Source organism: Pelodiscus sinensis, unplaced genomic scaffold (genome assembly GCF_049634645.1).
Source record: "Pelodiscus sinensis isolate JC-2024 unplaced genomic scaffold, ASM4963464v1 ctg35, whole genome shotgun sequence".
Classification (NCBI taxonomy): Eukaryota; Metazoa; Chordata; order Testudines; family Trionychidae; genus Pelodiscus; species Pelodiscus sinensis.
This window is the reverse complement of record NW_027465908.1, coordinates 5,246,691-5,501,993: the sequence shown is the minus strand read 5'-3', so window position 1 is coordinate 5,501,993 and position 255,303 is coordinate 5,246,691. Positions and strand designations below refer to the sequence as shown.

The window sequence follows — 255,303 nt, the reverse complement described above, 5'->3', positions numbered from 1 at the left end:
AAATTAGTTTTGAACTTGGTTCTGCAGAAGAAGTTGATTAATATCATTCCCAGTGACACTAGCTGTTTAGAAATAATGAAGGAAACAAAAGAGCAATGTTATTTTCAGCTTCATTAGAAAGACAGGCTGAGTGAATCAAAACATCAGCAACGAAACCTTTTAAGGTTTCCGATTATGTTACAAATAAACAAGTTGAATTAACAAGGAAAACTTTAGTATTATACTACCTTAGGGTTTGTCTACACTTGCAGCCTAATTCGAACTAGGGCTGCAAATGTAGGCATTCGGAATTGCAAATCAAGCCCGGGATTTAAATATCCCGCGCTTGATTTGCATCTTCTCAGTTGGGTGCTGGGTTTTTTTTTTTTATATATTTACAAGCCCGAAGTAACTGCCCACATCTACATGCGGCAGTGAAACGGGCGTTCAAAATAAAGACCTAGTTCGAACAACCTGTTATTCCTCCTGCAATGATGTTTAACAGGTAGTTCAAATTAGGGCTTTATTTCGAATGCCTGTTTCACTGCCACGTGTAGACGCAGGCAGTTACTTCAGGCTTGTAAATTTCACAAATGGCGCCCAGCCGGGAAGATGCAAATCAAGCGTGGGATATTTAAATCCCAGGCTTGATTTGCAATTCTGAATGCCTACATTTACAGCCCTAGTTCGAATTAGGCTGCAAGTGTAGATATACCCTTAGTTACTAATATTTACTATTATTGTAGTACTTCTAGTGTACCCATCATTGTCAGATTATTATTCAAGAATATCTATTAAATGAAATTTCTTCTAAGTTTTTAGAAGTCCCTCTGACTATTTTAATATTTCCATAATTGTGATCTCCGTAATAGTGAGTATCTTGTCAATAACAGATGTCAATTTGTAAATTGTTCCCAGAACAGAATGGGAAAATTTCTGCGTGTTGACATTTTTCATCTTCAGTCGAACACGTAGAAATATTGAATTTTTTTCATAATTATAAGTTCTGAAAAATTCCAATTAAAAAATATTATCTTGGAAAATGACCTGATTCAAAAGGAAATGTTTTGTTTTGGAGTGGTGCTTCAGATTTATTTTTCTTTTCCACTTCTTTTCAAGGATTGAGAATTTCCCTTAGACATTTTTTGACCAGCTCTACTTTTCAGCTATGAAGAACCTGATCCTCTGAAAAGCAGTCCATCCTTACTTCCCATTAACTACAGTGGAAGCTGAAGGTGTTTGGCACCTTACCAGATCAGATCTTAATATAGTTAAGTGCAGCTGCACTGGTGCAACCCCCTAGCATAGATATGATTTGTATTGCAACAACATATTCCAGTCTCAGACTAGGGATGTAAGTGACTAGTCTACTATTCAGTGGGCAAATGCTCAACTAGTCGCGTCCCCCACCCCCTTGCTGCCTCTATCAGGGACTGTTTGAGTCCCCCGCTAGCCACGTGTTCCCAGCGGCGCTTTGCTTTTGAAATGTACAAGAATCCTCCCAGGGCTTTTGTACATTTCAAAGTCAGGGAGTACGGGGCCAGTGGGGGACTGTTTGAGTTCCCTGCTGGCCCTGCACTCCCAGTGGTGTTTCTGCCTTTGAACTGTAGCTGGCAGAACTCTTGCTACATTTCAAAGGTGGAGATGCCCTTACCAACTAATTGAATAGTCAATGTAAATTATATCAACTATTTGATTAGCTGATTAATCTAAATTTAACATCCTTATCTCAGACCAATGTAAACCATGCACCAGTGTAGCTACACTGAGGGCTAAAACCAACAACAACAACAAACAAAACAAGAAAATGCTTTATTCGCATAAAAATCCAGTTTTGTGGCAATGGTTTTTTGAATAAAAGATGTCAGAATTGGACCATATGTGATACTGCCATCACCAAGCATTCAAGCATCATGAGTCAGGCCCTAAAATTCATGAGGTTGTCTTAAAGATCATGAAACTGAAAACAAATGGGGTTCCCTTTATTTGCCTTTTGGTTTCTGAGCCTTTAGAAATCATGTTTTCATATTTTTCTCTACAATGAGGAGGGCTGGAAACTTAGGCTGTGTCTAGACTACATGCCTCTGTCGGCAGAGGCATGTAGATTAGGCACATAGGCAAAGGCAAATGAAGCCACGATTTAAATGATCGCGGCTTCATTTACATTTACATGGCTGCCGCGCTGAGCCGACAAACAGCTGATTAGCTGTTTGTCGGCTCGTGCGCTAGTCTGGACGCTCCCCTGCCGACATCAAAGCCCTTTGTCGGCAGCTCCGTTATTCCTCGTGGAATGAGGTTTACTGGGGCTGCCGACAAAGGGCTTTGATGTCGACAGGGGGAACGTCCAGACTAGCGTGCGAGCCGACAAACAGCTGATCAGCTGTTTGTCTGCTCAGCGTGGCAGCCATGTAAATGTAAATGAAGCCGCGATCATTTAAATCGCGGCTTCATTTGCCTTTGCCAAAAAACCAAATCTACATGGCTCCGTTGATGGAGCCATGTAGTTTAGACGTACCCTTACTGGCTACGTCTAGACTGGCATGATTTTCCGGAAATGCTTTTAACGGAAAAGTTTTCCGTTAAAAGCATTTTCGGAAAAGAGCATCTAGATTGGCACGGACGCTTTTCCGCAAAAGCACTTTTTGCGGAAAAGCGTCCGTGGCCAATCTAGATGCGCTTTTCCGCAAAAAAGCCCTGATCACCATTTTTGTGATCAGGGCTTTTTTGTGGAAAACAAAGTTTTGTGCAAAAGGACTTTTGCCCGAACGGGAGCAGCATAGTATTTCCACAAGAACACTGACAATCTTACATGAGATTGGCGGTGCTTTTGCGGAAATTCAAGTGGCCAGTGTAGACAGCTGGCAAGTTTTTCCGGAAAAGTGGCTGATTTTCCGGAAAAACTGGCCAGTCTAGACACAGCCACTATTCTTAAATGAAAGCTGAGATTCTCTCTTCAGGAACTGGGGTTTTAAGAAGCACAACAATTATTGCAAAAATTGGCAGCTCTGCATAGCTTATGGTATCCAGATTTCAGCTTCCTGTGTGAACTAACTGATCCTGCAATTAATTCCACAGAGACAAACACCTGCATCAGCAAAAAAAGACTTACTGATTTAGGTTACCTTCTGGATTATCATCAAAACACTTTTACTCTTTGCACTTTAGATGTATTTGATACTTGTCTTGATAAAAGAGAATCTAACCATGATGTGTAGTCTAAGGCAAAACGATATTTTATAACATCTGAGTTTGGGAATTCAGTGTATTCCACCCTACATGCTGACACCAAAATGTGTTTGAAATCAAGTGCCATAGAAATATACTAACTGGATTGAATTTATAACAAATAAATACATAAGACAGCGAATATCTTATTGCCCTTATATAAATCCATGGTACACCCACATCTTGAATACAGGCAGTCCCCGACTTACGTGGATCCGACTTACGTCGGATCCCTAGATACGAACGGGGTGAGGCAACTCCCGCACATGCGCAGCAGCATTCCCGGGGCTCGCTCACCTGGGTCCTAGGATCCTCCTCCTCCTCGGGCCGGCTCCAACTGGGATCCCGCAGAGCTGCCGGGCAGAGGAAAAGTGCCTCCCCACACCTGCTGCCCCCCCCACCCCCCTGCCGGCAACAGGCTGCCCCCTCCCCTGAGCAACAGGCTGCCGAACAGACAAAAGCAGCCTCTCTGCCCCTCCTCCCCTCTATACATGCCAGGCTCCCGGAGCGCAGCAGCGTCCCCGGGGCTCGCTCACCTGGGTCCTAGACTCCACCTTCTCCTCCTCTTCGGCCGGCTCCAACTGGCCTCTGCCTGCAGCAGCTGGCCACAGGGACAGGGATCCCGCAGAGCTGCGGGGAAGAGGAAAAGTGCCTCCCCACGCCCGCTGCCCCCCCCCCCGGCCTCGCATCCTGCACGCCTCCCCCCTCCCCCCCTGCCAGCAACAGGCTGCCCCCTCCCCTGAGCAACAGGCTGCCGAACAGCAGACAAAAGCAGCCTCTCCGCCCCTCCTCCCCCTATACATGCTGGGCTCCCTGGGCAAACAAAGACTCCACCAAAACAAACAAAGTGCTGGCCTCATTGTGTTAGCAAAAAAAGGACCCTCCTCCTAGAACCCTGGGTGGTGTGTGGAAATAAAGCTATTAGCTCAAAGCATGGTGCAGAGCTGTTTGGTATTTGATGAGTTACTCCTTTAGTCCTGAGTTTGTCACAGGGACAGAAATAGATGTGAAATCTTCTGAACAGGGGAACAGACAGCAAAACAAACATTAGAGGGGAGTTAACCTTTCCCTATGCTATCCAAAACTAAAAAAAATGTTTGGCTAGAGTTTCCCCTACAATATGTACCAGTTCCGACTTACATACAAATTCAACTTAAGAACAAACCTACAGTCCCTATCTTGTACGTAACCCGGGGACTGCCTGTACTGCATACCGATGTGGCCTCCTTATCTCAAAAAAATATACTGGCATTAGAAAAGGTTCAGAGAAGGGCAACTAAAATAATGAGGGGTTTGGAATGGGTCTCATATGAGGAGAGATTAAAGAGACTAAAACTTTTCATCTTGGAAAAGAGAAGACTAAGGTGGGATATGATAGAGGTCTATAAAAACATGAGTGGTGTGCAGAAAGTGAATAAGGAAAAGTTATTTACTTGTTCCATAATACAAGAACTAGGGGCCACCAAATGAAACTAATGGGCAGCAGGCTTAAAACAAATAAAAGGAAGTTCTTCTTCACACAGCGCATAGTCAATCTGTGGAACTCCTTGCCTGAGGAGGTTGTGAAGGCTAGGACTATAACAGGGCTTAAAAGAGAACTAGATAAATTCATGGAGGTTAAGTCCATTAATGGCTATTAGCCAGTATGGATAAGGAATGGTGTCCCTAGCTTCTGTTTGTCAGAAGGTGGAGATGGATGGCAGGAGAGAGATTGCTTGATCAGTACCTGTTAAGTTCACTTCCTCTGGGACACCTGGCATTGGCCACTGTCAGCAAACAGGGTATTGGCTGGATGGACCTTTGGTCTGACCCACTATGGCCATTCTTATGTTCAAATCCCAAGATCCATGTGAGATCAGCATCCCCTTATTTCTAAAGATGTCCAGAAAAGAAGATGGGAATATTTGGAACATGTGTAGAGAACAAAACTGAAGTGACTGCTGTGACAGGTGTGCCACTGGACAACAAAAGAAATGTAGAAGGGGCTGATAGAAAGACTCCCTTCTTTGAACACTACTCAGAGAGGGAAAATCTATAGGACTTGTCACTTAACACAAAGGAGATGCAAAGAGCAGCCCAGGAGAGACAGGGCTCCCAGAGCCTTGTTCTATCTAAGCAACGTCTGATGGCAAAGTGGAAGTGGCCTACAGCACAGATCATGGCATACAACATGGACTTTAGGAATATTTTTGACATCTCAGTGAAGCTGATTGCCTCCATCTCTATGACAAAAAGGCCCATTAGTGCCTGTAATGAATAGGAGGAGTGCTGACCAGCACCTGGTGACTGAGTTAAACTCAGATAGCTAGCAAGGGTGTTAGCCAAGGGGCCAGGAGAACCAACTGAGATGGAGGGTTGAAATCTGAATTGGATATAGATACCTTGCCTGCTTTCTTTGTGGGAGGGAGTTAAACCAGGAGTTGAGAAACACAGAATGATTTAAACTCAGGCAGGACTACCATGCCTCCAAGGAATTTGGGGCATGGAAGTGGACTGAACCAAGAAAAGATTGGAAATAAGTAAAGGGGAAAAGTGAATCTAGTTGTAATCAGGGTATTTTCTTTATTTTGTGGTTTGGTTTGAACTGCTCTGTGTGAATCTATGCCTCTCCTCCCCATTTGCCATCTAAGCATTATTCCCAGCGATTTTGTCTTTGTTTTAATATGTTTTCCTTAGTTGCTCTGTAACATCTAGCAACCAAGTATGCTTTATCAAGTATATCTTTTGTTTTGTAATAAAAATGACTTTTTTTAAGATGACGATTTGATTCTTGTGTCCTGGAAGGTACAGGAGGTTTGTTTGTCTATGTGTGTCTGCATGCCTCAGACTGAGAGGTCAGCCAGCAGAGACTGCAGCTTACATAAGAACATAAGAACGGCCGTACTGGGTCAGACCAAAGGTCCATCTAGCCCAGTATCCTGTCTACCGACAGTGGCCAGCACCAGGTGCCCCAGAGAGGGTGGACCGAAGACAATGATCAAGCGATTTGTCTCCTGCCATCCCTCTCCAGCCTCTGACAAACAGAGGCCAAGGACACCATTTTATCCCCTGGCTAATAGCCTTTTATGGACCTAACCTCCATGAATTTATTCAGCTTCTCTTTAAACTCTATTATAGTCCTAGCCTTCACAGCCTCCTCTGGCAAGGAGTTCCACAGGTTGACAACACGCTGTGTGAAGAAGAACTTTCTTTTATTAGTTTTAACCCTGCTACCCATTAATTTCATTTGGTGTCCTCTAGTTCTTCTATTATGGGAACTAAAAATTACCTTTTCTTTATCAGCCCTCTCCACACCACTCATGATTTTATAGACCTCTATCATATCCCCCCTCAGTCTCCTCTTTTCTAAACTGAAAAGTCCCAGTCTCTTTAGCCTCTCCTCATATGGGACCCGTTCCAAACCCCTAATCATTTTAGTTGCCCTTTTCTGAACCCTTTCCAAGGCCAAAATATCTTTTTTGAGGTGAGGAGACCACATCTGTACACAGTATTCAAGATGTGGGCGTACCATAGTTTTAAAGAGGGGCAGTAAGATATTCTGGGTCTTATTTTCTATCCCTTTCCTAATAATTCCTAGCATCCTATTTGCCTTTTTGACTGCCACTGCACTCTGTGTGGAAGTTTTCAGAGAACTGTCCACGATAACTCCAAGATCTCTTTCCTGATTTGTCGTAGCCAAATTAGCCCCCATCATACTATACGTATAGTTGGGGTTATTTTTCCCAATGTGCATTACTTTACACTTATCCACATTAAATTTCATTTGCCATTTTGTTGCCCAATCACTCAGTTTGGTGAGATCTTCTTGGAGTCCCTCACAGTCTGCTTCTGTCTTGACTATCCTAAACAGTTTGGTATCATCTGCAAACTTTACTACCTCACTGCTTACCCCTTTCTCCAGATCATTTATGAATAAGTTGAAAAGGATTGGTCCCAGGACTGACCCTTGGGGTACACCACTAGTTACCCCTCTCCATTCTGAAAATTTACCATTTATTCCTACTCTTTGTTTCCTGTCTTTTAACCAGTTCTCAATCCAAGAAAGGACCTTCCCTCTTATCCCATGGCCATGTAATTTACACATGTAATTTAGCTTGTTTTCTTTTTTCTTTTTTCTAGCTCTCTTGTGGCAGAAGAGCTTGGGTACCCCTGTGGAAGAATTCAAGTGTTCACCCCAGTTTTAGGATAAAAATCATTTGATGGTGGCAGCTACCCCCAAAAATCTGTGCATTTGTGATTCCGGAGGAAGTTTTTGTAACCAGTGCCTGAAGTGGCAAGGTATATTTAAAGTCTTACAGGCCCCCACTTTCTTCACTCTGAGTGCCAGAGTGGGGAACAGCCTTGACAGTGCCAATTGGTTAAGGGTTCACTACTTTGTTTCAGCAACTCATAGCAGCACTGGTGAAGTCACTACAGACACCCTCAGGACCTAAGTGGTCCTGAACAATAGAGTTTGCCAGACAAGGGGAGGTCAAGGCTCCCTACCTGGCTGTAGGCTCTGCTTCCAGGTGGGGCGGTGCTCTCTGCTGCTGCCTCCAGCCCTACCACGGCATCCCCCACTTCACCAGCCTCAGACAGGGGCTGGCCCCACTGCCTCCAGCCCCAGAAGTGGCTTCACCCTCTCTGCCCCCATCCACAGTGCCGATCCGGGCTGTGTGTCCAGCTGACTTCCCGCTGAGCTTCCCGCTGCTAACTCCAGCTGGGACTGCACTTCTGCACCACACCAGTCCCAACTGAGGCTGTGCTTCTCACAGCACCAGCCCCAACTGGTGCTACACTCCTGGCTGCCAGCCCTGCTACCTCCAGCCCTGGCTGGGGCTGCTCTCCTTGCTGCCAGACCAGGTCCGAGCTGTGCTCTCCCCTTCACTGGCTCTGCTAGGGCTGGGTACCCACCACCAGCACAACCCGTGGGCTGTGTCTACATTGGCATGATCTTGCGCAAAAGCAGGCGCTTTTGCGCCAAAACTTGCTGCCTGTCTACACTGGCCATGAGTTCTTGCTCTTGTTCATACATACGTTCTAATGTATGAAATCAGTGCTTCTTGCACAAGAACTATGATGCTCCCACTCAGGAAGAAGCCCTCTTGCGCAACTGTTCTTGCGCAAGAGGCCAGTGTAGACAGGCAACATGAATTTCTTGCACAAGAAAGCCCTATGGTTAAAATGGCCATCGGCGCTTTCTTGCGGAAAGGAGCGTCTACACTGGCACGGATGCTCTTGTGCAAAAGCACATGCCAGTGTAGACGCTCTCTTCTGGAAGAGTTTTTGCTTCAACTACCCCAGACTAACACGGCTACATTTCTATCACTATTCCACAGATGGAGATTCCATAACCTCCCTAGGTAACTTATTCCAGTGTTTAACCATCCTGACAGTTAGGAAGTTTTTCCTAATGTCCAACCTAAACCTCCCTTGCTGCAGTTTTAGCTTCTTGACCTATCCTCAGAGGCCAAACAGAACAATTTTTCTCCCTCCTCCCTTGTGATACCTGAAAACTGCTCTCATGTCCTGAAGTAGAGAATATTTTGGTAACTCTTATTCTTTGCTTAATGTATACAGTTGTTCCAGAGATGGGAACTTGGCAAACTGACTGGCTACGTCTAGACTGGCATGATTTTCCAGAAATGCTTTTAACGGAAAAGTTTTCCGTTAAAAGCATTTTCGGAAAAGAGCGTCTAGATTGGCACTTTTTGCGGAAAAGCGTCCGTGTCAATCTAGACACGCTTTTGCGCAAAAAAGCCCCACTCGCCATTTTCGCGGGTACGTGCAGACCAGCGAGGGCAGGGGGGCAGAACCAGACACCTGCCCCCACTATGACCAGCTGCATGCCATCCTCGGCCAGCCAGCCCCGCAAGGCCCAGACGTGCTGGTGGACACCTGCCAGCGCCCCCCCATCATCCGAACCACCGAGGAGGGGGAAGAAGAAAGCAGCGCTTCGGGGAAGGAGGCTAGCGTTGCCACCCAGCAGGCCCCCTCCAGCAGCTCCTCCGAGGCGGGGGAAGGATCCACTGGTGAGTCTTTGCACTCACAAGGGCGGAGGGCGGGGGGGAGAGCCAGGCAACCGGAGGGAGGAGAGAGGAGGGGGAGAGCATGTCACTCAGGCCACGTGAGCTCCATGCTGTGTAGCATTAGGCAGCAAGCAGCACATGCAATCACGTGCAGCCTGGTGACCGAGAGGTACGTGGCCGCAGCAGGCAGCTGCATGGCATGCCTGGGACCGTGCTGCTCACACACATGTCAGCGGGACCAGGGGGAAGGGTGGATGCCGGCTGGAACCCGCCAGGGCCCCAGGGACTCAGCCCAGAGCCCGCACCTCCACCAAGGGTGCATGGAGAACGGCACATTGTCCCATGCCTGGCTGTGAGGCACAGCCAGCTGCTCTTGGGTAAACCGCAGCGTCACAGCCCTGTGACCGTGGCCCCCACCGAGCCCCTCGCCTGCTCCCGGTGCCTTGGCTGGCTCCTCAAGGGAAGTCCCCACCGTGGCCACACCTGTCCCTGGGCTACTGGGGTTGTGTGAGGGATAGTGAGAGGGAGAAGGGGGAGAAGTGCTTGGGTCGCCCTGAGTTTTGCTGCAAGGATGGGACAACCTCACGCACGCACACACACACACACCAGGGCCCCCGTTGCCCCCCCCCCCCACCAGCAGGCCTGTGCAAGGGAGGATGGTCCAAACCCCTAGGCAACCCAGCCTGGAGTCTTGGCTGCCCCTGGGCATGGAGTGCAGCACCCTCCCCCCACCCCACTCCCCCTGGGACTTACCTCCATGGCGATCACACTGACGGTGGATCTTCCCACCCCGAATTGCTGTGCCACCAAGCGGTAGCTCTCCGGGGTGGCCAGCTTCCACAGCGCGATGGCGACCCTCTTGTTAACGGGGATGGGTGCCCACAGCCGGGTGGCGGCTCTCTGCAGCGCGGGGGTGAGCCAGGTGCACAGCTCCAGGAACATCCGCTTTCGCATGCGGAAATTCCAGAGCCATTGCTGGTCCCCATTGTCCGGGGACCAGCCGGTCCCACCAGTCGGTGCTGGTGTCTAATCTCCAGACTGGCCTCTCCACCCTGGGGTGCTGATGCCACAGGGTCACCATGGCCTCTCTGGTGAGGGAGTCGAAGGCGATCTCTGCCTCCTGGTCCTGGAACACCAGGGCACCAGCCTGCAGCATGAGCTGCAGGCACTCGGACATGGCCGACAGGGGCCAGAGCAGGCACATGGCCACCCATGGGTCCATGGCAGACAGAGCAGGACACAAGAAAGAAAAATCAGGGAAAGCAGTAGGGGGCAAAATGGTGGTGTCCCCAGAAGTCAGAGGGCAACCACCAAACATGCTATGGCTGTCAGTCCCTGCCAGAGGTCCCAACGCACGGAGCAGGAGACAAACAGCTGTCCGGCGAGACCCCTTTAAGCACGTGTCTGAACGGAGCTCCAGCCCCACCCCCAGAAAGGTCTGGTGGCCTTTTGCCCTCTTCAAAATGGTTCCGGGCTTCTGCTTTTGCAGAATCTAGACGCACTTTTCCGCAAAAGCGCAGATAACTCTGGGACCAATGTAGACGCGCTTTTCCGGAAATACTTTTAACGGAAAACCTTTTCCATTAAAAGTATTTCTGGAAAAACATGCCAGTGTAGATGTAGCTAAGAGGTTTTTGTGCAAAAAAAGGCAGTGTGGACGCGTCCGTTTTGCGCAAAAACCCCTTTCCAGGAGAGGGATAAGGATCGTGCACAAAAAGGGTTTTTTGCACAAAACAGTCACGTCCACACTGCGGCTGCAGCTAGACTGGCAAGTTTGTCCACAAAAGCACCTGCTTTTGCGGAAAAACTTGCCAGCTGTCTACACTGGCCGCTTGAATTTCCACAAGAACACTGACTTCCTACAGTCTGAAATCAGTGCTTCTTGCGGAAATGCTACGCTCCTCCAGTTCGGGCAAAAGTCCTTTTGCGCAAAAGGGCCAGTGTAGACAGCTCAGATTTGTTTTGTGCAAAAAAGCCCCAATCGGGAAAATGGTGCTTTTGCAGAAAAGCATCTGTGTCAATCTAGACGCTCTTTTCCGCAAATGCTTTTAACGGAAATCTTTTAACGGAAACTGAGGCACACGCACACAGAGGGTATGTCTACACTACAAAGTTAGTTCGAATTAACGTCCGTTAGTTCGAACTAACTTTCATAGGCGCTACACTAGCGCTCCATTAGTTCGAATTTAATTCGAACTAACGGAGCGCTTAGTTCGAACTAGGTAATCCTCATTCCACGAGGATTAAGCCTAGTTTGAACTTACTAGTTCAAATTAAGGGGTGTGTAGCCCCTTAATTCGAACTAGTGGGAGGCTAGCCCTTCCCAGCTTGCCCTGGTGGCCACTCTGGCCAACACCAGGGAAACTCGTCTGCCCCCGTCCCGGCCCCGGACCTCTTAAAGGGGCACGGTCTGGCTACGGTGCCCGTGCCAGGTGCAAGCCTGCCAGCACCCAGCTAGCAGACCCTGCACCTGGCACGGATCGAGCCACCCACCCGATGACCCCCAGCCCTCCCCCTCTTCCCGGGACCAGGATGGCGGCTCCCGGTAGCTTGCCCATGACCGCAAGAGGCGGGCACCCGCCTGGGCTAGTGCGGACATCGTGGACCTCGTCCACGACCTCCGCACTAGGCACAGGAAAGTGGCCGTCTAGGGCAGGAGAGCTGCCAACCTGGCCACCCAGGAGCAGGTGTGCATGAAAATCAAGGTGGTCCACTGAGACCCCCAACCCTGAGCCCTGAGCTTACAATGGCCGTACTGGGTCAGACCAAAGGTCCATCTAGCCCAGTAGCCTGTCTGCTGACAGTGGCCAACCCTAGGGACCCTGGAGGGGATGGACTGAAGACAGTGACCAAGCCATTTGTCTCGTGTCATCCCTTTCCAGCCTTCCACAAACCTTGGGCAGGGACACCACTCCTACCCCCTGGCTAATACCACTCCATGGACCCAACCTCCATGACTTGATCTCACTTCCCTTTAAACTCTGTTCTAGTTGTAGCCTTCACAGCCTCCTGCAGCAAGGAGTTCCACAGGTTGACTCTTTGCTTTGTGAAGAACAACTTTCTGTTACTAGTTTGAAGCCTGCTACCCATTCCTTTCCTTTGGTGTCCTCTAGTCCTTCTATTATGGGAACTAATGAACAACTTTTCTGTATGCACCCTCTCCACCCAACTCCTGCTTTTAGAGACCTCTATCCTGTCCCCCCTCCGTCTCCTCTTTTCTAAGCTGAAAAGTCCCAGTCTCTTTAGCCTCTCTTCATATGGGACCTGTTCCCAACCCCTGATCATTTTAGTTGCCCTCCTCTCTCCCACCCTCTCTCTTCCCCTCTCCCACCTCCTTTTCCCAGTCTCCCCCAGTTTTGTTCAATAAAGACAGATTCCATTTTGGAAGACACGTTATCTTTATTTTGTACATCAAGAAGAGGGGTTAGGGAAGGGTAAGTGGAAGGAGGTGAGAGAGGAATGGGGTACGCACCCCCGATGGGGAGGACTGGGCTGGCTCTGCGGGCTTCTGGGGGTGGAAGCTCTCCTGCAGCCCCCCAATTGCCTCCTCTTCCCAGATGGCAGCCTGCGGCAAGTGCAGCCGGTATGATGGCCGAGTGGTGTGATGTACCCAGTGTGGGTACTCCGGGCAATCCAAGCCAGGACTGCTTTGCAAGCGGGGAACCCCTGAGAACTGTCTGTCCGGGGTGGGGAGTTGGGTCCCTTTAAGCGCAGCCCTCGGCTTGCCTGAGACAGCATCTCCATGCTCTAAGTCCTCCTCTGATGCCCTGCCGGCACTGCTTCCGGCCATCCTTAACCTCGGTTCAGGGTCCACTCAATGTGGACGCGCTAGTTCGAATTAGGAAAACGCTAATTCGAACTAGTTTTTAGTTCTAGATGCGTTAGTTCGAATTAGCTTAGTTCGAATTAACTAATTCGAACTAAGTTAGTTCTAATTAACGTTGTAGTGTAGACGTGCCCAGAGTTACTATAAGACAGAAGAACTCACATATAACATAACAAGGTGAAAAAAATCCCCAGTATGTCACACCACAACAAAATGCTGTTTTCACTGAAATAAAAAATCTCCAACATGTTAAAAGCATATCAACTGCATAATTTAGACCTAAACAACTTTACAGCAGTCCTTTAACATATGCTAAATGGCTTTATTCACCTTGAAATTATTATAGCTTTATGCTCTTTTTTTTCAGGCTTTTCAGCATCTGGCTGCTTGATTGATCTCAATAAAATAACCAGTGAATCATATCATTATTGAAAACCCATGGGCAAATATTGAGATGCAGTAAATAGGACAATTAGTGTGCCAGTCTGCTTTCTTCATCTGTGTTTAAAGAAGAAATTTCAGCCTGGAACAAACTTGAATGAAGAGAAACCATTTATAGAAAAAATAAACTAACTTGGTCTTTCTGCTATGTCTACACTAGAGATCTTATAGCAGCTGTGCTGCTGTAAGATCTCCCATGTAGCCAACATTGATATAATTAAACCACCCTGAACAAGTGGGGGTAGCTATATTGTTGGAAGTGTGTCCTGCTGACATAGTGATGTCCATACCAGCACTTCTGTTAGTGTAACTGATTGGCTCAGAAGGGTGTTTTTTATACTTCTCTGAACAATATAAGCCAGGGGTCTCCAAACTTTTTAACCACAAGATCACTTTTTCAATTTATGTGCGATGTAAGATCTACCTCAAACCCAAATACCCTTGCCTGGCTTCCTTCCCCCCTTCTCTGAGGCCCTGCCCTTGCTCCACCCCTTCACCGAGGCCTCACCCTGCTTACTCTGTTGTCCTTCCTCCCCGAATTTCATTCTCTTTCCTCAGGCTGGAGTAGGAGTGCAGGCTCTAGTCTTGGGCATATGGCAAATGCCCTATCCCCTAGGCCAGTGTTTCTCAACCTTTTTTTTTTATAAAATACCCCTTTTTCAAAAAAATTGTATAAGAACCCCCAGTACCTACAGTTTTCACACACACATTTTTTTTTACTGTTGCAGTACAACAGTAGGCCTGGCAGTAACCAGGGCTGGGTTCAATATCTTGGGGTCCATCTCACACAGAACCGGCTCAAGCCTCCACACAGTAATCTGGGAAATTCACACACCTCTGGGTGCCTCTGAGAGGCAATGCTTCCCCACTTGCAAGCACTGAGTGGCTGCATCTAGACTGGAAAGTTTTTCCGCAAAAGCAGCTGCTTTTGTGGAAAAACTTGCCAGCTGTCTACACTGGCCGCTTGAATTTCCGCAAGAACACTGACTTCCTACTGTCTGAAATCAGTGCTTCTTGCGGAAATGCTGTGCTGCTCCCGTTCGGGCAAAAGTCCCTTTTGCGCAAAGCTTTTGCATAAAAGGGCCAGTGTAGACAGCTCAGATTTGTTTTGCACAAAAAAGCCCCGATTGCGAAAATGGTGCTTTTGCAGAAAAGAGTCTGTGCCAATCTAGATGCTCTTTTCTGCAAATGCTTTTAACGGAAAACACATATTCCTGCGCATCCAGAAATATAATCTATGCTATCATGTGCCAAAAGTATCCATCTGCTATGTACATTGGACAAATGTCTCAGACACTCCGCCAAAGGATCAATACCCACAAAACAGATATCAGACAGGATCACAAAGAAAAAACAGTTTCTTGCCATTTCAACCAGAAAGGACACTGTCTCAATGACTTGATTACCTGCATCCTGCTTCAAAGGCCTTTTAAGAATACACTTGAAAGAGAATCCTCTGAACTGTCATTCATGCTTAAATTCGACACTTTACACCTGAGTTTGAATAACGACTCTAATTATCTTACCCATTACAAAGATAGCTTCCCCAATTATCACCTCTAATATCATTAGCTCACAGACATTTACCCCCCCCTCCCCGCATCCCTCTTCTGTTCTGAAATTTGATTTGTTCTTTTCATATGTGTTCATTTTTTTAATTGTATCCTTTGGTATATATGGTTGTGACAATTTTCTTCCACTATTTGATCTGAGGAAGTGGGTCTGGCCCACAAAAGCTCATCACCTAATAAACCATCTTGTTAGTCTTTAAAGTGCTACATAGTCCTGTTTTTTGTTTCAGCTACACCAGACTATCACGGCTACATTTCTATCACTATTTAATGAGGCAGAGAGAGAAGTCATACGGCATTAACTTGGGGAAAACACCACAAACAGAGTTCATAACCCAAACATGAGCTAAGCCCCCCACCCCAGCCAAGAATTACCTGAAGACCAAAGAATCCAACACCCCAAAAGTCTCTGTCCCTGGTCCGTGCCACCCAGAGTCCCAAAGTTCACCCACAGGGTTTCACCTCCCAACCTGGGTAGAAATGGGGTGGAAGGATAGATAGGGGGCACCTTACGACACTCCGCCACACTCCACCAACTGTCTCGTCCCATGCCACCTTACACTCCACTGGTCGCCTGCCTCCACTCCGTGCCACGCTGCTGATCGCCGCTCCTCGCTTGCCACTGCTCCATGCCATGCCGCTGGTCACCGTGGCACACCACTGGTCACCGCTCTTCGCCTGCCGCCGCTCCACGCCACACCGCTGGTCGCCGCTCCTCGCCTGCCGCCGCTCCACGCCATGCCGCTGGTCGCCGCGCCTCACCTGCCGCCACTCCTACCGGCCACGTTATACCACCAGCCAGTGATTCCCACCAGCCACTCTGCTGGCTGCCGCTGCTTCACTGGCTGCACTGGGTCTGGCTCTCAGCCAAACCAGTGATTTCAGCTCTCAGGCTACGTCTAGACTGGCATGATTTTCCGCAAATGCTTTTAACGGAAAAGTTTTCCGTTAAAAGCATTTGCGGAAAAGAGCGTCTAGATTGGCACGGACTCTTTTCCGCAAAAGCACTTTTTGTGGAAAAGCGTCCGTGCCAATCTAGATTCGCTTTTGCACAAAAAAGCCCCGATCGCTAAAACAAATTTGAGCTGTCTACACTGGCCCTTTTGTGCAAAAGCTCTTGTGCAAAAGGACTTTTGCCCGAACCGGAGGGCTGTGTCTAGACTGGCCAGTTTTTCCAGAAAATCACCCGCTTTTCCGGAAAAACTTGCCAGTTGTCTACACTGGCCGCTTGAATTTCCGCAAAACCACTGACTTCCTACTGTAAGAAATCAGTGCTTCTTGTGGAAATACTATGCTGCTCCCGTTCAGGCCAGTGTAGACAGCTCAGATTTGTTTTCCACAATAAAGCCCTGATCGCGAAAATGGCGATCAGGGCTTTTTTGCGGAAAAGCGCGTCTAGATTGGCACAGACGCTTTTCTGCAAAAGCACTCCAATCCAATCTTTTCTGTGCCAATCTAGACGCTCTTTTCCAAAAATGCTTTTAATGGAAAACTTTTCAGTTAAAAGCATTTACGGAAAATCATGCCAGTCTAGACACAGCTGAGCAGTATAGCATTTCTGCAAGAAGCACTGATTTCTTACAGAAGATCGTCAGTGTTCTTGCGGAAATTCAAGTAGACAGACCTCAGGGCTACGTCTAGACTGTCATGTTTTTCCAGAAATGCTTTTAACGGAAAAGTTTTCCGTTAAAAGCATTTTCGGAAAAGAGCGTCTAGATTGGCACGGAGGCTTTTCCGCAAATCTAGATGCGCTTTTCTGCAAAAAAGCCCCGATCGCCATTTTCATGATCGGGGCTTTTTTGCAGAAAACAAATCTCAGCTGTCTACACTGGCCCTTTTGCGCAAAAGTTTTCCCCTAACGGGAGCAGCATAGTGTTTCCGCAAAAAGCACTGATTTCTTACAGTAGGAAGTCAGTGCTTTTGCAGAAGTTCAAGCAGCCAGTGTAGACAGCTGGCAAGTTTTTCCGGAAAAGCGTTTGATTTTCTGGAAAAACTGGCCAGTCTAGACACAGCCCTCCTGTTCATGCAAAAGTCCTTTTGCGCAAAAGGGCCAGTGTAGACAGCTCAGATTTGTTTTCGCGATCGGAGCTTTTTTGCAGCTGAGTTTCCGGAAAAACTGGCCAGTCTACACACAGCCAGGGAATCTGCTTTAGGTCTGTTCTTAAAACAAAGGGGCGGGGAAGAGAGAAGAGAAGAGAAGAGAAGAGAAGAGAAGAGAAGAGAAGAGAAGAGAAGAGAAGAGAAGAGAAGAGAAGAGAAGAGAAGAGAAGAGAAGAGAAGAGAAGAGAAGAGAAGAGAGAGAGGTTGGGCCAGTCTTACAGCTCATACCTGGTAGGTGTGAAGCAGAGTGGCTCAAGCCCTTTAACAATTCCCCCTGAAGGGCATGCATGTGTTCATGTTAAACAAAATGTGGCTTGGAAAGTAGCTATGCATAAAGAAGCATGCTGTGGCTCACCACCCTAGCAACAGCCTAGAAAAGGCCAAGGGGAGGAGGGTGAACTCAACATGTGGAGAGGAGAAGTACAAGCATGTGACAAACAAAGCCATATATGGAAAGGTTGAATCTGATTGGTTTAGAAGTTTGTGTTATGTAACCTGTAACTGCCATGTGCTATAAAACAGCAAAGGAAGGGGCTCCTTGCTCGAGGGGTCTGGCTGATTTTAGTAGCAGGGGCTCTCCCTTTGTGCACATTGAATAAAGTCTTATTGAATTGAATTGAATTGAATTGAATTGAAGACCCTTGATTCTGCCCAGCACCTGACTCTCTGGGAACCACAAAATCCCAACAGTTTCTTGGCGCAGTGAGCAGGGTGAGAAATATCCTTCAGGATCAAGACCTACAATCAAGTTAGAGGGTGATTTTGTTCATTTTTCATTTGGTTGTTTGTCCCTGACCTGACGGGTGACTCTCACACCTTTTGTAGTAAGTGAAACTGGGTGTTGGAGAATTTAAGGGGTTTGTTGCAGTTTTGTAACATCTTGGTTGCAGTCTTAATACACTGTACTTAGTGTGGGGGCGGGTTAAGCTGTAAGTTCCTCTGACTAAATGTTGAAGTGGGAAATCAAAGAGGCCATAAGGACCAACAGTTAGTGTAGGGGCAGGTATAGCCATAAGTACCTCTAGTTAATGTGTTGGCTGGCCCAGATCTCCTCATTGCAAATTGTTATTAGTTTGTAAACAGAATTGTATTTAAAGATTTTGAGATTGGAGGATATTTAGGTTTTTTAAAAAAGGGAAAGATGAAGGGATTTAGTGATCCTCAATATGAGTGTTTAATTAGTGCTTTTATAACTATTGTAGCTGTAAGTTTATTAGTTTTCTTGTTGAGATATCTTGGCTGTATGACTGAAAGAAAGAAGGATGACCAACCCCCATTACAAGTGGGCAACACTGATTTTGTGCATAAACCACAATATTTATCAAAGGACACATTGGCTGGTATGTGTTTAATTGTTGATTATGAACAGCTGGTTAGAAAGTGTGAGATGCTAAAAGGAAGGGTAGGAGAGTTAGAAGCAGAGGTAGAAAAACTGCAAACAGAAGCAAAAAACTATAAAGAAACAGCCTTGCAGGAAGAGAGATCTTGTCCCTCAGCACCTTTGGACCCTACATGTGGAATGTGGGGATATCAGTCTGGTTTTATGGCTCCAGTGAGAGTGCACACTGTCCCTAATCCTAATCAAGGGGAAGGGGACCCTGCTACTGTTAGTCACCTAGAGCACACTCCTATGAGTCCATCTGACTTGTGGAGCATGTTAAAAGAATTGCCATCTTTGCAGCTTAATAACCCAAACCTACTCTTCTGGGAAAAGGTGCAGGACTGGATGGTCGTGGGAGGCCTGCATGCTTTTGATGTTTTCACCATGGTAAAAGCAAAATGTCCTGTGCAGTCTGACCATCAATTTTGGTTTGCATTTACTGTTAAAGGGAAGCAATATACTTTTACTCGCCTAAGCCAGGGTTTTCATAACTCACCTACTTTGTTTCATAGAGCATTAGCTGATGTGCTGGCAAAGCTGCCAGACATGGCTTCTTGTGTTGTACAGTATGTTGACGATCTTCTTATCTCCTCACCAGATCGCCAAACGCACATGAAAGACTTAGAAGTGATGCTGCAGCACTTGGCAGACAGTGGGGAAAAATGTAATGCTAGAAAGGCTCAGATTGCAAAGGAGGAAGTATCATATCTGGGGTACCTAATATCCAAAGGGTACAGGCGTTTAACTGTTGACCGCACTGAGGCTATTAATGCATGCCCACGACCAACTACGGTCAGGGGAGTTAGGAAAGTGTTGGGGCTATTCAATTTCTGCCGAACTCAAATCCCCAATTATTCAAAGATTGTCCAGCCTCTCAATAATCTCCTGAAGGGTGCTGGTGGACCACATGAGGCAATTGAATGGACACTTGACTGTGAACAGGCATTTACCACATTGAAACAAAGGCTAAGTACTGCCCCAGGGTTGGGACTTCCTCATCCATTAATACCTTTTACATTGTACACGCATGTCAGTGAGGGACATATGGCAGCAGTGTTAACACAAAAACATGGGGACAGACAGCGCCCAGTAGCATACTACTCTTCTAAACTAGATGCTGTCGCTCAAGCAATGCCACCATGCCTTCAGGCAGTAGAAGGAGCTTCTATGGCCCTAAATCGGGCCACACCACTTATTGGTTCACAGGATGTAAATATTGTTGTACCTCACGCTGTCCTTGCTATTTTATCAGGGAAGAAATCTTCAGCACTCCATAAGGCAAGATGGACTCGATGGGAAACGAGCTTGCTAATGCCTTTGGTACATCTGCAAAGAGCGTCATTGTTAAACCCTGCCACCCTCATGCCTACCCCAGATGAGGGACACCCACATCATTGTTGCCTTGAGGAAGAGCACATGGACCTTCCATTTGTAAAAGAAACTGAAATACCTGGTGCCTCTTGCCTATATGTGAATGGTTCTTCCTTCTGTGTGGATGGCAAGCGACACACAAGATGGGCCGTTTGTACTCAAGATGGACAGCTGGTGGCACACGGCAGCTTGCCTGTGGCATCTGCACAAGTAGCAGAACTGCAGGCATTAGTTGCAGCATGTGACGCTGTGAAAGGTCATGCTATAAACATATATACTGATTCTAGATATGCGTTTGGGGTTGTACATGATTATATTAACTTGTGGGTAAATCGGGGATTCCTGACGAGTACAGGATCCCCAATACAAAATGGGGGAATAGTGGAGAAACTTCATGAAGCCATGCAGAAACCTACTGAATTAGCAGTGATAAAAATGAGGGCCCACACAAAAGGGACAGACCCTCATAGTAAGGGCAACTGAAGGGCAGACGAACTAGCTAAACGAGCAGCAGTGGAAGGTAAAGAGATGCAATTGATTGCTGCAACACAGCCTCTCATAAAAACCCCAAACTTTTTTGAATTACAGGACATCCAACATGCTGCACCGAGGGCAGAGAAGTGGTTATGGATGGATAATGGGGGGAAACTGTGTGATGAGAACAATTGGAGAGGCCCAGGAAACACATTAGTGTCACCAAATGTACTGATGGGAACTATGATACAAATATATCACATGTTGGGACATGATGGAGCACGGAGGGTGATCCACCGGATGTCGGACACCTGGTGGCATCCTCAGCTTAATGCAAATGTGCGTGATTATGTGAGGAGGTGTGTAACATGTGCTCAATGTAATTCTGCTCCCACAGTGAAAATGAAAATGCAACATCAGCCCTTCACACAGTTACAAATAGATTTCATTGGACCTCTGCCAAGGTGCAGAGGGAAAGAATATGTTCTGGTGATTGTGGATCACTTTACTAAGTGGGTAGAAGCTTTCCCAGTGGCCAAGGCCACTGCGTCTGATGTAGCTAAAATATTGATGACCGAAATAATTCCCTGATGGGGATTTCCATGCTTCATTGATAGTGACCAAGGTACCCACTTTACAGGAAAGGTGATGAAAACAGTATGCATGGCACTGGGGATCAAACAGAAATTCCACTGTCCCTACCATCCCCAGAGTTTGGGATTAGTAGAAAGAGCTAACCGAACCATTAAAAACAAACTAACCAAACAGATGTTTTCTGCTACAGGGAAAGCCTGGGTCACCAATTTACCAGTGGCTCTCATGTCTATGAGATCCAATCCTACTAATCCACATTCCTTATCTCCTTTTGAAATGCTGACAGGGTGGGCGATGAGGACGCCAGGAAATCTGTGCATTGGAGCAGGGGAGTTGTATGTCATGGGTGACCAGCTTGCTGAATATTGCAAATTGTTATCTCAGTGTATCTCACAGGACCCCCGAACTGAACCAGACCCAAAGGCTAGTGAAGAGGACACATGTGAGGTGCAGCCCGGTGATCAGGTACTGGTGAAAGCCTATAGAAAATGAACCTTTGAACCAGCCTGGACTGTACCTCACATGGTTCTCCTGGTAACTCCTTCAGCGGCCTGGGTCACTGGAATTCCAGTTTGGGTGCACCTGTCATGAGTAAAAGTATACAAGGGTGACACTCAACATAGGGCACAATAATCTCTGTTTACCCTATGGACTCCTTGAGGGCCATTTTCAGTATTGTTAAGTGTTTTAATTTGATATTCCCAGTGTTTTATTGATGTAGTCACCAGGGGAGGAGCCACTGAATCAGATATAAATGCCATTACTCAAGCTATCAAATCTCATAATAGGGACTGGGTTGAAAATTTGTTAGTAACAGGGATGACAGTTTATTGTGGTGAGAATAGGGCTCATGTCTAATTAATTAGATATCACCTTAACTCAGCAACATAGTTGGTTAGGTCCTCACTGTTGTACTCAGCCATCTATTAAAAACTACTAAAATGTCTGAGCAAGCATTGGTCTGGAATGGTGTTATCATACTGGCATGGTGTTAACATGAAAGTTGCAGCCCTGGTAGGAGACTTGCTCGTGTCACAGGTGCCCTGTTGGGTGAGAGCCGCAGTTCTCAAAGACTGAATGTCTTCACCTTGGATGATGGCAGGGGAGTGGTCTCTATTGATAACGGGCATTTTGGAATGATCATTCCATCTTTGGAGAGGTGTAAATTCCTGTGGGTTGGTCTGGATTGGAGGTTCAGCCCTTCCATCCACTCCCATTCTCATGTCATAGACACCTGTGTAGCTGAGTATGTAATAATGGCTGGAGATAACTATATAGCTTTCCCATGGGACCAATGTTCCATCCTGTGAGGATGGGTTTTGCATATAAGAAACATGGAGTCAGGACGAGCCCTAACTCAAATGTTAGGACCTGACTTAATGGTGCATGTAATGTTTAATTTAATGGATGCTATAACAGTGAAGAAAGACTCCACTATCTGGTGTGGATTTGGGTATTTAGCATTGGAAGGTAAGCCTGGCTTGAACATCTCATTCTTCCTATTGTGGAAGATATTATGAAAGAAGTGGTAAGGCAATTGCAGTGATTCAGTGGATAGAAGAGTTTGCTATTGTGGGAACAGAGATACCCTGGGGATGGATTTCAGTTGTGTTTTCGCAATGGATATGGGGACTTACTTTTAGTGTAGATACCATTATGTATTAAAGGTTTAATGTATTGTTTAATTCTGTTACCAAAACTGCACTTAAGTGTTGATAAGGTCAATTATAGCTCCTAATAAATACAAGGAAGTGGTGTTAGTGGGGTCTAAGAATTGTTCTTAGCCCCAAAACCAAATCGGGGAGCTGAAGGGCATGCATGTGTTCATTTTAAACAAAATGTGGTTTGGAAAGTAGCTATGCATAAAGAAGCATGCTGTGGCTCACCACCCTAGCAACAGCCTAGAAAAGGCCAAGGGGAGGGGGGGTGAACTCAACATGTGGAGTGGAGAAGTACAAGCATGTGACAAACAAAGCCATATATGGAAAGGTTGAATCTGATTGGTTTAGAAGTTTGTGTTATGTAACCTGTAACTGCCATGTGCTATAAAACAGCAAGGGGAGGGGCTCCTTGCTCGAGGGATCTGGCTGATTTTAGTACCAGGGGCTCTCCCTTTGTGCACATTGAATAAAGTCTTGTTGAATTGAATTGAATTGAATTGAATTGAAGACCCTTGATTCTGCCCAGCACCTGACTCTCTGGGAACCACAAAATCCCAACACCCCCAACTCTGTTCACTCAACTCTGGAAGGGGGGAGGCTTGTTCCTCCGAGATCTCTTACCATGATGGTGGTGTCTCTCCTGCAAGCACTGGTGGCATGTTTTGCAGTTCCCACATTTAGGAGTAGCATGATTTGTGACCCCCACAATAGTCCCAAATTATATACAATACACCATATTCCATTCCAACACTGACCTTCCATCAGCCCTGGCTGACTGGGATTTACATAGCCATACCTTGTATTCTCTCCTGAGCTGTATTTACATATCAACAGTTAACAGTTAATTTCCTTGCAAAGCTAAACAATTATAGCGGGCACACCCACCCCTCCTTTTAGCTGGCTGATAGCAAGCAGCAGTTCAGCCCCTGCTTACATGTTTAAACAACTTAATTGTAGCTGGGTGGGTGGTGATGAAATATTTGGGGTGTAAAAAGTACAAAAATAATACAAATGCTGTAAAACTTAAAACAAAAATTCACCAGCTTTTAGTTGTGATGATGTACCCTGAGACTTCTCTTGGGTGCCTGGGGAGGTTGGGGGGCACTGCCTGGCTACGTCTACACTGGCATGATTTTCCGGAAATGCTTTTAACGGAAAACTTTTCCGTTAAAAGCATTTTCGGAAAAGCGTGTCTAGATTGGCAGGACGCTTTTCCAGAAAAGCACTTTTTCCGGAAAAGCGTCCATGGCCAATCTAGACGTGCTTTTCCGCAAAAAAGCCCCGATCGTCATTTTCGTGATCGGGGCTTTTTTGCGGAAAACATTACTGTGCTGTCTACACTGGCCCTTTTGCACAAAAGTCTTTCGGAAAAAGACTTTTGCCTGAATGGGAGCAGCATAATATTTCCAGAAAGTCACTGATGATCTTACATGAGATCATCAGTGCTTTTCCGGAAATTCAAGTGGCCAGTCTAGACACAGCCCTTAGGCCACTCCAGGGTCCACCCCCAACCTTCCTAATGCAGGAATCTGGTCTATTCCTGGGGAGCTTGTGTGGGCTGTCCAGCTGCTCTGAGAACTTGAACTCCCCCCACTGTATTTTCCAGGTGACTGTGCTATCCCCTAGGGCACTCCAGAACTAAGCCTACCTGCCTCTGATGGATTCTGTATCCTGTGCTGGTTGTCCAGTTGCTCCCAGGATGGGCAGAGCTTGGGCTGTAACTCCAACCCACACCCCTGTCCCCTTTGGGTAAGTTCTGTATCTCCCGGTCCACTAAAGAACCCACCCCACCTTCCTGCCTTTGCAGGGAGCCTTGTCCTGCGTCTGGGTGCCAATCCCAGGATTGGCAGGGGAGCTTGGGCTGCTTAGGGGGACAGGGCTTAAGCCTGCCACCATGTGTTCCCAGACAAACGCCCTGGCTCCTGAGCCACTCTAGAACTCCCTTACCTTCAACAGGCCCCTTATCCTGCCTTCCTAATACGGGCGCCAGGTCCATCCCTAGGGCAGCTGGTGTTGGCGGCCCCGCCATTCTCTGAGTGGTTGGAGGGGGCGGGAGTGAGCCCACCATCCTGTACTCCTGAGGCTGATGCCCATCCCCAAGTTCACTGGAGATCCCACTCCACCTCCCTACCTTCAAGCCCACCCCCTCCACCCACCCTGGGAGTGACCAGACAGAGGATAAGGGAGCCTCTGAAAGGAGAGCGCTGCGGTGGACTAGGGGACAGGGCAATTGCCTGAAAAGCAGAGCATGGTGGGTTCAAGTCCTTGCTTCCCCCCCCCCGCCCCCCCCCCCCCCCGTTGCCTGTGGGACTGACTGGACAGCTATCACAGGGTAGAGCAACAGAGCCAAAGCACCCCTGGCCCTACCCCACCCCCAAAAGCAGCCGGCCTGTACAGCAATGTGCTGCCCTACCACCACTGGCCACAGTTCTCCATTATTGATCAAGGGGAGGTGCAGAAGAGTTGTCTACTGGCAAGGACAGCATGTGGAGAACCCCTACTTCAAAGTAGGAATAAGAGCCTCCGGAAAAGGGTGCTTTTTCCGGAGGATCGGGGCCAGTGTAGACGCTCTTTTCCGGCTTTTTTAAAAGCCGGAAAAAAGCGGCGGACATTTTTATTTAAATGCCGCGGGGGATATTTAAATCCCCCGTGCATTTCCCTACTACGACAGGTGAAATTAACATGCCCCTTCCGGAAAAGGGGCCAGTGTAGACGAGCCCACAGTGTGTGGGCATGACAGAGATTTGCCTTGCCAAGTTCCCTCCATCCCCTTCTCTCTGTGTGGAGATGGGGTACAGGAGTGGGGGGAGGAGGGACACCCTCCCCCCGTTCTCCCTCCCACACCCTGAACAGCAAGCAGGAGGCCTTGAAGGGGCAGCTCCAAGGCAAGAGGACAGGAACAGCATGGAGGGGCAACTGAAGTGCCAGCACTTGAGAGATTCCTGGCCAAACCAGTCAGGATCCCCTGTCAGAGGCTCCAAGATCCACCGGTAGATCCTGATCTACTGGTTGGTGACCATAGAATCATAGAATAATAGGACTGGAAGGAACCTCGAGAGGTCATCGAGTCCAGCCCCCTGCCCTCAAGGCAGGATCAAGCTCCGTCTACACCATCCCTGACAGATGTCTATCTAACCTGTTCTTAAATATCTCCAGAGAGGGAGATTCCACCACCTCCCTTGGCAATTTATTCCAATATTTGACCACCCTGACAGTTAGGAATTTTTTCCTAATGTCCAATCTAAACTTCCCCTGCTGCACTTTAAGCCCATTACTCCTTGTCCTGTCCTCAGAAACCAAGAGGAACAAATTTTCTCCTTCCTCCTTGTGACACCCTTTTAGATATTTGAAAACCGCTATCATGTCCCCCCTTAATCTTCTTTTTTCCAAACTAAACAAGCCCAGTTCATGAAGCCTGGCTTCATAGGTCATGTTCTCGAAACCTTTAATCATTCTTGTCGCTCTTCTCTGTACCCTTTCCAATTTCTCCACATCTTTCTTGAAATGTGGCGCCCAGAACTGGTCACAGTACTCCAGCTGAGGCCTAACTAGTGCAGAGTAGAGCGGCAGAATGACTTCACGAGTTTTGCTTACAACACACCTGTTGATACAACCTAGAATCATATTTGCTTTTTTTGCAACAGCATCACACTGTTGACTCATATTCAACTTGTGGTCCACTATGACCCCTAGATCCCTTTCCGCCATGCTCCTTCCTAGACAGTCCCTTCCCATCTTGTATGTATGTATGGAACTGATTGTTCCTTCCTAAGTGGAGCACTTTGCATTTCTCTTTATTAAACCTCATCCTGTTTACCTCTGACCATTTCTCTAACTTGCTAAGGTCATTTTGAATTATGTCCCTATCCTCCAAAGAAGTTGCAACCCCACCCAGTTTGGTATCATCTGCAAACTTAATAAGCGTACTCTCTATCCCAATATCTACATCATTGATGAAGATATTGAACAGTACAGGTCCCAAAACAGACCCTTGAGGAACTCCACTTGTTATTCCTTTCCAGCAGGATTTAGAACCGTTAACAACAACTCTCTGACTATGGTTATCCAGCCAATTATGCACCCACCTTATCGTGGCCCTATCTAAGTTATATTTGCCTAGTTTATCAATAAGAATATCATGCGAGACCGTATCAAATGCCTTACTAAAGTCTAGGTATATGACATCCACCGCTTCTCCCTTATCCACAAGGCTCGTTATCCTATCAAAGAAAGCTATCAGATTAGTTTGGCATGACTTGTTCTTCACAAACCCATGCTGGCTATTCCCTATCACTTTATTACATTCCAAGTGTTTGCATACGATTTCCTTAATTACCTGCTCCGTTATCTTCCCTGGGCCAGACGTTAAACTGACCGGTCTGTAGTTTCCTGGGTTGTTCTTATTCCCCTTTTTATAGATGGGCACAATATTTGCCTTTTTCCAGTCTTCTGGAATCTCCCCTGTCTGCCATGATGTTTCAAAAATCATAGCTAAAGGCTCAGATACCTCCTCTATCAGCTCCTTGAGTATCCTGGGATGCATTTCATCAGGACCTGGTGACTTGCTGACATCTAACTTTCCTAAGTGATTTTTAACTTGTTCTTTGTGTATCTTATCTTCTAAACTTACCCTCTCTCTGCTTGTATTCACTACGTTAGGCACACCTCCAGACTTCTCGGTGAACACCAAAACAAAGAAGTCATTGAGCATCTCTGCCATTTCCAAGTTTCCTGTTACTGCTTCTCCCTCCTCACTAAGCAGTGGGCCTACCCTGTCCTTGGTCTTCCTCTTGCTTTTAATGTATTTATAAAAGGTCTTCTTTATGCCCTTTATGCCTGTAGCTAGTTTGATCTCATTTTGTGCCTTTGCCTTTCTAATCTTGCCCCTGCATTCCCGTGTTGCTTGCCTATATTCATCCTTTGTTATTTGTCCTAGTTTCCATTTTTTATACGACTCCTTTTTTATTTTGAGATCATGCAAGATCTCCTTGTTAAGCCAAGCTGGTCTTTTGCCATATTTTCTATCTTTCCTACACAGCGGAATTGTTTGCTTTTGGGCCCTTAACAACGTCCCTTTGAAATACTTCCAACTCTCCTCAGTTGTTTTTCCCTTCAGTCTTGCTTCCCATGGGACCTTACCTACAAGTTCTCTGAGCTTATCAAAATCTGCCTTCCTGAAATCCATTACCTCAATTGTGCTGGTCTCCCTTCTACCTTTCCTTAAGAGCATGAACTCTATTATTTCATGATCACTGTCCCCTATACTGTCTTCCACTTTCAAGTTCTCAACTAGTTCCTCCCTATTTGTTAAAACCAAATCCAGAACAGCTTCTCCTCTGGTAGCTTTTTCAACCTTCTGAAACAGAAAGTTGTCTCCAATGCAGTCCAGAAACTTATTGGATAGCCTGTGCCTCGCTGTGTTAGTTTCCCAACATATGTCTGGATAGTTGAAGTCCCCCATCACCACCAAATCTTGGGCTTTGGATAGTTTTGTTAATTGTTTAAAAAAGGCCTCATCCACCTCTTCCACCTGGCTAGGTGGCCTGTAGTAGACTCCTAGCATGACATCACCCTCGTTTTTTACCCCTTTTAGCTTAACCCAGAGACTCTCTACACAGCTATCTCCTACGTTCATCTCCACTTCAGTCCAAGTGTGTACATTTTTAATATACAAGGCAACCCCTCCTCCCTTTTTTCCCTGTCTGTCCTTCCTGAGCAAGCCATACCCTTCCATACCAATATTCCAATCATGCGTCCCATCCCACCAGGTTTCTGTAATACCAATGATATCATAGTTGTATTTATTGGTTAGCAATTCCAGTTCTTCCTGCTTATTACCCATACTTCTTGCATTTGTATATAGGCATCTAAGATACTGATTTGATCTTGCCTCCCTGTTGTGCCCTGACCCTCCTTTCTCCTTGCCATTATAGGCCGTAGTCCATTATAGGCCATTTCCAACCCATCTCCCAGTCCCGCACATTCAGCACTTACCTGTGGGATTTGCTCACCTGTCCCCGTCGAACCTAGTTTAAAGCCCTCCTCACAAGGTTAGCCAGTCTGTGTCCAAACAAGGCCTTCCCGCTCCTGGAAAGGTGAACTCCATCTCCGCCAAGCAGTCCTTCCTGGAAGAGCACCCCGTGATCAAGGAAGCCGAATCCCTCCTGGCGACACCATCTTCGCAGTCAGGCATTCACCTCCAGGATGCACCTCTCTCTGCCCGGGCCCCTACCTTTAACAGGAAGGATCGAAGAGAATACCACCTGCGCTCCAAACTCCTTCACCCGTACTCCCAAAGCCCTGTAGTCACGCTTGATCCGCTCAGTGTCACACCTGGCAGTATTATTTGTGCCCACGTGGATGAGTAGCATGGGGTAGTAGACCACTGCTATAAGCTATGCTGAAAAAAGTGTTAGTGCAGCTGTAAACAAGGAATGACCGGTGTGGAAATGGACGTATGGTTTGCAGTAGGGATGTGAATGGTTAACTGGTGAGCAGCACCCTTACCCTACCTGGTTACAGTTCACCGGAAACCTGACCAGGCTGGAGCAGTCCCTTACGCAGTGGAGGTAAGGGTCTGCTCCGGCATGGGGGACCATGCAGCAGCAGTAGGAGGGAGCGGGAAGGCCCAGCACACCACACTGTCTGTGGGGGGGCCTCTCTAGCCCAGCTGTTCTGAAGTGGCTTCCCCTCCCATTAAAGCAGTTAACAGGTCAAACTTGGTTTAACCAGTTAAATAATTAAATGGGATTTTATATCCCTAGCTTGCAACACACTCAAAGGTCAGCTGCTGGATGCTCCAACTTAACAATGGATCATGAAGGTTTCAAAAAAATCTGCTTTGATGGCACTCATGTTCAGTTAATCAATACATGGATTTGCTTGCTTGCTTATTATGACTTCCCAATTTCTCATTACAGACTAAATCCTTGCTATGAGTGCACTGTATGCATATGCCTGAAAAGCCTCAGCCAGAAGCAGAATACAGAGTGCAAGTGTCAACTCCCTGTTCTGGAAGTTGGAACCCTGGAAACCTGCAGTGAGGGTGCTCTGGGGGACCCTCAGCAAGAGTCAGGAGGGTGGTATCCACAGATTCATCTTGCAATCTATGTCAATTATTCCCACTCCTGGCAGGAATATCTGACTGGGAATTGGGGATGCATAACACATTACACCAACCCAGTTGAGGCTTCACTGCTGAATCAGACACAAGTGGACGGGCAGAGCGTGTAAGATATTGCAGCCCATAGTCAGTGGGAGTAAACACGTAGCAACTAGAGATGGATTTAGGATGTGACCAAGAGTCTTCAGAGACTGATCAAACCGTCAGATCACTACCCCTTCCCTGTAGGCTGGAGCCCATGACCTACGAGGAGAGGTAGTTGGGTCTGTTTAGTCTGCAGAAGTGAAGAGTGAGGGGGGATTTGATAGCAGCCTTCAACTTCCTGAAGGGAGGTTCCAAAGAGGATGGAGAGAGGCTGTTCTCAATAGTGATGGATGACAGAACAAGGAGCAATGGTCTCAAGTTACAGTGGGGGAGGTCTAGATTGGATATTAGGAAAAACGCTTTCACCAGGAGGATGGTGAAGCACTGGAATGGGTTACCTAGGGAGGTGGTGGCATCTCCATCCCTAGAGGTTTTTAAGTCCTGGCTTGACAAAGCCCTGGCTGGGATGATTTAGTTGGCGTTAATCCAGCTTTGGGCAGGGGGCTGGACTCGATGACCTCCATCTTCCTGCCTTAGGAATCTATGATTCTATGGACTCAAACTATACATTTAAATGCAGATATGGATTTCAAATACACCAAAGCTGTGGCTTTTTAAAATGTTTTATTCAAGCCAGTCTCTAAGGGTATGTCTACACTACAAAGTTAGTTCGAACTAACTTTGATAGGCGCTACACTAGCGCTCCATTAGTTCGAATTTAATTCGAATTAACGGAGTGCTTAGTTCGAACTAGGTAATCCTCATTCCACGATGATTAAGCCTAGTTCGAACTAGCTAGTTCGAATTAAGGGGTGTGTAGCCCCTTAATTCGAACTAGTGGGAGGCTAGCCCTCCCTAAGTTTCCCTGGTGGCCAATCTGGCCAACACCAGGGAAACTCGTCTGCTCCCCTCCCGTCCCCGGACCCCTTAAAGGGGCACGGGCTGGCTACGATGCCCGTGCCAGGTGCAAGCCTGCCAGCACCCAGCCAGCAGACCCTTCACCTGGCACGGATTGAGCCACCCACCCGATGCCCCCCAGCCCTCCCCCTCTTCCCGGGACCAGGCTGGTGGCTCCCGCGAGCTTGCCCGGGACCGCAAGAGGCGGGCACCTGCCTGGGCTAGTGCGGACATCATGGACCTCATCCATGACCTCCTCACTAGGCACAGGAAAGTGGCCGGCTAGGGCAGGAGAGCTGCCAGCCTGGCCACCCAGGAGCAGGTGTGCATGAAAATCAAGGTGGTCCACTGAGACCCCCGACCCTGAGCCCTGAGCTTACAATGGCCGTCCTGGGTCAGACCAAAGGTCCATCTAGCCCAGTAGCCTGTCTGCCGACCGTGGCCAACCCTAGGGAGCCTGGAGGGGATGGACCGAAGACAGTGACCAAGCCATTTGTCTCGTGCCATCCCTCTCCAGCCTTCCACAAACCTTGGGCAGGGACACCACTCCTACCCCCGGCTAATACCACTCCATGGACCCAACCTCCATGACTTGATCTCACTTCCCTTTAAACTCTGTTCTAGTTGTAGCCTTCACAACCTCCTGCAGCAAGGAGTTCCACAGGTTGACTCTTTGCTTTGTGAAGAACAACTTTCTGTTACTAGTTTGAAGCCTGCTACCCATTCCTTTCCTTTGGTGTCCTCTAGTCCTTCTTTATGGGAAGTAATGAACAACTTTTCTGTATGCACCCTCTCCACCCCACTCATGCTTTTAGAGACCTCTATCCTGTCCCCCCTCCGTCTCCTCTTGTCTAAGCTGAAAAGTCCCAGTCTCTTTAGCCTCTCTTCATATGGGACCTGTTCCTGTGGGAGAAAAATCAAATAACTCCAATTGTGTCTAAAGGGGGGACTGTGCAGAAATCAAAACTCTCTGAAAGAAAACTGCTGTAAGGGTTAAAAAGTTTTCCAGGCCTCTCTCCCTGTAACAGAGAGAAATCAAATTAACTCTAATCAAAGACCCTTACAAATGACTATCTCAAATTCATGGATACTCCTAGTCTGTCACAATTTGCCATGTAAACCCTTATCTTTGTCACAGTTTGCCTTGTAGACTCCTCCACTCAACTTCTCATGTGGCTTTGTGTACTGTAAAAACTTACTTCTAGCACTCCTGGGGTGAACAGAAGTCTCAGAGTGCTTCTGCTGAGACTTTGATATGTTAAAGAAGAACAATCCACAACTGAACTGTCTAAGCATTCTGTATATAGGATACCTGAATCTGTCTGTCAGGGCTGCTTCACTCTTGGAAGTGACAGCCTGCATGCACGCATCATAAAGTTTTCTCTTCTAGGTTTCTCTCCTGCCTCACTGATTTGACCTCCGGCCTCGGACCCTTCTGGGGGCTCTGTACCCCAGGGGAGCGAGATTTCCCCCTCAATTTGGTGTCAGAAGTGGGATGGCTTGGAACTCCAGTTGGAAAGGCTGATGACGGGGAATGGGAACGGACTACAGCGTGCATCTGGAGGGTAAGGGATCCATTTAAAATCCCCCAGTCCGCCTCCCTGTTCTCGTCACCAGCTGGACCGGCTGGCGGTAAGAGTCATCTTTTACTTAAAATTTTTTTGTTAAGAGGCTTGAGGGAAATTTAAACGAAAACACTGGGTATAGCCAAATAGGGGTTGGATTTTGTTGTTGTTGTTGTTGTTGCTGACTGATTGGTGGCGAGTCCAAGCGCATGGTTTTGAGTGAGTGAAGTCCGGAGGGGGACCGCAGCCGCACCAGTGCTGTCAGTGTCACTGCACAGCTGCTGAAAGCAAGGGCGGTTTCCCCCGGCACATAAGGAGTATGAGTGAAGCTGACAGTTTGTGTGGACTCCCACACTATCCTTGGAGAGTGATAGAAATGTAGCCGTGTTAGTCTGGGGTAGTTGAAGCAAAATGCAGGACAAACACTATCCTTGGAGAGGGTAGTGCTGCTGGACGCCTGTACTATCCTTGGGGAGGGTAGTACTGTTGGGCTCCTGCGCTGTCCTTGGACAAGACAGTGCTAACATGGATAAGATTGCTCCCTCAAGTCTGTCTCCTACTGAGGGGAAAGGTTTCTCACAGCCTGGGACTCCCTTGTCTCAGATGATCAGTCAGCTAGGTATTGCCTGCAGGTTTGAAACTAAGGAGACTTAAGGAATTATTGAGCATTTGGAATGGCTATACTCAGGGGAATTCCCAGAATAAATGGCAATTAGAACTTTGACTTACAAAAGCTTGCTTATCTTAGAGTTTTCCTCGAGGAAAAACATCCTAACCAGATGGTGCCTCTGGGAGGATGTGGCAGTAAAAAAAAATAATCAGAGCATTATGGCTAGCAAAAAAAGATTCTATTGAAAAGCTGCAGCAAGAAATGGCTACTCTAAAGAAACAGCTTGATTCCCCAGATGTGCCATCTGCACCCCCAACCCCTTTGGACCCTTGTCAGCTGAACATTCTTTCCTGTTATCTCCCTTTTCTCTTGTAAACCTTATGGAACCTGACTTGTTGTGTAAATTGGGTGCAAACCTTCTCTGTAGAGAGGAAGGGATATTTGTTGACCTTCCCCCCCCATCAGACCCCAAAATTGATGGCATTACTACTCTCAGAGGAATCTGATGAGACCTCAGGACATACACCCCTCCTGGACCTCTCAGATGTCCCAGAGACATTGTGGGCAGCCCATGTGAATGAAGTGGGGTTGCTAGCCTCTGCAACACCAGTGCAAATAACATACAGACACAACAAGCCTTTTCCAAAGGTACCCATGAATCTATTGTCTAGGGAGGCACAAGAGGGCATTAAGCCTGTAATCTCTTCCCTCCTTGAACAAAGGATACTTGTTTATACAACTTCACCATGTAATACACCTATAGTACCTGTGAAAAAGCAAATCTATTGATTTGTAGAAGACTTAAGAGCCATTAATAAGTTTGTAATCCCTAGATTTCCAGTAGTACCTAACCTGGTTTTCTGTAATAGATTTATGTTCTGCCTTCTTTTCTATTCCAGTGCATAAGAATTCCCAATTTCTCTTTGCCTTTTCCTTTCAGGGTCATCAATTAACCTGGACATGTTTTTGTAAAGTTATTGTAAAAGCCCTACTCTGTTTTCTCAGTTTTTAAAAAGCTGACCTTAATTCTCTCTCTCTTCCCTGCAGTTCTGTGTTAGTTCAGTATGTTGATGATGTGCTAATTGCTAGTAAAACTAAGAAAAGATGTAAAACTGATACCTCATATGTGTTAAAGTGTCTTGCTAATAAGGGTCACAAGGCTTCCAAAGCCAAATTGTAGTTTGTAAAACAAAGAGTTCAGTACTTAAGGACATTTACTTTCAGGAGATGGCCGCCAGTTAACACCTGAGCGAATCTCACATGTTTTTTTCCATTCCTCACCCTTTCACCAAAGTCAGGTATACAAATTTCTGGGTACTGCAGGATATTGCAGACAATGGATTCCTAACTTTTCTGGACTCACCAGGCCCCTTACTATTCTACTCTTAATCTTAGCTCCTGACCCAGTGACCTGGTCCCCAGAATGTGAATCTGCTTTCCTTTCCCTTAAAACTCTTCTGCACAGTGGGCTTACCTAAATATAGCAAGCCTTTTACTCTGTTTTATCATGAACAGGATGGAATTGCAGCTGGAGCTCTCTGTCAACCGCTTGGACACACACCTTGTCCAGTAGCTTATTTTTCTGCAACACTGGACTCAGTAGCCCATGGGTTCCCACTTTGTCTGAAGGCAGTTGCAGCTGCTGCTGAATTACTTTAAAAAGGCCCAACCTGTCACATTAGGCCACAGCATTATCTTACAGGTCCCTCATGCTGTCTCTGCTCTCTTACAGTGATACCGCATATCTGTTCAGAGACAAACCCTGTATAAGAATGTTATCCTCTCTTCCCCAAATGTGGTAATTCAAAGATGTAATGTACTTAACCCAGCTACTTTTTCTCCTTTACCCTCTAATGGTAAAGCACATACCCATAACTGTGAAGAATTGCTTGAGCACTGTGTAAAGCCCCCAAGATTTGTCTGATCAACAGCTGGAAAATGCAAATCTTGTATTGTATACTAATGGCTCATATAAAAGAAATTCAGTTGGTAAACTAAAGGCTGGATATGCAGTGGTCTCAGATAATAATGTTTTAAAGGTTCTTTTCTCTTCCAGGAATCAAAATCAGCTCAGGCTGCTGAGCTCATCGCTTTAATTCGTGCTTGCCTTTTAGCGTCCGGACAGTCTGCTGCCATTTATACTGACTCAAAGTATGCTTTCTCTGTCTGTCATGCCACAGGAAAAATTTGGAAACAACGAGGTTTCCTTACCTCTTCTGGCTCTGCTCTCTCTCATGGTCCCCTTATCTCCCAACTCCTTGATGCTATTCAGCTACCCACATCCCTCTCTATTACCCATTGCCCGGCCCACACAGGTGCCACTGATCCTGTTTCTCTGGGTAATGGGAGTGCTGATGCAGCGGCCAGACGTGCAGCAGCACATGGACCTCTGACTCCCTTTCAGATTCTGGTCTCTCTTTCTCTCCCTGTTTCTTTGCAGGACCTGATAGAACTACAGCAAGCTGCTCAACCTGCAGAGAAAAACCTTTGGGAGAAAGCAGGCTGCTCCTTATCCCCAGCTGGCTGTCCAGTCGCCCCAAAAATCTCTCACACGGCAGCGTGCTCAGGTGTCTCATCAAATGACACACATGAGCAAAAGGGGGGTGACCTCACAAATCCCAAAACAATGGTACGCCCCAGGCGTACACCTAGAAGCTGTCTCAAGAATATCTAATTCATGTGTGATTTGTAAGCAGTTTAATGTTGCAGGAGGCCCACAGGCTAGCAGCCACACAGAAAGAAGAAACCTAGACATAAAATGACGGTTAGGAGAGCTTGCACCTGCCGGTAAAGGAAGCCCTCCCAGTACCTACTGATGTACCGTGCCACAACATCCAACCAGGCGACTACGTGTTCGTGAAGGAACGTCGCAGAAAGAATTCCCTGACAGCCCGGTGGAAAGGACCGTTCCAATTGCTGTTCATCACCCACACAGCAGTAAAGGTGAAGGAGCGCCCCTCGTAGATCCACGCAAGTCATGTACACCGAACTGCAGATCCAACAGAGCTGATTGACCCGTCCCTGGAGGAATCACCTGAGGACGAGGTTCAGCGGACCGAGGCGGCAAACTCTCAAACCAGACTGTTACCAAACCGGCCTCCACCAGGAGCTTCGAGGTACAACCTGAGAGGTAGGACTGTACCAGCAAAGACCTACAGGTGAGCCTGGCGCCCCGTAGCTCTCACAAAGGGGAATCCATTCCAGTATTGAGTGAACTAAGAGACTACGAAATCTCGAAGAGTGCCTGCAGAGGCAAGCCAAACAATACTAGCTGATTAAGCTTAGTTAAAGAGACTGCTTTGCTAGTTGCTAGCTAATTACTATATTATTATTATCCTTTCTACTTTAGAAATTTAAGATACTATAATAGGATGAGGATTGTTTTCCTTCTTTTAGTAGTCAGAATAGCCTTAGTATATAACTTTCCCCACCCTTATCGGGAAGCCCTGCAGAAGATTGTGTCCCTCACCAATACAAGTGACTGTTGGATATGTGAACAGCTTATAATAGGCTCTGAAGGCCTTTTACCATTACAGTTTATCCCAACTCCTGCCTCCCTGTGGACCAGACCCCTAAAATTCAGATTTACTGGTAGTCAGTACTCTACAGGAGAGCGGGAGTGGGTAGATGCCCAGAATGATAACACTGTGCCAGAAGTACATAGTCATGGGGGAAAACAGGCAGATTTGGCATAAAAATCTAATTGCCTCAGGAATTCCCCTTACTCAAGCATTACATCCATCAGGGAATGCTTCCTTTATGTTTCCCTTATGTTTTGAAAGCAATATTGGCACTGGTAAAGATCTGGGGGTGAATGGGCAGTGGATCATTTACCCAACTGATAAAGAAAACCTCCCTCTAAGATAAGAATTCATCCCAGCAAAAGAAGAATACCTAAGAATGTCTAGAATAACTATGATAGAAATGTAGCCGTGTTAGTCTGGGGTAGTTGAAGCAAAATGCAGGACAATGTAGCACTTTAAAGACTAACAAGATGGTTTATTAGATGATGAGCTTTCGTGGGCCAGACCCATTTCCTCAGATCAAATAGTGGAAGAAAGTAGTCACAACCATAGTCATAGAATAACTATGAGTAATACTCCAATAGGAGTATTAAAGGGGGGAATTGTGGGAGAAAAATCAAATAACTCCAATTGTGTCTAAAGGGGGGACTGTGCAGAAATCAAAACTCTCTGAAAGAAAACTGCTGTAAGGGTTAAAAAGTTTTCCAGGCCTCTCTCCCTGTAACAGAGAGAAATCAAATTAACTCTAATCAAAGACCCTTACAAATGACTATCTCAAATTCATGGATACTCCTAGTCTGTCACAATTTGCCATGTAAACCCTTATCTTTGTCACAGTTTGCCTTGTAGACTCCTCCACTCAACTTCTCATGTGGCTTTGTGTACTGTAAAAACTTACTTCTAGCACTCCTGGGGTGAACAGAAGTCTCAGAGTACTTCTGCTGAGACTTTGATATGTTAAAGAAGAACAATCCACAACTGAACTGTCTAAGCATTCTGTATATAGGATCCCTGAATCTGTCTGTCAGGGCTGCTGCTTCACTCTTGGAAGTGACAGCCTGCATGCATGCATCATAAAGTTTTCTCTTCTAGGTTTCTCTCCTGCCTCACTGATTTGACCTCCGGCCTCGGACCCTTCTGGGGGCTCTGTACCCCAGGGGAACGAGATTTCCCCCTCATTCCCAACCCCTGATCATTGTAGTTGCCTTCCCCTCTCCCAGCCTCTCTCTTCCCCTCTCTCCCCTCCTTTTCCCAGTCTCCCCCAGTTTTGTTCAATAAAGACAGATTCCATTTTTGAACACAATTGTCCTTTATTTTGTACATCAAGAAGAGGGTGTGACGTAGTGGGGGTACTTGCTGGGCTGTGATGACCCCTGCTGTCTGGAGCAAGACCCAGCAGGGAAAACCTCACTATGCAAAGGTAATGCCAAACTTGTTGAACCAGACACCCCCCATGGAGAGGAACAAAGGAAGGTGGATGCTGCCCTGGCTGGGGGGCAGGGCTGGAGGAGAGTTAGTTAGTTCCTGGCTGGAAGGCAGGGAAGAAGGAGCTGGGGAGGGGGGCTGGGACTCCCCTATCTCAAGGGGGGCACTGAGGCCTCTTAGCCCCAGTTCCTGTAACCAGATTACATCTGTGCTGCACTGTGCTGGAGGAACAATAAACAACCTCCATTCTACTGGCTGGTGAAGTCTGTTCATGCCATTTCGGGGTGCAGGAGACGGGGCACCCCCAACGCGCCATCACAGAGGGGCTAGGGAAGGGTAAGTGGAAGGAGGTGAGGGAGGAATGGGGTACGCGCCCCCAATGGGGAGGACTGGGCTGGCTCTGCAGGCTTCTGGGGGTGGAAGCTCTCCTGCAGCCCCCCAATTGCCCCCTCTCCCCAGATGGCAGCCTGTGGCAAGTGCAGCCGGGCTGATGGCTGAGTGCTGTGATGTGCCCAGTGTGGGCAATCCAAGCCAGGACTGCTTTGCAAGCGGGGCACCCCTGAGAACTGTCTGTCCGGGGTGGGGGTCGGGACCCTTTAAGCACAGCCCTCGGCTAGCCTGAGACAGCAGCTCCACGCTCTAAGTCCTCCTCTGATGCCCTGCCGGCACTGCTTCCAGCCATACTTAACCCCGGTTCAGGGTCCACTTAATGTGGACGCGTTAGTTCAAATTAACAAAACGCTAATTCGAACTAGTTTTTTAGTCTAGATGCACTAGTTCAAATTAGCTTAGTTCAAATTAACTAATTCGAACTAAGTTAGTTCGAATTAGCGCTGTAGTGTAGACGTACCCTAGCACTTCAATAGCTGTAGCAGTAAGCAAATAGATTCAGAACCCCCCCCCCCGAGAAAATAGATGAAAGGCACAAAGTTCTGTTTTGTTTCTTATATTCAATTCCCTTCCCCTTCACCTGCCCCCCCCCCCCCCCCACGTGTAAGTACCTCTTTGAGAAATATGTTCCCTTGTTCATGTTTTGGGATCTGCATACAAATTGGTCTTAAAACTGCCTTCCCTTGCCCCCTCCAATATATTGGAATCTTCAGGTGGGTGGAGTGTCACTGCAGTAGCTCTTAGGCCACCACCATTCAGTGTTGTTAGTGTGGGGAGCAGGGGTATAGCTGGGAAAGGAGACATGGCAAGAGCATCCTGGTAAATCCTCCACTACCAAAATGACGCATTGGCAGCAGCCATCATGATTTAAGTAGCCTATACGCTCCTGTAGTTTATTCTCTGAAACAGCCGGATGTCCTCTGATCTGTGCAAATGTTCTCTAACCACTGCTCAGGATCTGTGCTCTGCCTATAAAGTGCCATCTTAAGCTATCCAAATAATGTATATTTTTGTAACTAGATATTATTTGTTAACATTAAATTGCAATGATCTAGCTTTATAATTAGTTTTTAGACAAAATTTCATTGATGCCAGGCTATTCTATTTTACATGAAAGAGATTAAAAATGAGTTTTAAAGTGAATGAAATTTCACTTTCTGTTCATCGTTGGACAGCCTTTTTCTAATTTTTGAAGCTGAAAATAAGTGACTATATAATAATTTGAAGGAGGCGAACAACTCTTCTGTTAGCTGGGTCTATTTTCAGGAAATACATGATGATTTTTTAAGTTCTCAGAAAAATGGTGGTTAAGTGTGACTTTTTTAATAAGGAAAAATTATTGTACTAATATATTTAGATGTGCTGATGTATAATTTGTTTACAGTATTTTACAGAGGAGACAACATGGTCAAATTTCACCATCATATACACTTCAGAGAGGTTGCAACAAAGCCTACGTAGGAGCAGAATTTGGCCAAAAACAATGATTAGGAGGTGTTTCAACATATGACCACCTGTTGGTGAAGGTGTTTAAAATGCAGAGCTATGTCTACACTGCCCCCGTTTTGCGCAAAAAATATGCAAATGAGGCAAGAGGCTTTGTGCAAGAACTGGTCTTCTGCATTTTTTACAGGAAGAATGGCTCTTGCATAAGAGGGGGTTTTGCGCAAAAAGGAGCTGTGTACACAGCTCTTTTTTGCGCAAAAGCCTTTTGTGAAAAAATAGAGCCTCATTAATTATGCAAATGAGGCACGGCGATATTCCACACTTCGCCTCATTTGCAAATTCTTTGCAAAAATGGGGGCAATGTAGACATAGCCTAGATGAATAAAGATCTGACTAACCAGAAGAAAATCTACTCATGTAACAATGTTTCTTTTCATACACTACAGGGCTTTCTGAAATATGTTTTTCTATCACAGCTGTATTTTAAATTCAGTTGTTAGATCCCAAATAGGGAATTAATTACCAGCTATTTGCATTTTAAAGGGAAAAAACCAAACCCCAATAAGGCTGTACTTAAGATGTCCTTTTAAATAACTTACTAGATAGCTACAGCTCAGTGTGACTTTTGGGATTCAGACAGATGAGTGAGACAAGTCAGGAAAATTTAGAATCAGAATAATCCTTGTAAGTCTGTTTTAAAATTGTAGGTCTTATTGTTATCAGTGTTAAAAATGCCAGCTCTCTCTACACCATTGCATAAAGAGGCTATTCCTCTAGTGCAGGGAAACAAGGTCCCCGATCGCAAGTGAATTGATGTTATTGGAGGCATGGGTCTGCTGTATCTCTTCTTATACACTGAGGAACAATATTATAAGTTGCAAAATAGCATCAGCAAAGAACTCAGCCACCAAAACCAGAAAAATTTTAAATTCAGTTCTCTTCAAGGGAAGTGAAATAATAAGCAAAAGCAAATATAGCAGAAAGTGCTTGGGCTTGGAGAAGCAGAGATCACCATGGGAGTGACCCTTTTTCTGAGACACCAGAAGACTTCAGGAAAGAAACTAAGTTGTCTGATCTCCCTTTAAGGCCCTAAGTTTGTGGATGTAAGCTGCTGCAGGTAAATCACTTTTTCCCCTGGAGACACCAGAATTCATAACTTGGGCTATGTCTAGACTACACCCCTCTTTCGAAAGAGGGATGTAAATTAGACAGATCGAAATTGCAAATGAAGCCAGGATTTGAATTTCCTGTGCTTCATTTGCATAATGGCTGCCGCACGTTCTTTTGAAAACGGGTATTTCGAATGTGAAACCGCTGTTTAGACATTTTTTGAGGAGTTCAGAATCTTTTGAAAAAGTATTTTTTTCCCAAATGAACCATGTCTGGACAACGGTTTCACTTTCAAAAAGCCCTTTTTCAAAAGAATGTGTGGCTGCCATAATGCAAATGAAGTGCAGGAAATTCAAATCCTGGCTTCATTTGCAATTTTGATCTGTCTAATTTACATCCCTCTTTCGAAAGAGGGGTGTAGGTTAGACATGCCGTTGGTCAGATTTCCCTTACTTCCTTCAACATGAAACACTTCTCATCATGTGTCATTCAACTGACAAACTCAAAACAATTGGGCTACGTCTACACTGGCCCCTTTTCCGGAAGGGGCATGCTAATTTCACAGGTCTTAATAGGGAAATCCGCGGGGGATTTAAATATCCCCCGCGGCATTTAAATAAAAATGTCCTCCGCTTTTTTCCGGCTTTTAGAAAAGCCGGAAAAGAACGTCTACACTGGCCCCGATCCTCCGGAAAAAAGCCCTTTTCCGGAGGATCTCTTATTCCTACTTTGAAGAGATCCTCCGGAAAAGGGCTTTTTTCCGGAGGATCGGGGCCAGTGTAGACGTTCTTTTCCGGCTTTTCTAAAAGCCGGAAAAAAGCGGCGGACATTTTTATTTAAATGCTGCGGGGGATATTTAAATCCCCCGTGGATTTCCCTATTAAGACCTGTGAAATTAGCATGCCCCTTTCGGAAAAGGGGCCAGTGTAGACATAGCCTTAATGTTGTAGATTCCTCATGAGAGAAATATTAATATGGCTGCAGTATGAATGAATTTCAATTGGGAAGCACCAGAATCCCATCAAGGCTGCCAGTTTAATGATTATTTTAACAGAAAAAACAGTTTGTTGATTACTCAAAACAGGGCATACAGAGATGCAGGCACTGACTCAGATCTCAAACCAGTGTAAATTGGGAGTAACTCCACTGATGGAACAAAAGACAGGACTATGCAGCACTTTAACGACTAACAAGAGAGTTTATTAGGTGATGAGCTTTCATGGGCCAGACCCACTTTCTCAGATCAAATTGTGGAAGAAAATTGTCACAACCATATATACCAAAGGGTTACACTTTTGTAACCCTTTGGTATATATGGTGTCATGATTATGAGGGTTAGCCAGCAGCCTGGGGATTAAGGGGTTAACTACACCTAGCCAGGGGGAGTGACCAGTAGGAATGTAGGTGGGACTTTCAAACTGGGACAAAGGAATTTGGGTTTTTTCCTTTCTCCTTTTGTCTCTGTGTGTGCTCTCTGCAGCTCCAGAGAGGGACAAGCATGTCTCTCTCTCTTGTTAGTCTTTAAAGTGCTACATAGTCCTGTATTTTGCTTCAGCTACACCAGACTAACACGGCTACATTTCTATTACTATCTCTCTCTCCAAGACACCATTCTTCATTTTCTGTAAGTAGGGTAAAGTTTAGGTAGTTTCGTTATGCTTTATTGTTTTAAGGGTTGGGTATGGGATCTGAGATCTGGCACTGTTTAAAAGATGTTTTGGCTTTTCTTTGTAACTAAGTTCTAGGACCATGGAGTTTCTCCATGAGTATATTTTGTTACCTTTCCATCGAGTCATTATGCTTGCAACAGGAATATTGTTGTAATAATAAAAGTTCTTTCTTTTCTTTTTATTAACCTGGCATTGGTTAATAGTGTGCCCTGATTTTTATTTTAGGGGTGAGATTTCCCAAATGATCTTTCCCCTGATTTCTTTATCAACATTTGGGTGGTGGCAGCGGAAGTTTTATTCCCAAGATCTAGGTTTTTAAGATTTTGGGGGAAGTTTTATACCAAAGCCTGGTAGATAAGGCTTTGGGGTACACTTGCTGGCCCCCACTTCTGCATTTATCATGCCAGAGTGGGGAAGGAGCCATGACATATGGTTGTGCCAATTTTCTTCCACAATTTGATCTGAGGAAGTGGGTCTGGCCCACGAAAGCTCATCATCTAATAAACCATCTTGTTAGTCTTTAAAGGGCTGCATAGTCCTGTCTTTTGTTTCAGCTACACCAGACTAACACGGCTACATTTCTATTACTATTCCACTGATGTAAAACCAGAATGAGAGAAAAATTAGCCCTAAGTAATTAGGTGTTTGTGCAACTGATTCAGAGAACAGGACCTGTTAACAAAGGCTTTGCAGTGCCATGATATAATTTCTGCTGCACTTTTAAAAATGACTCCTCCAGTCATCTGAACAAGTGGGTTGTGCCCAGGAAAGCTCACGATACCACCTACACATCTTGTTAGTCTTTAAGGTGCTACTAGACTATTCGTTGTTTTTAAGTTTTTCTAGTTACAGACTAAGTCAGCTACCCCCTGAAACTCTTAAGTTCCTGTATTATGTCATTGATACTTAACACACTCTGCTGCTTATGAACCGAGAAACTACACAAACAAATGATGAGAAAGAATAAAAGGGCAACCTCAGTGAGCTTGTTAGCACAAGTTAGTTCCATGATGTCTGAAAATGCACTGACTCAGACCTTTTGTTTTTATTGCGCTGACCTGTAGAGCTATTGCAGACAATCTGGCATCTTTAGCAAGAGGACAACATCTGAGGTTTTTTGTATTTAATGTTGCTCATTTGCCAGGTCATTTGTTAAAATGATTTCACTTTTAATCCATCAGTGAATACCAAATGAAGAACTCGGTTATGATTCAGATCACTGTCTTTGCTTCTAAGTACTACAAACCATTTTTTATTTCCATTTTCTGGTTGTTTGTTGAAGAGGGCAACTAAATGTAGATTAATAAAGTTCAGATCTCTCCCATGAAATAATTATTCCACGAGGAGTAACAGTAGTTGGAATTAGAGAGCCTAATTCGAACTACCTACTCCGTGCCGCGTGTAGCTGTGGGCACGGAGTCGGCACTAAGGGGGATTTAAAAATGGCGGCGCCTGGCAAGATGCAAATGAAGCCCAGGATATTTAAATCCCGGGCTTCATTTGCAACTTCGAATGCCTACATTAGCCACCCTACTTCGAACTAGGGTGGCAGTGTAGACATACCCTTAATTTCCCTGGGCACTGCACTGTTGCCTAGCTGGAGATGGGAGTTTTGGGTGTGACTCTCACTGACGGAAGGCTGTCCAGCCTAGCACTACACAGAGGCTCAGACTCTCTTGTAACCGGAGCCTACATGGGAAATGCAATCAGGTTAACACCTCCTGCCCTGCCCCCGTCTCCCCCAAAGCTGGACAAAGGCGGAGGCGGGCTTGCCTGCAGGGCTGGTACCGGTTGCTGAGTCTGGGTATGTCTACACTACCCCGCTAGTTCGAACTAGCGGGGTAATGTAGGCATACCGCACTTGCAAATGAAGCTCGGGATTTGAATTTCCCGGGCTTCATTTGCATAAGCGGGGAGCCGCCATTTTTAAAACCCCGCTGGTTCGAACCCCGTGCAGCGCGGCTACACAGGGCTCGAACTAGGTAGTTCAAACTAGGATTCCTATTCCGAACTACCGGTACACCTCGTTCCATGAGTTAGTTTCAGGTGGCTTAGAGTTCAATGAGTCTAGCTGGCTTGGGGAGCAGGGAGGGAGCCTAGAGCTCTTGTTCTGGGCCCCTCTATCTCCAAGATGGATTGCACTGACCGTTCCTGGTTTCTGTGTTAACAGTAGGACTATGCTAAGCTGTCTCCCTGTGAACCAATAAGCTTTCTGTTGTACCTGTGGGCTGAGAGTCAAGTCTGGCTGCAGATGGGGGTGCAGGGCCTTGTGGTTCCCCACACTTCATGACACCTCCACACATGGAATTGTCTTTACTCCAGTGATGTGACTTTTTCAATGTATTCTTTATTAATGTATTTCATTAATGTGTGAAGGCTAGACTAAAAATACTTGTTTAGGTGCAGAATACAGAGCAGTAGAAACTAACAGACACTAACTGCAGAGTCGTGGGACGGCTGTCACAGATCTTGCACATGCATAAGATGATAGAGCTGCAGGGGGGCAGTGGCATAGTGAGGGGGCCGGAGGGGTCAGTGTCCCCTGGGAGAAAAATAATATAAAATGTAGTAAAAAATAGATGTCACACGTTTTTAAAAGGAATCCCAGATCTCCTGCCTTTTGTCTATTTTTGTCTCTTTGGGCCACCAGTTAAAATTTTCAAAAGCACTTAAGTGACTAAAGTCATTTTTGAAAATTGGACTTGGAAATCTAAGCTCAGATTTTCAAAGGTAATTAAGCTCCTAAAGAGAAAGTTGCCAACTCGGATCTTGAAAGATATTTATCTGATCTTTACACACCTTTGAAAATCTGGTCGTAAATGTCCTAGTCAGTTCTGAATGTGAGATGTAGGAGCCCAGTCCTAATTCCTTCAGGCTTTTTTTTTTCTTTTTTTTTTTAAATTTGAACATTTATCTACACTAATTCCCCTCCTTTCTCTTTCACTAGCCAATAAATGCATGGATCAAAATTATGGGTGCTTTGTGAATATGCTGACTTGAGAGTGGAAAGATTTCATATTGTCACGTATGATTCCTGGTAACCCATCTCAAATATGAAAAACTAGGTTGATACCTGACTAAAATCACTTGAGAGTCCTTGTCTTGTCTCAGTGATTGCTTGAGCAAAAATCATTGATAAAATCTTGTGTAAACTAACCTTGGACTCAACATGCAGGCAATATGAATGCGCCGAAGGGCAGTGCAAAGGAGGCAATGGTGGTGAGGTACCATATTACTAGTGAAATCATTGGTGCTGAAATCACTAAGGACTGGAATTTGACCACAGAACTGACACTTTCTTAACAAAGACTCTATTTTTGCTATTTAAAAAGTAAATCAATGTAACAGAAAACTGCAACGCTCTCTAGTAACTTTTTAAAAATTAAATTTATTGAAAAAATTGGATAGTTTGCAATTGAAAATATTTGACCTGCACTTAAGGCAACTGATTTAATTTTGTGTAAAATTTTGCATAATAAAGGATGGCATTTTTTTGAAAATGTTCAACTATATTGATATACATTTTGATCAGATCCACTTCTGGTGTGATATTTGTGTGTGGCTGTGGTTTGTTGTGTGGGTAGTTTGGTTGGGTTTTTTGTGCAACAAAAAATCCTGGGGGGAGGCCCATCAAAACTTCCTATAGCTGGCCCTGGTGAGGCTGACTGGTCTGTAGTTCCCTGGATTGTCCTTCTTTCCTTTTTTAAAGATGGGCACTACGTTTGCCTTTTTCCAAGCATCCGGTACCTCTCCCGATCTCTGAGTTTACAAAGATAATGGCTAAAGGCTCTGCAATGACATTTGCCAACTCCCTCAGTACCCTCAGATGCATTCAATCCGGACCCATAGATTTGTGCATGTCTAGCTTTTCTAAATATTTCTTAATCTGTTCTTTCTTCACCGAAGGCTGCCCATCTCTTTGCCATACTGTGTTGCCTAGTGCAGTAGTCTGGGAACTGACCTTATCTGTGAAGGAAAAAAAGTATCGGAGTACTTCAGCTTTTCCCACATCATCTGTCACTAGGTTACCTCCCTCATCCAATAAGGGTCCCACACCCTCCCTGACCACCCTCTTATTGCTAAGATGCCTGTAGAAACCTTTCTTGTTACCCTTCACATCACTTGCCAGCTGCAATTCCAGTTGTGCTTTTCCCTTTGGGTACGTCTACACTAGCCCCCTAGATCGATCTAGGTAGGCTAATGAGGGCGACCGGAATTGCAAATCAAGCCCGGGATTTAAATATCCCGTGCTTGATTTCATGTTCCCGACCGGTCGCCATTTTAGAAATTGACTAGCCCGAAGTAACTGCCCGCGTCTACACGTGGCAGTGAAATGGGATTCTGATTTAAAGCCCCTAATTCGAATTAACTGGTAAACCTCATTGCAGGAGGAATACCAGCTAATTAAATTAGGGCTTTAAATCGATTGTCTGTGTACTGCTGTGTCCCAACAGATGTCAGGGTGATTAAAGTCCCCCGTGAGAACCAGGGCCTGTGATCTGGAAGCTTCTCTTAGTTGTCTAAAGAAAGCCTTGCCTACCTCATCTGATCTGGTCATATATATAACATCACCTCTGTTGCTTCTGCCTCTAAACTTAACCCAAAGACTCTCAAAGGCTTTTCTCCATATACTGGAGCTCTGAGGAATCATAGGCTATGTCTACACCGGCCGGTTATTGTGCAAGTACCGCTGTTCTTGCGCAAGAATCCGCAGAGCGTCTACACTGCCCACCCGCTCTTGCGCAAGGAAATTTACAGTACCAAGTGGTAAGAGAGGGCTCCTTGCGTAAGAGCTACACTCTTTTTTAACAGGTGTAAGCCTTCTTGCACAGGAGCTCTTGCGCAAGAGGGCAGTGTGGACGCTCAGAAGGGATTTCTTGCCCAAGAAAGCCCTATGGCTAAAATGGCCATCAGAGCTTTCTTGCACAAGAGAGCGTCCACACTGCCATGGGCGCTCTTGTGCAAAAGCACAGCTCACACGTGGCAGTGCAGACGTTTTCTTGTGCAAGACGTCTTGCACAAGAACCCTTGCTCAAGATGTTCTTGCACGAGAAGCCGCCAGTGTAGACATAGCCATACTGCTCTCTTAGATACAGTGCAACTCCTCCTCCTTTTCTCCCCTGCCTGTTCTTCCTGAACAGTTTATACCCTTCCATGACAGCGCTCCAGTCATGCGAGTCATCCCACCATGTCTCTGTTATTCCAATGAAATCATAGTTCTTTTACTGTGCCAGGGCTTCTAATCCTTCGTATTTGTGTCCCGGACTTCTTGCATTCATGCACAAACACCTTAGATAACTAGTTGATTGCCCTGCCTTCTCCTTTCGAATCAGGAGTCCTCCTTTGTTGTTCCTTCCTCCTTGTGTTTCTCCCACACAAGAGACGGATCCCACTTCCCCACTTATCGCAGGGCTTAGATCACTGTTCCCCAACAACCCTAGTTTAAAGCCCTCCTCACTAGGTTTGCAAGCCTGTCTGTGAAGATGCTTTTCTCTCACTTGGTTAGGTGGATCCCATCTCTTCCTAGCAATCCTTGTGCCTGAAACAGCACCCCATGGTCGAAGAAACCAAAGCCCTCTCTGCGACACCATTTACGCAACCACGCATTTACTTCCACGATTCCTTGATCCTTCTTCCAAGTGCTACATAATCTGCAGTGACCTGCTCAAGGTCATTCTTGGCCGCATAGGCGTACGCACAGGGTGTGCTGGGTGTGCTTAGGCACACCCTACTGTCTCGGGCCAGCTAGCGGCTGCTGGAGGAGGAGAGGAATTTGTGATGGGGTGCCACAAACCCTTACTTTAAATTCCCCATGGCCATCTATGGGGCACTGTGGGGCAGAGAGAGCGCATACGCGGTGTGCTCAAATGCCGCACAACAGGTGAGAGGGGAGACACCCGGCCGTTGCGCATTGTCACGGCCCAGGAATTTCAAACTGTGCATCCCAGCTCCACAAGCAGCTGAGGCCCCACTACAAATGCCAGCCGGCCTGAGCCATTTTTGCGCTCCGGGCCCTGCAGCACCACCCCTTATGCACCCGGGGGTGCCCCTGCCCGGCCCGGAAGCACCATCTGGCCCCCCTGAGGCACCTTCCCCTGGCCCGGCAGCACTGCGTGGCACTCCCTGAGGCACCCCAGGGATGCCCCTGTCCAGCCCGGCAGCACCGCACGGCGCCCCAATGGTGCCCCAGCTAGGGCCTGGCCGGCCTGTAGCTTGGGCCAGCTCTGACTCCAGCCCCATGAATTGGAAGGCAGAAGCCAAAGGGGAGGGGGGAAAATAAGAGGAAGGGGTGGGAGAGGAAGGGGATTGTGCTGAAGGGAGGGGGCAGGTCAGGAGAAGAAAGGGGAAAGCGCTAAGGGACAGGGTAGAGGAGAGGCAAATGCCAGGGGGCCAAGTGGAGACAATGAGGAAAAGGGCAGGAGGGGAGGTGTCAATGGGAGTGGGGACAGGGTGATGCTGGGAGAGGAGAGGGTAAGGGCATTGGGGGCTAGAGGGGAGAAGGGGAGATGCTGGGAGAAGGCTTGAAAGAAGGGGTGGGCATGAGGAAGGCAGGGATGGAGCAAGGCATGTGTGAGGGCACAGGGGCATGAGGGGAATGGAGGCAGAGGGTGGTGAGGGGGTGGGCATCAGGAAAAAAGGGGGCAGGGGCAGTAAGGGAAGGGGGAGGCACCAGGAGGGTGCAGGGCTAAGGGAAGATGCAGGTGCCAGCGGATTCTGGGGGTGAAGCAGAAGGGCAGACACCTGCAGGGGAGGGACCAGCACCAGAGGAGAGAGGCAGGGCAGGTGTGTAGAGGGAGGTGTTAGGAGAGGGGATGAGGAGGGGTAGCTCACATGATCAGAGTGGGGCTACTGGAGGAGTGGGCACGGGGGGGCAGAGAAGGGCTGGTGGAGGGGGGCAGGTCTCAGGAAGGCTGAGGGCAGTGAGAAGGGCAGGAGTCAGGACAGCAGAGGAGGATGAGGAGTTGGGGGGCAGCAGGCACCAGGGGAGATGATGGAGCAAGGGGAGGAGACTTGGCAGCAGAGGGAAAAGATAGAGGTTTATGAGATATTTATTAATAACGTGGGTGCCACAGTGACACATCCAAACAAGCCACATGAACTCAGCACTGGTGCACAACACAAAATTCATTCTGCTCATCGGAGGAAACTTTTAGAGGGAACACTTCCCCCAGCCTCTCCACCCCGAGTTAATGTCACACACATTGGGGTAATGCAACTGCAGGATAGTTGCATGAGGGGAGTTTGGGGAGGGGGGGAAAACTAATCCCTATTGGCAGGAGCATAGTGGGAAAAGTCCTTGGGGGGGATGTCACATGACACCTTTTGGTCAGGTGTCCATCTTGCCCAGAGAATGTTACCTCCAGAGGTGTGGCTAATGGGGGGTCAGGGGTGTGGCTAACAGGGTCAGGGGTGTGGCTACTGGGGATCAAAGCACATTTAAAAAAAATTCTTTGGGTGCACACCCTAATGAAATGTGCTGCGCATGCCTATGCTTTGGCTGTATCATTAGCTCCTACATGGAGAAGCAGTAAGGGGTAGTGATCTGAAGGTTTGACCAGTTTTAGACGACTGTTGGTCTCATCCTGAATTCTAGCTCCTAGTAAGCAGCACGCTTGTCGAGATTCCAGGTCTGGACGGCAGATGGATGACTCAGTCCCTCTTAGGAGGGAGTCCTCGACCACCACCACCTGTCGTCCTCTCTTAGGTGCGGTGGCTGTGGAACCCCCATCTTTAGTGCTATGTATTCCATGCCTTCTGGTTGATGGGATTTCCTTCTGATTCCTTTCCTGAGGCATCTTTGACAAAGCATTCTCCATCATAGTGCCTGTGCAGAGAACCTGAAAGCGGTTACCTATCTCTACTGGAATTGGGGATACCTGCGTTGGCTTTCTTCTCCTGGAGGTTACATGCTGCCAGTTTTCTTCCTTGTTCTGTACTGCCCTCCCCGGTTCTTCAGCCTACTGTGCCTGCAGTATTAAATGCTGCCTTCATTCTCTCTGATGGACCATCAACAAGACTCTTCTTGTTGTTCGCAGAGCGCTCCAAAGGTCATGCGGTCTCCTCTCAGAAAATATCCAAATGGATCTCATCTTGCATTCACTCATGCTATACATTAATTACAAGCAGCAGCCAAGCATCGTAACTGCTCGGTCTACAAGAATTGTGGCATCCCCAACAAGCTTTCTTAACAATGTACCTTTAGAGGACACTTATAAAGCAGCAGCTTAGTCATCCGACCACACCTTTGCCAAACACTATACTGTCACCTCCATTGTCACTCCAGCGATGTCAGCTCCAAATCCACCTCCACAATACAAACACTTCTCTGTAGTCACCCAGGGTAGAGCACCCACGGGGAAATCACTCCAAGAAGAAAAGAGAGTTACTCACCCTTTGCAGTGAAGGAGGTTCTTCAAGATGTGTGTCCCCAAAAGTGCTCCACTGCCCTCCCTCCATCCCCTATTTTGGAGTCTCTTTAGAGGGCTAGAACCAGGGTAGGGAAGGACTGGAGGAGCAGACAGTAACAGCATGAGGAGATGCTGCTCGTCCAAGCACGGCAGGGCGCTGCTAGAAAAATCACCAGTTATCAGAGAAGAGCACCCATAGGGACACACATCTCGAAGAACCCATGTTACTGCACAGGGTGAGTAATGCTCTTTTCCTCAGCAAAGCTGTGCTTGCACCTCTTGTCCTGGGTATTGTCTTTGCGACTTACAATGCAAACTCCTTGGCTGTGTCTAGACTGGCCAGTTTTTCTGGAAAATCATCTGCTTTTCTGGAAAAACTTGCCAGCTGTCTATACTGGCCGCTTGAATTTCCGCAAAAGCACTGACTTCCTACTGTCTGAAATCAGTGCTTCTTGTGGAAATACTATGCTGCTCCCGTTCGGGCAAAAGTCCCTTTTGCGCAAAACTTTTGCACAAAAGGGCCAGTATAGACAGCTGAGATTTGTTTTCCGCAAAAAAAGCCCCAATCGCAAAAATGACATTCAACATTCCTGTGGTGGGAAGAACACCTCAGCAGTCCAGTACCCTGGCATTTAATTTCAAAAAGGGGAATTACGCAAAAATGAGGAGGTTAGTTAAACAGAAATTAAAAGGCACAGTGACTAGAGCCAAATCCCTGAAAGCTGCATGGAAACTTTTTAAAGACACCATAATAGAGGCCCAACTTAAATGTATACCCCAAATTAAAAAACATAGCAAGAGACCTAAAAAAGAGTCACCGTGGCTTAACCACCATGTAAAAGAAGCAGTGAGGGACAAAAAGGTATCTTTTAAGAAGTGGAAGTCCAATCCTAGTGAGATAAATAGAAAGGAACATAAACACTGTCAAATCAAGTGTAAACATGTAATAAGAAAAGCAAAAAAAGATTTTGAGGAACAGCTAGCCAAAAACTCAAAAAGAAATGACAAAATGTTTTTAAGTACATTAGAAGCAGGAAGCCTGCTAAAAAGCCTGTGGGTCCCCTAGATGATCGAGCTATAAAAGGAGCAATCAAGGACGATAAAGCCATTGCGGAGAAACTAAATGATTTCTTTGCTTCAGTCTTCACAGCTGAGGACATTGGGGAGATTCCTGAATCTGCACCGTCCTTTGTGGGTGATCAATCTGAGGAACTGTCCCGGATTGAAGTGTCATTAGAGGAGGTTTTGGATCAAATAGAAAAACTTAATGTTAACAAATCTCTGGGACCGGATGGCATTCATCCAAGGGTTCTAAAAGAACTTAAATGGGAAATTGCGGAGCTATTATCTGTGGTTTGTAACCTATCCTTTAAATCAGCTTCCGTACCTAATGACCGGAAGGTAGCCAACGTGACACCAATATTTAAAAAGGGCTCTAGAGGCGATCCTGGCAATTACAGACCGGTAAGTCTAACTTCAGTACCGGGCAAATTAGTCGAAACAATAGTAAAGAATAAAATTGTGAAGCATGTAGAAGAACATAATTTGTTGGACAAAAGTCAACATGGCTTCTGTAAAGGGAAATCCTGTCTTACTAATCTATTAGAGTTCTTTGAAGGGGTTAACAAACATGCGGACAAGGGGGATCCAGTAGATATAGTATACTTGGATTTTCAGAAAGCCTTTGACAAGGTCCCTCACCAAAGGCTCTTGTGTAAATTACATGGCCATGGGATAAGAGGGGAGGTCCTTTCTTGGCTTGAGAACTGGTTAAAAGACAGGAAACAAAGGGTAGGAATAAATGGTAAATTTTCAGATTGGAGAGGGGTAACTAGTGGTGTACTCCAAGGGTCAGTCCTGGGACCAATCCTTTTCAACTTATTCATAAATGATCTGGAGAAAGGGGTAGGATAGTCAAGACAGAAGCAGACTGTGAGGGACTCCAAGAAGATCTCACCAAACTGAGTGATTGGGCAACAAAATGGCAAATGAAATTTAATGTGGATAAATGTAAAGTAATGCACTTTGGGAAAAATAACCCCAACTATACGTACAGTATGATGGGGGCTAATTTGGCTACGACAAATCAGGAAAGAGATCTTGGAGTTATCGTGGACAGTTCTCTGAAAACTTCCACACAGAGTGCAGCGGCAGTCAAAAAGGCAAATAGGATGCTAGGAATTATTAGGAAAGGGATAGAAAATGATTAGGGGTTTGGAACGGGTCCCATATGAGGAGAGGCTAAAGAGACTGGGACTTTTCAGTTTAGAAAAGAGGAAACTGAGGGGGGATATGATATAGGTCTATAAAATCATGAGTGGTGTGGAGAGGGCTGATAAAGAAAAGTTATTTATTAGTTCCCATAGTAGAAGAACCAGAGGACACCAAATGAAATTAATGGGTAGCAGGTTTAAAACTAATAAAAGAAAGTTCTTCTTCACACAGCGTGTTGTCAACCTGTGGAACTCCTTGCCAGAGGAGGCTATGAAGGCTAGGACTATAATAGAGTTTAAAGAGAAGCTGGATAAATTCATGGAGGTTAGGTCCATAAAAGGCTATTAGCCAGGGGATAAAATGGCGTCCTTGGCCTCTGTTTGTCAGAGGCTGGAGAGGGATGGCAGGAGACAAATGGCTTGATCATTGTCTTCGGTCCACCCTCTCTGGGACACCTGGTGCTGGCCACTGTCGGGAGACAGGATACTGGGCTAGATGGACCTTTGGTCTGACCCAGTACGGCCGTTCTTATGTTCTTATGGGGCTTTTTTGTGAAAAAGTGCGTCTAAATTGGCACAGACGCTTTTCCGCAAAAAGTGCTTTTGCGGAAAAGCGTCCATGCCAATCTAGATGCTCTTTTCCGAAAATGCTTTTAACGGAAAACTTTTCCGGTAAAAGCATTTCCGGAAAATCATGCCAGTCTAGACGTAACCCTTGAGGGCAAGTTTGAGTTCAGACACTATATGAACTTTGGACCTTTTCTGAGCAAGTTCCATTGCCAAAATCAAGTGACCAGTGTCAAGTATAGGTCGTGACTTTCCATGGAATCTACTATTTTTCAGGTATGTACTCATATCCAAAGGCTGTTGGACCAAGCTGTAGAGTTCAGATTCTCAAAGGCATTTAGGTACCTAGCTCCTGTTGATTTAAAATGAAAGATAGGCCCACATGCTCAAAGTTATTTAGGTACCTATCTGACTTGTAAAAGCTGTGTCTGCACCACATCTCTCCACCAGTATAGTGACCAGTTAGTTGCAAGGTTGACCCTAGATGTGATGCCACCCATGTACAACATAGTTAATATTAAACTGTGGTAGCTGAGGCCCAGAGTTTATCTAAATCCCATCTACTGTCAATGGGAGTTGACTCCTAAGTGCCTAAATCCCTTATGAAAATGAGATTTAGGGTTCTAAATCAGATACTTTTGCACTGCAATGCTAAGCACGGCAACAATAGCATAGCTTAAAAAATCTGGACTTAAGTGTATTTCATCTTGTCAGGCGATTAGGAAGGCACATGGTTTCACTGTGTTGTATTGCCACACTGTAGTGTAGCCATTTTGGCCAGTCTTTTCTCCTCCCAGAGTGCATTGCCCCACATCCTTTTGGTGTTGCACTGCTTTCATGTCTTCCAAATATTCTATACCCTGTTGAGACATTGTGGGACAGCTGTCTAGATTTTCCAGAAACACACTGACACAAACACAGGCAGCTTAATAGGTGTGCATGGACACATCCAGTTGACTGATTGTGGTGGGGACACTAGCCCTGCACCCTTCAACCCTGAGGCCGGGTCCTTTAAATGAAGGCCCCACGGCCTAGTCCATCAAACGCTGGCCCCGCAGCCTAGTCCTTTATGAGATCCCCTCTTCGTCTGGGATCTGGGAGGAAGGGGTAGGGGGGCCCGGGCCCTCCCTCTCCACCAGGCCCCAACCCAGGGCCCTGTCAGTGGTGGGTGGTTCCCACCACTGGCTCAGTGGGGACTTCTCCCCGAAATGTGCCAAGCCCACCGCAGGTTTTCCTGCTCCCTGCCCTGGGTTGCTGCTTACCCCATCCTCCTGGCCGGCAGCGGTCCCACCTGTAGATGTTGGTCTGGCGGCAGCCGCGGCATTAGTAGGTGTGGCATCGGGGTCAGCAGTGACTGGTGCAGTGACGGCGTCTGGGGGGCTGTATGGCATAGCCGCCGTTGTGGCCGGGTTCGGCCCGGGGCTAGTAGCGACACGGGCAGCTGGTCTAGCATCTCTTGCTCTGGCTGCCGCAGCTGTGGCTCCGGTGCTCGGGCAGTAGCTCCTTCCCCTCCAGAGGCCAGCCCCAACTGAGCAGCTTTGCAGCCTTTTATACCTGGGCTGCACTGAGCATGCCCAGGAGGACTGCAGGAGAGGGGTGTATTCTATCCAATAGGCATGCTCCCCTTCCCCTTGTCTAGTGCGGGGTTGGCAAGCCCCATCACATTGATACTTATAGGTTTTTTGTTTTGTTTTCTGTTTTGTGTTGTTTTTGCATTGCTGGGATATTGCAGCTTTATTTCAGCAGATAAAGTAGTGCAATTTTAGAGAGAGGGCAGGTGCAGAAATAGATTGGCAGCCAGCATGTGTAGGTCTCGTGGCATCCATGGCTCCGGGTCCTTTTCCCCCTCTGTGGTGTGAGCTGCAGAAAAGCCAGTGACCGGGGGCTGATTCCAGTGCTCTTTCCCTGACTCTGAGGTAGACAGCGGCTTGCTTTGTGCAGTGGTGGTGGGACAGAGTAGGTGGCGATGGGAAGCAAAGCCAAGCCCTCGGTTGGACCCCCTCAGTTTTTGATCTGCTGAACGATGCTGAAGAAGGAGGCAACCTTGTCCCACACACCCTTCTCAGTTTCCCGGAGATGATCCTCCACTCCCTCAGCATAGGAACCCAGTGTCTGCCTTATCTCCTCCACCTTCTGCACAGGCCTCCCTGTAGGGAGCTATGGTCTGGCAGAACTCCTCAATCTTCTGGTCCATCCGCTCACTCAGGCCTTCCACGTCAGGCCCAGGGACTGACACAGGCCTTCCGTGTCAGTGTGCAGCTTCTCCTTCTGTTTCTTGGCATAAGGGCTCAGCTTCTGGCACAGCTCCTCCGTGCTGTCCGAGAGCTTGGCCCGCAGCTCCTCCGCACCCGTCTTCATCTGGAAGGACAGGCCCTCCAGCTAGTGATTGAGCTTGTCCTGCATGTTCTGGGTATACAGGAGAAGCTGCTTGCTCAGCTCCTCCACATTCTGGTAAGTCTTGACCTTGAGCTAGAGAAGTGATTATACCCCTTTATTCGGCGCTGGTGAGGCCACATCAGGAGTACTGTGTCCAATTCTGGGCCTCCCAGTTCAAAAAGAATGTGGATGCATTGGAGACGGTCCAGTGGAGAGTGACCAAAATGATGAGGGGGCTACAACGCATGACCTATGAGGAGAGGCTGAGGGATTTGGGTTTATTAGTCTGCAGAAGAGAAGAGTGAGGGGGGATTTGATAGCAGCCTTCAACTTCCTGAAGGGGGGGGGGGTCCAAAGAGGATGTAGAGAGGCTGTTCTTAGTGGTGACAGAAGGAGCAATAGTCTCAAGTTACAGTGGGGGAAGTCTAGGTTGTATATTAGGAAAAACTGAGGGCGGTGAAGCACTGGAATGGGTTGCTTAGGGAGGTGGTAGAATCTCCATACCTAGAGGTTTTTAAGTCCCATCTTGACAAACCTCTAGCTGGGTTGATTTAGTTGCAGTTGGTCCTGCTTTGGGCAGGGGGTCTCGACTTGATGACCTCATGAGCTCTCCTCCAGTCCTATTATTCTACAAACATATGAGTCTATGAGCTCGTCAGCCCAGGGCGCCAGCTTGTCTTTCATGCCTGCCACTTTCTTGTCGATCTGCTGCTGGAGATGCTTAGTAATAATAATAAATAATTCTATAAATCAATAATAAATCAAAACCCCTCCTCTCTACACCCTCGTCTCATCCACGCATTAAGACTCTGAAGCTCTGCCTGCCTACCTGGCCCTGTGCGTGGAACTGGAAGCATTTCAGAGAACACTACCATAGAGGTCCTGGATTTCATTCTCTTTCCTAGCAGTCTAAGTGTGGCCTCCAGAACCTCTCTCCTACCCTTCCGTATGTCACTGGTACCTACATGTACCACGACCACCAGCTCCTCCCCAGCACTACACATAAGTCTATCTAGATGTTTCGAGAGATCTGCAACCTTAACACCAGGCAGGCAAGTCACCATACGGTTCTCCCAGTCATCACAAACCCAACTATCTGTTTCTAATGATTGAATCCCCATTACTAACACCTGCCTTTAGTCCTAATGACTGGAGTTCCGCCCCTGGAGATGTATCCTCTTTGTGAGATGATACCATAACATCCTCCGGTAGGAGGGTTCCTACTATAGGATCATTTCCCTCTGCTTCAGTTGATACTGTTCTCTTTCCCTGAGTCTTTCATCATCCTTAACAGCACAGGGGCTGTCTGACCAAAGGTGGGACAGTTCTACAGTGTCCCGTAAAGCCTCATCTACATAAAGCCTCTCAGCCTCCCTTAGCGCCTCCAGTTCAACCACCCTGGCCTCCAAAGTCCGTACATGGTGTGACAGACCGGGCGGTGTCTGGGCACAGCTGAGGGCGTCCGCTCAGGGCGAATTGCTCAAATCCGGGGCTCCTTACAGCCTCCAGACTGGTGACCTCTCCAAACAGGCCACAAACCAGTCTCAGAGCACTTCAGCTGCCTGCCTGAAGCCTCACGAGCAAAACCCCTCCGACACCCCAGCAATATCCGTGCCCCAGATGGCCCCGGACCTCATACACAGGTGGGGGGTCCTAGCACCCAATCCCACCTACCCCGAACAAGTTCTGTCCGGTTCCAAGAAACCAGCCACAGATCCCTGGTCAATTTACCCTCTGAATCTTACCCACAAATCACGCTGGGCCAATCCTTTAGAATATATATCTAAAGGTTTATTATTACAAGAAAGAAAAGCATGAGAGTAAGGTTATTAAAGTACAGTACATTACATGCATCGAATCTCCCAGTTCTCGATGCAGGCTCTAGCAGATATGTTGCAGCTGCTGGTTTAAAAGTTCTTGTTGAACATCCTAAGATCAGGATGGGTTCACAGGTCTTCCGGGCTCTTCGATCCCTGCAATGCTGCCTCTGGGATGAAGTGCTGAGCTGAGAACAAAATGGCATCGACCACATGGCCTCTTTATACCTCCTTCCTAGCCTCTTCTTGTATGCAGCAAGTCCCCTGGTCAGAGGCCAATCTCTATGTTCCCTGCTGGCTGCCCTCAGGTGACAAACCCCATTCTTTGGGTGTGTCCATAGCCCATTGAGAGCCATTGTTCCACAGGGCTTCGCTACTCAGCCTGTCCATAGCGATGCTTAACCACATTCAGAGAAAAATTCAGCTTCCACACAGATTACAGATTCCTACCTACACACATAGACATTATATATGCACACATATATGCCACCCTTCATACATGCTGGATCGGGTGCAATAAACAGGATAGCCCCCACTCTGCTGCTGAACTTCTGTCTGCATTCTCTCCTACAATTAATTAGGTTCTTGATAGTGTTTTATTTAAATCAGGAAGTTTTGGTTTTAATTTAAAAGTTTTAAAGAATGGCAAGTGTACCTCACCCCCTTCCAACTCCTCTTCTACATTGCCTCACGAAACTCCCTGCAGGGCCAGCTTTAGGAAGAGCGGGGCCCAATTCGAACCGTTTTGGCAGCCCCCCACCCAGGATTTTTTGTTAAGCAAAAAAAAAAAAAAACCAAGCCCCACCCACACAACAAACCACAAATAATATCACATCAAAATCACATGCAATACTGAAGATCAGAATACTTTTAACTCAAACATTAGATCAACTAGCTAAGCTGCCATTTTATATCTATTATAGAAAGCCAGCCAGCCAGCCAGCCACTATGAAGGGGGCCAGATAGCTCAGTGGTTTGAGCATTGGCCTGCTAAACCCAGGGTTGTGAGTTCAATCCTTGCAGAGACCCTTTAGGGATTTGGGGCAAAAATTCATCAGGGATGGTACTTGGTCCTGCTGTGAAGGCAGGGGACTGGACTCAATGATCTTTCAAGGTCCCTTCCAGTTCTATGAGATAGGCAAAAAAAAAGTAGTTTTGATAAAAATGTATATCAATACAGGTGAACATTTTCAAAAAAAATGCCATCCTTTATTATGCAAAATATTACACAAAATTAAATCAGTTGCCTTAAGTGTAGGTCAAATATTTTCAATTGCAAACTATCCAATTTTTTCAATAAATTTAGTTTTTAAAATGTTACTAGAGAGCGTTGCAGTTTTCTGTTACATTGATTTACTTTTTAAATAGCAAAAATAGAGTCTTTGTTAAGAAAGTGTCAGTTCTGTGGTCAAATTCCAGTCCTTAGTGATTTCAGCACCAATGATTTCACTAGGTAATATGGTACCTCACCACCATTGCCTCCTTTGCACTGCCCTTAAGCACATTGCCTGAATGTTGAGTCCAAGGTTAGTTTACACAAGATTTTATCAATGATTTTTGCTCAAGTGATCACTGAGACAAGACAAGGACTCTCAATTGATTCTAGTCAGCTCTGCCTTTAAACACTGGGGCTGTGTCTACACTGGCCACTTATTCCGGAAAATCAGCTGCTTTTCTGGAATAACTTGCCAGCTGTTTACACTGGCCCCTTGAATTTCTGGAAAAGCACTGACGATCTACTGTAAAATCATCAGTGCTTTTCTGGAAAAACTATGCTGCTCCCGTTCGGGCAAAAGTCCTTTTCCGGAAAACTGTTCTGGAAAAGGGCCAGTGTAGACAGCACAGATTTCTTTTCCGCAAAAAAGCCCCGATTGCGAAAATGACGATCGTGGCTTTTTTGCGGAAAAGCGCGTCTACATTGGCACGGACGCTTTTCTGGAAAAAGTGCTTTTCCGGAAAAGCATCCTGCCAATGTAGACGTGCTTTTTCCGGAAATACTAATAACGGAAAACTGTTCCGTTTTAAGCATTTCCGGAAAAGGGTGCCAGTGTAGATGTAGCCTGGATGTAAAGTGTCAGATATAATTGAGGACTCCCAAACAGACTGTACACCACCAGAAATAAAACCTGTTTCCATCTTCTGGGACTTTCAGTTAGATGTGACTTACTATCCTCTGCTTAGTGTTCAAGTTATGGTTAGACCCTAAGCCAGGACATACAATATGGATAACAACATTTCATTCTCCCAGCTCCAAGTCTTAAGTGAATTTCAACCCAAAAGAGCCAAAATTGATCAGCTTGATACAGCAAGTGTGTCAACTGATCTCTATGGCAAAGTAGGTTGTCTATATAAATAAGGTCTGCTCCTGAAGCCTTTTCCTACAATTGATTAACAGATGGCAGTAGATAGCTCATTCAGACCACTGGCTGATAATAGTTAGTCACCCTAGCCAATCATTAATCAGAGTCATGGACTCACCCTACTCTCCATTGTCTCTATGATTCTCTGATGACCTGTGACAAAAAAGGAGAGTGGAAAGGGAAACTGAAGGGAGAGACCTCTCTAAATACACCAATCAAAGAGCAGTATTGCCAACCCAAAAATCACAAGGACCGCCTACACAAAGTTATGAGAATGGCCTACAAATCATAAGATCTTTTTAAAAATAAAACATGTTGGATTTTTATTGGCCTTTTGTTTCTTGAGTATTTAGGGTTCATGTTTTAAAGCTTTCCTACTTAACTGTAAGGCCCAGAAGTATAGAGAACTTTTTTTAAATGAAAGATGAGATTCTTACATAATCAATTGACTCCAGGTCTTTAGAAAAAAACACCAAGGCTGTGTCTACACTGCACCCCTTTTCCGGAAAAGGGATGCAGATGAGACAAGTCGGAATTTAAATCCCCGCTGCATTTGCATGAACATGGCTGCCTCTTTTTTCCGGCTCGGGGCTTTGCCGGAAAAAAGCGCCAGTCTAGACGGGATCTTTCGGAAAATAAAGTCTTTTCTGAAAGGTCCCTTATTCCTGATTTTAAGAGGAATAAGGGACCTTCTGGAAAAGGCTTTATTTTCCAAAAGATCTCTGTCTAGACTGGCGCTTTTTTCCAGCAAAGCCCCGAGCCGGAAAAAAGCAGCAGCCATGTTCATGCAAATGCAGCGGGGAAAATGTAAATACCTGCTGCATTTGCAATTCCGACTTGTCTCATCTGTATCCCTTTTCCGGAAAAGGGGTGCAGTGTAGGCACAGCCCAAATGTTTTCAGACTCGGTAAAACAATGGAGGAATTCTTGTGAGCCCATGCTTTGTCCACAGTATAAATAAAAAAAAACACAACAAAACAAAACAAAAAAACAAAATATCTTCTCCATTAAACATCCTAATGAGATACTGCAAATGGTGAACTGAATTCAACAGCTCCTGATATGAACAGGTATCAACCTAGTTTTTCATATTTGAGATGGGTTACCAGGAATCATACGTGACAATATGAAATCTTTCCACTCTCAAGTCAGCATATTCACAAAGCACCCATAATTTTGATCCATGCATTTATTGGCTAGTGAAAGAGAAAGGAGGGGAATTAGTGTAGATAAATGTTCAAATTTAAAAAAAAAAAAAAAAGCCTGAAGGAATTAGGACTGGGCTCCTACATCTCATGTTCAGAACTGACTAGGACACTTACGACCAGATTTTCAAAGGTGTGTAAAGATCAGATAGATATCTTTGAAGATCTGAGTTGGCAACTTTCTCTTTAGGAGCTTAATTACCTTTGAAAATCTGAGCTTAGATTTCCAAGTCCAATTTTCAAAAATGACTTTAGTCACTTAAGTGCTTTTGAAAATTTTAACTGGGGGCCCAAAGAGACAAAAATAGACAAAAGGCAGGAGATCTGGGATTCCTTTTAAAAACGTGGGACATCTATTTTTAACTACATTTTATATTATTTTTCTCCCAGGGCAACTGACCCCTCCGGCCCCCTCACTACACCACTGCCCCCCCCTCCTGCAGATCTATCATCTTATGCATGTGCAAGATCTGTGACAGCCGTCCCACGACTCTGCAGTTAGTGTCTGTGGCGCCTGCTTCTGGGTGGTGTCTCAATGCTGCCACATTCACCTCCAAAGAGGGGGCTTCCCAAAGCAGGCCTTTGCTGCTGACCCCCAAGGCATCCACAGGTCCAGTCTCCTTTCAATGGGCCCACTTCCCAGGGCTCATTGATCTTGGATCTGGCTTCCATCCCCTCTCCAACCTTTGCAACTACCCAGAGATGTCACCTTCCACATTATCCATTCCCACCTCATTCACCCCAGAGGGTTAGTCTCTGCCTCACTTGTCCTAGGGACTATTCTACCAAGACGTAATACAAAGTTTCCATGTAAAAGGACTCAATACAAAGCTAAAAACTTCAATGAGAGAATGATTAATACAGAGACGTGTATATCTGCTGCAGGGAGACACCTTTGCCTGCCTCCACCCCTCTCCCCCAGAGTCTACAGCCCCATTGCAAAGCGGGGGAGTGGAAGGAAAGAGGCTGAGGCCCATCAACGGGACTGAAGCAGTCATGAGCAAGCCATGCCCGGGAGCCATTCTCCTGTCCATTGCTGGTGCTGTGTTGCTTCAGGCACGCTGAAATGCAGTCACCTATAGGGTGGGCTGGACAGCTGTTTAACACCTGCACAAGGTTTCAGGCATGGGGCAGTGCGGGCTGCCTTCCTGTAGAGCCCCCATCAGAACTACTGTGCCCTCCTGGCTTAGAAAAAGAATAAACAGGAGGACTGGAAATTAACCCGCCCAGTCTCACGTCCCCTAAGACAGGGACTGAGCCATCTACATTAGGCCCCAGCTGGAGTATCATGTCCAGTTCTGGGTGCCACATTTCAGGAAATGTGGAGAAATTGGAGAAAGTCCAGAGAAGATCAACACAAATGATGAAAGGTATAGAGAACATGAGATATGAGGCAAGGCGGAAGAAATTAGCCTTGTTTACCTTGGAAAAGAGAAGACCGAAAAGGGACACAAGAGCAGCTTTCAAGTATCTAAGGGTATGTCTACACTACACGGGGCTCGAACTAGGGTCCTATTCCGAACTACCGTTACTCCTCGTCGAAGCAGCGGGGATTTAAAAATGGCGGCTCCCCGCTTATGCTAATGAAGCCCGGGAAATTCAAATCCCGGGCTTCATTAGCAAGTGCGGTATGCATACATTTCCCCGCTAGTTCGAACTAGCGGGGTAGTGTAGACATACTCTAAAAGAGTATCGTAAGGAGGAGGAAGAAAAATTGTTCTGCTTGACCTCTGAGGTTAGGATGAGAAGCAATGGGCTTAAATTGCAGCAAGGGAGGTTTAGGTTGGACATTAGGAAAAAATTCCTTCCTGTCAAGGTGGTTAAACACTGGAATAAATTGCCTAGTGAGATTGCGGAATCTCCATCACTGGCGATACAGGCAGTCCCCGGGTTACGTACAAGATAGGGACTGTAGGTTTGTTCTTAAGTTGAATTTGTATGTAAGTCGGAACTGGTACATATTGTAGGGGAAACTCTAGCCAAACATTTTGTTTAGTTTTGGATAGCATAGGGAAAGGTTAACTCCCCTCTAATGTTTGTTTTGCTGTCTGTTCCCCTGTTCAGAAGATTTCACATCTATTTCTGTCCCTGTGACAAACTCAGGACTAAAGGAGTAACTCATCAAATACCAAACAGCTCTGCACCATGCTTTGAGCTAATAGCTTTATTTCCACACACCACCCAGGGTTCTAGGAGGAGGGTCCTTTTTTTGCTAACACAATGAGGCCAGCACTTTGTTTGTTTTGGTGGAGTCTTTGTTTGCCCAGGGAGCCCAGCATGTATAGGGGGAGGAGGGGCGGAGAGGCTGCTTTTGTCTGCTGTTCAGCAGCCTGTTGCTCAGGGGAGGGGGCAGCCTGTTGCTGGCAGGGGGGAGGGGGGAGGCGTGCAGGATGCGAGGCCGCTGGGGCGGGGGCAGCGGGCGTGGGGAGGCACTTTTCCTCTGCCCGGCAGCTCTGCGGGATCCCTGTCCCTGTGGCCAGCTGCTGCAGGCAGAGGCCAGTTGGAGCCGGCCGAAGAGGAGGAGGAGGTGGATTCTAGGACCCAGGTGAGCGAGCCCCGGGGACGCTGCTGCGCTCCGGGAGCCTGGCATGTATAGAGGGGAGGAGGGGCAGAGAGGCTGCTTTTGTCTGTTCGGCAGCCTGTTGCTCAGGGGAGGGGGCAGCCTGTTGCCGGCAGGGGGGTGGGGGGGGGGGGGGCAGCGGGCGTGGGGAGGCACTTTTCCTCTGCCCGGCAGCTCTGCGGGACCCCAGTCGGAGCCGGCCCGAGGAGGAGGAGGATCCTAGGACCCAGGTGAGCGAGCCCCGGGAATGCTGCTGCACATGTGCGGGAGTTGCCTCACCCCGTTCGTATCTAGGGATCCGACGTAAGTCGGATCCACGTAAGTCGGGGACTGCCTGTATTTAAGACCAGGTTAGATAGACACATGTCAGGGATGAGGTAGGGCAATTCAACTTTGGAAGCCCCAGGGGCCACACTGATACTTACAGAACATGCTGAGGGCCTCAAGTGTGGTTGCATATGCAAGCAAATAGATACAAATAGCTTCTCTCACACTGGCAGGCACGAACACAAAGATTAAGGCAAGACTACACAACACACAGGCCCCATTTAAGTCAGTTCTGCTGATATTAATAAAATGCAATATTTACCTGATTTCTACCCACGTGACAGCACTTTTCATGAGCAATTACAGTCCAAGAATTTAACTACTAAAACACATATCAACAGAAGATCATTACACTGACTAATTTCTTGTTTCGGCTCCCACTCGCTGGCCCTGTGTTGATCCCCACATAAACCAAACTGCACTGCAGGGCACAAACAAACTGGATGTGGGCAGCATACCAAGTTATTAATAAATATTTTAAAAACCTTTACCTTTTCTCTCCCTGCCATGTCTCCTCTCCTTGCTCCATCATCTCCTCTGGAGCCTGCTGCCCCCGGACTCCTCACCCTCCTCCGCTGTCCTGACTCCTGCCCTTCTCACTGCCCTCAGCCCTCCTGCGACCTGCCCCCCTCCACCAGCCCTTCTCCCCCCCTCCCCCGTGCCCACTCCTCCAGTAGCCCCACTTTGATCATGTGAGCTCCCCCTCTTCTAACACCTCTCTCTACTACACACCTGCCCTGCCTCTCTCCTCTGGTGCTGGTCCCTCCCCTGCAGGTGTCTGCCCTTCTGCTTCACCCCAGAATCCTCTGGCACCTGCACCTTCCCTTAGCCCTGCACCCTCCTGGTGCCTCTCCCTTCCCTTACTGCCTCTGCCTCCTTTGCCCTCTTTTTCCCCTAATACCCACCCCCTCACCACTGTTTGCCCCATTCCCCTCTGTGCCCTCGCACATGCCTTGCTCCATCCCTACCTTTCTCATGCCCACCCCTTCTTTCAAGCCTTCTCCCAGCACCTCCCCTCTAGCCTCCAATGCTCTTCCCCTCCCCTCTCCTCTCCCAGCATCACCCTGTCCTCCCATCCCACTGACACCTCCCCTCCTGCCCTTTCCCTCATTTTCTGCACTTGGCCCCCTGGCATTTGTCTCTCCTGCACCCCTGTCTCTTGGTGCCTTCCTCTCCCCCCGCCCAAGCCCCTTCCCCTCCTTCCCCTCCGCCTCTGTCTCTGCCCAAGCCCCTTCCCCTCTGGCCAGCTCTCGCCGCCCAAGCCCCCCCCCTCCGTCCCCATCTAAGCCCCCCGCCGCCACCTCCGCCTCCACTCCTCCCCCTGCCTCTGCCAAAGCCCAAGCCTCTTTCTTTTTCCCTCCCCCCTCTGCTGCTGCCGCCGCCACCGCCTCCGCACAAGCGCATTCCCTACCTTCTGCCTTCCACGTTGCGGGGCTGGAGTCTGCGCTCAGACCCTGGAGGCTGAACCCAGAGCCAGCGTGGCCCCTCAACGTGCCTCCCAGGAGTTTTAAAATCCCGGGACATGATGTCACGTCACGCCCGGGCATCCTCCCTGCCCACATGCAACGCCGCACATGGGCAGCAGCAGGCGGCGAAGAGGAGCCGCTCACGGCAGAGACGGTCCGGGGCTGTGGGGGATGCTCTGGGAGTGGGGTGGGAGGACACGCGGGGGGGGGGCCAGAAGGGAGGGGCCAGGGCCCGCTCCAGGCAGAGCCAGGGGAGAGACCCACCTCCACATATTGGTGGAGCAGGACCCCGGCTCTGTAACTCGCCAGCACTTCCGGGTTCAGGCAGGGCCGTATTATGACTTTCGTGGGCCCCTCCTACCATAATAATATCAATATTAAAAATTATTTTTGATATAACTTTAAATACTTCAACATTTTATTTTTTTCTGTTTTAGGGAAAATTTAATAGATTTTCATGGGCCCTAAAAGTTTCATTTTTTTCTGATGTGAGAAAAAAATTAAAACATTTTCTTCAACCCTAAAAGTTCATTTTTTTCTTCTGATTTTAAAAGAAATTAAAACATTTTTGTGGGCCCCTGAAAGTATCGTGGGCCCTAGACACTGGGCCTACTGTGCCTAATGGATAAGTTGGCCCTGGGTTCAGGGGCACGGGGCCCGATTCGACCGAATCGATCGAATCAGCCTAAGGCCGGCCCTGTTCCCTTAGCTGCTCCTGGATGCAAACCACCTGGAAGTTCTTGCTGCATCTTGTCAGCACAAGGGGACAGCTAGCGGCACAGCTCCACAAGCTCCTACCAGATCTGCTCTTTCAGCCTTTCTGAGTCCTGACACAGCCTGACGTGCAGCTCGGTGGCAAAGGGGACCAGCTTCTTCTGCAGGTCCTCTTCATATGCATTGATATTCTGGAGGCTTTCCTGGAAGAGGGTGTTGAGTTGCTTGCTGATTTCAGATTGCTGGATCTGCTCCACTGTCTTCTTGGCATTGTCACTCAGCTCTGTGATGTAATTCCAGACCACATGGCCACCTGCTCAGCACTTGGGCCCCTGTGAAGGTGAGCAATGCCAGGGCAAGGGTGACAGCCTTCAGAGACAACCTATGCTCTTTGATCTCAAAGGCCAGCCAGGCAAATTGAGCAACTCTGTGATGCTGCTGCTTCTCAGCTGCTGGCTGTGCCCTGCTGGCCTGTACTTACACTGCAGCCAGCAGCCCCTGCCAGCTTCCATGCAGGCTGGTGACACAGTTTCCAGGGCTTGAACCTTAGTAAGGACCCAATGTGGAAGCTCCTGATGCGTGCATGGGTGGGGCGTTATCTGCTGCGACATGATGCTGGCGTCCTGGCTCTCCATGGACGAAGCTGATGCAGGGACAGAACATGAACGAGGCTCCTTATAGCCTGCTGGGTTTGCAGGCCCTGGCTCCTGGGGCAGGCTGTGCTTTCTGAAAATAACTGCTCAGTTTAGACACAACTGGGCAATGCTTCTTGTAATTGGATCAGCTTAAGTGTCACGAACTCTGGTTTTTCTGAAGGTTGGTTGGGACCAAAGTAAGGCAAAAGGTTTTTCACTCATCTTAACTTCTGTTGTAATTTTTTTGGAAGAATGTTATGTACAATATTGGAGTAAATTTCAATACAATTATTTTTACATGGTGTCTTTACAGAGCTGCTTAGAGAAGTGAAAACTGCAAGCATTTTTACACCTGCCATTTTTCCTTGTTCAGGGGGGATGTTGGCTCCTAAAAACAAATTTGGCTCAATTCTATTTCTGCAATTTCTAGTTTGCATGAAACTATCATTCACCACTATTACAAATGATATAATCCCCCATTTAAATCTTTCATCGAGATTTTAATTAAAATCCCCATATAATATTACTATTTGAAGGCTCAATTACAGCCTTTCAATTGCAGAGTTGAAGGGAGCAGAGGGAATATTCAAGGCCTTTCTGATTCTCATAGACTCAATCCGCAACGATGAATTTGATTCTGACAATTCTCCTGGCACAGCTTGCTGCTGCCAGTGCCTCTTTTGGAACAATCCTCACCCTCTTCTGTTCTCCTTCCTTACCAATTGACTTAACATGGCTCGGGGACAGATCTTTTCAGCTAGGAGTAGCCTCTTTTCTTTTAAACAGTTGTGCAGCCTCACAAGTAGTAGATAACAAAAGGTTCCAAAAGAACATTATTTACAGGAGAAACACAAACATACAAGGAATTTTTCATGTTAAAAAGGAAGCTAAACAGATACAGGGTGAGAGCTACTGCCGTGGTCACCAACCAGTAGATCGCGATCTACCGGTAGATCTCAGGGGCTCCAAGAGTAGCTCTTGAGCCCTCTCTGAACTGCGCACCTGCACAGTACATTTACATTAGATTTCCTCATGTAATGTAGGCGGGGCTTCAAGGAAGGGGCGGGGCAGTAGATCTTCGCCTGTTCTGAGACTTAAAAAGTGATCTTGGGTGTAAAAAGGTTGGAGACCATTGGTGTACAGGGTAAAACAGCCAGTTAAGCAAAAAGGGACTCTAAAAGCCCTGGATCCAGTCAGAGAAAATTCTACAGGCAGAGAAGTTAAGCAAGACAGTTGCCAGCTATGTTTCATCTCTGCCTCTCTTTTCCCCCACCCCAAGACCTGGGGATAGAAGGGATGTGGGGCTGCAGCGAATAGTAGTGCATTGATTCGGGGTGGTTTCAAGGCTGTAGGTACCACAGGCAGCTTCCAAGGCTGTCTGCATTTACAGTTTACAATGGAGGTCATTCTGATCTCTGATTGCTGGAGTAACCCCAAATATTAGGTCACAAAGGTGGTTTTCCTCCACCGATCAGTGGGATGTGAGTTCTGTGGTGTACCCATACCTATAGTACAAAATCTCACCTCTGAGCAACAGAAAGTTTCTGCTACTATCACTACTAGTCTCAAACAAAATAAAGAGTTAAGAACTCTTTAGGAACTGTAAACAATAACATAGATAATAACTAATATTTCCACTGAGAGAACCTTTCATCAGAAGGTTGGAATTAATTAAAACTTCACTCACCCCTTTGAGGTAGACAGACATTACTAACAAGCAGGCGAGGCCTGCCACTGACAAGGCAAAGTCATTTTGCATAGATTACAATTTTAGGAAAGTTCAAGAAATTAAATATATGTAATAGAATATTTTATAAATGTGCTTGCAAAGGGAAATAAAAGAACAGTTTTAAATTTGTAGGCTTTCAACTTCAAACATCCATTTAATTGAATAATTACCATACATAGTAAATTTGAAACATAGTAAATTTGAATCAGAAACTCATAACGCTTCTATTACTCTTTCCTTAACTAATTTGAATTATTTTGTATTTGTAACAGTAAACATTTTCTTTGCACTAAAATGACAAAAGAAGAGGCAACTTGATTTTAATTTTGTTAGCAAATATTTTTTATGAACTCTAATCATAATAGTCATGACTTTTCCAATGAAAAACAAAAATAATTATTAAACCTTTCACTCTACATATTCCAGTGTAAAAAGTAGTACATTCAGCTAATTTAAGTGGCAGGATTGTTTATGTAAAAATTAGTATCTCTGGGTAATCACAAAGTATGACTTCATTTTGCACAAACAAATCCACAAACAAATAAACTCTTCAAAATATATAATAGATATTTTATATTACTAATGGGCAAAATGAAACAGAGTGATTACCTGAAGGCCACACAGTGACAGGGCTATGAATTAGAACATGGGGTGTCTAGACTGGCCAGTTTTTCCAGAAAATCAGCCGATTTTCCGGAAAAACTTGCCAGCTGTCTACACTGGCTGCTTGAATTTCTGCAAAAGTACTGACTTCCTACTGTAAGAAATCAGTGCTTTTTGCAGAAATACTATGCTGCTCCCGTTTGGGCAAAAGTCCTTTTGCGCAAAACTTCTGCGCAAAAGGGCCAGTGTAGACAGCTCAGATTTGTTTTCCGCAAAAAAGCCACGATCGTGAAAATGGCGATTGGGGCTTTTTTGCGGAAAAGCACATCTAGATTGGCACAGACGCTTTTCCGCAAAAAGTGCTTTTGCGGAAAAGCGTCCGTGCCAATCTAGACGCTCTTTTCCGAAAATGCTTTTAACGGAAAACTTTTCCGTTAAAAGCATTTCTGGAAAATCATGCCAGTGTAGATGTAGCATGGTGTATTGCCCCCCGTCCCTTGTTCTTACCATATTATAGTGCAGCAAATAACAGGGATTTCCAAGCACCTCACTCCAGTACCATCTCACTCATCTATTTTCCACCAGAACTCTCTTTCATTTCCTGTTTTTACGCATTTCCCCTTCCATTTCACAACCTGAACTTTATAAAGTAAATATCCTTCCCCATGGGGCATTTCCATGGGTGTGTCGTGGTGACAGCAACTACCCCTCTTTGAATTCTGGGAGTGCTGAGAGTACTTGTAATACTGAGCTTTAAATAATCATCTTGTGCACACTTACATTTCTTGATACACTGAGCAAAGACACTCAGAAATCTTCACCTGAGCTTTAGCAAAGTAACCCAGAAGATTATAATGCTATCAGACTACTTTTATAGATATCACCTATTAATTTTGTCACAAGTGATTTGGAAACTCCATCCCCAGACTACTCCAGGTTAGTGGAGTTTTTAAAGCAAAAGCTTTATTTAAAAAATTCCTTCTCTCCTAGGAGTTCCAAACACAGGTTTTTGCACTGCATGCCATTTGCAAAATGTTACACTTCATTCCTTTTTAATTAGGCTGCCAGATGGATACCTGATCTTGTGACACTGAAATTTCAATTTATCATACCTACTGTCAATCTGCCATCTTATACTTTTTAATGCATTTTGGGCTAGGCTTGGAGCAAAGAGATTTTGCAGCTGCTGAAGGGAAATTAATCCTCTGTTAGATAAGTATTCAAATAGCAAACATTATCACAGCCTTTACTAGACCACACCATTTATATACTCCTGTTCTGAAGGAGGCAGTGACTGATGGATCATTGTAGTAGCAAATATGTTGGTCCAGCTGCCCTGTCTTCCTCAGAACTAATTATGCTCAGGACATGTGAAAAAGCCCTGTACATCTTGGCTTTTCAATACTAGAGACCACATATCCCTTAAATCTTGTTCCTGTGCAGCAGAATTCCACTAGTTCTGATGCTTCTAAAACCTTCTATTCCTACCCAGGCAAGAACAGGATTTGCCTGTTACAGTGTGTTTTGTTTTTGTTGTACATCTGTTCTAATGGGAAATCTGTGAGAAGCCCAAAATTTGGAAATCAAGCCCTAACAGATCCCAAGCTGGAGACTCCAAAGTTGTGGATATTTGAAAACTGACACCTGACCTTCTCCTTACCTTCTTTTCACCATTTGCAAAATTACTTACCTGAAAGGGGGTTTGTAAGGATTAATTACTCCTAATAAAATGCAACATAAATATACAAGCTAAGTATTACTAGCACGTTAATGTATATAGTAGTTCATGATACCTTTGGTCTGAAAAGCAGTACCAAAATGCTTATTATAAACAATGTGTTCTTGTGGAGCTGGGGAGAATGAAAAATATCTTAGTGGTAACTTTGTAAAAGGGAAAAATGTAACTCAGAATGTATTCAAATGAATCAAATTCACCCATATTCTACATTTTAAAAGTATATAAACTAAAATGTATTATTTTAAGGAGTTAATTAATATTCTATCTGGGTTTGGGTGCATTTAAAAGAAGATTACAGATGCCAGAAGACTGCACTTAAAGAGATTTAAAGGTTTTCATGCATGGTTAAAAAAAAAGAGGAGACTGTAGGAAGTGGCTAGTGGACCAGCTGGTCATTTTAATTAAAACTGGGCTGTTTATTGATCTATATTACAGATTGTCTCCATTCACAACACTTCAGCAATCAATCACTTGTGAGTGTATGTGAAGAATGTAAAAACGAAAGAAAATAAATTGCTTGTAATAGTATCTAATTTTTGGAAAATCTTGGGATTTTTCTGTTTGCTTTGGGTTTTGGCATAAGCACTCTTGCACATCTGGCTATGAAAATTATGGAAATAAAATGTGTAAATTACACCAGATGCTTCCATAAAATATTCTGAGAAATAATTCTGATGGGTTTTTATATATGTTTTAAATAATGTTTCTTTTTTCAAATGTAAAAATTGCTTCAAAAGTTACTCAGCTGTATATTAAATTATTTTTTAATTATATTACAGAAATATTTCTGAGTTAAGCAGTGGCATCTTTTACATTTTTGGGGTGAAATCCTAGTCCCTTTGAAATGAATGGCTATCCAGCGATTTCAGTGAGAAATGTGATTTTACCCATCACATATTGTGTGACTATCTTCTCTATTTTTGTAAAAGCCAAACAACAAATAATAATTAATAAATGCCTTCCATCTATACAGGCTACATCTACCCTACAAGGTTTTTTGGGCAAAAATGGCTCTTTTTGCACAAAAACCGGTGGCACATGCACACCGTAAGTGCTTTTTTGCACAAATAAATTGGCAGAACAGAGAGCTTTTGCTGGTAGAGTTATTCCTCTCCCAAAGAGAAATAACTCCTTTTTGCGCTGCATCTCTTGCGCAAAAACACAGGTGTGGATGCTCCAGAGGGATTTTTGCGCAAGAAACCCCTATCGGCAAAAGCACAGTTGCTCTGAGCTTTCTTGCGCAAGTGTCCATGCAGTGTGGACACTCTCTTGCGCAAAAGCACATCACTTTTGCGATGTACTTTGAGGTCTTGACGCGCTTTTGCTCAAAAACTTTTTGCACAAGAACTCATCCGCAAAAGGCTTCTTGCGCAAAAATCCAGCAGTGTAGACAAAGCCACAGTGTTTTTCTTTCTGAAGGACTCAAGTGTTTTATACATTAAATACATCATGCAATCACTTAAAAGGACATGTAATTTCAATGTACTACAATTGTTTTTAAACATTTTCTGAACTGCTGCAACTCAAACAACAGTACAGAAATTCTAAATTCACTGACTTTTTCTAAACTGCGAAAAGCAAGCACAAATCTGACAAGCAAAATAGGATTTTTAAAATTTCTTAAGTGTTCATAATCTAAGGTTTCAGGTGGCATAGGAAGAGAAATATATGTTTAGGAAAGGATTTTTTTTAGTTGATAGTGTCTTCTTCTATCATTTGCAATCAAACCATTTCCTGGGGAAAGGACTGAAGAAATACTAGTCTGCAGCACACTACGCAAAAGTGGAGGTAGGTTACAGGAACGAGCAAACATTATTTTACAAAAATTGCTCTGAGACCAGTAGATATAATTCACTCTAAAATAAAGCAGTTTGCTATATTCTTATATCACAAACCCAGATCCTCAATGGTATTTAGGCACCTAATTCTCATTGATTTCAATGGGTATTAGTTGCCTAAATACTTTGGAGAATTTGGAGCTTAGTGCTTTCATTTCGTTTATACAGCACCTAACATGATGGAGCTCAGATTTTCCATAGGGCTTTACTGCAATCCTATTACTATTCAATTTTTTTTCTCTCTCTCAAAAACATGAAAAGCTGAATTCTCCATCCTGAAATCTGAATCTGTAGAGCATAGCACCATAAACCTGCTGTTAATGTAAAACTGTACTGAGCAGGGATGGGCAATGGCTGCCTGGGGACCACAGCCAGATGATTTGGACCATCAAAGTTAAGAAGCTTTTATCTTTGATATTTTTATGTATTAATACCATGTGAAAAAATTAGTGAACGGTTTTTAAAATTTATTTTAAGGTTACACTATCAGGGGATTTTACATTTAAGAACACCAGTTTTCATTGTTAATTGTAGGTTAACCTGCCTTGTTAGAGCAAACATTTCAGAGTTATGCAGCATGTAGTCTCTAAAAATAGAAGAGTCCACCAAAGGGTTTGAGTAGATTTTGTGGCCTCTCCTTCCTTAAGGGGACATTGCAATAACGCAGACTCAATTGTTCCATGTTTTGAAATGACCAAGTGACCGACCGTGGGATTGCTGTGGGGCTGCTTCATATGCGCTTGAGCAGTCTCACTCCTAGACAGCAGCTCCTCGCTACGCTTCTCTCTCTCTCGTTTTGTTCTTTATGCCGCTGAGAAATCCCGTTCACAAGCCGAGCAGGGAAAGGTCCCGCCGCATCCCCAGGCGAGCAGGGCGCACGCGCTCAGCGCAGGGCGGGAGAAAGCGGCGGCTCGCGCACCGCTGCGCTGGGGCCTGGGGCTGCGCTTAGTGGAGCCTTCTCCGCGCGCAGAGCGCCGGCCCCGCCCACGCGGGGCAGGGCAGGGCATGGGCGCTGCGGGCAGCCTGCGGCCGGGGCGTCGAAGCGCGCGTGCTGCACGGATGGGCGCGGCTCTCCCCGTTACACGTGCTCTGATTGGCGGATACTCGGGTACGGTCCCCGCCCTCCGCAGGGTCGTTCTTGGGGAGGGGGGGAGTCGAAGCGCGGTTGTGTAAGTCTCTCCTTCGCTGTGATTGGCAGTCGCCTGGAGAGGGGCGTGGTTTCCTGGCCCTGCCCCCGTGATTGGCGTGGCCGGGGGCGGGGCTTTGTGAGGCGGCTCCCCACTGCGAGCGGGCTGGGCGCTGAGGCCGCAGAAGCTGCTGGGCGGCGGCGCGCGCGGTCGGGATGGCGGCGGGCGCGGGGCCGGGGCTGCTGCTGCTGCTGCTGCTGTGCGGGCTGGCGGGGCCCGCGGCCACGCTGGCCGGATACATCGAGGTAAGGCGGGGGCGCTCCCGCCGCAGAGCCCCCCCCGCCCAGGGGCGGCGCCCGCCCTCCGCGAGCCGCCGCAGAGGCCGCGGGAGTCTCCAAGGGCGAGGGGGGAAGGGCCAGCGACTGCCCCCCCTTCTGATCGGCCCCCCCGTGCGCGGGCCCCCCCTTCTGATGGCCCCCCCCGTGCGCGGGCCCCCCCTTCTGATAGCCCCCCCCGTGCGCGGGCCCCCCCTTCGGATCGGCCCCCCCGTGCGCGGGCCCCCCCCTTCGGATCGGCCCCCCCGTGCGCGGGCCCCCCCTTCTGATCGGCCCCCCCGTGCGCGGGCCCCCCCTTCTGATGGCCCCCCCCGTGCGCGGGCCCCCCCTTCTGATAGCCCCCCCGTGCGCGGGCCCCCCCCTTCGGATCGCTCCCCCCCGTGCGCGGGCCCCCCCCTTCGGATCGCTCCCCCCCGTGCGCGGGCCCCCCCCTTCGGATCGCTCCCCCCCGTGCGCGGGCCCCCCCTTCGGATCGCTCCCCCCCCCGTGCGCGGGCCCCCCCTTCTGATCGCCCCCCCCCCGTGCGCGGGCCCCCCCCTCTGATCGCCCCCCCCCCCGTGCGCGGGCCCCCCCCTCTGATCGCCCCCCCCCCCCGTGCGCGGGCCCCCCCCTCTGATCGCCCCCCCCCGTGCGCGGGCCCCCCCCTCTGATCGCCCCCCCCCCGTGCGCGGGCCCCCCCTTCTGATCGCCCCCCCCCGTGCGCGGGCCCCCCCTTCTGATCGCCCCCCCTTTGCGCGGGCTTGGGGGGGAGGGGCCCCCTTCTGATCGCCCCCCCTTTGCGCGGGCCCCCCCTTCTGATCGCCCCCCCTTTGCGCGGGCTTGGGGGGAGGGGCCCCCTTCTGATCGCCGCCCCTTTGCGCTGGCCCCCCCTCCAATCGCCCCCCCTTTGCACGGGTTTGGGGTAAAGGGACCTCCTCTTTACACCGGGGTCCCCTTTTGTGCGGGCTGGGGGAGAGAGGGACCCCCCTCTTTCCAACCACCTCTCCTTTGCGTAGGGGGTCGATCTCTAAAGCTGGCGTTGTGGGGTTAAACACTGATGCTTATTCCACAGACTATTTTCTCTGTTGCTCCAGTGTAGAGTTCTGGGTGCCTTTGCCCCCACCCAACCCATCAGCGCCCACTCTAGTGACAACAAAACAGGGTAAAACAGAGTCTGGAAAAGGAAGTTACCCTGTCACCACTTTGGTGATAAAAGTCCCCTGGGAGATGGGGATTGGGAGGTGGGGGCATCGCTGGTGTTAACGTTCTTAGCACATAGCAACTGAACTTGCCATTTCCGGTCTTGCAACCAGATTTGTTTCTGACAATTTTGTTCCCTGGATGTATTTTTAATCCCTTAATGTCTCTGGCCATAGCTGAGAAATGCTAGTGTACCAGAAGGTATGCTCCATGTATGTTCACCTATTTGCTATAGCTCTCTAATATCAACTGAGTAATTGCCTTCCTGATTCAGTGGTTTGCAAATTGAGTTTAAGGAAAAGGTGTCTTTGTTCCTTATATGCATGGAAAAGGATCTAATGGGTTGCAAGAGCAACACTTCTCTCTCTCTCTCTCTCTCTCTCTCTCTTTTTTTTTTTTAATTAAAGAAAGCAATAAAATATTTATTGGATGGCAGATCTAGGTAGGAGATGGTTCAGGAAAGGCACTATCAGCTCTGTAAAAAAGAACATTTCGCCATCTTACCATGTTGTTTCCAAAGCAGCAGCAATTTCTGATCAGAAAAGATAAGAGTAGCCAGTGGTTCTGTGTCAGTGTTGATGGGTAGCTAGAATTTCTTTTTCTTTGAAGACAATTTAGGATTCTTGGCTGTATAAAGCTTTTTGTTGCTGTGCTGAAAACTGACATTTTGGTCTTGAGTTGGGGTAGGAGATTCTTTTCGTTTTGTTTCTACAATAATACTGCAGCATTAGGCTGGCTATGTCTTTCCCCATCTAGTTGCTGATTTCAGGGTTAACTAACTGAATCCTTCTGTGGTACTGTTTTCCACGAGAACTGACCTCTGTTTATAGTAACAAGAAATGTGAGTTTCTCAGGTCTAGAAGCTTAGACTGTTAGAGGGCAACTTCATAGGGAAAAGCCTCCATTAAATGCGTTCATTTGGTCAAGGTTTCATTATCCTCTTAATAGACTCTGAACAAATCTTCAATTTTAAACTATCCATGGCATTCTTTTCAGATTAAAGCTTTATCCAAGGGCAATGGATTTGCATTTGATGGGGAAATATGTAAATGCTTCCCTCCACCCCCCTGCACGTGCAAGATTTCCTTCCTTTTTCCTTAAATACAAAACTTCTCTATCTAGTTATGTGACAAAGGCTGATAGGAAGATATGGTAGTTTAAGGACTGTTTTCAACATAAATCTATCTACCAGGGTGAACTCTCAGAATAGGCTGTTAGGCACATGCTGATCACCAAATACAAAGGTTTGAATCTAAAACACAGCAATTTAATTTATTTATTACATCTTGCATTGATAGTGTTTTAGAGTGAGTAAATAGGAAGGATGGGCATGTTGAGGATATTTATGAATGGCCTGATTTGATGTACTTTCAGTTCACTTACTGGAACTTCAGGAGGTAGTCCAGTTAGTCTGTACCAAAAAAAACCCCAACAAATGGTCTGGTAGCACTTTATCTACAAAACATGTAGATGGTGGTATGAGCTTTTGTGGGCACAGCCCACTTCCTTGTCAGTTTATTTTACTGTGAGACTGTACAAACCTTGATTAAGCAAAACAGATACAACAGCACTACAAAAATCTGGAACTCTTGAGTTTTCTGTAATTGCCAACACAATGTGTTCTTCATAGATGTTATATAGAACCAGTATATTCAGTGACTTTCCCTTCCCTGTGTAGATGAAATGCCATTCTATTTTATTTTGCATTAATTATGGTTATCTGTTAAAATTACTAGAGGTGTGATCTAACATAGTGGTAATCTGATGACATTACATGAACCTGAAAAATCTGTCTTGAGGTAGTTCAGTCAGGGAGATAAGCAAGGCTGGCCTAAGGAATTACAGCTACAACCTGGATCAGATTACTTGGCATTGACTTGCCAGTGAAGAACCTTTAGTATTTTTAAAATGGCTGGTTTAATCTCATGCACCTGTTAAAAACCTCTGCCAACTCTAGGCCACTTCCTGTGTCATATCCTAGATGAGTTCAGCTGCTTATACGCATCCTTCTGAAAGATGGAATTGCTTCTGAACTTGCAATACATGTGGAAAGTACCACCTGTTTTATTTGAAAGCAAAAATAGCTTTAATTTTATTTGAAGGCCTTGTTTACACTAGGAAAATTAGGACATGAAATTAATGGTATGAATAGTGAAGGCTGTAGTTTGTCACTATCATTTAAACCTCTTCTGAGTAAGATTAAACATCTTAGTTTGAATACATTTGACATTCCAACCTCTACTGTTGTCATTGACCTGTGGAGAATTGCAGCTGTGAAACGTTAGTATGAACAAAAATGAAAATGGTTCTTCTTGAGATCCTGGTGAAGAATTCTCCACCAAATCCCATTTTTATATTGTGCTCAGTGCTGTAATATGGGTGCCAGGTCATTTTCTGGAATTTGCAAAACATCATGATTTTGATATGTGAATTTAAAATGTGGTTTTTGAAGTGGGAAAATGTGTGCGCTTATTAGTCTAGGTGCTTCAGCATCTTCCCATTAGGTGGATTTTCTACCACTTTAATATTTCGACAGCCATTCAATTTCTTTAGTGCATCCAGTTATCTGCGAAAAACTTGTTTTCCTTTTTTCAGTGTGTACATTTTGTTGGAAAGTGTCTGTATATGAAACATCATGTTGTACAGTGCAGTCATTAATAACAGTCAAGCTTTCTCCTCTGATCTCTGTCACGTGTTGATGAACGATACTGCTTGGACAAGGTCCCTTGCAAATAGATTGGAATATGAACATGTGGCAGAAGAACTATTGGTTGTGGCAACAAACTCATGGTGATTTCTCTTGCATATTGATGTGTTCCCAGATTATTTAAGTTACTTGAACTCATGCTTCATGCCTCTTGTTTGGGAAGTTTGTCATTGTAATTTGATCTTTATTCCAGCTACCAACTCCTTCATATTCTCAAATCCTTGAAAGACATGAAGCTTCTATTTTATTGACTTGACCTTTTATGTAATTGAGTCTGAAGTAATACAAATGTAATGAGACTTTTTTTAAAAAAAACAAGATTTATTTTAATGACCTTTTCATATAGCTATGGCAAATGATTGTCTGTGGGCCATATCCATCTGAAACAACTAAGGATTTGGGGTGAGGTATAAACCAGGTCACCTTGAGGCGTAATTGATTAGTCAGTGTCATTCTTTTTTTGTACGCTTACATTGGCATTTTAAAATACTAATATCTTGCACCATTGCTGCTAGCCTCAGTGACTTGTTCTTTTGACTCAGTAGATGACCACTTGGGGAAAATTCCACTCCCACGTTAAAGTTCTGAGCAATAACAATTCTGTGAAATTCCAGTTCTGACAACGTGGTTGTTAAATTTTCAAAACTGAGAGCAAACTATAGTTTCCTCATTTTATCACAGTTTCCATATGTAAACAATATGAGCATATATAAAGACTTTCCTAAATCTTGAAGGAAAGGTCTCTCAATATGTATTGACATACAGTAGAAAACCTGCATGAGGTCCTACAGTGAAGTGCTTTTCTAGCCATTTAAAATGCTGGAGAGAGAGAAACCCCCACTCATTGGAGAATATATTAAGGAGAGGTTGCTTACCTGCAGTTGTTTTGAAATGTATCCTTTTCTGTGCATGGTATAAAAGAAAATAAATTCTGTATCCGTATCGTCACACATTTGGTCATTGTTCTGTAATCTCTTACAACATGGATTATTCACTTTTAAAAAAACACAGATTGTAATGGTGCTAGAGCTGTATATGGCCCCCTTGTTCCCTTCAAAACCTAGTAGTCCAAGGGAAGTTTAATGTCTTTACTTTTGTAAACCTGTCTAATGTAATCTTGCTATGCAGAGTTCTGTTAAGAGATGTATGGGCTAATATCTCTTTCTGGCAGAATTTAGTTTGCCTGCAGCATCTTCAACAAATGTTTTATTAAAGGTTTAGACTTTGATCCTAGTTTTATGTAAATTGAAAATGTAAGAGGAGTTTCTTATTAAAACTTTCCAGTTTCATATTAATTATATAAATACTGAGTCATTAACTCTAATTCTTGACACTAGTATTTTAAACTAACTACTAAATACTTTGAACATAAAGTATTTATGCTCATTCTTTATTTGTGAGGGAAAACTTGCTTTACTGAAGATTTTAACTACCTTATTGTTTAATGCTTTCTTGAAAGAATATATAGCTCACAGAGCCCTACCAAATTCATAGTCCACTTGGATCAATTTCATGGAAGTAGAATTTTAAAAATTGTAAATTAACTGAAATGATGAAAATCAGAAACTTTATGACATTGTAACTGTAGGAGTTCTAACCAAAAAGGAGTTGTGGAGTGGTGATCCTCATTTTTGTGCTGCTTCTGGTGGTGACTGTCTTCAGAGCTGGGCAGCTGGCTCGGAGCCCAGCTCTAAAGGCAGAGCTGCCACCAGCAGCGCAGAAGAGAGGATGGCATGGTATAATATTGCTGCCCTCATTTATGTTCTGCTGTCTGCACAACTGGGCTTTCAATCAGTAACCACCACTCTACAGCCACTCAGCTCTGAAGTCAGCAGTACAGAAGTAAACTTAATCTGGTACACTTACTGCTGTTTTTACTTCTGCTGCTGGTTGGGTGCTGCCTTCAAAGCTAGGCACTTGGCCAACAGCTGCCGTTCTCTGGCTGCTCCGCTCTGAAAGAAGTGCAGAAGTAAGCGTAGCAATACCTTAACACTCCTCCCGCCCACCATAACAGGGCATTGCAGGGACTTGCAATGTTGGGTCAGAACCCCTCCCAATTTGAGGAATATTGATGTTCTCCCCACACCCCACCCCAAATCTGTGTATTATAGGGCAAAAGCACATGAGATCAGATTTCATAGTCCATGATGTGTGTTTTATGGCTGTGAATTGGGTAGGGCCCTACTCAGTCGAGATGCTTCAGGAACCTGCAGCATTCGATACATTTTGATAAAGTTTTATATACTATTCTGTAGCACAAGGATCCTGAGGTGTTTCTTCCTGAAATACATACGTTCTGTAGAATTTCTATTAGGAATGTTTGCAAATTTAATTTTTGTAAATGGTGTAACTGCTGAAAAATTCAGCGTTACACATTTACACGCAAAGGGGCAGGGAGAAGCTGGTGTTTAATAGCCGCTTCCCAGAGAGCACCGGTTCCTGCCTACACGCTCCCTCCCCCCCCATTGTCTGTGGCAGCCAGCTCCTGGAAGCAGGGGGGAGGGAGGGAGCTAGTGTGTGCTGGAAACGGGCTTGTATTCCGCTGCGAGTGGGGATAACAGTGTAACTACTATGATTTTCAGTAGTTACACATTTCCCCAGTTGCCCACTTCTTAACATCCCTAATTTTAACTGATAGTGGTAATCAAAGAGTAGAGGGGGAAGAAGTAAGATGTTTTCAGTGTCCCTTTAATAATGGACTAACAGGGGCTTGTGGTGGGAGTGGGAGCAAAATATTCCTCATTGTATTGGGGCTTGCCTATACAGGCAGTCCCCGACTTACGCGGATCCGACTTACGTCAGATCCGCACTTACGAACGGAGCTTTCTCGCCCCGGAAGTCGGGGCGAGAAAGCCCCGTTCGTAAGCTGCTCCGGTGCCCCTGGTCTGCTGGAGACCGTCTCCAGCAGACCAGGGGCACTGGGCGGGTTCCCGCGCTTCTGAGGCTTTGCCAGAGCAAAGCCTCGGAAGCGCGGGAACCGCTGCTGCTGCCCCTTGAGACCCGGTGCCTGTGGTCTGCTGGGGACGGTCCCCAGCAGACCACAGGCACCCGGACTGAAGCCGCAGCCGCGGGGGGGGTCCCGCGCCTCTGAGGCTTTGCCAGAGCAAAGCCTCAAAGGCGCGGGGAACCGCCGCTGCTGCCGCTTTGACTGAAGCGGCAGCAGCGGCGGTTCCCCGCGCCTCTGAGGCTTTGCTCTGGCAAAGCCTCAGAGGCGCGGGACCCCCCCGCGGCTGCGGCTTCAGTCAGGGTGCCTGTGGTCTGCTGGGGACCGTCCCCAGCAGACCACAGGCACCCAGACTGGAGCGGCAGCAGCGGCGGTTCCCCACGCCTCTGAGGCTTTGCTCTGGCAAAGCCTCAGAGGCGCAGGACCCCCCCCCCCCGGGGCTGCGGCTTCAGTCAGGGTGCCTGTGGTCTGCTGGGGACCGTCCCCAGCAGACCACAGGCACCCAGACTGAAGCCGCAGCCGTGGCGGGGTCCCTCGCCTCTGAGGCTTTGCCAGAGCAAAGCCTCAGAGGCGCGGCACCCCGCTGCCGCTGCGGCTCTGCTCCCCGTGTCCCTGGTCTGTTGGGGGGAGGGGGGGGCGCAGCTAGTGTGCTCCCCCCCCCAGCAGACCAGGCTTTTGTTTTGGACACTGGGGCAGAGCAGCTGGGGCGCTGCCGATTGGTCCTGCAGCGCCCGTGGGCACTACTGGACCAATCCGGCAGCACCCCAGCTGCTCTGCCCCAGGTCCTGATTCAGCCGCTGCTGGTCAGTTTCAGCAGCGGCTGAATCAGGACGTCTGGGGCAGAGCAGATGGGGTGCTGCTGGGTTGGTCCAGTAGCACCCCAGCTGCTCTGCCCCAGGCGTCCCCAAGTCAGCTTCTGCTGAAACTGACCAGCGCTGACTACAGGAAGCCCCAGGCAGAGTTGCTCTGCCCCGGGCTTCCTGGAATCAGCTGCTGATCAGTTTCAGCAGCAGCTGACTTGGGGACGCCTGGGGTTCTTAAGTTGATTCTGTATGTAAGTCAGAACTGGCGGTCAGTTTCAGCAGTGTCTGAATCTGGACACCAGTTCCGACTTACATACAGATTCAACTTAAGAACAAACCTACAGTCCCTATCTTGTACGTAACCCGGGGACTGCCTGTAGTAGGATACAAGGTGTATTGTAACAGGAGAATTGTTTTCAAACTCTGGTATAGATGGAGCAAGTTGTACTTGCACCCAAGCCTAGAGGTGAGCTCAAATAAAATGTGTTAACGGATCTAACAAATTTTTAAAATAGTCTGATTAGACTCAAAAGGCTATTAGAGAAGGAAAACACTTTAAGCCTGGTCAATCTCTCCTTGGTGTATGTTGGGAATATCTACTTTGCCTCTGTTAGTGAACGAGATGAATTTTAAAGTAATGAAAACCATCTCAGATTTTAAGTAACATGTTTTACTTGCATGGAGCAGTAAATCAGTTCCATTTTTAAAGCTTGTAAGAGTGGCAATGTGAGATCAGCTGCAATTATGAAAGAACAAACAAACCAGAAAACTTAGTGCCTGATATCCCCAAACGTTTAAGTTTGTAAGTACAGTAGATTGCTGCTGATCCAGCACCTTTGGGAGCTAGGTGGTGCTGGATTATCAGATATGTTGGAGTATCAGGAGGTACTGCATACTCCCAACCTAATCTGTCCCCTCCCTCCCTCTCCCCCACTTCTACTCGGGTCTCCGGAGCTGCTGGTACAGCCGCACGTCTCCCTCCAGGCACTGGGACACGTGTGCTGAGTGGCCGGTTTTTCAATCCGCTGTCTGGGACACTGTGCATAACCCAATCCCTCTCCCTTCCCTCCCCTCCCTGCTGTAACCCATGTGAGAGCGGCAGACCTGAACGGTTCTGCGTTATGTCCCGGTTCTGTCAGGAGCGCTTGCCATTTTGATGCTGGACTATTGGAGTTTTACTGTATTATTACTTAGCCTTACTGTATATGTCTACACTGTGCCCGTTTGGTGCAAGAAATATGCAAATGAGGCAAAGTGTAGGATATTGCTGCGCCTCTTGCTTGATTGATGAGGCTCTGTTTTTGCGCAAGAGGCTTTTGCATGAAAAGGAGCCATCTGTACTGCTCCTTTTTGAGCAAAAATCCCCTCTAGCGCAAGAGCCATTCTTCCTGAAAAAATGCAGAACAGTTCTTGTGCAAGTGGGGGCTATTGTGCAAAAAGGAGCAGTGTAGAGGCAAAAGCCTCTTGTGCAAAAATGGAGCCTCATTAATTATGCAAATGAGGCGCAGCAATATTCCACACTTTGCCTCATTTGCATATTTCTTGTGCCAAATGGGCACAGTGTAGACATAGCCTAAGTGTAGGATTTGTCCCTAATTGACTAATTCCTATTGTGAGATTTAAATAGTGTCTGCAATGGGACAGCATAACATTGCTGAATATAGTTTATATTACTAAATATTCAAGTGCTTGTGCTATAGTCCAACTTCACATAGCTGTACTAGGAAAACCAATCTCTCCCTCTCCTTCCCCCCTCCCCCAAACAAAAAGAAACTAGATGTAAGTTTTTTAAATAAATGGAGATTGCCTATCTCATAGAACTGGAAGGGACCTTGAAAGATCATTGAGTCCAGTCCCCTGCCTTCACTGCAGGACCAAGTACCATCCCTGATGAATTTTTGCCCCAAATCCCTAAAGGGTCTCTGCAAGGATTGAACTCACAACCCTGGGTTTAGCAGGCCAATGCTCAAACCACTGAGCTATCTGGTCCCCTTCATAGTGGCTGGCTGGCTGGCTGGCTGGCTGGCTTTCTATAATAGATATAAAATGGCAGCTTAGCTAGTTGATCTAATGTTTGAGTTAAAAGTATTCTGATCTTCAGTATTGCATTACAAAATAAAGTGTTAGTATTTTGGTTACTCACCTGAAGTCAAATATAATGTTCTGCAAATGAAGCTAAACTAATTTTGGGAGCAACGAAAAGGAGCCTAGAGTAGAGGATTTTATGTAATCAGGAGTCTGCCTGATCAGAAACTCAAGCAACTAAGCTGCTTACCAGCATTTCATTTTCAGTCGTCATAGAGGACCTTTGAGATCTGTTTAGGAGGAGGAAAAATAAACACCCATTTGGAAAAGTGGTTATATGCTGTCTGTGTAAAAAGTCAAAGTAGCACTATTTGCCTGCCAACATTCATTTACTTGAAATCTATTTTCATGCTGTTGGTGGTGGTGGTGAAATATTTTTTTCTCCTTTTTGTTTACTATTCTGCCTGTTTTTACTTGGGTGCAAAAGTTAAAAGTCCCTAGTTAAATATAGCACCTGGACACTGCAGCATCCTATTTCCCTTTTCATCTCTGCTGATTTAAAATTGGAAATCTAATAGAATTGCGTGATTCTAACTTATGTGCTTTGAGGAAGGCAAATGACCTTGAAACTTCCCTTGTAGTTGGGCCTACTCCCAGGTGTGATTCCAATAAGATAAAACAGAGAAGCCAAGCATAGTATCTGAAGATGAATTTCTTTTGCTTCTCCTGGGAGTAAGATGAAATACTGAATTCGGCTAGCAAAGTGGCAAAAATAGACCACTTAAACTTTTTTAGTTCAGCTACTATGTACTGGATGTATTGATTGTAAATCAAACTGCTTTACTGTTTGAATCAGTGTTTTCCTTATAAAATCCTCTTCTGTTAGAAGCCAGAAGGTTTTGTAGTAACTTATTTTTGGGTGGGGGCAGGAACAAAGAAATAGTTATTTTAGTAGTCTTACCTTTTGCAGCAGTATGCAAAGTTAATATTGAGATTAAAAAATGAAAATGAACTCAATCTGTTTGAACTAGTAAAGCCTGCCAAGGTTCAAAGATTAAATAGAAAATTATCTACAGACTGCTAGCGCAGCATGTTTGTGATTCATTGTTAAACAAACAGATGATAAAATACTGTTGGGTAAAATGCTTTAGCTCATGGAGGACATGTCCGGAGTAGATAACTACGAACTGAGCATAACAGAAGTGTACAAAATATCTGATGACTGCATTTCATGGCTTGTGATCAGATGGTCTCTTTCTTGTTTGATTTTAGTTTGAAAAGAGAACATAGGCAGTTACGTTGAACTCCCTGCCCTGTGCTGTAACGACAGGAATTAAGGGACTAAAAAATCTTGTTTAAAATGTAATGACATAATAAAATAAGAGGGGGAGAGAGTGTTTTTAAAAACACCATCAGATGTCTGGAAAGCACTTGCTACTTACAAATAAGTGGACACTTAGGAGACACTTCACTTGTAGTTTTCATTTTAAAGTTGGATACAAACGTACTTATCCTACTGACCTGTGGAGTAAAGAACTTGGGTTGTGGTAGATCCTTGCTAACAGGAGCTTTAGGATTCACCTGTGCCTGGTCACAGTGCTGATAGTTACAGTACAGTTTAAATGTATAGGGATGTGAAAGTGTAACTGTAAATAGTTAACCAATGGGTTAAGTCATGATTTCAGACTACAGATGGGAGGGAGTCGGCTTAAAAGCCGGATTCCCGTATGCACAGGCTCCCAAGGAGCTGACTGCTGCTTTGTGCTGCTGCCTTTGATAGAGAGGCGGGAGCTGGTATGTGTGGGAAGCCAACTTAAAAACTCATGGGGCAGCAAGTGGGAGCAGATCGTTGTCCCACGTTACCCATGTAACTACTAAAATTTTCAGCAATTACACTGTTACTTAATTATGTGCATTTTAACATCCCTAGTGTGGATGATACCCCACCAGTCTTCAGTGTCCTAGGCGTTGGCTCAGTTAGTGACGCATGTCATTTTAAGTCCCTCCCATGCTATGAACTTGTTAAAGGGCAGCATTTTTTGACATGCTACCTTGGTTACACTCCTTGACAGGAAGGACCTAAAGTAGTTGTTACTTATGTAGCAGTTGATTTCACCATAATGGGCAATGATAGGAGTTATTTGCAAGAAACTGGCCATCTTCTTGTCCAGTACAGTAACCTCATCTGCCAGTATCTTGGGTAGGATGGAGGGAGGAGGACAGTATACAACAGGGGTGGCCAGCCGGTTAGATATGAAGAGCCAAAATAGCGGTAGATAGAGTGTGAAGAGCCAAGTACCGGGAGGGGGGGGGGGCGGGGAGAAGGGAGGAGTTGTTGCGTGCAAAAAAACCCACTCCCAAACCCCCCAAGCCTCACTAATGTGTCCCCAATTGTTCTGGTGGGGGCAGGGGACAGGGTGCTAGGGCAGGGTACTCGGGGAGGGGGGGGGGTCTTGCCAGGGGGAGCAGACAGAGCTGGGTCTAGTACCTGGGGATCCCAGGTCTCAGGAAGTACACTGGCTGCTCTTCCCCTCTTCTCTCCTCCCCCTCCAGCTCCCCCTCCCCCAGGTACCTGCCTGCTTTAACTGAATTCCCCAGAGCCAGCTTCCTCCCCTGCTCTAACCTAATCCCCTTCTCTTCCCTTTCCCCAGAGCCAGGCACGGCCCCTGCTCTAACCCAGTCCCCCTCCCCTTCCCAAGAGCCAGGCACTGCCCTCCCTCCCTCTCCCGGGCTCTAGCCTAATTCTCGGGTCCTGGAGCCGCTGCTACAGCCACGCATTTCCTTCCAGGTGCTGGGGTGCATGCTCTGAGCGGCCGGCACGCCATGCGCATCCCTTCCCAACCCAATCCCCTCCCCTTCCCCAGACACCTCCCCCCGCTCTAACCCAATCCCCCTCCAACCTTATGCTCCGGTCCCAGAGCTGCTGCTACCGCCACACGCATCCGGGGCACCATGCACCCCTCCCCTCCACCCGATCCTCCTTCTCTGCCCTCCCCTCCCCTTCTCCAGAGCCAGGCACCTTCCCCTCCAACCCAATTCCCCTCCTCCACTAACCTTATGCCCAGGTCCCGGAGCCAGAACCACCGCTGCCGCCGCACCCAGAACCCTTGCTGCTGCCTGCACTCAGCGGCCAGTTGCTAACGTGCATGCTGAGAAGCTGTGTGCAACCCGGCCTACATGTGCAGGATATGACGCAGTGCACTGGGGATTGTGAGTAGAATGGTGCAGGCCATGAGCACGCATGCGGCTCACAGTGGCCCAGCCGTGAGCAGCTGACCTGAGTGGTTCCGGGTTCCATCCCGGTTCTGTCAGGAGCTGCAGTTTTTTTTCGGGAGCTGTGGGTTGGCCACCACTGGTATACAAGGTTAAATCAGAGTCTCTTTCCTCTTGTTCTCCCTCCCACTAAAATAGTGATTACTACTTCTGCTTCTGTATTTCTGTTTCTCACTGAGAGCTTATTGGGCCTACTTTTTCCTTCAGTTTCCATATTGCACAATAGAGCAAGGTCTAGCAATCAAAAGTAACTTATTGAGCACATTAATATCTATGTGGCTACTGTACTCCATTGCTGGTATGTAAATTGCTCTATCAGGAACATAGCTAGGGCATAAGACCTAAAAATCTGTAACAGTTTTCACGACATTATTCAGAAAATATCTGTTTCATTGAGGTGAGTTAAGACACACATTTTTTAAGGATCTCCCCAGCATTAAATTCAGAGCATTAATGCTTAAATCAAAACAAAATTTATGTATTTTGAGATTAGTCTTAAGGCATTTCCTTATATTCTCCTTTTTTTCAGATCCAGCTCCCTACCAAAAGCTTTGTCCCATTTGTTTCAGCTCTCTAATGGATGAATCACAGTAATTATGTCACTGCCTACTGTGAAGTGACAGAAGCAAACAGAGAAATCTTGATAATACCATCTGTTAAAATAGGTGGTATGCATTCATCTGAGAATTGAAATGGATTTGATTTGCATGTTTCACAACTGAAGCTAGTCTCTATATGGCAGTATCTAGCCCTTAATAACCAAATTCTCTGTCTATTTTGGTTTTGGATTCTTCATTGCCAGAACTGAATTGAATAGTAAGCTTTTATCTGCATTTATTAGAACCAATGTGAATAAAAAAATAGCTTTAGAACTACTTTTTGGGCTAACCTCAAATTAACCTCAGATTAATACAACTAACTATAACTAGCTGTTGATTGCAAACTGGTTACTAGTGTAAGTAGTCAGTCTTCCAGTAATTGTGGTTGGAAATAGAAGGGTAGATTAAAGTATTCCATTCAAAAGATTAAATACGATATGTTGTTACGAATGGGCTGTTTGAGCTCCCAGTGACTATATTAGCATTTGAACATGAGGTTTTTTTGCATAACTTATCAATTCCTGCTAAAGAAATTGAATTTGATGTCTGATTATTGGTAGCAAGATCTTTCACATTTGGAAACTGGAGAGAATGAAACAATGTCAGGATCTAAAATTAAGGACATCAGCTTGTGTAATAAACTCAGCCAAAAATAGATTTGTGTGTGGAGCCTGGCAAGTCCTTTAAGACACATGCTTACCTGAATGTTGCTTCCTTCCAGTAAAAGGGAAATGGGAAGGTGCTGCATTGCTGCTGTGATTGATAGAATTGTAAGTATGGAATGGAGCAGGCTGCTGTTGATCCTCTCTCCCCACCCCCCTAAACTAGAATAATTAAAGGTCAGCTCATCCTACACCGGCTACCAAGGATGTACTCATGAAAGCTCATGATACCATCTGCATGTTTTGTTAGCCTTTAAAGTGCTGCTAGACTATTCATTGTTTTGTAAGCTGCAGTTTGTCAGAGTTGGAAATAACCACTCAGTAGTAGGGAGTAGAAAAAAAATCCCTTGAGATTAGAGTGGGGTGGGCAAAAGCCTCTCAGTGGGCCAGATCCAGCCTGCCTAGGGCTTTGATTGGGCCTGCGAGGCAGTTCCAGGCCCCGCCCCCTAGCATGTTGCCTCAGAGCAGGAGAAGGATGTGAACCTTCCTAACTGCGTCTATTTAAAGGGCTTGCTTCTCTGGCTGCCTAGCAATGCACTTAGAGGAGCAGGGAGCCCTTTTAAGACCTTCTATTTAAAGGGCTGGCGCCTTCCCAGTGCCTGTCAGGCAGCGTTGCCTAGCAGCGGCAGGGAACACGAGAGCCCTTTAAATAGAAACAGCTGTAAGGTCTTGCAGCTCCCCGTGCCTCTAGCGTATTGCTGGAGACACGCAATCCCTTCCAGCTATTCCTATTTAAAGGGCTCTTGTGTTCCCTGCGGCTGCTAGGCAACGCTGCCTGACAGGCACTGGGAAGGCACCAGCCCTTTAAATAGAAGCTCTGAAAAGGGCTCCCTGCTCCCTGAGCCCCTAGTGTGTTGCTGTTTAAAGAGTTCGCCTGTTGGGTGGCTATGTTGTTTGGCAGGTACCTGGCAGGTGCAAGCCCTTTAAACAGAAGCAATTGAAAAGAGCTCATAGCTCTGCCCCCACTGGCCCATTGCCTGGGAGCTGCCTGGGAGGCACAAGCCCTTTCAGCTGCCCCCTCCCCCCCCCCCCCCAAAGGGCAGGGCCAGGAGCTGAGAGCCCTGTTATCTGAAATCTAAGCCTCCACCCCCAGACTACTCAGGAAGGAGGCTAGTCCCTGGCACCCTCCCCTCTGCCTCAGGTCACTTCTATTGGCTGGACATCAGGGGGCAGGGACCCTAAGCCCAAGCAAAGCTCCTGGTAGTGTAGCTCTCATCCCCATCCCTTCCAGGTCGGCCTGTGGCCACTTCTGAAACTTGTGACGTGGCTCCTCTTAAATTATTGCCCACACCTGTGTTAGAGGTGGTTTTAGCTTTTATTTAAAAGGAATGAGTTTGAGGCCTTGTTTTGAAAATGACCTTACCATATGCTGTCTTCCTGAGTCTGCAAATGGAGTTCTAGCCTCCTGCAATGGCCCTGTCAACCACTAGCAGGTGGCAGAGGCATTTTTCTCAGTGGACGACCCACCACAGTGGAACCTGCTCCTGGAAGGCATCAATGTGACCAAGATCCTTAGTCTTTAGAAGAAAATATACAGCCCCACTAAGTAGGGTAGCAACAACGCCTAAAGCTTTTGGTCAGTTTAATTATTTTGAATCCCACCCACACAGGCATCAGCAAAGCTGACCAAAATCCCGTTTATTTCACTTTGCTGTTGTTTTCTGAAGGCATATGCTGTTAAAGAAGACTCAGAATGGATTTGAGGGGAGGACATAGAGTAGCAAAGTCAGCTTTTGGAAGTATGAGGCAAGTGGTAGAAACAACGTATGGGACATGTTCATTACCGTGTCTCCTTTCAGCAGTGAGAGGGTTTTGGAAAAGGCTCTGTGTGTCTCCTCTCCTTGCCATAGCATATAACAGCTGGGAATCCTGAATGTAATCTAGCAACAGGACACTGCTTTCAACCTTAGCAGCTGGACTTCTCACCAGAGCACTACCTTGGACAATAAGGGCCCCCATCTGTTGTCAACCTCTGTCTTAGTAGGTGTTGAGCTTTTCAAGCACTGATGTTAATGAGGTTGGTACTTGTAACTTAGTGGCTGTGTGAATAAATTACCCTCTCTTGCTTCCAGTCTGTACCTAGAGGTAAATTATTCTAACCTTTCTAGCTAGGAATATGATAGTGTATATGTTTAAACTGTTACATGCAAGCCTCTCCCCTTTTCTGCTGCTGCCTCTGTATCACTGATCCCTGTTGCTTGTTCAGATTTCATCAATCTTTGCTCAGCATGGAAGCTAGTTAATAGGCAACTCTATGGGTGGTGAGGTGGGGAAGGCAAAGTCTTCCCAAACAGCCCAACTGACTTTGTCCACCTCCATTCACCCAGCTGTGGCTGGGGACATGTGGCCAGCCCTCCCAGGGCCAGGGAGGCTTAGGATGAGTGCCTTTTTGTTCTTTGAGGCTGGGGGGCTGCCCACCACATGTTGCCTGCCCTCTAGGTCTGGGGATTCTCCCCTCCCTGTGCACCATGAAAGGCTGGGGCTGCATGCTGCTTGCCCTTCCCCCTATGGTCTTGGGACCAGGGAAGGCTGGGGCCACACACTTCCCCTGTGGGAGGATAGCCTGCTCCTACTGTGTGGGGGCTTGGCTCCCACTGGGACCTTGGGGGCAGGGGCAGGGCTAGAAGCTTGCCTCACCCAGCCCTAGGTTCACTCTGCTCATGAGTGACTCTTCTGTTTTGGAAAAACTTAAGTCTTACAGCACCTTAGAGACCTTCTACATTTTTGTTTGTATCACAAACTTGCTTGGGCACATACCACTTCTTTAGATGAATGGAGTTTGTTTTCAAATAAATAGCATAGTGAGGGGAAGGAGGAAGAAAAAAGAAAGAAGGGGAAAAATTGCCAATTAGGCAATGACTAGACTACTGGGAGGATTTGAAAGAGAATATGCAAATTCCACAGAATTTGCATATCTTCTTCTGATATCACTTTCAAAAGCAGAGCTTTTGAAAGTGAAAGTAGCTTAGACGCGGCTTTTTTGGTGAACCCCCTCTTTTGTCAAAAAGCCGCGTAAACCTCATTTTTTGAGGAAAAGCGGCTGTTTGACAAGGGGGGTATCACCAAAAAAATCTGCGTCTAAGCTACTTTCACTTTCAAAAGCTCTGCTTTTGAAAGTGAGATCAGAAGAAGATATGCAAATTCCTCTTGCCAAGCCTCCCAGTAGTCTAGTCATCGCCTAATTGACAGTTTCTGTCCCCTTTTTTCCTGTGGAATTTGCATATCCTGTTTCGAATCTTCCTCCTAGTCTAGATGAGCCCTTTGTGTCCATGCTAAATGAAGCTGATAAGAATACTTAGTACCCACTTTAAGTACCCTTTGGCTGTCTAGACTGGCAAGTTTTTCCGCAAAATCATCTGCTTTTGCGGAAAAACTTGCCAGCTGTCTACACTGGCCGCTTGAATTTCCGCAAAAGCACTGACGATCTCATGTAAGATTGTCAGTGCTTTTGTGGAAATACTATGCTCCTCCCGTTCGGGCAAAAGTCTTTTTCCGAAAGACTTTTGCGCAAAAGGGCCAGTGTAGACAGCACAGTACTGTTTTCTGCAAAAAAGCCCCAATCGCGAAAATGGCTTTTTTGCAGAAAACCGCGTCTAGATTGGCCACGGACACTTTTCCGCAAAAAGTGCTTTTGCGGAAAAGCATCCTGCCAATCTAGACGTGCTTTTCCGAAAATGGCTTTAACGGAAACGTTTTCTGTTAAAAGAATTTTCAGAAAATCATGCCAGTGTAGACGTAGCCTTTGGGTTTTTTATGTCATTAGGATGTGGAATGCCATCCAGCCAATATCTCTGTTTATATTTCTGTTGTAGGAATCAAACTTGTAAATTAAGTTCTGTAGTTTCCCTGTTGAGCTGGCTCTTAAAATTGGTTTGAAATAATACGGTGACTTAGAGATCCATTAATGAATGACCAGGCAAGTTGAAAGGTTCCCCAACAGTTTCTGTGTTGTCTTTTTGGATATCTGATTTGTCTGTTAATTCTTTGACAGACTGTCCAGTTTGGGCAATATACATGGCAGAGGGGCATTGCTGGCACTTGATGGCATAGATCACATTATTGGATGTGCAGTTGTATGAGCCTCTGATGTGGTTGTTTACGTGGTTAGGTTCTGTGATGATACCGCCTGTATAGATGTGTGGACTAAGTTGGCATCGGGGTTGATTACAGGGGTAGGTTACTGGATGATTGATTGGAGGTGTGCTGCATGGTTATTGGAAAGAATTTGTGAGAGGTTAGGGGGTTGTCTGTAGGAGAGGATTGGTCTGTTCCCCAAGGGTTGTGAAAGTGAAGGGACATTTTTGAGGATAGGCGGTAGATGGTTGATAATGTGTTGCTGGGTTTAAGTTGGGGGCTGTAGGTGACAGTAGTGTCCTGTTTTCTTTGTAGGGCCTATCTTGAAGTAGCTAATGTAGGGGTTGGCAAAAGGGTCTCGGGGCTGGATTTGGCACACCAAGCAAGTGGATCCAGGCCAATTAGGGGAGTGTGTGAAGCCTCCTCCCACCTTGCCAGGAGCTTTGAAGTGCCGCATGCTGCTTGCAGGGTCTGGGGAGAGCGGAGGAGGCTTTGCATGCTCCTCCTCCCTCAGGCCAATCAGGGCCTGGGTGTAGGGGAACTGTGTGAAGCTTCCTTTGTCCTGCCCCGGCCCTGTGAGGAGCCTGCAGCACTTCAAAGTGCCATGCGCTCCTTGCAGGGCAGGAGGAGGCTTCCTGCACTCCTCCACCCCCACGCCCTGATTGACCTGGGATGGGGGAGCGTGCCATGCATCTTCCAGGGCATGAGTGCCTAGTGGGTAGAGGGGGCAAAGGGGCTCCACCACCCCCAGACTAGTCACGGTCTGGGTTAGGCCCCACCCCTTCCAGGGTGGCCTGGAGCTACTTCAGAAACTTTTGAAGTGGCACCCAGGCAAAAATTATTGCCTGAGCGAATATCTGGGTACTTGTTTGAAAAAAACAAACAGATTGGCATAGCCACTTCTTTGAGTAAGTTTTTCAGTTTTAAGAATGCTTTTTATAATCCTGTAGGAATTTGTCTTTGTGTGATTGGAGCAAATCTGGTTGTATCTTAGGGCCTGGCTGTAAACAATTGATTGGAAAAATGTCTTGGAAGCTGGAGGCATGTAGGAAAGTATAATGATTGGTAGGTTTCTGGTATAAGGTGGTGGAAATATGTCCGTGCAAGTGTACTGTAGTGTCAAGGAAGTGGATCTCTTGTGTGGACTGATCCAGGCTAAGGTTGATGGTGGAGTGGAAGTTGTCAAAATTCCTATGAAATTCTTGAAGGGTCTCCTTTCTGTGGGTTCCATATAATGAAGGCTGGGCCCTGCCACAACCCATTCCTGCCCCCTCCCCCCAGCCAGACACCCTGTCAATGGTGTCCTGTCCCTAATCTAGCCCCCATCTGGCTGCAGGAAGGCTGGTGGCAGCCCCCCTCCTGCTGTGGCATGGGTAAGAGGGGAGCCATGATCCAGCTGCAGTGGATCTGGGGGAGGGGGGTTGATGAGTAGGCTGCACAACCTAGTAGTTCTAGAAAAATAAGTGCATGTACACAGCCTGTTTCATTCTAAATGACTTTGTAAATATGTACATCACTGAAATATGATCAAGTGATTACAGAATACACTGCGTTTTTCACACCAGCAATTGTGGGAGGAAAAGCTCTTGTTCAGGGTTTATTGGGAACCAGATAGTTTCAAGTGAAGAGGGGTTTGCTATATGGGGATACTAAAGTCACATGCAAAATAGCTACACAAAGTAGAAGATTGCGGGCTGAACTGACCTTGCCATAATATGGACAAGTGATTCCTGACCATAGGTATAGATCTTCAGGTTAAGTGACTGTTCCCTTTGATGGAAACTCAGAATCTTTGCCTAGCGATCTTACTCTGACTATTTGTGCTGAGACTGAAAGCTCCTTTAAGTTTTGTGGATGGGTGTGTGTAGAGGGGACTGCATCCTCAAAACTTGCAGCAATTGGGCTTGGGGGAGATCTGGACTAGAAGTTTCTACATTAAAAGGAACAAGTGCCATATAGTTATGTTCAATCAAATGTAAATCTGTGTATCTATTGAGCATATCCACTTTGGGTAAAAAATGGAGACGCATTTCTAAGGAAGCTCAGCCATAATCTGTAAATGGCCTTAAATGTTGGCCATAGGACTTTGCTTTTGACCTGTTAAACAGAAGGTTGTTGAAGCAAGCAGGGCACCAGTGTGATATGCTCCCTTGTCTTGTGGACTGCTTGTAAAACTTCAGCATGGAAATGCCTCCACTGGCAGATCCACTACCATGAAGCATAATATTTAGATACATTTGAGTGGACTAATCCACTGCAGTTTCACTTGATTTCAGTGAGATTAATACCTACGGTTGAGACACACAGACATTTATGAATGAGTCTGAAACACAAAGGGCCTCAGTGGACCATGTCTAGAGTCAGTTAATCAAAAAAGTCTCCCTGAGGGCCATAACAGGAAATAAAATTGACGTACGCAATGTTTCCATACTTGGACTTTGGAAAAAAAAATTCTGAAATTGCTCCCCAATTTCCTACCCACAAGCCGAAATGCCCTTTTGAATCAATTCTAGAATCAATCAACCTTCAAATCAGCACGGTATTGATGGGATTTGTGTTAAGTCAGCATTTTTGGCGAGTTAAAGGAAGTTGGAGCTTGTTTAGTTGTTGCATACTCAGGGTTTGCCACTTCTTGACGGGGAAAACTCATTCAATTGCATACTTTTTACACAAAGCACTTCAATTGTTTTCCCAGCAATCTCATACCCATGTTATCTCTGGTAAGAAACATCTGAGCATTCTGAATAATCTCAACAGGAAAAAAGTATGCCTGTTTTGGGAAAAGGTCACTTACCAAAACAGTTTGAAAGGGTTAATACATACAATCTTTGCATTCAAAACAGTGAATAAACTTCAGTAAGTTTTTTTGATCTTGAGATTTATGTTCCTGTGGTTTGCAAGTACCTGAGCTTTCTGTGCTCCCATAAGACTGACCACTTTTAAAAGCAGGTAAGCAACTTCAAATGGAAGTTCTGTCTAGGCTTTGATCAGTGTTCCCTCTAAACTGGGGGAGAAGGGAGGAGACAGCTGCAGACAAGTGATTAATCTGCCCCACCCAGTCACAGGCTCAGGGCTCTGTGCATGGAGCTGACTGGGTGAGGCTGATTAATCATTTCTGAAGCTGTTCTGCCTGCAGTTTAGAAGGAACACTGGCTTAGATGTTTTGAAGGTCACTCTGGATTAGATCCAAACAAGTTAGCTTCATATACTGTTGGGAATTGCTTGTTTTGCATTACTTCAGCCACTTTTTAGAAACTAGCTAACTTTTCACTTTATACCAAAAACTTCAAACCAACAACAATCCCATTCTAAAATTTAAGGGCTTTACAAAGCCTCATGTTTCTTAGTCCAAGTCTTTGGTAAGGGTTTCTATCAGCAATAAGCGGATGAAGTAACTACTGATGTTAAACTACTATAAAACTTTGGCAGTTGAAGACTGAGTTAGAATCTGGAGGACATCCTTCCAAAAAAACCTAAAGATGATTGCGTTCCTTTACATATTGCACTTGACTTCTTGTTTCAAGGAAAAGGAAAGGATAAGAGTTTGAAAACTGCTAGAAAGCTCTTCAACAAAGATTAAAGGCAGTTCTCCCATTTTGTTTTGATTTCATTTGGCAATACCACAATCTAATCTAGTTGAATAAACTAAAGAGCTATATAACCCTGGTGCATTTGAAAAGCAGGTGTGTCTATACAAAGTACAAAAACTAAATAATTTGCTTAGATCAGATGGACATTTCAGTAGTGCTGCAGTAATTACAAGAGCACTTGCTAAAGTCAGTTGAGCTAATTTTTTTCCATTTTGGACTTGGTAAAACCAGTTAAGATGGCTAGGATCCAATTCCCTTTACTATATGTTGTAAATTACTTAATTTTCTAATAGCATTAAGGTGTTGCTCTAAATCTAAGTAGAGATCTTCAGCTCCTTTTTTAGCGAAACTTTGCAAGTCACCACAATTTTAGTATGCTGGTGTAACCACAACGTGGCACTTTTAATAATTGCTTCTGAAACGCTTGTTTGTGTGTTCTGTCCAAGTTGTTGCTAAATTTAGTCATGAAAGTGAAAGTTTGAACTATCTGAAGTTTTCTTTTTCCCAAGAGGTAGGGTTCTGGGAGAGAGGCTTGAGTTACTGTGATGTGTTACTATAATCTTATCTGTTTACCACTTTGGGTACCTCTTTCTAGACTGAAAGCTTCTTTCGAAAGAGCATTTACGCCTCAAAACTGGATCGAAAAAGCGATGTACTTTTTCAAAAGAGCATCGAGACTGCATGGACGCTCTCTCGAAAGAAAGCCCTGATTGCTATTCACAGAATGGCCACCAGGGAACCTTGTGTTTTTTCGGTTGCCGCCTCTTTAAAAAAAGTCCCTGTTCTGCATCCACACATGCCTTTTTTCGAAAGAGCTTGATTGCCGTGTGCAGGTGAAGTTTTTTGAAAAAAGGGCAGTTTTTTCGAGAAAACAATGTAGTCTAGTAGAGAATTCTGGTTGTTAGTACCCTTTGACTTAGATCATTTGTTTATATTTTTGCAAGGCCAGAGGCTCCAAACTAGACACAAGGGAGGTAAATATTAATTAAAGTAGTTAATGGGTTAAATGATTGAGATGACGTCATTTAATCTGTTTGCCCTGCGCCCACCAATGGTTTTCAGGGCTGGTGGGTTTTACCCAGCGGGTAGGCAGGCATTGCAGTGAGGATGAGCTCCAGAGCCACTATGGTGTGACCAGGACTAGGGTCCCCTGCTGGTGCTGAGTTTTGTCTGCCCCTGCAGGCTGCTGTGGCCAGGGTTCTGCCTGCCCCCACCTGGAGCTGTGATCCCACCTGTGGCCAAGATCGTTATGGTGCAGCCATGGTCCTCTCTGGGGCCATTTTGGCTGGCAGTCTGGTTAACTGGTTACCAAGTATGCATTCTGGTAAGCATAATGCTTAGTGCAGCGGTCCCCAACGTTTTGGGGCTGCCGGGCGCCTAGGGGCGGGGCCGCTCACAGGCCACGTGACTGGGGGCGGGGCCAAGCATGTGCCGCACACTCAAGGTCAGCACCGACATGTGCTGCGATCCCGGGCAGGGGCTGCCCAGGTTCCGCGCGGTGCCCCCGGGGCCAGGGCTGGTGCGGCACCCCCGGGGGCGGGGCCAAGGCCAGTGCCAGGGCCGGCAAGGGCATGTGCGGGGGCTGGGGCCAGGGCCAGGGCACGTGCGGCGCACCCGGGGGCGGGGGTCAGGGTTGGCACCGGCATGCGCGGCGCACCCGGGAGCGGGGCCGGCCATGTGCCCGGGGCTGGCACCTGCCGCACTCCCGGGGGCGGGGCCAGCCCAGATTGCTCTGCAGGCGCATGTAAAGGGCCCGGCGGGCGCCATGGTGCCCGTGGGCACCGGGTTGGGGACCACGGGCTTACTGGGTAACTGGTTAACCTTGTACATCCCTACTACATGCTGTATGTACATACATGCAAAGATGAAATCCTTGCCTCAGAGCTTACAGCATGCAAATGTAGTGATTTTAAGACTATACGACAGTGGTCTCCAACCTTTTAAAGCACAAGATCACTTTTTGAATTTAAGTGCAATCCAGGATCTACCTCAGACCCAAATATCTTTGCCCCACCCCCTTCTCTGAGGCCCTACCCCTGATCACTCCATTTTCCCTCCCTTTCACCAGGCAGGGGCAGAGGTTTGGGATACAGGCTCTAGTCTTGGGCTAAGGGATTTGGCGTGTTAGAGAGGCTCTGAGCTGGGCCTGGGGCAGGGAGTTGGGGTGCAGAAGCGAGTTCAGGGGACAGGCTCTGTAGTGGAGTTTGGGTCATGGGGCTCTGGGCTAGGGCAGGGGCTTGATGTGCAGGAGGGTTTCATGACTGGGGTGGGGGTTCGGAGCTGGCTCCAGCTGGACACTGCTTACTTCAGATGGCTCCTGGGTGGTGGTGCAGTCCACCATCCTAAGCCCTGATGTGCCCCCCTTCCACCCTTTCTGTGGAGATGGAATACAGTGTGGGAGGGGGCACCCTGACATCAGTGCCACCTCTTCTCCCTTCCCTGCTCTGAATAGCTTCCGAGGAGGGGCCGCTCCAAGGCAAAGGGCAGGACATGTGCAGCAGTGCGGGGGAAGGGCAGATGAAGTGCTGGGATTTGATAGCCTCTTGGCAGAACCAGTCAGGATCACCTGTCAGAGGCTCCAAGATCTACCAGTAGATCCCGATCTGCTGGTTGGTGACCACTGCTATAAGAATTTAACCATTTTTCACAAGCAAGTTCCAGTCAAGATACTAGTCTGGCTAGTTAAATACTAGAATGAATTACCAAGGGAGGTTGTGGATTCTCCCCATCATGGGAGACTCTGGAGAAAAAGTTAGACAGCTGTTAGCAATGGTGTAGGTCACGGTGGGAATTATTTTTTGATGCAGGGGCCACTCTAACATTTGTAAGTGATCAAGGGCCCCATTTTTCTATGGAGAAGTTGTGGGATCTGATATGGAGGTTGAGTGCAGAAGGGATCTTGGCAAAGAGAATTGGGGTGCAGCAGAGGATATGGGCTCTGAGGGGAAGTTTGAGTGGAGGAGGGGGTTGTGTGGAGAGAGTATGGATTCAGGAGAGGATTCTGGCCTGGGGGAGGGGGTTCTGGATCTGGGGGATAGTCAGATTTTTTTATTTGCTCACATCAAAACAAATGAATGGATCATCTCCTGCTGGTCTTAGTTAATAACTGGCATAATAACTGGTATACAGCTAAATAATGTTGCTATACTAAATAGCTTTTAAAGCACAAGGCAATTACAGTTGTTTAGGAATTCAGCCCTCCAGTGATGGAAAGGCAATGATCGCTACAAACACTGGACTATCTCTCAGGTGGATCAATGGATTTTTGAGTCTTGAACATTTGCACAAAATATATGTGTGTTTTGCTTATTGACATACTTGGCTGTTCCTATAAGATGTTGTTCTGAATATTTAAAACATGCTCACAGCACCATTCAGTGTTGGATTAGAAAAGCAAGCTTTTGTTGAGCATTCATCTGCTGTCTTTCTTGAACGTGGGCAGAAGATTGCATCAAATCTTGGAACTCAAACTGAAGGAGTGAATTTTTGCACCAGATGAGATTTAGTAGATGTATCCCGATTCAGAGAGGAGGGAAAAGTAAAGAGTCTTGTGAGGTATACATTTCTAAGCATGCATGAAACAGCTCTAGTGGTAGTGCTTCACATTTGTGTGAACCTCTTGGTTTCACACCTCTTGCCATCAGGTTATATATGGTGGAAACAGCCTGTTTGTGTGTCTAGTATGAGATATCGGTGTGCCTCCTAATGCAATAGCAGTAATGCTTATCTGGTTAAGAGGAGCATATCCAGTTTCTGTGTGGATTGCAGGAATTGTATTCCTTGAGGGGTCTCAGAGGTGCAGAAGCATTTCAGAAACTGCTTTGAATGTGGGCTTGAAAATCCTACCGGGCACCTACTGGCTAATGCAAAAGAAGAAAGGGTAAAGGCCACAGTATCCATGGGTAAGAGCTAGGGATGTTAACTGTCAGTTAATGGACTAATCAATGGAATTACTGTTGACTACTCAGTCAATAGGTGGGGGGCACTGCCCCCTCTGCCCCCCCGCATGGTGATGGCAGGGCTGGTGGGGCCCTGGTGGTGGGGCTGCCACAGCAGGGCAGGCAGGAGCTGGGACTAGGAGGGGCAGAAATGACCTCCCCTGTTCTGGAAAAGTCCCTCCTACGGGACAACTTAGATCTCCCTGGTCTGGCACCCTTGGAACCTAACTTGTGGTACCATGAACTTTTGTGGGCACAACCCAGAAAGCTCATGATGCTATCTGTTTTTTTAGTCTCCAAGGGTGCTGCAAGACCATTAGTTATTTGAGTTTTCAGTTACAGGCTAACTGTTACCCCTCTGAGATGAATAAGGAATGTTAATCTTTCTGCTTTCCCAGCCCCATAAAACCATCTTCACCTCAGTGTCATTGTCCTTTTTGCTCATAACTTTTCTGAATAACAGTAGAGGAAAATTTACATGCTTGTTTCACCACTTCTCAGTATGCTCAGAATAGCAGTTTTCACTCAGTTGCAGATGGCTAAATTTTCATAGAATCATAGAGCTGGAAGAGACCTCAGGAGGTCATCAAGTCCAGCCCCCTGCCCAAGGCAGGACCAATCCCAACTAAATCAACCCACCCAGGGCTTTGTCAAGCTGAGACTTAAAAACCTCTCGGGATGGAGATTCCACCACCTCCCTAGGTAACCCATTCCAGTGCTTCACTACCCTCCTAGTGAAATATTTTTTCCTAATATCCAACCTTCAGGAATTTGAAGGCAGTAACAGAAGAGCTGAATTTGAGAGGATTTCGGAAGGAGGCAGGCAGTGGATTCACATTTGTAATGTTACTGTAGCAATCTGAGTACTAGGGAACCTTCCTTTATTAAAAGGTTAATTTTAAATGTAGCCGTTGGTTTCCCCCTCCGCCAAATTTACAGGGGAAAGTCTTCTCCATTTGTCACTGAAATAGGTAAAATTTCTGTCCCCCCCCACCCCAAAGCCCTGTGTTGCTCAATGAGAAATAAACACTGTTACTTTCTGTGGCTTCATAAATTCCGGTATGAATCATATTGAACCGTCATTATGGCGACCTAGAAATAGTGGATGCATGTATTTCTAAAGCACTTATTGCTATAGCATCTAGTGAATGTGCCTGAAGTCAAAGGGTTTTCTGTGTAAACAGCAACATGCGGTGCTATCTAAAATGACAGTTTACATCAAGATTAGATGCTGGCTGGAATAAATAGCAGGAGTGGAATTCTGTATTTAGATTTAGTTCTAATTAACACCATCTCTGAACTCTAGAGAGAATAAATACTAAAAGATTATCACTCTGTGACATCTACCAGCTGCTGGCTATTTTCATAGGCCTGTAATTTATGCAATTAACCTATGCTTTTATAGCATTTTAAAGATTGCAGTACAAATACTGCAGCAGTTTAGAGAGTTAAACAAGGCTGTCTCCTGTTTTCGTTTTTTGTTTTGTTTGAGGGTGTGATGGCGCGTTGGGGGTCCCCCGTCTCCTGCACCCTGAAATGGCACAAACAGACTGCACCAGCCGGTGGAATAGAGGAAGTTTATTGCCTCTCCAGGATACAGCACAGCACAGATGTAATCTGGTCACAGAGCTGGGCTAGGATGCCTCAGGCCCCCTTGAGATGGGGGAGACTGGGCCCCTAAACTCCAGCCCCTCTCCCTAGGCTGTCTCCTCCATGCTCACAGACAGCAACTAACTCACCCTCTTCCAGCCCTGCCCCCCAGCCAGGGCAGCATTCCACCTTCCTTTGTTCCTCTCCATGGGGGGTGTCTGGCCACTGGTTTGCATAGTGACTCATCCTGTTTTGCTGGGTCGTGGTACCCACAGCAGCCAGTGGGGGTTACCCCAGAGCCAGCAGCATAGAAACCAGCCAGGTACCCCCACTACGTTACAGAGGGGGAGATGGCAGGGGGGAGTAACATGTTTTAGTCTGGATGAAGAACATACTTGGGAGAGCCTAAGGGCTGAAAGCAAAGAATAAAGTATCCTTATTCTTAAGGGATGGGCCTTTCTGAGTTTGAGAGGGTCATTAATACAGTATGAAAAGCTGATGCTTTAAACTTATTGCTGCCCCTTCAATATCTACACTAGGGATGAAAGTGACCAGTAGACTATCCGATAAGCATTTGCTTATTGGATAGTTGAGTAGTGACTCAACTATTTGCTTCCTCCCCTCCCCCCTTTGCTGCCTCTATAGGAGAGAAGCAGCAAGGGGAGTAGCAGGAATTTAAAAGCTGGTTCTCCTGCACTGTCTCTTGTAAGGAGGTAGGGGAGGCAGAGGCACAGCGGGGAAATCCTTGCTCACACTGGTTCCTCACTGCTGCACCTCTACCTTTGAAATGTAGCAACAGGCCCCTGGGGAATTTGCACGGTAGGGAATATGGGGCGAGCAGATACTCAAGCAGTCCCCACTCACTCTGTTCTCTGCTGCTCTTTTTGTCTCAAATATAGTAAGGCAGAGGTGCAGCCGAGTACCCTGCCTCCCCCTTATCATCTAATTGAAATTTAACAGTTTTAATATACACATGCTGATTTAGTTTAGGTGTTTTTCACCTCCAAAGTACTTGAGTGTTTATTACAAGGATTAACTAGTTTAAAAACCTCTAAGAATCTTGACAATTTTGGGAGAGGGTTTGGAGGAAAGGAAGGGAGTCCTAAAAGACAGAAACTTTAATGGCTTAAATTACCACATATGGTAGCATCTCTGCATTCTAGAGGAAAACCGATACTTCAGCTGGCCTTCCATCTTAAACTACGTGCAGAACTTCTAAACTTGCAATTTGTTAAAATGTGTTTGAAACCCCATGAATTTCAGGAGTTACATGTTTACATGGGGGGAAATGATTCCCTGGGAGCCACTTGCCTTCCCCCCCCCACCCCTGTGCTGCTGCCTCTGTATCAGAGGGTGTGCTTTTAAGTCAGCACCCCACATGCTCTGGCTCTAGCCTGCTTGATACAGAGGCAGCAGCATGGGATGTGTGTGGTGTGTGTAACTGTGAAGATAAATTGATGAGCCCAGGCTCATCGGTTAACTGTTTACATGTGTACATTTTTACATCCCTAATTGACAGTCCTGAAATAAAGATGATATTTAACTGTTAACCAGTTAATTTTTCACATCCCTAACAGGTGATATTTACTGGCTCCAGTTAACCAATGGGGGCTGCAGCAACTCCCTGCCAGCTGTGGCAGGGGGCTGCTCCCATGGCCCACTGTGGATGGGCATTGCTCTGCGTTCTGACCCCCTTAACCAGTTAACCCCGTGGTCCCCAACACGGTGCCCGCGGGCGCCATGGCGCCCGCGGGGGGCATTTCAATGCGCCCGCCAGGTGCTTGGGGCTGGCCTGGCCCCGGGCACATGGTGCACGGGCGCTTGCGGGGGGAGCGCACTTGGCGGGGAGAGCGCCGGGCACTCGGCGGGAGGGGGGGGGGGGAGCGCCGGCTCCGGGCGCGCGGCTAGGTGGGGCCCCGCCCCCGGGCGCGTGGATGGGGGGGCCGTCCCCGCCCCCTGGCGCCCGGCGGGCAAACGGCCACGCCCCCTGGCGCCCGACAACCTAAAAAGGTTGGGGACCACTGAGTTAACCAATTAAATGGATTTTGCATCCATATCCTGAAACAGTTGCAGTATGCACACAAAGCCATCCATATAGGTTAGTTTGAGCTTCCAAATGATTGTGCTGACTTAGACCCTGCCTTCTCCTGTAAACCTTTTCACCTTCTAAATATCAAAGGCAGCAAGAGAGAACATACTCTAAAAAGCTCTTGAATTTCATGCTTGCCTTCAACTTTTTTTAAGAGAAAAAACTTGTCTGCGGCACCACTCAACCCACAATATTTGTCTTATCAGTTCATGTGGCTAAAGTGAGTAACCACAAGTTCATATATTGTATACCCTGTTCTTTCAGTCACTGTTCTTTCTGCCATATTATCCTCACTTGTCTGCAAAGACTGTCATTTTGACTTAACAGGCCCGTGCTTCAAAATGCTTTCTTACTTTCTGTAAAGCAACTACCATGTTCATTAGCTCTCTAAAATATATAATATTTTGGTCTGACTGTTGGTGGTGGGGGGGGAGCTAATTATGGTAGAATTGGTAAAACATCCCCCCCCCCCAAGTAACACTGTGGCTCTGCATTTAAAGTGTGCTAGGTGCCAGGTTGACAGGCAGTCCGGCTCAGTTCTGCCTCTGTATCAGAGGTAGCAGCATGGGGCAACAGGCAACTAGTCTGTGATGGGAGCTGGTTTTTAAACTAGCTCCCCTCGCAGACTAGTTCCCGCCTGGCACCCCATTCTGCTGCTTCTGATACAGAGGTAGCAGCATAGGGTGGCAGGGAGCTCCTCAAGAGTGGGGCTGGAGCGTATTAGCTGCCAGCCCTACCCCCAGGGACTATATAGACTAGTTGAGTAACTGATAAGAATTCCTGAGGTCAATCAACTATTCAATTAACCAAAAGTTAACATCCCTAATCTGTTCTGCTCTCATTTTAAAACATGGAGAGTAAGTATGCACCAGTAAACACATTCACATCAAGCAGGGTGGATTTGATTGAAATCACTAGGCAGGAAGACTCTAATCATGAGTTTCTATATGAGTGCATTCTTGTTGGTGGTTATAACCTTAATGCATGTTCTTAAATTTAACATTTTCTTGTCATGCTGTATTAGAAGAACATCACCAGACTGACACAAATTGTTTTATTTAACTAAAACATTATGTATTGTGTTTTTCTTCAACAGCAAACATAATAATTTAACACAACAAGCATATGAATTTTTGAATTTAGTTAAACATTCAAGTTGTTAATCCTTTTTAAACTGTTAAATTAAAAAACAAATGAAATCAGCTGTCAGACAGGTCAACAAACTTAAAATATTGGCTTCTGCAGCTAACTCAGTCGTCTTCACTTTCATTTTTCCATTTGTTGGTAAACTGGAAAAGAAAAATAAGCTTTCCTGATTTTTCAGGTTCCCAAATGATTTCTCAATTTGGAATGAATTAGTCAAAAGGAAGAAAATACTCTTTCTACACAAACAGAAGAAGGTACTGCTGTTAAAAGTGCGATGATCACTTCAGCAGTTTCTGAATAAGTGCTTCCACGAGTTCACGGGTGTGACTTTCTTTTAAAATATCAGCAAACTTATTTTTGAATGGTTCACCCTTGGCACTGAAGTTTATTATAGTTGGCATTATGGAGGGATGATTGCTGGATGCCTAAGTCATAGCCATCTCCTCCTCTTCAGCAGTTAAGGTTTGATTCTGGTACCAAGTATTGAGAATACTTGCTAGAAAACGAGCCGGAGATCATGCTTGTCCCATTTGTTTTTTTTAATGCATGTAATTTGATTTCATCATTACATTTCTCTTTTTAAAGATCTCAATCAGTTCCTTCCAAATTTCAGCAGCAGCAATAAAACAGCTATTTCTCTGAATTTTGTTTAAGGCTACTGAAACAGGCTTCAGGGTACTCGACATCATATACTGTTGGAAATCAGTAGTGGACTGTTTTGATCACACATCTTATGGGAGAGTTAGCTTGGTTCCTCTTTTTTTCAGAGCAGCTGCTACAAAGAGGTTCTTACAGAAGTATTTTGCAATTTCAGCATTGGCCTTTACTTCTGGAACACTGAAGTCTTTAGCTATAAGGTGTGCATGAAACCAGTGCCACTACAGCATATTAGCTTGGGACTCTTCACTCTCCAAGATGAGAAGAAATTTAGGAGATACATTTGCAGCATTGTCTGTGACCAAGTTGTGTACTAGACATTTGATTTTTGTCACAATCTGTTCTTCTTCGAGTGGAGTCCCCATGGGTACTCCACCGTAGGTGCTGGGCTTGCCCTGGCGCCGCAGAACGGAGATTTTTGTGTAGCAGTACTCGGCCAGACCGCGCATGCGCGGTGGTGTGCTGCGGCGTTCGTGCTCTTCTCTGTGCTCGCATGGTCTGGCCCCTGCCAGTTTCTCTTGACTGCCTCAGACTGCAGACGGAGTGAACTGCTCTCCTGTGATCTTCTCTCCTGTTTGCGTGAGCCTGTTCCATTCCTAGTTCATTCTCCTCACTTTTCTCCTAAATAACTTCTTGTTAATCTCTTACAAAAAAAAGTTTTTTCCCTCCCTTGTTCATAACCTAGTTATAGTCCCGCTATACTTTCCCTCCAGTTACCCCATAGTAGAGCTTAACATAGTTTGTTTTAACTAGTTCAAAAAAAAAAAAAAAAAAAAAAGAAAAGACAAAATATATGTATTATGCCGTCCCCCTCAGGGTTTAAGAAATGCGACACGCATGCCTGCCTCAGATGGCCGCTCCTGTTGCATTCGCTGCCTGGGAGAAGCCCATGTCCCGCAGTAATGCTCGCATTGTTTAAAACTGACTGCAAGGGCCAGGCGCGACAGAGAGATGAGGCTCCGCATGACTTTGACAAGGCACTTCAACCAGCCTCTTCTGATAGTGCTGCCTCCTCCACTCAGCCTCCAAAATGTAGGGCTTCTTCCCCTACCACAGCGGCCCATAAGAAGCATAGGATTAAGGGTTAGGGTTAGGCCTACAAGATCTCTGCCGGTTCCAACACACAGCAGAGTTAGCTCAGGAGATAAGCTGGGGAAGTCCGGTACCTCAAAACCATGCCCCAAAGCTCCGGCGATGCCAGAGACCAAGAAATCATTTAAACTGACACTGGCACTGAGATCCACGTCGGCAACGGCCGTGTCCTCGGCACCGAGGGAATTTGCCTTGAGAGTGTCATTGGTGCTGGCAGCACCCAATTCACTGACGGCACCTGCGACGCAGGATATGGCACCGACTGTGCCTGCCGCAATTTCCCCAGCACCGATGCACCCAGCACTAAGACACTTGGCACTGTTCCAAGTCCATATTGAAACAGAAGCCACACATGTTCCCGATCATTGATTTCCCCCCCCGCCCCCCCTCCCGGTGCCATCACCATCACCACTGGCACTGAGGTCCCCCATGCTACGTGATTTGCATCAGCACCGATCACCAAGATCTCCAAGGCAGAAGTTACCATCACCATTTCTGGCTGCCACCATTCACCATTATCATCACCATTTTCTTTCTCCAACATCATCTAGAGCCTTGTATACTCGTGTTCTCTCACCCTGCTCAATTTGCTCATCCCACTGGGAACAATCTTGATACACCTACTTTGATTGACGTTCACCCCTTAAGACTTTATCGTGATGACTACTACCTTCGATACTCGCCAAGCCGACACTCGTATTACTACTGTCCTAGGTCTCAAGGAAGGTTGTGCTGTGACTGCACATCGACCAGGCAATCCCCAACTCCGGCTCCTCAACTCCAACAGGCCAACCCGAGTCTCCTTTACGCCAGTTGGTGGAACCAGGTGATACATAGTTCTCCACAACAGAGGACCGACCACGAGAGACTTCCTCCATGCACCGTTCTTCCTTATCATCGGACATCTTCCCACCTGACGAACTTCGTCAGTTCCAGGAGCTCTTTAAGAGAGTAGCCATAAGCCAAGAAATACAGGAGAAGCAACATCGCCTCATAAAAAACCTTCAGCCTCAACATAGAGCAAAGATAGCCATACCACTCGAAGCTGTCCTTGAAGTTGCTGAAGAGAAATGACAAACCTCGGCTTCTGCTCCACCAACTAGTAAAAGAGCAGACAGAAAATATGTTGTGCCACCTAAGGGGATGAATTTCCTTTTTACCCATCCCCAACCGAATTTTCTGGCAGTGGACGCAGCACGTCAGAGATCAAAAACCCCTCAATACAGAAACACAAGGACATAAAATGATTGGACTTATTAGGTAGAAAGGTCTATACGTCCGTGACACTCATGCTCTGCATAGTGAACTACAGAGCACACCTTTCCAACCATATTTTTTACAACTTTACAAAACTTACACCTTTACTGGATCATCTGCTGGAAGCAAAGTGGTCCATTCTTAAATCTGTGGTCGAAGAAGGCTACATATCAGCCAGAACCACCCTACAAATAGCCATGGATGTAGCGGACACAGCAGCGAGATCCACCGTCACAGCGGTAGTGATGCAACGAGCATCTCTACCTCCAATTGGCTGCAGTCCCCAAGGAACTCCTGACTAAAATTGAGGATTTGCCCTTCGACAGAAGTAGTTTTCTGAAAAAACTGACAGTATACTATACTCCGCCAAAGACTCACTGACAACATTACACACGCTGAGAAGGTATACCCCTCCCTATAGGTGCAAACGTTATGTGGCCCTTGATCTCCAGGATGTGAATTTTCATGTCACAATCCACCCTGCACACAGGCGATTCTTACAATTCATAGTCTGAGCAAGCCATTTTCAATACAGAGTCCTTCCCTTCGGCCTTTCCACTGCTCCCAGGGTATTCTCAAAAACGCTGGCAGTTCTAGCAACACACCTTTGTCGGCAAAGGGTTATCATATTCCCCTATTTAGATGAGTGCCTCCTGAAAGGTCATTCCCATTCTGATGTTCTTGACATGCTCAAAATCACTATACGAACCTTTCGCACCTTCGGGCTGCTCAAACATCCAAAAGTCTGTTTTTCAACCCACTCAGCAGTTAGAATTCATTGGTGCACACCTAGATGACGCAACCACAGCAAGAGCATACTTACCTGTTCAGAGATTCTAAGCCATCCAGGACCTCATAGTAGCTGTCCAAGGCAGTCCATCCATCCAGATAATTATCGCCTTAAGTATTGGTTAGCAACTGTATACAATCACACCAAACACGACCTTCATAGGTCAGTAATCGTTCCACCTTCTGTTATCCAATCTTTAAAGTGGTGGATGAACCGTGCGAACCTTCTTACTGGCGTGCCCTTTCACACACAACAGCCATCTCGTCAAATATCTATGGACGCCTCCTTTCTAGGCTGGGGAGCACAAATGGGCGACATTTCAATCCAAGGCCGTTGGTCACGTTCCGAGACAAGGCTCCTTATAAATCTCTTGGAGCTCCATGCAATCTTCAATGCATGCAAATCTTTCCTGAATCACACCTGCAACTCCACCATGAGGATGCTCATGGAAAATGTCGCCTCAATGTATTACATGAACCACCAGGGTGGAGCTCGCTCCCGCTCCCTCTGTACAGAAGTGATTCACTTTTGGAACTGGTGCGTTAACCATGGCATAACACTGGTAGCCTCTTACCTACCTGGGGTCACCAACATCCAAGCAGATTTCCTCAAAAATATTCTCACTGGAGACCATTCAGGGTTACAGTATGGGTTTATTTCCATTAGATAAAACTGAAGAGTAAGCAGCCACCAAAGGTTTAAACTAAAGAAGATAGCGCATGCGCACACCCCTCCATTCATTCTCTCATTCATTCCTGCCCTCAGGCTCTCACACACTTACAGACATATGGGTTGCAGAAGGAGCCAAGGCATGTGGATCCTGAAGAGTCTGTCTGCTCATCATGGCTGGGGAAGCTGGTCAGGAGGAGAGAGACTGGAGAGGAGCTTCTCAACAGCAGGGGAAGGAAAAAGAGAGACTCACATGTGCTCACTTTCTTTATATAGTGTCTGAATGGCTCCTGTGACTCATTCACCTCGTCATCAGGGAGTGTGCCTAGACTTCCTTTTGTCCAGCAAGGCGCATGCCCAGACTGTGATGATTCATTCAAATGTGCTACATTGTTCCCAGTCTTTAAACACACTCATGCTCTCTCTCCATTCACCTAGGGGAGAATGCAGCTTAGGGAAAGTTACAAGCAAGGTGGCTGAGAGCTACTCCGGTTCCCTGATTTGCCTACCCAGCTTGAATTAATGAGCTAGTGTAGACATACTCTTAAGCATTAAGTTAACATTTAATCAGTTAACCAACTAAGCAGGATTCACATGGGGGATGGGTCTAGCCCAGCTAGAGTAGCCCCAAGCCCGTGGGGCTCTGACACCCAGTCCCTGTTTGTTGTGGGCTTCGGCAGGGAGGAAGCTTCTTCAGCCCCCATCAGTTAACTGGAACTGATAAGCTTCAGCGTTTAATGGTGAGGCTAACCAGTTAACCTTTCACGTCCCTAGTAGCAGATAGTGAATCATCACTTAATCTGTAAGTGATCTTCACCAGATGGTTTAGCTGCCATTAATGCTATTCCGAGAGTGGTGCTGACCTCAGTGAAGCCTATATGCAAAGAAATTCATAAGCCATGTTGACTTCCAGCTTGGTTAGTAATGGAAAAGGAAAAGTCTTTACCTTTCAAAACCTTTACAGTAGAACAAACTTGCTAAATATAATAAGATGGCATTAGCCAGTTGTGCAGGATTTTGTGGTATATCTGTAGTCACTGAGTGAGATTGGGAGTCCAAAGATCTAATAATACTGTAGATGCTATAGATCACATTCCTTTTCAAGATAATGTGTACATAAAGCGACGGTTAAGGTACAGCCAGTCTCCTCCTACAGCATTGGGGAAGAAAAGGGATATCGCTTAAAGGTTTGAGCGAAAATTCCACCCTCACCCCTCATCCTGTGGTGTAGACTCTGATTTTAGGTTTAGTAGGCTTTGGTTTATTTAAAAAGGGAGATTATTCAGTACTTACTTTGTGGCAGTACGATATGAAGAAAATACGAGCAGTTGTGAGTGTGAGAAAGTTGGTGGTTTTATCAATATGTTACACAGGCAGGGTTGGAATAGTGTTTGCTATCTGTCCATACAGTGTTGTTCTCACATTGTGTCCTTTAGGGTAGATCTGATGTGATGTTTGCTATCCTCTTGGTTATTCTCCAATTAAACTTCACTTCTGAAAACCTGCAATATTTGCTACTGAATCTAGCTGAAGACCACACTTTTGAGAGTGGAAACATTTGCTTCAGGCATCATGTTCTTGAGTTGATGTGGACTTGGACTCTTGATGGGAAATGTAGAGAATGTTGAAGGAACTCTGTTATGTAACCTTAAGCATGAAGCCAAGGCTGTGCTAAGCCACGGGTGTGTAAAGCTCAGACCCCATTGGCCAAGATGAACCTAACTGTTGCTTACAGTACCAATTTGCCTATCTGCACTTCGCAGTTTCAGAGTGCAAATGTCTGATGGGGCAGATAATTTGTCCAGTGATTCATGAATGCGTGGTTTACTGCGCACAATAAACTAAAGTAGGTGGGGAACTAAAGTTTTCCACTGCCTGCAATTTACACACATTCCAAAGAGCAGGTCACAGGCTGTTAATCTCTGTATCTAGAAAGGCAGATCAGGATTAGACGCAGCAAAGAATATTCCAAGTCAGCAGCTTCAAACACAGTATATCAAGGCTGTATATTGATAACAAATGCTGAGGAGCAATTTTAGTTTAAACTGCACCCAATCAAACACCGCAGCTCCTGCATTCAGTTCCAGGTAGATGTTGGTGCTGTATCCCTGTCACAAAGTCAATAAGGGACGACCAGATGAAAATCTCCACTTCTTCCAGAAAGTTAAAATAGGCCAACGAATACTTTACTACCATCTAAATTCACAGGCAAGTACTGGTCGGTATTATCAGCTCATACCAGACCTGCCTGCAGACGACAATTCTTCCTGACTTGGACCCCTGCCCATGTGCATTATTGTAATTATCAGCAATTTAAAAAAATAAAACAATGAAGCTAAGATGAGCTGCTAGTCTGTAGATTTACTGCCTGCTGTGTCAGGCATTCATCATTCTTGGTTCAAACCATAAAGCCTGCTAAATTAAAGGCAGGAAGAACAGTTAGGAAAAACAAAGCACAAAACCACAATTTGAAGCACAAATTAAGTTTTGATTACAAGAAGCTATACATCCAAAAATCCTGCTACAATGGGTGAACTTCGAGCATTGTGTTCTCAATATATTAAAGTATAAAATTCCTCTGCTTTCTCCAACTTTCCCATTAAAATATTGGCTTTCTGTATACTAGCCTGCCCTAAACCATCATTTCACAGGTACTGTGAAATGCTTGAAGGCTGCAATTAAATGCAGTTGCATTTTGCAGCCATGTGAATGCTTGAAGGCTCTTCTGAAATAGGGATATGAATGGTTAACTGGTTCCCTGGAGCGGCCCTTGTCTGTGGCCTCCTGTGGATGGAGGGCTGGTCCAGCCCCCCTGGAGCTGCACACAGGACCTCTATGCAGTAGCTAGCCACATGCGGCTAGGGCTGGGAGCCGACGGGCAGCAGGCTCACTCTGCCAGGGATCCTACTTGGTTAAGTGAGTGGGATTTTACATCCCTGTTCTGATCCTTACTGTACATATACATTGTGCTCTGGCAGTATTAAATCCTACATCATCAATCCAGGAGTTCTGCTTTTTTCAAAAAGCTTCAGATTTAAATCTCAAATAGGACTGCATCAATTGAAGCTCTACCCAGCAGAGGCATCTGTTCAGTTTTGATTTTAATGTTATCAGAGATCAGCATCCTGTGGAGAGCAGGCTCCAGCCATAGGGATGTCAGAAACATGCCACTTGCAACTGTATGCTGAAAACCAGATGAATCCATGTACAAACAGCTGATGTGTTTGCTACTACCAAGGAAAGGGATAACATATTTGATATAAAAAGACTGCTTTCTTTAAAAAAAACAAACCTTCAGTTCTGCCAAGTGCATTTAATCTTGGCTTCAAAGGAGCTGCTGGAATTCCTTAATGCATTGAATGTGTTTGTTTTGTCCTCCCAATACATGGATATTGCATCACTATAGGTAGGGCTGCAGTTGTGACAACTCTCTTGTTAGGCTCTAGACGAGAATAGGAAATGCAATTCAAAAAAACTGTAAAGGGAGAATTTGTGGCGTACTTATTTTAGGGTGTGCTGTATTTTGATGAAATATATAGGCCCCAACAGTCAAAGATGTTAACTTAATGCAGTTACTGTCCAACGTGACTTTTAAACAAGCAAAGGGGGCGGGTTTCTCATGCTTCTTGGAGTGGCTCACACCTGCATGCCTTTCTAAGGATGAAAAGTCAGAAAACAAGACATCCGAAAATGGTGGTATATTGTATTAGATTTTTACCAAGCCATGTGAACTCCTGAATCACTACCATTCTTACTCTGAAGTTAGACAGTCCTTTATACTCTCCAGCCTAGATCAACTGAACTAGGTGATGAAAGGACAGATATAAAAATGTTTTAAAGCAAATACTAAAGATTAAATAATACACAAGTTAAGAAAAGTACATCTAGGCATTGTGCATAGATTATCCACCACTACAGAGTTTATTCTAAAAACCCTTAACGTCAAGTTTAACTACACCGTTAGTAGATATTAGCATCCAATTATCTGGGTACATTACTTATGAAAAGTTGTACAGAATTGGTTGTGGAAAGCAAATAGATTTGAGTGAAGACTTGTAATGGAACATCTAGAATAAGTGGTCAGAAATTACAGTCCAGCTGGAAAGCATTTAAGTTACTTTCCAGAGTGTGTATTAAAATGAAAAACACACCATATCAGGTTACTCCCATCCTAAAGGCTCAATCACTTATCCAGATCAATTGGTAGTTTGGATTTCACATTAAGACAATGCTGACAGCTAATAAATCTTTAGTTTACTCAAACTAAGACAAATATTAGGGTGTTGAGAGGTTAAATCAGGTAAAATATATTAACAGGAGCATCATAGTTTTTAAGTCCAGAATGATAGCAGACATGTTTCACAAGAGTCTTTTCAGGCCACCCAGATGTTCCTGGGGATCCCCTTTGTGTTTGGTTCCTTCCCTGTAAGACTCCAAACAAAGGATTTTCCTTTAGTATCAATGATTACAGATCGTTCAGACTATCTGAAGAAGAGACTTCACTCACTTGGCCCAGTGGATTTCCATCATTGAACACAGGTGGTCCTTGATTTGAAGTTAACATCTTCTACGTTTTCAAGCCACCCGTTGCGTTTGGGCAATTTTAATGAAAACCAATGAAGGGTTGTTGTAATGAAGCTTGCATATCAAGTATGTTTTCATCTTAATAGTACGACAAACTTTTGATCTATGGCTGACTGATTACCGGGAAATACATAATGTAATGGACTAGCAATCAACAGTTTATAGATATGTGCAGGGCTCGACAAATACACTCGCCTGTGGCAAGTAGATTTTACCAGCTGGTGAGTGCAGGGGCGGACTGGCCCGGTGGGCCGTTGTGACGGGCTGGCCGAAGCCTGTACTACAGGTGGCATGGCCCCATCTGATCTGCCGGCAGACGGAGGAGTAGAGTGCTGCCAGGGAGGGGGAAGTGCGGCGATTCTTGCCACTGAGGTGCCTGCGTTAGCTCTGGCGCGAGGAGGTGGGGCGCGAGCCAGAGGGAGGGATGCTGGCAGGATGTGGTGGCCCTGCCCATTTTAAAGTGCCACGTCAGCTTGGCTCTGTCTGCGTGTCCCTGGGAGCTGGCTGCGGCCCCCCGCCAGCTCCAACCCCCTCGCTGGCGAGAGACCGCTCGCTGTTGACTGCCCAGCTTGCTGCACCCGCCCCGCGCCCCTTTGTCTCCGTGCCGCCCGTTTCCCATGCCGCCCCTGCTCCCCGCGCCACCCCTGTATACTCCCACTGTTCTCTGCACCCCTCTGGCTCTGTGCTGTCCCTGCTCCTTCTGTGGGTTGGGAGTGAGGGGTGCTTGTCCACAGGGAGGGGCTGGACAGGGCAGGGAAAAGGCTGCTGTGACCCAGCAGCAGTGAAAGGGGGAGTTCACTTGAAGTGTCTTCGCCTTTATGGAAAAAATGAATGAATATGCTATTTGCTATTTATAGGGCTAAAATGCCGGCACAAAAATGAAAACAAAAAAAAAAAACCCCATGGCAAAATGCAAATGTGTAAAAGACAACAAAAAAGGGGGGGGGACGACGACAGCCAAAAAATGTTTTGCTTGGGGGCAGCAAAAAACCTAGAGCTGGCCCTGGGGGAGGGGAAGGGGCTGGGCTGGGGGGAGTGGAGGGAAGAGGGCCGAAGAAGAAGATGACGAAATGGGAAGGCACCAAGGGACAGGGTGCAGGAAAGACAAATCCCAGGGGGCCAAGTGCAGACAATGAGGAAGAGGGCAGGAGGGGAGGTGTCAGTGGGAGGGGGGGAACAGGGTGATGCTGGGAGAGGAGAGGAGAGGGGAAGGGCACTGAGGGCTGAGGGAGAGGTGCTGGGAGAAGGCTTGAAAGAAGGGGTGGGCATGAGGAAGGCAGGGATTGAGCAAGGCATGTGGAAGGGCACAGGGGCATGAGGAGAATGGGGGCAGAGGGTGGTGAGGGGGTGGGTATTGGGGAAAAAGAGGCCAAAGTGGGCAGGGGCAGTGAGGGAAGGGGGAAGCACCAGGAGGGTGCAAATGCCAGGGGATTCTGGGGGTGAAGCAGAAGGGCAGACACCTGCAGGGGAGGGACCAGCACCAGAGGAGAGAGGCAGGGCAGGTGTGTAGAGCGAGGTGTTAGGAGCGGGGATGAGGAGGGGTAGCTCACATGATCAGAGTGGGGCTACTGGAGGAGTGGGCACGGGGGAGAGAAGGGCTGGTGGAGGGGGCAAGTCTTAGGAAGGCTGAGGGCAGTGAGAAGAGGAGGGTGAGGGGTTGGGGGGAAGCTGGCACCAGGGGAGCTGATGGAGCAAGGGGAGGAGACATGGCAGCAGAGGGAAAAGGTAGAGGTTTATAAGATATTTATTAATAACTTATTAGTAATTACTGTTTTTATTCTTATTAGGAATTTATGCCATTAAAAAACTCTTTTTGGGGGGGAGGGTTGAGAATCCCTTTTTTGTCTGGCGAGTAGGGTTTTCCAAAATTTGTCGAGCCCTGGATATGTGAATACATTGCTACTAACATTTCCTTTGAACTAAACTGAGACACAAATTAATTGGTCTGATTATTCTACCTGTTGACAATCCTTTTGATTTCTATTAGTGTATGAGCAAATAAACCTGAAGCCCTGTCCCAAGCTGCCACCAGGGTACAGTATCACTGGTAAACAGACCTCAGTCTGCTGAGTGTCATGGCAAACATACCATTACAAATTCTAGGACAAAGTGCTTTAACAGCCCTTGTTCCCTTTCCTTTTGGCTAGAGAGAGTTTTTATGAGGAAAAATTGCCTTGTTTGACATTGTTTTAGATGAGAGAAAAAGTGGAGATAACTGACCTTTCTGGGGGAAGAGAGAGGCGCTAGAAATTTTCGGATTGTTTCATTTCTTAGAAAATAAGACCAGCCACCACTAGGACAAGCTAGAAGCTACAAGGAAGAGGAAAAATAGCGAAGATAGAAAATGCAGCTTCTCTCTGATGCTGACTTTAACTTGCAACCTCATTGCTTGGAAAACACAGGCCTGAGACACTCTAGTCACTCTGAGGTCATGCGAAACTTTTATCAATCCCCTGCTGTCTTAAGGCAGTGCTTCTTGACCTTTTTTAATAAAGTATCCCCCCTTTTTTTAAAAAAAGTACCCCCAATACATAGTTTTCAGACACAATTTTTTCTACCATTGCAATACATTTGTTTAAACAACTTAATTATAGCCAGGTGGGCAATGAAGTTTTCAGACATAAAAATTTCAAAAATAATAATGCGCTGTAAAATTTGTAAAACACAAATTCAGTTTTCTCCAAATGTCACTACTTGTTGTACCCCTCCAGACTTCTCAAGTACCCGTAAGAGTACTTGTGCCACTAGTTGAGAAACTGAAAGAGTAAATAAGCTGCACAAGTTAAAGAATGCATAGTGACCAAGAAGTCTTGTGGTCCAGTTGGTGGCTTGGATTTAGCTGGAGCTGGCAGAGGTGGGTAATGTCCTTTGGCTCCCTCTTTCTTGCCTGGTCTGGTCAGGATAGTTTACAGGCTTAGGATGTAGACTGTTCCAGAGGGATGGTGGAGATGGCAGTCGTGAGACTGAAGCTTGCTTCCATTGTTATCCCAGCCTTTCTATTCAGGAGTGATGAGTGGACTACCCCTCGCTCATTATTTTATCTGTCTAGTTCCTGATGGCTTTTCATCTGCATTCTGATTTACCAGGCAAGAAATTGCTTCTTAACCCAGTCCTTGTATTTTATCAGTAGTCTTTTTTTCATTTGTACTAATTTTCTGTCTTCCTCTTGCAGTGTTTTCCCAATGACTTCCTGGTTATTGTGACACTTAAACTTTTATCTTGTGGGTTCACCTCTCTCATTTGTAGGTCCAATTATTACATCAGGTCTATGCAGCACCTTGGTGGAGAAATCACCGCATTGTGCTGCATATTCTGAGCTATGAGTCAAGCTGTGTTGAGTGTGCAGTCTGATTTTTATCAGCAATATTACTGCCTGAGAGTTATGTTCTAGCTTAATAATGAGAGAAACAGCAATGATGATTCCAATACCCTGGAGCTAAATGATGATGTGTATCAAGCTGAAATTTCAAAACTTAATACCTGATGCTGTGATGTATTGCTATAAGCAATAATTGGTTTTAGTGCCTTAATGCTGCCATTCCTGCAGGAAACCCAGTGTGCCATATAAGCCGATCCAGCTATAACAAGATAGGCAGTAAGTTTTTATGGGGGGCAGCTGCTCCAAGTTTTTGGAAAGTGGTCGAGAACCACATTCTTCCATGATATTAATGGAGGTGGTGCAGGGTCTGGGATGGAGGTTGAGTGCAGAAGTGAGCTTGAAGTAAGGGATTGGGGGTGCAGGAGGGAGACTGGAGTTTGACAGGGAGTTTGGATGAAGGAGGCAGTTGAGACCTAGGGCAGGGAACTGGTGTACAGGGTTTTAGAATGTTACCTAGGGCAGCAGGGGATTGTGACCTAGGGCAGGAGCCTGGGGTGCAGATGTTTGCGTTGTGGCCTGGGGTAGGAGGGGATTGTGATCTGGGGCAGTGGATTGGGGTACCAGATCTGGGCGTGGTTATGGGTGCGGGGGAGGAGGGGTCAGAGGGTTGGGAAAGTGAGAGGTTGGGGTGCCAGAGGCAGGCTGTGGCCAGGAGACTTCCTAGTCAGCAGACCAACCAGCTTTCCTGCCTGCAGAGCTAAATGCTTGCAGATCTTAAAATGTTTCTCAATCAGCCTGCCTGCTCCGCACCTGCACGGCCATGTGTTTGTGTGAATAGCTGGGCTGGGGGAGGGTTGAGGGTGCTTCATGTGTTGTTCAAACAGGCAGTTACCATTGGCCAGCTCCTGGCCAGAAAGCAGCCAATGGGATTGTGTTGGGGCGGGAGCAGTGCCTGAAGCCTTCACCCACTCCCCTCCAGGATCTACTTTTCTGAGCAGTGTGCGGGGCTGCGGGGCAAGCAGGGGAGCCTGCATGGGGCTTCCCATGGTATCCGTAGGCCATAGCTGGTGGTTTGGTGAGCCAGATTCGGCCTGTGGGCTGTATTTTGCACAGGCCTAAGCTGTACACTTCGTTCTGAGGTGCTGAGTACTTTAAATACCCACTAGTCTGTATATCAGGAGTGGGCAAAAGAGCCTCTGTGGGCCAAATCCGTCCCACCAAGTGGGTTGATCTGGCCTGCGGACACCCTGCCTGGGTGCAGAAGTGTGTAAACTCTGCTCCCCCACCCTGCAAGGGGCACATGGTGCTTAAAGTGAACAGCCAGCTGAACAGCTCGTGGCTCTAAGTGCCATGGAAGTGTCCTGGCCCCGCTTCTTCCAGGGCAGCCTAGGGCCACTTGAAGTATCTCTCCTTCTAAAATTATTGCACACCTCTGCTGTGTATGATTTGTGGCCACTCGATCCCTCATAATTTATGTCCAAGGCTTTCCTTAGTAGCATACAAATTTTAGAAGCCAGAGTTTTTGAGTAACTTCCATTTACAGGCAGTCCCCGACTTACATGGATCCGACTTATGTCGGATCCCTAGATACGAACGGGGTGAGGCAACTCCCGCACATGCGCAGCAGCATTCCCGGGGCTCGCTCACCTGGGTCCTAGGATCCTCCTCCTCCTCGGGCCGGCTCCAACTGGGGTCCCGCAGAGCTGCCGGGCAGAGGAAAAGTGCCTCCCCACGCCCGCTGCCCCCTCCCCTGAGCAACAGGCTGCCGAACAGACAAAAGCAGCCTCTCTGCCCCTCCTCCCCTCTATACATGCCGGGCTCCCAGAGCGCAGCAGCGTCCCCGGGGCTCGCTCACCTGGGTCCTAGAATCCACCTTCTCCTCCTCTTCGGCCGGCTCCAACTGGCCTCTGCCTGCAGCAGCTGGCCACAGGGACAGGGATCCCGCAGAGCTGCCGGGCAGAGGAAAAGTGCCTCCCCACGCCCGCTGCCCCCGCCCCAGCGGCCTCGCATCCTGCACGCCTCCCCCCCTGCCAGCAACAGGCTGCCCCCTCCCCTGAGCAACAGGCTGCCGAACAGCAGACAAAAGCAGCCTCTCCGCCCCTCCTCCCCCTATACATGTTGGGCTCCCTGGGCAAACAAAGACTCCACCAAAACAAACAAAGTGCTGGCCTCATTGTGTTAGCAAAAAAAGGACCCTCCTCCTAGAACCCTGGGTGGTGTGTGGAAATAAAGCTATTAGCTCAAAGCATGGTGCAGAGCTGTTTGGTATTTGATGAGTTACTCCTTTAGTCCTGAGTTTGTCACAGGGGCAGAAATAGATGTGAAATCTTCTGAACAGGGGAACAGACAGCAAAACAAACATTAGAGGGGAGTTAACCTTTCCCTATGCTATCCAAAACTAAAAAAAATGTTTGGCTAGAGTTTCCCCTACAATATGTACCAGTTCCGACTTACATACAAATTCAACTTAAGAACAAACCTACAGTCCCTATCTTGTACGTAACCCGGGGACTGCCTGTACTAGAAAAATCTTCAGTGGTCTGATCCAATATGGCAGAATCTGTATTCTTAGAATAAGAGAGAAAAGAGGGTATTCAGATAAGTTTAACTTGAAACAAATGACTTGTACTTCATTTTTCCTACTCCTGTACTTAAAAGGGATGGAATAGTGTAGTTCAACTGTAAGATACAAAGTAAGTTCATCTCTTCCACTGGGGTGTCGGCCAATCCTCTATACTAGTTTCTCAACCAGTGGTACAAGTACCCTTAGGGGTACTTGAGAGAACTTTGGGGAATATATCAACATCATAACTGAAATTTGGAGAGAACTGAATTTTAGCTTTAAGTTTTATGGCGTTTTATTTTTTTGTACTTTTTTTACACCCAAACATTTCATCGCCCGCCCAGCTATGATTAAGTTGCTTAAACAAATGTTGCAATGGTAGAAATATTGTCTGAAAACTGTACGTACGTAGGGTACTTAATTTTTTTTAAAGGGGTACGTTATAAAAAAAGTCGAAACTCTGCGCAAGGAGTCTTACCTTCATATGTGGAAGTACCAGATCAGTAGTGTGCAGGTGATCCTCCCTGTTGAAATATTCGTTATTGTCCACCTAAAGGATTGGATGGATTAGAGGACAACTCTGGTATACCACATTGTAAGTTTCTGTTGTGATTAGTTTTCCCTATCATAATACAATTTTTTATAAAAACATGTCCACTTATTCATTTAAATGCTGAATAGTCTCAAAGTATGTTAGCTTCCTGTCACATTATTAAATTTAATTGGCAATTTAAACCATTTTCAGCTTATCAGTTCAAGTAATAATTGTAAAATAAACATTGCTGTTTATCCATGAGCTTATCCATGCAGAGCTTGTTCACTGTATAATAGACCTGATAGTGTAATTGTGCCACACTGCAAATACAGAATGTAACACTTGATGTTACTTTGATAAACCTACTAGAATAGCTGGACCCTGAATTTGAATCCAAGCACTAGTTGAACAGAGTAGTCAAGGGCCATTGATTTTTCTTTGACTAATGTTCTGGATTACCTCTTTGAAAGTAGTTTGATGCATCAACATATCTTAGAATCCTAGGGCTGGAAGAGACCTCAGAAGGTCATCAAGTCCAGCCCCCTGCCCAAAGCAGGATCAATCCCAACTAAATCAGCCCAGCCAGGGTTTTGTCTAGCTGGGACTTAAAAAGCTCTAGGGATGGAGATTCTACCACTTAGCTAGGTAACACATTCCAGTGCTTCACCACTCTCAAATAGTTTTTCCTAATATCCAACCGAGACCTCCCCCACTGTAACTTGAGACCATTGCTCCTTCTGCCATCTGTCACTACTGAACAGCCCCTCTCCATCCTCTTTGGGACCTCCCTTTAGAAAGTTGGGGCTCATTTAGACTACACTGAAGTGCCGAAAGAGAATATGCAAATTCCGTGGGACTTTGCATATCTTCTGATCTCGCTTTCGAAAGTGAAAGTAGTTTGGACATGGCTTTTTTTGGCAAGCCCCCACCCCTTTTTCGAAAAGCCGCTTTCCCTCAAAAAATGAGGTTTACGTGGCTTTTTGAAAAAGAGGGGGGTTGCCGAAAAAGCCATGTTCAAACTACTTTCACTTTCGAAAACTCCGCTTTCAAAAGTGAGATCGGAAGAAGATATGCCAATTCCCGCAGAATTTGTGTATCCTATTTTGGCACTTCAGTGTAGTCTAGAAGAGCCCTTGAAGGCTATCAGATCCCTCCCCTCCTCCGCCCTTCTCTTCTGTAGACTAAATAAACCCAAATCCCTCAGCCTCTCCTACTAGGACATGTGCTCCAGTCTCCAAATCATTTGGTTGCCCTGCACTGGACCCTCTCCAATGCGTCTACATCCTCTTTATAGTGGAAGCCCCAGAACTGGACACAGTACTCCAGATGTGGCCTCACCAGTGCCGAATAAAGGGGAAATAATCACTTCTCTAGATTCTCATAGACTCCAAGGTCAGAAGGGACCATTATGATCATCTAGTCTGACCCCCTGCACAGTGCAGGCCACAAAATCTCACCCACCCCTCCCAGAATAATCCTCTCACCTATATCTCAGATATTGAAGCCTTCAAATACTTTGAAGACCCCAAGATGCAGAGAATCCTCTAGCTGTGATCTGTACCCTATGTTACAGAGGAAGGCGAAAAACCTCCAGGGCCTCTGCCAATCTACCCTGGAGGAAAATTCCTTCCCGACTCCAAATATGGCGATCAGCTAAACCCTGAGCATGTGGGCAATGCTCCTCATAATGCACCCTTCTTGGCTACAAGGGCACACTAGATATGAGTCAACAGCTTCTCATCCACTGTTACCCCATGTCCTTTTCTGCTGAACTGCTACCTAGCCACTCTCTCCCCAGCCTATAACAGTGCTTGGGATTCTTCTGTCCTAAGTTCAGGACTCTGCACTTATCTGATGAGGTTCAACAAGGACTTCTTTTGGCCCACTCCTCCAATTTGTCTAGGTCACTCTGGACCCTGTCCCTACCCTCCAGCACAGTGGTCCCCAACCTTTACGGGCGCCCGGGGGCGGGGCCACACACGCGCCGGGCGCCCGGGGGCGGGGCCGCGCGTCCTGGGGCACGCCAGGGCTGGGGCCGCCCGAGCCCCTTGTGCCGTGGGCCCAGGGCTGGTGCCGCCGCCCGAGCTGTGTGCCTGGGGCCGGCACCGGCCACGCGCCCGCTTGTGCCCCGGGGCTGGGGCCGCCCGAGCGCCGCGCACCAGGCGCCAGTGAGTGTCACACGCCTGGGGCCGGCGCCTCCAGTGCGCCGCGCGCCGGGGACGGGGCCAGCCCGGGTTGTCGGCGGGCGCCTACAAATGCCCCGGCGGGCGCCATAGCACCCGCGGGCACCGCGTTGGGGACCACTGCTCCAGCGTATTTTCCTCTCCCTCAACTTAGTGTCATCCGCAAACTTGCTGAAGGGTGCAATCCACCCCCTCATCCAGGTCATTAATAAAGATGTTGAACAACATCTTAGAACCGATCCATGGGGCATTCTGCTTGAAATCAACCTTGATCTACCCACAGTTTTACATTCAAGAAGTAAATGTAATTTTTATATTGCTCTGCATTCTTGCTTTCTCAGAAAATCCTGAGTGTGTCAGTTCTTCTGTAGGCTTCAACAAACTAGTTTGTAGTTGCCACTGGTGAAATAATATGAAGTGAGGCTATATATCAGCATAGAAGTGTCACTGTGTTTTGCAGGTTTCTGTGGTTTAGTGGCCGCCTACACTGATAAAAGGGGGTTTCCCATCTTTGAACGTCATCTGCCGTTACACTGGAGGCTAGGTTGGCATAGCTGTGTCCATTCCAATGTGTTGAATTTTTTTTATACCAAGAAAAGGGAAAACATTTATAGACAGGTGTGCTAGACCAAGCTGGATGAGCAAGCATCTCAGAGAGGTGATTAAGAAAAAGCAGAAAGCATACAAGGAGTGGAAAATGGGAGGGATCAGTAAAGAAAGCTACCTTATTGAGGTTAGAGCATGTAGGGACAAAGTGAGAGGCTAAAAGTTAGAGTTGGACCTTGCAAAGGGAATTAAAACGAATAGTAAAAGGTTTTATAGCCATATAAATAGGAAAAAAAAACAAAAAAAGAAGTAGGACCGCTAATTACTAAGGATGGAGTGGAGGTTAAGGATAATCTAGGAATGGCCCAATATCTAAACAAATACTTTGCTTCAGTCTTTAATGAGACTAATGAAGAGCTTAGGGATAATGGTAACATAACAAATGGGACTAAGGATATGGAGGTAGATATTACCGTATCCGAGGTAAAAGCTAAACTTCAACAGCTTAATGGGGGTAAATCGGGGGGCCCAGATAATCTTCATCCAAGAATATTAAAGGAACTGGCACATGCACTTGCAAATCCATTAGCAAATTTTTTTAATAAATCTCTCAACTCAGGGGTTGTACCATTTGACTAGAGAATTGCTAATATAGTTCCAATTTTTAAGAAAGGGGGAAAAAGTGACTCGGGTATCTATAGACCTGTTAGTTTGACATCTGTGGTATGTAAGATCTTGGGAAAATTTTTGAAGGAGAAAGTAGTTAGAGACATTGAGGCTAACGGCAATTGGGACAAATTACAACATGGTTTTACAAAAGGTAGATCGTGCCAAACCAACCTGATCTCCTTTTTTGAGAAAGTAACAGATTTTTTTAGATGAAATGCAGTGGATCTGATCTACCTCGACTTCAGTAAGGCATTTGATACAGTACCACATGGGGAATTATTGGTTAAATTGGAAAAGATAGGGATTAATATAAAAGTTGAGCGGTGGATAAGCAACTGGTTAAAGGGGAGACTACAGTGGGTCATATTGAAAGGTGAACTGTCAGGTTGGAGGAAGGTTACTAGCGGAGTTCCTCAGGGATTAGTTTTGGGGCCAATTTTATTGAATCTTTTTATTGCTGACCTTGGCACCAAAAGTGGAAGTGTTCTGATAAAATTTGCGGATGACACAAAGTTGGGAGCTATTGCCAATTCAGAAAAGGATCGGGATATCATACAGGAAGATCTGGATGATCTTGTAAATTGGAGTGATAGCAATAGAATGAAATTTAATAGTGAGAAGTGTAAGGTTATGCATTTAGGGATTAATAACAAGAATTTTAGTTGTAAACTGGGGACACATCAGTTGGAAGTAACGGAGGAGGAGAAGGACCTCGGAGTCCTGGTTGATTATAGAATGACTATGAGCCGCCATTGTGACATGGCCATGAAAAAGGCTAATACGGTCTTGGGATGTATTAGGCGAGGTATTTCCAGTAGGGATAAGGAGGTGTTAGTGCCATTATACAAGGCATTGGTGAGACCCCATTTGGAACAGTGTGTGCAGTTCTGGTCTCCCATGTTTAAGAAGGATGAATTCAAACTGGAACAGGTACAAAGAAGGGCCACTAGGATGATCCGAGGAATGGAAAACCTGTCTTGTGAAAGTAGACTCAGGGTATGTCTACACTACAAAGTTAGTTCGAACTAACGTCCGTTAAACTTTCATAGGCGCTACAGTAGCGCTCCGTTAGTTCAAATTAAATTCGAACTAACGGAGCGCTTAGTTCGAACTAGGTAATCCTCATTCCACGAGGATTAACCATAGTTCGAATTTACTAGTTCGAATTAAGGGCTGTGTAGCCCCTTAATTCGAACTAGTGGGAGGCTAGCCCTCCCCAGGTTTCCCTGGTGGCCACTCGGGCCAACACCAGGGAAACTCGTCTGCCCCCCTCCCGGCCCCAGACCCCTTAGGGGCACGGGCTGGCTACGGTGCCCGTGCCAGGTGCAAGCCTGCCAGCACCCAGCCAGCAGACCCTGCACCTGGCACGGCACAGAGCCACCCACCCGATGCCCCCCAGCCCTCCCCCTCTTCCCGGGACCAGGCTGGCGGCTCCCGGGAGCTTGCCCGGGACCGCAAGAGGCGGGCACCCGCCTGGGTTATTGCGGACATCGTGCACCTCGTTCACGATCTCCGCACTAGGCACAGGAACGTGGCCGGCTAGGGCAGGAGAGCTGTCAGCCTGGCCACCCAGGAGCAGGAGTGCATGAAAATCAAGGTGGTCCACTGAGACCCCCGACCCTGAGCCCTGAGCTTACAATGGCCGTCCTGGGTCAGACCAAAGGTCCATTTAGCCCAGTAGCCTGTCTGCCGACAGCGGCCAACACTAGGGACCCTGGAGGGGATGGACCGAAGACAGTGACCAAGCCATTTGTCTCGTGCCATCCCTCTCCAGCCTTCCACAAACCTTGGGCAGGGACACCACTCCTACCCCCTGGCTAATAGCACTCCATGGACCCAACCTCCATGACTTGATCTCACTTCCCTTTCAACTCTGTTCTAGTTGTAGCCTTCACAGCCTCCTGCAGCAAGGAGTTCCACAGGTTGACTCTGTGCTTTGTGAAGAACAACTTTCTGTTACTAGTTTGAAGCCTGTTACCCATTCCTTTCCTTTGGTGTCCTCTAGTCCTTCTTTATGGGTACTAATGAAGAACTTTTCTGTATGCACCCTCTCCACCCCACTCATGCTTTTAGAGACCTCTGTCCTGTCCCCCCTCTGTCTCCTCTTTTCTAAGCTGAGAAGTCCCAGTCTCTTTAGCCTCTCTTCATATGGGACCTGTTCCCAACCCCTGATCATTTTAGTTGCCCTCCCCTCTCCCACCCTCTCTCTTCCCCTCTCTCCCCTCCTTTTCCCAGTCTCCCCCAGTTTTGTTCAATAAAGACAGATTCCATTTTTGAACACAATTGTCCTTTATTTTGTACATCAAGAAAAGGGGCTAGGGAAGGGTAAGTGGAAGGAGGTGAGGGAGGAATGGGGTACACGCCCTGGATGGGGAGGACTGGGCTGGCTCTGCGGGCTTTTGGGGTGGAAGCTCTCCTGCAGCCCCCCGATTGCCCCCTTTCCCAGATGGCAGCCTGCGGCAAGTGCAGCCGGTCTGATGGCCGAGTGCTGTGATGTGCCCAGTGTGGGTACTCCGGGCACTCCAAGCCCGGACTGCTTTGCAAGTGGGGCACCCCTGAGAACTGTCTGTCCGGGGTGGGGGTCGGGACCCTTTAAGCACAGCCCTCGGCTAACCTGAGACAGCATCTCCACGCTCTAAGTCCTCTTCTGATGCCCTACCGGCACTGCTTCCGGCCATCCTTAAGCCCGGTTCAGGGTCCACTTAATGTAGACATGCTAGTTCAAATTAGCAAAACGCTAATTCGAACTAGTTTTTTAGTCTAGATCCATTAGTTCAAATTAGCTTAGTTCGAACTAAGTTAGTTCGAATTAACTAATTCGAACTAAGTTAGTTCGAATTAACGTTGTAGTGTAGACGTACCCTCAGGGAGCTTGGCTTGTTTACCTTAACCAAAAGAAGGCTGAGGGGAGACATGATTGCTCTCTTTAAATATATTAAAGGGATAAATAACAGGGAGGGAGAGGAATTATTTAAGCTTAATACCAAGGTGGACACAAGAACAAATGGATATAAGCTGGCTAGTAGGAAGTTTAGACTTGAGATTAGACGAAGGTTTCTAACCATTAGAGGAGTGAGGTTCTGGAACGGCCTTCCAAGGGAAGTAGTGGGGGCAAAAGATCTATCTGGTTTCAAGATTAAACTAGATGGGTTTATGAAGGGGATGGTTTGATGAGATAACATGATCTTGGTTAACTACTTGACCATTCATTATCAGTGGGAAATAGGTCAATGGAGGGATGATAGGAGTTACTATAGAGAACTTTCTGGGTGTCTGGCTGGTGAGTCTTGCCCACATGCTCAGGGTTTAGCTGATCACCATATTTGGGGTCGGGAAGGAATTTTCCTCCAGGGTAGATTGGCAGAGGCCCTGGAGGTTTTTCACCTTCCTCTGTAGCATGGGGTACAGATCACAGCTGGAGGATTCTCTGCATCTTGGGGTCTTCAAAGTATTTGAAGGCTTCAATATCTGAGATATAGGTGAGAGGATTATTCTGGGAGGGGTGGGTGAGATTCTGTGGCCTGCACTGTGCAGGGGGTCAGACTAGATGATCATAATGGTCCCTTCTGACCTTAAAGTCTATGAGTCTATGAGACTGATAGTGGTATCAATCTAATGTAAGTGTTGTCTAGAGATGTTAAATTTCAACTAATTGAGTAGTCGATAAGGGGCGGAGCAGGGTAGGGCTTACTATCCCCACTGTGCCTCTGCCTTTTAAATGTAGTAAAAGCCACCCACAGCTCTTCTTACATTTAAAAGGCAGAAGAGCAGCCAGGACTCAAGCAGTCCCCACTCGCCTGGGGTTCTGCCTCTCCCTTTGAAATGTAGCAAGAGCCCCACAGGCAGTCAGACCAGCGCAAGCGGGGACCGCTTCAGACCATGCTCGCGCTGTTTCCCCACTGTGCCTCTACTTCACCTGCCCCCCATGGAGATGGTTCTAGGGGGAACAGGCTTTTAAGCTGAGTAGTGACTTGACTAGTAACGTGCTCCATTCCCCCCCACCCCCAGCTGCTTCTATCAGAGAAGGGCAGTAAGGGTAAGGTAGCAGGAGCTGGTGATTGGGAGAGCCGGCTTAAAAGCCGGTTCCTCTCCGTACGGGCTCTTGTTCCCCCTTCTTTGCCGCCTCTTTCTGATAGAGGCAGCGGAGGGGCAGGTGGCGGCGACTAGTCAAGTCAATGGTATACTTACATCCCTTGTGTAGACCAGATCTTAGTTTCTGAAATGGCTAAGAGCTCCTTCAGAATTAGCAAGAACAGAGAGTTGCATTCTTCCTGATGAGTCACTGTTTAGAATTCAAATTATGATTTTGTATGTGTGGGATTTTATCAGTGTCTTTTAGCAAAATCTATGTATTTTAATGACACTTGGACTCTGTCTACTGATTCTCAGAAAGCAGGTGCTGTTTGGAGAATGAAAGATTTTATTGATGTGTGCCTTCAGTTGTGGCCTAGGTCAGGGTATTGGGGTGTAGGGTCTAGGGGCAGGGGGAGAAGGGAGACAGGCATCAAGCACCATGGGAGAGTAGAAGACATGGCAGCAGAGGGAAAAGGGAGAGGTTTATAAGATATTTATTAATAACTGCAGCACCTATCTGAACAAGCGCACATGAACTCAATACTGGTGCTCAAGACACAACTCACTCTGCTCATAGGAGGAAAATCTTAGAGGGAACACTTCCCCCTGCCTCTTCCCCTGAGTTAATGCAATACAAGTTCGGTTGATGCAATTGCAGCCAAGTTGCATGGGGGAGGGTTCTGTGGGGGCCAAACCCATCCCTACTGGTAGAGGATGGTGGGAGGAGTTCTTGGAGGAGTCACATGACACCCTTTACTTCTGGTCATGTGTCCATCTTGACCCCTAGAGTACTACCTCCTGGGGTGGGATTTCTTGTGGCAGGGGGCATGGCTAACATGTCCCTAATTTTTGGTTCAGAAAATATGGCCACCATAACTAGAAACCTTCCTGAAACTGGGTTATAAAATTTTACACAAGGGGGGGATGGAGGGCAGTCAATCAAAAGGGGGGGGAAGTTTTAGGAGCTGTCCTGCCCCTAGCACATTCCCATTGGCCGATTTCTGGCAGAAACCAGTCAATGGGAGCTGCTTGTTAGACTAACAGGCAGCTAAGAAGAGTTATGCCCTCTCTCTTGGGTTCAGTTATTCATTAAGCACATGGCTAGGCAAGCAGGCAGGCTGGATGGGAAACATTCTAAGCTCTCTAGGTAGGCAGGCTAGTTTGTCAGCTGACAGGTGTCTTGGCCACAGCCTGCTTCTGGCACCCCAGCCCTTTCCTGCCCCCAACTCGCTGTCCCCCCCCCACTTAACATACCCAGACTCTCTGTTGCCCTCTTACACCCATACCCCCTCCCAGATCTGGCACCCCAATCTTCTGCTCCAGATCAGTTTCCTCCTACCCTAGGTCACACCCCAAACCCTGAACTCCAGTCCCCTGCCCTAGGTCACAACCGCCTGCTTCATCCCAACTCCCTCCCAGCCTCCAGTTTCCCTGCACACCTGTTAGTTACCCCCAACCTCCATTCCAGACTCCGAATCTCCATTAATATCATGGAAGAGTCCTCAACCTCTTTTCAAAATCTTGGAGTGGCCCCCTCATAAAAAATTATTGCCCATCCTGAGCTAACCCCATACCTTGGCTGCCGCCTGAGGGGCTCAGCACCAATTCAGGCAGCCCCATGCCAATTGTCATCTCCCCCCCCCCCCCCCCCCGGGCAATGCTTCCACACAGGCTCTGCACCGTCTCAGGCAGCCTGCACCCAACTCCTGTTCATGAGAAGGCAATGGGAGCGTGAGGTAGAGGATTCTGGGGGAGCCAGCAGCAGCAAGCAGCTGGAGAGAAGTGACAGTTGAAGGTCCCTTGCCTAAACCCACAGACCCCCTTCTGCACTCTGAATCCCTCAATTTTAATCACACCCTGGAGCCTAGGAAACTCAAAAAATAGTCTTGGGCATCCAGACGAGTTAATCTGGCCCTGGGGCTAGGGCGTGCCTTGAGGTCCCTTTCACAATCTCCACCAAGCTCCTCCTCCTTCCTCTAAGATGGCCTTTCCTCAAGCACTAACATTCAAGATTAAATAGTTTATTTCATAGTCAACTTTATTATTTTTTGTTTTGCTTAATTACTAGTGTTACAACAGTATTTTCTACTACTGTATTTTTGATTGCAAATATGTAGTACTTCAGTTTCATTGGGGGTTCAATAGGCTTTTGTGGGCTATAACCTAACCATCATTTATAATGTTATTTCCATAGGAAAATGTGTTCAGAGTTCCAAATAATCAACTCCAAAATGAACTTTTGGAACACAAGCTGTTCATAAGTTGTTAAGACTTCCTGTATACATAGTTCACAAATGAAATATTATACTCTTGTGCTTAGTTAACACCGGAGGTAACATTCCAGATACACACGATCTCAAATTTCTGTTGGCAGTACATCCTGTTAATCTATTTGGCTTGTTTAATCTTATGTTGGCTCCATTGGCTAATATGGTCATGAAATAAGTTTTAAGTAGGCACCTATGGAAAGCCAAAATAATTCAATTCCTGCAACACAGTAAGTCTTATGCACAAAGGAAAGCATTCCTGCCAGGAGGGAAGCAGGTGGGGTCATGTAATGAGCTTATAAACCAGAAGACAGTGCATATTGTTGTATATTATGGTGTCTCAGACATAATCTGTGAGTCTTAATTGTAAGCAGCATCCTATACTTCATTGGTTGCTTGTGGTAAACACAGTATGACAGACAGGAAGTAGGTTTGCTTGTTTTATTTTAGGTCTTTGTACTTTGTCAGAACTGTATGCAGGAGGAGCCAATCATGTCTCAAATTCACTAAATAGTATTTTCTCCTAATTGGTTTATCCCACAGTACACCACTGTGGAACTTATGGGATCTGACAGGCTAGCCCTGTGAGCAGATTGATGTTTGCCCAGGCAGGTAGGAGATTCATATCTATGGGATTTTGTAGCTAAGCCTGTCCGTACAAATTGATAGTAATAATAGTGCCAAGGAGTGGGAGAGGAGAGATCTGTAGGTACAGTCATACTTGTACTTCTGCCACAACTTTGGGGGGCTGATAAGCAAAACATAGAGCCTGTATCAAACTCTTATTTTTTAATTAATCAGGAACTCTTCATGTTATAGTGTTTGTCTTGGTAGCTGGGAACCTAATTGGTGTATTATAGGATGAAAAAGCTTTTGCAGTCATTGATTCATCTTGGTGGTTTGCCTGAGGGATTTCCTGGGCATTTAAGAAGTCATAACAGCTATGTTTTTCAGTTTAAATGGTATTTGGGTACCTAACTCCATTTATGCTTGCCTGGAAAATCCCAGTCTTCACCTCTAAAACAGATCATCTACCTAATAAGTATGACGGCCAGGAGGATTAGTTCATGGCTCTCATAGTTTTTTGTTTGACCATGTACACTGTACAAGTAAAGGAGCCCAGAGGAGAGGGTTAATCTAAGTATGAATATGGCCTGATTTAGATGGTAAGATGATGGTTCTGTAGTGAGGAAGTTCCTAGAGTTTGTATAGTGGTAGCAGAAAATCCCATGGTGTTCTGTCTGCCCCTCTTCCGCTCATTGTCCTGCTCTGTTCTACCCCTACCCATTGCAGCCTCCATTTACTTCTTTCTGTCTCCCTACTATAGCCTCAAGACCAGAGAAGCTCTGCTCTGCAGGGCCACTATGTGGAGACTGGCTCCATGTCACAGCCTCAGAGCTGAGACCGCTCCAGTCCTGGGCTACAGCCAAGACCCAGGTGATGGTGATTGCTGCACCCTGTCCAGTGCTTCTGCTGTGGGGCGGAGTGCCCAATTTCTGGGGCCCTCCAGGCCCACTGGCTAATCAGCCGCTACTACTGCCCCTGTTAGCACATGTGACTGTCCCTGTAGAGTGCTTTGTAGGTATTGCCAGGCTCCTGTCCTTTTGGAGGAGGTTGCATCATCTTGGGTGGATGCTTAGTACTCTGGAACATGACACTGGAGTAGAAAAATAGCCATTGAAGCTTCTCTCATCTATTGCTGCTTCCCCTTCCCTCTCTAAGGCTGCGTCTATACTGCAGGCTTCTTGCTCAAGAACTGTTTTGTGCAAGAGTTCTTGTGCAAATGTTCTTCCGCAAGAGCGTGTCCACACTTCCATGTGCTTTTGTGCAAGAGCATCCATGGCAGTGTGGACACACTGTTACGCAAGAAAGCTCTGATGGCCATTTTAGCCATAGGGGTTTCTTGCGCAAGAAAATGATGTTGCCTGTGTACACTGCCGTCTTGTGGAAGAGCTCTTGTGCAAGAGGGCTTATTCCTCGTGGGGAGAGGAATAACTCTTCCGGAAGAAGCTCTGTTTTTTCTGACACTCTACTGTAAATTTATTTGTGCAAGAACGCACATGCAATGTAGACACCCAGCAAGTTTTTGTGCAAGAACAGCTGTTCTTGTGCACACAGCCTGCAGTGTAGACAGCCTAAAGGTATAGCTACACTGCACTAAAGCATTGCAGCTGACCCACATTAGGTAACTCAAGCTTTCGGGCTTGGGCTTTGGGGCTATGCAATTGTAGTGTAGACATCTGGTCTCAGGGAACTAACATCTGTTCTCTCTACAAAAGAAGCAGAAACAAACCAATGAATTATATAGAACAGATCTTATTTGCCAACTGCCATGGCACAGATGTCTACCGTGCAATTTTATAGTCCTACAGCAGTGCTCTCCAACCTTTTTACACCCAAGATCACTTTTTAAATGACAGAACAGGCCAAGATCTACAGCCCCACCCCTTCCTTGAAGCCCTGCCCTCTCTAGTTTCCTCCTCCTCCTCCTCCTCCATCACTTACTATCCCTAACCCTGATACTGCTGCTTCCCCCCCCCCCCCAATTCTTCTGTATGAAGAGGTTTTTCCAACATTTGGCCTGTCTAGACTGGACCATATGTCAGAAAAGCCCTTTCTTTTGGAAGCCTCCTTATTCCTCATGGAAGGAGGAATATAGGGGGTGACTGAAAGATCATGTTTGCTCTTCCACTATAAAAGAAGTGGAAGAACAAATGCATCCCTGGATGCAGAAGTTTTTCTGGGATCTCTCCAGAATTCTGGAAAAACTCCTTCAGTCTAGCCGTACCCCCGCTGGATACCCTCGCCCCGGAACCTGCCCCCTCACCTGCACGTGTCTGTGCCGGGGCCGGAACCCCCCCACCCCAATGTGTGCGCGTCTGCCCCCCAGGGCCAATCTCCCCATCAGTGGCACGGGGAAACCCCTTCATGCGCCTGCCTCAGGGCCGACCCTTACCCACTCCCTCCTCCCCCGCCTACCCCGGGGCCCGCCCGCCTGCCCTCCCTCCCCTGCCTGCCTGCCCTGGGACTGACACCCCCCCTCCCATGGCACAGGGAAGCCACTGCACTCCTCCTCTGGGGCCAGTTCCCCCTCCCACAGTGCGCCCAGCACACCACAGACCTGTGGGAGTGGAGCAGCCAGAGCACTTCCAGAACCCCTGGAAGTGGCATGAAGCTGCAGGACTTCCGTCCACCCCATGGGAAGCCGGCACTACCTCCGTTGTCGCTGGAGGTAGGTAGTGGGCCTTCTTGGGAGTGGGAGAAAAATGGAGGGGGCTGAATGCCTCGCGATCGACTGGTTGAGGCCTCGCGATTGACCAGTTGATCGTGATCGACTGGTTGGTGACCACGGTCCTACAGCATGATTGTGGAGAGCCTGTGTCAATTGATACAGGCCAGCTATGAGTGTTTTTATTGCAGGGTATGCATACACTAAGTGAACAAGATGGTTGAGGGAGGGGTAGTTCTTGGGACCTGGCTCTATCTCTGCCATCCATGAGACACACAACCAAGTAACTTAAACCTCCTTTCTTTTGAAAGAGTGTCTGAGAGGTAATTTTGAGCTGTCTCTTCTCTCCCCTCCCTCCCCATATTAGCTTTTGGATGTGTGGTCTCTTGTGTAAGTGAGCAGATCTTATTTGCTAAATAGCATTTCACAGGTTTGTGCCAGCTTGCTTTGTGGACAGACTGGATGCTTATTAGTAGCCAGCATGTAAATTATGGACTAAAATAGTTCTAAAAGATTGCTAGGCACAGTTCATGTTGAGCTATAGCAAGATCAGAAATGTTTTTTGTATTAGCAGTGTTCTGTTCCTAAAATACAGATATTAATACAAATCCTGTTAAGTGGAACCTGGTGCTGTCTTCCCTCCATCTCCAACCTGGTGTTCTGAAGCAATCTGAGAGAAACTTGGCTTCCATGTTAACTTCTAATGTAGATAGTAAAGCAGACCCTTGGAAACGGAGTCCAGAGATGGTGAGTCCCCCATGCCTGTGCCTGTGTATGCTGTGAAATTGATCTGGGTGATTGGCACACAGCTTAGCCTAGATCAAGGATGACTGGCACCCTTGGAAAGGCCTACCTCTAATTCTGTTTTTTTTAGTGATTTTTGCCTTTGTCGTGTTTGGGATCTATTCCTTGAGTTATTGTGCGAAGGTGTGGGCTATACTACAAAGTTACAACTGCCTTAGGTTGACCTAGTTGTGTAGGTGTGCACTAGGGAAGTTAGCAAGTAGTTGAGTGGAGTACTTGACTACTCACTCTTCCCCCTCCCCTCCTTGCTGCTTCTGTATGAAAGGCAGCAAGGGAGGGGGGAAATGGGAGCTGGCTTAACAGCCGGTTCTCTTCTCTCCTCCCTCCCCCCAAGCACTGTCTCCGTGGTGCTACCTCCTACTCTTTGCCTGTTGCCTCTACCAGAGGCAATAGGGGAGGCTGCTGTGAAGCACCCTCTGCCCGTGGCAGGCAGAGGCTGCTCTGGCAACAGCCCCTGTTCCTGGGGTTCCCAAGGTGTCCCTCCACGGGATGGCCCGGTCTGTCCGCAGTGGCTGGGGCTGCTGGACTTGGAGCAAGCTGGAACCAAACAGTCCCTGCTTGCACTGGTCTGAGATGTTGAGGCTCTGCATTTTAAATGTAATAAGAGCCTGGCAACTCCTACTACACTTAAAATGCAGATCCGCAGTGTGGGTGGCTCCCAGGTGCTTAGTCCCGGCTCCGGGAGCTATCCCCACTGGAGCTCAGCAGAGCAACCCCTTATCAATGAATTGTGTTGTCAATACAAATTGTATCGACTACGTAATTAGCCAGAACTGCGATTTAACGTCCTTAGTGTGCACACTTAAACTTGTCTCCCATGATGTAAGCTCTCCATTATGCCGACATAATACCACCTTCCCCAGAGGTGTTGACCTATGTTTTGTGTATTGTGGCTGATGAAGCACAAATGTAAATACTGTTAAATGTGTCAACCCTAATAATTCTCCAGGACCTTTCTCATCATGCCTGATACTGGCTTATGTGGTGGCAAGTTTGAACTCTGCTGTCTGTGGATAATAGACTAGAAGGCTCCCTCCTTTTAAAATGCAGTGAAGTTTTGAAATGCCTTTTTCCTTGATTGTCCAGCTTGGTGTGCATTCCTAGTAGCTCTCCATTTATGTACCCAGCTTCCCAGCCAACCATCCCTAGTTACACAATCCAGACACATTCTGTCTCGGAGTAGATAGTGTATCACTTGGGCCTGTGGGGAGAGAAGACTGTGCACGCACAGCTATGGACTGGCTGTAGAAACATGGAAACTATGAGCAGCTAGCATAGAATGGATGCAGGATATGGAATATGACGGGTATCAGCTGCAGTGCCGTGTGAAAGCAAAGGAACCGTGGCAGGAATACCAGAAGTCCGGGGAGGACAATAGTTGATTTAGTGCAGGGATCAGCAACTTATAGCTCACAAGCCAAATATGGTTCACTAAGGAGCCAGATATGGCTCTTCTGGAACCCCAACTTGGCTTCCCACTTGCTCCCCCCCACAGCAGGAAGCTAGTGCTGGTGCTACAGCCTTACCAGCCCCCTGTCAGCTTCGTGGGGTATGGGAAGGAAGAGAGCCCTGAGGCTCCCCGCTGGATCCAGCGTACAGGAAACAAGTGGAGCAAAAAATGTCTTGGTGCGCTGTTCTTTTCCTTCCCTCTGCGTGTGGGAACAAGCGGCCACAATGGCTTCACCATGCACACTACTCTTTTTCATCAGCTGGGAAACATTTCCCTGGCGACTTCCCCTGTGAATCCTTCCTTGTCTGGGGAATGGGAGTAGCGGGAGGCGTGTTACACGGTGCCTGCTACACAGCACTAAAACAAGTGCCCCCACTCCCTCCTGCCCAGACACTTCCTGCCGAAGCCCCTGACCAAAATCCCCCTGGCCAGAATCACCCCCCCCAGCCTCCCTCCAGGCCCCCTGGCCAGAACACCCCCTGCCTTCTGTCCTGTGGCCAGGCTGTCCCCTGGTCAGACCCACACCCTCACCACCTCCTGCCCAGATCCTGCACTCCCATCCCTATTCCTTTCACTGGCAGTCCTTTCCCACATAATTAATCCCTCATTTTTGGCCCTATTCCAGCGCCTAGAGGGGCCCCACAAAATCCATTAACCCTGCAACTGCAGAAGAGTAAACCTGGCCTAAGGCCTTGACCCTCAGTTCTTCCTGCCTCTACCCCCAGGTGTTAGTGGTTGGTGGTTTTTGGAGGGTTTTCTCTTGTTTTGCTTCTCATTTGTGTGGTCCCCAACTAATCTTTGTGGGTCAGTGGCCCTTGATCCGAAAAAGGTTCCCATCCCTGCCATAAATCAAGACAATGTTGAAACCTTTTGTGTTGGACATAATATTTTATTTTACTTTAAAAATTAAGCCTGGCCAACAAGCCCCAAATTGAGGCCCAACCCCCATCTGGCTTCAGTGTCATAACACTCTTGCACCCTCCCCACACCAATCCTGAGCCCATCATACCCCCACATCCCCAGACTCCTGCACCCCCACACTTTCTGTCCCCTACCATAATACTCCTAGACCTTCATAAACCCCAACCTTGTGCCATGAGTCCATCATACACCCAATCTCCTGCCATGAGCCCCTTGTACTCCTTCACTCCCACATCACCAGCCCTGTGCCATAAGATTGACAGAAGATTGCCTGTGGGTAGTATTCTGGGGTCAAGATGGACACATGACAGGAAGTAAAGGGTGTCATGTGACCCCTCTAAGAACTCCTCCTGCCATCCTCTGCCAATAGGGATGGCTTTGGGCTCAAAAGGAGGATCCCCCCCCATGCAACTATATTGCAATTGCATTAACCTAGACACCAGAGCTAGGGTCTGAGGACACTGGAGCGCTTGGGGTTCAACCTCAATTCAAGATGAGATCCAGGATCCAAGACTGATTACTTTGCAGTGTAGATGTAGCCCCATTTTGACTCAGGGCCTGGGAATCATCCAAAACAACTTCCTTAGTCCTCTTATAGATGATGCTTACTGGTTCCAATTAACTGGTAATCAGAGGGGTCTGGGGCCCTGAATCTTAGTCCTCCCTCTCCCTTCCCCTTCTCCTGTAGAGCACCAGAGGACTGAGGTGTCTGAGTTGGGGGCCAGCTCAGTGAGGGTTGGCAGTTTTTGTTTCTCACTTGTGTGGTCCCCAACAGATTTTTCTGTCAGTGGCCCCCAACCCAAAAAAGGTTTTCTACCCCTGCCGTAAATAAAGAAAATATTGAAAGCTTTTGTGTTGGACATAAATAAATATTTTATTTTATTATTTAAAATGAAGTTTGATAAACTGACATGAGAGAGTTCAAATGGTTTAATTTAAATTAAATAGATTAGGCATTCTCCCTAGCTGCAGCATTGGCAAAATGGCATGGGCGTAATTAACACATTGAGCCAGGTGCTCCATGGGCCAAAAAGTTTAAGAACCAATGAAATAGAGGGATGCCAGCCTCTCTTGCTGCAGGATCCCTGCTGCTCCACAAGAGCCCACAGAGAGATTGGGTCTGTTACCATGGCAGTGAAATCAGTGTCGCTCCGGTGTGGATGATGGACGGATTCTTGTGAGTCTTCCTTATCCGAGCAGTTGATGATTTAAACAGCATATTAAGATGCCAAGTGTGTTCACATGGCACATCCACAGAGAGGCAGGATGTATCGTCTCTATAGAGAGAGGTTTGTCATGACTTGTCTCTGGATGAACAAGCCCATTGCGAGCTCTGAAGAGGGGAGATGTTTTGACTTCCAGCTTCAAGGGATTTAGTCTTCTGTCTTTGGGCTGCACGTTGCCTAGACTTGAATGGAGTTAGCTGTGACAGTGCATTTCTGAGTTATTCTGACTCATGAAGTGAAACCTGTACTCAAGATCCTCCATCCAGTGATAGAAAGCGCTGCTGTCAGAAGTAGTAAATTCAAAGTCTCTCCAATTTTCTTCAGAGATGACCTCTACCAGGCAGTGGGGCTATGACTGATTGGTCCCTTAACATTTAGTCACCCTTGAAAAATATAACTGGATCTTCTTGGGTAATATCAACAGATTGCTTTGGGCCCAATCCCACCTTAAAGCTTAAATTGGATCAGGCCCTTTTTAAGCAGGTTAGGAAGTGGTCTCATTTGGCAATTATTAGATGGTATTTATATAATATAGGAACATGGTATTGGCATACATTTCTCAGTAGCTTTACATATAAAATAGCCCAGGCCCATTGATCTCCATGGGAAATATACCTTGCACACAATGATGGGGAGGGTACTGTTAGTGACATGATCTTCTCCACCCTGTAATTGTCATGGTTAGTTCTGTGTTGTCATTCTGGCTTGTGGAAATGGAGGACACTTGATAGTTGTGCAGTAACTTCAAAACGTGCAGTTGCAGTCCATCTCATTAGGGATGTAAATTCCCATTCATCAGTTAACCAATTAATGTTGGGTCACACCGGGGCTACCACCGGCTCCCAGACCCCTGTTCACAGCAAGCTAGATTCCCCACGGAGCAAGGCTGCTCTGGACACGGGCGCATTCCCTTCTTGTGGGGCCCCCAGATTCTCCATAGACAGGGGCAAGAGCAACCCCTGTCTACAATGGACCAAATTTGTTTTTCTGGTGAATTTTATGGACCCCCTTAGGTTCTAAGGTGGGAACAAAAATGAGGCGTTCAGTGTGGGTCAGGGCTGCCAGTGAGTGGAATAGGGATGGGGATCAGGATCTGGGAGGGAGGTGGACTGTAGAAGGGGGAGAGGGTGTGAAGTTTGGGTGGAGATAGGGGGTAGGGTGCAGAAGCAGGCTGTGGGAGTAGGGTATCTGGCCAGGGGGAGAGAGCAGGAGCAAGGGAGGATGCAGTGTGTGGGGCCAGGAAGGAGGGTGAAGGAGCATGCTGAAAGTAGGGTGTCTGGCCAGGAGGGAGGATGCAGGAGGGGACTTTGGGGGCACCCTCGGGACCTGACTGGTCCCAGATGAGGTATTTTTCCTGACCGGGGGAGGTCATTTTTGACCCCCTGCTGCCACTTTCCCCATAGGGCTTCCTGGCACCCCTCTGAGCCCCACACTGATTCCCTGTACTGACACCCCCTGCAGCCTAGCTGAGCCCTGCACTGTTTTCCTGTGCCTTCCCCCTGCAAACCAGCAGAGGCCTGTTCCTGACACACTTTCCGCACCCTCCCACCCCCTGCACCACTTCTCTGTGCCCCCCCCCACCCCCCCCCCGCCGCCGCCAGCAAATCACTTGCTTTTCCACTGATACCACCTCCTGCTGTTCCTGTTGAGCAGGTAGTGTCCTTGACAGAGGCGTAGCGAGGGGGGAGCAGAGGGAGCAATTGCCCCCGGGCGCCATGCTGTGGGGGGAGGTGCAGGGCGCGGGGCTCACCTGGGCTGCAGGAGGTGGGAGGTGCCGGGAGCTGGACTCAAGGGGAGACAGGGAGGGGCAGGGAATCGATGCTGGGCTCAGCATGTCTGCGTGGTTTGAGGGGAGGGGCAGGGAAACGGCGCTCAGCTGGGTTGCAGAGTGAAGAGGTGCGGGGTGCTGGGCTGAGCTGAGCTGCAGGAGTGGGGAGGTGCGGGGTGCTGGGCTGAGCTGCAGGAATGGGGAGGTGCGGGGTGCTGGGCTGAGCTGCAGGAATGGGGAGGTGCGGGGTGCTGGGCTGAGCTGAGCTGCAGGAGTGGGGAGGTGCGGGGTGCTGGGCTGGGCTGAGCTGCAGGAGTGGGGAGGTGCGGGGTGCTGGGCTGAGCTGCAGGAATGGGGAGGTGCGGGGTGCTGAGCTGAGCTGCAGGAGTGGGGAGGTGCGGGGTGCTGAGCTGAGCTGCAGGAGTGGGGAGGTGCGGGGTGCTGGGCTGAGCTGAGCTGCAGGAGTGGGGAGGTGTGGGGTGCTGGGCTGAGCTGCAGGAGTGGGGAGGTGCGGGGTGCTGGGCTGAGCTGCAGGAGTGGGGAGGTGTGGGGTGCTGGGCTGAGCTGAGCTGCAGGAGTGGGGAGGTGCGGGATGCTGGGCTGAGCTGCAGGAGTGGGGAGGTGCGGGGTGCTGGGCTGAGCTGAGCTGCAGGAGTGGGGAGGTGCGGGATGCTGGGCTGAGCTGCAGGAGTGGGGAGGTGCGGGGTGCTGGGCTGAGCTGAGCTGCAGGAGTGGGGAGGTGCGGGGTGCTGGGTTGGGCTGAGCTGCAGGAGTGGGGAGGTGCGGGATGCTGGGCTGAGCTGAGCTGCAGGAATGGGGAGGTGCGGGGTGCTGGGTTGGGCTGAGCTGCAGGAGTGGGGAGGTGCGGGGTGCTGGGCTGAGCTGAGCTGCAGGAGTGGGGAGGTGCGGGGTGCTGGGTTGGGCTGAGCTGCAGGAGTGGGGAGGTGCGGGATGCTGGGCTGAGCTGAGCTGCAGGAGTGGGGAGGTGCGGGGTGCTGGGCTGAGCTGAGCTGCAGGAGTGGGGAGGTGCGGGGTGCTGGGCTGAGCTGAGCTGCAGGAATGGGGAGGTGCGGGGTGCTGGGTTGGGCTGAGCTGTAGGAGTGGGGAGGTGCGGGATGCTGGGCTGAGCTGAGCTGCAGGAGTGGGGAGGTGCGGGGTGCTGGGTTGGGCTGAGCTGCAGGAGTGGGGAGGTGTGGGGTGCTGGGCTGGGCTGGGCTGAGCTGCAGGAGTGGGGAGGTGCGGGGTGCTGGGTTGGGCTGAGCTGTAGGAGTGGGGAGGTGCGGGATGCTGGGCTGAGCTGAGCTGCAGGAGTGGGGAGGTGCGGGGTGCTGGGTTGGGCTGAGCTGCAGGAGTGGGGAGGTGTGGGGTGCTGGGCTGGGCTGCAGGGGGGAGGAAGGTGCGGGGCTGAGAGCTCAGTTTGGCTGCAGGAGAAGGGAGGTGCTGGGAACTGGGGCTAGACTCAAGGGGAGGGAGGGGCAGGAAATCAGAGCTGGGCTCAGCAGTTTTGCAGGACTTGAGGGGAGGTGCAGGGAAACAGGGCTCAGCAGTGCTGTGGGGGAGGCATGCAGGGAACCAGTGCAGGGCTCAACTGGGCTGAGGTGGATGGGGGAAAGCATAGGGAACAGAAGGGCAGCTCAGCTGGGCTGTGAGGGGCTGCAGGGAGTTGGTGCTGCACTCCCTTGGTTTGTGGGGGATGGTTTTGGGGGAGGCGTAGGGAATCAGCGGGGGTGGGCAGCTCAGTTGGGTTGCAGGGGAGGGAGGTGCAAAGAAGCCTAGTGGGGGGGGGGGGGTAAGACAAGACCAGGAGCCCTGACATGACCTCCCCTAAGCCAAATAATCCCTCATCTGGGACCAGTCAGGTCCAGAGGGTGCCAGACCAGAGAGGTCCAAGTCCGCTCCTTGCACCCTCCCTCCTAGCCAGATACCCTACTCCCAATCTGCTCCTGCTCCCTTCCCCTGGCCAGACACTCTACATCCAGCCTGCTTCTGCACCCTACCTACCACCCAGACCTTGCCCCCTTCCGCCCACCCCCATCTCCCTCCCAGATCCTGCACCCCATCCGTATCCTGCTCATTGGCAGCCTTCTCTCACACACTGAACCCCTTATTTTTGTCCCCACTTTAGAACCTAAGGGGTCCATAAAATTCAACAGAAAAGCACATCTAGCCTATGGAAAGCCCTGAACCTCAGTCCTCCCTGTCCCTTCGCCCCTTGGGGCTGGAATGCCAGAGTGAAGTGTCTCAGTGGGGACCAACTAAGTGAGGGCTGGGGGTTTGGGAGGAGTGTTTTTTTTCTCACTGGTTTGGTCCCCATCTGCTTTTTCTATGGATCAGTGGCCCCTGATCACCAGAGCCAAATAAAGGGGAATAATGACAACTCTGGATCTGCTGGCAATGCTCCTCTTAATGCAACCTAATATGCCATTCGCCATCAAGCGCACACTGTTGACTCATATCCAGCTTCTCATCCACTGTAACCCCCAGGTCCTTTTCTGCAGAACTGCTACTTAGCTGGTTGGTCCCCAGCCTGTAACAATACTTGGGATTCTTCCATCCCAAGTGCAGGACTCTGCACTTGTCCTTGTTGAACCTCATCAGATTTCTTGTGGCCCAATCCTCCAATTTGTCTAAGTCACTCTGGACCCTATCTCTGCCCTCAAGAATATCTACCTCTCTCCCTAGCTTAGTGTCATCTGCAAACTTGCTGAGGGTGTAATCCATCCCCTCATCCAGGTCATTAATAAAGATATTGAACAAAACCGGTCCTAGAACCACACTCCGCTAGAAACCGACCGCTATCCTGACATCAAGCTGTTGATCACTACCTGCCGGGCCCGGCCTTTTAGCCATCTTTCTTTCCATCTTACCATCCATTTATCCAATCCACATTCCCTTAACTTGCTGGCAAGAATATTGTGGGAGACCGTATCAAAAGCCTTGCTAAGGTCAAAGTATATCACATCCACTGACTTTCTCATGTCTACAGAGCCAGTTACCTCATTATAGAAGCTAATCAGATTGGTCAGGCATGACTTGCCCTTTGTGAATCTGGACTATTCCTGATCACTTTCCTCTCTTCCAAGTGCCTCAAAATGGATTCCTTAAGGATCCCTTCCTTGATTTTTTCCAGGAACCGAGGTAAGACTGACCGGCCTATAGTTCCCTGAATCGTCCTTCTTCCCTTTTTTGAAGATGGGCACTACATTTGCCTTTTTCCAGTCATCCAGGATCTCTTCTGATCTCCGTGACTCATCCGTCCCCTTTGTTGAAGGGAAAGGACTGGGGAGGGATCGTTGAATTGAGGAAGTAAATGTGTGGTTGCGCAGGTGGTCGCAGAGAGGGCTTTGGTTTCTTCGACTGTGGGACTCTGTTCTGGGCACAAGGATTGTTAGGAAGAGATGGGATCCACCCAACAAAGAGAGGAAGGAGCATCTTTGTGGGCAGGCTTGCAAACCTAGTGAGGAGGGCTTTAAACTAGGTTCATTGGGGGATGGTGACCAAAATCCTGAGGGGAGTGGGGAAGTCGGATGAAATGCAAACAGGAATGAGCAACAAAGGTGGACCCCTGATTTGAATGCAAAGGGTAGGGTGATCAGCTGGTTATCTGAGGTGTTTGTATACCAATGCAAGAAGCCTGGATAACAAACCGAAAGAATTGGAGGCCCTGGTCCAGTCCAAGAACTACGATTTGATTGGGATAACAGAGACTTGGTGGGATGACTCTCATTACTGGAGCGCTGTCATGAAAGGGTATAAACTGTTCAGGAAGAACAGGCAGGGGAGAAAAGGAGAAGGAGTTGCATTGTATGTAAAAGAGCACTATGATTGCTCAGAACTCCAGTATAGTGGGAGAAAAGCCTGTTGAGAGTCTATGGGTCAAGTTTAGAGGTGTAAGTAACAGCAGTGATGTTGTGGTTGGTGTCTGCTACAGGCCGCCGAATCAGATGGATGAGGTAGACGAGGCTTTCTTCGGACAACTGAGACACATTTCCAGGTCATAGGCTTGGGTTCTCGTGTGGGACTTTAATCACCCTGACATCTGTTGGGAGACCAATACGGCAGTACACAGGCAATCCAGGAAGTTTTTGGAGAATGGTGGGGATAACTTCTTGGTACAAGTGCTGAAGGATCCGACCAGGGGCCGTGTGCAGCTTGACCTTCTGCTTACAAACAGGGAGGAATATAGTAAAGTAAAATACACACCTTGGACTTCAGAAAATCAGATTTTGACTCCCTCGGAGACCTGATGGAGAGAATCCCCTGGGATGCTAACATGAAGGGGAAAGGAATCCAGGACAGCTGGCACTATTGGCTTACAGGGGAAATCCTTCGTGAACTTAAGCACAAAAAGGAAGCTTACAAAAAGTGGACGCTTGAACAAATTACTAGGGAGGGTATAAGAGCTCGAGAATGCCGGGGAGTTATCAGGAAGGCAAAAGTGCAATTGGAATTGTGACTGGCAAAGGATGTGAAGGCTAACAAAAACGGTTTCTATAGGCATGTTAACAAGAAGAAGGTGATCAGAGAGGGTGTGCGGCCACTACTGGATGAAAGAGGTAACCTAATGACAGATGATGTGGGCAAACCTGAAGCACTCAATGCTTTCTTTGCCTCTGTATTCACCGATGAGGTCGGCTCCCGGACTAATCCACTAAGTGACGCAATATGGGATGAAGATGGACAGCCGTTGGTGGGTAAAGAACAGGTTAGGAACTATTTAGAAAAGCTAAACGTACATAAAGCCATGGGTCCAGACTTAATGCATCCGAGGGTACTGAGGGAGTTGGCAAATATCATTGAGGAGCCTTTGGCCATTATCTTTGAAAAGATGAGGGGATGGATTACACCCTCAGCAAGTTTGCAGATGACACGAAGCTAGGGGGAGAGGTAGATATGCTGGAGGGCAGAGATAGGGTCCAGAGTGATTTAGACAGGTTGGAGGATTGGGACACAAGAAATCTGATGAGGTTCAACAAGGACAAGCGTAGAGTCCTGCACTTGGGACGGAGGAATCCCAAGCATTGTTACAGGCTGGGGACCAACCAGCTAAGTGGTAGTTCTACAGAAAAGGACCTGGGGGTTACAGTGGATGAGAAACTGGATATGTGTCAACAGTGTGCCCTTGTAGCCAAGAAGGCGAATGGCATATTAGGTTGCATTAAGAGGAGCATTGCCAGCAGATCCAGAGATGTCATTATTCCCCTTTATTCCTCTCTGTTGAGGCCACATCTGGAGTATTGTGTCCAGTTCTGGGCCCCCCACTACAAAAAGGATGTGCACACATCGGAGAGGGTCCAGCGGAGGGCAACCAAAATGATTAGGGGGCTGGAGCATATGTCCTATGAGGAGAGGCTGAGGGAGTTGGGTCTTTTTAGTCTGCAGATGCGAAGAGTGAGGGGGGATTTGATAGCAGCCCTCAACTTCCTGAAGGGAGGTTCCAAAGAGGATGAAGAGAGGCTGTTCTCAGTAGTTACAGATGGCAGAACAAGGAGCAATGGTCTCAAGTTGTGGTGGGAGAGGTCCAGGTTGGATATTAGGAAAAACTATTTCACTAGGAGAGTAGTGAAGCACTGGAATGGGTTACCTAGGGAAGTAGTGGAGTCTCCATCCTTAGAGGTGTTTAAGTCTTAGCTTGACAAAGCCCTGGCTGGGTTGATTTAGTTGGGATTGGTCCTGCCTAGAGCAGGGGGCTGGACTTGATGACCATCTGAGGTCTCTTCAGGTCTATGGTTTTATGATTCTATGAACATTGAAACCTTTTGTATTGGACATAAATTAATATTTTACATTATTTAAAATGAAGTTTGATAAACTAAATATTAACTTTCTCATGTTAATCTGTTTAAGAATTGAATTTAAACCATTTTCCCCAGCTGCAGCATTAGCAAAATGGCTTGGGCATAATTGTGTAATTAAAGGTGGGTTTCCATTAGCAACTGGCCTTCTGCCAAAACATTTACATTGGCCCGTGGACCACTTGACTCAAAAAGCTTGAGAACCACTGGAATAGAGGTACCCCTGGCTTCTCTCCCTGCTGCAGGCTCCCTGCTGCTCCACAAGAGAGATCAGGTCTGTTACCACGGTGGTAAATCACCATGTTGCTCCAGTGTGGATGATGGACAGACTTTGTGAGTCTTCCTCATCGAAGCAGTCGATTTAAGCAGCACGGTAAGATGCCACATGAAAACATTTGTTACGTCCACCGACAAAAGGCAGGATGTTTTGTGTGTCTCCAGAGAGAGTTGTCGTGACTTTTGTCTCTGGGGCTGTGTCCAGACTCAGGGTTTTTTTCGAAAAAAGTAGCCCTTTTTCGAAAAAACTTCCCCTGCGTCCAGACTCAAGCCGCGTTCTTTCAAAATTAATTCGAAAGAAAGCGGCTTTTCTTTCGATGGCGGTAAACCTCATTTCACGAGGAAGAACGCCTTCTTTCGAAAGTTCCTCTTTCGAAAGAAGGCGTTCTTCAATGTAAATAGGGCTTCTTCAAAAGAGAGCATCCAGACTCACTGGATGCTTTCTTTCGAAAAAGCAAGCTGCTTTTTCGAAATTTCTCCGTGCAGTCTAGACGCTCTCTTTCGAAAGAGGCTCTTTCGAAAGATGCTTTCGAAAGAGCCTCTTTCGAAAGAAGCCTGCAGTCTAGACATAGCCTGGGTGAACAAGACCCTTTGTGAGCTCTGTGAAGAGGTAAGATGTTTTGACTTCCAGCTTCAAGGGATTTGTTCTTCTGTCTTTGGGGTGCACGTTGCTTTGACCTGAATGGAGTTAGCTGTTTTATTCTGACACACAAAGTGGGACCTGTGCTGAAGATCCCACATTCAGGGAAAGAAAGCGCTGCTGTCAGAAAAAGTAAATTCAAAGTCTCTCCAATTTTCTTCAAAGATCACCTCTAACAGGCTTTTACTGATTCGCCCCTTATATATTTGAAGGGTGACTAAATGTTATCTGGATCTTTTTGGGTCATATCAACAGATTGTTTTGGGCTCAATCCTAGATTAAAATTAAAATTTTAATTAGGCCCCTTGTAAGCAGGTAGGGAAGTGGTCTCATTTGGCAATTATTATTCAGTATTATTTACGTAACATACACATTGCCCTCTTGGTATTGACATACATTTCTCAGTACCTTTACATATAAAATAGCCCAGCCCCATTGACCTCCATGGGCAATGTACCTTGTAAGGAGTGATGGGGATACAATGAAGTTGTTTAAACAAATATGTTGCAATTGTTGAAAAAAATTTGTGTCTGAAAACTGTAGGTACTTATAAATTTTTTAAAAGGGATACTTTATTTAAAAAAAAGTTGAGAAACACTGCTCTAACCTGTTCCTTTTCGCCTCCCTGTTTCCTTTCTCCTTTGATAATTTGGGCAGGTAGCAGTTTTGGTAAAAATATATCAGATGTGAATGCAGTGCGTGCTCTACCTCAGCTGATACTGGATAATCAGAGCCTCAATTCTAAAGGAATTGGCATTACCAAGGTGATCAATTCTCCCACGTTTTGTGGATTTTCCAAATAAAATTCTGTTTTCTATAGGTCACCCACATCTCCCAGTCATAGCAGAGACTTGAGATTAAACATGGCTTTCTCAACTAAAAGTCTTGTACATGTTTGGATGTTGTGATTGTGAACACCTGGTGAGGCAGTCTGCCAAAGGCAAGACTGGCCTTGAATCTTGATATCTATGACTTCAGTTGAATGGCTTGTGTGAAATTTGGAAGAGCAGCTCAATGAGACTTCTCGCCTTTACTTAAGGATAGAATCTCACAGCAGCCAGAAGGTAAAAGTCCTTGTGGCAGACTGAAAGCCTGGCTTGCAGTATATCCTCAGCCTTAGGCTACTTATTGCTTCAAGAAAGTGAGGGCGATTCTCATGTTTTAGTTTTATGTAAAAGTTTTTCTGTTGTTATTTTAATAGGTAAGTTACTCTCTTATGTTCGCTGATGTAGCAAAGGAGGTGTGTGTGTGTGGGGGGGAGGGGGGTAATTGCCCTTCTGCTCCCCCTATTATAACTCTGCTCGCCTGCTCCTCCTCCATTCACCACCACCTGCTGAAGCCTCCTCCCTGCCTCTGCACCCCCAGCCCGACCTTCCTCCCTCTTCAACAGTGGGATAGTGCCCGCCTCTAACTGGAGGGGGTGGGGGAAGATGCAATACAAGCTCACCTGCCCCCGTTGGGCTCAGCTGTGCACCAGGTTGGGGGCCCTGTCATGTGATGGGGGGCACAAATTTTGCTTTTGCCCCCGGGCGCATAACACCCTCTCTACGCCTCTGGTCCTTGACTCCTCCCAGCTGAGGGAGGGGAAACAGCAATGCACAGCTGCATTTGGAGTCTCTGGGCTTTTCGGGACATTTCAGTGCTTCATGGGCACGCGAGTACAGGAGATTAAAAATTGGGACTGTCCCGGATTTTCCAGGACAGATGGCCAGCATAGATAAGTATCATCCGTAACAGTCTATCACTGCTGCATGATTTATATCTCTCTTACCCCAATGTGTGCATTACTAGAACTTCCCAAAAGATTGTGTGCTTCTGTGGTGCACTGCACTGTGCATCAAAAGAAGCACTCCTGAAACATGCCTGCAATGCTGATGCAAGGGGCTAAGTATATATGTGCACAAGCAGTATACTGACTGACAGTTCTATGGTAATATTACTTGGCAATGGTTTATAGTGAGAGATGCCTAGAGATGCTCCAGAGTTCTTTCCCTATGAGTTATGGGGTAATTTATGGGGTCTTTTGGGGTAGGAGAGGATTATAAGAACATCTGGGCGGGGGACTGTTGGCACACGTGCCTTCTTTTTCTGGTTTGCATCCTTGCTGGTAGTGGTCAGGCTCCAGATAGTTAAATCAGAGCCCCAGTTTTAACATATATCGCAGCTGTGTAAGCTAGTGTAGGCCTCGAACCTCTCCAAACCAAGTCAGGTTTATTTGTGTGGATGTAGGAGAATAGGTTGTTGGGCTAAAACTCAGATAAAAGCCTGGGTTAACTGTGCACTTAACCCCACTGGGTTAAGTGGTTTGAGTAGATATCTTCCAGTCCCTTCTAGGGATGTGAAGGACTAGTTGACTAGTTGCTCCCCCCTTTGCTGCATCTACCAGACAGAACCAACGAGGGGAAGAAAATGAAGGAGTGCTTCAGAGCAGCAATGCTGCTGGAAGCCTGGTACCAGATCCTGGGTTCCACGTGGCGCTGCTGCTTTGAAATGCTGAGTACAACTTGGGTCAGCTAGGGTGTCCCCAAGCTGCACATGGCATTTCAAAGCGGAAGTGCCATGTGGAGCCCAGGATCAGCGAGGAATCCCCAACTGACCTCGGGCTCCATGTGGTGCTTTCGCCTTTGAAGTGTAGCAAAAGGTGGAGGTCTCCATCGACTAATCAAATAGTCGATGCAAAATGCATGAACTATTTGATTAGTCGATACTTAACATCCTTAGTCCCTTCATCGATCTACTTGAGGGCAGTTAACTCGAGGCAATTTTAGATACTTGTGGGTACCAGGAAAAATGTAAATATTGAGCTGACTTTATCTCCTAAATGCTAGTCATGTGCATGGTGCTATTCAATTCCTCTCTCAAGGTGAATTGCGATATCTTATCAGTGATTGAGAAAGGAATGTGTGTATGACTAGCTATTACCCAGGCTACTTTCTCTAACTTAATATGTAGCAAGGGTTGCTGCCTGCAGCTTGGTCCAGTTGAATTCTACACATTATTGTTCAGTTGCCTGCTTCAAATTTACTCTTGTTGACATAGGTTAATAGAGGCCTGTAGGCAGTGGAGCCTGAACAGTACACTGTGTGAGAGTGCTCAGAAGGTTAAACACAGGAAAGGTTAGTGGCCCAAGTTTGTTAAAGAAAGAGGAGCCCTGAGGCAATAATATTCCATCTCAGATTGCTGCTAGTCACCCTTGTCTGAAACACATCTGTGTTCAGTGCTTGAATTGGTTTAGAATTGGGAGTGGATTTTGTGGTTCCCATCTGCTTTAGCTTTAGCCTCCGCCTCATTGCTTTAACAAGGACCATTAAAAATAAGCAGAATGTTGAATTTTCAAGTATAACTTCAGCCTGATCAGTTTATAAACTTCAGTGCATGATGAGTCTATCTCATCCCTGCCTCTTGGGCTGTGAGCAAGATTTCTGAAAACTTTCTGCTGTGTGCCCAGGAGATGGGTCTGTTCTAATATGCTATAAATTATGTATCCTATGACTTCATTTTTAATAGGTGGTGGATGGAGTGGACAATAAACTTTGCATCAAGGTTGTACTAATACAAATATCCATAGGCATGCATTAAAGGAGGGATGGGGTGGCAGATTTTGCAGAGTTGAGACTTGTAGCTACTTGGCTCTTTTTCCATGTATTCATGGACGCTGACTTTTGTAGTTGAAAACACGGAGTATAAGTCTCGGTGTTCTGTACCTTGGTACCTTCAGTGGTCTGAACTGTCAGTGTCAGCATCATCTGGTCAGGATCGTCCTGGCATGCTCCTGACAGGACCTCCACTCCATCGGTGATGATAAACTTTCGGCTGCGTGCGTAACAAGCGATACTCCCTTTATCTAGACTGTTAGTCCCCATGCACTTGGGTCAACACAGGAGATCTCTGAGAGGCCCCGGAAACGACAGATGCAGGCAATGTTTGAAATCAGTCGAGCAGGTTTATTGTCAAATGCGAAGCTCTACCAGTTGGTAACAGAGATCAGTACAATGTTACACCACTGGGCACTATGGCCCGCGTTGACAAGGTACCAACACCGGGCAGGCCTATTGCCATATAACAGATATTAACAGCAGTTAGTCAGAGTTAAGCTACTGTGCATTCTGTAAGTTTAGGCAGTGACACCTGCTGTTCAGGTGCCTAGTGCCCCCCTCCCACCCCCCCCGAGGTCGGCCGGAGAACATCCTTTGTAGTGTCCTTTTATAGACAGGTGCAAACAACTTACATCATTTCTTTACGTACCAGGTTACCACCCTCTGTTGCCTAGATACCACCCCTCACCTTATGGAAGGGGGGCTTACTTACTATTCTTCATGCTGTCAATTCCGACCTGGTCTTGAATCTAGGTCGGTATGTGCATTAGTTTTTGGGGAGTCTTTGTACCAAGACATTTCTTATTAAGATGTTCCGCTACTCCCCTTTGGCTCACAGTCTGTACCCAGTGCCTCCCTGTGTCCTTCCATGCTCGACCTAACTTACACAGTTATCAATAGGGCTTCTTTCGTGGCTCCTGTGTTACTGAACCAAAGTCTTGCTCACTAGATTGCAAGGTCTGTTGCTGTTTCCATGTTACAGGCCTCTATTTAGGCCTGCTGACTCCGTGTTATTGACGCTCAACTTACTACAGAAGGGCTTCAAGGGCCCTTGTAGTTGACATCACTTTTCCTGTGTTTTGAAATCTAAGCTCCAAAGTTTGTTCTGGAGTCTGCAAATAACATGCATTTGTCTATAGTAAATTATCTAATGCTGCAGACTTATAATGGAAGGGTGGCAAGGCTTTAGAGAAGACAAGTATTTCTGCCCCCTTTTAAAGGTAATTAAAACAATTCTAGTTCTCTAAAGCATATGAAACTGACAGCTTCATATGAATTAACATGTTTTCATCTTTATCTTCACAGGCACTTGCAGCCAATGCTGGAACAGGATTTGCTGTGGCAGAGCCTCAGATTGCCATGTTCTGTGGGAAGCTAAATATGCATGTGAATATTCAGACTGGGAAATGGGAGCCTGATACTTCTGGGACCAAGAGCTGCTTTGGAAGAAAGGAAGAAATCCTACAATACTGTGAGGAGGTAAAGAGATTCCACTCTGTAACAGAGTTTTAACTGCTTTCCACATGATTATGAAAAAAACCCACTAAACTATCACTTGAGTTGTCCACCTAGCATGTTTGGGTAAAGCTTAGATGGAAGACTTATTTTACCACTGTATGTTCCCATAATTTGAATTTCAGTGTATAGTTGAAGACCAACTATACACTGTTGCTATCCTTTGCTCAGATTTGCTGGAATAGACTTGTGCTGGGATTTCCAAAGAAGCTGAAGTGAATTAGGTAGCTAAGTCTCAGTAAAATTCACTGGGCTCCTTTGACTATCCTTGCCTTAAGTAGTTATAATGTACATTTAAATCAGAATAATATGTGCAAAGTAGTATAACCACGACAGTGTTTCATATCTATTCTAGATATTTTAAGTTGTCTTGTTTTATTGGCATTACAGGCAGTCCCCGGGTTACGTACAAGATAGGGACTGTAGGTTTGTTCTTAAGTTGAATCTGTATGTAAGACGGAACTGGCGTCCAGATTCAGCCGCTGCTGAAACTGACCGCCAGTTCTGACTTACATACAGAATCAACTTAAGAACCCCAAGCGTCCCCAAGTCAGCTGCTGCTGAAACTGATCAGCAGCTGATTCCAGGAAGCCCGGGGCAGAGCAACTCTGCCTCGGGCTTCCTGTAGTCAGCGCTGGTCAGTTTCAGCAGCAGCTAAATCAGGACGCCTGGGGGAGCAACCCAGCAGCACCCCATCTGCTCTGCCCCAGGCGTCCTGATTCAGCTGCTGCTGAAACTGACCAGCAGCGGCTGAATCAGGACCAGAGCAGCTGGGGTGCTGCTGGGTTGGACCAGTAGCGCCCAGAGCGGCGCTGCAGGACCAACCGGCAGCACCCCAGCTTCTCTGCCACAGGTGTCCGGAGAAAAGCCTAGTCTTCTGGGGGGGGGGGGGGGGGGGGGGAAACGTACTAGCTGCGCCCCCCCCCCCCCCCCCCCCCCCACCCCAGCAGACCAGGAAGACACGGGCGGCGGACTGAGACGCACCGCGGTCCCGCCGCTTGGGTCCTCCGCGGCTTTGCTCCCAGTCTCCCTGGTCTGCTCTCCCTGGTCTGCTGGAGACCAGCAGACCAAGGAGACAGGGAACAAAGCCTCTGAGGACGCCGGCAGCGGGACAGCCGCGGGGCGTCTGGGCTGTCCCGCTGCCGGCTTCCCCCGCGGCTTTGCAGACCAGGGAGACGCAGAGAAAGCCCCAGAGTACACGGGCGGCAGGACCGCGAGGTCCCGCAGTCAGTGTACTCTGGGGCAGCCCCGTTCGTAACTGCGGATCCGCATAAGTCGGGGACTGCCTGTATATGCAGGCTGACACACAGCTCCTAAATGTTAGGAAAATGTTTATGAAAATGTTCTTGACAGTGTCTGAAAGCATCTTATTTCTTGTTACAAACTGCTGTTCTCTCTCCAACATGTGGTAGAACAGCGATAGGAGCTAGTGAGTAGCCCTCCATCTCAGTGGGCTGCAAGACTGTTGTAACCAAGATGATCTTCCAAGATAGGGTAGTTTTGCTGACTGCACTTGCATACTTAGTGTGACGGCTCATCGGAGAGCCCCCCAACCCTGCACCCCTGTCCACAGCCAGATGTGACTCTCCACCAGCCAGTAGAGTAAAAATGGGTTTATTGCTTCTCTAAGATGCAGCACAGCATGGGTTTGATGTAGGCATAGGATAGGCCAACAGCCCTAGTTCCCTTGGGGGGGTGGGGAAAGGGATTCACAGACCCCTGAATCCCCTATACTGGTTTTTCGTCTCCTTCCTCCATGCTTCCCTGTACTCCGACTGCCCAGGCCCTGCCCCCCAGCCAGGTGGCAGTCTCCGCCTCCCTTCCTTTGTCTCTCCCTCTGGGAAGAGCCTTGTTTAATGGCTCAGGCTAGGACTAGGTGTCTAAGCCAATACACATGTGGATGAGTCAGTGGGAATCACACATCACAGTACAGCCAAGTAGGGACACCGGGTTACAGAGCAGACAGCACCCCCACTACGTCACACCTAGAATTCGCAGGTGCGCCAACTGAACTGTAGCAGCATTGGAAGCAAAGGGAGCACACAGCTGTCAACATGCACCTCACATCACGTACCCTTGTTTTATGTGTATTAGTTTAGTAATACCACTAGGAAAATGGCATGGACAAAATATGGGCAGCAAAGTGGTGGAATCTGGTAACCCTGAGTGTAGGTGACAGTAAACACAATGTCATGCAGGCCACACAGTACCCCAATGGGCCATAGGTTGTCTACCACTGTTCTAGGTACTCAAACCTTGCAAAATCTATTTATCCACTCATCTGAGATGAGGAACTCTTTGACAGGCAAATACTGTCATTTGATCTTTTTTTTGGAAGCATGACGCAGGCGGTAGAACAGACTGTGGCTGTGCTAGCAATCTTTCATGACTATATTATAAGGTTGATATAACTAGTGCTGCATCTTGTTTACATTGCACTCACTACATATAAGATAGCATCTAGACTTGTAGAACTGTTCAGCAAGACTTAACTGTTGTATTAATACATTGCACCTTAATTGAGTTAAGGAAACGTAAGGTTAACATAAACTTGTTTTCATTTAGAGAAACAACTTTTTTCATCTGTCCTTCCTTTTCTCCTTTCCAGATTCCATAAGAGCCCCTTAATTACACCCCTCTGTATTTTTGCCAATGTTCTAGTGGGAATTTATCTTGTTCTGTGTTTTTAGCATGTGGGTTTTTTAACAGATCTATCCAGAGCTTCAGATTACAAATGTGGTAGAAGCCAACCAACCAGTCAGCATTGACAACTGGTGTAAGAAAGGCAAGAAGCAGTGCAAGGGCCACACCCACATTGTTGTGCCCTATAAGTGTCTGGGTAAGTACTTAATGTGCAGCAGGTCTTTAATGAAGGAAAGATCACTTACTAAAACATATTCTCCCTTAGGGATCTGAGGATGTACTCTGAGAGGAAACCTACCTTCTAAAGATTTTTTCACTTTTGTGTCTCGGTTACTCTCTAAATATTTTTAGAAAATGAAATTCTATACTCCTATCAAGTTGTTGATTGGGTGACAACTTGTATGCTGTAATAGTGAAAAAGAAATGATAGAGAACTTCCCCCTTCTTTCTGCCATGGGCGTAAAACCCAAAGAATATTGCCAAGAAATGCTCAGCTTCAGTACTCTGCTCCTATTTCTGAGGAGCTTTAATGTTTTGTTTCCTTGGAGACTCAAATGCTCAGGTGTGTTCTTATTCCCTGCTTTGGTCTTGGCAAGATTTGTTGCCATTTTTTACTATTTATATGTAGCTTTTTCAAATGGTTCCTCTTTCTTCAGAATGTCTTCTGTTTTAATTTCAATGGAGTAGCGGACGTGATTACACTATACTTATCAAATTTATACCAAATCTATCAGGTATCACATCTAGCTTGTTTGTAGTACAGGCTTTTGATCTGTGACTCTTCACTACTACCATAAGCACGTTCTGCCCACCCCAATAGCTACCAGGAGACTGAGCTTGTCAGTTCTTTACAGGAGCAGATTTGCTCAGGATAGAATTTGTTACAAGTAACTATCTCATAACAGATAGTAGCTTTTGTGGGCTCAGCCCACTTTAGATGACAAATGTGGAACAAGAGGCACAGAGGTTGAATTATAAAGCAGAAAGGGGGGGGGAGAAGAAAAGATGACCTGTCAATTAAAGTGTCTGTGCTAAATGAGGCTAATAGAGTAGGCTGCAACCCGATACTTAGCTTTTGATGCCATGTAGGTGTTGAATATAACGGAACGCTGATACATTTGCAGGAGGCTTCAAAGGAAGTCCTCTGAGAACCATTTTCTCCTCCTAAAGTGCTTCAAGGGATTTTTGGATTCATTTGAGGATTGAATGCAGCTAATTTAAATGGGCATGGTAGAGCCACAGAATTACAGGGTTACGTTTCCTTTTTGTGTAACATTTTTCATAAAAATGTCAAAGTACTTCACAAACACTAATGCCATCCAGTGTTTTGATACTAAATGTATTATCCTTACTTGACACATGGGGAAACAAACAACCAGTGACTTGTCCACACACATTTTGGGTTCTTCTAGCACAGTGGTAGGGAACCTATGGCCTAAGGCCTCCATGTGGCTTGCTGGGGCACCACCTGCGGCATGTAGACCCCCGATTACTTCCCCATGCGTCTTGTTCACTGGGGCACTGGAGCCCTGCACTTTTCACCTCCCTGCTAGCGCATTCAGAGGAGGCACAAATCACCTAATGCAGGCATGTCCAAAGTCCGGCCCGCGGGCCAATTGTGGCCCCTGTTCCGGTTTAATAAGGCCCCACAGGTAATTTGGCAATATCTATCTTTTAAGGCCCCCAACGAATCCATATGTATTGAGATGAACACATTGTAAAATCTCAGTTAATGTCAGTTGGTCTAAATCAGTTATAAATATATTTGGACACAACATGTATACTTGGTGTTATGTTCCTGTTCATATTTTTTGAACTTAAAAGTTGACAGACAACCTTTATTACCAATAATATGTAATGTACTTTACAATGTTCCTGACATATATTTCAGCTTCCTGGATTTTTTTTTCATCTGGCCTTCAGATATGAAAGGCAGAGTGATTTAACACCTGTTTAGATTTGTCATCCATGTGACGAAATGAAAAGTATGCCGTTTGCAATAAACTTTGCATAAAATAGTTAATTTGCATTTAATTTTAATGGTTCAAAGAATGTCAGGCAAAATGGTCGGCCCTCACGCATGTTCACTTCATCAAATCTGGCCCTCTTTGAAAAAAGTTTGGACTCCCCTGACCTAATGCATGTGTTGCATTCCTGTTCCTCCCCCTTCTTCCTCCCCATTCCTTGTGGAATGCCACAAATCAGCTGTTAGCAGAGTTCCGTCTCTGTGAGGGAGGGGGAGGAGCAGGTAAGTGCAGGGCTCCAGTGCCTTAGTGCATGAAAGGCGCATGGAAGAGGGTGGCCACACAGGGGGCTCCACAGGTGGAACCCCCCCAGTGTTATGCTCCTGCAGCCCACTGAGGTGGAGGGGAAAGGATGTAAAGCAAAAGCTTTATCAGATAGTCATTTGACTAGTCAACCCCCCCGCCTCCCTGACTAGTCAACCCCCCCGCCTCCCTTGCTGCCTCTATCACTGTGGTCACCAACCAGTCGATCGCTAGGTGTTCGCTGCCCCCCACTCCCAAGAAGAAGCCCCTGCTGATGTTACCTCCAGTGACAATGGAGGTTGTGCTGGCTTCCTCGGTGGTAGAGAGTGGGAAGTCCTGCAGCTGCGTGCCACATCCGGGGTTTCAGGAAGTTGTGCAGGCTGTTCCTCCCTCCCACAAACAGCTGGCGCATTTCCTGAAACATCAGGTCTGTCGCACACCAGCAACTTCCTTCCCCCTGCTGCCTTCGTACATGGAAGGAGGGGGAGTAGGAATCCCGGAACCTGCCAGCTCCAAATGCTCAGGAAGCGTGTGGCTGCTGTGGGGAGCAGAGAAGCAGAGTGCACACGCTTCCTGAGCATTTGGAGCTGGTGCAGTCTCAGGACTCCTACCACCCTGCCCCTGTGCAGGAAGGCAGCAGGGGGAAGGAAGTCGGTGGTGCACAACAGACCTGGTTGTTCAGGAAACGCGTTGGCTGTTTGGGGAGGGGGAAGTAGCGCACGTGCTTCCTGAGACCCGGGCCTGGCACGCAGCTGCATGATTTCCCCCCGTCCCCCGTCCCTCGGTACTGGCCCCAGCTCTGTCTGTCCCCTCCCCCTAGCCAGGACACACACCCCTCCCCCAACAAATACCCTGCCCCAGCCCCTATCAGCACGTTGACCCCTGTTCCAGCCCCCACAAGCACCCTGCCCCCACAGCACAGTTGAGGCCACACACATCCAGTCCAAACTCCTGCACCCTCACATCCACAAGCCTGTGGCTTGTTCAACACCCCGACCCTCCACCTGACCCCAACACTCCCCAGCCTGGAGCCCCCTCCCTGAGCCTGCATCCAAATTCCCTCTCAAAGCTTGTACATCTTACCCCTTTCCACACCCAGATCCCTCATTCCCACCCAAAAGCCCGCACCGCCTGTCTCCTCAACCCAGTAAGAGTGTATAAGGGCTGGGGATAGCAAGTACTGGGAAACAGACGGCAGGTCCTGAAGGAAGAGGTGGGGTCTTGGGGAAGAGATAGGGTGGGTCTTGACTTGTCCTGACATTTTAAAAAGTGATCTTGGGTGTAAAAAGGTTGGAGACCACTGCTCTGTCAGAGGCATCAAAGCGGGAGGGCACAGGGATACTTCAAAGGGGCAGGCCTTGGCTCAGCTGTGTGGCGCTGCCCCTTTGAAATGTGGAGGCGACTGAGAAGGCCTTAGGCCAGATTTACTCTTCTGCAGCTGCAGGGTTAGTGGATTTTGTGTGTCGTTCCCCCTCTCCCACCCCCAAGGCTCTAGGGTAGGGCCAAAAATGAGGGGTTAAGTATGTGGGACATGGCTGCCGGGGAACGGGATAGGGATGGGTGTGGGATCCGGGTGAGAGGAGGTGGGGTGTAGGACTGTGAGGTCTGCCCGGGGGCAGGCTGCCTAGCAAGGGGGCAGGAAGCTCACAGCTGAGGGAGGGAAGAATTCTGGCTGGCGGTGGGAGGGATTCTGGCCAGGCAGGCAGGGGGAGATTCTGGGAAGGGCACGGGGGTGTTTGGGCTGGGGGTAGAGAGGATTTTGGCTAGGGGGCTTGGGGCAAGAGGGATTCTGGCCAGGGAGCTGGGGGTAGCAAGGATTTTGGGCAGGGTCTGTCTGGCAGAATGAGTGAGGAGGTAGAGGGCACTTGTTTTCATACCGTGAGTGTCAGGGCTTTCATACTCTAGAAGTTTCCGGGCAGGATGTGCAGGGGAAGCCTCCAGGGAAGTGCTTCCCAGAGGGACGAAAAAGGGCAGTGCATATGGAGCCTTTTTAGCTGCTTGTTTCCACATGTGGAGGGAAGGAAAAGAGCAGTGCAGAGGGGCACTTTTTGCTCTGCTGGTTCCTTGCACACTGAGTCCGGCAGGGAGCCTGGGGGTTTTCTTCTCCCCTCCCCCCGCCCAAGGAAGCCGGCGCTGATGCTCCAGCCTTGCAGGGGGCCGTAAGGATGTAGTACCAGCATAGGCTCCCCATGCGGGAGGACAGACAAGAGGGGGCTCTGATTCCTTAGAGAGCCATGTTGTCACCCCTGAACTAAGGGCTGAGGTTTTTAAGATGCCTGTGCTATTGGAAAGTGCCCCATATCCGATCTCTTAAATCCGTATAATAGTCTCCCCCCTCCTCCTCAAATACTCCAGCTAGCATCTTGCACACTCTGGATTCTGCAGATATTTAGGACCATTTCGGAACAGTACTGACACACAAGTAAATATCTTACTTTAAAATAGAGCATATAAATACCGCCATGCTTTGGAGGACAGGTATTTAACCAAGACAGTCATGCTCTGGGTGTCCTCAAATCTCCCAAGTGCCAGAAGCTGGGATTGGATGACAAATCACTCAAAATTGCCCTGGTTTAGTTCATTCCCACTGAAGAGTCCGACGTAGCTCCAGTCAAAAGATAAGATACTGTGCTAGAAGGACCATTGGTCTCCTCTGGTGTGGGTCCAACATGTAGAGCAGTGGTCCCCAACCTTTTGGGGCTGCCGGACACCCAGGGGCAGGGCGGCTCACGCGCCGGGCGTCCAGGGACGTGCATGTGCTGCATGCCCAGGGCAGAGGCCAGCCCCATATGAGCCGTGCGCCTGAGACCAGCACTGTGCATGTGCCACGTGCCCCGGGGCGGGGCTGCTCATGGGCCACGTGCCTGGCACCGCACATTCGTTGTGCACCAGGGGCGGGGCCAGCCCAGATCATTTGGCAGGCACAAATAAATGCCCCGGCGGGCGCCCGCAGACACTGCGTTGGGGACCACTGTTCTGTTTGCTGCGTATCTCTTCCATGTTGCACTAATCCACTGTCCCATCTTCAGATAGGTTGAATGTCATCTGATAGTGAGATCCTTTTGTGCACTGTAGATGAGGTTTCTAGTTTTTTAAAGTAATTGTGATGGCACTCCTCCTTAGCACCTTCCCTGGGAGCAGCAGTGAGTTTGGTGAAGTAAGGAAAGACAAACTGCTGACCATTCTGGTGAAGCCGGGAAATGCCTGATCTGGTGGCTCTGGTCTCTTCGGGTACATCTATACGGCAGTTAAACACCTGTAGCTGGCTCATGCTTGCTGTGGAATTGCTACATAGATAGCACAAGCTCAGGCTGGAGCCTGTTCTCTGGAACCCTGTTGGCAGGAGGATCCCAGAACCTGAGCCCTGATAGCCCAACAAATTTTAATCCTGTAGCCTGAGGCCCATGAGCTTGAGCAGCTGACCCATGCCATCCATGGCCTTGCTGCAGGACTCTTACCCTAATTGGGATGTACCCTGAAAGGGGAAAGGTTTCTTTTATAAGCATCTCGGCAAATATTTCCCAACAGACTGTGGATCTGTTCTTAAATAATGTTGATCTTTCAGTAGAAGAGGGGACTTCTACATTTAGAAGTGGTGTCAGGAGACAGACAACTCCCTTGTTGAGAATCCAAAGAATGGATATAGCCTTTCTTCCTTTGCACCTGTTTTCAGATACCCTACTTCTTAAACTGTGTTTTGACTTGCACACATCTATGTGCAGGAGAGATGTTTTTCTGGGAGTGCCGAACTCCTCCTGTTTTGGAGCACCTATTAAAAAATGCGCGGGTGCCTAGCATCCGCCATCAGCCCCCCTTCAGCACCTCGTACCTGCTGGCAGCCCCCTCCTGATTGCTGTGAAAAGCTGTTCTGTGGTGTGCAGGCGGCATTGGGGAAGTAGAGCAGGGATGAGATGAGGCTGGCCATAGTTAAGGTGGAGCTGTGAGAACCCCCAGGCATATGAGAGTTTGTGCAGATGATGAATAGCTATGAGAGAGGGGATACCATTAATCAGTGGCGGGGCTGGAGCAATCCCCACCCCTGTTTAAGCAGTTAACTAGTTAAACATAATGTTTAACCAATTAACTGATGGGATTTTAAATCTCTAGTGTGAGATCGCAGAATAAACTAAAAACCTTTATGCTTGTGTGTGCGCAAATTTGTAGCAAAGGACAAATTCAAGGTTACTTGGCCAAATATATTTATTTTGTGAATCAAGTGAAAGATTTTCACACTCAAAATTAACGTATTTGTGCTTAGTTTTTAAGGTAGTCAGAGCATACCCTTTTGGGCTTTTGGACCACCATGTAAATGTCAGACGTGAGCTAATGCAGCCATTTTTGTTAAATTGCAAGTCTTGAATCTGGGTGTTTATTTCATTTCACATGTATTTGCTGATCCCAAACACCTGGGTGTTGAGATTTTTCTAAGTAGACTAGGAGATTTGGGCATGCCTTTGGGTAAAATTACTGGAAGGTTCATTAGACTGACTAGAATATCTCCATTTGATTCTAGGTCATTAGGCAGAAAATTCGCCTCAACAAACTTTATGAAAGTAGTTGTTACACTGGATCAAGTCTAGCATTGGATGATTACCAACTCAGAGTATAGTGATTTAGGTTTAACGTGCTTTAATATTCGCTAATGCAGAAATTACCTCCCCCCCTCCCAAAAAAAAACCCCAAACAGCAAACTGTTCCATGTTGAAAGTCTGTAACTAAGGTTTTGACCAACACCAAAAAATAAATTGAGTTTGTGGTTACATCGGGGTGGGCAATAATTTTTGAAGGGGGGGGCACTTCACAAATTTTGGAAGTGGCTCTCTGGCTGACCTGGAAGGGGTGGGGTCTCGGATGGAAGGGGCAGGTTGAGAGCTACACTACTGGGAGCTTTGCTTGCTCTGGGTTATTCCCTCCCCACCCCCAATTTCTGGCCAATGGAAGAGACTTGGAGCAGATGGGAGGGTGCTGGGGGCTAGCCTCCTTCCAGAGTTGTCTGGGATGGAGGCTTAGAATTCACGTGACGCAGTCCCTGGCCCCACTGTTAACCTGTAGCCTGGCAGCTGACTGGCAGGCACAAAGCCCTTTGAACAGAAGCAGTTAAAAGGGCTCATGCCTCCTGGGCAGCTCCCAAGCAATGGGCCAGTGGAACTGAGAGCTGTGAGCCCTTTCAATTGCTTCTATTGAAAGGGCTCACGTGTCTCTGGCTTTCTAGCAAGGCACTAGCAGCACTGAAGCTGATTAAAGGGCTCTCGTTCCCCATGGCTGCCAGGCAACACGATGCCAAACAGACACGGGGAAAGGCACTACCCATCTAAATAGAAGCAATTAAAAGGGCTCGTAGCCTTGGTGCCCCTCGTTCCTTGCTAGGGAGCCAGAGACGCATGAGCCCATTCAACTGTTTCTATTAAAAGGGCTCACACCTTCCCTGGGGCTGTTAGGCAAGGCACAGGAAAGACGCAAGACCTTTAAATAGAAGCTGTTAAAAAGACTTGCGAGTCCCTGGCTCCCAGGTAACATGCTAGGGGGCAGGACCTGGAACTGCCTTGCAGGCCGGATCAAAGCCCTAGGCAAGCCGCATCCAGTCTGCTGAGAGGTTTTTGCCTACCCCTGGGTTAGATGTACATCAGAACACAACATACTCAGTGTGGCCCAAGCTTTACCTGGTTTTGTGGGCTTCTGGGCTTTTTTCCTATTTTTAAGCACTTTTGCTTAAATAGGAAACGTTGTCTTAGCTGTGACTGAGTTGCCCTGAATATAGTTTCTGGGTGTACCTTGCATTTGAACATTTATTTTCATCTAAACTGTGAAACTGCCTTGATAAAGCTGACACAATGGAGTGAGTTAGCTCTCACCTCTTCTGGCATAAGCAGAAAATGTCTAGGCAACCCCCAATAGTCATGGAAAATGTTCATGGCAGCAAATAACCAGGCTTCTGAAGCTTTTGGCAACCAGGAATAGCTTCTTTCATGTGATGAGAGCCAGGTTAGGAATTGGTTGATCATAAAATGTTCAAACATCATCATGTTTGTAGTTTTCTTCCCAGGTATCTAAGAAACTTGTCAATGACATGGAATCTGCAGAGCAGAGCAAACATGTTTTTTAAATGTACGTTCATCTTAACCTATGGGTTTTGGCTAGCATATTTCACTGTTCAGTTTCTCCTATCTTCTGTTCTGAATTCCAAGAATAAAACTAGAGGCTTTTTATTAGAGCAGGTCTCCTAAGGTGCCTATTAGTCTGAACTGGATCACTAAGATTGTTGTAACAGCATACAGATTCTTAATGGGGTCAGTTAAGTGCATTCTTGAAGATTATAATGCTAGTCAACTCTTGAGTTTGAAGGTCAAATATGTATCTGAATTACTGTTGATAGAAACTTCTTGTTTTCCAGTGGGTGAGTTTGTAAGTGACGTCCTACTGGTTCCAGAGAAATGCAGATTCTTCCACAAGGAACGAATGGATGTATGTGAAAGCCATCAACACTGGCGCACTGTGGCCAAAGAGGTAATGAGGTTCATGTGATGGTAACAGTACCCAGATAAAGATGTTCTTAATAGGGGTCTCCTTTATTGTTGCATCTAACCATTTGAACTGTTATCACAGCATTTCTGGGAGATATGAAAGTGTTGTTATCCCCACTTTACAGATCTGGAACCTAGGCACACTGGTTAAACTTCTGGACTCTCCTTGGCTTTCAGTGAGCCATACGCTCCCGTGTGTTGTCACTTGAAGGTTTTGATCCTGAGTCACTTGCTCTCGTTCACACTCCTGGTCTTTGGTAGACCTGAGAAATTAACTCTAGTTTCCCAGCCTAACAGTCAAACACTGGACTATCCTTCCTCCCACAGACCAGAGTGGTGGTGGTGACATTATTTCATAGTTGTAGTACTCCAACTTCCTTAGATGGAAGATCACATTGCACAAAATGGAGCTTAGAATTTAGTGCCCATTTCCAAGTAATGTGGAAATGCTAGTTTCTGTACATGTCTCCACTTTACAGGCATCTTCCACTCTCCCAGAATGAATGGCGTGCCATCTTTCTGTTCGGCTAATTTGATTTGGCAAGAGTGTTGTAAATTCTGTGCACGCTCAGCTGATGATGAATAGATGGCAATATAGAATCATAGAGCTGGAAGAGACCTCAGGAGGTCATCAAGTCCAGCTCTCTGCCCAAGGCAGGACCAATCCCAACAAAATCAATCCAGCCAGGGCTTTGTCAAGCCGAGTCTTAAACACCTCTAGGGATGGAGACTCCACTACTTCCCTAGGTAACCCATTCCAGTGCTTCACCACCCTCCTGCGGAAATAGTTTTTCCTAATATGCAACCTAGACTTCTCCCACTGTAACTTGAGACCATTGCTCCTTGTTCTGCCATCCGTCACTACTGTGAATAGCCTTTCTCCATCTTTTTTGGAACCTCCATTCAGGAAATTGAAGGCTGCTATCAAATTCCTCAGCAGCTCCCCACAGGTCATGCGCACCAGCCCCCTTTATCATTTTGGTCACCCTCCGCTGGCCCCCTCCAATGCATCCACATCCTTTTATAGTAGGGGCTCAGAACTGGACACAATACTCCAGATTGGCCTCACCAGAGCTGAATAAAGGGGAATAATCACTTATCTGGATCTGTTGGCAATGCTTCTCCTAATGCACCCTACCATGCCATTAGCCTTCTTGGCTACAAGGGCACACTGTTGACTCATACCCAGCTTCTCTTCCACTGCAATCCCCAGGTCCTTTTCTGCAGAACTGCTACTTAGCCATTCGGTCCTCAGCCTGTAACAATACTTGGGATTCTTCCGTCCCATGTGCAGGACTCTGCACTTGTCCTCTTTGAACCTCATCAGATTTCTTTTGGCCCGATCCTCTAATCTGTCCAGGTCACTCTGGACCCTATCTCTGCCCTCCAGCATATCTACCTCTCCCCCTAGCTTAGTGTCACTGCAAACTTGCTGAGGGTTCAATCCATCCCCTCGTCCAGATCATTAATAAAGAACCATAGAATACTAGGACTGAAAGGGACCTCGAGAGGTCATCGAGTCCAGTCCCCTGCCCTCGTGGCAGGACCAAATACTGTCTAGACCATCTCTGATAGACATTTATCTAACCTACTCTAAATATCTCCAGAGATGGGGAATCTCCCTGGGCAATTTATTCCAGTGTTTGACTATCCTGACAGTTAGGAACTTTTTCCTAATATCCAACCTAAACCTCCCTTGCTGCAGTTGAAGCCCATTGCTTCTTGTTCTATCCTCAGAGGCCAAGATGAACAAGTTTTCTCCCTCCTCCTTATGACACCCTTTTAGATACCTGAAAACGGGTATCATGTCCCCCTTCAGTCTTCTCTTTTCTAAACTAAACAAATCCAGTTCTTTCAGCCTTCCTTCATACGTCATGTTCTCTAGACCATTAAACATTCTTGTTGCTCTTCTCTGGACTCTCTCCAGTTTCTCCATATCTTTCTTGAAATACGGTGCCCAGAACTGGACACAATACCCCATCTGAGGCCTAACCAGCGCAGAGTAGAGTGGAAGAATGACTTCTCGTGTCGTGCTCGCAACACACCTGTTAATACATCCCAGAATCATGTTTGCTTTCTTTTTAATAGCATCACACTGCTGACTCATATTCAGCTTGTGGTCCACTACAACCCCTAGGTCCCTTTCTGCCGTACTCCTTCCTAGACCGTCGCTTCCCATTCTGTGTGTGTGAAACTGATTGTTCCTTCCTAAGTGGAGCACTTTACATTTGTCTTTATTAAACTTCATCCTGTTTACCTCAGTCCATTTCTCCAATTTGTGCAGATCATTTTGAATTATCACCCTATCCTCCAGAGCAGTCGCAACCCCTCCCAGCTTGGTATCATCTGCAAACTTAATAAGCGTACTTTCTATGCCAATATCTAAATTGTTGATGAAGATATTGAACAGAGCCGGTCCCAAAACAGACCCCTGAGGAACCCCATTTGTTATACCTTTCCAGCAGGATTGTGAACCATTAATAAATACTCTGAGTACGGTTATCCAGCCAGTTATGCACCCACCTTATAGTAGCCCCATTTAAGTTGTATTTGCCTAGTTTATTGATAAGAATATCATGCGAGACTATATCAAACACCTTACTAAAGTCTAGGTATACCACATCCACCACTTCTCCCTTATCCACAAGACTCATTACCCTATCAAAGAAAGCTGTCAGATTGGTTTGACATGATTTATTCTTTACAAATCCATGCTGGCTGTTCCCTATCACCCTGCCACCTTCCAAGTATTTACAGATGATTTCCTTAATTACTTGCTCCATTATTTTTCCTGGCACAGAAGTTAAACTAACTGGTCTGTAGTTTCCTGGGTTGTTCTTATTTCCCTTTTTATAGACGGGCACTATATTTTCCCTTTTCCAGTCTTCTGGAATCTCTCCTGTCTGCCATGATTTTCCAAAGATGATAGAGGAGGTATCTGAGCCTCTAGCTATCAGCTCCTTGAGTATTCTAGGATGCATTTCATCAGGCCCTGGTGACTTGGAGGAACCTAACTTTTGTAAGTGATTTTGAACTTGTTCTTTTTTTAAAATTTTATCTTCTAAACCTACCCCCTTCTCACTAGCATTCACTATGTTAGGCATTCCTTCGGTGAAGACTGAAACAAAGAAGTCATTAAGCATCTCTGCCATTTCCAAGTTTCCTGGTACTGTTTCTCCCTCCTCACTGACCAGTGGGGCTACCCTGTCCTTGGTCTTCCTCTTGCTTCTAATGTATTTATAAAAAGTCTTCTTGTTTCCCTTTATTCCCGTAGCTAGTTTGAGCTCATTTTGTGCCTTTGCCTTTCTAATCTTGCCCCTGCATTCCTGTGCTGTTTACCTATATTCATCCTTTGTAATTTGTCCTACTTTTCCATTTTTTATATGACTCCTTTTTTATTTTTAGATCATGCAAGATCTTGTGGTTAAGCCAAGGGGGTCTTTTGCCATATTTTCTATCTTTCCGACGCAGCGGAATACCTTGCTTTTGGGCTTTTAATAATGTCCCTTTGAAAAACTGCCAACTCTCCTCAGTTGTTTTTCCCCTCAGACTTGATTCCCATGGGACCTTACCTATCAGCTCTCTGAGCTTACCAAAATCCGCCTTCCCAAAATCCATTGTCTCTATTTTGCTGTTCTCCCTTCTACCCTTCCTTAGAATTGTGAAGTCTATGATTTCATTATCACTTTCACCAAAGCAGCCTTCAACTTTCAAATTCTCAACTAGTTCCTCCCTATTTGTTAGGATCAAATCTAGAATAGCTTCCTCCTTGGTAGCTTTTTCAACCGTCTGAAATAAAAAGTTGTCTCCAATGCAGTCCAAGAACTTATTGGATAGTCTGTTTTCCCCCTGTTATTTTCCCAACATATATCTGGATAGTTGAAGTCCCCCATCACCACCAAATCTTGGGCTTTGGATGATATTGTTAGTTGTTTAAAAAATGCCTTATCCACTTCTTCCACCTTGGTAGGTGGCCTATAGTAGACTTCTAGCATGACATCACCGTTGTTTTTAGCCTAACCCAGAGACTCTCAATACTTCGTCTCCTATGTCCATCTCCACCTCACTCCAAGTGTGTTAATTTTAATATATAAGGTGATGACACCTCCTTTTTTTCCTTGTCTATCCTTCCTGAGCAAGCTGTACCCTTCTATACAAATATTCCGTGTGTATTATCCCAAGTTTCTGTGATGCCAACAATGTCATAATTGTACTTATTTATTAGCACTTCCAGTTCTTCCTGCTTATTAGCCATACTTCTCGCATTTGTATATAGGCATCTAAGATACTGATTTGACCTTGCCTCCCAGTTTTGCCCTGACCCTCCTCTCTCTCTGCCATTAGAGCTCACGCTCCCTCCCATTTCTGACCCATCTCCCAGGTCTCCATGTTCTCCATTTACTTGTGGGCTTTGCTTACCTGTCCCTGTCGAACCTAGTTTAAAGCCCTCCTCACTAGGTTAGCCAGTCTGTGTCCAAACAGGGTCTTCCCCCTCCTCGAAAGGTGAACGCCATCTCTGCCCAGCAGTCCTTCCTGGAATAGCATCCTGTGGTTGAGGAAGCCAACACCATCCTCGCAGCCAGGCATTCACCTCCAGGATGCACCTGTCTCTGCCCGGGCACCTACCTTCAACAGGAAGGATAGAAGAGAATGCCACCTGCGCTCCAAACTCCTTCACCCGTACTCCCAGAGCCCTGTAGTCACTCTTGATCCGCTCTGTGTCACACACCTCAGTATCATTTGTGCCCACATGGATGAGTAGGATGGGGTAGTATTTAGAGGGCCGGATAATTCTCGACAATGCTTCCGTAACATCTCGGATATGGGCCCCCGGCAGACAGCATACCTCCCGAGATGAAATGTCAGGGTGACAGATGGGCGCCTCCCTTCCCCTCAGAAGAGAGTCTCCGACTACCACTACCCTAGGTTTCCTATTCGCAGTGGGGGCAGCAGACCTCCCAGCCTTGGGGGTACAAGGCTTCTCCTCCTCCATTGTAGCGGGTGATTCCTTATTTCCTGTATCAAGATGCTGAACAAAACCGGTCCTAGAACAGATCTTTTGGGTGCTCCGCTATAAACCCACCGCCAACCTGACATTGAGCCGTTGATTACTACCCGTTGGGCCTGACAGTTTAGCCAGCTTTCTATCCATCTTACAGACCATTTATCCAATCCATATTCCCTTAACTTGCTGGCAAGACTGTTGTGGAAGACAGTATCAAAAGCTTTGCTAAAGTCAAGGTATATCACATCCACTGACTTTCCCAACTAGATCTACAATACAGAGCATTTACTCATGAGACTGTAATTTGGTCCTGGTCTTGGTCTTAGTGAAGGTATGGCTGAATTGTGTCAGCTTTGGAGCAATAAAGTTTATTTCCATTTTTTCCAAAGCTTTCAGGGAGCAAAACTATTTTAAGGAATCTTTTGTATTTAACCACCATTTGCCTACTAAGTGGTGGTTCCCAGTGAGTTAAATCCTTTGACTTCAACATGCCCTTGACAGGTTCACCCAGATAAGCTAGATTCATTCTCCTAGCCATACTTCAGAAAGCAAAGGGAAGTACAAAAGAGCTCCAATGTCCATGATAATGCTTTCTTTATTTCACTCCTTGGTCAGTCTGTAAAACCATATACATACTCATTTTCAAATAAATGTGCAACTCAAGTGCCTAAATTCTGTTTGTATTTGGCTTTATAATTAATAGTCCAGTTTCCAGCCACAATATGTTAAAATAAGTTCCACCAAGTACACTTTTATGCTTTTACTGTTTTCTAAAGAGAGAGCTAATGAGATAATCAGGAAAAAAGAGGGGACCCAATTCTTGCTCTGAAGTGCCACCTCCCTGACAACAACCTATTTCTGTTCTTTTCCCCTTAAGGCCAGGTCTTCACTGGTGGAGAAATATGATTTGAGAACTGCAATTCCAGCTACAAGAATTGCATAGCTGGAGTCAGCGTACCTTCAGTTGAAGTTCTGCAGCAGCCCCACTGTGTGAGGGTGACAGGAGAAACTCTCCTGTCAACTTCCCTCACTTCTCACTACACTGTGGAGTACAGAGATAGATGGGGGTGACCTTATTGTTTGATCTAGCGAGCCCTTACTAGGGTTGCCAGAGGATAAGCCCAGGCATATCAATTAACCGCTAACAGTTAAATATAGGCTTCCAGCCTCGTGCTGCAGATGTGTCTCATCGTAACTGCTTAGTTTGTCAGCAGTTACACGGTTACCCAATTACCCACTTTTAACATTCCTGTCCTTACTAGGCCCTGTCCTTACTAAACTGAACCTCAGAAGATAAATCTCAAGAATATAAATCTTTGTCTAAATATAGACAATGCCTAAGGGTCTGTCTACATCACAAAATCCAACAAACCACCCTGCCCCCATACACAGAGCAGGCCCACGTCCATTGACATGGGCTTATACCATGGGGCTTGTCTGCTCCTGAGCTCCAGCCTGAGTGCAAAAAGGCATCCACTCCACTGTTTCTAGCCCACAGCACAAGCCTCAGTCAGTTGACCTGGATTCTGAGATTCGTTGCTGTGATTTGGTTTTTGTGATGTCACTTACCCTCAGTGTAATTATCTATAAGAACAGAGCACCCTCTGTGAGTAGATACAGATGTTCATTTTGATGGAAATATGGGCTCAGAGACAAAGGTGTTAAAATGGTCTTGTTTCTGTCCAGGATTCAGCTATTTAAAACAAGGTTCAGAGGTTTTGGTATGGAGAACTCAGCTTGCTTAGTCCCATGGCATGTGTGCTATAACATTTGTATAACCTATTGTTAAAATAAAGAACAAATAGTTAAGGTTTTTGAGAAGTGAGGTATGACATAAGACTTTCATTTTCCTTTAGCTGGGGAGTCTTTAGGAGGAAACTCCCTTCTGTTAACTGTCTCTCTTTGGGAGAAGAGACATTGTTAGTTGAAATGGTCTGTTACTGTTCCTGTTTGGCCTTTCTTCCTACAGGTTGTACCTCTCAAATCCAAGATTCTCTTGTCCAGCAACATCCGTGGTCCGGCATTACCATGGATGTTCCTGGATATAAGAGACCCAGGTGAGGAGGGCTAGCAGCTGGGAGCCTGGTGCAACCCTGTGAGTCTGCTAGCTGTGGGGCCGCAGTAGCCTGGGCGGAGCACGATTGGGACTGTTGGCTGCCCAGCAGTGGGGCTGGGACTGCAGCAGCCCGAGGGGGAAAGCCTGACCCGGCCACATCAACCTGAGTAGGCGGCAGGACTACAGCAGCCCAAGTGGTGGTGGCAGCAGCAACGTGATTGGGGTTTCCTGCCGCCTGGCAGCAGGGCCAGAGCTGTGGCCCAGCAGCCCAGGAGGAGAAACCAGCCACGGTAGCCCAGCAAAATCAGTATGGCCGAGGTTGGGGCTGTGCAACCCAGTTGAACGTGTCATTCCGGCTCTGGAGCTGAAGCTGTACAGCCAGCAGCAGAGCTGAAGGAGCCAGCAGTGCGGAGGGGCAGTGGGCTGAGGGGCTGGTATTGAGGGACCTCCCAATGTCTGGCAAATTCCTTCCTCCTGGGACCAGTCAGGTCCTGAGGGTGCTGGATGAAAAAGGTCCAACCTGTACAAGATGAGAGACAGATGAAGGGAGAGAACATTAGGCAAAATGCTTCTTCTCTTTTAGTGTTCACTTTTACCCTCAACCTTATTGATGGAAATAAACAGGCATGGGTTGATCTTATTAGCCACTCTGAGACATGGCCAACTTGTACCAGCCTCAGGCTGCTTAGGGAACTCCTTTTAGTTGCCTATCTGGTCAGATAGTAATCTATAGTATTGGCCAGCTAAACCAGGCTCTTATTAGACAGGAAAGACGTGGGAAAGAGATGAAATTAAATGGGGAAAGAAAAGGACATACAATATTGAGCCATGGACGGACAGTGTCTGACTTTGCAGATGGTTCTTGGGATTTAGCTTGTGGAGGTGTGGTTGTTTCTCTCTTTAGCTTGTTCTAGTTGGGATCTCTCTAAGAATCAGGATGAACAAGGTACAATGAAGGTGTCATGTTGGATCTCAGGAGATAGTGGAGGTGGCAGCCATGGTCATGAAGTTTGCTCCTTCCTTTTCTCTAAATCAGCAGTGCCACAATAGTCAGTTTCCCGCCACAGCAAGTCTCTGAGGACCTCAAAAGAAGTGACAGGCAGATTAACCTATCCCTTTTTTGTGTTGTCTAGCAATTGCGCCTGACTTCCCATGTACTGATTTATGGTTTGATTTCTAATCCCGTGCTTCTCCTGTTTACTAGGCATGATCTTAATTATATTAGTAAGGTCTTTGTCTCCCTTTTTGTATTTCCCTATCAACGTTTATGGAATGACAACACTTCATACATGTTTGTATTTGCTTTTCTCACAGTTGAGCTCACATTTAGGGTATATTTGTAGGCCCAGATATTAAAAGTGCTTTCGTTTATCAACTGAAGAAATAATATTATGGTGCAGTCTGTGCCATGAAATTTCTTATCTATTTTTCTGTGCTATTGCGCAGGTTAGATGAGAAGATGAAAATGCCTGTGGACTGCCTGAAGTATACTTTTCATCACGGAATTACCGCTGGTGTTGGGGTTCGGGGTTATTTCAGACCCTCAAGCATGAGGACAGGGCAATAAACATGTTGCTTTAAGATGAGATTTGTTAACATAGCTTCTGGCTTCCCTCTCAGGCTTGTTTGTCAGAAGGGATGATCCTGCACAATTATGGAATGCTGCTTCCCTGTGGGGTGGACCAGTTCCATGGCACTGAGTACGTATGCTGTCCTCAGACAAAAATAGTGGATGAAGCTCTTTCCAAAGAGGACGACGATGAAGAGGAGGATGAAGATGAAGATTATGACCTTTATAAAAGGTAGAGTAATACAACTAATAGGCCACTGGCTCATTGACCTTTATAAAAGGTACAGTAATACAACTAATAGTGAGGCCACTGGCTCATTGTTACCTGTAGTGATTCCTTCCATGGTTGGGGATGGGAAAGCAAACTTGTTCTGCTTTTGGATTCAGAGGAAGAGGAGTATCATGGAAGTGGAGAAGTCTTGCAGTGCACAGGAGGAAAAATGACTCGCAACAATCCTCTGAAATTGGAGCGGGAGGAGGAAGCACCTCCATCCAAGGTCACTTAAACTGGCTGGCTGTTCTGCCAAATATGTGACTCCAAATGCTGTAGTCTTCAGTGAAATACAGCTGATTGGAGAGAGGAGGAGAGTTTTTTAAAAAGTCTTTGAGCTAGAGGCTTAAAGAAAGTATGGCTCTGCTACATGTAGCTATAATGAGAACTCCTGTAGCTGCTGCTGTTTACATGATCAGCAGGCACTACATTGGTACTCCCAGCTCTGATGCTTATAAAATAGATGAAAAGAGAATCATTGTGCTTGAACATCAAAGGTTGGCTTCAAAGTGATTAGCATTAATTTGTACCCCTCTAGTGAGTTCCCAACTGAGCCAGATGTAGAAGACTTCACAGGAACAGCTGTGGAAGAAGATGAGGAGGAAGAGGATGAGGAAGAGGAAGTGGTGGAAGATCGTGATTACTATTACGATAACTATAAAGTAGATGATTACAATGAAGAGACCCCTACTGAGTCCAGCAATGACAGGTCTCTTTCTGAAAAGGAAATAATTAGTGATGTGAAAGGTAAGTCCTACTCTACAGCCTTCCTAGCTCCCTTAGGCTGGCTGTCCAGTTGATCTTGTAATTCCTGCATTGGTGGTGATGCTTTCAATCCATCCAGCAGATTGCACTGTGGAGGCTTTAATTGCCATATCGGTCATCAAAGAAAAGCTGATGCTTATGTTTCAGATATTGAACATGACAATAACACTCTAGAGCTGTGGTGTCCAACATGCTAGCCACTACCCACACGTGGCTATTTGGCTGGTTGAGTGTGGCTAGTTCACTATAGCCACTGTAGCAGCTACTACTTCAGAACTGGTTGGACACCATGGCTCTAGAACATGGCCTACATGTTGTTAGTTAATGGCAGTCTTATTGGCAGAAGCTGGTGCACAGAACAAGTATCTCCACCAAAGGGCAGTGTGTTCAGGAAACAGTATTTGCAGAGCCTAATTCTAGGGGAGATCTCTATACCTACTTGGGGCATTTGGCTGACGGAAATGTCTCCCTAGGTTTGAGTGACCAGCTTTGGTCTGTCTTTCCTGTGATATGGATTCCTGAAAACTTAAAACTGTTGAACCAGAGTCTCAAGTGCTGTACACTTTGAGCGTAATGGAGGTACACTAATTTACACCAGCTCAGAATCTGGCCCCTTAAACAAGAGAATGTTTCCAATAGATGCCTCCTTTTCTGTTCTATTTTAAACAACCCAGCCTCCCCTGAAATCCTACTCTTCCTTGAAGAAACTGAACCCAGTGCAACCAACTTCACCTCTTTTAAATATTTGCTGTAGTGCTTGTCAGGGAGCAGGTGCTATTGCAGGGGAGCATCTGCCAACTGTGTTGTGACTCCAGGCTGTAAAATGTCTTTTATTTTTGAGTGTCTATATGCCGAGGGAAGAGAGAGTGGAATTCGTTAACTACAGATGACTGAATAACTGCCATCCGTTTGTTTTGTAGGTAAAACTCTTCTTGCTGGTGACATGCCAGTTTGTTGCAGATAATTTCTCTGAAACAGTAGATTGATTGTGTATGTGGAGTTATTGTAGTTAAAATAGACTTAAAACAGGTTGACTTGTGTAGTTTGCTAGCTTCTGAAAGGTGTCTGTTCTGGGGATATCAAATTTCCCTCTACAGTGTTTGAAAGAAAGGAGGATGCCTGCTGTAACCATAGTCCAGACCTCTTCAGAATGGTTAAACTGTTACTAACCTAAACAGATGCTGCATCTAAACAGAGCCACTTATGCTGGCAGCTTACTGCAGAGATGTCTGTCTATGTGTAAAATGCTGTAGCTGTAAAAGTTGTCTTGAATTCTCCTGCTTAGTGCCCAGGCTTTTTAAAACTCAAAAACCCAGCTGCTGATCTACTCAGTGACATGTTCCATATGTATATCCTGCATTTTCCACTTGCTTCTGTACCTATACAGTTCTGAATTCAAGCTTCCACCCAAAGAAACTGCAGTGGAATGTCTTCCTTGTCAGATACCTCCTGCAGAACTGAAAGTCTTTTTTCACATTGTATCTTAAGCATTTTAAACAGTGGAAGCCCTGTCTATGAGCATATGGGGTATGGCCCCTTTATCTCTGAAATGTATTTGTACCCCAGTTCAGTGTTCTGTCCCACTTCCTGGGTTTAAAGAGAACAGTTCTTGCAGATGATGGGTTCCATGCTGGGCCAACACCAGAATCCCAGGCTGCACATTGCTCGTACTCTAATGCAGCAGTAGCAACACATTCCTGGACTGCTCTGGTTGCCTCAGTATGACGCCAAGGGGCACTTTCAGAAGTGCCCTTAAATGTATTGTAGAGTGAAGCAAGGAGCGGTGCTGCAGTAGAATTTCTTACCTAGAGCCACCAGTGACTTTTTAAAATCGATTAGCAAAGCCTGTACTCCTCACTAGCTTATGTTCTAACCCGTCTCCACACAGCTGTCTGCTCCCAGGAGGCGATGACAGGTCCCTGCCGGGCTGTGATGCCTCGTTGGTACTTCGACCTATACAAGAGAAAATGCATTCGCTTTATATATGGAGGCTGCGGAGGCAACAGGAACAATTTTGAGTCAGAGGAATATTGTATGGCTGTGTGTAAAAAGATGAGTAAGTCCTGCTTGCCACTGGCCCCTTTTGCAGCAAGCCACTGTCCTGTCTGGCATTTGGTGTTTCTCCTCCTTGCCTCGCCCAAGTGAGGATACATGTGTAGCCCATCCTGTTGGTTCTTATGTCTGCAGCACTTCTGTCTGTCCTTTTGCAGCAGTCTCCTCTTGTCTCTGTGCTTCTGTAGATGTTTAGGTTTAAGTTCCTTCCTACATCTAGGGAAAGCTGGTTTTCTCAACATACACAGTCTGTCTCTCTCCAACCTAATCCCACATTTGGCCTGCTAACTTAATGAAAACAGGCTTAATTATTCTCTTCTAGATTTGTAGCAGGGACTGGGAAACTTCTTTAATCTCTGTTCTTATGAAACTACTCCACTTGTTCATTTACCCAGCTGGTAGCAATCTCTTGCCAGTCAGAGCATCATGTGTCTGTTCAACCAATCACTCTGGAAATGTAGACTGTTAGTCTAAAAATTCTTCTGGTTGGAAGTTTTTCTTATTAGTACATTTTGGAAAGTCCTGCATAAAGTCATGCAGCATTCTGGTTCCCACCTTCTGCTCCATTAGAAATATGAAACATGATTCAATCCCTGCATTTGATAGCTTGAGATTGTTGGCATCACTTTCTACTGGCTTCTATGGCAGATGATAAAACTACTGAAAACATTTTAACCTAATTATTAATCTTATTGTTCAACTCTAGCCCTTCCACTTCAGCTGCTATGAAAGCCTTTTGAAAAGCTTTCTGTTATCTGGGCCTTGGCAGTCTGTCTGTACAGCCAGAATCCTGATTATTAAATGAGCTTCATGCAAGTACATTGGATTGGGCTGATTTGACTGAAGTCATGAAATAAAAGCGGTGGCTGTCAGAAGCTTTTTGTACAGAAGTTTGTCCTGTCCCAGAGGGATTTGAAGATGGAAACTGAAGTCTCCATTTCCAAACCTGGCTCATAGATGCTATGAGCAATCCCAGGATACAACACGTGTGCCACTTATACACAGCCATAATCCCCGTTTTACAGTCTTACTAATGTTTCACCTAATAACTTTCTCCATTGGCTTGAGAAGAGAGAGATTCATGTGCACACTGGGACTAAATCTCCTCTCCAATGTTCACGTTATAGATTGCAGGATGACATGGGGCATATCAGTCCACTTTAAATAAGGGCTAACCGGTGTTCTAGTCATTAGCCCTCTCCAGGTGCCCATTTCACCTATATAGGCTCCAATATCCAAGGTTCTATACAACTGAATATGCAGTAGCTGCCATGTTTGCCGTGGTCCATTTGGAAAGGGCTTTGTGGTATGTGACTTCTTTGGGATCCTTCATGTAACATCTCTTGCCAAATTTGAATGCCTTAAGATGATGGAAGACTTCCTTGCCTTGAACAAGTTGAAGTCATCTTGCCAAACCTCCTCCTGCTGTCCTGTCTCATTCCATTGCCTGTTAAGCCTGGTAGGTGCATCTGATAGGGCAAGTAGGTTTGAAGTGTGAAAGCCCTTGCTCCATGGGAATGGGTTGCTGCTTGAGAGTTTCTGTGGGGCATTCTCTGTCATGATCAAGGGAGTTCATTGGTGCAGTGTAGAGCTAGTTTGTCAGTGAGCAGCAAGTATAGAAAATGGCCTATCCAAGCAGAGACCAACTGTTGCGGCAAGAAGTTAAGTTCTGTTCTGCATTTGTAGCATAGCTCTGTTACAGGGTAACTCTTGTCTCTGAATGTGAAGACTGTACAGATACTGGTGGTCCCAGTGCATAACTGTGAATTTGGAATGTTGTAACTTCCTGATGATGTGCAGCAAACTGGCAATTTAATTATACCAAAATGAAGTCCTGGTATGTGGTAGTTCAACATACTGTTTGACAGAGGGAGAACTCTGCTGGTGTGAAGGTGCCTCTTCCTCCCCACCCCTTACAACCATTATCACAGCAGGCTAACCTAGGATTGTAGAAATTGTCTGAGACATTCACTTTATCTTTCCAGTTCCCCCTACTCCTGTACCCACTGATGATGTGGATGTCTACTTTGAAACCCCAGCTGATGACAATGAGCATGCGCGCTTCCAGAAAGCAAAGGAGCAGCTGGAAGTGCGACACCACAACCGCATGGACCGGGTGAGTGTCTCCTGTCGTTTCATTTGTCTGAGCTGCATGATTGCTGCCTGTGTACCACTGTACAGATCAGTGCTAGCCAGACTTGCTTTTACAGTTACCATCTGTGTTGCTTTTGCACACAGCTTTGTGGCTGTGGTTGTATTCTTTCTTTTTTTATTTTTAGTTCACTTCCTAGGTTTTGGGACAGAAGTCATCTGGAGTGACAAACTGGCTGCCCATTAGGATTAAATGCTAAGATTAGACACTGGGCGTTAGAAACATTTGTCCGTGATTATGGGTGCTCTAATAAAGATGCCTTTTTAGGCCTCTTAATGCCTAGCAGTGCTGAACTAGAATCAGTCTCCCCTGTCTTCATGTAAAAACAAGTGAGCTCAGAAATACCTATGTGAAATAATAATTTTCGGTACCTTGCTGAACTGTGCTCCCCTTTGCCTGCTTAGGTGAAAAAGGAATGGGAGGAAGCAGAATATGAAGCCAAAAATCTTCCCAAGGCGGAGAGGCAAACTCTCATTCAGGTAAGAGTTGAGATCTAAAAAGGAGAGTTGATTCTATTCCCAGAGATTAGGTTCTTGGTATCTGTCCTCTGCCTATGTAAGCTAATTAGCTTCTCAGTGTTCAGTGCCAAAAGTACAGGGAGTAAAAAGCAGTCCTTCCCTTACTTGGATCAACACCCTGTAGAGAGACTTGACTCAGTCACATATTTGGGTCCGAAAACAGAAAATGGTGCTATGTATTGCCAGTCCCGTCCCGTCCCCTCTCCCCCCCGCCTTTTAACAGTGAAGTAGCAGCACCATCAAGTGTGTCAGCAGCCCTGCCAAAAGGGAACTCTAAACGTTTTGCATTTGTTTTGCTTAGCTGTGTTTACAAATGGACCAACAGTCCTATCCAATCTGGAGCTGACTTTCTCTGTGGACAGATTTTCTATTTGTGCAGATCTAGTGAAAAACCTTGAGGTTGAAAATAAATGGCTTCCTCGTAAATTGTTGAACTCCTTCTTTGTGAGAAGGAAATCTCCATGGAAACCTGGGGTTAAGTCCTGCAAGTTGGGTCTGATGGATATAAAATCTTCTGACAGTCTGCTATAGAACTCGTACTAAGTTAAGAACAGATATTAAATGTTCTTACTGTATGCAAAGGCCTCTTTTTCTAGTGTGGTGTCTTCACATGATTTTGTAAAGCTTCTGAAGCCTGTATTTTATCGCTACCAATTTTATTCATAGTTTAGGAAATAGTTTTTCTTGGTTTCTAATGGCAAATACAGAAACTTAATAGTGTTCCTGCTCTGGTCTATCTTGGAGTGATGGTTTTATGCATTGACAATTGTTTACTATTGCCAGGAAGCTTACTCTCTAATACTAAAGGTGAGCAAATGCCCTAGAAGTACCTAGATATGGTGCCTTTCATAAAATAATGCCACTCTTTCGCCTGTAGGTATGGTATTATCCACGAGGAATAGGTGGATTCTTAAATCATCAGATCGGTACTAGAGCTGAAAATAATCCAATTTCAAACATGGTATTCTAGCTACATGCCCCCCCCCCCCCCCTTTCCCGGTCTTCTCTATAAACAGTTAAAATTGTAATAAAGTACCTTTGAAAGGCATATTGAGATGATCATTTGTACAGCATACTAAGTCAAAATCAGTTCTGTCGGCACCCTTCTCTCCTCATGTTAAATGCCTTGGGCAGAGAGAGTGGGATGGGACCTTCAGCACCTTCTAAGGAATGAGATCAGCAAGAGTAGACATTCTTGTTTGGTTCATTCTTCTCTGTTGCTACAGCGCTTTAGCCAATTTAGTCAAGTTCTGTTTCTCTCCTTTCCAGCACTTCCAGGCAATGGTCAAATCTTTAGAGAAAGAGGCAGCCAGCGAGAAGCAGCAGCTTGTGGAGACTCACCTGGCTCGAGTGGAAGCTATGTTGAATGATCGCCGTCGGATTGCTTTGGAGAACTACTTGGCTGCCCTGCAAGCTGACCCGCCACGAGTGAGTTGTGTTGGAGCATTTAAATGTGGCATAAACAGTGACCACTCAGTGGGGCTAGGGGGAGCTAGGGAAGACTGGAATGAGCGTAGTGTGGGCAGGGGTTAGCACGCTGTGAAAGCAGACTCCTTGCAAGCTGTGCCAATCATAACTGATACCAAAGACCTATCAGCAGAGCATCTAAATTCCTGAGTGCTCTGGTTACTATGTAGAAAACAGCACACAGTTCACTCTGCATTTGTACTTCAGGCACAGCTGTTTTACAGAAAGTAAACACTGGAGACAAAGATTAGCTGACAGATTAGAAGAATGTTCTGCCTATCCGTAAAACAGACTATAGACAATTTTAGATACTGAATTTCAGTGCAATTGTTGGCTAGAATCCTGTTCCTTGTGCCACCAAATTTTAACTCTTCTTAAATGCTGCAGCCCCACCGCATCCTCCAAGCCCTGAAGCGTTACGTCCGCGCTGAGAACAAGGACCGTCTGCACACTGTCCGCCATTATCAGCATGTCCTTGCAGTTGACCCAGAAAAGGCTGCACAGATGAAATCTCAGGTACAAAAGAATGTTTCTGTCAAGGAGCCATTGTTATTCCTGGAGTGATACTTGGAGACTCTCTAGAATAGCTTTCCACAGAATCTGTCCTAACTCCATGCTAATTGGCTAAGTAGCTGAGTACCTTAGCAGCTTGACATCTTTGTGCACTGAAGAGGAACTCTCATTTCCCAATTTGAACACATGCTGATTGTTGCTAGTGATACTCTTCTTACAGCTTTCCTTAGCACCTACCTGAATGTTAACTACTTCATGTTCAGATAGCATCCTAGAATAGTCTGTGGTTTATCCATGCGCCAGCCACTGTACCTGGCAGTTTAACTGTTAGGTAGTTTCAGATATATTCATCCCTCAGCCTCTAGCAAACTTCTGTAGTTTTTTATTCTAAAATTGTTAGAGTAACATTAAAGGCCCAACCAAGAGCAGAACTGTGCATATAGTAAGACTGTCCCTTCCACTTGTCTCATCCAATCATGTGTGGGAAGAAAAATAGGCAGAGATTGGTAAACTGACTTGCCAGAAGTCTGTGGTAAACCTGAAAATGGAATGCAGGCCTTGTGATCCCTAGTACTGTGCCCTAGTCACTGGACCGTGCTGCCATTTCCCATGACCTCTGTGAAAGGTCCGCACAAATAAAAGGCAGCAGGCTGCATTGGAGAGACAGTGTGCTGTCAAAGGCATAAAATAAACCAATATCTTTCGTTAAGTCTCTCTAATAGTGTTCTGGGGCTTACCTAGTCCTATACTAATGCAAGGCAAAACTTCAAAGAGAAGTGTGGGCTTTGGGACTGAGATTAGGACCAGGATTTACCATTGCAGTGCAATCACTACTGCTAGTATTCAGAGGTTAATGCAAATAACATATTTCCATTTGCAGGAGTTCTTTGAGATCTGGTTTCATTAACGTGATGTTGATTTTTGAGGTGCTTGTGATGGACACTGAACTTGTCTTCAGATCTTTCTTCCTCAGACTGCTCCCTGTCTCTTGGTTTACACATACTAGATAGGATTCAACAGTAAACACAGTACTTGGTGACTGGGGCAGTGAAGAATATCTAGTTGCTCTCTTCAGAGTCAGTTTATTATATCAAACACACGCCTCCTGACTCCTTCATTCTTGTGCTGCCAAAGCCGCACAGTGTGGTGAGAACTGCAAGCTTAAGCTAAAAAAAAGCTCATAATTCATTCTGAAGGTTTCAGTGTCAATGAATTGATATGTGAGGAATGCGGGTGATATCGTTCAGTTTGAATTCGCTTTACTTTTCATTGCACTTTAAGTTCTTTAGATAATTTGCTTGATTGACAGGTGGCCACATGTAAAATCAAATTGCTTTCATCATTGCTTTTAAAGGTCAGATTCACTTCTGACTATAGAATCATAGAACTGGAAGAGACATCAGAAGGTCATCAAGTCCAGCCCCCTGCTCTAGGCAGGACCAATCCCAACTAAATCTACCCGGCCAGGGCTTTGTCAAGCCAACACTTAAACACCTCTAGAGATGGAGACTCCGTTACTTCCCTAGGTAACCCATTCCAGTGCTTCACTACCCTCCTAGTGAAATAGTTTTTCCTAATATCCAACCTGGACCTCTCCCACCACAACTTGAGACCATTGCTCCTTGTTCTGCCATCTGTCACTACTGAGACCAGCCTCTCTCCATCCTCTTTGGAACCTCCCTTCAGGAAGTTGAAGGCTGCTATCAAATCCCCCTTCAATCTTCGCATCTGGAGACTAAACAGACTCAACTCCCTCAGCCTCTCCTCATAGGACATATGCTCCAGCCCCCTAATGATTTTGGTTGCCCTCCGCTGGACCCCCTCCAGTGCGTCCACATCCTTTTTGTAGTAGGGGGCCCAGAACTGGACACATTACTCCAGATGCGGCCTCACCAAAGCCGAATGAAGGGGATTAATGACATCTCTGGATCTGCTGGCAATGCTCCTCTTAATGCAACCTAATATGCCATTAGCCTTCTTGGCTACAAGGGCACACTGTTGACTCATATCCAGAATCTCATCCACTGTAACCCCCAGGTCCTTTTCTGCAGAACAACTACTTAACTGTTTGGTCCCCAGCCTGTAACAATGCTTGGGATTCTTCCGTCCCAAGTGCAGGACTCTGCACTTGTCCTTGTTGAACCTCATCAGATTTCTTGTGGCCCAGTCCTCCAATTTGTCTGTCACTCTGGACCCTGTCTCTGCCCTCAAGTGTATCTACCTCTCCCCTTAGTTTAGCGTCATCCGCAAACTTGCTGAGAATGCAATCCATCCCCTCATCCAAATCATTAATAAAGATATTGAACAAAACCTGTCCTAGAACCGAACCTTGGGGCACTCCACTAGAAACCGACCACCATCCTGACATCGAGCCCTTGATCACTACCCGCTGGGCCCGGCCTTCTAGCCATCTTTCTATCCATCTTACCATTCATTTATCCAATCCACAATCCCTTAACTTGCTCGCAAGAATATTGTGGGAGACCGTATCAAAAGCCTTGCTAAAGTCAAGATATATCACATCCACTGACTTTCCCACGTCCACAGAGCCAGTTACCTCATCATAGAAGCTAATCAGATTGGTCAGGCACGACTTGCCCTTTGTGAATCCATGCTGACTATTCCTAATCACTTTCCTCTCTTCCAAGTGCCTCAAAATGGATTCCTTAAGGATCCCTTCCATGATTTTTCCAGGGACCGAGGTAAGACTGACCGGCTTATAGTTCCCTGGATCGTCCTTCTTCCCTTTTTTGAAGATGGGCACTACATTTGCCTTTTTCCAGTCATCCGGGATTTCTCCCAATCTCCACGACTTTTCAAAGATAATGGCCAAAGGCTCCTCAATGACATTTGCCAACTCCTTCAGTACCCTCGGATGCATTAAGTCCGGACTCATGGATTTGTGTAAGTTTAGCTTTTCTAAATAGTTCCTAACCTGTTCTTTACCCTCCAAGGGCTGTCCACCTTCATCCCATCTTGCATCACTTAGTGCATTAGTCCGGGAGCCCACCTTGTCCGTGAATACAGAGGCAAAGAAAGCATTGAGTACTTCAGCTTTCCCCACATCATCTGTTACTAGGTTACCTCCTTCATCCATTAGGGGCCGCACACCCTCTCTGATCACCTTCTTCTTGTTAACATGCCTGTAGAAACCTTGTTATCCTTCACATCCTTAGCCAGTTGCAATTCCAGTTGCACTTTCGCCTTCCTGATAATCCCCCGGCATTCTCGAGCTGTACATTTAAAACCCTCCCTGGTCATTGTCCCAGTTTCCACTTTTTGTAAGCTTCCTTTTTGTGATTAAGTTCATCAAGGATTTCCCCTGTAAGCCAATCCGGTCTCCTCCCATGTTTGCCTCTCTTGCTACGCGTTGGGATGGTTTCTTTCTGTGCCTTCAATAAGGCTTCTTTAAAATACTCCCAGCTGTCGTGGACTCCTTTCCCCTTCATGTTAGCATCCCAGGGGATTCTGCCCATCAGGTCTCTGAGGGAGTCAAAATCTGCTTTTTTTGATGTCCAAGGTGTGTATTTTACTGCTCTCTTTTCTTCCTTTGGTCAGGATCCTGAAATCTACCATCTCATGATCACTGCTTCCCAGGTTGTCACCCACCTCTACTTCCCCTATTGGTTCCTCCCTATTTGTGAGCAGAAGGTCAAGCTGCGCACAGCCCCTGGTCGGCTCCTTCAGCACTTGTACCAAGAAGTTATCCCCAACATTCTCCAAAAACTTCCTGGATTGCCTGTGTACTGTCATATTGGTTTCCCAACAGATGTCATGGTGATTAAAGTCCCCCACAAGAACCAGGGCCTGCGATCTAGAAGCTTCTCTCAGCTGTCCGAAGAAAGCCTCGTCTACCTCATCCACCTGATTCAGTGCTGTTGTTTGCTCCTTTAAACTTAACCCATAGACTCTCAACAGGTTTTGCTCCCTCTTTATACTGGAGTTCAGAGCAATCATAGTGCTATCTTACATATAGTGCAACTCCTCCTTTTCTCCCCTGCCTGTTCTTCCTGTACAGTCTATACCCTTCCATGACAGCGCTACAGTCATGCGAGTCATCCCACCAAGTCTCTGTTATCCCAATTAAATCATATTTCTTGGACTGGGCCAGGGCCTCCAGTTCTTCCTGTTTGTTGCCCAGGCTTCTTGAATTAGTGTACAAATTCCTCAGGTAACCAGTTGATCGCCCTATCTTCTCCATTCGAGACAGGGGTCCTCCTTTCTTGCTCCTTCCTCTCTGCATTTCTTCCCGGTATCTGACTTCCCCACTCCCTTCAGGGTTTTGGTCACCGTCCCCCGACGAACCTAGTTTAAAGCCCTCCTCACTAGGTTTGCAAGCCTGCCCGCAAAGATGCTCCTTCCTCTCTTCATTAGGTGGATCTCATCTCTTCCTAACAATCCTTGTGCCCGGAACAGAGTCCCATGGTTGAAGAAACCAAAGCCCTCTGTGCGACACCACCTGCGCAACCACGCATTTACGTCCTCAATTCGACGATCCCTGCCCAGTCCTTTCCCTTCAACAGGGAGGATGGACGAGAACACCACTTGCGCTCCGAATTCTTGGATCCTTTTTCCCAGCGCTACATAATGTGCAATAACCTGCTCACGGTCATTCTTGGCTGTATCATTAGTTCCCACATGGAGAAGCAGGAACGGGTAGCGATCCGAAGGTTTGATCAGTTTCGTAAGCCTCTCAGTCACATCCTGAATGCGAGCTCCTGGTAAGCAGCACACCTCTCGAGATTCCAGGTCTGGGCGGCAAATGGATGGCTCAGTCCCTCTTAAGAGGGAGTCCCCAACCATCACCACCTGTCGTTTTCTTTTGGGGGTGGTGGCTGTGGAACCCCCATCTCTAGGACTACGCATCCCATGCCTTCCAGTAGATGGTGTTCCCTTCCGGTTTCTTCCTTGTGAGGTCCCTTCCAAAGCATTCAGCGCTGTAGAGCCTGTGGAGAGAGCCTGAAAGTGATTACTTACCTCTATAGCATTGGGGGATTTCCATGCTGGCCTTTTTCCCCTTCGAGAAGTTACATGCTGCCAGTTCTCTTCCTGGTCCCGTACTGCCCTTCTCTGGCTCCTCCGCCTGCCGTGCTTGAAGGATTAAATGCTGCCTTCTATTGAGGAAGTCTTCATCTTCTCTGATCGAGCGTAGGGTCTCCAGTCCTCTAACTTTTTTTTCCAAAATGTCAACCATATTGCACTTTGTTCAGATGAAATCTGTTCTTTCTTCCGGGAGGAAGACAAACATGGCACACGCTGTGCAGGTAACAACAGGAGACCCATCACCATCCATCGCTGCTGTCTGGGAGAAGGGATTTAAAAAGAAAGGCAAGAGAACCTCCCACCCTTCCCAACTCCCTCTCTAAACTCCCTGTTAGCACTCACCTGTTCGCAAGTACCTTGGTCGCTTGCCCACTGCCTTAAAAAGCCCGGGAGTGCTTGAAAGTCCTTCCCCCTACCAAGGCTCAGCCAATCAGCAGAGGCTTCTAGTATTCAAACTTTAATTAGAAGCCAACAGTTTCCACCTGCCAGTCACAGCACACACTCCATGAAGGGGACGGGGAGGGCAAAGAGGAAGTGGGGGAAAAAAAAGAAAAAAAAAAAGCCTCACTCTCAAACACGGGAAAAAACAAACAAAACAAAAAAAGAACACACACCAACCCTCACTCACAAACACTAACTCAGCACACAGTAAGAGAGCCCCAATAACAAAACACATTTCCCTCAAGAGTCCTGCATCTGCTTCTCCTTTTACTGGAGAATTCCCTCTCTAAAATCCCTGTTAGCACTCACCTGTTTGCAAAAGCAGGTCCATTCAACTCATTAATTTTTCCTTCAACATTTGGCTTCTCTAGTCTCTATGATCCCTGATCATGTAGCACCTTCTGTGGGTCAAGTCTGGAGTTAAATTTAAGAGTAACAAGAGCTAATGGGTGAGTTGAGGCTATGTGTACAGTGTGACCCAGTTTTCAAATGAAGTGCTGCATATAGATGCGTATTAGAGAAATACATAAAATGGCCAGTTCTGATGCCCCGTATTCCAGTATAGATGCCTTTATTTGAAAATTGAGCTATATGTGCTGTATCTGAACTTACACTTACTAATAGGTCGTCTATGTGGCTGATGGGGGGAGCCCATAATTTCACTACGAGTATAAACTCTGGCAATTTTGTGACTTGTAAAGCAGCAGAGTGGCAAACCCTGTTCTGCCTAGAAGCTGTGTGTAGACTCAGCATTGTCTTGCCAAATGATGCCTTTTTTTGACTTACAAAGGTTCTTTATATCCTTTAGTTCTGCATTCAGGTGCAGTCCATGGGAAAATATGCCCTGCCTTGTGCAGCTAGGCCCACTTAGTCTCCACTGCCTGAGAAGTAGTTTTTCACTTTACTTACTAAATTCTCCCATCACATGAAACATTGAGTGTGATTAATATAGATGATAAGCATTAATGTGTGTGCTTCTGGGGCAAGACTGATTGCAACAGGAGCCAGGGAGGAATCTCACGTCCTACAGTAGTTTGCAGATATCTTGTTTGTTGCTTTGTGGTCCATGATACAAGCTGGTGCTACATTTGGAATATCTTACTTGATGGACTCAGATGCATTACCTTTGATGGCTCTTAAATTGGCCCTTGTGTGTTGGCAGGTGATGACACATCTCCATGTGATTGAGGAGAGGATGAATCAAAGCCTCTCTCTGCTCTACAAGGTACCATATGTGGCCGAAGAAATCCAGGATGAGATTGGTTAGTAGCTTTCTAGGCCTGTGCTGATATATTAGGGCAGCTGAAATATATACACCAAGCCCACATTTCTTAGTGTCAGGTATACCCCAGAAAGATCATTGTTTGAGATTCTCTAGCTTAACCACAAGTGATTTGACTTGATGCAGGAACTGAAGGGTATAAATTCCTCTGGTTTGTGCTGTGTAGGAGAACAGCTGTTGTAAAGGTCCCTTCTGGCTTTAAACTGTGAAGTTATAAAAGTCTGCAAAAATTTCACAGTAACTCCCAAGTCCTCTTTCTTCCCTGCCCTTGGGTAAAAAGGAAGTCAAAACGAATACAAGCAGATCCGTGCCCTATATTGGCGTGTCAAACCCCACTATATATCACCTAGCTCAAACTTCTCTTGGCTCACGCTGTACCACCACCTCTAGCCAGTGTTTTTGACAGCCCATGAGGATCCTTCAGAGTAAATACAAGTCGTGGATGGATGACAGCACATATGAAGATCCAAGCATCCCCTGCTGCCCCATAACTACATTTAAAGGATCATGTTCCCCCAGCCAATTCAGTCTATTTGTAGTCCGTCTCTTTTATTCAGTGTCTACCACTTTCATAAGCACTTAGCTATGACACTGATAGGTAGAAATATGAGAATCAAGGTAGACCGTGCTTAAGGATTAGAATTCTCCCCCAATGCAAGATGTTGAAACAGAGAAATAGGCAAGGTTTAAAGAACAAACTATTAGCTGACAGAGCTATAATCCTAATTCTGGTGTGTTGTAGCTTCCTTAAGGACCAGCTACGCAGCACATTCTCAAAATAGTAGGAGCTTTCTGTAGGGCTAGCAGGAGATCGCTTTTCCATACAGATGACTCAGATTCTTAGAGAAGCTAGGAAGTATTCAGTTTGGTTCAACTTAGTTTCCCACTACATATATTCTTGTTGCAGACCCTCTGCAAAGCAGGATCTCTGTCTTTGTTCCTGTAGCCCCACCAGCTAGTACCACTGCATTCTGCGAGGAGCAGAAATTTTCCTTCAGGGAAGAAATGAGGCATTCTAGCAACTGCGTACAATATAAGAAGTAGTTTCTTCATCCTATATTCCCTGACTGCGTATTCACCCTTTCAGATGAACTGCTTCAGGAGCAGCGTGCTGACATGGACCAGTTCACATCCTCCATCTCCGAGTCCCAGGTAGATGTCCGAGTCAGCTCTGAAGAAAGTGAAGAAGAGATACCCCTCCAGGAGGGAAAACCCTTCCGGCCATTCCAAGTGAAGACCTTCCCAGCCTCGCCCGGAAATGAAGGTATGTAGAGTCAAAAGTGTGTACTTATTTTAGGGAACCAGGACACATTCAGTTAAACAGACATCAAAACCCATGCAGTATAGGGTGCTCTATCCCCTTGTGGATGTTGAAGTCTGAAGCAGTTGCCACAGAAATACAGAACTACCCATGAGAGCACTGTCAAAGCTGCCTGTATGATGTAAAACCTAAGCAGATGCTCTGCTAGTTTGGGAGAGAGCCAGCACAGTTAGTAATCTGTAATCCCTAATATCCATCTTAATTTGTCCTTAATTTTGATACTGTTGGCCATTTCTAGAGTTGTATTAATTGCACTTTGCAGAGTGCTTGCTTTTCCTCTTCCCACCCATTGTTTTTGGATTTCATTCCCTCTGTCTCTAACTAAAATGTTCCAGTGTAACATTAAACTTCATTGCTAAAAACTGCTGCAGGGCTTTGGGGGATTCTTTTTAATCAAAGAGTGCTGACAGCTGGCATTTGTGTAGCTTTTTAAATATTTTTTTTAAATGAAGTGAACAGACTAAGCTATAACACAGCTGTACAATAAAAGCTTTATCCAGGGTTCGTCAGAAATCACGCATAAACCTTTTTTTCCTTTCTCTCTTAATCTCCTTTTTCTGCTATTTTTGTTTTTGTTTTCCCTCCTGCTAGATCCTCAGCCGGATTTGTACCATCCAATGAAAAAAGGTTGGTTCTAAGCTGCTCCCTCAGTGTCTCCCATCACTCTACGTTTTCAGTGTTTGATAGCTTAATTTTTAGTTTCACAATCTCACCTTATTGTCACTTTCCTTCTCTCCATGTAGATGTGCAGGGCTGACTTATCTGTGCTCCATTTTGCTAAAGAAACAGGCTAGTTTGACTGCATCTGTGACCTTTGCCAACCTTTCAGAGGAATTCTAGGAGTACATAGTTGTTACTTTGCCCCAAAATGTAATTCAGCTTTAGCAATCCCCTTGGGAATTGTATAGCAGTTCACACCATTTTATCCTGAGAAATGTTTAGTACTAGTCCAAAGAAATTTAACAGCACAGAATGCAAATCCAAATGCAGAGTCTGTTGCATGTAATGTGGTGTCTGTTGTTCCTTCTACCTGGTGACCACACTAATCCTGGAGTGAGTGTGGGTTCATTCTGACACTCCAACAATATGCAACAAGGCATTTATCTAGTGGGATCTAGTATTGTGCACACGTTCATTCATTCACTTTTGCCTGTATGGTCTCCTTTCCATCTTTCCTTTTTACATCTGGTATTTCTTTTGTACTATGCTAGTTCTCACTCTTCATCCATTTCTGCTAATAGGTATACTAGCATTGCTAGCTGTTGCTTAATTCATGTACCGAAAGGACTCTGGCTGAAAGGGGATGGACTGGGCTGTAAGCAAAATGACCTGACACAAAGCAAGTTTGTCAAGTGCTTTATTAAATGCTATAGAATCAGCTCTGTCTCGTCTAATAGTCTGTGTGTGCTTCCTCTAAGGGTGTGTCTAGACTACCTAGTTTTGTCGACAAAAGTGGACTTTTGTTGACAAAACAATACCAGCGTCTACACTACCGCGGAGTTCTGTCGACATAACTCCGCGGTTTTGTCGACACTGGTATACCTCATTTTACGAGGCAAAACACCTTCTGTCGACAGAGTTCTGTCGACAGAAGGTGTTATTGCCTGTAACGTTGCGTCCAGACTACGGAGTTCTGTCGACAAAGCGGCTTGCTTTGTCGACAGAACTCCATGTGTCTGGACGCAAATTGTCGACGGAAGTTTTGTCGACAGTATCTGTCGACAAAACTTCCGTCGACAAAACGCGGTAGTCTAGACGTACCCTAAGATCTAAACATTACAAGACTTGCCTTCTGTTTGGTGGTGCTCGTGTAGCAAGCTGGAAGTGATCCCATTTGCTTCCCTAGGTTTTTTTTATTCAAAATTTGCTCTAGTTATGGTCTTCAACATTTGGCATCTGACTGAATCTGGACATTGTACTTTCAGATTGATTGTAGTAAGCAAAACAAATGTTGTTCCCATTTAAGTACACAACAAAGCTCCCACGGACTTCAATGACAGAATCAGTTCCTGCGTTCTCCTTCTCTCAGGATATTCTATAAAAAGCTGCTGTTTTTTCCAGGGATACATGTAATCTAATAATTTTACTTCTGGTTCTCTGTAAATGCTTATAGTTAGTCTCTCCTAGGGATGTAAGCGGCTAGTCGCTTCCTCCTCCCTCCCCCCGCTGCCTCTGTCAGAGAGAGGCAGCAATGCGGGGGAGAGTGGGATCCAGTGCTGGGGGAAGCTGGCTTACAGCTGGTTCCTCCTAGCACTGTCTGTGGGAGGAAGGGGTAGGGGCGCAGCAGGGAACTGGCAGCGCCTCCACCTTGTAATGTAGCGAGAATGGAGCCCTTGCTGCATTTCAAAAGCAGAAACGCTTTGGGGAGCCCTGGAGCAAGCTGGGGACTCAGTCTCCCACTGGCTCCGTGCCCCTGTCAGAGGTTTGCTTTTGAAATGTAGCAAAAGCCAGCAGGGCTCTTGGTACATTTTCAAAGGCAGATGTACCCATAGCGATTAATCGAATAGTCGATGCAAATTACATCGATTATTTGATTTAGTTGAATAATCTGGATTTAACATCCTTAATCGATCCAGAAACTCTAAACTATTGACTTTCGCAGTAACATAACTCACATATGCAGCCTTGGGAAGCTAGACAGGAGGCTGTGTCTAGAATTTGAATGTCTCCAAAAAAGCTAATGGGGAAGAGGATGCAATAAAACCCCAAACACTCCTTCCTGGAGGAACCAGAGTGAAACATTAGTTTAGTTGGCATTTTCAAGCAGTAAAAGCTGTCTCTCTGAACGCTTGTCCTGGAGCCAACTCCTTTCCTCCTCTTTAGAGACCTTGCAACAGTTCCAGTAGCAGCTGAAACAGTGCACTTGCAGTTGCTGTACTTGTAGCTTGGCTGAGAGGTGTTAGTTCAATTAGAAGTATTCTGTGCGGTATGTTGTATTTTCCCCATGTCCCTCTGAAGCTGGAGACTCAGCTGAGTTTTGGTTGTGGTCCCATTGTCCACTTTATTTTGTCATAGGTGTTCTGAAGGACACCTCTTTTGCACACTCTGATACTTGATGCTCATCATCTCTCAGGTTTTTAGCTGTAGACCTAAGTAGTGTTGTATCATCCTGTTCTAGATTGATCTATTTATAAAAGTTGAGATCAAACTGTTTACGCAGAACAGCCTCTGGTTAGTAGACGCTCTCCTTTGCAGCTCACACTAGATTTCTGCCTAGTCATAGATGAGTGGTATTCTGATACAAGGCCTGGCTTATCATTCTCTCCTCTGTTTCTCTGGGATTGATTGCTATTTTGCCTGTGCCAGTGATGGGACAGCAGCTCATTACTTTGCTGTGCTGGGTGGCCTTGCAACTCCCGTTACTGGGGCATTTGCTGATGTGCTTGATTGACTTGGCTGTTATGTAAAGGGCTTCCTGTGCACTGATTAGTGAAGAGGAGGGCATGTTCTGCCTTTCTGGAGTCATGCTGATCCAGAGATGTTCCCATAATCCTTTTTTTGTTGTTCATAACAGCTCTTGATAGCAGAATAGTTGTGGATTTACACAGCACACCTTTTTGTGCATCCTCTTTGTTCCTGCCACATCCACCCATTATTGTCATCAACAAGGAAACCCCCATCTTTCATTGGTGCTTAGCACGAGCTCCCTCTCTGAAGCAGAATCTAGAGGGACTGGTAAATGGCAACCAGTGCAATGAATTCCACTAGCAGTAATAGCACTGCAGAGAGTAGGCAGTCCTTCCTCGTTGCCATTGAGGTCTGATGAGTGGTGTCTGCCTATATCTAATGTAATACTTAACCGTTCTGGTGTAGGTTCTGGAATAGCTGATCTAGATGGACTCATCGGAGCTGAAGAGAAAGTGATTAATAGCAAGAACAAAGTGGATGACAATGTGGTAAGCCCCCTGCCTGTATTTTCTAAAGCAAAACATATTTTGGAGACTAACATTAGTGGCTTATTTCCGTGCCTTTTTCCTACTTGCTGAATGTCAGTGTACTCATTATCCATATGGTGCAGGGGAGTTGTGGTTTTCTGACTAACCTAGATTCCTAAGCCTGTTCAGCTTTGGAAGTGTGGGAGGTCAAGGGAAGAGAGATCCAGATCTCCAGATGTAGAATAACTTGTTGAAGTATCTTGTTGAGAAGTAGCTTCCCTAGATAGAAAACAGAGCTCTTTGATAGACAATGAAAGGCTCACCTTTGTTAGGCAACTGCCTTACGACCACATCAAATGTACTACGTGCTGTTGTGCTCCACTGCTGTAATAAAACCAAGCTGCTTTTGATAACTTTTTTGAGTGAAGTAATGGGCTTTATTGCACATTAAAACTGAAAGCCAGTTACAGTGACTCAGTGGATACCTTGTTTGCCATTAGTATTGATTTTGTCTCAAGTGGAATGAATGAGATGAATTCTAGTTGCAGTCACCTTGCCCTCCTTCATGGATAAAATTAACACTGCAGGTTCAACTTCTAAATTCATTTTAAAGCCAGGGGATAGATTGATGTAACACAGCCTTTGAGCCCAAAGCAAATGCCTGCAGCTGAATGAACTAAGGCCCTTGGGGTCTTCTCAGCTTGGCCTCAGTTAACTGTTCCTGAATGTTGTGGCACTAGCACAGTGGCTATAAGTGGCTGATGGCTATCTCCTTCCCATGAGAGTGCAAGACGGTGGTGGTGAACTAGCAGAGTTGAGTGGCTGTTGACCCAGCAGAAGCATTCTGCTGTATTGGGCAGTAAAGGTCTTTTCTCCAACCCCGCAATCCTGTACCTATTGTTCGTGGCTCCTTGTATAAAACGCCTTCATGACTGTTTTCAGGTAATTGATGAAACCCTTGATGTGAAGGAAATGATTTTCAATGCAGAGCGAGTCGGTGGACTGGTGGATGAGCCGGTATGTATGTGGCCACTCAAAGGGACTAGCCGTTAGTGAATTCTAAAATGAATTTCAATGTTTGGTGTTTGTGTACCCACTTATTTTGAGACCCTGCTGATGCCTTGCAGGGAGTGGCATTGTTCTGACGTCTTCCCTAGAACTACAATTCTAAGATGCTACCAGTAAAGAGGAATGACACTGATGTTTTTTGTTGTTCGTACCGTATGGGTCAGCATCTTGTGGGAAACCATTTGAGTTCAATTCCCTTTTTGCCAGGCAGGGAGATGTTAAATATTCATGCTGCCAAGCATAATCACTCATGTCTCCATATCACAGAGAGTTGCTGGTGGCTACCTCCTCGGGTTCCATTTAAGTATCTTCTTCTCTATTCCCTGCTCTTTCTCTACAGGATAATGAGAATTCCCTTCATGAGGACTTCAGTTTAAGCAGCAGCGCCCTCATCGGTCTCTTGGTGATTGCAGTTGCCATAGCCACAGTCATAGTCATCAGCTTGGTGATGCTGAGGAAGAGGCAGTATGGGACCATCAGCCATGGGATTGTGGAGGTGAGACAGAGCTCCTGCTGTACTAACTGAGCAGGGTAATGATTAGCATTGAGTCAGCTTATAATGCTGACAGCAGTTTGTGCAATATTCTCAGACTTAAGCATCTCAGCACCTACAGGGTTGTGGCTAATGGAAAAAACCTTCAGGATAATACATAAGGGTGGCCTGCTGGGATCTGCCACTTACCAGTTGTATTCACTAATCACAAAAAATGCAATTAGTCATCCTTGTCTATCTGAAGATGGGATTTGGTGTTAAATGAGCTTTCAAGTCTAAATCTTCAGCAACAGAATAAGCAGGTCTGATCTGTAGTAACTCCTCCTCTCCCCCTCCACATAATGTAGCCACCATTAAGGTTCATGGAGCTGGTAGGCAGGAGTGACTTGATTTTTACCCTAGCTGTAATGCTGACTTAGCATGGCTGCAAGTGAGCTGCTTTAATTCTTCCCCAGCATGTAAAATGCTGATCTGTTTCACATAGATCTGAGGGTCTTTTGTAACAAGCTGTGTAAGGGACTAAAGAAACATCCTTCTCTAGTCTTATGCAGGCAGAAGGTCGAAAGTGGCCTTGAAACTGAATTTTTCAGCTGCCACACCACTTAGGGAACAGTAAGCCCTGACCTATGGTATTGGTTTGCATTTTGCCAGCTATAGTCCTATCCCCTTCCAACAACCGTAGTTACAAAGAAGTTAGACCTGTAAATTGACGAGAGGACTCCATTGACTCTGGTAATTGGTCTCTCTAAGGTTGACCCAATGCTTACCCCAGAGGAGCGTCATCTGAACAAGATGCAGAACCATGGCTATGAGAACCCAACTTACAAATACCTGGAGCAGATGCAGATTTGAAGGATATGAAAATGCAGCAGCCCTGACCAGCAAAGGGGCAAGGCAGAGAGGGCCAAAATGGTCCAGCGTTTTGGATTGACTACTGACCATCAGTTGCTTCAAGAGGACTTCATCTTACATTCAGAACTCCTGGATCATTAAGACTATAATTACTACTGTAGAGTTGCAATTTCCATTCTTTTAAATGGGTGAAGAAATGGTAATATAACAATATATGATATATGAATCTTCTTAAATGGGAAAAATGAATCTATTGCAGATATTTGACTGAGATGTAGTTTTTCTTTTTAAAAAAATTAATCCGAAAAATCCCAGTTCTGTTGTGTTGTCTGATACAAGCGCTATATATATAAATGGGAGATGTTGATTTTTATTTCTGATAGACCACTTGTATATTGAAGGTCATTTGTACCAGCCACATTGTATAAAGGAGACACTTGTGGCTCTTTGGTCATTTTGGCTTTTATATATAAAGCAGTATTCCTTTTTCTAAAAGAGAATTTTGCCAGAAGTTGCAAAGATGTTAAATAGGGTTAGGAGCTATGAGAACATAACTAAGGAAGCAATTTGAGAAGATCGTTAGTGAACAGCTTTATAAAAATCCCCTGCTGCCCATGATCCGTGCACTTCTGCTGCATAGCGGTATGGTTTCTAGGAATCTAGACTCCCTGGAGGCAAGGAGTTAAAAGGCTTCTCGCATGTTTGTTTATAGCCATTCTAGTGGAATGTTAGAACATGGTTGTACCAGAATCTGCACATTCCCCTTCTCTTCTGAATTCAGTCTTGCTGTACAGTTGGAAGTCTTTGATATTGAATTTAAATCCCTCCTTCTGATTCTCTAACCAGCCTCCTTCAGTGCCCATCTGGCATTAGCAGCTCCCTGTTGCTGCTACTTTGTCATTTTTCTAGCCTGCCCTGCCCCCCTACCACATGGTAAGTAGTCTCCAAATGGAGGTTTTGGAGCTCTGCATCTGTGTGCTGATGCTGGGCTCTTCTGGAGTTGTATGCATGCTCAGAGAATGCCCAAGCCTTGCAATAATCAAGCAGCTGGGGAGCTGAAGACCATGGAATTTTATTTCAAGTTGGATGTGCAGGAGATGTAGTAAAGGATACTGCCTATTTTACACAAAACTGGATGCATAAACCCTGAGGAGAACCTCACCATCATGTCTCTAATGCTTGTATAGTTGATGTTAATGCTCATGGCTTTTTTTAAATCTGGAGGTTCTGGTAACCTGTGGTGTATTTTTTCTATTTTCCTGTGACTTTGTTTTCTTCCCCCCTTCCATATGTCTTCCCACTATGCACAGATTTAACTTAACCTGCAAACTCCTTAATGTGGTCTGTGGGGAATGTACAAAGTTTAAACACATCAATAAACACTTTAACTTCCAGATCGTTTCTTTTCTTTATTCATGGGTTTTGGGGATCTCTCCCTCCTTGCCTTTGTCAAACCCAAGGGGTGTTTTCCCCTCTCCCATTCCTACACACCTACAACTCCAGTTCATAGTTAATCTTTGAAGGAAAGGACTATACAGAACTGCTGCTCACTGCTATTGAGGGAGGAGTATTCTCCCTCCCCCCCTTACACCTGTCTCAGAGTGTTCACAATGTACTCAGCCTCTGCAAATCGTTGTGGAGGGAAGGGGATAAGAGTGATGTAAGGACTCCTCAGGCTGATGTGCGTGCATCTCTTCAGGCTGCAGCTGTTTGAAGCACCTGGTGTGTTCATGTCTGAGCCATGGGTGTGTTTATGTTCTAATTGTTTCCAAAACACATTCCAAGTTAGCTAGTCCTGAAATGCCAAATTCATTCCCTGGGTACGGTCTGACACTGGCATGCTCCCACCAGAGTGCCAGAACTGCACTGCTAAAGCAGCCTGGCCAAGTCATTTTGGCTGTTCATCCCTCCACCCACCATTGAAGCTGGCAGTGACAGTAGACACAGTCATGGATTTTTAAAATACAATCTACAGTAGTTCTAACGACCACCCCAGAAGAGCTTGGTTTTAATGTTTGGTTTAAATACATACCAGCAGGTGGTGGTATATACAAGAATTGTGAAGTCTGTTTTGCAGACCTGAAGGGAGCAGTAGCCTCCACTGTATGCAAATTCATTCTGGGATACAAAGACTGGCAAGCCATTAAACTCTCCTGTCTCAGTATCAAGCTTTTTATCCAAGCCAAGAGCAAGGGAAAGGAAATAAAATGCCTTTAAATCTTTATAGCTAATGTTTTAACAATGACAGGCATGTTCTTATTGAGTCTTCCCTCCAAAATACACTTAAATGAATGGCTGGCAGGTTTCACAGCTTTCCTTGAGTTTTGTGTGTTGGTGCTCTCCTCCTCCCCTCTCTGAGTTGTGACTTCAAGCTTGAATGGTGCCTCTTTTGCATCATGCCAAAAGAGCATGTGATTCCAAGATACGATTTTAAGAGTTAATCTTTCTTAGAATCAGATCTGAACATACAGCCTTAAAGAGGGGCTAGTCACTCAGTAGTGCCATGTTCTGGGTGAATTATTCTCAGTCTGTAGGAAAGAACATCTGTTGTCCTAAAAAGCTCCTTCTGTTGGCTTGTCACAACTCATTTAAATGGTGAATTTCACTTAAATGAAGTCATAGCTCTTCATGCAAACTTTGACAGCTGGACCTTCACTGGCATGGTCTGAAATGCCTCCAACTGGTGGGTGTTGACATCTGGATCCATTTAGGGCCAAGGCATGTCAAACTTTAATCTAGGGCTGTTAAATACCTTTGTGCACACTGTCACATACATAAAATGAATTCCTTAAGATTGGTTCCAGTGCTAATATTTTTTTCATTATTAAGATCACTGATAAGCCATCCACAACTGATCCAAGCACAAATTATCCTGAGTATGATCTCTGTTAAGGAAATCAGGTCATGGCTTTATCTCCCAAGTATTGAGAGCTCCATCCTGATAATTTAGACTACCCAAAACAGAACAATTTTGCACTCATTGTAGGAGTCAGTGCTACGAGGGAAGAGAACTTTGTATCTAACACTGGTCTTATGTGTTCTATACTCACTCCTAGCCAACACCATGGGACACAGCAAGGTAGAAGATGGTATCTACCATGACCTTGCCTACCCATGAACCATCTATCATAGCAAGATCAAGGATTTGGTATTTAGATATAATTTTTTCTAAAGACTACACCTAATAGGACAACTGAAGGAGTATCCCTCTTGGAGAGTTTAAAGTACTTTACCTTGGTGCTTATGCTATTGCTCAGCATGGTAACTGAGCACTTGAAATGTGTTGGCATTCGGCAATGTGTGAATGAAGTTGGAGGTGGGATGTCTTTGCTACAGTTGGGCAGCTTTCTCACTCTGTGTGGGGGTTTATTGAATCCATTTTCCAGACACAAATTAGGATAAAAATTCAAACTTCTGCCAACTGAAAATCCCAAGAAATTAGCTCTTTCCCCCCTAATTCTATCTTGAATTTCCAAAGTCACTTGGAACCAGATTTTTTTTATAAATGTCAAATAGACTTTAAAAACTTGAGTTGAAAAATTAATCTAAATCAACCCTATCCTACCACTTTTTGGTGAAAAGACCATTTTCTGAGCAGCTCTGCTCACTTTTAGTGACTAATAAACTTGGTCTGCTATGTAATCCCTTTAACCCACCTTAATTTACAGTGCCCAATTAACCTTTTTTAAAATTCCCAAACCTTAAATAAGGTAACACTGGAATTCCAAAGGGTCACTAAAAAGTTTAACACAAACAACCTTGCCTTCTTATAAGTTCATTCCTTTGGGTCACACTTTGGGCCTATTTCGCATAGTCGGTCATAGTCAAACTCAATTTAAAACTAGTTATTCAGGGCAGGCCAACAGGATTTACTGCCAAGGTGTCCTCACAGGTCTCTGGCTCCGTTCCTGATGAGAACCAGAAGGCTGCTTGCGTGTGTGCACAGTAATGTGTGCCGTGTTGACTTGTGCACTGTGTCTCTACAGCAGACCCCAAGAGAGCCCTCAAACACCACAAACCAAATGATCAAAGGTGCCTGGCCAGGTTTATTGCTAAGTGAAATACGTTAATAGTTGTCAGTAGACTCTACTGAACCACTATGCATATGTACCCCGTAGCAATGGAATGGAATCAGTGGAAAATTTCTACTGCCCCTTAGGTCATACAAAGACTGTCCCCTTAAGATACCACTTTATATACAGGTTCAAACACATCACACCTCACTGCTGATGTTGTCAAGTTACCACCTTCTGACACTACTTGGATATCAAACCGCAAGGTACAAGGTGATTAGATCATCTCTATCCATCATGCTGTCATTTTAGACCCTTTCCTGTATCTGGGTCTGTATCTGTAAGGAGTGATAGCAAAAGGATGAAATTTAATAGTGAGAAGTGTAAGGTTATGCATTTAGGGATTAATAACAAGAATTTTAGTTATAAGCTGGGGACACATCAGTTGGAAGTAACGGAAGAGGAGAAGGACCTCGGAGTCCTGGTTGATCACAGGGTGACTATGAACCGCCATTGTGACATGGCTGTGGAAAAGGCTAATACGGTCTTCGGATGTATTAGGCGAGGTATTTCCAGTAGGGATAAGGAGGTGTTAGTGCCATTATACAAGGCATTGGTGAGACCCCTTTTCCACAACCTGGACATACCTCCAATTATTGGGGCATTTGGCAGCCACAACCTTCGTGATCCTATTCGTAAGGCTACACATGTGCTGCCTACAGCATTGGCTTGCGACCACCTACATTCCAACTTGACACAGCCTTGTGAGGCATCTTACGCTTCCTCTGCCAGTACTACAATCTCTCAACTGGTGGACTTCTCTAATCAACTTACCTGCCGGCATACTCTTCCACTGCCCATTGTGGCACAAGGGTAATACAGGGCACATGGTCCCAACAGGAGAGACACCTCCATATCAACATCCTGGAACCCAGGGCCATTTGCAAGGCTTGTGCCCACTTCCTTCCCCTGATAAAGGGCAGAACCATTCATGTCCTCATGAATAACACACCCTCTATGTTATATGTCAATCGACGGGGGGAGAGGGTGCCTGATCATGCTCACTATGTGCAGAAGCAATCAGATTCTGAAACTGGTGTGTCAGGAACCACATAACTCCAACCGCCACATATATACTAGGACAGCAGAATGTGAGGGCTGACAAACTGAGCAGACACTTCTCAGAATAACGTAGTGGGAGATCAACACCAATGTTCTCGTCTCCGTCTTTCGCAAGTCGGGTTTCCCAGCTATAGACCTTTTTACAACAGTGCTCAACTGCAAATGCCACAAGTTCTGCTCCCAAGCAAAGCTGGACAAAAGGTCAGAGAGATTCACCATCTGCTGGATGGCTCCCCTATTCTATGCCTTTCCCCCAATCCCTCTACTTGCTAATGGGGCCATTTGTGTGCGCCCGCCAGGTGCTCGGGGCTGGCCCGGCCCCAGGCATGTGGCTCATGCATGGTGCCAGAGCCGGCCCGGGCACATGGCACATGGTGAGCGCTGGCCCCAGGAACGCCACAAATTAGCCACCTGCACTCTGGGCACGCGGCACTTGGCGGGTGGGGAGGCCGGCCCCGGGCGCGTGGCGCTTGGGTGGCGGGGGGCGGCTCCGGGCACACGGCTATGTCCCTGCCCTCTGGCGCCTGGCAGGCGAACGGCCACGCCCCCTAGTGCCCGGCAGCCTCAGATGGTTGGGGACCACTGTGCTAGAGTGATCAAGATTTGCTCCAACCAGACCACGATATTTCTGATAGCCCCCGCCTGGCCGAGACAACCCTGACTCCCTTACCTACACTAACTCTCAATAGATCAACCCATTCATCTCTCTTCCGTTTGCTGGCTTCCATCTCCAATCTTAATAAATATGCATACCATTAAACCCATAACAATATTTGCTTAGTATTAATCACAATTTTCCTATCTGTGTCAACTTTTTTTTTACGAGGGGAGGCATAATCACTGTATAATCTGGGGAGAGGTAGGAACTATTATGAGTTAGATGCAGAACTGTGTGAAATGTTGTGACCTCTCTTGTGTCAGAAACCAGAGTGATCCTTTCTGGTATTAAGCCTTGTGATACACCTCCCCCTACCCTTCCAAAAGAGCATACTCCTACCACCCAACGAGTTTTAATGTGGTAACTTTTTGTTTTTCATCTAATAAAGAACTATCCAAAACATCAAATTTACCACAGAATGACAAAGATAAGACAAATAATAGAGGACTTGAGGCCCAACTATAAACTCTGCGTTCCACTGGAGAAGATGAAGACTTCCTCGATAGAAGGCAGCATTTAATACTGCAGGCTGAAGAACCAGTGAGGGCAGTAAAGAATGAGGAAGAAAACTGACAGCATGTAACCCCCGGGAGAAAAAAGCCAACTCTGGAATCCCCAATTCCAGTAGAGGTAAGTAACCTCTTTCAGGCTCTCTGCACAGGCACTATGGTGGAGAATGCTTTGTCAAAGATGCCTCAGGGAAGGAATCAGAAGAAGACCCCCATCTACTGGAAGGCATGGGATGCATTGTCTTAGGGATGGAGGTTCCACAACCCCCTCCCCCACCCAAGAGAAGAAGACAGGTGGTGGTGGTCAGGGACTCCCTCCTAAGAGGGACAGAGTCATCCCTCTGCTGTCCAGACCTGGAATATTGAGAATTGTGCTACTTACCAGGGGCTAGAATTCAGGATGTGACTGAGAGTTGTCCAAAACTGGTCAAACCTTCAGATCACTACCCCTTCCTGCTTCTCCATGTAGGAGCTAACGATACGGCCAAGAATGTACTCTCTTCAGTACTTTTAATTAATTTCTCTTGATTTTGTCACAAATTCTGGAGCATACTAATTATGTTCTGTGTGTCTTCTCAGCCTCATGCTTCTGGTGAAATGTTCAAGAACAGCTCAAAATACTTTATGAATTATTTTTTATTAAAGATATTTAATGGAACTGCTTAAATTGGGGATGTTTGCTTTCCCAGATAGTTCATCCACCTCTTGGGTTTGTAAAAGGATGCTCTTTTTGCTCAGAAGCATTTTGAGCAGCATATGTTTAGAGTGAATGCAGGGGCATGCTAATATGTACAGCTCTGCAAATCCATGGATATCCACAGTATCCACATTTGTGGTTAATTTTTGTGTATATGGGTGTGGATACCAATTTTGTATCTAGAACCCTGCAAATTTACAGGTATCTGCTTAATATCCACAGGTATCCACATCCACAGCTGCAGATACAGATATCCACAGGTATGCAGTGCTCTATTAATATTTTTCCTTCAGAAATCAATCATAAATATAGCTGTAAAATATACACAACAAGATATTAATTCAAAAGACTTCTATATATAAGGGTCCAAATCTTGCCTATCTTACTCAAACTGTGCTATTGAAGAGACTGAAATCTGTCCCAAATACTTTGAATAAATAGCCAAGTATTCAAACAGCAGTTGCTCATGCCAACATAAAATTGTAGTTTTGGGCTATCAGTTCTTTTATTTTAATGACCTTTTATTATGCAACACACATATTGACAGAGAACCTCCCTGTAAACAGCATTTACACCACATTTATACAAACAAATTCTCATCCCCACATACCTGCTAGTGAACAGATAGAGTAAACTCACCTGGGGAGGGTTGCTCAGGTCCCATCTATGGTGGTTATAGCCACCCCAAGGAGCTGATTACAACCTAATTCTTAATTTGTTGGATAGCCAAAAACTTAAACATATTCCCTAGCCTGGGACAGATTCAAATGTAGGCCCTTCTAAGGAGCACAACTAAGAGCCCATCTACTTGGCATTCAAACTGCATTATGACTGGTTCAGTGGACAACTGGGTTGCCCTGACTTGACTTCAGCTGTGGAATTGACAGGTTGGCACATAATCAATTACAACTCTCAAGTCTGAATGCCCCATCTCTACAAACTGAACTTTGAAATGCCAAGTTATCAGCATATTGTTCCATTTTCTGAATAAAGGAATATATATCTTCACAGAGTACACATGTCGTTCCATTAGGACAAGTGATCTTCAAAAGACGGTAAGGACATTTGTGTTTTTAGTTTTGAAATCCATCCTTCTGCAGAGGGCCTACAAAAGATCTTTGCACAGTATAAACTTTCAAAATGGGACTATGTGGGGCATTCTATGCCAACAAGCCCCAACTGAGATTGGGGCTTCATTGTGTTAGGGGCTACATATTATATATAGAGAGAATTCCTGCCCCAAAGAGCTGTCAAACAAGTCAAGATAGAAAAATGGTGGGAGAAAGGAGGTGTAATCACCATTTATAGCTGCGGAATAGAGCAATTTGCCTAAAGTCATGCAGGAAATCAAAGTCAGGAAATGAACCCACATCATTTGAATTGCGAGCTAGTGTTTCATCTCCAAGGCCTTCTTCCTCCTATTCATAGAATCATAGAATACTAGGACTGGAAGGGACCTTGAGAGGTCATCGAGTCCAGTCCCCTGCCCTCATGGCAGGACCAAATACTGTCTAGACCATCCCTGATAGACATTTATCTAACCTGCTCTTAAATATCTCCATGGATGGGGATTCCACAACCTCCCTAGGTAACTTATTCCAGTGTTTAACCACCCTGACAGTTAGGAAGTTTTTCCTAATGTCCAACCTAAACCTCCCTTGCTGCAGTTTAAGCCCATTGCTGCTTGTTCTATCCTCAGAGGCCAAGATGAACAAGTTTTCTCCCTCCTCCTTATGACACCCTTTTAGATACCTGAAAACTGCTATCACGTCCCCCTCAATCTTCTCTTTTCTAAACTAAACAAACCCAATTCTTTCAGCCTTCCTTCATAGCTCATGTTCTCTAGACCTTTAACCATTCTTGTTGCTCTTCTCTGGACCCTCTCCAATTTCTCCACATCTTTCTTGAAATGTGGTGCCCAGAACTGGACACAATACTCCAACTGAGGCCTAACCAGTGCAGAGTAGAGCGGAAGAATGACTTCTCATGTCTTGCTCATGGTTTAGGGCTGTGGTCACCAACCAGTAGATTGCGATCTACTGGTAGATCTCAGGGGCTTTAAGAGTAGCTCTTGAGCCCTCTCTGAACTGCGCGCCTGCGCAGTACATTTACATTAGATTTCCTCATTTGAGGAGCAGCTACTCACCGAGCAACAACACAGGTGAGTAGCTGGGATGAATGGTGGGAGCTGAGAGGTTGGGAGGGCTGAAACACCCCAGCAAGCTGACTGTGGCCTTCAGCTGAAAGCAGCTGCCCCGCGCTCCAGCTGGTCGGCGGCTTCTCCTCTGCACCTGCCCACGTGGAGCTTGGTGCACCCTGGCTGAGCGCCATGGCCAGCCAGCCGGGCAGCCACTTCTGTTCCCTCCAGCCCGGTTGCCCTGTGCTCAGCCCAGGGAGGCTGCATCTAGCTCCAGCTGTGCTGGAGCAAGCTTCCCAGGCTGAGCGCAGGATCACAGATGCCCATCTGATGTACTGTATACGACTAGCAATCTCAGACTACCACCCAGACTTCAAGACACTGGCAGATACTGTTCATTCACAGGTGTCACACTGAGACTTTGTTATTGGAAGAAAAAAATATATAATTATCAATACTTGATTTTAGATTTACAAAATAGCAGAGAACAAAATGTATAATTGTAAATGCTTCATTTGATATTTAAATAGCATGAATTAAAAACAGACCATTTATTTCATAACTATAAACATGTGATTTTAATTTTATATATTGCATAATTTAAAAATAAACTGTTTAACAGAGTGTATAAGGGCTGGGGATAGCAAGTGATGGACAGGAGAATAGAGAGGGCAGGGCTTCAAGGAAGGGGCGGGGCCGTAGATCTTTGCCTGTTCTGAGACTTAAAAAGTGATCTTGGGCATAAAAAGGTTGGAGACCACTGGTTTGGGGGTTTCTGGACAACCATTGTTTGAAAATGTTCACAAATCCTGTGTGAACTTTAGAATGAATAATCATATGTCTGAAAAATGCATACCAGAATGTGGACTATTTTCTATTCTCTTTGGGTATGTCTACACTACAGTGTTATTTTGATATAAGCTACTTTGAAATAGTTAATTCGAAATAGCTTATTTCGAAATAAGGCATCTACACACAAAATGCATTTCGAAATAGCATTTTGCTATTTTGAAATAGTGCGTCCACACTGAGTGGACGCTGAATTGCATTTAAGGCCGGCTAGAACCAGGTCTGGCAGGGCATCAAGTCAGGAGTTACTTTGTGTGGCTGCTGCCTGAGGCTATCTGAGGCTCGTACTTAAAGGGACTCCCCCCGGACAGCCGGTTCTCAGGTTTCCCTGCTTGCTTGCCTATCTCAATGAGGAACAGCAAAGCATTTTGTCTCCGCGTGCTCTGATTGCCCTCACTCAGGACACCACAGCACTCTGCAACATGGAGTCAGAGCTGCCCTTGGGCACTCTGGTGCTTCTCTTGGATGTGTTGCTGTGAGCCTGGCTGCACTTTCTGTCCATCGGGGGGGGCTGTCAGTATCCAGGAGGCCCTGCCGGGAGAGCTTCCACCCTGAGGCGCATGAACAGTCTCCCTGGTCTGCCCCACTGAGGGCTCGTGCCCCATTCCTCCCTCATGTCCTTCCACTTACCCCCCCCTTCTTGATGTAAAATAAAATACACATTTTTTCATAAACACAAACTGTCTTTATTTAACAAAACTGGGGGGGAGGGAATGAAACGCTGGTGAGACTGGGGAAAGGAGGTGGGAGAGGGGAGGTGGAAACCTTGGAGGAGGGAGCTGGAAGAGGGAAGCAAGGGGAAGAAGGGTGAGGGGAAGCTCAGGACTCAGGGGTGGGGACCTCGCCGGACCAACTTGATTGTCATGCAAACCTCCTCCTGGGTTCGCATGTGGCCTTTGGTGGCCAGGCTGGCAGCTATCCTGCCATAGACACCCACATTCCTCCGTTTAGTGCAGAGATCATGATGTTGGGGGCATCGCCCCCAATCTCTGCTCTGGACCAGGAAGGCGCCTGCCTTCTCCGGGCCCTGGCAGGCTCCTGGGAGCTGGCAGACTGCTCCTGGGGAGCGGTGGAGGGCTGGCTGCCTGTGGCTTGCTGGCTCATGTTTTGGGGCCACTGGGTCGGGGCTGGCAGGCTTGGAGCTGGCACAGGCGCTGTGGCCAGAGTCTACCGCTTTAAGGGCTCCGGGGAGGGGGGAGGGAGAGGAGTGTTCTTGGTTGAGGCTGGAGTGGCCACTAGGGCACCCTGGGAAGGCTGGAGGCCCCCTATTTCGATATAAGTGTCTACACAGCACTTATTTCAAAAAGGCTATTTCGAATTTGGCATTATTCCTCGTAGAATGAGGTTTACCAAATTTGAAATAAGTGCTCAGCTATTTTGAATTTATTTTGAAATAGCCGTTTGGCTGTGTAGATGCTAGAAAAGTTATTTTGAAAAAAGGGCTGTAATTCCGAAATAACTTTGCTGCATAACCTGTGCCTGACTGTTTGAATTTTACAGTTTGAAGTGTGAATTGAGTCTGATTCCAGGTGAGTGCTAGCAGTTTCAGTTTCAGCTTCTGTGGCAGTTGGGACTGAGAGCCTGCCATTGTTCCCTTGATTGCCTCTGATTAGCCTCAGGCTCAGCCTTCCCCTGTGTGACTCAGAAGGGGGCAGGCCTGACCTAGGCAAGCAGGCTTTAAAAAGCCAGAGCAGTGCGACCAGGGGAGCGAAGCAGACAGGGGACTGCAGACAGGGGAGTTGAAGAGGGAGTTGGGCAGAGGGAGTGACTGATGGTGATGAAGACCCGAAGTGCTTGTGCCAGTACTTCTCCTGTCTCCTCCACCTGTGCCTGTATCCAGACAGAGAACCTGAGCATGGATGCCTCTACCCAGGTCCTGGTGTGGTCTTGCTGTATTTGTGGCTTGCAATTCCCACTGAGTGATCTCCAGGCTGGGGGAGACAACCATTGTGAAAGGTGCCTGCTGGTGGAATCTCTCAGGCAGCAGGTGGGAGAGCTACAGGAGGAGGTGGCCAGGCTGAGGAGCATTCGACGCCATGAGAAATTCCTGGACAGTATTCCTGTGGAGTCCACGGAGGTCACTGTCCTAGGATGTGGGACTTTTGACCAGCCACTTATGGAGGAGGCAGTGGTGCAGGGTGAGCACTGGCAGCTGGTTACTTCCGGCGGTGGGCAGTGTTCCACCCCTGCTCCTAACCCTCCCACTGTGTTGTTACATAACCGTTACACTTTACTTTCAGCAGGAGACAAGGAGTCACCCCCCACAGTGGAGGAGACCAGGCCTTGCACCACCAAGGTTGAGCAGTCTCCTGCCACCACTGCGAGGAGGAAACGTAGGGTAGTGGTGGTTGGAGACTCTCTTCTGAGGGGAACGGAGGCACCCATCTGTCGCCCTGACAGCTCATCTCGAGAGGTATGCTGTCTGCCAGGGGCCCGTATCCGAGATGTTACGGAGGCATTGTCGAGGATTATCCGGCCCTCTGACTACTACCCCATGCTACTCATCCACGTGGGCACAAATGATACTGCCAGTTGTGACACTGAGCGGATCAAGTGTGACTACAGGGCTTTGGGAGTACTGGTGAAGGAGTTTGGAGCGCAGGTGGTATTCTCTTCTATCCTTCCTGTCAAAGGTAGGGGCCCGGGCAGAGAGAGGTGCATCCTGGAGGTGAATGCCTGGCTGCGACGATGGTGTCACCAGGAGGGATTCGGCTTCCTTCATCACGGGGTGCTCTTCCAGGAAGGACTGCTTGGCGGAGATGGAGTTCACCTTTCCAGGAGCGGGAAGGCCTTGTTTGGACACAGACTGGCTAACCTTGTGAGGAGGGCTTTAAACTAGGTTTGTCGGGGGCAGGTGAGCAAAGCCCACAGGTAAGTGCTGAATGTGCGGGACTGGGAGATGGGTTGGAAATGGGGGGGACTACGGCCTATAATGGCAAGGAGAAAGGAGGGTCAGGGCACAACAGGGAGGCAAGATCAAATCAGTATCTTAGATGCCTATATACAAATGCAAGAAGTATGGGTAATAAGCAGGAAGAACTGGAATTGCTAACCAATAAAAACAACTATGATATCATTGGTATTACAGAAACCTGGTGGGATGGGACGCATGATTGGAATGTTGGTATGGAAGGGTACGGCTTGCCCAGGAAGGACAGACAGGGAAAAAAGGGAGGAGGGGTTGCCTTGTATATTAAAAATGTACACACTTGGACTGAAGTGGAGATGAACGTAGGAGATAGCTGTGTAGAGAGTCTCTCGGTTAAGCTAAAAGGGGTAAAAAACGAGGGTGATGTCATGCTAGGAGTCTACTACAGGCCACCTAGCCAGGTGGAAGAGGTGGATGAGGCCTTTTTTAAACAATTAACAAAACTATCCAAAGCCCAAGATTTGGTGGTGATGGGGGACTTCAACTATGCAGACATATGTTGGGAAACTAACACAGCGAGGCACAGGCTATCCAATAAGTTTCTGGACTGCATTGGAGACAACTTTCTGTTTCAGAAGGTTGAAAAAGCTACCAGAGGAGAAGCTGTTCTGGATTTGGTTTTAACAAATAGGGAGGAACTAGTTGAGAACTTGAAAGTGGAAGACAGTATAGGGGACAGTGATCACGAAATAATAGAGTTCATGATCTTAAGGAAAGGTAGAAGTGAGACCAGCACAATTGAGGTAATGGATTTCAGGAAGGCAGATTTTGATAAGCTCAGAGAACTTGTAGGTAAGGTCCCATGGGAAGCAAGACTGAAGGGAAAAACAACTGAGGAGAGTTGGAAGTATTTCAAAGGGACGTTGTTAAGGGCCCAAAAGCAAACAATTCCGCTGTGTAGGAAAGATAGAAAATATGGCAAAAGACCAGCTTGGCTTAACAAGGAGATCTTGCATGATCTCAAAATAAAAAAGGAGTCATATAAAAAATGTAAACTAGGACAACTAACAAAGGATGAATATAGGCAAGCAACACGGGAATGCAGGGGCAAGATTAGAAAGGCAAAGGCACAAAATGAGATCAAACTAGCTACAGGCATAAAGGGAAACAAGAAGACCTTTTATAAATACATTAAAAGCAAGAGGAAGACTAAGGACAGGGTAGGCCCACTGCTTAGTGAGGAGGGAGAAGCAGTAACAGGGAACTTGGAAATGGCGGAGATGCTCAATGACTTCTTTGTTTCGGTCTTCACCGAGAAGTCTGGAGGCGTGCCTAACGTAGTGAATACAAGCAGAGAGAGGGTAAGTTTAGAAGATAGGATACACAAAGAACTAGTTAAAAATCACTTAGGAAAGTTAGATGTCAGCAAGTCATCAGGTCCTGATGAAATGCATCCCAGGATACTCAAGGAGCTGATAGAGGAGGTATCCGAGCCTTTAGCTATGATCTTTGAAAAATCATGGCAGACAGGGGAGATTCCAGAAGACTGGAAAAGGGCAAATATTGTGCCCATCTATAAAAAGGGGAATAAGAACAACCCAGGAAACTACAGACCGGTCAGTTTAACGTCTGTCCCAGGGAAGATAATGGAGCAGGTAATTAAGGAAATCATATGCAAACACTTGGAAGGTAATAAAGTGATAGGGAATAGCCAGCATGGGTTTGTGAAGAACAAGTCATGCCAAACTAATCTGATAGCTTTCTTTGAGAAGATAACGAGCCTTGTGAATAAGGGAGAAGCGGTGGATGTCATATACCTAGACTTTAGTAAGGCATTTGATACGGTCTCGCATGATATTCTTATTGATAAACTAGGCAAATATAACTTAGATAGGGCCACTATAAAGTGGGTGCATAATTGGCTGGATAACCATAGTCAGAGAGTTGTTGTTAACGGTTCTAAATCCTGCTGGAAAGGGATAACAAGTGGAGTTCCTCAAGGGTCTGTTTTGGGACCTGTACTGTTCAATATCTTCATCAATGATGTAGATACTGGGATAGAGAGTACGCTTATTAAGTTTGCAGATGATACCAAACTGGGTGGGGTTGCAACTTCTTTGGAGGATAGGGACATAATTCAAAATGACCGTAGCAAGTTAGAGAAATGGTCAGAGGTAAACAGGATGAGGTTTAATAAAGAGAAATGCAAAGTGCTCCACTTAGGAAGGAACAATCAGTTCCATACATACAAGATGGGAAGCGACTGTCTAGGAAGGAGCATGGCGGAAAGGGATCTAGGGGTCATAGTGGACCACAAGTTGAATATGAGTCAACAGTGTGATGCTGTTGCAAAAAAAGCAAATATGATTCTAGGTTGTATCAACAGGTGTGTTGTAAGCAAAACTCGTGAAGTCATTCTGCCGCTCTACTCTGCACTAGTTAGGCCTCAGCTGGAGTACTGTGTCCAGTTCTGGGCACCACATTTCAAGAAAGATGTGGAGAAATTGGAAAGGGTACAGAGAAGAGCGACAAGAATGATTAAAGGTTTCGAGAACATGACCTATGAAGCCAGGCTTCATGAACTGGGCTTGTTTAGTTTGGAAAAAAGAAGATTAAGGGGGGACATGATAGCGGTTTTCAAATATCTAAAAGGGTGTCACAAGGAGGAAGGAGAAAATTTGTTCCTCTTGGTTTCTGAGGACAGGACAAGGAGTAATGGGCTTAAAGTGCAGCAGGGGAGGTTTAGATTGGACATTAGGAAAAAATTCCTAACTGTCAGGGTGGTCAAATATTGGAATAAATTGCCAAGGGAGGTGGTGGAATCTCCCTCTCTGGAGATATTTAAGAATAGGTTAGATAGACATCTGTCAGGGATGGTGTAGACGGAGCTTGATCCTGCCTTGAGGGCGGGGGGCTGGACTTGATGACCTCTCGAGGTCCCTTCCAGTCCTATTATTCTATGATTCTGTGACATCTGGAGTATTGTGTCCAGTTCTGGGCCCCCCACTACAAAAAGGATGTGGACGCACTGGAGAGGGTCCAGCGGAGGGCAACCAAAATGATTAGGGGGCTGGAGAATATGACTTATGAGGAGAGGCTGAGGGACATGGGTCTGTTTAGTCTGCAAAAGAGAAGAGTGAGGAGGGATTTGATAGCAGCCTTCAACTTCCTGAACGGAGGTTCCAAAGAGGCTGGAGAGAGGCTGTTCTCAGTGGTGACAGGTGGCAGAACAAGGAGCAATGGTCTCAAGTTGTGGTGGGAGAGGTCCAGGTTGGATATTAGGAAAAACTATTTCACTAGGAGGGTGGTGAAGCACTGGAATGGGTTACCTAGGGAAGTAGTGGAGTCTCCATCCCTAGAGGTGTTTAAGTCTCGGCTTGATAAAGCCCTGGCTGGGTTGATTTAGTTGGGATTGGCCCTGCCTAGAGCAGGGGGCTGGACTTGATGACCTTCTGAGGTCTCTTCCAGTTCGGTGGTTCTATAGACATACACTTCTTGTTGTTCTGATTAAAAGCAAACACTTATTTTCAGAAATCAAGGAGGACCCATTTGTAAATGATTTGGGAGGGAGGGCATTCACACATGCTTACAATTTGCAGGGACACCTGTACATCATCTTTTTACTTTAAAAAAATCTTCCACTTAAAATTCCTCAAGATGTTAGAGGGAAAAAGGTGGCTTGGATTTGTTGTCCTTATTCTTCATCTGATCCATTGGGAAGGACCGTGTAGGAGCAAGTGTTACCTACCAGCCCTGTGCTTTTGGGAGCCAGGGAGTGACATTCATGGAAAACCATCTCTCCCCCTCCACCTCCCACCTCAGGCCTCTGCTAGAATCAAAGACAAAGCAATGAAAAGGCCGGGGGAGACCCACCTAAACTGCTTCAGACAAGGGTGATACAATTAAGGAAACACCCCAGCCTCATTTGCATTAAAGATGCTAATGAATCTAGGCCTGCTCACACCCAGATTAGTCATTATCAGACCAATTCTAGTAATGATCCTATTGACACCTAAAATACTGAAACTGCCTAGTTGCATTGTGAGCTCGTTCAAGGAACATCACCCATAACCAGGGGTGATCAGTCTCTATTGTCTCTCCTCTTTCTCTTTGAACTATCCCTATAAAAACTCCTGTCCTTGTCCCAAGAAAATCTGTTCTGATACCTGGACTTAAACTGCATCAGTTCCATTGAGACTTCTTCATCTCCTGTCTGATCGTGCTGGGGGCTCTGTTCTGCTCGTCTCCTGCCCTCTGGACCTCTGGCTACCATCATCATCTGGGAACCTGGATCAGTGCAAGCTCCGTGGAGTGGTGAGGTCTCTCTCTCTCTCTCTCTCTCGCCCCCCCCTCCCCCCCCCCGTCAACTATCTCTCTAAGCATAGCCTCCTGACCCTGCCCTATGTAAACTGTTATATGGGTACCTAATCAGTAATCAGTTTCAATTTAGATTTAATATTGTAATTGTTAGATTTAATATTGTAACTTTGATATCTATTCACTACTCAGAAATAAATCACTTTCATTGTTAAGCTGGTTGCTTCTCTCTCTTTCTTTCTCTTTTGCTCACTCTTCCTTAAGGGGTGTTGTTTTGGCTTCCCCATTCGCTCTGCAACAACGCTTCTTGTACCCAAGCAAAAGATCCCTGTAGTGCCCAAAATCCTGTGGGGTTTGCTCATCGTGTGGTTTACCAGTGAATGACTGTGGGGTGAGAGTGGGGATAGGCGGTGCTGAACCTGGGGGCTTATGAGGATGGCAGCTTAAAGTGCTGTTTAATCCAGCCCACGGAGTCCAAAGGCACATGAGGGTGCAGTGTGGCATTGCTGTGAAACCCAGCCAGCTGAGTCCAGGGACATATGAGGGGGTCAGCTTGTGAGTGCTGAGTACCCAGTCCTCTCAGATGTGCTCTGATTAGTGGGTGTGAGTGTCTGTGTGTGTTGCCAAGGTGGTAAGAACCCCATCCTGAGGAACCTAGTTCCTGCAGGAGAGCTCCAGTGGGAGGGGGAATTGGCAGCAGGGAGAATTCAGCTCCATATGAGAGCCCAAGTAAGCACCAACAGCACACTGATAGAACTGTTAACCTTCCCTCAGTCCCATAAGGGTAACCCTGATAAATGAGCATACCCCAGAGTATTGGGCAAATCTGGTAACACAAGTGTTTAACTTCAATGTCTGGATTCCATTCTCTGTGCTGCTAAGAGTTTCTCAACCATCTCTTTACGCAGCTATAACAAACAAATATTGACCCAGGTGCAATTAAGAAAACAGATACTAGTGCACATCAGGAGTGAAATTCCCTTTCCTTCATAGGGTTGGCACAATGGTAAGTCCTACTTTGACTTCTTTTGAAGAGATAAGTGGGCTTTGAGTGATGTATACATTTTGCACTGACCCACCATGGGTACATTCTCTAAGCATTTACCTAGAAGTTCAAAATTCCGTTTTGATTGTTTAAGTAGTTTTTAGACTCTGACCACATTTGTCTAGGTAAATGTAAATGTAATGCCACACATGGGCTCTTTGCTAGAATGGCTAGTATCTGGCATTGGAAAAACGTTCAGAAATGAGCAACAAAAATTGTTAGGGATTTGGAACGGGTCCCATATGAAGAGAGATTAAAAAGACTTGGACTTTTCATCTTAGAAAAGAGGAGACTAAGGGGGGATATGATAAATGTCTATAAAATCATGACTGGTATGGAAAAAGTGAATAAGGAAAAGTTATTTATTTATTCCCACAATATAAGACCTAGGGGTCACCAAATAAAATGAATAGGCAGCATGTTTAAAACAAACAAATGAAGTTTTTCTTCACTCAGTGCACAGTCAGCCTGTGGAAACCCTTGCCAGAGGATGTGGTAAATGTTAGGACTTTAACAGAGTTAAAAAAAGAGCTAGTTAATTTCATGGAGGTTAGGTCCATCAATTGCTGTTAGCCAGGATTGGTAGGGTGGTGTCCCTGGCCTCTGTCTGTCTGGAAATGGGTGGCAGGAGCAGGATCACATGAGGATTCCCTGTTGTGTTCCCTCCTTCTGGGGCATCTGGCATTGGCCACTGTGGGCAGACAGGACACTGGGCTGAATGGACCTTTGGTCTGGCCTCAGGTGGCCGTTCTTATGTTCGCATTTCTCCCATATGTCCCAAAATGACTGTAATTCAAAAGTGACTTTCAGTTAGCTGCTTCAGTTCACAATTCATCTCCAGAGCTAGATTCCTGGAACACTAGGACTGGAAGGGACCTCAAAAGGTCATCGAGTCCGGCACCTGCCCTCCCGGCAGGATGAAGCACCATCTAGATCAGGGTGGGCAAAAGCCTCTCAGCGGGCCGGATCCCGCCTGCCTAGAGCTTTGATCTGGCTGGGAGGCAGTTCCAGGCCCCGCCCACAGTGCGTTGTCTTGGAGCAGGAGAGGGGTGTGAACCTTCCTAACTGCATCTATTTAAAGGGCTGGCGTCTTCCCCATGCCTGTCAGGCAGCGTTGCCTAGCAGCCACAGGGAACACGAGAGCCCTTTAAATAGGAATAGCTGGAAGGGATTGCGTGTCTCCAGCAATACACTAGAGGCACGGGGAGCTGCAAGACCTTTCAGCTGTTTCTATTTAAAGGGCTCTCGTGTTCCCTGTGGCTGCTAGGCAACGCTGCCTGACAGGCACTGGGAAGGCGCCAGCCCTTTAAATAGAAGCAGTGAAGGGGCTCACAGCTCCCCGTGCCTCTAGTGCATTGCTAGGAAGCTGGAGACCTGCAAGTCCTTTCAACTGCTTCTCTTTAAAGGGCTTGTGCCTGCTGGGCAGCTGTGTTGCTTGGCAGTCACTCGGCAGGCACAAGCCCTTTAAACAGAAGCAATTGAAAGGGCTCCCAGCTCTCGGGCCCACTGGCCCATTGCCTGGGAGCAGCCCAAGAAGCACGAGCCCTTTCAATTGCTTCTATTCAAAGGGCATGTGCCTGCCAGGCTACAGGTTAGCAGCAGGGCTGGGAGCTGCGAGTTGTGTTATGTGAATTCTAAGCCTTCAGCACAGACAATTCTGGGAGGAGACTAGCTCCTGGTACCCTCCCCTCTGCTCCAGGTCCCTTCCATTGGCCAGAAGTCAAAGGGGAGGGACCCCAGGCCAAGCAAAGCTCCCGGTAGGGTAGTTCTCAATCCTGCCTCTTCGGCCAAAGGCCCTGCCCCTTCCGAGTCGGCCCACAGCCACTTCCAAAATTTGTGACGTGGCCCCCCCCTTCAAAAATGATTGCCCACTCCTGACCTAGACCATTCCAGACAGGTGTCTGTCTAACCTGCTCTTAAATCTCTCCAGAGATGGAGATTCCACAACCTCCCTAGGCAACTTATTCCAGTGTTTCACCACCCTGACAGTTGGGACATTTTTCCAAGGAACAAGTCCACATTTTCGGAACAGTTTCTGAAAAAGCGGATGAGTTCTTTTGGCATCCCTGTATTCCTCTCGGTGAAAGGAACAAAAGATGTTCTGAAAGAGGAGGTTTTTCTGAAATTTGGCCCCATGTAGATGGGCCAAATTTCGGAAAAGCCTTTTTAGGAAAAAAAGCGGAAAAATATACGCAAATTACAGTTTGCAATTTGCATATCTTCTTCTGACTTATCTCTGCAGTGTAGCCATAGCCTTAGTCTCCTCGTTGTTTTTGTGGATACAAAATGACACAACTATGAGGGTCTTTTAAATCACTATTTTTAAGACAAATTAATACCTTTGGGATTCTGTTTACTTGTCTTCCAGTTTCTGAGCTTTTCACATTCACTCCATGTTTTCAAAAACTTTTTTATGACAGCACAAGAGGCGGAAACGTAACTCATAAATTAGCTAATTAGTAACAATAGTTAAATAAAAAGGGTGGGGAGGCACTGTTGAATGACCTTGAGTAGGTTACTGTGGATTATATAGAGTTGAGAAGAAGGATCAAAGAATTTGGAGTGCAAGTGGTGTTCTCATCCATCCTCCCTGTTGAAGGGAAAGGACTGGGTAGGAATCGTCGAATTGAGGAAGTAAATGCGTGGTTGCACAGGTGGCGTCGCAGGGAGGGCTTTGATTTCTTTGACCATGGGACTCTGTTCCAGGCAGAACGATTGTTAGGAAGAGATGGGATCCACCAAACGATGAGAGGAAGGAGCATCTTTGCAGGCAGCCTTGCAAACCTAGTGAGGAGGGCTTTAAACTAGGTTTCTTGGGGGATGGTGACCAAAACCCTGAGGGGAGTGGGGAAGTCGGATACCAGGAAGAAATGCAAAGAGGAAAAAGCAACAAAGGTGGACCCCTGATTCGAATGCAGAGGGTAGGGCGATCAACTGGTTATCTGAGGTGTTTGTACACCAATGCAAGAAGCCTCGGTATCGAATTGGAGGCCCTGGTCCAGTCCAAGAACTACAATTTGATTGGGATAACAGAGACTTGGTGGGATGACTCGCATGACTGGAGCGCTGTCATGAAAGGGTATAAACAGTTCAGGAAGAACAGGCAGGAGAGAAAAGGAGGAGGAGTTGCATTGTATGTAAGAGAGCACTATGATTGCTCAGAAGTCCAGTATATAGAGGGAGAAAAGCCTGTTGAGAGTCTATGGGTCAAGTTTAGAGGTGTAAGTAACAGCAGTGATGTTGTGGTTGGTGTCTGCTACAAGCTGCCAAATCAGGTGGATGAGGTAGATGAGGCTTTCTTCAGACAACTGAGAGAAGCTTCCATGTCGTGGGCCCTGGTTCTCGTGTGGGACTTTATCACCCTGACATCTGTTGGGAGACCAGTACGGCAGTACACAGGTAATCCAGGAAGTTTTTGGAGAATGTTGGGGATAATTTCTTGGTACAAGTGCTGAAGGATCCAACCAGGGGCCGTGCGCAGCTTGATCTGCTGCTCACAAACAGGGAGAAACTAGTAGGGGAAGTAGAGGTGGGTGACAACCTGGGAAGCAGTGATCATGAGATGGTAGATTTCAGGATCCTGAGCAGGGAGAGCGCGAACAGGAACAGCTAACAGGAGAGTTTGGAAAGGGAGTTCTCCAGGTAAAAGAGGAGTAAAAACAGGACCCTTGTGGTAAGTGGCTGTCTGGAGTGTGTGTTTGTGTGTGGGGGAGTTATTTGCTGTGTGCTGAGCTTCTGTTTGTCTGTTTGGTTGGTTTGTTTGAAGGAGCTTCTAAAAGGTTTGAAGCCTCTGTTAATTGGCTGAGCCTCAGTCAGGGGGAGGGGCTACCAGAGCTATATAAGCCTGTGACTCAGCGACCAGGAACAGCTAACAGGAGAGTTTGGAGAGGGAGTTTAGAGGGCACTAGTGACTTCTGACCTTCTTTAAAACATAACTCTTAGAATAATCTATACTCCAGAGGTTTAAAAAGAATCCCAGTTTATACTTAAACTCATTCATTAGAAAAATGCAGACAGAAGCCCAGCAGCAGAGTGGGGGCTATCCTGTTTATTGCGTTGAGTGTAACATGTATGATTACCTGCCCTGTGGGCGGGTGGCGTATGTGTGCACCCGTTGCAAGGAGCTCCTGACCCTCAGAGACCGAGTTCGGGCTTTGGAGGCCAGGGTGGCTGAACTGGAGGAGCTAAGGGAGGTAGAGAGCTATGTTGATGAGACTTTCTGGGACACTGTAGTACTGTCCCACCTCCCGTCTGAGAGCCCCAGTGCTCTTAAGGAGGATGAAAGTCTCAAGGGAACAGAGCATTCAATGGGAGCAGAGGGAAACCATCCCGTAGTTGGGACCCTCCTCCCAGAGGATGTTGCAGTATCCTCTCACACTGAGGATACCTCTGAGGGGGAGGGAATGCCAGTTAGGAAGAGGCAGGTGTTAGTAGTGGGTGATTCGATTGTTAGAAACGTAGATAGTTGGGTTTGTGATGACCGGGAGAACCGTATGGTCACTTGCCTGCCTGGTGCGAAGGCTGCGGATCTCTCGAGGCATCTAGACAGATTTATGTGTAGTGCTGGGGAGGAGCCGGTGGTCGTGGTACATGTAGGTACCAGTGACATACGGAAGGGTTGGAGAGATGTCCTGGAGGCCAAATTTAGGCTGCTAGGAAAGAGACTGAAATCCAGGACCTCTATGGTGGCATTCTTGGAAATGCTTCCAGTTCCACGCGCAGGGCCAGGTAGGCAGGCAGAGCTTCAGAGTCTCTATGCGTGGATGAGACGATGGTGTAGAGAAGAGGGGTTTAGATTTATTAGGAACTGGGGACACTTTTGGGAGAGGGGGAGCCTATACAGGAAGGATGGGCTCCACCTAAACCAGGGTAGAACCAGACTGCTGGCACTAAACATTAAAAAGGCCGTAGAGCAGTTTTTAAACTAAGAGATGGGGGAAAGCCGACTGGTGCGGAGATGCACGTAAATCGGAGGGAGACTTCTCTTAGAGGAGAATCCATTGATAGAGATTCTCTAAGCTGTAGTCAGAAAGAGAGGAGGGGAGAGGGCAAACCATGGGCCAGAGCAGACAAACAACCGCATCCAAAGGAATCCAATGCATCAGGGAAGGGCAGGCAAATAACCAGTGGCAAATTTTTAAAGTGCTTCTACACAAATGCTAGGAGTCTGACTAATAAGATGGGTGAACTAGAGTACCTCGTATTAAATGAGGAGATTGACATAATAGGCATCACTGAAACCTGGTGGAATGAGGAAAATCTGTGGGACACAATCATACCGGGATATAAAATATCAGAAGGATAGAGCAGGCCGGGTGGGTGGCGGAGTGGCACTGTATGTGAAAGATAATGTAGAATCAAACGAAATAAAAATATTAAGTGAATCAACATGTTCAATAGAATCGCTATGGATAGTAATTCCATGCTCCAATAATAAGAAATTAGCAGTAGGGATATATTACCGACCACCTGACCAGGACAGCAATACTGACATTGAAATGCTGAGGGAGATTAGAGAGACTACCAAAATAGAGAACTCTATAATAATGGGGGATTTTAATTACCCCCATATTGACTGGATACATGTCACCTCAGGAAGAGAAGCGGATAAAATTTCTCAATGGCTTAAATGACTGCTTCTTGGAGCAGCTGGTGCAGGAACCCACAAGGGGAAAGGCAATTCTCGATTTGGTCCTGAGTGGAGCACAGGATCAGGTCCAGGATATAACCGTTACTGGACAGCTTGGGAATAGTGACCATAATATAATAACATTCAACATTCCTGTGGAGGGAAGAACACCTCAGCAGTCCAGCACTCTGGCATGTAATTTCAAAAAGAGGAATTACACAAAAATGAGGAGGTTAGTTAAACAGAAATTAAAAGGCACAATGACTAGAGCCAAATCCCTGAAAGCTGCATGGAAACTTTTTAAAGACACCATAATAGAGGCCCAACTTAAATGTATACCCCAAATTAAAAAACATAGCAAGAGACCTAAAAAAGAGTCACCGTGGCTTAACCACCATGTAAAAGAAGCAGTGAGGGACAAAAAGGTATCTTTTAAGAAGTGGAAGTTCGATCCTAGTGAGATAAATAGAAAGGAACATAAACACTGTCAAATCAAGTGTAAAAATGTAATAAGAAAAGCAAAAAAAGATTTTGAGGAACAGCTAGCCAAAAACTCAAAAAGAAATAACAAAATGTTTTTTAAGTACATTAGAAGCAGGGAGTCTGCTAAAAAACCTGTGGGTCCCCTAGATGATTGAGCTATAAAAGGAGCAATCAAGGACAATAAAGCCATTGAGGAGAAACTAAATGATTTCTTTGCTTCAGTCTTCACGGCTGAGGACGTTGGGGAGATTCCCGAATCTGCACCATCCTTTGTGGGTGATGAATCTGAGGAACTGTCCCGGATTGAAGTGTCATTAGAGGAGGTTTTGGAACAAATAGAAAAACTTAATGTTAATAAATCTCTGGGACCGGATGGCATTCATCCAAGGATTCTAAAAGACCTCAAATGGGAAATTGCTGATCTATTATCTGTGGTTTGTAACCTATCCTTTAAATCGGCTTCCCTTCCTAATGACTGGAAGGTAACCAACATGACACCAATATTTAAAAAGGGCAGTAGAGCCGATCCTGGCAATTACAGACCGGTATGTCTAACTTCAGTACCGGGCAAATTAGTCGAAACAATAGTATAGAATAAAATTGTGAAGCATGTAGAAGAACATAACGCTACGTCTAAACTGGCACCATTTTCCGGAAAAGCTTAAAACGGAACAGTATTCCGTTATAAGTATTTCCGGAAAAAGCGCGTCTACATTGGCAGGATGCTTTTCTGGAAAACACTTTTTCCGGAAAAGCGTCCATGGCCAATGTAGACGCGCTTTTCCGGAAAAAAGCCCTAATCGTCATTTTCAAGATCGCGGCTTTTTTGCAGAAAAGACTACTGTGCTGTCTACACTGGCCCTTTTCTGGAACAGTTTTTCCGGAAAAACACTGACAATTTTACAGTAGATCGTCATTGCTTTTCTGGAAAAGCAAGCGGCCAGTGTAGACAGCTGGCAAGTTATGGCCCAGTGTAGACACAGCCAATTTGTTGGACAAAAGTCAACATGGTTTCTGTAAAGGGAAATCCTGTTTTACTAATCTGTTAGAGTTCTTTGAACGGGTTAACAAACATGCGGACAAGGGGGATCCAGTAGATATAGTATACTTGGATTTTCAGGAAGCCTTTGACAAGGTCCCTCACCAAAGGCTCTTGTGTAAATTACATGGCCATGGGATAAGAGGGGAGGTCCTTTCTTGGATTGAGAACTGGTTAAAAGACAGGAAACAAAGGGTAGGAATAAATGGTAAATTTTCAGATTGGAGAGGGGTAACTAATGGTGTCCCCCAAGGGTCAATCCTGGGACCAATCCTTTTCAACTTATTCATAAATGATCTGGAGAAAGGGGTAAGCAGTGAGGGTATGTCTACACTACCCTCCTAGTTCGAACTAGCGGGGTAATGTAGGCATACCGCACTTGCAAATGAAGCCCGGGATTTGAATTTCCCGGGCTTCATTTGCATAAGCGGGGAGCCGCCATTTTTAAAACCCCGCTTGTTCGTACCCCGTGCTGGTTCGAACTCCTCGAATCACGAGGAGTAACGGTAGTTCGAACTAGGAAGCCTAGTTCGAACTACCTAGTTCGTGCCCTGTGTAGCCACGCTGCACGGGGTTCGAAGCAGCGGGGTTTTAAAAGTGGCGGCTCCCTGCTTATGCAAATGAAGCCCGGGAAATTCAAATCCTAGGCTTCATTTGCAAGTGCGGTATGCCTACATTACCCTCCTAGTTCGAACTAGGAGGGTAGTGTAGACATACCCTGAGGTAGTAAAGCTTGCAGATGATACCAAACTGTTTAGGATAGTGTGACGGGGCGTTCCCGCCCCGCACTCGGGGTGCCCAGGGTGACGGTGGATGGACACGCCGGGGGGTGGAGAGCCAGCGCGCCGCCGGGGTGGTGGGCCGCGCTGCCGGGTTGGGGCTCGGCACAGCGAATGTCGGGGGGCAAGGAGAGCCTCTGGATGAGGCCCAAGGAGGAGGGGCTAGAGAGGCACCGGCGTGTGACGTCATGGGTGAAGGGGGGTTGCTGGGCGGCGCGGAGGAGATGATGTGTGGGGACAGGGCCGGCGGGGGATTTAAACCCGGGTCTGGCACCGCGGAGGGGGAGGAGAGAGAAGCGGAGAGTCAGGGAGCAGGAGGAAAGAGAGGTGAGGCCGGGATACATGGAAGGGCGGAGTAGGAAGCGGCCCAGGGTGGGGTCGTGAAGCCCGTGAGCGGGTGTGTTTTGCGGTACTTCCCCCATCCGCTCGGGAGGGACCATGAGTCCCTGCATTCAGGGCCCTGGGCCGGGGTTCGGAGAGGGGGTGGGCCCGAACCCCCCTACTCCATTGGCCGGAGAGGCAGCCTTGGGCGTGCATTGAGAGGGAAAAAAAGGAATGTGAACAGGGCAGGTTTCCGCTGCGGGTTGTGCCTGTGGCTACAGAACTGTCCCGTATGGCCAATAAACACGGGTGACGTTAGCCTTGTTGGTGGTGAGCTAGGCGAGACTCTTTTACAGATAGTCAAGACAGAAGCAGACTGTGAGGGACTCCAAGAAGTTCTCACCAAACTGAGTGTTTGGGCAACAGAATGGCAAATGAAATTTAATGTGGATAAGTGTAAAGGAATGCACCTCGGGAAAAATAACCCCAACTATACGTACAGTATGATGGGGGCTAATTTGGCTATGACAAATCAGGAAAAAGATCTTGGAGTTATCGTGGATAGTTCTCTGAAAACTTCTGGAGGGGGATGGCGGGCCTCATGTGAGTGTCCCTTCTGCGCAGGGCAGGGGCGAGCCACTCGCAGAGCTCCAGGAAAGTGTCCCTCCTCATCCTGAAGTTCTGGGTCCACTGTCGGTCCTCCCAGTGCTCCAGGATGATGCGGTCCCACCAGTCAGTGCTGGTGTCCAGACGCCAGACATGGTGGGGCACGCCGGTGCCGGGGCGCTGCCGCGGCTCCTCCACGGCCCCCAGGGCGGCCAGGCGGAGAGGCAGGGGGCTGACATGCACCAGGTGGTGCCAGGCAGCCTCGAGCCATTGGTGGCAGGCTTGCAGCAGCAAGTCCAGAAAGTGCACCAGAAGGTGCAGGGCGAGCTCTGGCTCCATGTTGCCACCTGCGGCGGTGGCCCCGAAGGGAAGCACCGACACACACGGGCACAGAGAGCAACGCTTTGCTGTCCCTCGGCGAGGTTGGCAAGCAAGCAGGAAAAGCTGAGAACCGGCTGTCTGGGGGGGGTCCCTTTAAGCACGAGCCTCAGATAGCCTCAGACAGCAGCCACACAAAGCAACTACTGACCTGATGCCCTGCCAGAACCGGTTTCAGCCGCCCTTAAATGCCCCCCTGCGTCCAATCAGTGTGGATGTGCTAGTTCGAATTAGCAAAACGCTAATTCGAACTAGTTTTTAGTTCTAGATGCGTTAGTTCGAATTAGCTTAGTTCGAATTAGCGCTGTAGTGTAGACGTGCCCTAGCAGTTCTGTAGAAAAGGACCTGGGTGTTACAGTGGATGAGAAGCTGGAGATGAGTCAACAGTGTGCCCTTGTAGCCAAGAAGGCTAATGCCATATTAGGTTGCATTAAGAGGAGCATAGCCAGCAGATCCAGAGATTTGATTATTCCTCTGTACTTGGCTCTGGTGAGGCCACATCTGGAGTACTGTGTCCAGTTCTGGGCCCAATTACAGAAAGGATGTGCACACATTGGAGAGGGCCCAGCGGAGGAGAACGAAAATGATTAGGGGGCTGGAGCATATGACTTACGAGGAGAGGCTGAGGGAGTTGGGTCTTTTTAGTCTGCAGAAGCGAAGCGTGAGGGGGGATTTGATAGCAGCCTTCAACTTCCTGAAGGGAGGTTCCAAAGAGGATGGAGAGAGGCTGTTCACAGTAGTTACAGATGGCAGAAAAAGGAGCAATGGTCTCTAGCTGTGGTGGGAGAGGTCCAGGTTGGATATTAGGAAAAACTATTTCACTAGGAGGGTGGAGAAGCACTGGAATGGGTTACTGTAGCCAGACACAAAAACCCCATCTTGTTTTTCCACGAGCCCCATCTTGTTTCCCCCCCCCCCCCCCCCCCCAAGAGAGCAAGAGAAAGGCAGTCAGCCTTTGATGCCCTGGGAACACAGGTTTGCTGCCTGTCCCTGACTCTACCAGAAACAGAAACCAGACAGTAAATGGGCTAGCTGACGACCCGGGACCTCCCGTCGCCCTGATGGCTAGTACCAGTAATTGACACGCCTGCACTGTCCCAGGAGAGGAATCTTCGCCCATCACATACCAGAGGTGCCCATTGTCTGCATTTTCCCAGGTGTAAATTGTGCTTTGCACCCTTTGTGGGAAACTTGGCATTCAAAGCCATTTTTCCTAATTGGCCACTTGAAACCAGGAAGAAGCCTACATGACCCAAGGGGTATAAAAGAGGTTCAGCAGCCCACCCCATTTGAGCTCCAATCATCTATACCTGCTGGCAGGTATTGATTGTCTCCCGAGGTCTGTGGGACGCCCAACCTTGCCCTACTTCTTCCCGAGGGATTGAGAGAAAGACGCTGGCCACGCCAAGTCTGGAACACAGGGGTGAGAATATATACCTGCTATGTGTCTATTTTGCATGCATTTAATAAGAGCTCAGAGAACCAAAGGGTTTCATGGTACCTGTAAGTGACTTATTAGTGTAATTTCTGTCCTGTCCTTTGTAGTGAATGTGTTATCTGTAACACAGTAGTAGCATTTAAAAACTAAGTTTACCCTGTAACAATAAATAGTAACTGTTTAAGCTTTAACCTGACTCCTTCAGTTGCTGTAACAGAACCAAGCACAATTTAAAAGAACTTCAGCCGGTCATAAGGGACTCACTGCCCTGACCGTCGGCTGACAGTTACCTAGGGAAGTAGTGGAGTCTCCATCCCTAGAGGTGTTTAAGTCTTGGCTTGACAAAGCCCTGGCCGGGTTGATTTAATTGGGATTGGTCCTGCCTAGCGCAGGGGGCTGGACTTGATAGCCTTCTGATGTCTCTTCCAGCTCTATGGTTCTATGATTCTTGCCATAGCACAATGCCAATACATGGAGGTTTAAAAGGGGAAGAGGGACCACTTGATAAACTCTTGAGAGAGTTGGCCGTTCTGGAATTGCTGAGCATGGGGTAAAGAGGTTCAGGGAGACTGGGGGAGATGTTGTCTCTGGTGCAGGTAGAGGGTGGGGGGCAGAGGAGGAGCCTGGTTCTGTGAGGATGATGTTTGAGGCAAGAGCTATTGGAAACCTGGAAGGCAGAGTGAGGAAGGGGATGTTTGGCCAGAGCAGTGTTCGGAGCCACAGCACTGCTTTCAGAGTTCACTGGGGGACTTTGTTCTTGGGCTGAATTTCAAGTGGGAGATGTTACCGGGAGGGCTCCTTGAACAACATGCCAGTTGTATAACTTGTTTGTATAACACTGCAAACAGCTTCCATGGGGAGTGTCTGTGATTCCACTGTTTAAAGAGGTCTGAAAAAAGTGGGTGAAGGAGAGTCTATCAGAGCCGTCTCCAACCTTTTGAACCACAAGATCAGTTTTTCAATGTAAGTGCAATGTAAGATCTACCTCCAACCCAAATACCCTTGCCCCACTTCCTTCCTGCCTCTTCGCTGAGGTCTCACCCTGCTAACTCCATCGCCCTTCCTCTCTCATACTCACTCACTTTCACCAGGCTGGGGTAGGAGGTTGGGGTGCAGTCTCTGGTCTCAGCCCAAGGAGTTTGGAGTGTGCGCCAGGCTCTGGGCTTAGCCCAGGGTGGAGAATTGGGGTCCAGGAGGTGTTTCAGGGTGCAAGCTCTGGGAAGGAGTTTGGGTGCACGTCTGGGGCAGTAGGTTGGGTGCAAGAGCAGGTTCAGGGCTGGGACAGGGGTTCAGGAAGCAGGCTGTGGCTGGGCACCGTTTAACTGAGATGGCTTCTGGGTGGTAGAGCAGTGGGGTTAAGGCAGGCTTACTCCTGCCCTGGCCCTGCACCACTACTCAAAGCAGCTGGCATGTACAGCAATGGCTCCATGGTGTCATGTGCTGCCCCTCATCTACAGGCACTGAGCCTACAGCTTCTCCTGGACATGTTTCCCCATTACTGACTAATGAGAGCTGCAGGAGTGGTGTCCGCAGGCAAGGACAGCATGTGGAGACCCCCTGCTCTGCCTCTCTCAGGGGCTGCAGGGACTTGCCAGCCACCTCCAGGAGCAGCAATTACCACAGGGATAATGAATCCAAACATGTCAGGTTAGGCATTTTAGATCTCACTACTCAAAGAATTAAATGTAAGCATAAGAGAGAAATGAAAATGATGAGATGCACAGTCCAGTCCAAAATCCAAAATCACCCACTTTGCAAGAAGTAAAAGAAGTAACAACAACCCGCCATGGATGTGTTGGGCCAAGAGACAAGGGAAGTTTGTGTTTGTGAGAATTACAGAGACACACAGAGTGTGAGTGTGACAGAGATTTGCATTGCCAACCTCCCTCCGTCCCCTTCTCTCTGTGTGCTGTTAGGAAGCGCCAGGGGAGGAGCCACACTGGCATCAGAGCTGGCTATCTTGTACTTCCCTCCTTTCTGGGGGCATAAGGATCTTGCAGAAAAAGGGGTTTTTGCACAAAAAGAAAATATCCACATTGCTTGTTTTTGCACAAAAACCCCAGCGCAAAAATGGATTGGCAGAAAATATGCAAATGAGTTTGTCATTAGCATATTTTTTGCCGAGAACACTCGTAGTGTAGATGTAGCCTTGGTGTATGGGTTACACTTACAATATTTAGATGATTTAGAAAAGGGACATGATATAAAAATAGCATAGACAGCAAAAGTTACATAAACTGAAACCTGTGGCTGCATATTGACTAGGTAATGTAAGACACAGTGCTTTCTCTTAAAGTGCAAAGGTATAAATCTACTATAGTGTAAAGACATAGATGGACTCTCATATAAGAAATCCACCATGACCTGTCTATATGTCAGGAAAAGGTATCAGTCATTCTTTGATTTTATTGTAATTGTAAACACACAGCTATGATTTTGGTCCATATTAAGGTCTGAATTAATAAATTTGGGATCTCACATGTCAGTATGTGGCATTCCTGATCCAGAAACAGGCTGTTTAAAGCTCTGAGATCATAGCTCTTAACCAATATTGTATCATGTTTCCTGGTACTTCCCTTTAAGTCTGTCTGGTTTTCTCTTGTCTTATTTTTGATTGTAAGCTCTTTGGGACAGCTCTTTATGTTATGTGTTTGTACAGCACCTAGCACAATGGGGGTCTGTTTCCATGACTGAAGCTTCTAGGAACTAAGATCATATAAATAAGTGATGGTTAAATAACATGTATGAAGTAATTGCATTGCAATGAGGATCAAAGTCACGGGAGATGTGAAAAAGAAAAAATAGCAACAGTGCCACCTCATCCCCAACATATGACATAAGCACCAAAGAAGGACTAACAAGGAGAAAATAGGTTGAATGAGATTCAGTAATTTGATGCTGGAACTAAACACTGATAAGTGCAAGGGGGAAGGGAGAGAAAACAAAACATGCTACACAAGGAAGGATATAAATGATATTCCTGGCATTTTACCAAACCCTCCTTTCACAAGGTAATGGAACAATTTCAATGCTCTGGGTATGAACATTAATAAGCAATGCTCCTACTGGATATGAAGTCAGTGCATTGCATCAGGCACAAGCAGCTGAGGATGCCCATCACACATAGCAGCTAGACAGCCCTGACCAGATGGAGACCAAGAGATAAACACAAAACTTTTTTTTATCAGGAAGGTTGCTCAGGAGACCACTAGAAATTCAGGCTGAATTGGAGGATGGGGGGGGGGGGGGGGCGGAGGAAGGAGAGCCTGCTTTGTTTGGATAAAGCAATGGAAATATCGTAGGCAGAAGTGTTAAAAATCAAGCATGGACATCTGAATCAATATAGCCTTGAACTCAGAAGGGCTGTGATGAAAAATCTATCAAGCCAGCAGCCTGTGCATTGCAATGCAATCTAAGAGATGGCACAGACTTTGTGGAGCTGGCTAAGACCAATTCCTCCTCTTGGGCAAAGAAAGATGACAGAGAAAAAGAAAAGCTAATAGATGTGGCAGATTTAATGTGAAATACATAGTAAAAATTCAGAGGGGTAAGCAGTGCCTACACATTATCAAGACTGGCACTGAACAAGATTAGGCAAATTATAATGATGGCAGGTTTGGGGGTTATTGTAGTAGACAAAGCATATTATAGTGAAGTCCGGATTATCCTACCTTCACTTATCCAACCTTCCAGTTTATCTGACATAGCCATTCAACGTGCTATTTACGCATCCATGCATCGCATACCGCCATGGCCGTAGCTTTGTTTGTTCCTTTGCGCCAGTGATTTATGTTTGTGCTGTGATTGTGTTTCATTTATCCAATTGCATTTTCCCCTTAGTGTAATATAATTTTATTGTTTGAGGAACATGGCATGTGAAAAGAGAAAAAAAGTGGTTCTTTCCATTGAATAAAAACTTGAAGCGTTAAAGAGAATAGACAAAGGCGAGTCCATGCTAAAAATTGCATCTGAACTCGGTGTGGGGTGACTTACAGTTGGTGACTGGAAGAGGAAAAGAAGTGAGTTAGAAAAGTGGTGCTCTGATCGACCCTCAATTGCAGGAATGAAGGACAGAAAAACCATGAAAAAATGTGAATATGAAAAAGTGAGTGAAGCTTTGTTCTTATGGTTCACACAGCAAAGAGATAAGGGCATGCCTCTCACAGGCCCGATTTTGCAAGAGAAAGCTCTGAATTTCCAAAAGGAATTTAATGAAGGGAAACCTGATTTCACGGCTAGTGTAGGCTGGCTTGATTGCTGGAAAAAAAGATACGGGTTAAGGCAGCTCAGTATATGTGGCAAAAAATTATCGGCACAGCAGGAAGGGTTTCTGAAATTTAAAGCAAATTTTCATTGTCTCATCGAAAATGAAGGATTATCATGTGAGCAGATATATAACTGCGATGAGAGAGGCTTAAACTATAAAATGCTGCCTTCAAAAACTCTAGCTTCCTGGGCTGAAGCTTCAGCTCCTGGATATAAAGGAAGTAAAGAAAGAGTGACCATTCTAGCCTGTAGTAACGCTACTGGTAACCACAAACTAAGACTCACATTTATTGGAAAGGCAAAAAACCCACGAGCTTTCAAAAACATATACCTAGTGCTCTACCAGTTTTGTACAAGAATCGGAGGAATTCATGGATGGATTCAGCAATTTTCCGAGGCTGATTTTTCAATGAATTTCTTCCTTCAGTTAACAATTTTTGAATTCGATAAACCTACCAAGGAAAGCAATCCTTGTCATTGATAATATGCCATCTCATCCTTATGAGGATGAACTGCTCAGTGGGGACATTAGAGTGATTTTTCTTCCTCCTAATATCACCTCGTTGTGTCAGCCTATGGACCATGGTGTGCTTGAAGCGTTAAAGAAAAAATATTGTCGTAAGCTTTTAACTACGCTCACTGAGGTGATAGACGATGGAAATGGTATGCTAGATAAGCTAAGGACAGTGAATATAAAAGATGTTATTTATTGGGTTGCACAGTCATGGGACGAGATTGAACCGCAAACTCTGGCACGATCATGGAGAAAGTTACTTCCGAAAGATGAAAACACACAAGAAATGGTGCAAGAAAACTGTGATAACCTGCTAGCTTTGTTACAACAAATTCCAGGCTGTGAGAAGGTGAATGATGATGATATACAGGAATGGATGGAGAAAGACGAGAAACTAGAACTGACTGACCGCGACATAATAGCTCTGGTGAATCGGGATGGCAATGACAATGAAGATGATGAAGATGAAGATACAAATGACAATGACAAATCGGAGAGAATTAGTCATAGCGAAGGGGGTCAAGGCTCTCGAGGCGGCACTGGCTTACGTTGAACAACAAGGGGAGGCAACTGCTAGTGATGTTATGTTATTGAGACACTGGTGCGACCTCGCCGCAAGGAAGAGAAACAAAGCTGGGAAACAAACTTCAAGCACTAATTTTTTTAAACAATAACTTTAGTGATTTGCCATACTGCATACTAAATGTTCTGTACTCTATTATGTTAAAGCAAATGCAGGACAATGTAGCACTTTAAAGACTAACAAGATGGTTTATTAGATGATGAGCTTTCATGGGCCAGACCCACTTCCTCAGATCAAATAGTGGAAGAAAATAGTCACAACCATATATACCAAAGGATACAATTAAAATTCCAGGAAGGAATGAACAAATACGCAAACTACCTTACCCATTACCAAGATAGCTTCCCCAATTATCACCTATAATACCATTAGCTCACAGACGTCCCACTCTCCCCACCTCTAATATCATCAATTCACAGACACTTACCTTCCTTCCTCCTCCCCCGCATCTCCCTCCTGTTCTGAAATGTGATTTGTCCTTTTCATATGTGTTCATTTTTTTAATTGTATCCTTTGGTATATATGGTTGTGACTATTTTCTTCCACTATTTGATCTGAGGAAGTGGGTCTGGCCCACGAAAGCTCATCATCTAATAAACCATCTTGTTAGTCTTTAAAGTGCTACATAGTCCTGCATTTTGCTTCAGCTACCCCAGACTAACACGGCTACATTTCTATCACTATTCTATTATGTTAGTTATTCTGTTATTCTGTTAGTTGTTCTATATAATAATATTCTGTTATTACAGTATGTTAGGGTATGTCTACACTACCCTCCTAGTTCGAACTAGGAGGGTAATGTATGCATACCGCACTTGCTAATGAAGCCCGGGATTTGAATTTCCCGGGCTTCATTAGCATAAGCGGGGAGCCGCCATTTTTAAATCCCCGCTGCTTCGAACCCCGTGTAGCGCGGCTACACGGGGCTCGAACTAGGTAGTTCGGACTAGGGTGCCTATTCCGAACTACCGGTACACCTCGTTTCACGAGGAGTACCGGTAGTTCGGAATAGGACCCTAGTCCGAACTACCTAGTTCGAGCCCCGTGTAGCCGCGCTACACGGGGTTCGAAGCAGCGGGGATTTAAAAATGGCGGCTCCCCGCTTATGCTAATGAAGCCCGGGAAATTCAAATCCCGGGCTTCATTAGCAAGTGCGGTATGCATACATTACCCCGCTAGTTCGAACTAGCGGGGTAGTGTAGACATACCCTTAGTTGTTCTGTAGAATAATAAGTAATAAACCTGATTTCATACTAGTTTCCATTTTATCCGACATTTTCATTAATCCGACCACCCCTTGGTCCCGTTTACGTCGGATAATCGAGACTCTGCTGTATCTGAAGCAGTTTCATTGACCTCAACTTTAAGAGTTCACATCACAGACTTTCTTCCATGTTTCTAGAACCATGCCCAGCACTAGGGAAATGCTTTGCTGAACCAGAGTTGGTATGGCATATGTTATGTTAAAGGAAGAGAATATTTACTGTTATAAAAATATCACCAAAGCTGCTTTGACCTAAAGTTACCAAACCTGAAAGCCCCGCCCCTCATACAGAGCATCTATTAGTAAAATATGATCTCTCCCATAAACTGAGTATACTCACATTTTTAAGGAAGGATTCCCATATCATAGAGTATCAGATGTACAATTTGATAGTAACAGAGATCTGCTGACTACAGAGCCATAGTCATTCCACAAGCACACAGTGATTTTGAAGCAACAATTTTTACATCCCCTGGCTACGTCTACACTGGCACCTCTTCCGGAAGGGGCATGTAAATTTCAGCAGTCGTCGTAGGGAAATCCGCGGGGGATTTAAATATCCCCCGCGGCATTTAAATAAAAATGTCCGCCGCTTTTTTCCGGCTTTTAAAAAAGCCGGAAAAGAGCGTCTAGACTGGCCCCGATCCTCCGGAAAAAGTGCCCTTTTCCGGAGGCTCTTATTCTTACTTCAAAGAGCCTCCGGAAAAGGGCACTTTTTCCGGAGGATCGGGGCCAGTCTAGACGCTCTTTTCCGGCTTTTTTAAAAGCCGGAAAAAAGCGGCGGACATTTTTATTTAAATGCCGCGGGGGATATTTAAATCCCCCGCGGATTTCCCTACGACGACTGCTGAAATTTACATGCCCCTTCCGGAAGAGGGGCCAGTGTAGACGTAGCCCCTATGTTTCCCTCCCTTTGTAAAATAAAGAGAATGATATTTTCCACACTCCTTATAGGCCGTTGTCTACACTGGCTGCTTGAATTTCCGCAAAAGTACTGACTTCCTACTGTAAGAAATCAGTGCTTTTTGCGGAAATACTATGCTGCTCCCATTCGGGCAAAAGTCCCTTTTGCGCAAAACTTTTGTGCAAAAGGGCCAGTGTAGAATTGGATACGAAGGTCCCCGTCTATTGATTTCTTTCCAGGTATTTGACAGCCCAGCTAACCTGCTACAGCTCACTTTTTTATCAGCATTGTTACTAATCTTCAATAAACAATGCCAGGGAGACCATCAAGATATCCACCCCTTGGGGTATCTTGAAATAGGTGACCATAGCCACTATGCCAGCGATCCGAAAGAATGGGTACTTGGTTGTATGCTGCCAGCTGGTTAGACTCACCCAGCTGGGCTACATCTAGACTACAGAGGTTTTCTGGGATACCTCCAGTATCCCCGAAAAACTCCACCATGTACAGGGAACACTTCTGCTCTTCTGACACTTTTTGTGGAAGAACAGACACACTCTTGCAGAAGCCCTGTCTTCCTTGTTTCACAAGGAAGAAGGGCTCTTCCTAAAGAGGAGGCTCTTCTGAAATTTGGCCCAGTGTACATGGGCCAAATTTTGGAAAAGCCTCTTCCAAAAAAAGAATCGGAAAATGATATGCAAATTGCAGAGTGCTATTTTCATACCTTTTCCCCATAATCTAGACATAAACTTGTGGTCTTCCTTATTAAAGACATAGATAAGGACCACTGGGCACAAACTGCTCACCTAGCATCCTTAACAACAGAGCAAACAATGACTTGGGTCTTCTTCCAAGTGAAGGCATGCTAGAAGGCATTCAGATGCCGTCTAAACTTCCCTTTCACCCCCAGCTAGTGCCCTGCCATCTCAAACTGCAGCAAAATCCTACACTTCTAGTCTTGGGGGTTCCGCACACACCTTGGTTAAAACTTGCTACTTCTTCAAAAGGCACAGAAAGGGTGGTCATGTAGATATGGAAATGAATTGGGGGGAAAAGAGCGTACACAGCATTTGTATAGAGTCTTGCACACTGTGGCTGTAATCTATGATTGAGGCCTCTAGGCCTTGCCATACTACAACTGCTGGGGCACTGCCACAAACTTCCTATGTGACCTTGCGCAAGACACTCAACCTCTCTGAGCCTCAGTTTCTTTGTCTATGTCATGGGAGAGTACCTCAAAGAGATGCTGTGAAGGTAAGTTCATCGAAATAAATCGAGATATTATGGTGATACATCTGTATACATCTGCCGTATACATCTGCTAGCTAGTCAGAGACTGCCATTTGTGTCAGATTTTGTTATCTACTCAACAGCAGCTCACTATAGACTGGAATGAGACCAAACTTTTTTGAACATAACTCAGGATTCTAGAAGTGACAGGATTTTATGCTAAACCAATCTCCTGCATGTATTTTCCTACCCACTCCACTCCCCCCCCATTTTGTTATGGATCATGCCCTTATTCCTCAGATATGAAAGAGTATTGATTTAAGAGTGAAGAATGGCTCTTGCACAAAAGGGGGGTTTTGCACAAAAAGGAGCCGTCTACACAGCTCCTTTTTGCCCAAAAGCCTCTTGCACAAAAATGGTCCCTAATTAATTATGCAAATGAAGCACAGCAATATTTTACTCCGCGCTTCATTTGCATAAGCTTTTGCGGAAGAAGGGTGCAATATACATGATCCATGCTGAGGACATACTTAGGAGAGTCCTAGTGAGAACATGTGTCTCTCTGCATGATTTACATAATAATGGACTCTTGCCACTAATTGTTGGCTTTGTGAGTGGCTGCTATGTGGTGTTGGTGGATAGTAATGAACAGGAGCTCAGACTCGAACTGCGAGTCGAGAGGGACCTCCAGGTGGGGATCGCCCTAGGCTGGCTTAGATTTGCTAGGGACTGGAGCTGAAGCCTGAGCGCCAGGGGTGCCAACCAACAGTCTCTGTCAGCCCCTTAGGAAGGTCTGGTGGGTGGGCCTGGCTCCACACTTGCAAAAGAGGTGGGGCCGGACAACCAGTCCCCTGCCCCACTGACCCTCAGAGCCACACAGAGCTCGCCGTACCTCAGGGTGCTCCGGTAGAGATTTAAAGGGCCCAGGACTCTGGCCACTGTAGCAGTGGCAACAGCTGGGCGTTCCAGGCCCCTTTGACTTGCCAGGCCCCAGAACAACTGCCCTCTTTGTCCCCTCCCACGGGCAGCAGGCCTGCTATGCCTCCACCATCGAGAGCCAAAGCTTCAGCCTGGGTATCAGTGCTCAAATTATAGGCCTCTCATCTAGGGCTGAGCTTTGGCCCCCCCCACAACCCACCCAGCATGAGTGGTCTCAAGCTTCGCCCCCCCCAAGTTATGCAGAAATGTTTGTTGTCAGAAGAGGGTCACAGTGCAGGGCTTGAGAACCCTTGGACCGGATGATATGGTTGGTCTCTTTTCGTCTTACACTTTATGACAGAACAATTCCTTCAAATTATTCAGTAGGTCTGAGGTAATCCCCAGAGCCAAAAGGGAAAGGATCATTGTCCTTACCCAGCAGAGCACAGAAAGCTTTGCCCATCCCTTCTAGGAGCTCCAATCGCTGGAAGTGTACGTTTGTGCATAGAGAGGTCTTCATCTTCTGACAGAGGTGTTTGAGTGGCATTTCACAGACCACCAGAGCCCAAAGAGCAGGAAGAAAGTTCCTGGAAGGACATGTCCTTGGAAAGTTCACATCACAGAGCTCCAGGATCTATGAGGCAAACACCTTGGCTACGTCTAGACTGGCATGATTTTCCGCAAATGCTTTTAATGGAAAAGTTTTCCGTTAAAAGCATTTTTGGAACAGAGCGTCTAGATTGGCAGGACGCTTTTCAACAAAAGCACTTTCTGCGGAAAAGCGTCCATGGCCAATCTAGATGCGCTTTTCCGCAAAAAAGCCCCGATTGCCATTTTCGCGATCGGGGCTTTTTTGCGCAAAACAAATCTCACCTGTCTACACTGGCCCTTTTGCACAAAAGTTTTGCGCAAAAGGGACTTTTGCCCGAACGGGAGCAGCATAGTATTTCCACAAAAAGCACTGATTTCTTACAGTAGGAAGTCAGTACTTTTGCGGAAATTCAAGCAGCCAGTGTAGACAACTGGCAAGTTTTTCCAGAAAAGCGGCTGCTTTTGTGGAAAAACTGGCCAGTCTAGACACAGCCCCTATGTAAGAACCCCAAAAGCATCAAATGGTAATTTATATATAAGTTTTATCCTGCTGCTCATCACTATAGTTGTCTGAGCTCCTAATCTTATGAAGTTTGATAAGGTACCTTGTTAAAATGTTGGCTATGCTTGCCCTTCACACCTCATCCACAATTTATCCCAGGTGGAAATGATTCACATCCTCCTATGCTTAAAAAAATCTAACAGCTTCTCATCCTTATTAAAATCTCTATGTAATCTATCAAAATCATGGATTAGGCTGCTCAAAAATTATGAGATTTTCTTAAATATCATGAGGTTTAGAAAATGGCAAAATTGGGGTTATTTTGATTTGCCTTTTGGTATGAGGTCACATTTGCATGCTTTCCTCTGCAATCACAAGGGCTAGAAACTTATTTTGACTTTTTTAAAATGAAAAGTGAGATTGTTCCATAGTTATGTACAGGCAGTCCCCGACTTACGTGGATCCACCTTACGTCGGATCCCTAGATACGAACGGGGTGAGGCAACTCCCGCACATGCGCAGCAGCATTCCCGGGGCTCGCTCACCTGGGTCCTAGGATCCTCCTCCTCCTCGGGCCGGCTCCGACTGGGGTCCCGCAGAGCTGCCGGGCAGAGGAAAAGTGCCTCCCCACGCCCGCTGCCCTCCCCACCTCCATGCCAGCAACAGGCTGCCCCCTCCCCTGAGCAACAGGCTGCGGAACAGACAAAAGCAGCCTCTCTGCCCCTCCTCCCCTCTATACATGCCGGGCTCCCAGAGCGCAGCAGCGTCCCCGGGGCTCGCTCACCTGGGTCCTAGACTCCACCTTCTCCTCCTCTTCGGCCGGCTCCAACTGGCCTCTGCCTGCAGCAGCTGGCCACAGGAACAGGGATCCCGCAGAGCTGCCGGGCAGAGGAAAAGTGCCTCCCCACGCCCGCTGCCCCCCCCCCGCGGCCTCGCATCCTGCACGCCTCCCCCCTCCCCCCCTGCCAGCAACAGGCTGCCCCCTCCCCTGAGCAACAGGCTGCCGAACAGCAGACAAAAGCAGCCTCTCCGCCCCTCCTCCCCCTATACATGCTGGGCTCCCTGGGCAAACAAAGACTCCACCAAAACAAACAAAGTGCTGGCCTCATTGTGTTAGCAAAAAAAGGACCCTCCTCCTAGAACCCTGGGTGGTGTGTGGAAATAAAGCTATTAGCTCAAAGCATGGTGCAGAGCTGTTTGGTATTTGATGAGTTACTCCTTTAGTCCTGAGTTTGTCACAGGGACAGAAATAGATGTGAAATCTTCTGAACAGGGGAACAGACAGCAAAACAAACATTAGAGGGGAGTTAACCTTTCCCTATGCTATCCAAAACTAAAAAAAATGTTTGGCTAGAGTTTCTCCTACAATATGTACCAGTTCCGACTTACATACAAATTCAACTTAAGAACAAACCTACAGTCCCTATCTTGTACGTAACCCGGGGACTGCCTGTACTTCCAAGAGATGAAACCTTAAGAAAAACATGACATATCACAAAATCTGTGATAAAATTACAAGTCATAGCAAGACTACTTTCATAAATTCACCACACTGTAAATATTTAACTGGTACATGTGATCATGGCTTGAATTTAAAAAAAAATTACTGTTTAAAAAATGCACCAGCCCAACTGATGAACTTCAGTTTTAAAAAATTAAATTCAAATGTATCCAGGGACCCAAATGTCACCAAAAAGGCAAGAGAATTATAACCAATAAATACCTGTGATTAAAAGTAGGACTGGTGAACTTGTTTAATCTAATGTCACACACCCCTTGAATGGCATGATTTCTAGAGATCAGCTCAATCTTAAACCCACTCTAGGAGCAAAGGGATGAGTGAAGGGAGAAAGACACAGTGAAGGTGAACATGGGAAAAGAGCAGTATGGGGAATCGCATTAAAAATGCAAATGGCAAATGCATTAAAAATAGAGCAAACAGGCAGAAAGACGATATCTGAAAAAAATACCTATTTTGAAAAAGATGCTGCTGACACCTAACAGCACACACTGATTTTTCTGAGTGCTCACCAGTCTCCTGAAAGAAAAGTTTAATCGCCTTCCATGTGCTCCTGTGAGCACTCCAAGGTGGATTGTCCTAGCCCTTTAAATGGGATCTGACATTCCCCTCTCCAGAGGGACATTAATGGCAGGGTAGTGATAGAAATGTAGCCGTGTTAGTCTGGGGTAGTTGAAGCAAAATACAGGACGATGTAGCACTTTAAAGACTAACAAGATGGTTTATTAGATGATGAGCTTTCGTGGGCCAGACCCACTTCCTCAGATCAAATAGTGGAAGAAAGTAGTCACAACCATATCTACCAAAGGATACAATTAAAAAAAATGAACAAATATGAAAAGGACAAATCACATTTTCAGTCCTTTAATTAATGGCAGGGCATTTTCTCCTGTGATTCCAGCACCAGCTGCTCACTTCCTAGCCTACCTCTTGCCGAGCTCAAGGACAAGGTGCCTCTGTGTCTGTAACAATCCAGATTTGCAACAGTAGCAGAGGCACATGCAGGCAAGGCAGTGAAAAAACACAGCAAAGAAAGACTCTACACCCCACCCAACCCCACACAGCTGTTGGTGTCTGTTGCCTGGGGCTTATTTTACTAACCCTTTTTCCCAGTTAAAAAAAAACTAGGCATGTGCTCCCAGTTTGGCAAAGGTCTCCCACTTTCCTTCCACGCGGACCTAAACTATACCAATGAGTGGAACTATTTGTTCCAATTGTTCCCAAAGTGGAGGGTGTTTCCCCTGGGAGCAGGGGCTGTAAAGGAGTACCTAGAATAGGTACAGACAATGTCTAATGTTTTACGCCCAAACCTTTAATGCCACATGGCATAGGGAGAGAGATGCAGTTAGCTTCATTTTTCCAGTGGTAGTCAGGTTTCACAAGGTCACAGATAATTGCAAAGAAAATAATTAAAAGAAAATAAAAGGTCAATGCTCCTGCCCATGATTAATCATATGCCCGTGTCGACAAGAAATTGCCCCTAAAACAATGTGGCTGTGTCTACACTGGGCCACTTATTCCGGAAAATCAGCCGCTTTTTCGGAATAAGCTGCGAGCTGTCTACACTGGCCCTTGAATTTCCGGAAAAGCAACGATGCTCTACTGTACAAAATCAGCCACTATTCCAGAAAAACTATTCTGCTCCCGCTTGGGCATAAGTCCTTATTCCAGAACACTGTTCCGGAAAAGGGCCAGTGTATACAGCCCAGTAGTCTTTTCTGGAAAAAAGCCCCGCTCGCGAAAATGGGGCTCTTTTCCAGAAAAGCGCGTCTACATTGGCCACAGACACTTTTCCGGAAAAAGGGCTTTTCCAGAAAAGCAGCCTGCCAATGTAGACGCTCCTTGTCTGGAAAAACTGAAAACGGAATAGTATTCCGTTTTAAGCAGTTCCAGAAATTCATGCCAGTGTAGACACAGCGTGTGTGTGTGGGGGGGGGGGGGGGAGAGGGGGTACCTGGAGCAGAAAAGCAGCAGTCAGGGCTGTGGAGTGCAAGGCAGGGAGCCAGCTGTTATTAATCAAGGCGGGAAGATGGACTTGCTTTTGAAAACTTTTATTTAGGGAAAAGAGATGTCGCTTTTTCTTGGAGATGGTGCCTGAATGGAATTTCATTTCTTGCTCAACTGCACATTCCAAGCCCCTCTCTGCACTTCAGGCTGACAGCCCAGAGCCATGGCAGGCCAAGGCCTGGAAGAGGGCTGGACTCAGTCATTAGCATTAGCTAGTTCTGTTTTGTCATTCAAATGGGTTCGGCTGATATCTCCCCCATCATGTACAATTCTTCCCTGTGGCCTTTTGCCATGCACCCAGCCCTATCTCGCTGCCAAGTCCGTGTCCTAGGAGAGGATTGTGTGTGAGGGGGTGGGGGGGGATGTGCAGTGTGATTTTCTACCTTCATGCAGCCAGTGGCCTGTGTTTGCCACTCCCATGCTGGAGTCTCCACACTTACTTATTGACAATTAAATGTGCAGAATTTTAAAATATTGTGCACAGAATAATAATTTTTTGGTGCCAAATGCCCTCAGGAGTATAGGGTCCTGGGATGCTGGGCAGTATAGAGGGTCTGCAGGTAGGAGGGCATTGGGCACAGGGATTTGTGGTGATCTCTGGATGAGGTGACTGGGAATGGGGGTTACTGGGCATAAGGTGTTGGGTGATAGTAGGCAGGGAGGCAGTGTGGTAGGCACACTGGCAACTCAGAGCTGGGATTGGCAGTGCAGATGGGAGGGAAGTGCAGAGGTTGGGGTGACGGATGCAAAATGTTGGGGTTAGGGGCACAGTGTAGGAGTTAGGGGGCAGGAGTTAATGGGAAAGGGGCACAGCATGGGAGTACACGGGGGGGGGGGGGGGAAGACCATGGTGGCCAAGGAAAGTGGGAGGCAGTGATGGGTAGGAGTACTGGCCAACACTTGGTGACTAAAGGGTTAAACTCAGGTAGCTAAAGGTGTTGGAGGGGAGCCAGAAGAACCAATGGGATACAGTGCTGAAATTTAAATTATAAATATATACTGGAGGAAGCAAGATGAAGTAATCAAACAGAATTATGTCTGCAAAGAATATTGGGCATGGGAATGGAATGGACCTTGAAGTATGGCTCATGAGTAGATAGAGAAATGTTGCCATCAGAGTATGTTTAGTCACAATCAGGGTATTTTTCTTTCCTTGCTGTTTGGTTAAACTTTTCTGTGTGAAATCCATGTGCCTCCCTCCCGCCATTCACTATACCTAAGCTGTGCCAGAGATGCCATTTTTTCTCTGTGTTTTGATCTATTCTTCTATTCTTTTCTTAGTTGCTTTATGGCACCTAGCAACTAAGTATGCTTTATTGAGCATACTTGATAAAGTCTTTTTGTTTTGCTAAAAAAAATCACCCTTTTTAAGACGATTATTTGATTCTTGTGTCCTGGAAGGTAACAGGAGGTCTGTGTGTGTGTGGTTGCCTAGCCTGAAGGCCAGCTATCAGAATTGCAATTGATTCCTGTTTTTTGTTTTGTTTTGTTTTGTTTTTCAAGCTCTCTTGTGCTAAAAGACCTTGGTGTACCCCTCGGGAAGAAGTTCAAGTGTTCCTGGTTTTCAGGGTTTTTAATTCACTTGATGGTGGCAGCCTATCTCCCAGTGTCAGTGAATCTGTAACTCTGGGGAGTTTTTGTAAGCAGAGCCTATAGAGCCAAGGTATTTTTAAGGTCTCTGGCAGGCCCCACATCTTCTGTACTCAGAATGCCAGAGTGGGGAACAGCCCTGACAGGAGAGCACCCGTGCCCTGGGGAAGGGCAAGGGTGCCAAAATAAAAGTTCACCCAGGACATCATTTTCCCTAAGGCCAGCCCTGGTTTCTGGCCTTGTCTTGATTCTTTAACTGAACCAGGCCTACCTCCCATATGATTCTCTCATTGTCATGAGTTCTCTTTCATACCGATTCGTTGTTTTATTTATATTAAGCTACTATGTTTCTGGATACATCAGACCTACCGGGCTTGTTTCTCATGCCTCATGTGCATTCCTTTTCTTTGCAGAGCTCACTTTTTAATCGAAGTGTGATGCAGCCTGGGGACTAAGGGGTTAACTGTACCTAGCCAGGTATCTGCTCAGCCAACAGAAATGAAGATAGGGATTTCAAATTGAGACAAAGGAATTTTGGGGCTTTTTCTGCTCTGTGGAGATAGGCTACAAGGTGGGAGAAGGGGGGCCCCTTGACTTCAGCTCCCACCTCTCCCCACAACAAGCAGGAGGTTCCTGGGGAAACAGCTCCAAGGCAAAGGGCTGGAGATGTGCAGCAGTGGGAAGAGGAGCAGCTGAAGTGCTGGCACTTGATAGCCATGGGGCCAAACAAGTCAGGTCCACCTGTCAGAGGGTTTGTCTACACTAGCCCCCTAGTTCGAACTAGGATGGCTAATGTAGGCATTCGAAGTTGCAAATGAAGCCCGGGATTTAAATATCCCAGGCTTCATTTGCATATTCCTTAAAATAAGGAATAAGGGATCTTTCGGAAAAGGCTTTATTTTCCGAAAGATCCGCGTCTAGACTGGTGCTTTTTTCCAGCAAAGCTCCGAGCCAGAAAAAAGCGGCAGCCATTTTTATGCAAATGAAGCGGGGGGGATTTAAATCCCTGCTTCATTTGCAATTGCGATAGGTCTAATTTGCATCCCTTTTACGGAAAAGGGATGCAGTCTAGACACAGCCCAGAGGTTTTTCCTATGGGAAAAAGCACAGGGGCCCTGATGACCATTCTGTGAATGGCCATCAGAGCTTTCTTGCACAAGAGTGTCCATGTAATGTGGACGTAGCCTGTGAGAATCAAAGAATGAATGAGTGTGATAGCTGATTCCCCTTAAGTTTAATCCAGCTATAGTGGCATTCAATGATAGCTCAATCCCCTTGGCTGAGTCTAGACCGGCAAGTTTACACTGTCAGCTGTCTACACTGGCCGCTTGAATTTCTGCAAGAACACTGATGATCTATTGTAAGATTGTAGGTGTTCTTGCGGAAATACTATGCTGCTCCCGTTCGGGCAAAAGCCCTCTTGCGCAAATGCTTTTGCGCAAGAGGGCCAGTGTAAACAATGTGGTATTGTTTTGCACAAAAAAGCCCTGATGGCGAAAATGGCGATCGGGGCTTTCTTGCGCAAAACTGCATCTAGATTGGCACGGACGCTTTTCCACAAAAAGTGCTTTTGCGGAAAAGCGTCCGTGCCAATCTAGATGCTCTTTTCCGCAAATGCTTTTAACGGAAAAACTTTTCTGTTAAAAGCATTTGCAGAAAATCATGCCAGTCTAGACATAGCCCTTGAGTTTAACCATATAGTGGATTGTTAATTCCCATTTAATAAATCCATATAAGCAGGGCTCGACAAATAATGCAATCTATTCACCTTTCGCCTGGGGTAGAGCAGCTCGGGGGCTGCCGGGTTGGTCCCACAGCACTGAGGTGCAGCGCTATTGGACCAACCCAACAGCGCCCCAGCTGCTCTGTCCCAGACGTCCAGATTCAGCCACTGTTGAAACTGATCAGCAACTGATTCCAGGAAGCCTGGGGCAGAGCAGCTCTGCCTCGGGCTTCCTGTAGTCAGCCGCTGGTCAGTTTCAGCAGTGGCTGACTTGGAGCAGAGCAGCTGGGGTGCTGCCGGGTTGGCCCCTTAGCGCCGAGGAGCGGCGCTGCGGGACCAACCCAGCAGCACCCCAACTGATCTGCCCCAGGCGTGTCCGATTCATCCGCTGCTGGTCAGTTTCAACAGCGGCTGAATCTGGACGCCAGTTCCAACTTACGTACAAATTCAACTTAAGAACAAACCTACAGTCCCTATCTTGTACGTAACCCGGGGACTGCCTGTATACTGAAAACACCAGAGCATGTGTCGGTTCTTTTGTAATCTCTCCAACGCATTTCTACTGCCTCCACCATTTTAGCATCTAGACACTGACTGCTGAATAGTAGTTTGGCTAAGTAGATGGGCTTGTGTGAGACCCTTTCTCATTTGCAATAGGGCTTTTCCATAAGAGAAGTTACTTGCCCAAGCCACAGAAGAGTTATTATCAGAAAAGTGGACCTCTCCTATATCTCGTATAGACTGTGTGGAGTGCAAATTGTTATCTCCTCTGTAGGTAGCTGTGGCAACACAAACTCACCGGCAGCAACAATCAACGTGGTCACCCACTTACACCTTTTCTCAGCACAAACCGCAGAATAAAGACACCTACAGAGGAGATATAGACCAGCATGGAAAACAGTGCAATCAGCAAACAGTCAGCCCACACAGAACCAAAACAAAAGTCCCAGGCACTTACAGTCAATCAGTGCAAGGCCAGCAGGTCAACAAATCCCTCATCATCCATGGCCCAAGACTCTCACCTGCTCTGGTTGCTTGACAGAAACTTGGCTGATGAACATTAAAGCCAAGGAAGCTTGTTCACTCTGCTTCCTCAAGCTATTTCATACACCACTGAAAAATCCAGTAGCAGTTCTAGTCCTCTCTAGGTTCTAATACAGGAAAGGCTCTAGCACAGTGGTCACCAACCAGTAGTTTGAGCTCTATCGGTAAATCTCAGAGCCGCTGACAGGTGATCCTGACTGTTAACGCTGGCACGTTAATTGCCTCTCCACCTACTGTCATGCTGCTCCTGCCCTCTGCCTTGGAGATGCCCCTCTGGGAGCCGCCTGCTCACTGTGCAGAGTGCGGGAGGGAGAAGGGGGGGCGCTGATGTCAGGGTGTCCCTCCTCCCCCCACTCCTGTATCCTATCTCCACACAGAGAGAAGGGGATGGAAGGAGCTTGGCAATGCAAATCTCTGTTATTCTCACAAACACACACTGTCCTTCACTCACGTGGGGGTTGTTACTATTTTCTGCTTGCAAAGAGCGTTATTTTGGGTTCTGACTGGTCTGTGCATTTCATAGTTTTCATTTCTCTCTTACACTTACATTGAATTCTTTGAGAAGTGAGTTCTAAAATGTCAGGAGAGTGAAGTTTACAAGACTTTAAAAACAATGAGGCATACTGTGGCACCTTAGGGCATGTCTACACTAGGAAATTATATCGAAATAACTTATTTCATAACAATAACTCCCAAAATAACTATTTCAAAATAAGTGTTATTCCTCATGAAAAGCAGGAGTTTTTATTTTGAAATAATGGGCTTGGGAGCATGGATGCTCTGCTTGTTATTTCAAAATACTTAGAATACTTGGAAGATCTGTGATTTCATTGATGCAGATAGTCTCACCAATGATGAGATCTCAACTTTTCCACATCATCCTGTTGTGCGTGGTTCTTGTCCATGTCCTTCCATGAATCCTCCATAAAGGATCCGCCCAATGTGCTGGAGGCCTTCCTCTTGTTCTTTGTATGTTTCGTGGATACCAATGGAATGTACGCGCTGTCCATCTTTTGTCTTTCACTCACGCTACATGGCCAGCCCATCTCCTTTTCCGATCATACATCACTTGGATGATATTGCTGATACTGCTTCTTGGGCACTGATCATCAATAGTAACATGCTGTAGCCTACTTACACCCACCATGCATCTTTCCATTGCTCTTCGAGGGGTTTGCTTTAATTCTTCTGTAAGCATCATGTTTCAGGTTTTGCAACCATACAGAATTACCGGAAGGACACTGGTATTAAAGAGATGGGCTTTTGCGATGGTAGAAAGTTTGGGATCAGCAAAAGCATGGTGCAGACTCCCAGAAGCAATCCAATTTCGACCTCCTTCTCCTGCTCAACTCCAGGCCCAACTCATTCTCCATCTGCAATGCTTGTCCAAGATGTACATACTGCTCCACCAGCCTGACAGGCTGTCCATCCAGCTGCATGATGTACTCTGGGCGATCTGCATTTTTCATCCACTTTGTTTTTCCAGTGTGAATGGTCAGGCCAATCTCCTTCACGTTCTTACCGGGGTCATTGAAAAGGGTTTGCAATGTTTCAGATTTTGACACAATTAGGATGATGTCATCTGCAAAAAGGAGCATCTGAAGAACCTCACCATCAATCAGAAATCCATCTTTCATTTCGCTCTTCCACAAGACATCTTCCAGGATGCTGGCAAACGATGTTGGTGAACAAACATTCACCTGCTTTACTCCTCATTTAACTTCGATGATCAAGGAATCATCAAAAAGCATGATTTCCATAGTTGCATCCTTCATGGAATTTTGTATGATTCTAACATACACAGGGGAGACGCCCTGCGAAAGGAGAGCACTTAAAGCTGCATTTTGTTCCACTGAGTCAAAGGCTTTTTTAATGTCTATGAACAAGAAGAATAGTGGGATCTTGTACTCTCTACACCTTTCAGTCATCTGTGTGACCACAAAAATGTGGTCCACTGTGGAGAATCCCCTATGGAAACCTGCCTGTTCCCGTCTCATGTTTTTCTCAAGGACACCCCCAATATGGACATAGATCATTCTCATAAAGACCTTATAAAGATGAGGAAACAGGCAGATGGGTCGATAGTTGTGAATGTTTTCTCAATTGCCTTTTTTCAGCAGAAGAACAGTTTGCAATCTCTTCCAATCCTTTGGAATTTTCCCCTCTTTAATGTACACTGAGAATCTCTCACGAAGGGCTTTTAAGAGTATATCACCTCCCGCACTAAGTTCTTCTACATGTACTTGGTCTAAAACTACTGCTCTTCCCAACTTCATCTTCTGAATGGCCGCTGCCTTGCATAGCACATCAGGTTTGGGAGCCCAGGTACAATGGCTCTACTGCTGTTGCTGACAAAAACAGTTCACTATAAAAGCACCGGCATATCTGTTACATTTCACGTCTGTTTGTCGTTCTTCTACCTTCTTCATCAACAAATGCACTTGGAAGAGTTTGGCTTAGCTGGATTTCATGCTGAGCTCTTCACAAACTTGCTTTCTCATTATCTGCCGTTTGCTGTTTTGCAAGGCGATACTGCTCATAATCTTCTATCATCTTTCTCTCCAGCATTTTGCAGACGAGCTTATACTCCAGGCCGGTATTGTCCTTGACTGCCATGTCTCTCCATTTAGCAAGAAGAAGAAATGTTTGTTGGGAAGAGAGTTTCTGGACTCCTTAGGCTTCTTTACAGTGACAGCAGTTTTACATTTGTTGAACTTTGCTAAAAAGTGATAGCAGTCGAAATCAATATCTTTGGTCTCATCCATTTCCCACGATTCACAAATATTGTCATAAAAAATTGTGATTCATGTTGAATCTTTTCTAAAATATTCACAAATCTCTAAAGTTTCATAAATTTTAACAAGAATGAGTATATGTCCAAAAAATCAATCGCATTATTTATTGTTCAGCTAATTGTTATTATTTTCTTGTTTAAAAAGTTTCAGTCATCATGTCAGGGAGCAGAAACTGAGCCATGTGATCCAGATAGCCAACCACACAGTAGCAAATAGCCAAAACAAATCATAGCTGGAATTAATATTCACAATTATTCAATGAATAATTATGAAAAATAAATCTGTTTTAAATAATTATGATACATATCAATGTTTATTTTTAGTATTTTTAATTTAAATGATCACAGTTGTGCAAAATTTTGTCTTTAAGCATTTATTTATTTTTAGCAGGTACATTTTCATAGTTGTGTGAAATATCAGGGTGCCAGACAATGGAGGGGGCACAATTATGTAATAACAGTAGATGCTGAGATTCAAAACATTTCAATTTTGTGTTAGTATTTTTTCCATTTAGCAAGAAAACAAAAATCCTTCTCTTTTGGTTAAAAACTAAATAGCATTTGTTTTCAGCTCACCAATTGAATTTTAAAAAATCAATTTTTGACTTAGCTGTAGTCAGGAGTAAGGAGGTTTTCAAGGACAGAACATTGTGTGTCTATTGAAAAGAGATGGGAAAAATAAGTTGAGGTGCTTGTTAACATCAAAGCTACCTTGCAGCAGAATGACTGTCTCTACATTGGCAAGATTTTGTGCAAAAGCAACTGCTTTTGTAGAAAATCTTGCCACCTGTCTACTCTGGCTGCGAGTACTTGCGCATGAACACTGACGTTCTAATGTATAAAATCAGTGTTTCTTGCACAAATATTTTGACGCTCCCGCTCAGGGATAAGCCCTCTCGCGCAACTGTTCTTGTGCAAGAGGCCAGTGTAGATAGGCAACATCAATTTCTTGCGCAAAAAAGCCCGATGTTTAAAATGGCCATCGGAGCTTTCTTGCACAAGAGAGGGTCTACATTGGCACGGATGCTTTTGTGCAAAAGCACATGCCAGTGTGGACACACTCTTGCACAAATACTTTTAACGCAAAAACTCTTGCGTTAAAAGTATTTGCGCAAAATCATGCCAGTGTAGACATAGCCAACATGTAGAGCAGAAGGAGCTGAAATAGGGATGTGGGATCTTCTGAGACAGGTTGACCAATCACTAAATAAAGAGGACAAGGTGTGACGAAGAGGGGATTGTTTTCTCCTGCTTATGTGGCAAAAGTTTCCTACTGTCCTGTAGTGTCTCAGCATTCCCTGTCCATGTGCCTCAGTTTCCTGGGCACTGCACCAATATCTAGGTGGTATGAGAATTTTGGTGTGATGCCTCCCCAAGTATACCTGAGCCCAGCAGAGGGTACGACCATGTGACAGCTTTTGTCTGTGAAGCAGGATCAGCGGGCTTGTGGGTGAGACTCTTGGCCTTCATAATCCCTGAATGATTATCATACAAAAAATGTGACTTTTAGTTAAACCACTTCAGTGAAGAATGGTATCCCCAATAATTATGCTTGTGTCATGCTGCTGAGACCAACCTGTTATGTACCCAAGATGTCTTTGATTTGACTGGATGCCCTACAGAACAGCAGTTGGGATATATGCTTTTGGCAGCAGTAAACTGAGTTAAGTATTTCCATGCTAGTCCCCGCTCTTCTTGCAAGTTTGGTATCTTCTGGTTTGCTTTTTCAGATTGCCCTCAGAATTTCAATAAGCAGCTATCAGTCAAATAATGTCTAAGTCAACATATTGTATTGCCTTGTATCAAGCAAAGATATGGAACTGTAGGGATCTGCTTTCCTGAGCATATGTGCTTTTTAAAGTAGTGATACTGTGGCCAGGTCTACACTAACGGAGAAGGTGGAGTCAAGATACACCGCTCCAGCAACATTAATTACATAGCTGGAGTACCTTGATTCAAGTTTCTCTGTTGCCCCCATAGCAGGAGGCCTACGGGAACAAACGTTTCTATCAGCTTCCCTTACTCCTTGCAGGAGTAGGAGTACCAAGGCGCGGATGGGGCCACCTGCTGTCCCACTCCCGGGGAGCCATCTGCCACCTGGTCTGCTGACTCTTTATCAGAGGCAGCAGCACTAGGTGGCAGCCGGCTCCCTGGGAGTCAGTGCACACTGGATATTGGCTTTTAAGCCAGCTCCTGGCAGATACCAACTCCCAGCCCTGCTGCTGCCCCATACTGTGGGCTCTGATACAGAGCCAGCAGTGTGAGGTGGCAGCTATGTTCCCTGTAAGATGCATGGCTGCACAACCGCACAGCTGTTTTCTGAGCTCCTCTCAGAAATTTAAAGCTCCCCACAAAGGCTCTGCTGACCAGCGGGGAGTGGGGGGTCATCGCAGTAAGCACACTGCTAAATGGAGCTGCTCCATGCTTGAAACCGAGAAGTTCCCAGAGCAGGTAAAGAAAGAAGATAAGGAGAAAATAAGTGGCTTGGGGGAGGAGGAGGCAGAGGAGGAGGGAGGGAGAAAGTAACTGGCTGAGGACGAGTCAGAGAGGAGGGACGTTTGGAAAGTCCCATCTGCATGAGGAGATGCAGAAACTCAGCACTCTCAAGCCATCTGGGAAGAGGTGATAAGGGGCTGACTGCATGGGATAGGTGAGGGGAAGAGGGTTGGGCAGGTGCTGAGACTGGAGAAAGGTGGAGGGGGGGTTGTTTGTGCTGTAAGGTGGGGAAAAGTGTGGATAATTTGTTTGTGTTTTAGCTGGGAGTTAGGAGAGGACAGACTACTGGTGCCTGCTAGTTTTAGAAGCAGGATTTTGTCCCAGCCCCCACCTGGGCTGGGTGGAGCAGAATGCATACGGATAGGTGAGGGAAAGGCAGTGAGTGGGTGCTGACATCTGTGCAGTGAGGTGGGGGGAAGGTGGGGAGGGAGTTTATTTGGGGTGTCCCCGATTCATTTGCTGCTGTTCTCTGGCTGGATTGGGTGGAGAAGCAGGCTGAAGTGGATAGGTGTGTGCCAGGACATTTGCATGATTATATTTAAAACAAAGTTTACATAGGTGTTAATGGCTTAAGGTAAGGGAAAAAAAGATTCTTTTCACAGAATTTTTTGGAGTGTTGCAGATATCTAAAACTCTGATCTTAATGATTTTTTAAAATCCTGTGTTACTAATTAATACATGGTATAATGTATTGCATTAAGTCCAGATATATGCTATGTGGCAGAGTGCTGGGGCTCATGGTATGTCTACACTTGCTCCCTATTTCGAACTAGGGATGCAAATGTAGCCGACTGAAATTGAAGTGGGGATTTAAATATCCCGCACTTCATTAGCATAATCTCACCCACGCGCTATTCTGCTCACCAGCTGATTCGAACCAGGACGTGTGCTCCGGGATGTGGTCGTTTGAATCAAACCCCTTGGTTTGAACTAACATTACTCCTCAAAAAATACAAATAATACTGTATTACTCATGCTCCTTGGTAGGGCAGTGCTTAGGTCATGTAGCTGGGAAGGGGAGAGCTGTGGGTTCAGATCTCCCCTGGTCTGTGCCTTTGACCTTTCTTTAATAGTTGTTGGGTTTCCTGCTGCTTTCTTGCCTTGTGGGGCTGTTCCCCTTTAGTTAAATGTGCTGTGGGCCAGAGTGATAGCTGACTTCACTCTCTTGTCCAGTGGTTTGGATACTTGCTTGGGTTGTAGGAGACCCTGGTTTGAACCCCTCAGTCTCTGGGGGTTTGTGCCAGGATTTCCATCCTTGTCCTGACCCCCCCCCCCCTTCTCAAGAGGCTGTTGACTTCTTGGGGAAGGGAAGGGATTGGGACAGGGATTGCTCATTAGTGACTCTCCCCAGGAAGTGGCAGCCCCCAGATCACATCCCACAAAAGAGGGGTGTCTGCCACAACCTGGGTGTGTATCCTGATCATGGTGGACTAGAGTGAGAGGGTTTTACTGCTCAGCAGCAAAGCTTTTTTAATAAAAAAGGCCAAGAGGACCTGGCCTGCAAAAGCCTCTTGACCAGATGTGACGTAGTGGGGGTGTTGTCCACTTTTGTAGTCCTGTGTTCATGCTGTTGTTACATTCACTGTTTGCTTTGTTGTGCTGTATACAATTCCTATTGTCCTATGCTGCTCTGCAGTGACTCTGTGTGTGCGCGCCTCAGTTTCCCCAGGCACTGTAACACTATCTGTATGAGGAGGCGGAGACTGGGCATGACTCACTGTGGCAGTGTGGCAGTCTTTCATGTCCTCAGGAACAGGTGACAGCAAATAACACCTTGGGCCTGGAAGCAGGACAAAGCAGGAGGCAGGGTTGACACCAGTCTGGGGAGTAGGGTCTGGGGGATGAGTCAGTCTCGGCTGGGTTAGAATGAAAGAAGGGGCTTAGAGCAGGGAAAGGAGGGAGAAGGGCCCAGGACCTGAGAGGAATATTACTGGCTGCTTGTTGTTCCTGTGTTAACATCGATCTTAAGCTATGTCCCTGTGAACCAATAAATGTCCCTGTGAACCAATAAATCTTCTGTTTCTACTCACTGGCTGAGAGTCACATTTGGCTGCGTATGGGGGTGCAGGTCTCAGGGACTCCCCAATACACGGCTCAGGGACTCCCCAATACACCGTGCCATCAGGTACAAGGACTCTGAATGCTCGCTCTCTCTCTCTCTCTCTCACGCACACACACACTGACCCTCCTCTGAGGAGTGGCAATTTGATTCAGGGACATGCACACACACCAGTCAAGCTCCCTAACCCCCACCCCACAGAGGGCTCTGACTGTGCTCCAGTGAATATATAGTTAAAGTGGAGCACTAGAGAGGTAAGAGCCACTTGCTTCTCAAGGAGCAGAAAGGGGTTTTGAACCAGCCCTTCCTGGTGACTGGACCTAATACCCAAAGCACCGGGGAAATCACAAAGGGGTTTAAGTGGCTATATTCAACTTTCCTAGTTATTGAACGTGGTCCACCTTCAACAGGAGAGGCTCCTCACCCCACCTCTCTTCTCCTCTCCCCACCAGCAAGGCCATTCACTTGAGAGTTAGAAGATCATCTTTCAAGACCCTTCTCAGGAAGTATGAAGAGGATTTGAACCAGCACCTGCCCTGTTCAAGGGATAAGCACCCCAACCTCTAGACTACACAGGCTTTATGGCTCAATCACTATGTAATCATTGCAATGTAATCAATCATAACTATGTAATCATTTAGTGACAGTAGGCCATCCTGAAGAGAAAACATGGAGCGAGCCAGTACATTGGACTAGTTCCCAGTCCGGCTGTTAGGAGATCAACAAACATAAAGAGCAAGGAGGGGATTTGAACTTCCCACAGGATAGACACATACCCAACAAGTAAGCTACACATGGCTATTGACTAGGGTTTTTGGCCAGATGACTATGTACTGAAAGGGGATCAGCTTCAGCAGCAAAGACCATGGGAGGCCCTACTTCAGAATAGCACCTAGTGCAACATTTAGGCCATTCGCTTGAAAGCTAAGGGTATGTCTACGCTACAGAATTTATCAGTCAGAAAAACGGCTGTTTTTCCGACAAAACCTGAGTTACGTCCACACTGCAATCGTGTTTTTCCGAAAGTAAATCGAAAGAGCAGAGGGGATTTTCCAGTGTTGGTCATCCTCTTTCTATGAGGAAGAAGCCTTTTTTCAAAAGAGCTTTTGGAAAAAGGCATGTGTGGACAGGGAGGAGGGAGTTCTTAGGAAAGAGGAAAAAGCACAGGTGGCCACTCCATCCATAGCAATCACAGTTTAAATGCGAGATAGCATCCATTCAGTGTGGACGCTATCTTTAGAAAAAGCAGATCGCTTTTTCGATGCACTTTTGTGTATGGATGCTCTCTTTTGGAAGAAGTTTTTCTGGACCATCTCTTCCAAAAAATGGTTCTTCTGAAAGAAGCCTACAGTCTAGACCAGGGGTTCCCAAACTTTTTGAAACGGGGACCAGTAAATCCATTCACGAACTTTTGGAGGACCGGTAATGTTCATTTGCATATTTGCATATTCATTAATCAAATGATGAATATTCAAATAAGTTGTTTCTACACACCTGTCCTGCCTCTCTTCTCTGGTGCTGGTCCCTCTCCTGCAGGTGTCTGCCCTTCTGCTTCACCCCGGAATCCTCTGGCACCTGCACCTTCCCTTAGCCCTGCACCCTCCTAGTGTCTCCTCCTTCCCTTACTGCCCCTCCCCCCTTTGCCCTCTTTTTCCCTGATACCCACCCCCTCACCACTCTCTGCCCCGTTCTCCTCATGCCCCTCTGTGCCCTTGCACATGCCTTGCTCCATCCCCACTTTTCTCATGCCCACCCCTTCTTTCAAGCCTTCTCCCAGCACCTCCCCACTAGCCCCCAATGCCCTTCCCTGCTCCTCTCCCAGCATCACCCTGTCCCCCCATCCCACTGACACCTCCCCTCCTGCCCTTTCCCTCATTGTTTGCACTTGGCCCCCTGGCATTTCTCTCTCCTGCATCCTGTCCCTTGGTGTCTTCCCCTCCCAAGCCCCTTCTCCTTCCACCCCTTCCCCTCCACCCAAGCCCCTCCTGCCCCCGCCCAAGCCCCTTCCGTTCCCCCCCACTGCCGCCGCCACCACCTCCTCCTCCTCTCCACTTCTCTCCACCCTTCCTCTCCCCACCACCGCCGCCCAAGCCCGTTCCCTGCCTCCTGCCTTCCATGTTGCGTGACCAGAGTCTGCGCTCAGGCCCTGGAGGCCAAACCCAGAGGCAGCCCCTCAATCCCTCTGAGGAGTTTTAAAATTCCGGGCCGTGACGTCACGTCACACCCGGGTATCCTCCCCGCCCACGTGCAACGCCGCACATGGGCAGCAGCAGCAGGCGAGGAGGAGCCCACTCCAGGCAGAGCCGGGGAGAGACCCAGCTCCACATATTGGTGGAGCAGGGCCCCAAGCTCTGTAACTCACCGGCACTTCCGGGTTCAGGGGCGCGGGGCCCGATTCAATCGAATCGGTCAAATCGGCCAAAGGCTGGCCCTGCCGGCAGCCACTAGGCACACTGAGGCCCAGTATTTTTTTTCCCACGGCTCGGTACTGGGCCACGGCCCATAGCTTGGGAAATGCTGGTCTAGACATAGAGACAGGTTCAAATGCGTTCTTAGCAAGTGTAAAGGGGGAATTCTATTTCTATCCCCAACCTCCTGTGCACACTACACAGGCCTGACTCTACTGAGTATGGAAAGAAAGTAGAACATCTGCAGCAGAGAAAGACAAAGCAACAACCCTCAGCCACCTCAGAAACAGCTGCTCAAGTCCCTTCTCAGCAAACTGAGGAAGGAGTAGAACCTACATTACCCACCCAGCTGGGCAAGCACCAAGCGCACTGGACTATAGGGCTACGTCTACACTGCAGGCTTTTTGTGCAAGAACAGCTGTGTTTACACTGCACGCATGTTCTTGTGCAAGCAAATTTACAGTAAACATCAGAAAAGAAGGCTTCTTGTGCAAGAGTTATTCTTCTCCCCATGAAGAATAAGCCCTCTTGCACAAGAGCTCTTGCGCACGAAGGCAGTGTGGATGGGCAACAAGAGTTTCTTGTGCAAGAAACCCCTATGGCTAAAATGGCCATCAGAGCTTTCTTGTGCAAGAGAGCATCCACACTGCCCTGGATGCTCTTGCGTGAAAGCACATGGCAGTGTGGACGCGCTTTTGCATAAGACCTTTTGTGCAAGAACTCTTGTGCAAAACAGTTCTTGCGCAAGTAGCCTACAGTGTTCAGAGGTTCCCCGGTCGCTACTTAATGACAGTGTCACAGCATCAAGGCACTACAAAGTGCAACCCCGCTCAGCTGATCCCTCACATCCCTGACAGGGCTCACACTGGAGAGAATGAGGAGCCCTGTTCAAATCTCCTCTTCTCAGGCAGGGAGAAGGAAATTGAACCAGCATTTACCCCTCTCAGGTGCTGACCTCTGCTTGCAATTCCAGGCCAGGAACCCCTCAGGTGCCTAAATCATTTTTCATGAGGTACTTGTGTACAGCTCAGGTGAGAGAGGGATGGAGGCTGAGGCCTAGTGGTTAGGGTCCTCCCTGGTGATTGGGGGTAAGGGTGGCCTCGCTCCCATTTCAGCTTTCAAAAGACATGGCAAAGGGGTGGGAGGGACTATGCTAGAGCGCTATATACGGTGTGGAGAAATGAATAAGTTATTCACCCCTTCACATAAAACAAGAATCAGGGTGACCCGAGGCTATGAATAGGCAACAGGTTAAAATCAAACCAAAGGCAAACTTTCCTGCAAGACAGTCAGCCTGTGGCAATCCTATCCAATCCCTGTGTTGAAGGTGAACCTGTAAGTGGGCTCAATAAAAACATGTGCAATTGTGTGGAGAACGGCTCCACCAAGGGCTATTAGCCAAGGCAGTTAGGGACAGAGTCCTGTGCAGCAGGCAGCCCTGAACCTCCCACTTCCAGCTGCTGGGAGTGGGCGACAGAGGACAGAGCACTTGAGAACTGCCCTCTTCCTTTGAAGCACTTGGCAACGGCCACTGTTGGAAGACAGATGACTGGGCAAGCAGGATCATTGATCTGAACCAGTCTGGCCAAGGGGAGTGCCCTGGAGGCGGCCACAGATGGGCATGTGTCCTGGTTGTGGTGAACAAGAGTGAGTGGAGGATTTTACTGCCCAGCAGCAAAGCCTCTTTAATTAGCAGCAGGGACACAGGCATGCCAAGTGGGGGAAGGCTTTGCCTTCCCAAACTGCCAGACATGGCCCCGCCCACACTCCACCCCCAGAATGTCTACTGTAGAGGTACAGGGGCAGAGTACTGCTGCTCCCAGTGCCCACCTCATCATGCTCCGGGGCCACAGAGGCTAGGGCCATGTGCCCCCCTCCTTCCCCAGTGCTCTGGGGGCAGAGAGCCTGGGGCTGCCCACCCTACCTGGTGCTCTGGGCTGGGGAGGCTGGGGCTACACGTTCTCCTCCCACCCCATGGTGCTGGGGGAGGGGGCTGGCACTGTGCAACACTCTGCCTCCACGTGGTGTAGGGGGGCAGGGCCTAAGAGGCTTGCCTCCCCCAGCCCTATCTTCACCCACTGCCCATGAGTAAAAGACCAAGAAGGGCTACAAATGGTCTTTGGATCAGCAATGCTCTGACATGCCAGAGGCTCTCCTGGCTGACAGAACACGGATTTGATCCAGGGGTGCACCCACCCCAGGTGAGCACCCAAAGCCCATAACACAGAGGGCTCTGGAAGCTTAGTGTGCCCTGGTTAATATCTAGTTAAAGTGGAACACTTGCGAGATCACACTGCCACTCATTTCTCAAGAAGCAGAAAGGGAGCTTGCCCCAGTACTGTACCTCCCTGACTCTCGGCCGAGTACCCAACGTACAGGACTGCAGAGGGAGTCATGGGGGTTGTGTGGCCCAATTCTCATTTCATATTTTCCGAACATGGTCAACTGCAGACGAGGCTGAAGGAGATCCCACCTCCAATCACCTGCAAGGCCCACACTTAGGCCATTCATTTGAGAGGTAAGAGATCAACATTCGTCTCAGGGAGCATAAAGGGGATTTGAACCAGCTCTATTCAATAGTTATGCACTCAAACTGCTGGACCACAGGAAGACTCATAGGGTATGTCTACACTAGCTTTATTTGCATGTTCCCATCTGGTCACCATTTTGAAATTTCACTAGCCTGAACTTACTGCCGCGTGAACTTACTAGCCTGAACTCACTGCCGCGCAGCTACACGTGGCAGTAAAATGTTAATTCGAACTAAGTCCTTGGTTCGAATTAACTGTTACTCCTCGTGGAATGAAGAGTTCGGGTTAGTGAAATTTCAAAATGGCAACCGGACGGGAACATGCAAATAAAGCCCTGGATATTTAAATCCCAGGCTTCATTTGCAACTCTGGATGCCTCATTTGCCTACCTACCTCAAAATAACGAGAGTGCTTGTGGCTTAGTGACTATTTATTGACTATTTTATCCACCTCATTAGGTGGCCCATCTTCAAAACCAAACTCTGAGGGATCCAGCACCCTTTTAAAATACTGCCTTTATTTGTAGACACATGTACCTGAATATGATATAATTAAATTATATTGTACACAATAATAATGATATATATTATATTAACACACACATACACACACAAAATAATGACCTTCCTGTATATCTCTGAGTACTCTAGCTGTAATCCATGGGTTTTGCTCAAACAAGTTTATGAAATACCAGCCTCAGTTTTCCAACTACATTTCAATGCTAAAACTGGATTAGCTGAAGGAAGAACAAATAGTTTAGCCAACCAGATAGATATGAGACTCCAAATGACAACTTGAATGTCTATGCAAAATGCGTACAGGTTGAACCTCTCTTGTCTGGCACCCTTAGGACCTGATCAGTGCCAAGCGATGGGAAGTCAATATTGTTTAGCCGCATTACCAACACTTTCACTGCTTACTGGGCTGTGGGAAGACATTTAGGGGCAAATTAGAGCTAACTAACAGCACAGACACTGAACCAAGACTGGTGGCTGTAAGCAAACTTTACGGGCTGACCGGAGACTTGGCCACACCAATGATAAGTGGCCATCTGGCTAACTAAAACCATGCTGGACCATGGATGTTGCTGGACCAGAAAGGTTCAACCTCTACATTAGTACTTTTAAAAATCACTTAGGGTCTGTCTACACTACAAAGTTAATTCGAACTAACAAACGTTAGTTCGAATTAACTTTAATAGGCGCTACACATACAAACCACTAGTTCGAACTTAATTTGAACTAGCAGAGCGCCTAATTCGAACTAGGTAAACCTCATTCTATGAGGACTAACGCCTAGTTCGAATTGAGTAGTTTGAATTAAGGGCTGTGTAGCCACTTAATTTGAACTAGTGGGAGGCTAGCCCTCCCCAGCTTTCCCTGGTGGCCACTCTGGGCACCACCAGGGAAACTTGTCTGCCCCCCTCCCGGCCCCGGAGCCCTTAAAGGTTCACTGTCTGGCTACAGTGCCCGTGCCAGGTGCAAGCCTGCCAGCACCCAGCCAACAGACCCTGCACCTGGCACGGCACAAGCCAGCCACCCGCTGCCACCCAGCCCTCCACCTCTTCCTGGGACCAGGCTGGTGGCTCCCAGGAGCCTGCCCGGGGCCGCAAGAGGCAGGCGCCCACCAGGTCTAGTGCGGAGATCGTGGACCTCATCCACGACCTCCGTACTAGGCACAGGAAAGTGGCCGTCTAGGGCAGGAGAGCTGCCAGCCTGGCCACCCAGGAGCAGGTTTGCATGAAAATCAAGGTGGTCCA

At 46.5% G+C, this 255,303-nt stretch overlaps 1 protein-coding gene and 1 pseudogene across 4 annotated transcripts; one reads left to right on the top strand and one right to left on the bottom strand.

The window, feature by feature from the left end:
- Positions 1-55,664: 55,664 nt before the first annotated feature.
- Positions 55,665-67,123, bottom strand: LOC112544739 (uncharacterized; annotated as a pseudogene).
- Positions 67,124-74,299: 7,176 nt separating this feature from the next.
- On the top strand, positions 74,300-195,106 carry LOC142824482 (amyloid beta precursor like protein 2-like). 4 transcript variants are annotated; one of them, XM_075916494.1, is made up of 18 exons: positions 74,300-74,463; positions 151,328-151,501; positions 154,247-154,376; positions 162,839-162,951; positions 171,650-171,831; positions 172,409-172,617; positions 174,524-174,691; positions 176,673-176,803; positions 177,244-177,318; positions 178,627-178,785; positions 179,212-179,340; positions 185,984-186,083; positions 187,191-187,367; positions 188,016-188,051; positions 191,238-191,320; positions 192,242-192,316; positions 192,708-192,863; positions 193,611-195,106. In XM_075916494.1, exons 1-18 carry the CDS (start codon positions 74,374-74,376, stop codon positions 193,710-193,712), a joined length of 2,289 nt encoding a protein of 762 aa, XP_075772609.1. In that variant the 5' UTR covers positions 74,300-74,373; the 3' UTR covers positions 193,713-195,106. The 4 variants fall into 4 exon arrangements, with proteins under 4 accessions (XP_075772609.1, XP_075772611.1, XP_075772610.1 ...); XM_075916496.1 differs by lacking the exon at positions 174,524-174,691; XM_075916495.1 differs by lacking the exon at positions 188,016-188,051.
- Positions 195,107-255,303: the final 60,197 nt, after the last annotated feature.

Excerpts from the sequence above, each read along its gene's own strand:
- LOC142824482 (XM_075916494.1), top strand. The coding sequence starts at position 74,374 with ATGGCGGCGGGCGCGGGGCCGGGGCTGCTGCTGCTGCTGCTGCTGTGC. Across the intron at positions 192,317-192,707 it reads GTGGACTGGTGGATGAGCCG|GATAATGAGAATTCCCTTCA; the intron begins GTATGTATGTGG and ends CTTTCTCTACAG. Across the intron at positions 192,864-193,610 it reads TCAGCCATGGGATTGTGGAG|GTTGACCCAATGCTTACCCC; the intron begins GTGAGACAGAGC and ends GGTCTCTCTAAG.